General features: G+C 41.5%; 8 protein-coding genes across 35 annotated transcripts; 2 read left to right on the forward strand and 6 right to left on the reverse strand.

Annotated features, from left to right (window-relative positions):
- Positions 1-362: 362 nt before the first annotated feature.
- ERGIC3 (ERGIC and golgi 3) lies at positions 363-21,284 on the forward strand. 5 transcript variants are annotated; one of them, XM_053393806.1, is made up of 14 exons: positions 363-488; positions 6,238-6,308; positions 7,464-7,551; positions 8,547-8,633; positions 8,911-9,004; positions 9,791-9,956; positions 11,464-11,521; positions 15,049-15,063; positions 16,768-16,799; positions 17,408-17,504; positions 19,019-19,083; positions 19,822-19,958; positions 20,349-20,404; positions 20,826-21,284. In XM_053393806.1, exons 1-14 carry the CDS (start codon positions 401-403, stop codon positions 20,903-20,905), a joined length of 1,134 nt encoding a protein of 377 aa, XP_053249781.1. In that variant the 5' UTR covers positions 363-400; the 3' UTR covers positions 20,906-21,284. The 5 variants fall into 5 exon arrangements, with proteins under 5 accessions (XP_053249781.1, XP_053249779.1, XP_053249782.1 ...); XM_053393804.1 differs by having other exon boundaries at positions 364-488; positions 8,547-8,666; XM_053393807.1 differs by lacking the exon at positions 11,464-11,521 and having other exon boundaries at positions 364-488; positions 8,547-8,666; positions 9,791-9,960.
- Positions 21,285-21,786: 502 nt separating this feature from the next.
- On the reverse strand, positions 21,787-33,035 carry LOC128416279 (CMP-N-acetylneuraminate-beta-galactosamide-alpha-2,3-sialyltransferase 2-like). Of its 4 annotated transcripts, none has more exons than XM_053393810.1 (7): positions 32,922-33,035; positions 27,242-27,797; positions 25,448-25,638; positions 24,248-24,427; positions 23,455-23,500; positions 23,021-23,140; positions 21,787-21,993 (listed from the first exon to the last, which is right to left on the reverse strand). In XM_053393810.1, exons 2-7 carry the CDS (start codon positions 27,512-27,514, stop codon positions 21,826-21,828), a joined length of 978 nt encoding a protein of 325 aa, XP_053249785.1. In that variant the 5' UTR covers positions 27,515-27,797; positions 32,922-33,035; the 3' UTR covers positions 21,787-21,825. The 4 variants fall into 4 exon arrangements, with proteins under 4 accessions (XP_053249785.1, XP_053249786.1, XP_053249784.1 ...); XM_053393811.1 differs by lacking the exon at positions 32,922-33,035 and adding an exon at positions 31,174-31,380; XM_053393809.1 differs by lacking the exon at positions 32,922-33,035 and adding an exon at positions 30,945-31,380.
- Positions 33,036-35,982: 2,947 nt separating this feature from the next.
- Positions 35,983-73,000, reverse strand: LOC128416283 (arf-GAP with SH3 domain, ANK repeat and PH domain-containing protein 1-like). Of its 7 annotated transcripts, none has more exons than XM_053393820.1 (29): positions 72,788-73,000; positions 71,914-72,094; positions 70,090-70,162; positions 67,300-67,445; positions 66,351-66,416; positions 65,869-65,918; positions 65,621-65,750; positions 64,232-64,317; positions 62,998-63,073; positions 61,178-61,273; positions 60,472-60,572; positions 59,207-59,276; positions 58,736-58,823; positions 58,192-58,240; positions 57,307-57,470; positions 56,546-56,679; positions 55,797-55,888; positions 53,529-53,718; positions 52,676-52,761; positions 51,265-51,380; positions 50,502-50,569; positions 45,560-45,667; positions 44,156-44,393; positions 43,024-43,185; positions 41,707-41,770; positions 40,699-40,748; positions 39,218-39,357; positions 38,357-38,475; positions 35,983-37,807 (listed from the first exon to the last, which is right to left on the reverse strand). In XM_053393820.1, exons 2-29 carry the CDS (start codon positions 72,037-72,039, stop codon positions 37,720-37,722), a joined length of 2,976 nt encoding a protein of 991 aa, XP_053249795.1. In that variant the 5' UTR covers positions 72,040-72,094; positions 72,788-73,000; the 3' UTR covers positions 35,983-37,719. The 7 variants fall into 7 exon arrangements, with proteins under 7 accessions (XP_053249795.1, XP_053249794.1, XP_053249796.1 ...); XM_053393819.1 differs by lacking the exon at positions 72,788-73,000 and adding an exon at positions 72,672-72,778; XM_053393821.1 differs by lacking the exon at positions 72,788-73,000 and adding an exon at positions 72,695-72,767.
- Positions 73,001-73,980: 980 nt separating this feature from the next.
- LOC128416284 (fer-1-like protein 4) lies at positions 73,981-136,175 on the reverse strand. The gene is made up of 45 exons (XM_053393826.1): positions 135,461-136,175; positions 132,414-132,469; positions 131,710-131,798; positions 129,911-130,010; positions 128,941-129,032; positions 127,818-127,859; positions 126,447-126,602; positions 125,716-125,776; positions 124,632-124,763; positions 122,914-122,976; positions 121,675-121,759; positions 120,408-120,567; positions 120,021-120,204; positions 119,420-119,606; positions 118,422-118,792; positions 116,488-116,596; positions 115,241-115,439; positions 114,232-114,352; positions 112,917-113,017; positions 112,414-112,501; positions 111,325-111,441; positions 110,651-110,803; positions 109,428-109,611; positions 108,437-108,561; positions 107,381-107,515; positions 106,683-106,856; positions 105,453-105,569; positions 104,474-104,635; positions 103,253-103,421; positions 102,338-102,504; positions 94,795-94,926; positions 93,385-93,427; positions 91,684-91,790; positions 90,636-90,767; positions 90,162-90,272; positions 88,721-88,848; positions 87,964-88,134; positions 87,108-87,262; positions 86,262-86,440; positions 85,525-85,610; positions 84,128-84,226; positions 78,040-78,281; positions 75,662-75,951; positions 74,979-75,079; positions 73,981-74,452 (listed from the first exon to the last, which is right to left on the reverse strand). Exons 1-45 carry the CDS (start codon positions 135,537-135,539, stop codon positions 74,272-74,274), a joined length of 6,135 nt encoding a protein of 2,044 aa, XP_053249801.1. The 5' UTR covers positions 135,540-136,175; the 3' UTR covers positions 73,981-74,271.
- A 5,823-nt stretch (positions 136,176-141,998) lies between these two features.
- LOC128416285 (copine-1-like) lies at positions 141,999-193,052 on the reverse strand. 8 transcript variants are annotated; one of them, XM_053393835.1, is made up of 18 exons: positions 192,903-193,039; positions 189,712-189,798; positions 183,067-185,709; positions 158,144-158,272; positions 156,099-156,278; positions 154,233-154,307; positions 152,233-152,304; positions 151,380-151,463; positions 150,104-150,193; positions 147,125-147,223; positions 146,135-146,221; positions 145,992-146,051; positions 145,468-145,601; positions 144,844-144,898; positions 144,713-144,764; positions 144,096-144,229; positions 143,071-143,307; positions 141,999-142,680 (listed from the first exon to the last, which is right to left on the reverse strand). In XM_053393835.1, the coding sequence occupies exons 3-18, from the start codon at positions 185,686-185,688 to the stop codon at positions 142,564-142,566; spliced, it is 4,227 nt and encodes a 1,408-aa protein (XP_053249810.1). In that variant the 5' UTR covers positions 185,689-185,709; positions 189,712-189,798; positions 192,903-193,039; the 3' UTR covers positions 141,999-142,563. The 8 variants fall into 8 exon arrangements, with proteins under 8 accessions (XP_053249810.1, XP_053249805.1, XP_053249804.1 ...); XM_053393830.1 differs by lacking the exon at positions 183,067-185,709 and having other exon boundaries at positions 189,712-189,766; XM_053393829.1 differs by lacking the exon at positions 183,067-185,709.
- An 8,437-nt stretch (positions 193,053-201,489) lies between these two features.
- NFS1 (NFS1 cysteine desulfurase) lies at positions 201,490-216,335 on the reverse strand. The gene is made up of 13 exons (XM_053393844.1): positions 216,209-216,335; positions 214,738-214,805; positions 214,082-214,198; positions 212,108-212,191; positions 210,676-210,828; positions 210,150-210,243; positions 209,367-209,501; positions 207,780-207,937; positions 206,674-206,779; positions 205,348-205,429; positions 203,479-203,562; positions 203,124-203,213; positions 201,490-202,511 (listed from the first exon to the last, which is right to left on the reverse strand). Exons 1-13 carry the CDS (start codon positions 216,297-216,299, stop codon positions 202,448-202,450), a joined length of 1,326 nt encoding a protein of 441 aa, XP_053249819.1. The 5' UTR covers positions 216,300-216,335; the 3' UTR covers positions 201,490-202,447.
- A 25-nt stretch (positions 216,336-216,360) lies between these two features.
- ROMO1 (reactive oxygen species modulator 1) lies at positions 216,361-219,233 on the forward strand. 2 transcript variants are annotated; one of them, XM_053393845.1, is made up of 3 exons: positions 216,361-216,474; positions 217,932-218,062; positions 218,871-219,233. In XM_053393845.1, exons 2-3 carry the CDS (start codon positions 217,932-217,934, stop codon positions 218,977-218,979), a joined length of 240 nt encoding a protein of 79 aa, XP_053249820.1. In that variant the 5' UTR covers positions 216,361-216,474; the 3' UTR covers positions 218,980-219,233. The 2 variants fall into 2 exon arrangements, with proteins under 2 accessions (XP_053249820.1, XP_053249821.1); XM_053393846.1 differs by lacking the exon at positions 216,361-216,474 and adding an exon at positions 216,513-216,536.
- A 1,426-nt stretch (positions 219,234-220,659) lies between these two features.
- Positions 220,660-252,898, reverse strand: RBM39 (RNA binding motif protein 39). Of its 7 annotated transcripts, none has more exons than XM_053393841.1 (19): positions 252,585-252,898; positions 247,441-247,503; positions 247,146-247,218; positions 245,650-245,699; positions 243,111-243,222; positions 236,920-237,114; positions 236,202-236,267; positions 236,058-236,111; positions 233,670-233,787; positions 231,176-231,328; positions 230,115-230,252; positions 229,351-229,416; positions 228,087-228,291; positions 227,356-227,433; positions 226,172-226,204; positions 224,482-224,557; positions 224,269-224,374; positions 222,869-222,947; positions 220,660-221,645 (listed from the first exon to the last, which is right to left on the reverse strand). In XM_053393841.1, exons 5-19 carry the CDS (start codon positions 243,119-243,121, stop codon positions 221,545-221,547), a joined length of 1,479 nt encoding a protein of 492 aa, XP_053249816.1. In that variant the 5' UTR covers positions 243,122-243,222; positions 245,650-245,699; positions 247,146-247,218; positions 247,441-247,503; positions 252,585-252,898; the 3' UTR covers positions 220,660-221,544. The 7 variants fall into 7 exon arrangements, with proteins under 7 accessions (XP_053249816.1, XP_053249813.1, XP_053249811.1 ...); XM_053393838.1 differs by lacking the exon at positions 243,111-243,222 and adding an exon at positions 246,069-246,223; XM_053393836.1 differs by lacking the exons at positions 243,111-243,222; positions 247,146-247,218.
- Positions 252,899-254,240: the final 1,342 nt, after the last annotated feature.

A 254,240-nucleotide genomic window follows, 5' to 3' on the forward strand; every position in this document is an offset into this window, starting at 1 on the left:
CCTTTTCCATTCCGCAGAATGCAGAATATATATACACACCCGCAAAATCACTGCATTCATTCCTCTCTACATGGAAGCAAACCCCTTTCTTTCAATGGTACTTCCATTTTCAGTTGTCTCTTTAGGTTTGCGGTTCACAGCCCGAGTTGGGGTGAGGGGAAAACCCCGTTGCTACTTTTAAATTCGTTGATGAGGAGGGAAATACGCTGTCCGGTCAGGGCAGTAAAAATCCTAACCGTCTAAAAAAAGCGGGACCGCATGTCTTCTTAGGGGGATTGTACGGCATCCCACTCATCTCTACCGTGGCTGCCATAGCAACGGGGGGCGGAGCGGCAGAGCCCCCAACCGGAAGCAGGTTGTTTTTCCGGGTCACGGGGAGGGCGGGGTGGGAGTGCCCGTCATGGAGTCGCTCGGGAGGCTGAAGCGGTTCGATGCGTTCCCCAAGACTCTGGAGGATTTTCGGGTTAAGACCTGCGGCGGGGCGCTCGGTGAGAGGCGTCGCTTGCGGGGGGCGGCCTAAATTGTGCTCTGGCGAGGAGCGCCTTCCTTGCGGCGGGAGCGGTCTTGCGGCTCGCGGGATTCAGACGCGTGTTCACTCACGATGTGATGCTTTCATTTGCGTGTCCCGTGTGCGAGTCTGTTACGTGCAGTCGCGTGTTCGCGTGTTCAGGTGACGGGCTTGGTTCTCACGTGATGTTTCATCACTTTAGCGACTTGCAGCTGAGCTTTCCTTCCCGGAAAGCCTCTCGTGTTTGAGACGTGGCCCTTCTGTCTGCGGTGTTTTTAATCCGCGCTGGTTTACTCGCACGTGTAAGTCTCCTCGATGGCAGCGGCAGCAGCATCGGGAAGGCTGGGCATGTGGGTGCGAATGAACCAGCTCTGGAAGAGATGCAAAACATATAGGAAGCGGCGTCCTTTTACTATACTGCTTCGAGCGGCATAGCAGGTGTGTGGTCGGTTTGGTTGTTGTGCAGAGCCTCTTCATGATCAGGCAAGAGTGGGAAGAGGACTAATTCTCAAGAGATGCCGTTAGTCAACTCAAGGCAGCGATTGGTTTAAAGAGATTTTAGTATTTAATCAGGAAATGTCTTGTGTAACACTCTTTCAGTTTAGTAAACTTACTCTCCAGCAGTAAACTTACTCTCCAATTCAAGACAGCGACTGGTTTAAAGAGATTTTAGTATTTAATCAGGAAATGTCTTGGGTAACACTCTTTCAGTTTAGTAAACTTACTCTCCAGCAGATGTATTTTGCTAGCCTGGCTTGCTAAGAGTCTCCAATATTTCCATGCTGGCTGCAGAGGATGGGAATCTCCCATTTTTGTGTGCCCATTATGATGATGCAAGAGACTAGTCTCTTAGCAACTAGTTAGAAATCTATCAAGTGTCCTGGCAGAGAAAGAAAAGAGTTTAAGGGAACCATCTTCCCTTTCTGCTCAGCCAACATAAAAACCAAGCAGAGAAATCCATTGCTTCTCTACTAGCCCACTGTGCTCTCCCCCTACCTCACTTTCTCTTATTACTAAAACCTTAGTTCTGTAAACACCTACAGGGAAAGGAGTAAGAGGGTAAATCAAACCCCTAGTAAGTCTTGATGGAGCAGTATAGCTACCATTGCTACCACAGGACCACAGCTTGTGCTGGGGAATCCCCTTTGCTGTACAATGGTTGTTGTTGTTGTTGTTGTTGTTTAGTCGTTTAGTCGTGTCCGACTCTTCGTGACCCCATGGACCAGAGCACGCCAGGCACCTCTGTCCTCCACTACCTCCCGCAGTTTGGTCAAACTCCTGCCGGTAACCTCGAAAACACTATCCAACCATCTCATCCTCTGTCGCCCCCTTCTCCTTGTGCCCTCCATCTTTCCCAGCATCAGTGTCTTCTCCAGGGAGTCTTCTCTTCTCATGAGGTGGCCAAAGTACTGGAGCCTCAGCTTCACGATCTGTCCTTCCAGTGAGCACTCAGGGCTGATTTCCTTAAGAATGGATAGGTTTGATCTTCTTGCAGTCCATGGGACTCTCAAGAGTCTTCTCCAGCACCATAATTCAAAAGCATCAATTCTTCGGCGATCAGCCTTCTTTATGGTCCAGCTCTCACTTCCATACATCACTACTGGGAAAACCATGGCTTTAACTATACGGACCTTTGTTGGCAAGGTGACGTCTCTACTTCTCAAGATGCTGTCTAGGCCTGTCATTGCCCTTCTCCCAAGAAGCAGGCGTCTTTTAATTTCGTGGCTGCTGTCACCATCTGCAGTGATCATGGAGCCCAAGAAAGTAAAATCTCTCACTGCCTCCATTTCTTCCCCTTCTATTTGCCAGGAGGTGATGGGACCAGTGGCCATGATCTTCGTTTTTTTGATGTTGAGCCTCAGACCATATTTTGCGCTCTCCTCTTTCACCCTCATTAAAAGGTTCTTTAATTCCTCCTCACTTTCTGCCATCAAGGTTGTGTCATCTGCATATCTGAGGTTGTTGATATTTCTTCCGGCAATCTTAATTCCAGCTTGGGATTCATCCAGCCCAGCCTTTCGCATGATGTATTCTGCATATAAATTAAATAAGCAGGGAGACAAAATACAGCCTTGTCGTACGCCTTTCCCAATTTTGAACCAATCAGTTGTTCCATATCCAGTTCTAACTGTAGCTTCTTGTCCCACATAGAGATTTCTCAGGAGACAGATGAGGTGATCAGGCACTCCCATTTCTTTAAGAACTTGCCATAGTTTGCTGTGGTCGACACAGTCAAAGGCTTTTGCATAGTCAATGAAGCAGAAGTAGATGTCTTTCTGGAACTCTCTAGCTTTCTCCATAATCCAGCGCATGTTTGCAATTTGGTCTCTGGTTCCTCTGCCTCTTCTAAATCCAGCTTGCACTTCTGGGAGTTCTCGATCCACGTACTGTTTGAGCCTTCCTTGTAGAATTTTAAGCATAACCTTGCTAGCGTGTGAAATGAGTGCAATTGTGCGGTAGTTGGAGCATTCTTTGGCACTGCCCTTCTTTGGGATTGGGATGTAGACTGATCTTCTCCAATCTTCTGGCCACTGCTGAGTTTTCCAAATTTGCTGGCATATTGAGTGTAGCACCTTAACAGCATCATCTTTTAAAATTTTAAATAGGTACAATGGTACCTCGGGTTAAGAACTTAATTTGTTCTGGAGGTCCGTTCTTAAGCTGAAACTGTTCTTAACCTGAAGCACCACTTTAGCTAATGGGGCCTTGCACTGCCGGAGCACAATTTCTGTTCTCATCCTGAAGCAAAGTTCTTAACCCGAGGTACTATTTCTGGGTTAGCAGAGTCTGTAACCTGAAGCATATGTAACCTGAGGTACCACTGTAGAATCATAGAATCATAGAGTTGGAAGAGACCACAAGGGCCATCGAGTCCAACCCCCTGCCAAGCAGGAAACAATCTCTTGTACTATCTCTTGTGGCAGCAAGGCTAGCTCAGAATCCAGTGGGTCTTTTGCCAGCCTAGTCTCAGCCCTTGAATGCTCTGTTTCATGGGTTTCCCCATGGCTACTACCTCCAATAACATCCATTTGCCATTTGAGGTGGAGTCACAGATAGAGTCAGGCAGGCTGGGTAGAGGGATAGTTGGCCCTATTCACACCCCTATTCAACACTGCAGATTGAGGAGTTGGATTACTCTCCAAACTCCACTGAACAGTATGGGGCTAACTTCTGAGTAAATATGGATAGGATTTCCCTGCAAGGCTGGATTTTCCATCTATTTTTGCTATTTTCCTGGTAGATACCAACACTGAAGCAGCATAGTTTATATTTATAAATAAGCACATGGGAAGCTTTATACAACACTTTTTGTAGTATTTCTTTGCATGTTCATATGGCTATACCAGGGGTTTTCAGCCAGTGTGCCATGGTGCCGTGGGTTGCCTTGAATGGTGGTCAGGGGTGTTGCAGGCAACACTGGCCTCTCCCCTTCTTTCCTTCCCTCCCTCCTCTGATGCCCTCTCACGTCTTTGCCTCCCCAAGACTTACACAGCTGTTTGTTGCAGCAGCCCTGGCTTCAAGCTCCCCAGGCAAATTGTGCCTCTGGAGAGGAGAGGAGAAGAGGCTGAGGGAACACTCCAGAAAGGCGGGTGTTCAAAAAGGGCTGAGGGGCTGCTGGCTCTGCAGGCAAAAGTTGACATATCTGGGATCCTAAGTCCCACAGGGGTGCTACAGAAAGGATGTAGTTGGGTCAAGGGAGCCGTGGACTTGAAAAGGTTGAAAACCTCTGTGCTATACTATTCAGAAAAGCCTATTGCATGTATCTTCCTTTATAAGAAAGTTACCATATTTTTCGCTCTATAGGATGCACTTTTCCCCCTCCAAAAATGAAGGGGAAGTATGTATGCGTCCTATGGAGCGAATGCAGGCTTTCGCTGAAGCCTGGAGAGCGAGAGGGGTTGGTGCGCACTGACCCCTCTCGCTCTCCAGGCTTCAGAAAGCAGGCTGCTATCCGCAAACCTTGGGAGTCCAGTGGGAGTTCCCGCTGGACTTCCAAGGTTTGCGGATAGCAACCTGCTTCCCGAAGCCCGGGGAGCGCTTCGCAGTGCACCCAGGGCTTCGGGCAGATATTCACAAGCCTTGGGAGCCCGGCGGGAACTCCTGCTGGGCTCCCAAGGCTTGCAGATAGCAGTCTGCTTCCCCCGCCCCAGCCCCGCACCTGGGGGGGGGGGGAGAATAAGATTTTTTTCTTTATCCCCCCCCAAAAAAAACTAGGTGCGCCCTATAGAGCGAAAAATACGGTAATGCCCTGCAGATGAGGGTAAATAACTCATAAGACCTAGTATGCCTTTGACTTAAATTAAACTGTTGGATTAGCACCCATCTTCTAATAGTAACAGAACTGGAACCCTTGCCTGGCAACTTCACTCCATATCTTTAAACACCAAGTGAAAACATTTCTCTTTAAACAGGCCTTGGGCTAATTAACATTCTATGTCCCTTTAAATGTGTTGGGGGTGTTATTGGTTTGCTTTTGCTTTTGTTTTATTATTTATTTTGTGTTCTTATACATTTTTGTTGTTGTAAAGCACCCTGGGATCTTCGGACTAAGGGCAGTATACAAATAGAATAAATAAGAACAATAACAATAGTGAAGCCGCAACTTCCAACCAAAGGACAAAATACTTACTGTGTATTTTTTTAAAAATCCACCCCTGTTTAGTATGTAATCAGTTTGTTCCAGGAAACAATGCCTAAGCCAGCAACCTGCTTGCTGTGCTTCCTAGTGGCTTTCTACTGCACAGTAGATTATTTTTGGAGAGAACCTTGGGGCTTATTTGCCAAGTGTTGTATTCTAATTGGTGCTTGTTTTGAGAGCACACCTCTTTTACTGAACACAGGAAACAAGGAAGTAGGATTTTCTTCCTAGTATTTTTTACTTTGGAGTAATTCCAGTTCCTTGAAAGTAGTTAAGCAGGAAAAGAATTAAAACTGATTCCACCAAGATGCTTCATTCTGTTCTTAACGGTTTTTGTTTTACTGTATTCATATTATTATACACTGCCCTGTATTTTATGAGAGGGCAGTATACAAATACTTTTACAAATACATAAAGAGAAGGGATTTTTAGTGGGTGGATTGAAGACGTAATGACCACTAAAGTAGAAAGTGATCACTTAATCTAACTTAGGCCACTCAAGTACATATCTGTTAAGGCTGGGTGATATCTGGTTTTCAGCATCATGATATATCAACAGCTAAATATAGCTGTCTGAAATGTATCTTGGCTGTATCTTCCTCCCCACCTTTCTGGGATGCAGAAGAGTGCAGCATTTTGCAAAGAGTTCAGGGATATGTTTCCTCATGCTGAACAATTCATGTTGGGGTGCTGACCAGGTCTGTTGAGCCTTGTAATCAAACTACATGTACTGAGAGCGTACCTGCCAAAGAACACATGCAGTGCTCTCTTGTGAGCTGTGTGTTTCATGGAAAGATTAGAGGTGATGGGCATCAGATTTTTGAGAAAGCTTATCTGACCGTTGATCTTCATGAGCTCATTATTTAGAAGATATCAGATCAGTTCCTGCTATCTCCAGGAAAAGACCCATTTGGAACCCAGGAGAGCCACTGTCATTCAGTGTAGACAACATCAAGCTAGATGAACCAGTAGTGTGACTCGGTATAAGTCAGCTTCCTATGTTTCCTAAAATATCAATAAGATCATGTGTAGTAGAAGTTGCAAGATATGACAATATGTTACTTGTGTTTTCCTTTTTCTCTCTCTGCAGTAACTGTAGTCAGTGGGCTTGTCATGCTCTTACTGTTCTTCTCGGAGCTCCAGTACTATCTCACAAAGGAGGTAAATGAGTCTGTTTTTCTCATCCCCTGTGCACACACTGCCAAATACAGATTTTGCTTCGTCTTTGTTTTTTGATGCTAGAGATTTTGATAGTGTGCTAGACTAAGGCTGAAGCGATCCAGCCATGATGCTCATGGAGTTATTCGGAACATAGGAAGCTGCTTTCTACCAAGTCAAGTCATTGATGGGCCAGCCACCATCTTTTAGCCAAACTTACTTACCTCACAGAATGGTTGGGAAGATAAAGGGGAATCCAGCAAAGTCGTTGGGTAAGCAGAGCAGTTTCCATTCACGCAATGGAAGTTCACCTTCCCCTCCTCCCCCTGCACCTGTGCCATCTGCTCCAGAGGGTTGGGAGAACCTCAAGCAGATTGAAGGAAGAGATGGAGAAGTTTCATTGCATGAATGAAAGTTGCTTTACTTGTGCAGTTACTTCGTTAGATGTCTCCTTGAATTACTTGAGGACAGGGTAGAATAATAGTCAAATACTAGCCACAGCTTTGGTGTACAGTTTATGTAAAAAATCAACCAGAATTTTCATTCATGCTTTAGCTTAGGTTTCCTATTTTTGAATAGACTTTTATTCTATAATGGGATAAAATAGACTTAGAAAATCTCCTGCCTCAGCCTGCATGCTTAGTGGTGTTGTTTTCATAGATTAATGCAATTGGAATTGTAAGATGCTATTCTGTCCCTAGACACATAATCTTTTACTTGCTTCCTCATTTAAGATCCTCCATCTAGGCCTCTTTCACACTTCCTTAATCAAAGGAGGAAATCAATACTGTTATTCTTTTTTCTGCTCTGAAAATGTCCTACCAATGATTGTTGTGCCTCAAGGGGATTTTCTCTTTCTTTGCTACATACAGGTTCAGAAAGAGGAGCAAGACAGAGATCTAGCCCATGTTCTGGGATTTGGTCATGATTGTGCCTTAAACTAAAGTCTATAATTCTGTTAGCCTGGTTATTCTAATTCTTATTCATGTCGACCTCTGACACTGTTTCTCTTAACGTTCCAGGAAATTTCCCTCCCTTTTTAGTTCTCTGAATGTGGAATGCTTATAAACAAACATTTACAAATCTGGACAGATGAGAACAAAACTGATTTTTTAATTTTTTTGCAATTAGGTGATTTTTCATTTTCTTCATTTTTAGATTCACCCAGAATTATATGTTGACAAATCAAGGGGAGACAAACTACGGATAAACATAGATGTTTCCTTTCCACATATGCCATGTGCTTGTGAGTATCTTCTTTAACACTTGGCTTTTAATTATATTAAACCATGACAATATGGTATGGCTTGGCATCTCATAGCACATTATATAACTTACGTGAACGTCATTGGACTTGGTCATAAACGTCTTTACAGAGAAAATGAGCGAGAGACCAGGGGTTGAAGCTGGTCCCTTACACAGAATGGCATTTTCTGTTCCTCTAGTGCAGGCTTCCTCAGACTCGACCTTCCAAATGTTTTTGGCCTACAACTCCCATTATCCCTAGCTAGCAGGACCAGTGGCCAGGGGTGATAGGAATTGTAGTCTCAAAACATCTGGAGGGCCGAGCTTGAGGAAGCCTGTTCTAGTGAATTATTGGTCCTTCCCTATGCCCAGCTAATGTGGATATAAGGGGTCTACATTGCTGTTTTTGGCTGCTTAGTCCTCTCATCAAATCCTCTTCAGTGAATCGGCCTAATTCTTAGAAAAGTCCTCTCAGAAAACCTTTGTATTTTGTACCATTTTGATATTTGATAGCTCAGTGGGTATATCACAGTGGTGGGGGACTTTGGCCCACAGGCCTGATTAGGCTTACCTGGCCTCCTCATTTGGCCTGCAAGGCCATTTTGGCCAAACAATGCCCACCTGCCATACACTTGCCATCACTTATGGTATCAGGTGTGGTGCAAGGAAAGATGTGGCTGAACTGAAGGGAGGTTTGCAGGCACTGACAATCAGCTGATTGACGGTGTCAGTAAAGCCCTGTGAACAGTGCTTTCCAAAGTGCTGCTGATTAGCAGTGCCTGCTGTGCATGGTATAATTTCAAACCATGTGGTTTGACAGGTGATTGGCAGGTGGGTGTCCCCCCGCACCTGTTGCCCTTGGCTCTTGGAAGTGGGGAAGAGAAGGATGTGGCTTTTCTCCCAGAGCCAGATCTGCACCCCTGGTTTATCATGAAGTAAAGGAATCATCTGATGTCTCAAGAAATCTGCCTTCGCCTGTCCATTGTTGTTTTTCAGATTTGAGCATTGATGCAATGGACGTAGCTGGAGAGCAACAGCTAGATGTTGAACACAACCTCTACAAGCAGCGCTTGGATAAAGATGGCAAGCATGTGACTCCAGAGGCAGAAAGACATGGTAGAATACACTGCTCCCCCCGTGTGGGAACAGTATTGCAGACAAGATGCTAACACTGTGGCATCCAATTTAAAGGCAGCTAAAGTAACAAGGTCACACTCTTGTCTACTCTAGGGCCAGACATTAGCTGCTTCTCATGGAGGTGCACCACTGTTAACAATGGTTGGGTGTGCTTTAGATTGATAGTTCCATGCTGGGAATCTGTGGGTTGCTAGTACAAGAACCATGTCTGTCCTTGTTTCAGAGTTGGGAAAAGAAGAGGAGATACTGTTTGATCCAAACTCTTTAGACCCTGATCGATGTGAAAGTTGTTACGGGGCAGAATCCGAGGACATCAGGTATGCCTTAATTCCCTCACTATTACTTAGAGGCAAAGAGATGAAGTTGGAAGGGAGCTGCATAACCATAGCATTTCCTGAATCTTCTAGGAAGGAGTGGGCTCCAGAATGCTTTTAGTCAAACGCCATGTGCTCGCCTATTCTGCTTACTCTGGAGGTCAGGTTGAGGATGATACTGCTTTCCTCATAGTTAATTGGAAGAGAGGATAAATAGGCAATGCGTGGATTTCATTAACCTTCTGTCTTTCAGATAATTATTTTAAATTGTTGTAACCTGTCCTGGGATCTTAGGTAGAAGGGTGGGTAAAAAATTAAAATAAATACAAAAGCATCATAAGATGGTGATGATGGTGATTTGTTATTATTATTCTGTGTACGTAGCTCTGCAATGCCTGTTTCACCGATTAGAAAGGTCCTGCAGATTGTTTCTGTGAGTGAAGCCGTAGAATGATGAAGAGGTTGCCACTTGTCTGTCAGCCATGTGCTAGTAATCTGGGAACAGCTCAGCATGCTGCATCTGAGATAGGGAGATACATTTTTTCCACATTATTTTACTTATGGGAAGACCTATGGGGCACATCTTTTTGTGTCCCTGCTGGTGGCTATTTCTTGCTCAGCAACCTTCGCCCTCTCCCAGCTGTGAGTTTTCTGAAGCAACTGGCAGGGCTTACACAGCTTAGCCCATTTCAGATGGAAGTATAGACTTTTATGCAGAGCCCCATTTTCTTACTATGTGCTTCGTAGGTGACCATTTTTGCTGATTTACATGCTTATTCTTTTTCACAGATGCTGTAACACTTGTGACGATGTGAGAGAAGCATACAGGCGGCGTGGCTGGGCTTTCAAGAATCCAGACACAATAGAACAATGCAAGAGAGAAGGATTTAGCCAGAAAATGCAGGAGCAGAAAAATGAGGGCTGCAAAGTATATGGCTTCTTAGAAGTCAACAAAGTAAGTGAGTCAATTTTTATCACCTTACTCCAAAAGGTCTATTGAAATCCCAGTGACACAAGTGACCAAGAAGCAAGGGAAACTAGAAAAATGGGATCTGCACTCTGGTGTTGCCATAGTTTGAGTGTCAGTCTCTAGATTTTTGCAGGCATGCATATTACTGTTGAGCAACATACAAGATAGATACCACATAGAATAGAAATTAATATAGTGATTAGCAAAAGTTCACCAACAGTTTTTAGAGCCAGAATGTAAACTCTTTATTTAACCCCGTGGAGAATACGGGTTGCATGTGGAGTATGCTTTTATATGTTTTGGTCTACCACAAGTTTTTGGCAGCTTAAATCTTTACTGTACTTTGTTTAATCTTACAAAGAGGAATGCCAGTGTCTCCCTCTAAGCTCTCTTCCAGATTCTGTTCCTAATGAAACTGCTTATTCCTTCAGCATTTGGCACTAGCTTCTCTCCTGTAACTAACACCTCTGTAGCAGGAAGTGACTTTTTCGGACCAAATTTACATATGTAGACTACTAAATACTAGGTTGTATTGCTAAATGATAGCTTGTACCACTTCAGACTTCTGGGTGAAGGGTACTTCATTTCTGAATATAAAAGGGTGAGGACCACCCAACGTACACAGTAGGCAGACCAGGCTAGAATCTTTGATTTGTGATAGTATTCAGACCAGTTTTATTCATCATATGAGGGGGGATGGATCTAGCCCTGTTTGCTTTCTTCTGTGCTAATCTACTTTCAAATAGTGTGGTTTTGACGGAGGGAAAGATTCAAAAATGTGGTTCACCACTTGCAGACTGCTGGATTTTGTGGGTTTGGGGTTTTGTTTTGTTTTTACTTAATATTACATATCTTTGGCAAAGATTGAGATGGTGCCATCAAAGCATTACTTCCAATCCAGAGGACCTGATCAGTTTATGAACATGTGAGCTGATTTACTTCCATGAAGGAAATGTATGTGAAGTCCAAAAGCAGTAAGGCTGGAATGGGGAAAGGGAGCTACTTCTGATGAGAGATGCTGTTTTCCCCCCAAAGGCTTCCATGAGTCCAGAGTATGTGGTGATGCATAGTTGGGGCTGTGTCTGTTCAAGTTGAGTATTCTTATCTCTTCAATGGTCAGTGTAGCAAGCAATCTGCATTTGCAGTTTGGAGGAGGGGTTCAAAGCCTTGGATATCATTTTTGTATCTTCCTCAATTTGGTGTCTCTTGTCTTTAAAATATCAACTGTATGTTGATATAGTAATTCTCATAATAAAGACTGACTGTTTTCAATTTGCAGAGAAAGGCAATAAGATTTGTACATTGCTGTTCTTCGGACATTAGCAACTCCTGCTTGGATCTAGTTTGGGTGAAAGTGTATTGAAATACAGTATATAGGTTAAACACTTCACCTTCACATTCCTTTTTAAGTTTTACAGCTTCACTTTTAAAAGTTGTTACAATCTTCTATGGAGAGCAGGGCAGTTTAATGAAATGTAGCTGTCTTTTACAGGTAGCTGGCAATTTTCACTTTGCACCAGGAAAAAGCTTTCAGCAATCTCATGTTCATGGTAAAGTAGTTTGTATTCTTCTGAGTGGGTTTTTTGTAATGTTCCCTTTTTACTAAATATCAGGAAATAATTGTAACTCATGCACTAAAGTAGGTATATAGAATATACTGTTAAGGAGGAACTTTCAGAAGGGATGTTCTGAGAAGTATGTTGGAAAACTGTGATGTTTCTATTCACATGAGGAAAAAAAGTTGTAACATTAGATCCTTTGAGGCAGTGCCTTTCTTCTATAAATGGGTTTTTATCAATAGCCACTTCTGTCCTGGCAGTGGTAAGACTAGCATTTCAAAGCAGTTCAAATCCTGTTAATAATCTGCTTCCTTATATACAGGGTTATTTGACAACATAAATGTTTTAAGTAATGAAATTTAAAATATTGTTATCCTCAGAGCCACGCCGCTCAGAGTGGCTTACAAAATTAAACAAAAAATAAGCACAAGTATACTTACCATGCACAGCACACATTATATTTCAAAACAAATAAATACAATATTTTAAGACCAAGATTGAAATTGCATGCAGTAGTTTGAAGCATCAAAATTTTAAAGCATACATTTTATGGCAGGCTGTAGCAAAGTTCTGTGAGCATGCTGAGCTTATTCCATTGCCATACAAGACGAGCAGAAATTCGGCTTGAATGTGCACTTCCAGTATCTTAAGATTTTGATACAAATGTTAGACTAGATTGACTAACACAATTCAGGAAAAAAGTGCTTTGGCATCTGCAGCTTTTTCAAAATTCAGAATGCACATAATGCATGTATGTGATAGTGAATATACTGTCTGCAATCACTGTCTGAAGGTTTCCTCTTCAATTTTGTACTGAATATTCTCCATTTCTGGTTTTCACTCTTGCAACATAGAAATGGTTCCTGCCAAAGTTTCTGTGTGACAGTGCTATAGAACAGTGGAGTGTGGGGAACCTTTGGCCTGACATGGGTCCCAATTTTAGACTATAAAACTGTTTTCCTCAGAACACGTCCACCTGCGTTATGTGATCTCAGGTGTGGGCAGGTAGAAATGTGGCTGGATCAGCTGCAGAACTGAGTTTCCAGCACAAGCTTTGCAAAGCACTTTATGCAGTGCTATCCAAAGGACCAACTGCTACCTAGTTGTCTGGTACTTGCCAAGTGCTGAGCACACGGCTAGCAAAGCCTATTGCACTGCACTTTCCAGTTGCCCAACAACCCTTTGACTTTCAGACACCTGTGAAATGCTGCGCAATAAACTTTGACAGGTGGGTGGGACAACCCAACTGTAAATTGTCTGACATAATAATGGTAGTCCCGCCTACTTGTCAGAGTTGGCCAGAGGGGTGGTGGTGACAGATAAGGCACTGGCCCACTGGGCCAAATGGTTCCCCACCTCTACTATAGAATATTACTCCTTATTGCTTCTGTTAACTTGTTGAATGTTTTCTGCTCTAGCCCTTAATCAAAGGAAGATGAGCTTTATTATTTTCTGTTCCTCCCTCTCCTTTCAAATGGGAACTTTGTCAGGGAATTTCCCCTTCTCCTTTTCTGTCTTGACATCTTAGTCCTTTACCAAAAGTTTCACAAATGGCACTTTATTACTGATGCGTTCTTATACATCTGACTCGAAAAATATCTGCTGCTAAAAGGAAGTCAGTGCTGAAATTCTCATATTTTTCTGGAATAGTGTTTTAGATATCCTGCCAGTAGTTTAAGATCAACATGATTGTGTTTCTTTTGCAAACCATCCAGCTTCTTCCTCCTGTTTGCGTGGAAGAGTAGTCTAGTCCAGAACAGCGTAACATGGGATACAATAAAAAAAATTGATATTGAACAACTGTGCTCTTGCCTTCATGTTCCCCTTAAACCATAGCCTGTGCTAGAGGAAGCTTGAAAAAAAAAAAAGAGTATCTAATGTTGAGAGGCTGCTTCTTTTGCAATAACGTATATTATCTCTGCTTTAGATCCTTCTGGAACAGTTGAGAGCAACCCCACTTACTGATAATACTGATTTGTTTAGTTAAATTTTAATTGTAGCTTCATAGGGTTTGGACTCTTCTTTTCAGAATATGAGCATTGCTCTACAGCTAATATTTTATCAGCTGAACTACATAGGTCAACCAACTGTCATTTAAAAAACTACTAATCTTTTATCTTTTTTAAGTTGGGAAAATATGAAGGTATAAAGAATTATGGGCCACAGCATTCTGTTTCTTTTCTGTGCACTGTCTTTTTAATTTTTCCTGTAATAATTGATTCAGTTTAAACATGATTACACTGGTCCAAGCTCGTCACTTCCCTGCATAAACCTTGTTCTACCTGTTTCAGTTGCATGAGCTCCCTTCTGAAGGGAACAGGTTTCAGAGTCTAGCAATCCGCATGACCTCAGTTGTAGTTCATGGGCTGATCTTTGCTTTTCAGCATCTCCACCATCTGTTAAGGATAATGGATGTCGTAATTCTGGTCCATTATTAGGCTATTAAATATCACTTATATCAGATGGAACTTCTGTAGCTGAAGTTTGTGAAGGACTGTAGCCATGTGCATTAACCCTTGTGGCTGTAGAGAGAAGATGTACAACATAGGTGTTTTCCAGTAATTAGGTTGTGCATGGTGCTCAGCTCCCTGCCTCACAGTCTCATCACCCCAAATAGTTGATCCTTTGCTTATTACTGTTTCTTTGCATTACTAGCTGACAAAATCAGTCATGGAAGAAATATGAGTTGTTAGGGAGGTTTAACCAAATTCTGATGTGGATGATTTGCATCACTTATTCCAGCTGCTCAGTGGTGTATGTGGTGAAGGACTTGAGATTTCTCCCAAATATGTGATACTAGGACAGCTAAAGTCATGCCCATTTTTCTTTCACAGTTGAGAGGCAGTTGGCCAGAGGCAAAATAATTCCTTGGTAGAATTCCTGTGCTGTAAGTGTCAAGATCCAACTTGCTAATTGTGTTGCTTGTGAAGGGCCTTCGCCAGTGCAAAATGTTTCGCTACGCACAGAAGCATTGGCCGGGCAAAAGATGGAGATTGGTTGAGATTTATTTGAAACTAGTGATCAGTGCCAATTCATAACGTTTTCCATCCTCTAATCTTTGCTTACAAGACTGAGCAATATAGACTTCTGTGTTCCACAAGGCCATTCTTACCCCAACCCCTAAAAGACCTAGAGCAGGGACAGCTTAGCCTTGGGAGGGCTGTATAAACACATGCATTCAGATCATCATAGAGCATGCTGGTTTCCTCTGTGGGCTTGTAGTTGGTGCCCTGCAGCATCTGAATGGGCAGCCAATGCTGTATCTTTAGGAAGCAACACAGTGTTCCTTTTTAGTCCTCAGGCCACAGGTATATGTGAAGGTTCACATGCGCGATTCAGTGCTGCTTTGTGTCCCTTCACAAATTGCTCCAAGCCCAGAGTTTTGTTGGCGGAGTAGCCAGTGCCTCCTGAAAGCCAAACTAATGTCAAGTATTGCCTTTGTTTTTACATCCTTGCTTTTCAGTATGGAGCTCTGAATGTTTCTCTCTTTCTTTTCTTAACCCTGATCATTTTTGCAGTTCACGCTGTTGAGAGTAAGTGTTGCTGACTTATTTTCTTTACTATTTCTGTGCTGTCTGTAATTAAACCAGTTAATTTCTCCAATTCAACCTTGGTGCTCCCTAAAGATCTGACAGAATTAAAGTATCAGTAGACACTGCATGCTTTCAGTCAAGGAACTGCAAATGGTTTTCACGTGGCTTTAGAAGGCCTCTTTTGTATAAAAAATGTCAGCTCATTTCCATTCTTATCTTCAAAATAATGTTCGTTGAACATATGGAAGAGAGTGCAGGATTAAGCCCTCTGCCCAGCCAATTGGATCTCACAGCATGTAGGAAAAAAGAGGACAGCATATAATAGTTTAAAAAGTCAGAAACAAAATTTAGCTTAGCTTTGTATTGCGCTCATCTTAATACTGAATGAAATGTCTCCATACCCTGCAAAGGCATTATGCCTAGACAGGGAAAACCTAAGGCGTGCAAGGACCTTGGGACGTATATCAGGCTATACATGTTCAGCCAAGCACAGAGCCCCTTGGAGACTTTCTTCCGCAACTGGGGGGTGGAGCAGGTTTGCGGTGCAGGGTATATTGAAGGCAGGGCCAGTGCAATTTGCCCCGAGGGCTATATCTGTGTTGCCGCAATGCTTGAACAGCACATTTCTTTCTTCCCATTAAAGTGTGAATGTGCCTTCTGAAACTGCTCTACAGCTACATATTTTACTTTAGTTTGCAAATGCAAAGACCTAGGCAGACTGACTGGTTTGGGAAGCTTTGCAGACAACTGAAGGCAGCTTCACACATTTTAAAAATGCATACCTAAAGACCTTGCATGGCATATTTAAAAAAGAAATTGACAAATTGTGTTTTTCAACTAAACCTCTGATAGGAATACATACTCCAGACAGCAGGGATTGGTCTTAGCCGCCACATCTACACCCAGTAGAACATACATATACACACAGATACCCCTTAGTTGTAAGCCTGAGAGTGGAACATCTAGTATCTCTGTCCTAAATTCTCAGAATGTTAGTAGCTTCATTCCCAGTTGGATCTGACACTTACTGCTGAATTGCCTTGCTCAAATCCCTATCTTATAGTACAGTCATCTTAATATTGTATTACTATTATAGATTTGGTTGATAATTTGCAGTGGATTCCACTTACGTAGATTTCCAAATGTTAGTTTGCATAGAGCTAAATAGCATAAAAAAGCGGGAAGTATTCTATTTATTTAGAAGAACCTATTTAAAGGGATTAATAACTTGCTATTTGAAAACACCTAAAGAGGAATTACAACTAAACTGGGATACTTTAGCAAAGTTAAAAGCCTGCTCTGAATGCATTCAGAAATTAACATAAGCTGTATTTGTAGGTTGGGAAAGAATAAAGAGCTGCAACCTTGAAAACACAGTTGAGAATTATGGTGGGCAGTATCTGGTGATGGAACAAATAGGTGTATTCTAATCCTTGTGCATATGCTTAGAATGTGGCATATGAGTTGAGAAGTTGTAAACTGTTCTGAGGTTTTGTTTACAATTAAGGAATACATATTTTGTTCAACAAATAAAATATCTTCCAGTTGCGCAAGGAAGTTTGTCGTGTCCTTTACTTGGAAACATGCTAGGATTGTGAAAATTTGCAGATTTTTCTCTTTCTTTTAAAAAAGAACAGAGCAGTTAAATAACTTTAGGAAGTCTTTTCCTTTATGTAACATTTTGTTGTCTTGCCTCTCTTACAGTTCATGATCTGCAGAGCTTTGGACTTGACAATGTAAGTATCTGGGAGAGACATATTGAGTTTGAGATACTGATTCACATCTGCAGAGAAGGGAGTAAAGTGTCAGTGCAGATGATTTCCCCTTGTGCTTACTGGTGTGGCACCTCTAGCTTTGGCAGCGGCAGTGTAAATGATAGGCAAAAAGAACAAAAAGCAACATTTAGAACAAAACTGTTTTCCCCCAAAAGGTGACCACATATTTCATTGTATACTGGTGCTTTCAGAATCCAGTGAGTCACTAAGCATCCATCCTGAGCTCCTTGCCTTATTTTATTCTCACCCTGTATGCCACTGAGCACGAACATCTCCTTCCTGTGACTGCAGTTCCCAGAGGAGAAGAGGTGTGTAATTACAGGGAGAGGAGTGTATTTCTAGCAGGGCTTCTACCCTAAGGTGGTGTATGCATGAAAATTGTGCAGAAGAGAAAACATCATTAGCTGTGCTCAACTTGCATAAGCAGGCACAGGTGCTAAAATCCTGCTGCTCTTATTGGAGAGAGTTGGTGAAAAACACCTACCTACCTTTTGATCATAGGCTTAGTACTCAGCCTGCTCTGTCCTTTGCTGGTTCTGTTTGAACATGTTTCCCTTTTTTTGTTTCAGATAAACATGACCCATTTTATCAAGCACCTTTCATTTGGGAGGGATTATCCTGGCATTGTGAACCCACTTGATGGGACAGTTGTCACAGCACACCAAGGTACTGGTCTGAAAATAAGTTACGTTATAGTTTGCTTATATACTGCTTTTGCCCCCAAAGTGATGAATACTATATTAATAAAAAGAAAGGTGCAGTAAAATACAGTAAGTCAGCCGTAAAAGCATTTTAAGATAGCTAATAATAATAATACCGTACTTTTCTATTTATAATACTATGTTTTTTTCTTTAAAAATCATGCTAAAAAGTGGAGGTCTTCTTATACATGGATAGTGAATAGGGTGGACGTTTGATTGATAGCTTCCGCAGCTGTCAGCGGCTATTGTGCGTGTTATTGGTTGCTGCGTCACACAACAAAAGCTCAACAACTCTGTGCCATTTCCCCCCATTTTCTTAAATTGGAGTCCCCCAAAATATGGGGCATCTTATAAACGGAAAAGTATGGTGGTAATAATAATTAATAATAATAATAATTCCCTTCCCTTATAATAGTACCTAAACAATGAACTGGCCAAAATATTATGGCTGTCTAACCTAGGACTGTCTCACTTAATCCAGGCACTGTCCTTTAGCTCTTTGAGTTTCTATCTTCCTCTCACTACATCAGGGTAAGCAAGCAGACCCTCATGTTTAGTTCATCAACCTACTTGGTGGTCCAATGTCAGGGTCCTGGTAATCTGCTTTCTAAACAATAGGCCATAGGAGATTTAAAATAATAAAAAATTAAAAACAAAAATGCATGCCTCTAATACCATCCACAAATCACACTGAACATTGCTTCTTGGGCTGTAGTTGTGCTCTCACCACAGACACATCTCTTGGGTATTTCTGCTCACATGCACTGAAGGGTTAACAGCCTATTTTATAAATAATAATTGTAATAAATAAAATATTTTAATTAACAATATTAAATTTAGGTTTGCATGAGAAGGGAATAAAACCTTGTAAGTGAAGACTATCACATTTGTGGTAATGCCACACAAGTTATGTATATATGCATTTATTTTAATATAAAGTTGGGCAACTAACTGGCTAGCTTCTGGCTCAGTAAAATGGGGAAGATGCCAGCAAGCTTCCTCTTCCTCCTGGCTGACAGTGAATTACAGGCAGAGGTGCATGCATGAAAGAATTGTCTTTGCTCTTTTCTCCACCCCCCCTTCTTTACTTTCTAAGCCATTCCCAGCTCAGAAAGATGGAGTTATAGGGACAAAGACTCTTCTCCCCACACCCCACAGCAAAATAAATCTGAATAGGGAGAGGGAACTAGCCTTGCCTTTCTTCCCTGGGAATGAAATCTCGAGTTTCTTTTCTCTCCCTCCCTCACCTGCTCTTTCACAAGACCCTGCTGGTAAGATTGTAGACTAAAGTCATTATAGCAGAAATTATTACTATGTAGCTTGGACCTCAATAGAATTCTAACTTCCCACTTCAAAGTTACTGCTGCTTACTAATTATCTATTCAAATTCCTTCTTGCCCCATATCAATTTCGTTAAGTTCTGTATAAGGGGACTTTCCCCCCAAAGTGGCTCCTATTAACACTATATTTTGCACTTAGCATCCATGATGTTCCAGTACTTCGTAAAAGTGGTCCCCACTGTGTATATGAAGGTCGATGGTGAGGTAAGATCCCGATGTTTCCTTTTAAAAACAAACACACCAAAACCTAGCATTATATTTTAATATAGAACAGTGCTGCCCAGGTTATTGCAGTGTAATTAGAGGTTGGGACATGGGGAAATGAAATTGCAAAGAGTTTTGTATATCTTATTACCAATAAGCCTCTGAACAATCAAAGCTCCAGATTTGCAAAAGTGTGAATGACAACCACATGGGGATTTCTGAAAGAGAGAAATCTTTATTGCTGTGGACCCAAATGTAGTGTGACACTGGACAGTTATGAGTCATGGGGGGAATTATCTTGAGTGTATTGTAGGACTTGGGTAGGTGGTTTCTTTGTGTTGGGCAGAGGCGGGTGGACAGAGAGGACAAACTAAGGTATATTTAATGTTTCCTGCTGGGGAAGAATGCATTGTGGCAAAATTCAACCCAGCTCCAAATCCTATACAGTGGTACCTCGGGTTACATACGCTTCAGGTTACAGGCTCCGCTAACCCAGAAATAGTGCTTCAGGTTAAGAACTTTGCTTCAGGTTGAGAACAGAAATTGTGCTCCGGCGGCGCAGCAGCAGCAGGAGGACCCATTAGCTAAAGTGGTGCTTCAGGTTAACAGTTTCAGGTTAAGAACGGACCTCTGGAACGAATTAAGTACTTAACCCGAGGTACCACTGTATAGTCAATTGTGTGTCTTAACTTGTTTAATTAGAAAGAGTAACATTATGTTCTACTTATGTTCTATTAGGTGGTGAGATCAAATCAGTTTTCAGTAACACGACATGAGAAAGTAGCTAACGGGCTAATTGGAGACCAGGGTCTCCCTGGAGTATTTGTGCTCTATGAGCTTTCTCCCATGATGGTGAAACTAACAGAGAAACACAGGTGAGAAGTTTTCACATGAACCCATTTTAAAACTTGCTTATAAAAATTGTATTTCATTTATTCATCACGTGATGCATACAATTAGGTTGTAGAGGTAGTTGCAAAAAGCTTCCATTTGACGCAGTTAACATTTTGACTGCCTTTTGAACCTAAGTGTTCATTGGACATGGTCAAGTGGGATTGAATTAATGTATTTACTCGAGTCTAATGCACCATTGAATCCATTGCGCACCTTAATTTTTGCAACATGATTTGGCCAAAAAAGGTGAGCATTAGATTAAATACGGTAATCCATGGGTTTCATTCCCCCCCCCCCCAAGTTTTAACTTGTTCATTCATAATGTACACATTACATGGTAATCAACGTTTTTCCCCCCTCACCCCATATAGGTCCTTTACACATTTTCTCACAGGAGTCTGTGCCATCATTGGAGGGGTATTTACAGGTATTTTAATATTTTAATTGTTCTCCTCACCCATCTTGGGTCTAAAGTTTAGCTTGCAAATGTTCTGATCAATACATCCTAGGCATTTTCAAAACTTGTTTTTACAAAGATGGCAGAATCATCACTATTAGTACATCTGTTTTCTATACATATAAAATGAGCAAAAATGCAACTGAATGGTGCTTATCAAACAGTGTCTCCTCCTAGTATTTAGTGAGCAGCGTATTTTGGTTGTGTGACATGGCTCTTTGGGCAGTGCATTATTTCCTCACTGCTTTGACAAGTTTAGGAATCCCCCCCAAACACCTAAAAGCAACTTCTTGGAAGAAAGAGGGAGGGGGCGTCTTTTTTATTTCCCCTTTACATGCAGTGTCAATATGGAACATATATAACCTGACCTTCCTTTTCCTCCTTCTTCCAGTGGCAGGACTCATTGATTCTTTGATCTATCATTCAGCTCGGGTCATTCAAAAGAAAATAGAACTTGGAAAAACAACATAGATTATCAGGTGCAATCCCCTCTGAAGAACTTGAAGGAATTAAAAACAAATGGTCAGTGGTCATTTTGAGGGTGCCAAGAAGATCCCTGGACTTGTACTGAGACTGGAACTATCATCAGTCTCTCTTCACAAGTAAAACGGGGGATTAATTTAAACATCCATCTTTTGTGGCAGTGCTGTATACCCTAGATTTCAGTACTTGTCTTATATGTTGGCCTATCTCTCAACTTCTAGATCATGAAATGAAGAAAATGGAACACAAGACCTTTTACATGTGTAAAACAAATATTTTCTATTTAATTTGTACACAGTGCTACCCTTAGGATGTTTGTTTGGACCAAATTCTCAGGAAAAAGTTTTAATAAAGTCGTGTAATATTTGCTTTCTTTTTACTTACATTTCAACACTCTGTATCAAATAGCATTGCAGCCAAGAATATTGCTCAGTAGTCTGTGCTTGCTTCCCTGCTCCTCTGATACCTTATACTTAGCATTTCTTAACCACTTAAATAACAGTGGCTTTAGCACAAATGTAGGCCTGGGAGGTACTGTCAATATCAGCTTTTTGAAATCTCTGCCCAAGGATAAAACAACCTATATTGTCCATAAAATGCAATGAAAGAGAAGCACAAAGTCAGCTATCGGAGATAGCCTCTGTTGTCCAAATTTAAAGAAAAACATTTCAAGTTGACCATCTTGCTAAGAGAGTAATCTGTTCAGAAGTGGTGTTACATGTGTATGTATGCGTATATACATACATACCTGCGCCGGGTGCAGTAGCGCTGGGCTGCTGAACTGTGCTTTCATCTCTAATCCATCCACCTTGTTTCTCTTGTGGCTCAAAAGACCATCATTGGTGCTAGGATTTGGGTTCCTCTTTCTTGGATTAGTGACTTTGAAGTCTGTGGGGCACTGGAGCAAGCTATTTATAAAATGATATTCTGCCTTCAGCTGCTAGTCTCTCAATGAGTGCCAGTTCAAAAGTGCCATTGTGGACTCCAGTCCTGCGGAAAGCTCCAGCGTACCGATTCTTTTCCCAGTAGTGGTGCCAGTTCCCTCTGCTGTCTGCGCCGAAACCAAATGCAGAGACCTGCCACACAAAACATGATGGGGAAGGAAACGAGAGTATGAGGCCTATGTAGCCCAAAAGCTGCTACCTAATCTAGCATTCTGTTTCTCAGAAGTCTGCAGGCAGGGCGCAAGTGCAACAGACCTTTCCCAGTGAGTGGTGGTCAGCTACATGCAGCCATCGATAATAAAACTTATTTAAAACAAACAAACAAAAAGTTTTTTTAAAAAAATTATTCATCACAATACAGTTTCCCTCACCCTGCTCCCCGTGACTTTCCTCAACTAACTCTTCTGGTTCATAACAAAACAAGCAGGAGAAGTTAATATGTTATCTCTCAATAAAGCTGTCTTAAATTTAATAATCAATAATCTAACCCTGCAAGGAGTGGCCACATTTTACGGAAGCAGACTCCATTATATAAAGAGAGCAGTGACGAGGTTAATTTCGGCAAAGATTTTTGAATGTGAAACATACCCTACTACATTAACAAGCAGAATTTACTGTAATAGCTGCTTAATAGATACCCTTCCTCCAGTGTCACTCCTAATTTAATTTTGGGCTTTGTGGAATTTTGGCAGGTTTAGTTAGTTCCTTCTTTAAGAGGAGATGGAATTTTATGCAAAGACAATGAAACAAAAATGGAAAGTCACACTGCCAGCTTGTACCATATTCAGCTTATTATCAGGGCCTGCTTGTTTCTGTATAATTTGAATAATTTTTAGGGTGTGTTTTTTTAAAAAAATCTCTTATTATATTGCAACTTAGTGATCAAGACATAAGACATCCAGCACAGTTTCAATACCAGCCACATGCAATCTCTTCAGTCAACTTCAGTGTTTCAAAACATGGGCGAGGACTATCTTGTTTTCTGAGAGACTCTGCCCATGTACTTTCTGAACTACCATTCTGTCACCAAATCAGTTGTGAGAAAAGTTGCTTTTTTAAATATGGCCCAAAGAGGCAAGTTGTCTCACAACCAAATGCACTACATCCCAATAGCAACAGGAGCCTGTATCTGTAGACATCTGGAGATCACTGTACATACCTGTTTACAAGTATGAATAGCAAAAAGCAGTGCAGCGAATCCAGTGGATGGATACCTTCCAAAGCGCTTCATCCATTTATCGTGAATATATTTTAGGAAGGCAGGGTTCAGTATTAAGACCTGAGGAGAAGAAAAATAATTGGATTGAGAAGCTCTCGCCTATTGTCATAGCCTCTTCTTCCTCAAATTGTCCCACCTGCCATAAGCATAGCTAATGAGAATGAGATGGTTTGTGACTCTTCTCTATCTCCATTCTATGGTTTGTGAGCTCCTCTACCTCCATTCTAGGGTCCTGGAATAAGACTGGGGTCCACACTGACAATTTTTGTTAAAACAAACAAAACACTGCAGTTGCACATATCAGTCCTTAAATTCACAGAATAAACAAGCAGTGACAGATCCGAATCAGTGTATTGCCTGCATTCACAACTTACCTTGCTTTTGTCAGCTTCAATGAAGGGCTTGACTCTTTGGTATGTACTATGAAAGAAATGGAAGAATAGCATTCATCATTTTACTACTTTTACCATCAAACTTCCTATTTTCCCCCCTCCAGTGTTCAGTATACATAAAACCCATTCCTGGAGAGTCACGCAACTCCCTGAATAATGACTGACCAGGTGCGCTCCTGTTATTACAAGCATATTTCCATACATTTGCAGCACTGACCTAAGCCCATAGTGGACAAATTTGTAGTCTCAATGAAGCTTTTAAGGGTCACTTCAAGATTTCCCTACTGACTGAATGTAAAGGCACAAAGAAACCAACTCTGCTCTTAGCAAGGGATGTTTATCGTGAGGAATGAAATCCACATCATGCACTATTTGGAGAAGTACCGGTACTTCATTTTGTCTGTCATGAAACGCCCACCATTTAGCTTCATTGGATGACCCCAGATTCTAATACCATGGGGGAGGAAGAAATAAAGCTCTCTCTCTTCATCCACATTTTATCTATGATGTCTCCCTTATAAATCCCTTCTAAACATCATAACATTTATTCACATAGGACATGCTCCAGCCCCTTGATATTCTGATTTCTTTTTTCTGCACCTTTTCCAGCTCTATGCTGTCTTTTTAAGGGGTTCAAGCAGACCTGTGCAGAATATCCACTCACGGTGCAGAAGTTGTGCCCAAAGGAAACTGCCCCATAAATGAATGCTTAAGGTTTTGTTCCCCCTGTAGTACTTGCCTAGCTTTTTGTACTCCAACTAGACAAAGTGCTCACCGCTTAATTTCTCCTGAGGAAAAAGCACTAGCTAGCCATTTGAGATCCAGAGTTTTGAAGGGGACGAACACAAGATGGACGCCAGCATGCAGGTTCACAGCACTCTCTGGGTACATGAAATGGTGCGTGGTTCTTGCACCAACATCTTCCTCAAAGCCTGCAGTTTGTGCTGTGTTCATCCTCAAACGACATAAGAAACATGATCAGATGCTTCACAAAATATCCAGTCCAGAAACATGGAGACGGTCAAAGTCTGAACCTGACACTTGATGGGCTGAGGCCTAGGGACATCAGTCAGATGCCATTCTTCAGGACTGTAGATTACCAGATTTTATTTTCAAAAATAGATAATATTTCAGGATTTTCAAATCTGGAGTTGGGATTGTTATTCCCAGCAACTATTCCCATACATTACAGCATATGCAATTTTTGTCACAAGGAACTGTTCTTCTTATTTGCTTATGGTAATGCCTTATGCCAGCAGTAGGCAACCTAAGGCTCGGGGGCCGGATGCAGCCCAATCACCACCTCAATCCGGCCTGCAGATGGTCCAGGAATCAGAGTGTTTTTACATGAGTAGAATGTGTCCTTTTATTTAAAATGCATATCTGGGTTATTTGTGGGGCATAGGAATTTGTTCATTATTTTTTTCCAAAATATAGTCTGGCCCACCACATGGTCTGAGGGATGGTGAACCGGCCCACGGCTGAAAAAGGTTGCTGACCCCTGCCTTATGCACTCGGAAGGGTCTAAATGATGCTGATGATAGGAATAGCAGCAACCATAGTAATCCTGTCGAATTACAATTACTGCTCAACAATATTTTGTTGGGTAATAATCCTATTAACCCTATTGGAAGGTAATGGCTTCATTATTATTATTATTATTACATACAAACTGAGAAGCATTAATTAGTTAATGATAAATGGTCCCTTCCAACTATGATTCTGTGGCTGTGGCTGAGTCTTCAGTGTTAACCATCAGAGAGAGAGATTTAAAGTATCAAGAGATCATACCCCCAACAATTATCTCTCATCAGCCCATCATTCTGACCTATTTAATCTCCCTAACAAAAGAATGGTTTCTCATCAGCCATAATACTACATTATAGCAGCCACACAAAAATACTTTTCAGCATTATTCACACTAATTTTATGAAGCCCAGGGTAGGGCGTACAGTATATACTTTACTCCACTTACCTCAGCACAAAGTGGTGAGCGTCAATCTTTTTTCCATATTTAGAGCCCTTCAGCCTCCCTGAATTGCCCACCACAGCACATGTTCCACACTGGCTAAAATCTTGGGATGTAACGGGAGGGGAGTGAAGGATGTCAAACAAGTGCTTTATTATCTTCTGGAGTTGGCTTCCATCCTGATATCCTTGCAGCCTCTAATGGAACAAAGCATGCTTTTAGTTGTTTAAATATTATTATTTTTTTGTAATTTCCTCCCAGTATGTTGTTATGACCACCCTGGGCTCCTTGAGGAGGATGAGATAATTTTTTTATTATTATTAATAAATACTAACAGAGGACATTAAGGGAGGGGGTGTAGAACCTGCTTTCCAATAGCATCTTTTTTATATATAAAAAATGGAACTGCCTGCTTAAACAGATCACAAAAGAGAAATATTTGATGGTACAATTGACTGACTGCAAACTATTCTGAATAGAGATACAGAACAAAGGCAAATATCTTTAGCGAGAATGCCTCATGCAAAGGTGGCTCCTGTGCTGTCAATCAGGAAAGCATTGTTCATGTGCTGTTACTGCTGCTTTTTTTATCTCAGAAATGGAAGACGTTTCTGCTGGGTGGCTTCTCCCTGCCATGCAACTATGAAAGCACAGCAGCTCTCTTTGGGGAAAGCAGTTGGCCTCTGTCCATCTCCCACCCAGTGGCTTTCCTGGTGCTGCAGCCAGGACTCTTTCCTCATTATTGAGAAACTCCTGGGTTAATGGATCTGGAAGGACTGCTTAAGATTGGTCAAACCAGCTGGCCAGATTGTCCTTTTGTTAGGGAAATTATGACCATGGGCTAAATGATGAGTAATGGTTGCTTTAATAAATAGTTATAAAGCAATAAACAGTTACTTTATTTATTGAATTTATATCCATGCCTTCCTCCCCGAGTTGCTCAGGGAGACAGTTTGCCCGGCTAAATATTAGCAAATATCATAGCAGTGTACAACACTGCAATAAATAAAAATGGTTTCCCATAAAAACTGACCCATGAGTCAACTTATCCTTTTAAGGTAAAAGGGAAAGGACCCCTGGACGGTTAAGTTCAGTCAAAGGTGACTGTGGAGTTGTGGTGCTCATCTCACTTTCAGGCCAAGGGAGCTGGTGTTTGTCCACAGACAGCTTTCCAGGTCATGTGGCCAGCATGACTAAACCGCTTTTGTCACAAGAGAACACCGTGACGGAAACCAGAGTGCACAGAAACACCATGTGCTGTCCTTCTAAGAAAGCCTGTAGTAATAGGAGAGACTTTGGTATCTGATGGTTGGACTTCATTAATATTTTTTAATATGACGCCTGGTGCGAGGCCAAAATTGGGCACTCCCAAATGGATCTTCTCAGTTATGGATCTTCTCAATTTTGCGCCCCCTCAGCATAATGCCCTGTGTGGGGGAACTGCCCACACCACCCAAAACCCAGTGCTGATCTGATGAAATGTAGATAATGCCAGAGCCTGTCTAATTCCAATGGGCTGGACCTCCAGCACAGACAGGTGAAGATTAGTGGCCTGAACAAATGCAGAGCAGGTAAAACATTTGCCAACTCTTTCTGCTCTGCATTTGGTGCTGCTGTTCCTGTATGAGAGGGGAACTACAGGACCATTCCGGGAGAAGGACCCACCTCAAAGTAATTTACAGCAGGTGGCCTTGATGCTGCACCTCCTGGTGAAGTTGGGAGTTAAAAACAAAACAAACACCAAACCAAAAAAGGGAATGCAGTGCACTGCTAGAACCTCTGAGCACTCAAAGAACTCACCAGCCACCACTGCAGAACCTCCGAGGGGACCTCTGGATTTCTAAGAGTCAGCAGGCAGTTGACTGAGGCATCAAAGTGATCACAAAACCAGTCCAACTTGCTATGCTCTGTGCACCTGTTCTGGCTGCACCTCTTTCCCTCCCAGGGAGACTCCATCAGCGGCCATTCTCCAGAGGAAGGCGAAGGGTCCATATACACAGCCTTGTAAAGCTTCCAAAGGAAAAACGCAAGGCAGAGGGCCAGGATGCACCACAGCTTTTTCCTGAACTGCATTCTTCACTCAGTCAGCTGGATCTCATAGTTAAAAAACCTTCTACGAGGCAACAGCATCCTGCAGTGTGGTTTAACTTTATTGCCTATGTCAGACTTTTTGCTCTGCGTGTTTCCTGTTCACATATGATGAGCAGGTCGCTTCTTGAGTAGATACTGCTCCACACAGATGCGCAGCTCAGCAGCTAAACACTCAGAAAAATCAAGGTCCGACTCATTCTCCATTTATTCAGCCAGCCAGTGTTCTGTGGGTGTGAACCAGTTAAGGCCTCACATCAAACGAATGCTGAAACACACAGAAAAAGTGTGATATGACGTTAGTATGAACTACGGATGGCAGAGGGAAATGCTTGTGGCAAGATAAAGTTATTAATTTCAGACATCGTTCTGTACATTAATAAGTTTAACGGTGTAATATTTTACTAAATGTCCATGCTGTTGGTCCCAAGCTTTCCTCCAGTTATGCTGCATGCAATTCAGTAGCAGTTTACCAGATGGGGCAGAACTGCAACACTACCTTCCCAGCAGTAGCATTGCTGCCATTTACTGAAAGGGCTGAGTTGGTGAACAGGTCAAGGCTGTTCAGGTGCTCTACAGAACTGCTGGTTTGGCTTCAGAATCACAGAGTTGTAGAGTTGGAAGGGACCACAAGGGTCATCTAGTCCAACCACCTGCAATGCAGGAATCTTTCAGCCAACATGGGGCTCAAACCTACAACCCGGAGATTAAGAATCTCATGCTCTACTGACTGAGCTATCCCTCAACTTCCAAAATCACTGGTGCATCTGCACAGCCCCAACCTCCCTCCTGCCTCCCCATCTATGTTCTGGTAAGCAGCAGCAAGACCATGGCCAGGAAACTAGAATTGTGGCTCGGGGTGAGCCACTTCGAGTGTGATTTATACCCAACTGTAAAGCACTGTCTGCAACCCATCCAGTTTCTATTTCTGGTCATATCCAAGATTTGTATTAGTAATCAAGTTAGCATCTCATTAAACACATCCTGACATTTCCATAATTTGCTTCATACTTTCTGTATTGTCCCTCATCCCAGCCAGTTAAAAAGACAGCTTGTTCACTTATTCACCCATTCCCATCAATACTTGTGTTTTCCTTTCCCTCTTATTGCAGGGTTTGCAGATGATTTTTATGATATTATACGGCACTAGCTATTTTTAGATGGAGATTCCTCTCCTCCAGCACTCCAGTAAGGAGTGTATCCACTGGTGTATCCATGCTAAAAACCGAGATGACTAAAAATAACCCATTCCAAAGCAATAAAGCAAAAGACTTGTAAAGAGCATGTCATTTTGGGGGGTTTTGGTTTCAAAACTAGACTCATCAAAAACTTGCTTTTTTGCTTTAGAAACTGCCACGTGTAAGTGGGTCAAATATTAACAGAAACCACAAGGGTCTGTTTTGTGCTGGAAGTTGTTCAAAGGAGGGTCAAAGGTTTTTCCTTAAAGGAAGGTCAAAGGTTAATCCTTGTTCTTAACCAAGACTCTCCTTGTGCCTAGTTAAAAGGGTGGAAGGGGGAGTGAAAATATGGTCTACAAGTCCAGCTAAAGAATATGGGAGTTCAGCAAAAGGTTGTGGAGTTAGAAACGTAAAAAGCTGCAAGAGGGAGAAAGTGATGAAACCATTTCAGAGACCTGAAACACTGGGAAGTGTTAGGAAACCACAGTTAGGAACCACAGCAAAGGAGCCCAGAGAAAACTACAAAGGGATGCAGAAGCTGAACTGAGGATGCACATTTTAAGTATTGGTTTGGTCAGAGAAGCAGACTGGTTTGTTTATTGTTTGTTTGTTTTTAAAGTATTGTTTCAATTAAGTATTTAAAGATTTAAAAAACCGAAATAGATAAATCAACTACCCTTATGGGCAACTGCTAAAAATGTAAACTATTTTCTCAAAAATGGGTTGCATTGCTAAACCTGTAAGTAAATACACAATGTGTTTTGTAAAAGCTTGGTGTACAATGGGTCAGCTGAAGTCCAGGTGGTTAAATAGCTGTTTAGTGGGGATGGGGGGGTTAGGGAGAATTGGGTGGATGGGGAGATATTTTCACCTGGTGGCAACAGTGAAATTAGCAAGGAGGAGAGGTTAGTTTGCTTACAGGCTACAGCCTGTACTGTCAAAGGAGAAATCAAACTAAACTGGAAGAACATGAAAATAAAATGCAGGCTTGTGCAAACATACCCAAAGCATTCTAACATAAAGCTTTACTAAGGTGAAATGTTATCATTTCAGGAACGACTTCTAAATATTAAAATAGTGATGCAGAAAGGTTATCTAGAAATGTTCCTTTAAAATGCTCTGAGTAATATATGTGCTGTTATCAAGAAGAAGGAAAGCTAACAAAAATCCCTGCAAGGCAAATACACACTGGTGCCACTAGATCATTTTGGACTCTGGACCTAATGATATTGAGAGAAGGGTTTCGGTGGTAAAGTTACTGCAAATGAGAAACACAAAATGCACCCATCACCTCCAAAGGTACACAATGCACTGTGCCACCTACATAGGGTTGTATGCAATGTTAGTCCTACTCAGATGCATTAAAAATAATGGTCATGGCTAACATTGATTTCAGTAGGTCTGCTCTTGAGTATAACTTAATTGGACACAATTCACATGGTATAAACTGATCCTGTGCAAAATAAATCCCACTATGCTCAGTAGGGATTATTCCAGAGTAAAAGTTTGTGTCAGGTTACAACAATTAAATCACAGCCTCATCGCACAAAGTGAGATGTTGAGCTGGGACACCAGAAAGAAACAAAACACACAATGCCGGAAAGAGGGGCATTTTATCTTACCCATCCCTTTAACTCTATACTTTGGAACTACTGATATGTTGTTAGAGCAAAAGAATCAAGTGCATAAGTTTCTCTGGGTCAATAGTCAAGAACACTGTTGGATCTGAAATGCAATTATGCAGGACTGAAGGAAACACACACTGTACATGTTTTGGGACTTCCATCTAATGACTTCACAATCCTTGGCACATTGCTTAGGAGCGAGTCCTATGAAACTCAGCAATATATTCTTCTGAATAAAAGGTGCCTAGGATCTGGCTGTAACTGAAGGGGGAACGGGTGTGTGGAAGGAATTAAAAACACAAATTACAGCTGCAAACACACTACACCTTTAATTTGAAGCACGTTTGAAGCACGTTTCCTACTCAAAGAATTCTGGGCACTGTAGTTTATCCATCACAAACAATTCCCAGCCACTCTGAACAAACTACTGTGCCCAAAATTATTTGAGGGGAGGAAATGTACTCCGAATGTGTTTTAAAGATATGATAACCGGATGGCAGGAAGTGAATGAAGACCAGTTTGTGAGCAATGAACAAGCAAATAAGAGAGAGGAAGAAGGCAAGGGAGGTATTAACAAAAATGAAAGAAAGACACAACCCTCTGCACACTTACCCGGGAAGAGCAAGCCCCACTGAACGCATTGGGATTTACTTGTGAGAGTCAACACGCGCAGGCACTGGTGGCTGCCCCAAACGGAAGTTTTGTTGCAAATTCAGCTGAGATAGTAGAGTTCCTCTATCGAGGGAGAAGCACTGGTTCCCGCAACGAGGGTATTGTTTCCCATTTCCTGCTAGTTTATCGCTGCAGCGTGGAAAGTTCTGCAAGCACAACTTTGACTCACTTGGAAAAGGAGGTTGCTGCGCTTGGCACCACTGCAAATAACAGCTTCCGAGGAGGGATCTTCTTCGGGACCTCAGCAGGAGATTGTCCCCTTCCCCACCTGGCTGAGATAATCACTAGGCCTCCCACCTTGCACTAAGGGTATTTGCATTTGAAAAACAAAAACTAAAGCAAAGACACTTTCTGCTAAAGAACAAACTGGCTCGTTCCCCTCTGTTAACTTGGCAAACTTTTTAGCATAATTGAGGTTATGTTTCAACAAGTTCAAGGACACCTCAGCAGACTCTACAGTATTTTCAAAAAACAAGGACCTGCAGCGAAGACTGAACAGGCTGTTGTTTCAAAGTCTGCAGCTACGTTATCTCGTGTCCCTGAAGTCTCTTATCAAGTCAAGCGACATGTTGCTACTATCTTTCAAGCAAAAAACATAGCCATGAGAGTCAGTTACTGCTCTCCAAGGCAGCTCTGCGTGACAGTCCTCAACTTCTGAGGGGAAAAACTAGGGAAGGAATTGTGTGGGAGGAGGAAATCCGGCTTGCACCAGGCCAACTACCGCAAGAGGTGATTCAGTGGAGGCAGGAGTTTGTTTTCCCACACGAAGCTTTCATTGTTTGATTAGTCTAAATCACTCTGTAAGGTAAGCATAAAACCTATAATGGCCAGGCACCCTATTATTTCACACAAATCAGAGTTAACATCTCCTATTTTTGTTTATTCACATTTACATGGATTTTTGCACATTTCATCAGAAAGCACTACAGCTAGCAAATGCACTGTGAAAAATGCTACAAGGCAAGTCCTATCCTCATCTATCCTTTCTTAAAGGGTGGAGGATGCAAAAATGATCATCCTCGGAGACCCTTCTTTGTGTGCTTCCTCCATGAGAGATCTGGAGGGTGGCAACATGAGAACGGGCTTGTCTGGAACCTTCATTACTTATCTTTAGGCACCAGAGAATGTTTCTCTATAGCCAGGCCTTTAGCTGATTAACATCCTATGGCCTTTTAAATGTGTTTGTGGGAGGGGAGTTATCGGTTTGCTTTATTGCATATTTTGTGCTCTCATTTTTCATTTTATATGTTGTGAGCTGCCCTGTGAGCTTTGGATGAAGGGCGGTATACAAATTTAATTAATAATGATAATAATGCTGACAGTGGAAAGAGAGGTTCGTGCTGGTTGTCAAGACAAGCTTTTATTCATTATTTCCAAGCACTGTGGAAATATGGGCTACAGATAAGCAACTTCTACTAAAAATAATTTAAGGCATTAGGCAGAGTACATGTTAGATTACTGGTACATGGTTATGTATTTATTTTATTAATTTCATAAAATTTATACACTGCCTGATTGTGTGTGGGGTTTTTTAAACCACCCTCAGAGCATTTTACAAATACTGCAAAGGAACATTTGCTCTTCTTATGCAAATACTTTTAGTTTACAAACTGCCAGAATGTCCCATTGATTTTAAAGGGATATTTCCTGCATTAGCAACATTTATGTGTGTCCAAATGCTAGTTTAATGGGGCCTCTCCCTTCTGTGCAGTGTCAAAGCAGCATTGCTTTGGAGTATAATTTGACATTTTACAGCAGCTTGTGAAGCAGAGCACAATTACTCCCGAAACACTGTCACAGAGATACATGCACTATGTCTGATGCTACTCATTGCACTGAATAGTGTCACAGACCCTACACTGAGAATCCTAACTGTAGCTGCTGAAAGATAGTTTGCTAGTGTTACCACCTGCTTACCTTACCCAAGTGTTGGAGATCACACAGTCCAGGCAAACTGAATTATTGTTCTTTCTCTTCCTTGGTTGCACTCAGAATATTAATGAAGATTGAAGCCACCTCCCATGGCTGCATGCAGTAAGTGACTCATTTTGAAATAGTGCTTTTGAACAGGAACTATTGCAAAAATAGAAGGGGAAGTTAACAACCCAATGCCAACCACATCAGACTGAGGACACATGCTTTAAAAGCAAATGGTATTGTTTAAGCTGCAGGAACTGCATTAGGCACATAGGAGACTGCCTTATACTGAGTCAGATCATTTGTCCATCTACACTGACTGGCAGCTGCTCTCCAGGGTTTCAGGCCAGAGTGTTTGCCAGCTGTATCTGCTGATGCCGGAGACTGAACTACTAACCACTGAGCTACAATCCTTCCCCAAATCACACTCTCCTCCTGCTGTTGCAAAATTGGCTCACACAGCTGTTCTGCTTAACCAATCAGAATTATCAACCAACTTTGGCCGCAATAGGCACCAACCCAACTCTCCCTATTTGTCTTCTGATAGTAGGTTATCTCATATATTTTCAAGCCCTGTTGGTGGGAAATATTGGAATTCCTTGAAAGTTTCAGGAGGCTCCACAGTGAGAAGACCAGTAATGGTGGACATCCACCACACCTTTCATCACTGCTAGGAAATCCATTGGAATTCACAACAGCTGGGGAGTGTTGGGTGTATTCTAGGTACACTCTCAGTTTGCCAGGGCAAATGGCTAATTCCAGCAGGCTTACCCAGCACCCTGTAAGAAAAGAGCATGTGCCACAGAATACATACCAAAATCCTCTTTAACATACAGAGTTAAGAAGAGGGTACTCCACAAGCAGGCTGCCACTACAGAAAAGACCTGTTCTCCATTCCCTAACTCAGTGGATCTTGGTAAGTGAAGGGAGGGCCCCCCCTACCCCCAAGTGGTATCTTACCAGATCTTAGGGCTTTGAGAGGCATGTATGTAAACAGGTGGTCCTAATAGCAATCTGCCCACAAAAGCTTCCTGCAACATGAATCGTTTAAATTGCTGGTTGCTAGAGAGGTAGCTAAGTGAGTTTCCTTTATAAGACAGGAGGAGTCAAACAGAAGTCCCTGATCTTTGTTCTTACAGGTTTTATTTGTGCAAAAGAAGGAAGATGGTTAAACAGAGGGTCAGAAACTTTCACTTTCTCTTATAGGATTCCTATTTTAGGATAACAGTTTGAACAATAACATTTATTTGTCTGCAAGCTAGATTGCATTTCTGATTAAAAACTGAAGGTGGCATTTCAGCTGCCTGAATATACTTGTTTTAAATGTAATCTGTTGTGTGTGTGTGTGTGTGTGTGTGTGTGTGTGTGTGTGTTACACTCCAGATCAGGATGTTTAGTTTTAAAAGCCATTAATTTATACAGCCTATATAGGCTTTCAGTCAACAGCCAATTTATTAACCTAACCTGCTTTCTCCCCTCATTTTCCTAGTTTCTTCTCTTTTGTAGCAACACAATAACAGCAATGATTTGGGTTTTCCAGAAAGTGGTGATGTCCATTGTATGAAAGGTGACTGTCAGACTTTGCCTCTGCAGGTGGGAAGAGATAAGTATCTGACCCACTGGCCAGATCCGAGTTTCCCACCATAGAGAGTAATCTAATTTAGTAAGTTTAGTTTACTTGTATTTAGTAAACAAAGCTGAAAGCTCTAAAACTGCCAAGCTTGTCTAATATTTATTTGTAGTTGCCATTCATTCATTGTTACCAATGAACTTTGGAAATTGAAAAATAAAGTGCTGAAAAAATTTGTCACTAATTAACATTCATGATACTATTCTTAACAAAGTTTGATTTATAAAAAGGTGTCACATTCCCCCTCATATAATAGGGGGGGGGGAACTGAATTTGATGAGGTTGTATATGTGAGTGTGGGAGTCCATAGTGGTTTGATGGTGATGGGCAAAGTATCTGATGAAGCTGGAACTTCAGACTACCTGGAACATCCACAGATGTGGAGGCCATCAGAACACGTAATTCTCTTTTGTCAGTTTTTCTTACTATGCTTTCAGGGAGAGGTCAGTAACTCTAGACTGTATTTTAGCTTTCAGGCATTTATCTATGTGTAAGTAAGTAAGTAAGTAAGTAAGTAAGTAAGTAAGTAAATGCATCATATGTAAGTATTGAACCTTAACCTTTATTCTTGTGTTTTTTTTATATTGTATGTTTTTGTTGTGAACTGCCCTGAGATCTATGGATGAAGATATACAAATTTAATCAGACAAACAAATAATGATTGATTGATTGTACCAGGTGCATGAATTGCCAGTTTATTTCCAGGTCCATTTTAAAGTACTGAGCTTATTCTTTAAAGGTTTGGGACCAGGTTACCTTAGAGTAGGGCTAGGAAACCCTTTTTAGCCTAAACTGCATGCCACTGGTGGGTAGGGTTAAAGATATAAAGTGGGTGGAGCAACAGATATGACTCTTACCTTTTGTACAGAAGGCTTCATTGCAGCTATGCAAAAGTCTCCATCCTTCATCCAGGCAAAAGCACTCGGAGAGTGTGCAGTAAGGCTGGTGGGAAGGGGGTATGGGTACTTGTGAGGGGGCTTATTCTTGGAGAGTCCCAAGGCCTAGAGGTTCACTCTTCCTGCCTTCACCTGTAGTCTGCTCACACTTTGAGATCAGCTTCAGAGACTCTGCTTGTGTGCCTGACTGTAAGAGCAATTAGGCTAATGGGAATTTGGGAGAGGGCCTTTTTGGCAGTGGCCCCATGCCTGTGGAACTCTGTTTCAGCTGAAATATATAAGGCTCCATTATTGTAGACCTTTAAGCAAGCAAAGATCCACCTATTTACAACTGCCTCCTCTTAAATAGTAATTTTATTGAGTTGAACTATATATGGTGCAGGTGTACAAAGTTATTTAATATCTACATTTCTTTTTTACTATTTGACACACAAAGCAGGTTTTCAACTTCCCTCAAAACCTTCCACTCAGAAGTAACACAGGAAAAGTGTGATTTCCAATCTCCCTTGGTAGTCTGACTAAGCAGCATGAGACGTAAGCAAAAGAAAATTTATTACAGGAGTGGTGGTGGTGGTGATAAAACATGCATTCAGGTGTACCAAAAATTTTAGGAAATAAAGAAACATGAGACAAAAATTAAATAGTGTACAGTTTTGGACTGCAGTACATTTTCTTCTCAGGTGGAATCATATCATTTGAAAAGACAGATAGGAAAGAGCTCTGATGATTCAGGCAATCCGGATTACATCTATTAACGCAAGGCAGCTGTAAAGATGTCAACTGCAATTCTTGGATATTTCAGGTTGGGCAGTCTTAGTAAGAATAGATAAATAGGGTTACTGTTATGTAAAGAAATGGTAATACTTTATTTGCAATGAAGTGTTTAATGCTTGTGCTGTTCAATAAGGATATACAGGGTGAGTCTTTTAAAAGAGGCCCCATGGAACATGTGTACTCTGTATCCATGGGGCCTCTTTTAAAGGACTCACCCTGTAATTAGATCAGTTAGAACTATTATTTCTGAAATCACTGGTATGAATGGTAAAACTGTCCCGTTAAGATTGGAGTGGGATTAGAGATGGCTTGGAAAGCCTTCTAAGGAACAGGAACCAATGGCTCTCCAGAGGTTGCTGAACTCCAACTCCCATCAGCCATAGCCAGCAAGGGCAAGGATGCCGGGAGTTGAAATCCAACAACATCTGAAGGGCCAAAGATTTACCATCCTTGTGTTATATAAGCAGCAAAATCTGAATTTATTCACAGGGTGGGATACATTTGCAAAAACTGAAATATATTTTATGTGAGGGTTTTCATTTTATTTTAAGGAAGGTGGGGCTCCTTGAATCACTAGAAAAAGGTTGCTGCATGGGGTGCACATGGGATTGGAGACTTAGCTGATGGATTTTGCTTCATGGACTGGTTGATTGCTATGTTGGAATTCAAAAAGAATGTTTCCCATAGCTTGTGGAGGGCAATGAAAGGGGGCTATTATGATTTTGTCCCACTTGTTTCTGCCATCAGGAACTATAGGCTCAGCAAGTATCTTCCGCTGGTTAACATTTGGGTTGAGCTTCATAGCCTTTTAGTCCTTCAGGTTATATGATTCTAACTCACAAAGGGAGCACCACATTGTTGAAAATGCCTATTTTTCCGTGCAGTGGAAGGGAGTAACAGTGAAGAGGTGGAGCTTTCCTAACAGAATACCTGGAACATATTGATCTCATTCACAGATACACAGTGTGGAAGCTGCTTTCCTGTGGAACAACCGCTGCCCGAGTGTGCATGAATGAAGCAACCACTCAGAGAGGTAACCTAGAGGATCTTTCCCACCCAATTATTACCTAGCTGTGAGGTTTAAGAATGATTCAGTTGGAAAAGATGCATGGAGTTGGCTTCACTCTTGGATGTCTGGCATTCATACAATAAACCATAGCAATGACGGATTGAACCACCAAAAAAAGGGCTCCTGTGCCACTCTGAGTGTGTATGAAAGAGGCCAGTGAGTTTGTCAGATAATACAGCGTAGCTACAATTCTATTTAAATCAATGGACATTTTACCAGTGGCTTGAATGAGAAGTGGATTGCACTTTAGTCTATGATGACATTTCTGCATCAGTGAGCCTGATTCCTGGTGCAGCATGTCGTCCTACAGATTGGTGACCAAGTTAGTAAATGTGAGAGGAACGCTACTGAAGTCTTGGCATGCTGCCTTCAGAGGCCACTCTTAAAGCAGAGGATTAAATTTTCAGTAAATAATACAGTGTTCTTTCATCAACCCATCCTTCTATTCATGCAGAATGTAAACAAACGATGCTGGGAATAAACCTTTCCTGGAAGGCTGCCCTTCAATCCTGCCACACTGCAAAGAAAGAAAGAGCAGAAGGTGAGGCAGTTTTAACACAGAGAGAAAAACCTCAAAGCATTGTAATTACACGTCTTACAATGACTGTATTTCTGAGACCATCATTCCCTATATTTATGGGATTGGGATGCGATGCGATATGATGGCTGGAGGCAGCACCCGGCATCATTGGGAAGCAATTGGAGCTCCAGAGCCCTGACCAGGGTCGTTGCCAATGCAGACCTGACTTTCTGAGCAGTACTGGGTCTACCTGCCATTTTAATATTCAGTACACAATATTCCCTCATGCTCCAGGGCATTGTGGGAAATTAAAATTGTGTCTGGCAGCATTGTTGAAAATAAATGGTGGATAGATCCCCTGTCTGGTGCGGAGGCTGTTGCATGACACAGCCCATCAATGCTAACTCCTGCCAAGGCCCACTGACCACAGGGCACTTTGCTGAGGACCTCCTCAAAGCTGGAGCTAGTCCCATGGGGTAGGGTAACGATCAGTGCCATGATAAGGAATCCCCAGCAATCACCCAGAAGAAATTGTCACATACCCACCAATTGGAGTCCTCCTGTCCTTCTACTACAATTATCTCTCCGGTCTGGAAGGTTAGCTCATCTTCATGGTCAGCCTGGCAGTCATAAAGAGCTCTGACCCGACACACACTGGAGTGTTTCTGAAAATGGACACCAGAAAGCAATGTCAAGCTTGCAGACACAGATAATGTAGTTCAGGGTTGGGGGAACTTGTGGCCTTCTAGATGTTTTGGGACTCCTAGCTTCCATCAGCCCCAGCCAGCACAACCAATAGTCAGGAATGATGGGAGCTGTAGTCAAGTAACATCTGGAAGGCCACAGGTTCCCCCAACCCAGGTGTAGTTCATGTGGAAGGCCTCAGTCACTTACACATGAAGAAGCTTTATAGCAAGAAGGAAATGCTCAGAATGGAAGGAGTCTTTGTATTGTTATTTTCGGCAACTTGTTATGGATTCTTATCAAGCAGGGCTGAACGGTACATTTGCAAGCAACTGGCATAAATTTAGTGAGTGAAGTCTCCCCTCAGTTATATTGTGATGCAGACATCATCACAATATGGCTGAGGAGAGGGGCCACCACCATGCAATTAATTTCTTCACCCCCTGAATCCTGTTAGTGACAGACAGATTTCATTACCTCATCGCTTTGGCTCACTTGGTGATTCATAACATCCTTGGGGTTGACAATTTCACATTAAGATAAAAAGTGGTGTACAGACTACCCCCCATTCTTCAGAAGCTTAATTCACACACACACTCCTACAGTAGTCAGAGGCAGCTTAGGTTGCTGAAAGCCTACCATCCTTAGCTAATAGTACACTAAAATGAAGAGGAAAAATGAAAGCACTTAGTAAGAAAATGTAAATTTAAATGAAGAACACACCAAACCCCCCCTTTTTGGCAGTGGTGGTGGGACATCATCTGATGATTCAAAGGGTGATTCCAGTGAGGGGGAGGAAGTCCACTGGCTTTTTCTTGCATGTTGATTTTGCTCACAAATTGTCCCCTCTTCCTTTAAGGCAGCTGCAACACAAAACACAGCCCTGTTGTGTTATTTCATGTTGGAAGTGCAACAGTGGTGATCATTCTGTGTGCAACTTGTAGGTGAATTCTGTCAGTGTTAAAGTCAACTAGCTAAGAGGAGGACAGGTTAAGGTGTTGCTTAGCAACCATGCAGAGTACCATGTTGTTTGCTGAGGTATAACATGCTCTTATTGAATGTGTAGTTCTGCAGGAGATTTCCTCTGTATGATTGGTTAAATGTCTCCCTGCTATGTGCAAGGCCTGAAGTAAGAAAAACAAACCTCTCCATCCCTTTCTGCTCAAATTATGTTTTCTCTGTGGAATCTGGCACTAGAGTAAGGTTGCATTACATATACTACATATTTCAGTTTAAAAAAAAATGAAATTAGCAAGTGTTGTAGTTTACCCCTGCAGCCAGTCCACACACAGTTTAAAGACAAAAAGAAAATTGACACAGTACTAATAATTTACACCTGGTTTTTACCTTGCAAGTATAGCAGGATTTCTACACAGTTTCAGGAAAATCCAGAACAAGAGGGATGGCATTTTAAAACACCTAGTAGTGGAGGTGCAGTCAGGTAATAAATAGAGGCAAGGTTACACATCACCAGCAAGCACCTCAGAACCAAGTGAGACAATGGTACTATACTGGTTCACATCTGAAAGGATTGAACTACAATTCAACAGAAGCTCCCCACAAAGTACTTGCAAACCAGAGCAATACCTTGGGCGAGGAAACACAGGGATGCAACAGTTAGGGGAACATATCACCTAAGGCACTTCCAGACTGTTGCTGTTTTGGGGTGGGATTACAAAACAGCAAATTTAGCTTGTGCAATCCTAGGTGACTGGAAGTTATGTGCAACAAACCTGGTTTCCCCCCAAGATTTGACTTTTTGCAGTAAGGAAAGTGATAGGAAAATGCACTTTAAAGTGTGGATAGCATTTGCTTTGATGCAATGTCATTTAATCTCCCCAAAAGCAAGTCAGGCTGAATGTTCACCAAAAGCCAATGCCCTGTCATCATACTGCAATCAGGAGGAATGCTCAATAAACAGGTCATTTGGAGGTGCCTCTAGATTTTGAAATGGTGTCAAAATGGAAGAACAAGGCTGATGTAGGAACACCTTGTGCAAACGAATACAAGGAAATAAAATTCACAAAACTTATGATATAGTAGAAGTCCATAAGTTCAAAAAGAAATCAACTTTAAAAGGAAAGAATATGTGAAATATTGTTGGAGAACTGTAGTGGAGAGAAGGAAGTAGCTCAGATGGTATTTGCTGGGGGGGGGGGGTTGGAGAGAGAGAGAGAGAGAGAGAGAGAGAGAGAGTGTTTTACCTTGTCGCCAGGAATCCACCACCACTTCAGGGAGTTCAGAAGAATCAGAACTAAAGGAAATAAGGGGGGGGGGAGTGTTCATTCACCTTGAAGAATCCTTCATTTCCTAATCAATGTGCTTGAAAAACAGCAGCCACCTAGAAACTCATACCAACTGACAGGTGAGCAGAAGAAAGGCAGCTGTCTTGCAAATGAGGATTCTGACCAATGTAAGTTTTATATTCACAATGCAAGTTAAAGTTGCTTCCATACTGTCACTATATTGCGGGTATGATTCCATCATATACCAGAAACTTCAGTTTGCACATTTAAAGTAAATTTGGTGCTCTTGCAGAACAAAACAAAAATTTTGGTGGTCAGGAAAGTATACTGGAAAGAATGGGATGACAGCAAAGTTGGGCAACATTACATAACCTCTGTGTAAATTCTGTGCAAATGAATCAGGATGAACAAACAGGAAATCTGGAAGAGCCCTAACTGAACTGCTTTAAAACCTCATTCTCTGCTCTTGAGCAGTATATACATAGACAGACAGATTGACAAAGACAAAGATTGCCCAACCACCCTATTTCAAAACACAGCTGGGGTGCACCAGGCAATCTGCTCTACATCATAGGGCCCCTCCACAACTGTGTTTTATCGCAGAGGCATTCTGCAACATGTTCTTGACACAACAGTAGTGGTGGATTTATTCTGCTTTAGTTTGTTCTGCAGTGCTGCCCCAATGCTATCACATTATTGCTGTCCAGGGGGGTGCGGCAGTGCAACAAAAGCGGGACAAAAATAAACCAGAACAATTGTAGTATGCAAAGTTACTGAATTTCAGCAGTAAGTTACGATATATGAGCTGGCCAAAAATGAAGCCAGGAGACTGCTGCAAAACATTTGCAGCTGCAAACAGTATTGAAAGTGGGATCACATATGACAGCCCCAATAGCTTCATGAGCACAAATCATGAATGTGCAATAAAAAGGATGTCTGGAGGAGCCCCCAGACACCCATGGTTACCTCAACCTCCTAGATGAGGCTCCTTCTGGAGAATAACGTCTTGGAAGCGAGAAAGATCTAGGGTCTAAGACAGAGACAAAGGGACTTTTCTATTTACAAGCCAGCATCAGGTCAGTTTACTATAGCATAAACTTATGAGCAAACAATCCTTTGATGACACAGTAAAACCAGTTGAGTCCCCCCCACCTTGTTTGCCGCGATGACTAATTTTGTGAATGTTCTGACCTGCCTCTGATATGCACATGCCCAAAACACATCTCACAATCTCTCAAAAATCCTTCAAAATGTGAATCCACCAAGAAGGCATTATAAAACCGTCTCCACGTGTCAGAAGATTCACAAATCCTGTCACTGCAGCAAAAACCCAACAACCCCCAACTTGTGGACACTTAACAGCATCAATGACATGTCAAAATGGCTGTGAATTAGAGTGATGAAGAAGAAGAAGAGTTTGGATTTGATATCCCGCCTTTCACTCCCCTTCAGGAGTCTCAAAGCGGCTAACAATCTCCTTTCCCTTCCTCCCCCACAACAAACACTCTGTGAGGTAAGTGGGGCTGAGAGACTTCAAAGAAGTGTGACTGGCCCAAGGTCACCCAGCAGCTGCATGTGGAGGAGCGGAGACGCGAACCCGGTTCCCCAGATTATGTGACTACCGCTCTTAACCACTACACCACACTGGTCAGCAATCCTGATGCATTCAGGATAGTTGTGGTCCATTCTCACTATCATGCCATGTCCCTGACTTTCATATAATCAACTTGAAGGTTATTTGCTATCTCAAGAGAATGCATTCATCCTCTCTCCATTCTGGATTGTTTGGGATGCTTCTGAAGTGATTCAGTATATGAATTGATGGGCATTTTAAAAGAAATAGCTAATGTGCTAAAATAAACCCAATTTGATTTTTAAAGGGAATTTTAGCCAGATGAACTGAATTTGTGAACCTGCCACATCTTGATTAAAATAATATTTTTTGCAGGTTTGCAAGATGTGGTGGCCCACATATTCAAAGTGTGTCAGAGCATTCACAGATAATCAACATTTAGAAATGGTGCAGGAAGGCGTATGAAAAAAATCACCTGTGTTTCCTAACTTCATATACCTAGAGCTATGTTTCCAGATTTTAACACACTGGTGTCCTGTGGTAGTTTGTGAATAAGAAGAGTTAACGTCCCTAGTCAATGTCAGTAGTGGACCAACGATATACCTCAGCATAAAGCCTCCCCCCCAATAGATCTAGATTTAGATATATTCCTGCTCCTCATTTTTATAATCAATGCAGCAATCCTCAGCTGATTCAGTGAGCTCTCTTACCTGCAGTTGGGCTGGTAGGATTGAGTGGTGTGCTGGGAGAGGGCTCTGAGGAGGTTCGCTTATGTCGAATTGTCAGAGGTGGAGGCAGGATCTTTCTAGGTGCTGTGTCTGCAGGGAGGACTGACCAGCTGGATGGGGGCAGTGGAGGAGGGAAGCTGGGGGCTGACCAAAAAAAGAGAGAAAAAGTCAGTGATAATACTCTTGTTGAAGGTTGTTGGACTGCAGGTCCCATCAACCTCAGCCAACATGCCCAGTGGTGAGGCTTGATGGGACTTGTAGGTCAACAGTGTCTGGACAGCCATGAGTTCTGCACCTATGCCCTAAAAATAAAGGAGCTGGCCATCCATACATAGGTGCAAAATTTAAGATATATTGTATAGTTTGCATATAAATAGGAGATGCACGACACTGCTCACCATGGTATTTACACTTGAAAGTAGCAATCAGTTACATCTTCTTCACACCCACAGAGGTATGTGAAAGAAAGGATATCAACCTCTGCTTCCCTGTCTTCTAGGTCTCCAAAATCCCCATTAAAATACATTCTTGACCAGAGTGAAAAGTGGATATGAATAATGCACCTTTGCCCCCCCCCCCCCCCGCAAAAAAGCTGTAGGGTACACTTTGCACATTGTGGAGAGACAGAAGCCAACATCTCTACCTAGGCAAAATGGGAGTACAGTAATTCGCTGTGGGTTAAACCACAGAGCCTAAGACTTGCCAATCAGAAGGTCGGCGGTTCGAATCCCTGCGACAGGGTGAGCTCCCGTTGCTCAGTCCCTGCTCCTGCCAACCTAGCAGTTCGAAAGCACAACAAAGTGCAAGTAGATAAATAGGTACCGCTCCGGCGGGAAGGTAAATGGCGTTTCCGTGTGCTGCTCTGGTTCGCCAGAAGCGGCTTAGTCATGCTGGCCACATGACCCGGAAGCTGTATGCCGGCTCCTTCGGCCAATAAAGCGAGATGAGCGCTGCAACCCCAGAGTCGGCCACGACTGGACCTAATGGTGAGGGGTTCCTTTACCTTTATGGTACATCAGGGAATTAGCCAACATAGGAATGGTGCAGTTATAGCACTATAATTCTGTAGCTATAAAGGCAGTGATGAAATAGGACATTATCGATGCTGTCTAACCTTTAGGTGCATTGCGCGGTGGCAGCGGTGGGCCTGTACAGGCAGGGGGCGATGTTGCCACAGTGGGTCTAGAGGCAGAAACATGTGGCACAGCATATAGCTCACGGAGCTTCTCTGGGGATAGTGGACTGGCTCCCTTGGAGAAGTCAGCTGGATTTTTCCATGACTGAGAGGCTGTTCCAGGCAGATTGTAGCAGCTCTGAGGACGATGAAAGCGATCTTTTTTCGCTGGACTAAGCTGAAACGAATAAATGTAAACCATGTTAATAGAGAGCAGAATAAAATACTAGAAACCTTACCCAAGAACAGCATCGCTGGATCAGCAGCCCAATTTAATTTATTATTCTGCTTTCAAGAGGTCACAAAGGGCAACAGCAGTTCCCTGTTGTTTGGTATACTACTTCTGAACATGGAAGTTCCAGCTGACAGGATGCACACAATGCATGTAGACTAAATGGATGAAGGGCTTCTCCTTGAGACGTATTAATTTTTTACAATTCCGAGGTCCCTGTTCAAATAAGAACTAATAATTATAGTCCGTGCCTGATCCTGGAAACCAGATGCTTGTCTATTTTGGATCTAAGTTTGAAACACTTAAGTTGTGTGATGGCCCTTTTAAATGAGTTGTCAAACTTTTTTTCTTCAGGCAAGTGCCTCATGGTGGAGACTGAAGCCTTATTCACATTTAATGCCTAGTACGTGTGCACAGAATTGCAGCCCTATTTTATAATAATAATAATAATAATAATAATAATAATAATAATAATAATAATAATGTAGCTCTCCTTTTAAAAAAAGTAATAATTGCAGTCTTGAGCACGATAAAGAACTTTCCTCTGTGGTGAATAGCTCCCTGCAATCTTTGATTAAAACATGCAGGCCTGTATTCAACTACCTTGTTGCACAGAAGCAAGTGCAAGGATCCCCACTAATGCAAGAGGCTTCCAACCCCACTCTCCTGCTCCCTCTCCTATGCCCTCCCCAGATCTGTTCCAGATTGTTTGGAGAATCCCTAGAACAGTGAGTGGGAGAGGAAAGGGAAGATTATTCCCTTGTACAGGCAGAAATGCTTGTGCTAATGGAATGACCACAACCCATGGGTTGCAACCTAGCACAAAATCAAGTCTGCTGAAATCAATGGCTTTGAGTGGCCTTGGAATAAATTGATTAAAATGATTCACATTAATAACCCGAGTAGTGGATCATTCTTGGGATCCTGCCAATTCTATAATTCAATGACTACAGAAATATCCATTTGGTTTTGGCTATTTTCACAAACTCCCTGCCGGAAGAGGCACCCAACTTTAAGTGACCAAATGTGTTTTAGGAAGGTGCTGAGAAATGGGAAGCAATGGGCAGACCTCCAGCTCACAAAACAACTGATCAAAAGTGCCGGGACCTTACCTTCTCATCCAGATCATCATCGCTTTCAAACATGTCTTCTTGGCCCAGCCGCCACTCATATTCCACATGAGCTCGCATGTTGAACTGATCATTTTGAGCCTGCAATAGCTGCAAGAGAGATGACACTCACTCTAGTATCTCTTCACATTCTTTCTTATTATAGTTTGGAAAAGTTCCAAAGCAAACTTTAAGTTTGCTGGAGTCCTAGCTGCTTTCTTTTGTATTCCAGGGTTCTAGTGGGGAAGTGGAAAATAATAATAATAATAATAATAATAATAATAATAATAATAATAATTTATTATTTATACCCCGCCCATCTGGCTGAGTTTCCCCAGCCACTCTGGGCGGCTCCCAATCAGTGTTAAAAACAGTACAGCGTTACATATTAAAAACTTCCCTGAACAGGGCTGCCTTAAGATGTCTTCTGAATGTCAGGTAATTATTTATCTCTTTGACATCTGATGGGAGGGCGTTCCACAGGGCGGGCGCCACTACCGAGAAGGCCCTCTGTCTGGTTCCCTGTAACCTCACTTCTCGCAATGAGGGAACTGCCAGAAGGCCCTCGGCGCTGGATCTCAGTGTCCGGGCTGAACGATGGGGGTGGAGACGCTCCTTCAGGTATACAGGACCGAGGCCGTTTAGGGCTTTAAAGGTCAACACCAACACTTTGAATCGTGCTCGGAAACGTACTGGGAGCCAATGCAGATCTCTCAGAACCGGTGTTATGTGGTCCCGGCGGCCACTCCCAGTCACCAGTCTAGCTGCCGCATTCTGGATTAATTGCAGTTTCCGGGTCACCTTCAAAGGTAGCCCCACGTAGAGCGCGTTGCAGTAGTCCAAGCGTGAGATAACTAGAGCATGCACCACTCTGGCGAGACAGTTTGCGGGCAGGTAGGGTCTTAGCCTGCGTACCAGGTGGAGCTGGTAGACAGCTGCCCTGGACACAGAGTTAACCTGCGCCTCCATGGACAGCTGTGAGTCCAAAATGACTCCCAGGCTGCGCACCTGGTCCTTCAGGGGCACAGTTACCCCATTCAAGACCAGGGAATCCCCCACACCAACCCGCTCCCTGTCCCCCAAAAACAGTACTTCTGTCTTGTCAGGATTCAACCTCAATCTGTTAGCCGCCATCCATCCTCCAACCGCCTCCAGGCACTCACACAGGACCTTCACTGCCTTCACTGGTTCTGATTTAAAGGAGAGGTAGAGCTGGGTGTCATCTGCATACTGATGAACACCCAGTCCAAACCCCCTGATGATCTCTCCCAGCGGCTTCATATAGATATTAAAAAGCATGGGGGAGAGGACAGAACCCTGAGGCACCCCACAAGTGAGAGCCCAGGGGTCTGAACACTCATCCCCCACCACCACTTTCTGGACACGGCCCAGGAGGAAGGAGTGGAACCACTGTATGACAGTGCCCCCAGCTCCCAGCCCCTCTAGACGGTCCAGAAGGATGTTATGGTCGATGGTGTCAAAGGCCGCTGAGAGATCCAGCAGAACTAGGAAACAGCTCTCACCTTTGTCCCTAGCCCGCCGGAGATCATCAACCAGCGCGACCAAGGCAGTTTCAGTCCCATGGTGAGGCCTGAATCCTGATTGGAAGGGATCCAAATGGTCCGTTTCCTCCAGGCGTGCTTGGAGTTGTTCAGCAACCACCCGCTCAATCACCTTGCCCAAGAATGGCAGATTTGAGACTGGGCGATAGTTGGCCAAATTGGCCGGGTCTAAAGATGTTTTTTTAAGAAGCGGTTTAATGACCGCCTCTTTCAGCAGGTCTGGGAAGGCTCCCTCACAGAGGGAAGCATTCACCACCCCGCAGAGCCCATCGCCCAGCCCTTCCCGGCTTGCTTTTATCAGCCAGGATGGGCAAGGATCAAAGAGACAGGTGGTCGGTTTCACTTGTCCAAGCAGCCTGTCCACATCCTCGGAGGTAACAGATTGGAATTGATCCCATGTAACAGGACCAGACAGAACTCTAGCACTCTCCCGCCCTGGCCCTGCTCCCACGGTGGAGTCTACCTCCTTCTGAATCTGAGCGATTTTGTCTGCAAAAAACTTGGCAAAAGCATTGCAGGAGATCTTGGGGTCCCTACCAGGCCCCGGTGGTACAGGTGGTTCCGATAGATTGCGAACCACCTGAAAAAGTCTCCTGCTGCTGTTTTCTGCAGATGCAATGGAGGCGGCGAAGAAGGCCCTCTTCGCCGTCACCATTGCCACTTGGTAGGCTCGACGTTGAGCTCTAACCCGTGTCCGGTCTGATTCAGAATGAGTTTTCCGCCACCGGCGCTCTAGCCGTCTCAACGATTGTTTCATCACCCTCAGCTCCGGGGAAAACCACGGGGCTGTCCGGGCTCCATGCAATCGGAGAGGGCGCTTCGGAGCCAGACAGTCAATAGCCCTGGTTAACTCCGCATTCCAGCGTGCCACCAGGGAATCAGCTGAAAGGCCATCAACTTGGGATAAAGCATCCCCTACCACTCTCTGGAAGCCAATTGGATCCATTAAGTGGCGGGGGCGGACCATCCGAATCGGTCCCACCTCCCTGCAGAGGGGAAGGGTTGCGGAGAAGTCCAGTTGCACCAGGAAGTGATCTGACCATGGCACTTCTTTCGTTTCGCTTTTAGTTAGTGTCAGATCACCAACATCCATAGAGGTGAACACCAAGTCTAAGGCATGTCCACGGCTATGAGTTGGGCCAAACTTATTCAGGGACAGCCCCATGGAGGCCATGCTTTCCACGAAGTCCCGAGCGGCCCCTTGTAAGGTCGTGTCGGCATGGATGTTAAAATCCCCCAGGACAACCAAGCTAGGTGTCTCCAGGAGCATATCCGCCACGACCTGAAGCAGCTCGGGCAGGGAATCCTTGGTGCAGCGGGGAGGTCGGTACACCAGTAGGAATCCTGTACTGCCCCTATTGCCCAACTTCCAGAACATGCACTCAGAAAACTGGGTCTTCCCAATAGGACGCCTGGTGCAGAATACTACTGCCGAAGGACAAAAGGTGCTTCCAGCTTAATATGGAGGCTTAATATTGTAAACAGGTCACTGAGATATCACAAATGGGTCATTGTTTTCTTTTAGTTTATCAGATTTTCCCTGGAAAAGGTAAATCCAAATTAAAAGAGGGGCAGGGCAGGATGCAGGCTGCCATATTAATGCCAATGATGTTGTGTGGATGCTGCAATATTTTTTTTAAACTTGCGGGCATGATGAGCAGGTATCCCACAATAAATAACCATCTGGAAGCACCCAGAAGAGAAGGGGTAGTGGGGGTTATAATCCCAACACCACAAATTGCCAATAAATTGTTGGTGAATTGGGGCTGTATTTCTGTCACTTCCTTAACTACTCGCACAGAAGCATGTTTTTCACTAAAGCAGAAAAAGGTTTACAACATGCAAATGAAGAGAAGCCTTGCATATATATATATTTAATTTCTATACCAGCCTTTATCCAAAGATCACAGAGTGGTTTACAATATAAAAACCCAAAACTATATAACATAGTAACAAAAATAATACCCCCTTCCAGTTTAGAAGGCCATAGATTGTTTAATTGGTCAAAGGCCTGGGAGAAGAGGAATATGTCTAACTTGGTGGCTACCGTCTCCCAACTTCTCTCATTTTCATAGGTGAATTCACACAACTGCACTACTTTTACAGGGTATAGTTTTAAAGTGCTAGGTAAACTGATAACCTTGTTTTCAGCAAAGAACAAGTGAGAGTGTGCACACAAAATAAGCATAGGAGCAATGGGCAATGATAGTTTCATAGTAATTTGAATCTCCTGAAAATACAGAGCACTAGATATTTAATTTTGCCAAGAGCTCAATATTTGGGTATGTCCAGATTCCAGACACAGGAACACAGGAAGCTGCCTTACACCATGTCAGACCATTTGTAAATCTGCCTCAGTATTGCCTACACTGACTGGTAGAGGCTCATCTGCATTTCAGACGGGGGCCTCATTCAGTCCAATATCGAGATGCCAGAGTCTGAACCTGGGACCTTCTGCATGCAGAAATGATGCTCTATCACTGAGCTATGGCCCTTTCTAAATACCATATTTTTTGCACCATAACACTCACTTTTTTCCTTCTAGAAAATAAGGGGAAATGTCTGTGCGTGTTATGGAGCGAATGCCTACGGATGGCGGGGGGATCTGCTGCAGTCGTGAGCAGAGGATCCATGGTTCCCCTTCCTTCCCTCCTCCGTGGCTCGCTTTGAAACAGCAAAGCAGGAGAAGAGCGATTGAGTGGGGAGGAGAGAGGGACAGAGAGCCTGCTTGCTTTAAAGGAGCAAAGCGGGAGAGGAGAGGAGCCGCTTACACGAGTCCAGAGCTGTTTTTTTCAGCGAGCCGGGGAGGAGGGAGAGAAGCAGAGCCTTTAAAGGAGCAAAGCGGGAGAGGAGAGGAGCCTTCTCCTCTTATACCCCTCTTCTGCATCCTTCTCCACCCACCCCACGCGTGTTCCTTGTCCCTTCTGTGTTTTTCCTTCCCTCCCCACTTAAAACGTGGTTACAAAGCACGGATCCACATGGATCCTCAGGATTTTTGCACTGGGTATTCCCAAATTCACCATCAGATCATATAGCATGTCCATGGCTACAGCTTGCACCAAAAAAATCATGCACCCACTGTTGCCTGGGGCCGCAGTGGTGCAAAAACGTGGTTACAAAGCATGAATCCACATGGATCCTGAGGATTGTTGCATTGGGCTACCCCAAACTCACCGTCAGATCACATGTCTGTGGCCACAGCATGAACCACAAAAATCATACATCCACTGTTTCGTTTAGAATATTTTTTTTCTTGTTTTCCTCCTCTAAAAACTATGTACGTGTTATGGTCGGGTGCGTGTTATAGAGCGAAAAATACGGTACTTCTCAAGCTCATTACTTCCCTATAGCGGCAAAGCAGAGATAAACCTCCCATTTCTTACCAGATTTTCACACACATCGTGATTCATTTGCCTAGCAATATCGAGGGCTGTCTCTCCAGCTTCATTCGCTGTTAAGAAATATCAGATGACACCAAATGAGTAATAATGAGAGCAACAGACTAAGCTCTATTGATATCATCATACTTTTAGGGACGGGGGAGAAATTTGATTCAGTTCATTCATTTCATTTCATTTATTACGGCCATAGGCCCATACAATTGATTCAGTTCACATATAAAGCTGAATCTTTCAAATTGACACTTTCCAGAAGAATATGGGAACTGAAACATGTCAAAATTTACATTTATCTGAATTTTTTGACTCAGTTCTCCCACCAAACAATGTTTACAAGAATGCATATATTAGGAGGAAATGTGCGTGGGAGAAATGAGGGGAGCTTGTCACAGCAGGAGGGGGAGACACTGCATGACTCTTCACTATGCTGATTCATCTCTGCCTTGTGATCTCCCACTCACCTGCTTTAGCTTCTGCCTCTGGTTCTTGATTCTCTCTGCCACAGACTCTCCTAACTCACTAAGCCCTGTTGCCCCTTCAACCTCTGACACCTCCTCCTCCCAGGGCTTCTCCCTCTGACCACTCAGTGTCATCCCACCACCAATCCCTGGGCTCTGAGCCTTCTTCCCTTGGTGGGTTCCCCAGCAGGTTCCCCCCACCATTCCTCTGCGTCCAACCAGTCTGTGACAAGTAAGCAGTTATTTCCCCTCCTAACTCAAACTGTAATTTTTGTTTGGTAACCACTTACTGATTGTGATGTTGGCTCTGGCCCGTAGAAGGAGTTTTATGCATTCAGGTTTATTGTGAAGGCTGCAGTAATGAAGTGGGGTGTTGCCTTTGGAGGTCTGCTTCACCAGGCTCCCACTGGATGAGAGATAATTATTAGCCAGGCAGACTGTTTCCCATTTATAGAATACTTCATTTCTTTGATGGCTTAATTAACCAAGGAGTGGAATCTCTGTCTACAAATAACTCCCCCTTACTAACATTCACACTCCAGATAAATGTACATTTTTGACAATATATACAGTCAGTGAGTCTAAGCAATGCAATGGTAATGCGATGGAGTATGGCTTGAATATGGGGAGCAAGTCTTGGGTTATGTAATTAAATACTGCTGAGAACTGGAAGAGGAAGAGGAAGAGATATACCTGGACCTTGCCATTACAGTGGTACCTCGGGTTACAAACACCTCGGGTTACAAACACTTTGGGTTACAGACTCCGCTAACTCGGAAGTAGTACCTCAGGTTAAGAACTTTACCTCAGGATGAGAACATAAATCGCACGGCGGTGGTGTGGTGGCAGCGGGAGGCCCCATTAGCTAAAGTGGTACCTCAAGTTAAGAACGGTTTCAGGTTAAGAACAGACCTCCAGAATGAATTAAGTTCGTAACCACAGGTACCACTGTACTGCCACAGCTTCAACAGCAGCAATTGACATCACTTTGTTCTCTCCAACATTTCATTTCCTCATTAGCCGAGGGAGTTAGTGTTGCCATCACCACCCCTCCCCAGGTGTTGATAAGTGCCATTACACACACAATATAAGCACACACACAGCTGATCCAGCTCTCCAAGAATTAAATTCTGTTTTTGTCCAGGGACTCAATCTTCTAATTAACATGACCAAATTAAAATACATGCATATAATTGTCAGCATCATTTTCAGGGCTGGAGACTCAGAAGATAGCACAACAGCATGTAACATATAGAGAATGCCTTTTGGCACACACCAGGCCCAAATTCACACATGCATGCTCAGCACTGGATGACATGCTCAGCCTGATGATGATTTACATGAAGGAACATGCCAGTCTAGTTCAAACACCATAGAGAGAACTTTAATATCTTTTCCAACTCAATGGAGAGAGTGCTTTAAAAATAATAATAATGGGGCAGGGAGAGGGGGCTGAAGAAAACTTCAGAAGAGCCCAAACAGACAACACTTCTTCAAGTCCAAGTAGCTTCCCTTCCTCCCCAAACAATGCAGAAACCTTTTTGCAAGGAAATAGAGTGTGTGTCTTCCTACTCTCATTCAGGACCTTTTTGTTGTTGTTGCAAATAATAATAATAATAATAATAATAATAATCCCAAAACAAAACCCCTCAATAGTAGGTCTTGCCTCAATTTATCATGAGGCCTAGGGAGTCAGCTTACCTATTCTGCACCAGAAAATCTACAATATGCAAAGATGTTCGGTCACATACTAGAACCGCCAGATGGAGAAGTGTCTCGCCTGGCTCCTTTAAACAAAGAAGAAGAAGAAGACAAAGTGATTGTGCAACTATGTTTTGCTGCTTTCTTTGCTTACTGAAAAGTCCTAGCCATTGCTCTTTAGCATCATGGAAATCACTTCCTGATGGCATTCATATCGCTCTAAAAACTTCAGGGGAAAGCTTAGGCAGGCTCTTAATTGCATTTTTCTATAATCAGTTCCTGGCATAAACTTCGGGCTAAACTACATGCTATGTGTTGTGTATTTATTTTATTAAAATGTTTATACACTGCAAATTATGCAGGCAACTCAAGACAGTTCAACAGCAATATCCAAAAATATAATCCAAATAACCATTAAATAAATAAAGTACAGTGGATCTGCCATTATTTCTCCCTGACAGGTTTTTTTTAAAAAAAGGGGAAGGGAGGCAATACTGTATATGAGATGCAAGAGGCAATGGGAGAAGTACATAGAATACACAGAGGCAAAGGGGAATATGACCTTGGGTGCCAAATGCTGAGTCAAAAATAATGAAGAGGAAACAACTGTGTGCTTTATTATGCAAGCAAAAGGCTTTGGAGAAACAGCCAAATAACTAAAGCAATGCTATTCAGTGACTCAGAATTTATGAATCTCCTTAGTGTATAGCCTAAGTGCAAATACCTTCTTACAGGGTTCAATAAAACCTGTTCTGGTTGGACTGTGTGTGCTGCTTTCCTCCTGCAACATTGGTGTTATCTCTGCTAAAGTGTAGGTGTGCTTGTCAGCTCTTTGGGGCAGCAGAAGCCTCACCTGCCTGTACTCCAGAAGGGCCTGATTTAAATCCACCTTTTCAGCATATGCCTGAAGCAAGATAAATATATCCTTGTCTTTGACAGCATCCTGCAGGTCCTTGAGCCTGGCAGCTGGGCTCTCTGTGGTCCTCCGAGCAACATACTTCCTATCAACATACTTGGAGATGATAAAATCCTTCCGGAGAGCCCTGTAATGGTGCAAAGCACAAATTGGAAACCATGGCTCTGATGGGGCATTTTGATGCAAAGCCAGCAGAAAAGCCGATGTCAAGAATAGCCTCTAAGTCAACAAGCAGCAAAAGGTCAGAGCTTCAGTCTATGGGTAGAGACTATGGGCTTCACCAGATGACCTATTTACTGAGCATTCATCATGATTTTCTTACACAAAACCTACACGGTATTTAGGCTATTCCTTAACCCTATTGAGCATTTTTTCTGATTTGTTTGCAGGGTGGTTATACAACAATGCATTCATGTTGAATTTGTCCTGATTTGCTGACACGGCAGTTATAGATCTTCCTGTTTATAATTTGTTCATCCCACACATCTTAGATCATTTCCCTGTCACTTTCCTAACTGCAAAAATATGTTTTCTTGAACAAACAAAAAATAAATAAATGGAGTCATTGTGACAGACTGCTACGATCCACTTTAACTGTGCAAACCTATATTCCTGAAATGTGCTAGAATTCCTCCTCCAAAACATTGACAGTCTAGAGGCAACCTATTCTTTTCTTTCCCACTCCCTGTTCTGGCTCCCCATCACATTGCTTTTTGCCTCTAATCACAGCTTCAGGTGGGAAGAAGAAAGACATTTTCAGAATTTTTCTCTGTGGAGTGCCAAATGTCACACCTGCAGATCCATAGAGCTAGAGGATCAGAAAGTCATACAGACCGATGGCTCTGGCTTTCTTATCTTAGAAATCTTCAACCCTGTTCTAGTACTCCAAAGTCAAGGTGCTCTTATCACTTGACAAAGCTGGTAAGGACCAGTTTAGGATATGCTTTATATTTTATGTAAAACATCTCACACCTTGCCCTTTCCGAAGCAGAAAATAAATCATTGTTTTAAAGTGTTCTCTGATAAGGGAATTAAGATCAACATATGAAACCTGGCTTCTTTTTCCTTAGCCTAATTATTATTGGCTTGCGGTAACACAGAGACAGGTTTTTTCACTAGTGTCATTGAGAACGCTGACCTTGCTGAAATACAAGAGAGGCCCATCAGTATTGGCATGCTGCCGGTTTTTGAAGTCACACCTGTTTAGACAAGCATTTGTTTGATCTTGTGCTTTAAACCTCCTGCTTTAATTGTTTTAATTGCTGTTTCAGCTCTTTTAATTGTGCTGTTTTAATAGTCTTGTCTTAGGGCTTATCTATACTTAACTGTCCTCTGTGCTTTCTCATCATGGTCCACACTTTAAAACTCTGTGTCTGAGCACTCTTTCTTTCTGCCCTGCGAAAACCTACGTACCCTTGAGAACCCCCCAGAAAAAAGCATTTACTACTACTACAACTACACAACAGGGTTCCTATGTTTAACAGGGGTTGGGGGCAGGGTAGGCTAAAAAACTACCAGGATTTTACCAGGGATCTTCCTATATACCTGGCTCTCTACATCAAAACAGCAGTGCAGGAAAGTCTGTGTCCAGACAATCTCTAAAGCCCAAGTCCTCAAGTGTTAACCTCATATCCTTATTACACATTCACTCTCTACTAATTTAACCCACATCATTTGTAAGATATTATGTCACAAGTAGTACAAGATATTCCTATAAATTAGTCAGGCAAAATCTACCTATAGTGACACCATGCTGCCTTATTGTCTATCTGCTATCTTCTCCAACATATCTAAGAATGCACTCTAATAACATTGACAGTAGGACCTTGCAAACAGAGAGGTAGGACTTTTGCCTTCGTTCCCTGCTTTTACATTTCTCAACTGGATTATGGACTTGATGAGTCATTGGGTCTGACCAAAGTATACCAACAAAGTATAAAATATCTATTTTAATAGATTCCATAGTTGCCATCTCTCACAATATAACCACTTAATGCACTGGATGTAATAAACTCTCTTTGAAAGTTCTTGCCACAATCAATTATAGACAATAAATCAATGGGTGTCACCAAAATTTGTTTTGTTTTGACATTTGGCTTGCGGTGTAATATCCGACATGTTTGTGCTTCTCCCACTGCCCACTCCCCAACACTCTTTCCCACTCACCAGAAAAAAAAGAAAAAAGAGAGAATTAAGATTATTTACATTGCACTATCAGTAGAAGGCTTTAGAGATGCGCTGGGAAGATTGGCTTCAACAATGTCATTAAACTGTGTGTTTCCAATATTCTTTGCCAACTGCAAAACAAATAAGATGTAATTTAACACACAACAGTAAATAAAAATATAGCTACGTCAATGCCAAGCATGTGCTTGCCCACAAGCTGCATCCTGGATGGGTCTTATGACAGAGAAAATCAGGTTATAGTAGGAGAAATGTTGAACTATGGCAACATTTGAGTAGTACCTCTGTGTTATTTATGCCCTGCTTAGCTTAAATGTAAAGGAAGGAGTAAGGAGGAAAGTAACAACAGACACAGACACTCTGTGTGTGTGTGTGTGTGTGTGTGTACACACTATGCATTTAAAGTACATTTAAACCCCATGATGCCCCCCAAAGAATCCTGAAAAATGAAGTTTGTCAAGGCTGCTGGGAATTGTAGCTTTGTGAGTGGCAAACTACAGTTCCCAAGATTCTCTGAGGGGAAGCTATGTGCTTTAAATGTATGGTCTGGGTTAGCAGGCAAGGTGAAACCATGGTAACATCACAGAATGTGGCAGACCGCAAAATAATTGGGGTAGAGAGGAAAACAGCATAATCACCGAAGGAATGTTGGAACCAAAACAGAGCTTATTAAAGAGGTGAATCAGTTGTACTTGGAAGGGGAAATGCCATCATGAACTTTGAATGGAAGGTGGTTGTAGTAGTGCAGAACACAGTCAGAACACCCTTACCAGAAGCTCTGAGGTTGCCAGTTTGTCCAAGGCTACTGACTGAATACGGGAATGATGGACACCCATCTCTCGGTGAATGCCAGAGCATTCAATGCAAATCAGGATTCCCAAATTAATGGAGAGCCAAGCTGGGTCTGTGCGGAGTAAGCAAGAACAAAACAGGTATTGTCACCTTGCTGAAGGTGATGGACAGTATGGTAAGAAATCTTCACACTTTCACCTCATGGAATGTTCTCAACACCTCTGAGGGCCCTCAAAAATGTCAGTGGAAGGGGTGAACATTTGCTCAGTTCATTATAGAACAATTATCTTCAAAGCTTCAAACACATAAAAATGAAATGAAATAATAGGATGCTTAGTGAAAACTAATGACTTCCTAAAAATCACTGCAACCTCCCCATCCCCCGCCCACATGCCCTGGGTTGCTGTGTGAAAGAGAAACCTGGCGGACAAGCAGCGGCAAAAGAGACCCATCTGCCATGTCCAACAAAGTCTCTTGCCAGGACAATTCCTCCATCCACGATCACGTCATGGATGGCAGTGGTCTTATGAATCATTGACCTGGCATTGACTAGACCCTGAGGCAGGGATAGTCCACAGACAATGACAGTCCTCAATAATGACATGATCTGGTCATAGCATAAGTCCTCCTTCTGCTCGTGATCACTGAGATTGGGTATCCCAATGCATCCCCCTTTGTAGAACCTGCCCCAGCCATTCAGGGTCAAAATGGGAAGTAGTTCAGCTGTCTCCTTTTGCACCTGATGCTGAGCAGTCACAGCACATGCTGTTTCCTGGCACGCGCTTTATCTCCTTGATGATAGCTCCGGTCAGGTCGTCCATGCTGCACTCTTCCCTGCCTTGTGCTTGTTTGAATGCCACGTTGAGAGCCTCTTCTTTACTATTGCTGAGGACAGAGACCCATCTGCAAGGCAGAAGGAAACTGCTGTCAGATAAACTGAACTTCCTCACCCTTTCAGTCGGCCTAGGCCTCTGTACTGTGGACTGCATGCATGGCTGCAAGTGGAAGTAAATTGAAGCCACAATCTGTAAGGAATCCAAAGTAAATACCTTCCCCATGCATGCCACTTCCTTAAGCAAAGGGATGCAAGGCAACAGATGAGCTTGAAGATGGCACTTCAAACCACACTATGATGTTGTTAGGACACTTTGCTAAGATGGAAGATGCTGGACCCATAAGCAGAGATCCCACCTGCACCTGGGCCACTTTAGCAGGAGACTGCAGTTCCCATCATTCCTGACCACTGACTGTGCTGGATGGGGCTAATGGAAGTTGGTGTCCAACAACATCTGGAGGGCCACAGGTGCCCCATTCCTGCAGCTGGGGGATGCAGGCACACATATATCCTTGTGAGTTCTGTAGGTTTAATGTGACGGAGGTCAGCCTCCCCCTTCAAATTCAGTCTCAGTATATTTTGTTTTGTTTTTTTAAAAGTCTACAGGAAGAATAACAGAACCATGCATAATGTGTAGTTCTGCTCAAAGCCCTGTTAATAGATCAAAAATAAATGGTTGGGGCTTTCCCCTAACATGAGAAAACAATAAACATAGGAGAAGTGTCACCTGTTGCACTTTTTCAATCCACACAGGTCTTAAGGGCTCCATCCCTCCTCCCCAATACTTACATGGTACATTCCTGTTCATCCTCTGCTAGAAAGTGGTATGTTCGGTTATCTGAAATAAACACACACACACAGAGAGAGAGAGAGAGAGAGAGAGAGAGAGAGAGAGAGAAAATTTGTTTTAGAAATATTATCAGAACACGAAATGATCCCACGGAATCTCCCAACAAACCATGAGCTGTAAACCAAGGTTTGTTTTTGATTTACCACTCATGGTTAATTAGGAGGTGATGAAACATGAGCCATGACTTGGCCCTAGGTTGCACAACTGCAGCACAGCTGGGGAGGAGCAAAATGCTCTGGGGACCTGCATGTTTGCTTATTCTCACTAAACCATGATTAGGCTTACATTATGTGTAAATGAGGCCAATGGCTAGCCAAGGTCACCCAGTGAGAAAGGAATGAAATTCAAGGATAAGGTAAGGTTTAAGATGCATTCCCTCCCCGGACTCCTACAAAAAAACCCCTCTTCACCTGTACCTTTCCTATGAAGCACTATAGAAAAAGGGTGCTCTTTGAAATGCTTCCTCAGAAAATGAGGACTTACGTGAAATAAGATCAAAGCACTTCCTGTCATCCACGTTTGGCTTCACTTGGCAAGTGAGCAAATTCAGCTTGACTGGAATGCGATTTAGCTAGGTGATGAAAAAGAAAAGAATATTGTAAGTCAGTTTCAACACTGTCCAGCTGCACAACCTGCATACAATATGGATTATGCACATACGAAACAGAAATCAGGTGGATCTCCACTACACACTCATCATTCTAATCACCACTAGACCAAACACTGGGGTATGAAGAGCAACAGCAAACATTGTCCAGAACCAGGAAAAACTCACTCCTGACCCCTGGGATAACAAGTACTTCTTTTAAAGGGATACTTCCTGTTTCACTTTTGTAGGGAAGGTGAGTTTTGGAAGTACCCTAATAAAGTTATTGTACGTAACTGGTTTCTGAAGAAGCTTATTCTCTAATCCATCTACACTGAACAGGTTCTAAGACGAAGCATGATGCCTACCGTGCTGTGTGAGATGGTCAGGTAGCCATACCTGACTGTGCATTTTCTCTTCTGCCAGACCTTTCTTAAGCTGAAAGTTAAAGGTAACATTACATTAAACAGAAAGTCTCAGGTGGGAGACCCAACCTGTCAAATACTAATTCCAACCACTTCACTAGGGTAAGTGCATCAAAGGGCATGATGGAAATAAACACGATGGCTGTCATCCTAAATTAATTTACAGAAGTTCATGGGAGGAGTGTCTACTGTTGTTTTCCCCTCTTGCACTCACAAAAGTCTCTCCGGAAGACTCACTTGAACAAGCATCTTAGTGGCAACATCACATCTCTTACTTAGCCCTTGTTACAACCACATAGGATATTTCTAAAATGACATCGGGTTACATATAAACATGACACAACTCAGTCTGCCAATTTTTGTGAGCGTAAGGCATGGACCTTTCACCAGCAGCATAACAAGCAGGAATTCAGCACCACATGTCCCTCTTCTCAACATGGAAATGCATGATGAGAAATTTCATCCACTGAAGTTTGGCTTGTTCGGTAGTTGCTTGTTTCTTTGTTTTGTTTATTTATAGTCTGCCGTGCCATATAAAATCTTTCCAGGGCAAGCCTGAAGAATGATTTGGTTCACATGTCACATTAAATCATAGTTAAAACAAACAAACAATGGTTTAATGTGAGCACATGGTGTGCTGGTGCATGCTGCTGAAAGGGTAGACACTCCTCTACTCTTTCACTACCACTGCTAGGAAGCAAGCCAGAGTCTGTTTTGTCATGCTGCCCAAATCCAGGTTTGTGGTTTGCTTCTTTCCAAACAAACCATGAGCAGTGAAACTAAGGCTTGCTTTTGGCTTGCTACTCATGGACTGTTTAGAGGAGAAAAATAATGAGCCCAGGTTTAAATATCACAACAAGCCAAACTCTGGCTTCTTTCCTGGCAGAGTGGTAACAGCATGGGTGCAAGAGGAGTAGGCAGAACTTTTCAGCAGCATGTGCCAACACACTGTGCATCCACATCAACCCATTGGCTGCTTTAAACTTTGGTTTAATGTGATGTGTGAACCAGACCTATGAGTGTGGAGAATGCTGCTGAGTTCAGGTTCTGCTTGCAGGCTTCCCATAAGCATCTGGTTGGCCACTGTGAGAACTGGACTTACATGAACCATTAGCCTGATTCAGCAGGCTCTTCTTATGATTTTATTGTTGTAAACTGAGCTCATAAAATATATTTGCAGTTGCCAGATCTGAAGTGGTTTCACTTACCCATCACTTTTCTTAAAGAGACTCCCAGATCTCTCTGTGCCATACTGCTTATTTCCCTGTAACTGGTGCATGCTGTATCTCAATGGCTTGCTAACAGAATTCTGTTGGGAAACAGAACAGTTTTGCAGCACTTTGTAGTTTTTCTCAAGTACAAATCTAATATTGGCCCAGGGTTCAAAAATCCAAGCTTCATGTCTTACAATTATTCCAAACCTCTGTTCACATTCACTAAAAACTTTTGTGAAATAGAGTTCCTTATTTTCTGACTCCAGAACACTAGAATTTTAATGTAAACCCACCTAATTTGCACATTCTGAACCAAGATGGAAACTGAAACACAGCTGTCTCTCAAAATCTGTCCGAATTTTGCAATACAGGTCTCAAACCAAACAAGATACACAAAACTGCACATATTAAGGGAAAGCATGCACACAAAATAAGCTTATTAGTCAAAGTAACATGGAAAAATACATATTAGGGGAAATGACTTGCCCAAATCCATACCAATGGCCATGATGCATACAAAATATGTATATTAGGAGAAATGTGCACAAAATTGCATGAAGATTTTCGAGTACTTTTTTTAAAAAAAATATCACACTGATGAGGAAACTGAAGTTAAGATTGAAACAATGTTGAACTAAGGGAAACCAAATTAGCTAATTCATCCATCCCTATTCCTAGGCAAAAGGAGGTGCTCCCTCACCAGTTTTACCTCTTTGGGCTCCAGCTGCAGTGCTGCTTTCAGCTGATCGCGAAGAGAGCACAACTGCTTCTTCTCCTCGTCCTGCTTGGCCTTCATCTGAAAGGGCAGCGCAACAAACATTCCATCACGCAAGGGAGTTCTTCCATCTGCTGCTGCTAAATCCCTTCAGTAGGCATTTCCTTCTTCTTTTTACATTCTGCACTGAGTAACTCTGCTATGTTTACTGCAGAGATGGGGAGGCTGTGGCCCTCCAATTCCCAAAACAGTTTCCAGCCAGCTTGGTTAATGGTCACTCCCAATGGGAGCTACTGTCTTAACACCAGTATCACTTGGAGGGCCATAGGCTTCCCACACTTGGTCTATAGACTCTATAGGAATGACCAAGCTCCCACTATTTCATATTATTTAAACAAAGACTAAAAGTAACTAAGGTTGATCACCACTTGCACAAGTCCCAGCTTAGATGTTCATATGCCTGCACTTTTGGGCCACATCCAGTTCTGTCACACTATTACAGTGCTCTTCTATGGATCCACATGGCTGACAGGTACCAGGGCAGGTGAAAAAACAGGATACGCATTTTGTATTAATAATAGTTGTGTCCTCTGCACCTGAATAGAATATCACAGGTCAGTGACCTGACAATGGGTATTTTCTGCTCCTCCTCCTCCTGCACTGTATAATGCCTCTTCTTCTGTCATACATGGAGCAGCAACCATCAATTGTTTCAGAAGTCTTGTCAAGACTTACCGTACCTTTTTGCCTCTTCCTGGCTCATAACATTGGAACCTGTTTTACATGTTTGAATACTCTCATTTTCTGTTTTATTTCCTTTTATGTGTTTATAATATTGCTGTTTTATTGGTTTTAGTTCAATGATATTATACTATGCCTTAAAAGCAGTAGACATGGTGACAATATTATTGTGAAGGGGGAAATACATAAAATTTGCCTATTCTCCTGCTGTAGCTTTTATGATTTGATTATGTTCTGATTTTTAGATAGCTTTTGAGTTTTTGGTTGCTTTCATTTAATTCTGTTAGCCAGCTTAGATCCTTTTTAATGAAAGAAAGGCAGGATATAAATCTTTTACAGCACAATCATTTACCTGTCTACTCAGACGTAAGCTCCACTGAGTTCAATGTGACTTACTTCAAGGAAAGTGTGTATAGAATTGCAGCCCTACAGTAAGGCCCTACTGTGACTTTATCCCAGTAAGCATGCATAGAATTGCAGCCTTAGTACCTTAGAATAAAAAGCATCATGTTACAGTGAAAAGTGCTCTGAGAATGATACAAAAATAATGACCATTCAAAATCGCAGGGTGCCTCCAGACCATCAGCAGTTTGCCCAAACAACTCAGGGGCATACTGGAACTAAAGGTTTGCACAATTAAAGTGGACTGAAGTGCTCTGTCACCCCAGCACAAGAAATCAGCTTAAAAGCCAACAGAGTTTTTGTAGTTTTGAAAGTGACGTGGAAATGCATAGAAAAGTATGGGATGAATGACTGATTAACAGGAAGACATCTAAATACTCAACAAGCAAATCAGGATGGATGTTCATTGCCTTTTAACTACCCTGTAAAAAAAACACACAGAACAAATGCTCCACTACCTATGGATGAATGCTGAACCAACAGATTATCTGGAGGAGCCCTGACATATTCTCTAGTGCTGCTGTATTCAACTAATGTTTACTCAGACTAGACACACTGGAATTAATGGACCTAAGTTAGTCACGGCCATTAATTTCAGCAAAGTCTGCTCTCAGTGAATGTTAGTCGAACACAACCCTCTGAAACTGATGACGCATACTCACACTTTGAAGCTCAGGAGTAAGATTCTCTATAAACTGTTTGTGCTTCTCTGTTGCCTTTAAACATGCCTGGAAAAAACTGTCAGAAAAACAGTGTGGAACAAAAGTAGAAAAAGGATATTCCCAGTTCCCAACCCAGAGGCAAAGCACAGCCATCATCGCTAGTAGCCACTGATATTCTTTATCCTCCATGAATTTGCCTAATCCTCTTTTAACACCCTGTGGAATGCCCTCCCACCAGATGTCAAAGAGAAGAACAACTACCAGACTTTTAGAAGACATCTGAAGGCAGCCCTGTTTAGGGAAGCTTTTAATGTTTAATAGACTATTGTATTTTAATATTCTGTGGAAGCCACCCAGAGTGGCTGGGGAAACCCAGCTGGATGGGCAGGGTATAAATTATAAATTAAATTAAATTAAACACATTCTGAGTTCGTAGCCATCACTGCCTCCTGTGGGAGTGAGTTACATAGTTTAACTATGCACTGCGCGAAAAAGGGCATTATTTAATCAGTCCTGAATCTTCCAACATTCAGCTTGGTTGGACAACCACAAGTTTTAGTGGTATGAGGGAGGAAAAACTTTATCCACTTTATCCATTCCGTGCACAATTATATAAACTTCCATCACGTCGTGTCATACTTTTTATCAGAAATATAAAATGAAACCTTTCCTCATAGGGGAGCCACTCCACCCTCTTGATCATTTTGCTTGCCCTTTTCTGAGCCTTCACCAGCTCTACAATGTCTCTTGGAGGTATTCCAAACATGGTTGCATAATCCAGGGCTTAATCCAGATTGGAATGCTCTGGAACTCCCTTAAGGCTGGGATGGGACCTTTTTTGAGTCTGGGGGCTGCAGTGGAAAATTGTAAGGGGCCACATTTCATAAGCAAGCAGGGCCAGAACCAAAAGTGGGTGAAGTTGGGCAGCGCAGTATCACACATCTTGAACACACAGGCACAATCACACAAGTTACTTAACTCAGACGTATACTTCAGGGCAAGGCTTAAGGGTTGTAAAAATTTAATGTGGGAAAGCTCTGCTATGGGGAAAGAAGACTGTTCAGAATAAAAAAAAGGTGTGTGGAGAGAGAGATCTCACGCACACTATAAATGAAAAATAAATGAATATCATAAGGCTCTCCTACAGAAGCTCATGATGTAATACTGTTGGGATGCTCAAGAATTTATTGCAACGTTGTGAGGAATGAGAATATAGGAAACTGAATGCACTTACTTGAACTGGGAGTTGCAGTGATTGATGTTGTTCTGCAGCAAGTCAACTCCTTTCTTGGTGTTAATCTCATTCACTTTAATTAGGTACTGGAGAGAAAGTGAACATGGACCTGCTGAGTTTACTTATTTTGTTTTGTTTACTTATGCCTCCTCTGCTCAAATAGAAAACAATGTTCTGCAGTGATTTGTTTTGTTTAAAAATGCTTCCCCCAAATTACATGACTTTTTTTTTTGTAAATTGTACCTTGCATCATTAGCATAATTAATTTGCTACATGAACTATATAATACACTAACTGTTCTTCAAAGACAGCACAATAAACTGGTTAAGATCTAGATTTCTTGTAAGCAGAACTCAAAGGAAGTTCCTGCTGCTGGAAAGTGATGCTGGTGGATATGTTGTTAAGATATCCCTTTAAAAGTAAAGGACCCCTGGACAGTTAAGTCCAGTCAAATGCAACTATGGGGTGTGGCGCTCATCTCACTTTTCAGGCCAAGGGAGCCAGCATTTGTCCACAGACAGCTTTCTGGGTCATGTGGCCATCATAACTAAACCACTACTGGTGCACGGAGGACCGTGACGAGTGCCAGAGCAGCACCTATATAACCACATTGCATTGTACACTCTCTGGGGGAAGCATTGCATTTCCCCAGGTACAAAACACAAAACATTAAGACTTTAAATGCTGGAAAAATCTGATATCCTGGCAACTGAGCCACAATCCTGAAAACTGCACAGAAACAAAATAGAGGTTCAGCGCCGAGGGTCTTCTCGGTAGTGGCACCTGCCCTGTGGAACGCCCTCCCCCCAGATGTCAAAGAGAACAGCTACCAGACTTTTAGAAGACATCTGAAGGCAGCCCTGTTTAGGGAAGCTTTTAATGTTTGATGCTTTACTGTATTTTAATATTTTGTTGGAAGCTGCCCAGAGTGGCTGGGGAAGCCCAGCCAGATGGGCGGGGTATAAATAATACATCATCATTATTATTATTATTATTATTATTATTATTATTATTATTATTATTATTATTAAAGCAAGCACACATTTATTGTAGAGAAATGTCTTACATCCAGATTCAACTTCTGTTTGTACTGTAATATTTTTTTTCTAGGTTGGGCACAATATCATGTAGGACCCATTGTTTCATTCCATCAACAATGAAAGTAAAATCTTTAGCAGAGGAGAAAATTATTGCATCTACTTGGCCTGCAAGTGCCCTGCTTATGGAGTTCAGAGATGCTTCCTTTTTCCTAGATGAAGTAATAGTTTGCAACTATTATTATTATTTACATAACAATTTAAATAATCTGATATGAGTATCTGTCCTATAAAGGGAAATAGACATGCAGGAAACGATAGGAAGAAGCACTTTTTCATCTGCCCCACTCACCTCACACATGTGTAACTGGAACATCCTTCGTTCCTTTTCCATCTCCTCAGCAATCTCCCCTCCTGCAACCTCTGTCCGCACCATCCCATACTGTTTTGCCAGCTCTCGTTTTTCCTTCTCTATCTTTGCACTGAAATTTAGAAAGAGACAGTATTTATTAATGGCTGTGTGCAGGTGTATTTTGCTAGAAACAATTCCAAGTACAGAAGTCCAAGAATCATTGGCTTAAGAGGAAAAGGCCAACTTACAGTTTGCTCTCATAGTCTTTATATGCTTTCTCAAAAGGCTTTTTAAAGTCCTATCAAGAGACAAAGAAACTAAGACTTAATAAATCTAGTTGTTGTTTTATTTCTTCTTCCCTATTTCAGTACTTTCAATGCACCTCATATTTCATACAGATTGCTAAACTGTTATGCCGCCCTATATGGGGTGAAGAGAATCAAACCTTTATTTTCCCTGCCTGCTATTTTCATGCTTTTTATAGTGCATCTCAATACTTGATCCCACAGGATCAGTTTAAAACATTGCATTGCATTGCAATGAGAACAGGGTTGGGCAACAAAGTCTTACAGCACATAAAGATTAAAAAATGGAAAGAGAGCCATTTGTGCCTCCTTGAAGTTCTTTGAGGAAAGGCAGAATGTAAATGTAAAAATGAATGAACCAAAATCTAAGCAATCTCACAGTAATAACCAGACAGAAACTCATTTTTCAGCATCTATTTACTCACCCCTTTAAAGTCTCCCTTGATCAGTGAGTCCAGGGAAAAATGAATGTTGTGATACAGGCTCAGCAACTACAAAAAGAGACAGTTCAATATGTAGCTATCACCAATGGCTTCTTTATATTATTGAGTGCTCTCCAGCAATAGATGATAATCTCAGGCATCATTTTCATTTAGAGAATACAATACTGCAGATTTAGGGCTTTGTTTGCTTGTAACAACCTAAATAAAAACATACAGATCCAACTGGCACTATGGGAATGCAAAAATAAGTGCAACAAGCAAGCAATCTCAATCTTTTGAGTATTACCCCAAACTCCTAAAGCATCTCTGTAGTCCAGTCCAAAACTTTACAGATCTCCTCAGAGGCAATGTCTTTTCTCAGAGATGCCAAACCAATTTCAGTAAAGGAAAACCAGAAGGCCTTTTGTATGAGAGGCATTAACACTAAATAGCCTAGTCTATTTGATATAGCAAAACACCAGTAATATGTGGCTTATAATGCCACCTAGTCCAGGTATCTGCTGGAATCTGCTGGATCAGCCCAGTGGCCCATTTCTCACAGTGGACGTCCTGGAGGTCCTTGAGCATTTTGTGCTTTAGAAATGTGTGTTGTATTTATGATTTTTATTGCAAGCCCCCTTTGGAGATCCAAGTTTTAATTGAAAGGTGAGGATGGAAACGTTTAAAATAAAGTCGAACAAATAAAACCAAAAATAATTGCATTATTGGTTTAGCTTGTCAAAAAGGAATGGGAAAGGAGGGATCAAACTGTAGGCTTATTTGCAAGCCCTAATTTCAGTAAGTAAAGGCAAGGTAGCCTTTTGAGATTCTCCCATGGCCTTTGCTCTTCTCCTTAGGGCCCGGAAGGGAAGACTGACACCATTGACCATGCCCCTGTCATCATGCTTCTGTTTTTCAGACAAATCTGTGGGTGCGGAGAACAGTTTCATACCAGGCTCTTGACAGCATCTAGCAGCTCCCGTGAGAATGAAGCAAAGGTGATGAAGGCTTCAGCTAGCTTCTCATCACTGTTGTTGTGATAGTTCCCTGAAAACCTCTCCTGGGTAATAATGTGAGCTTCTAAGTGGTTAATGAGATCTGCAGAAGCAAAATTTGTTTGAACATTTATGTACGACTTTCTGAAACAAACAAAAAGATTCCCTGAAATGATAAAACAGTGAGCTACCTGTTTGACTGAATTAGCAATGAAAGCCCTGACACATATTGATTCAGGAGTAAGTCAAGTGGTCATCCTTTGTTAAGTTGCTTTCTTGCTAATCAATAAATTATGGAGTGATATTTTCTTAATGGCAGCTATTAACTACAATTTGTTCATACATGGCAAAAGAAAGGTACAATTTGGGCAGAGTCAAATGGAGGAAAGGGGCAGATGGAAAGAGCTGCCAATACGATGAAGGATTTTGACATTGTGCAGCTGCTGCCTTTGGGAACCTGACCCAACTGCAGGACCAGCAATTCTGCAACCTGTTTTTAGGAATCCATTTGTTTCCAAGAAACTCTACTTGTATTATTTTAAACAGCTGTTGTAAATATGACACCCCTGGATTTCACATTGCTCAGGGAAGTGAGGAACATGGGGAACGACTGATACAGTGGTACCTCAATTTAAGAACAGTCCAGTTTAAGAACGATTCAGTTTACAAACTCTGCAAAACCGGAAATAGTGTTCCGGTGTGCAAACTTTACCTCAGTCTAAGAATGGAATCTGAACGGTGGAAGGGCACTGGCGACGGGAGGCCTCATTAGGGAAAGTGCGCCTCAGTTTAAAAACAGTTTCAGTTTAAGAACAAACTTCCAGAATGGATTAAGTTCGTAAACCGAGGTACCACTGTACAGAGTTCTGATCATTGGTTTGTCTTGCCTATGCTGCCTGGCAGTGACTTTCCAGAGTTCCAGACAAGAGTCTTTTCTAGCTCCATCTGGAAAAACCAGGAGCTCTGCCTGGGACCTTCCACATGCAAGGAATGTGCTATACCACTGTTGCCAAATTATAAAGATTCGGTTATCATTTTAATGTGTTATCACACATTTTAAAATATAGGGTAATGGTTCCCTGCATGGAGTATCCTAAGCACAATATGACTTGTTATGAGTAAAGTTTTTTAGTGTGCACACATCAATAATAATGAAGATGATGATGATGATGATGTTGCACTCCACCCCAACCTCCAAGTGGTGCTTACTCAGGGTTCTGTTTCCTTGGAATGAGGGACAGCACCGTCTGTAGTGTCTTTAGGATGTATGGTTTAGTAACACATATGGACAACCTGAGCCTAAAATGAGGGGGTTCACAGCATTAAAACCTCAAAAGATATTGCTTCTGCCATAGCCACAGCCGTGGTTTCTAGCAGAAATCAAGCATGGCTCTCCCTCTCCAGCTTCTGCCTGCAGCCTGCTTTCCTCTCTCACACACAAGTGCCCTGGCACTTCCAACTACCAATTAAGTGAGGGAGGGGGCCCACCCATTTGTTCTCTGGCACAGAGCAACTTGATCCTTATGGCCATTAACTCACACAAAAAAAAAACCCTTGCCTGACTAGTTCAACAATGAGATCCTCCAAGATATTTTAACCCCTGCTGGTTCCATGACCCCAGGAATTAGAAGGGACTCAGGCATCATGCAGATTAACCCCCCACAACAATATTATTAATGCAGTATGCCATTTAATTGCCCAAGCAGATTGCAAGTTGTTTACAAAATCAATTGCAAAAATATTAGCACACATATCTAAAATACTGTTATAAGTTTGAGGTGTTAAGGTATGTACCAGACTCCTCTAATCTCTGGATCCAGCTAGTGTTAGAATTTAATCAAGGCTTTTAATTCTTGGAATAGTCGGGCTAGTGATAACCTGGATGACAGGCCATGAAGAGGGAATAAGGGGCTAGGCACAAGATGGCAAATGAGTGGAGCCCCCTCCCTCAATAAATGAAGTCAGAGTTTAGAGTGGAGAGTTGGAGCAGTAATGTGACACAGAATCAAAGCAGCGCACAGAGACAGAGAGACAGACGACGAGAGAGAGAGAGAGAGAGAGAGAGAGAGAGAGAGAGAGAGGGTCATCTGCTTGAATCCAAGATTGCAGCTATGGGAGAAACAAGACCCTTTTGGGGTGTTGTTGCTGTGAAATGCCCCCCCCCCCATCATAGGCTTAGGTATATATGGGTAAATAAACCATATATTGTATCATAAAAGCACAATACCACAGTCTCCACCGTGACTCATTCCAAAAGGAAACACGAACCCTGAGTAAGCGCCTGGAATCTCACAACACTAGGAGATTGGGATGGCATGCAATAAAAGAAATCCATTAAAACAACACAACAATTAAAAGAACAAATTAGAACTATTAAAACAGGAGGATCCGGTCAGGAGATTAGGGAATGCTTGTTTAAACAGGTGTGTGTATGCATAAAAGCAAGATGTGTCTTTCAAGATCTCATCCTATCAACTACATCTATGGTTGCCAAACTCTAGCTGCAATCCTATGCATACTTGCCAAAGAGTAATTATTACCATTCAATTAATTTAACAGGATTTAATAGGACAAGTAGACATATATAATATTGCACTGTAAGACTCTGAGAGGGGTCGTCTTCCTTTAAGAATTGATAAGCAGACACTGGTAAAATTAGCCCGTCTAAGCAACCCTTAAAGGTACAGGAAAATTCTCAGGGCCTCTGGGTTGGGCAGCCCATACCACATCCCCAATGACAGTCTGACCTTGTCCAGTTGTGTGCTCTGCTTTCACTGCTTTCCTCATTTTTTGCAGAACGATTCGATCAGAATCTAAAGCCTAAAGGCATTAAAGAAAAAAAGAAAAAGACATCCTAAGCACAAGCTGCTCTCCCAAAGCAAAACAAAGTTTACAAATATGCAAAAATTATTATACATGATAAGGTTATATTTTTCTAGGTGCAAAACAGAATTCAAGTTGCCCCAAGGGCTACTGGGATAAACCAACTAGTAAATGACCACTCTCCTCTATTTGAAAAATCAAATCTTGTTGGTCTTCTATATCACGTCCAGCTGTATACCCACCCCCATTTTTTTGAGGAGGAACTCTGGATAACTCAAAAGCTTTGTGCCCCTCACCCTCATTACTTAACATTCTAAAGTTGCTCTCTTGAAGTTGTGGGTGCTGCTTTCGATATTCCTGCCTCTCGTGCACACTGAGTTCATGCAACATTTCCGTTTCCTGATGTGCAAGCTTTTCTTTTCAGCCCTCAAACTATTCATATTTCCAAATGGTTTCCTGTTTTCCAGCTTTTCATTTTATCTTAACATACTGTCCTAAGGCTCTTTTTTTGCAGGTTCTGCTAAACTGCATTATGCAAAGCTTGATCAGGCATCCTGGCCTTTGGATTTCGCTTCAGAAATGAGTCCAGCATTTGGAAACTGAAGGGCAGATATGCAACGGATTTCATAAGAGGAAATGAGAAGGTGAGAAGGGCAGAAGTGGTTTCAAGTTAGTCAGAGGACAGTTTGGTGGTGGCTCCCACACGCCTACACAGATAGCTGTGAGATATAATTGCATTTTGAAAGGGTGCCCTATAGGAACATAGGAAACCAGGTCAACGTTGTCTATATTGACTGGCAGGCAGCTCTCCAGGTTTTCAGACATGGGACTGCTTGGAGAGGCTGAGATCTGAAACTTGGACACTTTGCATGCTCTACCGCTGAGCCACAGCTCTTCCCTTACAGATGGTAAAAGCAATGTGGTTTAGTTAGTATAAGAGCAAAGCAAACAGATATATCTCATGGACAACAGTGCAATTTATTTATTTCTTTTAACACCAACAGTTCAATCCTATACATGCTTTCTTGCCCCATTTTAGCCCTAGGTATACAGTTGCCTTGCTTGCCAATCTTCTAATAAATGCAAAGTTGCTGAGGACAAGGACTTAAGCCACGAAGCCACTGAATAGGGATGAGAATAATTCCGAAGGCAATTTTATGTCCTAGGTCACTGTGACAAAGGGGCACGTCAGCATGTCTTAGGATGTGCTTTCTCCCAGGTGACTTTGGTACCCATGGAAGGGGCCTTCCTTTGGGTTCCTTCTGTCAGTGAGGAGAAATCTGACAAGATATCAAGTAGAGGCTCTTGCCTGCAACATAGCTACGGAATCTGTTCCCCCAGATCTGGTCCTTCGGTCATTTAGAAGGCAAGTGAATACTGCCTGTTTAGAAGAAGTGGTTTCTGTTAATTTCATTGGCTGGATGGGCAGTTTTGTATTGAATAAAAGTTCCCCTGAAGCTTGTGCTATTTGGTTTTTCGAGCTCATTTATGGGAATTGGTTGTTCTCTGTTAATCTCTATGGACATTGTGCAAGCTGTTTTTAGCTTCCTCTTTTGAAGGAAATGTGGGGGTACAAATCCTTAAATTAAAAAAAAATAACTGCACCCATCTTCGCTCCTCAGTTTGTCTATTTCCCTGCACAGAGTGAGGAACACCCAGCAGCAAATTCTCCTCATGGGATCCCAACATCTCCCCCTCTGCTTTGGCTTCGGCCCAGCCGCCATCTCCTTCCTTGAACCCTCTCTTACCTCCTCTAGGCTGCAAACGGTGTTCCTGCATTTGCCCATGTGGCTGGAAAAGGAGGAGGTGGTCGGAGAGCTGAGATCCTCTTGGGTCTGGGAGATAAAGTCCTGGACAGAGATAAGCTCAGGCATCCTGCTTCCTTAACGCCTGGTTGCAGATCAGATCCAGAGAAGCAGCAGCGTCAGACTGCCAGGGCACAGAAAAAGGGGAACTCAGGATTGAGAGGAAGCAGCTAAGGGTAGCTGAGAAGGCCACAAACACCAGAAAGGCAGAGCGACGGCCGCTGTCCCTCCATGTCCATAAGTTGCAAAGAGCTGGCCTCTTGCTTCCCCTCCCCAAAACACACACACACACACACACACACAGTGTACTACTCAGAGTTTGTTAAATACTGTTTAACATGGGAGCCAACTGCTAGACCCCTTCAGCCTCCCCAATAAAATATTTGAGGGGACTCCCACCCAAAAAAGTTGATTCAAATGGTATGTGTGTGCCGTGTCTAGTGATTGATTATGTGGGGTGGGGCTTACCTGCCCCTCCCCCCAATATTTTATTCAAGTTGGCACCCCTGACTTTCTGAATCCTCACTGAAACCTAGTAATTCTCTCTCTCTCTCGATAAGGGAGTAGGGTTATTCATCACGTTTACTACTTGAACAGCTACATTCTGTTTAAACCGTCCAGTCCAAGTCTAGCTCAAATATAAAGAATCAAAAGATGGGGGAGCAGGAGAGGCCTTGAAGTCACCCATCAACACTTAGTACCTGAATAGTACAGACCAGGTTACCTGGTCACAATTTTCTCCAATATAGTGAGGTGAATTGCATTTCTAGTTGGCTGCTTAACCCTCGAGTTGCTTTTTAAGCTTAAAACTGCTCACCCTCAGTTGCTTCTTCACCTGCAGGAGAGAGAAACACACAAAGAGAGAGAGAGAGAGAGAGAGAGAGAGAGAGAGAGAGAGAGAGAAGATACGGGAACCCCAGAGCTTCATCAGAGTTTTAATCCAAAATTGCTAGAGGGCTCAAGGTCACAGAAGGTTAATCTACTTTTCCAAGAGCACAAGTAGGTTGTTGGACTGACACAGTGTGTCCCCCCTCCCCCGCACAATTGCCCCAGCAGAGCAGATCTGCATTTGGAAATTTGCCTCTGCGTGAATCACTCTGGTTGTATCAAAAAACACATCTGTAGATATATGCATTTCTGGAAAAAAACACCACCCGGTAATTTGCAAAAGTGGCAGTGTTATTTATTTTTAAAGTGCATGTAATCTTTAAAGAACAGCAAAAATCATGTTATATCAATGTCACTATTTCACAGGGTAAAAAGACACAAGCAGCATTTCAGCTAATACAGGCAATATTGGGGGGGGGGGCTTTACCTTTGTCCAAGACAGTTTTCTGTTGCCAAGACAACACATTTTCTTTGCTCCAAAAGTGCAGTATCTTGCTAGGAAAATCGAATCATTTTGCTAGATAATGCTGAATAGTTCTTCACACAATGAGGTTGCACAAATGTCAAAGGCACCTTTTAGGCAGCGCTTGCAATGCTTAGGAGTAACATAACCCTACTCCTTATCCTTCCAATCTGTGATTTATATATTTACAAATATCATTTGATGGATGAACTTGTGATCTAGCTGCCCTGCTCTACTAACAAAAATGGAAAACAGAACAGCTGTCTCCCACTTTCAAACATGATGGCATGTATACTGCTTATTGCACTAGAGTGTAGGGATGGATGAGAAATGTGATCTGCATTTTAATGCAAATTTAGCAAATCTACATTTCTCAAACCAATACATTAAGGAATGGGGAACTGCCAACCCACAGACCAACTGTGAACCACTAGGGGTATCAATTGGACCTGCCAGGCAATTCCTAGCAAACCACACCCACATACCAGACTGATATGATTTGGAGACACAGACAGCAGTGACATAAAACTATAAATTCCTTTCCATTTTGCTAGGTTTCCATGCTTCTATATCTATTGCTATAGGTGGCCTCTTCTTATTTTCTTCTTAAATGACAGTTGATTGCTTTAGCTATAAAGAGTCATAGAACAAGCAGGGTTGCAGGGTCATAGAACAAGCATACCATCTTAAGAGCTAATGAAAGGCAAGGCGTTTAATGAATAATTCCAAAGGCTCTTCAGAGATAATTGTCATCACATCACAGATGTGAGCAGGATGCCTGACTGCCTAAATATGGGCAGTCTCTTCCCTTACTCTGACAGTTGCATTTTCAAAGTGCTCCAGGCACAATCAGCCAGCTGCACATGCTCCTTAATGTCTTTGGCACAGAAGTCACTGTTATCTTCCTTTGTCAAGTCCCAACTTGGGGAAGAGGACAGAAAGCACTGTCTTTAGCCGTTTATTATCTTCTCGCTGATGTATCCTGGCATTGTGTAGAGTATGAGAACCAAGAATATGGTCAAAATTGCAATAATAAGTAGTGCAATTATGTACTTCTTGTACCGCTTCCAAATGAAGAAGACAAACGTCTTCATGGGATTCACAAACCAGTTGAAGGATGTTTTTGGGCGGCTGGGGAGAAAAGAAAGGGCAAGACTCGGTGCAGGTTTGGACAAGGGTGTAGCAACAAAGTTAATGTTGGTAGCACATAGCTAACCCCGACCCCCAGCTGATAATAGGTCAATGCTCACAGTGAAGACAAGTCAACCTATGCTTGAATGCCTGGAAATCCAAAGGTCATTTTGCATTTAATCAGCTTTCCTGTTATATAGTGTGTTCCAACAATATTAATGTATTCCCTTTAATTCACAACAGTACAAAGCAGGAGTAGGGAACCTGTGGCCCTCCAGATGCTGCTGGACTACAACTCCCATCATCCCTGGCTGATGGCCAGCTGGATGGCCAGCTGGACTGATGGGGGTTGGAGTCTACAGATTCCCCCATCCCTAGTATAGAGCAGGGGCTTCCCATAGGCTTGTATGCTTCCCATAGGCACCTGACCACCATATAACAGGATACTGCATTAGACGGACCACGGCCTGATCTGGCCTGGTCTTCTCATCTACAAAGTTATTTATAGAAATCTTTAGATACTTACTTGGGTTTCTCTAAGGGTTCAGGTTCTTTCCGTGCCCGACCAACTGGGGCATTCTCAGCCTCCTCTACAGTCAGTAGCTGGAATTCGGCTTCCACTTTTCCCTGGAGAGAAGCACACTGTGAGCAAAATGTCTGACATACTGCAAGAGTCTGCTGTGCTTCAGAGACTCCCGTCCGCTTGCTGCCAATGGTGGAGATCCTGCCAGCGGCAGTTCTGCCTTACACAGAGTGGAGTGGGGGTTCTGGGCCAGCAGAGTGACGTTGGCATCGCTCTGCAGGTGGAGGCCGGTGGAGCTCAGCAGGACTTGACGGAAGGGGAGTCCCACTCAACTCATGCCACACCCTCAATGTACTACAGTGGTACCTCTGGTTACGTACTTCATTCGTTCCGGAGGTCTGTTCTTAACCTGAAACTGTTCTTAAACTGAAGCACCACTTTAGCTAATGGGGCCTCCCTCTGCTGCTGTGCCACCACCGTGCGATTTCTGTTCTCATCCTGAAGCAAAGTTCTTAACCTGAGGTACTATTTCTGGGTTAGCGGAGTCTGTAACCTGAAGCGTATATAACCTGAGGTACTACTGTATTTGATTTGTGTTGTATGCTGCCTAGAGAAACGGCTTAACAGATAGCTAATAAATGTAAATAATAATAAAAATAGGTGCATCTTCAGTGCAGTTCTCTTACTGTAAGGATGAAGATATTTCCACTAGGATCTGAAAATTCAACATCTTCTGGTTTTACAGAGCTCCTCCACTTCTTCTTCTTCTTCTTTTTCTTCTTCTGCTTAGCCTCCCTCTCTTCCCTTTCAATGTCTTCCTGGCCCTTGAGTTTGATGAATGGCCACCAGCCTCTCATTCGTTTGTTTCTGAAGATAGAGAAGCGGGGCATGGCCTTCTCCTTGGCCATCTTGATGGTGCACTGCTCTGAACTCTTGGCGGCTCTCACCATATCGTTCAGCTTCAACTCAATGGCTCCTTGAAACACAACAAAGTTGGGATAACATCATATACTGGCCACTTATTATGGGAGATTTGACAATTTCCCCCCAGATGGCTAGGAAACACAGCATTTCCATCCATAGGGAATTGCAGGAATTTTGCTTACAGCTATTGGGCTATGATATGATTTACAGAATGCAGCCACTACATTTTTGTAGAGATCACAACAATATACTGGAGCAAACAGTCCCCTGGTTCAAAACAGGAACTTCCATCATAATAGAAGTAGTTAGAAAACGCACTGCAAAAAGGTGCTTACATTAGGGTTATGCAAAAAGTTGTTGAGCTTTTGGTCTTTTGATTGACTTGCCTAACATCCAGGACAAGGCACCACCTTTCAGAAACTCCCACCGGACATCAATTCTGCCTTTGAAATCCCAGTAATGTATGGTAGCCCTAGCTTACAGGGTACGGAAGCCTGAGATCATTGTCAATCTGACTGGGTGGAAAAAATATTTGCAAACCCAAATACAGCAGTTTGTCTCAGTAGACAACTGAGACACAGTCAGCATAGCTGGATCAGGGGAAAATTAAGGACCATCTGGCACGGAATGAGCAAACAAAACTGAGCAGTATTCAGGGAACAGCAAGGCAAAGGAAACAAAGAGTCAGAAAACAGATTCAAGGCATAGCCCAGGAACTACTGACCAAATAATCAGCAGCCTCTTCCTTTTATAATACAGTAGCTGCTAGGAGGCTGGAAGGCACAAAAGTAGGGAAGCTCAAGTAAGCCTGCATTCCAAGGCAGGGTGGGGCGGAGGAACTCTTCCTCAGCAACCAAGACATTTTACTTCTGGAGACAGAGAGCACGATGGTGCTGCCCCACAACTCCACATAAGAAAGCCAGTCAGACTAGCAATTGAATGCGAGAATGGCTGGTGGTTCATGGGGCACCACAGAAATTTGAGAGCCCCAAGTCCACCACTGCAAAATGAATCATCCCCTGGGTGTATTTGTACACCACACAACATTATATTAAAAGGGGAAGGGTGAAGGAACACAATCGCCTAAGCAGAAAGATACCTGGGAAAATCTTAAATGATCCTAACAGGTCACAACAGAGGCATCAGGAAAAAACTACATGATATCCTCCACATGCTTCTTTCCTTCCATCTCAAGCTTTGTGATGTTCTTTGCCCTCACAGCTATTCCAGAATGTTACATCTTCATTGGTTAAAAACATTCTTCTTCAACCTAAATTTGTCGTTAGCGTGCAATTTCTTACCACTAGGATGTTGTAAATCTCCATATTACACGAGGAAACAGTGGGATGTACAGAAAGAGGAAATGTGCAAAAAGACGGCATAGTAGGAAATACAGCTGAGATCTCTTTGTTGCTGTCCAGTTTCATGCATTCAATGTAATTGATATCTGGGCAGCAAACCATGTTCAGAATTTGCAACTTCACCCCAACAAAATCAGAATGAAGTTCAAAAATATGCAGTACCTTGGTTAACCACTAAATGGTGCTGCCTATTAGTGTTTCCTTTTTAGAGCTTGTTGTTGCCCCAGTGTTTTTACAAAATTTCATCCATTATCCCATATTGTTTGATTCAGTTCCATGCAATTTAATCAACAGGAACTGAAACCAAATCAAAACAATATGGAGTCATGAATGAAAGGCTTTGAGTGGTGTTTTACCATTTGTTTACTTGCAGCAGACAAGCTTTTAATAGCTGTACTGAGAATTTAGACACAAGTGGGCTAGATTACTTTTACTGAATATAAATTATTTGTATATGAAGGTGAAAAACAGATGGACTATAGAATGATGTGCTTGCCGAGCACATGCACGCTCCTTTTCCTATCCCCGGAAGCCTCCTCAGTTCAGATTAGCCGTTTTAGGAAATTGCACTGCTAAAAAGGCCTCTTAATGGATGAGTTTTATGCAGGCAGGGAAGGAGGAGTAGAAAGAAAAGGTGAGTTTCAGAAGCTTTGTAGGGACAGTTTTTAACTTTCTTGCAATATATTTGTTGTACACCCTTCAGGAAACAACTAAGAAGAAGAAGAAAAACATTTATATATGTCCCAATCCTTTAAAAGGCACAGTGAGCATTAAAATACCTAGAAAGTCATTTGCTGCAATCCTATCATAGTCCCAGACCTGAAGGACCAGGACAGCTGGCTCTCGGAATTCCGATTCCTCCAGAGAGAAGATGGAATCCTTCTTCTTGTAAGTTATCTCTTTTTCTGTTGGGAGGTAGTCAAAGCGAAACACAAATCTCCAGTTGAAGTTGCCTTCCCCAGTCAAAGAGTTAAAGTGAACATCTGTCTCTTGCTTGTCCTTCTCCAGTCCTTTGATCCAACTGCAGAAGAAGCTTTATTAGAATCTAGCAATAATTTAGCATCAGTTCCTGGCCCCACCTCACAAAAGGCACAAAACCCATAATTTAGGGAGTATGTGTGGGAGAAGGGGGAGGGGGTCCCATTGTGCAGGTGAAAATGGGACAGTTACTTAGCACTACATTGGATACAACCCAATATTACTTATTTAAAAATGTGTGATGGGATGATGAGCTGCTTGTGCGTAAAATCCTAATCCCTCAGAGTTTGGCTAAGTCCCCAAACCTCTGTCTGTGATGGAGCTCCTTAAACATGACTCCATCAATCGCTCGTTGAATCGGACAGTGGGCGTTTACGGAACTTCTTCCAGCATAAAAGCTCCTTAACGGAAACGCGTCTTCTGGACTCTCGGCGTGACAGTTTCCGCCGAGGAGTGGGTGTCCCTACAGGAGGTCCTGAAATCTCCCCGCTGCTCCCGCTTGAAGTGTCTCTGAGCCCTCCCTCCGACTCACTTTCCCTTGGAACTCCACTTCTCCCCCTGCTGGTCCCCTCCTCCGCTGAATGGTCTCTCTCACCCTCCATGAGCCCTTTCACCTCCTTAGTCTCAGATGGCAGTTCCCTGACATCCACCTCCCCTCCAGGGCCCCCTTCACCCCCTTCCCTCCCCTCCTCTGCGGGAGGCGAGGGAGCAAAACCCCTGAAGGAACCTCCCTCATCTTCCGAAGTTTCGAACACTTCCCTCCACCTTTTGCTGTCTCCGGTTTCCAAGTACTCCTCCTCATCGGAGTCTGTTCCTCCTTCCAACTCCGATTCCCTGAATCCCTCCAGTTCCTCCTCATCGTCGGTGGTGCCAAAGTACTCCCTCCGAAACCTCGCTACTGGCTGAGGTTTCCTGGGGAACCTTTGGTGGAACGTTTCGATCAAGATCCCGTCACGGACCTCCTCTGCCTTCACCCAGGTGTTTTCCGACTCCGGTTCCCCTTCCCACGCGACCAAATACTCCACCTGATTACCCTTCCACCTGGAGTCGATGATTTCCGCCACATGGTTGCGGCTTTCCCTTTCTTCTATGGCTGGCCCCCGTGTGGATACCCCTTCACCTTCCCCCCTGTATGGTGACAGTAATGACCTGTGGAATACTGGGTGCAGTTTCATGTGGTTCGGTAACCGGAGTCTGAACGCCACTGGGTTGACCTGTTGGATGACCTCAAATGGTCCCAATCTTTTGGGTCTCAATTTCTTGCAACCCCCCTTGAACGGCAACCCTTGGGTTGATAGCCAGGCCCGACTCCCCACCCTAATTGTTTCACCTTCCCTTCTGCTCTTGTCTGCCTGCCTCTTATATTCTTCCTTGGCCCTTTCTAAGTTGAGTTGGAGTTGACGATGGATCGCTTCCATTTCTTCTACAAAAAGTTCCGCGGCCGGAACACTCCATCTTTCCCCTCCTTCCCCTGGAAATGCCCTGGGGTGGCACCCATAATTAGCCAAAAAGGGGCTCATCCCGGTGGACACATTCTCAGCATTATTGTAAGCAAATTCCGCTAGTGCCAACTTTTCGACCCAATCGTTCTCTCTGTCATTGACATAACACCTCAGGTATTGTTGGAGAATACCGTTTGCTCTCTCCGCCTGCCCATTGGTCTCAGGGTGCCTGGCAGTCGAAAAGTTGACCTCTACGTGCAATAAGCTCATAAGTTTCCTCCAGAATCTGGACGTGAACTGTTTCCCTCTGTCGGAAACCACCCTCAAGGGGGCGCCATGCAGTCTGAAAATATGTTCTACAAACAATTTCGCTGTTTCTTCCGCCGTGACTGCATGTGAGCAAGCTACAAAGTGACCCATCTTAGTTAACAGGTCTACTACGACTAGTATGGCGGTTTTCCCCTGGGATTTGGGCAGATCAGTCATAAAATCTATCGACACCGCCTCCCATGGTCGTTCTGGTGTGGGTAACGGTTCTAATAACCCCGCTGGTGCCCGCCTTTCTCCTTTGGCTCTCTGGCATTGGTCACACCTTCTCACATACTCCCGTACATCCTCCCTCACCTTGGGCCACCAAAACTCCCTGGTCACCAACCACATGGTCTTGTGTTGCCCAAAATGCCCCGCTGTGGGATTGTCGTGCAGCTGTTTGAGTACTCTCCCCCTCAATTCCCCCTCGGGTATATATAGCGCCCCTCTGTAATACAATGCCCCGTTTCTTTCTTCAAAACCCCCGGGGTCTTCTCCCTCTCTCCTTAGACCTCTGAGCTTGTCCTGGGCGTACTCATCATTTACCGTTCCCTCTACCAGTTCTCTTTGCCCCACCCAGGCCGCACCACACACCCAGTGGTCCTCTGGGATAATATGTCTCTCTTCCGGCGCTCCCTCCCCCTCCAAATATTCAGGTTTGCGAGAGAGAGCGTCCGCTCTGATGTTTTCTGGACCTGGCACATAGCAAATTTCAAAATGGAATTTGGAGAACTCCTGGGCCCATCTCACTTGTCGTTGGTTGAGCACCCGTGCCGTTCTCCAATACTCCAAATTCTTGTGGTCCGTACACACTTGCACCTTATGTTGTGTGCCAATTAGTAAGTGTCTCCATCTCCGGAACGCTTCGTGAATGGCTAGTAGTTCTCGGTCATATACCGTGTAGTTCCTCTCGGATTTGTTCAGCTTACGCGAAAAGAAGGCACACGGTCTCCATTCCGACTTATTGCTCCCTGGCTGAAGCAGCACCGCCCCCACCGCCCGGTCTGAGGCATCAGTTTCCACTCTCATGGGTTTTTGTAAATCCACATGCAGGAGCTGTTCTTCCGAAGCGAATGCCCTTTTCAATTCCTCAAAAGCATGCTCCGCCTCCGCCGTCCAAACGAATTTCTTCTTGCTGCTTAGACAGTCCGTGATGGGAGCCGTTAAGTGGGCAAAGTTCTTGATGAATTTACGGTAAAAGTTCCCAAACCCTAAGAACCTTTGCACATCTTTTTTCGTTTTCGGTGTCTTCCATTCCAGCACCGCCTGGACCTTGCCTGGATCCATGGCTAATCCCTTGTCTGATAAGCGGTACCCCAGGAATTCCACCTCCTTGGTGTGGAACTGACACTTCTCCAATTTCACCCACAACTGGTTTGCTTGCAGCTGGCTCAGCACTTCCCTGACATCCTTTACATGCTGCTCCTCATTCTCTGAATATATCAGCACGTCATCGAGGAAGGCCACGCAATTCTTGTAGAGCAAAGGTCCCAGTACGTGGTTCATGAGCGATTGAAAACAGGCGGAGCCTGATTGTAATCCGAATGGCATAACGAGATATTCAAACGCCCCCAAAGGGGTGAACATGGTGGTTTTCCATTCATCCCCCTTCTTTATTCGTATCAGGTTGTATGCTCCTCTCAGGTCCAGTTTCGTGAATATCTTTCCCTTCCTCACCCTGGTCAAAATGTCATCAATCCTGGGCATGGGGAAAGTCACTGGTTCTGACACGGCATTTAGGGCCCGGTAGTCCACGACCAATCTCGGTTTATCCGTGTTTTTTTTGTCCACAAAAAACACTGGGCTCCCCCCCACCGCTCTGGACTCTCTGATGAAGCCCCTCTTCAGGTTTTTATCAATAAACTCCCTTAACTCCTGCATTTCCCTGTCTGACATGGCGTACAGCTTGCCCACGGGGAGCTGGGCCCCAGGGACCAGATTAATTTGGCAGTCAAAGTCTCTGTGCGGTGGTAATTTATCTGCTTCCCTTTCACTGAAGACCTTGCTCAGGTCAGCGTATTGTTTGGGCACCTTCCCTTTGTCCGCCACTTCCGTCCCTGCTAGAGAGGCTTTTGCCCCTTCTGGCACCTTTCCCTCTCTGCAGTGTTCCAGACAATGTGCTGACCCAAAGGAGACCACTCTCTGATGCCAGCCCACTAGCGGGTCATGCAACGCTAGCCAGCTCATTCCCAAAATGACTGGAGCCCCTCCCAGGGTGGCTACATTGAACGCTATCCTCTCAGTGTGCCTGGCCACCCTCATAACCATTGGGACGGTTTGTAGGCTGACTTCTCCTCCCAGCAGCTCCCTCCCATCGATCGTGGTGACCTGCAGGGGGTTGCTTAAAGGGAGTGTCTGTATCTGGTGTTCAGCTGCAAACTCCTTGCTCATAAAATTACAGGAGCTGCCTGAGTCCAGCAGCGCCTTAGTCTTTAGTGGGTATCCGTTTGCCAGCTCTAGCAACACCTCTATTACTAGGGCTGGTCTTGGAGGTTCCGGAGTGGGCACTTTTACTGCTCCTTGGCCTGTCTGCAGTGCCCTGACAGAGGCAGACAGGCGTTGGCTTTTACTGGCTCCTGGACTTCCTCCTCCTTCCCCCCAACAGCTCCTGCCATCCCTTGCCATTCCTTTCTTTGCGGGCAGACTCTGGCAAAGTGACCTGGCTGCTGGCAGAGATAACATTTCTTGGCGCTCTTTCCCTCCTTCTTCCTCCCTTCACTGGGATTTGAAACTGCGCGCGCGCGCGCGCTGTTCCAACTTCCATCGGCTCTCCTGGCGGGAAACTTGGTTCTGGAATCTCTGGAATGCGGAAATCCCTCCAACGCTCTCCTTTCCCCTCCCGCTTCTCCAAGGCTCTTGCCTCCTGGCGTGCTCCAATGGTCAGCGCTGATTTGGTCAGCTGGTCCATAGACTCCGCCCTGGGCGCCCGGGAAAGTTCATCTTTCACCGCCGAAGAAAGCCCCTCTTCAAAGAGCATTTGAATGGGTTCCGCCGAAAGGTCCCACCCCAATCTATGTATCAACATTGTAAACTCAGTCCAGTACTCACGAACCGATCGGCTCCCCTGTTTGCACGCCATCAATTGTCTGCGCACCAGCCCCTGTTCAATCTCGCTGGAAAACATCAAATCCATGGCGCGAAAAAACTTCCTCGCGTCCTTCAGCATGTCACTATTCCCTGCCATCAGGGGTCTGACCCAATCTCTCGCCCCTCCTTCGAGATGGCCAATCACAAACGCCACTCTCGATGCCTCGTCGGGAAAGTCATTAAACTGCAGTTCAAGAGCATACTGCATCTCTGTCCTAAAGGCTTGGTAGTTCCTGGGGTCCCCCCCAAACTTCTGCACCATTCCTGGCATCTTTCTTGCTAGTGTAGCGCCTTTTGCCTTTTCTGCATCCTGCGCCCTCCTTTCTTCTAGCCTCGCCGTTTGCATTGCTAGCTGGAGTTCCAACACTCTGTACCTTTCTTCCAGGCTTGGACCCTCTCCAGCTCCTGCTGCTCCTCCGGCTCCGGCTGGGTTACTCATGATGCCTCTCTGCACAAGCTGCTTTCAGGGACTGTCCGATTGCTGTGATGGGATGATGAGCTGCTTGTGCGTAAAATCCTAATCCCTCAGAGTTTGGCTAAGTCCCCAAACCTCTGTCTGTGATGGAGCTCCTTAAACATGACTCCATCAATCGCTCGTTGAATCGGACAGTGGGCGTTTACGGAACTTCTTCCAGCATAAAAGCTCCTTAACGGAAACGCGTCTTCTGGACTCTCGGCGTGACAGTTTCCGCCGAGGAGTGGGTGTCCCTACAGGAGGTCCTGAAATCTCCCCGCTGCTCCCGCTTGAAGTGTCTCTGAGCCCTCCCTCCGACTCACTTTCCATTGGAACTCCACTTCTCCCCCTGCTGGTCCCCTCCTCCGCTGAATGGTCTCTCTCACCCTCCATGAGCCCTTTCACCTCCTTAGTCTCAGATGGCAGTTCCCTGACAAAATGTTTTAACTCCTGCTAAACTAGCAACCCACTGTATTGAAACCAGAACAGTTGGCTGCCTATTCCATCAGAGAAATCCTCATGTTTCTAAAGAAATGATAAGCTATACTTATAATTTCTTAATCATTTCGGACTATCTGAATCTTTTGTTGAAGGCACCTTTTTACATAGATGTCACTGGAGATTTCTCCTGTTATTGGATTGACGTCGTCAAGGACCACATCGTCCGTGTTCCAGATAATGACACGCAGCTCATAGCTAGAAAGAATGAGAAATTGCAAAGTTCTGTTCAAAACTTATTTTCTGCCACTGTAAATTCTGGACAAAACTTTCCACAAAGAACGAAGAGTACCCTTTACCAATATAAGGGGCCAGACTACCCAGTATGTGAACCACAACAGAAGCACGCCAAATGATCATAGGGTAGACAGGGTGCAACTGAGTAATTTTAGTCCTTAGACCAGGGGTAGGGAACTGCATCAGGAAGGCGGGCCAGATCCTTCTCTCTTCCACCCCCTGTGGGCCAACTTGTAATGACATCAGGTGGGTGACACCTATCAAAGCTCAAAAGAGGTTGCTGTAACCATCAGTCATTTGACGGCTATAATAACCTTTTTTTGAAGAAGCAGGTTTAGTGCCAGTGAGCTGGGTTTGTGCCTTCAGAGAGGCTCCCTGTAACTTCCAATCAGCTGATCGCTGGATATAAGTGTGAGGTTTCTGCAGCGGGGGAAATGCTTTCAAAGTCAGGTAGTTTCCCCTTCTGCAGAGAAAGGGTGCATGCAGAAATACTCCATTTTGAGTCCAAGCTGTTCCTCCCTTTTTGCTGCACTAGCTGTAACACCCACTGCCATCCAAGGGCATCAGGTCACCTGCCCAAACAAAGGCCTTGTCAGCTGACTTTGAGTTGGTGGTGGTGCAGCTCCTTGGTGGAAATGCACCCAAGTGCCACCAATCCCAGCTGACAGTCTGTTTGTAGGAGGGAAGGTTATTGTGTTGTTTTTGCTTTCTTCTAACTATTTCTTTGTGCTTTTATTCTGTATTTTTTATCTTGTGAACGGCCCTGAGATTTTCGGATGAAGGGTAGTATATAAATTTTAATAATAATAATAATAATAATAATAATAATAATAATAGTAGTAGTAGTAGTATAGTAGTTGGGGCTTCAACTGTTCAGGACTCTCTTTAATCAATAGTTGGTGCTTGTTGAGAACCTTACACTGTGCTTCGAAGTGCCAACAATCAGTTGATCGCTGGAGCTTCGAAACATCTTCCAAAGGACTCTGCGTTTAAACTTGCTTCATTTGCATTTCACCGGCATGTTAAAACAGAAGAGACTCCTCCTCTTTAAGGGGATACCATTTGCATAGTGGTAGCCATTCACATAGCAATTCCTATACATTATTAGCACAGGCACCAGCAGGTCAGGTGCCTGTTGCAGATGCTTTCCTGCAATAGTTCCTACCAGGGGGCACACAATGTAAGAAAACGTTCTATAAAGGGCAAAGCAACAAATAGTTTAGGAATTGGCTCTCTTCCAGTTCACAGAGGGCCTTTACCTGATTGGGAGTCGTGGTTTGATGTTGACAGGAGGTGGTGCAGGGACATCGTTTGGAAACATATCGATCCACATGTGGAGAGCACCCTGGGAGAAAACAAGGTGTTTGTTTCTGAGATTCAAGAGCAGTTGAATCTATCTAATGAAGGGAGGGGGAAACGTCCAGAATGGTGCTAACAAGTATTTATGAAATATTGCAGACATATTTTGAAACTCAGGGAAATGATTTTTACTCAACTTCAATGTTCAGGAGCTAATTTTCTTTTTGTTTCGAAGTGGCCTGGGATTAGTGCAACAACTCTCACTCATACATTCCAAAGTCTCTGCATAAGGTTTTACAAACAACGTCTACGTTGACACAGGTATGATTTCCCAAGGCTTCAATGGAAAGGGAAGAAGCTAAGCCAGTCTTTGCCAACCTAGTGTCCTCTGGTGGCTGGGGCTGATGGGACTTATAGTTCAAAGCACCTAGTGGGCCCTACATTGGTAATAGCTGGCCTAAATACCTTTATGATTGTGGAAGAAGGTATGCATTTTTGGTCTCAAGTGCTGCCTCTTGCCATACCACCCTTTCTGTCTATATCTGCTTTGTATAACAGCCTTGCCCTTCCTACAATGGATATGACAGGGGTGTGTTTCCCCCGCTGCGGTTGTGCTAGTGCAACATTCCTTGCACATGATCCTATAGTACCAATGTGCAGAAGTTGTATTATGAGTAAACCAACAGTCTCGTCTCACCTGTAGGAGACCCGGGCTGTCTGGATTGTAAAGGGACCGAACTTCTACATGTTCTGGTACTAATTTATATCCATATTCTGGCATTTCATCCCAGTGTTGAAGAACATACAAAGCCTTGTGCTCATCATAAGCAGACCAGGTTTCATCTTCATTTTCTTTCTTGTCTTTTACAAAGGCTTCTATAATAATAAATGATAATGATGATAATAAATAAATAATTAACAACAACAGCAATAATAATAATAATAATAATAATAATAATAATAATATAAAAAACCAGAAGCCCCTAAGAAAGGGGGCCAGACAGAATCAGTACTGTTTATCAGTATCAATCAATGAAGAACGCCATGGCAAAGCCTAGGAATTATATAACCTTTAGGAGGCATCTGAAGGCCATCCTGTACTGTATAGGGAAGCTTTTTATTTTTTATATATGCTGGAAACCAGCCAGAGTGGCTGAGGCAGCCCATTCAGATGGGTGGGGTACAAATAATCCATTATTATCATTAATATAAATAAATTATATAGGAATCTCAAAGGGATCTCACCACTGCTCACTTTAGCAGCTTTTGCTTTATGTTCTCCTTTGAAACACTGAACAAGTGTGTTGTAGTGGTTAGAGTGTCGGACTAGAATTGGGTAGACCCATATTCAAATCCCCACTGAGCTGGGATGTTCACTGGATGACCTTGGGCTAGTCACTGCCTCTCAGCTTAACCTGCCTCACAGTGTTGTTGTGAAAATGAAATAGGGAGCATGAGAACAATGTATATCACCTTGAGCAACTTGACAGAAAAGTTGGGTAAAAAAAGTTTTTTTGTTTTTGTTTTTAGCATAAACCAGTACCTTCAGGAAAAGCTTCAGGAGGGATCTTAAAAATCTTGTTGTTTACTTTGACTTCCTCCCGCCTGTACTCAGCTGAGGGGAGTGAATTCTTCTTACACAAACTGTCCAAGATATGTGTGGGTTTGAAAGCATCACGCCACATGTTGTAGCCCTCTCTGTAAGGAAGGAACAGGATCAAACTTATTGGCCTGGTCTGCACATAATACTACACCATGGTTTGTTAAGTCAAAGTATGGTTTGTTTGAACATCTGAACCTAGCAGACTTACCATGGTTTGTTTTCTGAAAACAAAGCACAGTGTGAAACCATGGTTTGTTTTCTGAAAACAAAGCAGTGTGAAACCATGGTTTGTTATTGGCTTAACTCATCATGGCTTGTTTTAACTTTAGCATGGCATTATGTCTGAACCAACTACCTTGTTTAACTTTGTTTCATTTGGTGCTCATCTAAGCTACAAGGCAAGATCAGATGGAGAACAAACTAAGCTTTGGAGAAATAAGCTGTGGCTTGTCAGCTCATCTGTAAGATGACCCATGGTTTGCTGAACAGTTACATCAAATGATGGCTTAGTATCATGTGAGGCCATAGCCATTACCTCCTAATGGGTATATAACTGAATGTGAAGCTGGTTTATTTCATCTTAGTGCTAGCATTCCAGGAGACGTTTCTATAGAGCAGGGAGCAGAGTCCAACCCCTACCCACCACTATAGAAACAGGCTTCCTTGGGAAGGCTACAGAGTTGCTACCAGCCACTTGAAAGAGCAATACTTTCTGCAAAATAATAATTTAAAAAATAATAACAAAATGACAAGAAGGGTTTGTGGTTGCCTTGCTAACTCCTTCTACATTACATACGTGTCATATTGCGAGGCCACCCCACAGTTGGCTCTGTGATTGCTGTAGAATCGGTTCTCCAAGTCGATCTTTGTTTCCCCAATTAAGTCATCTGATCCGACCAAATCATGGTCAAATATTGATATGGTGAGTTCTGATTCTATGGGAAATGATATGCTCAGCTCCAGCACTCTGAAGAAGAGAGAGAGGCAGACAGGATGAGAATATATATGGGCAACTAAAGGATGGGAAACAACCTATGGAAGTAGGCTCTGTACAACCACCCCCACTTTAATTCTTGTTGTAATAGAACCTGCACCATTTTAAACCTATGTATCATATCTGGGTAAAGTCACACATATCCATCCATGACATCCAACTGGCACAAGCCCCCTTTAACAGACCCTTCACCTTGAAGACCCTGGACTTGCCAATTTCCCTCCCCCATCTCACGTGGTCAAGTCATTGGCAGAACCAAACAATGCTCTCGTTTGTTCACCCCTCATTTCTGCTATCCTTTGATAACTGCTATACCCTTCCTCATCTTCCTATAGATCCAGCCCTCTTTCCTTCTTTGCTGCACCACCATCTTGTTAGAGATGCATGCACACCTAGGTGGTGCTGAGAATATGAATCCCTCCCTTTTGCATCTCCAACAATGGGACCAACACAAGCTACCCTTTGCAGTTGCCTAGGTTTACCTAGTGGTAAGGCAAAGTCTGCTATAAGCAATGTGGAGAGGATACAACTCAGATGCAAAGTAAAGCTGCATTCTTACTCTCCAAAGACTGGATGCAGCTGCTTTGGGATGTACCGCTCCTTAGTGTCTTTCTGTTGCTGCCCAATTTTAACCACAAGGTAGGGATCTGCCTTGCCATTGGGGTCTGCTGGACTCAGATTAGTTGCCTAAAAAACATAATACGTGGCACTATAACATTGGTGGAACAAAACCATATAGCATTACATATATTTGTCTGGAAACACCTTCATGAAACTGCAGGTTGAATCGGTAACGGAAAACTACTATTGCAAAAGATCACTGACCTGTGTTACGTGATCAAAACATCAAGAGTTATAAAATCATAGAGTTACAAGGAACTCGAAAATAATCATTTCCAGCCTCAGGAGGCAGAGCGACCTAGAAGTTAGCCGCTTTTCCCCTTCCCAAAAAAATTATTTCCTGCCAGCCAGACCAATACGTCCCAAGCAGGAGCAGAACAACGATTGAAGTGCCTGTCACTTCAGAAGGCTTGATTGCTGAAGCTAGGACACATGTTACAGGCAAAACTATGGTCACTAGCCAATCGAACCTGAATGGAGTGGGGAGGAAACCTAGGGTTGCCATACTTCAAAAAGTAAAAACCAGGACGCCCTGGAGGAGTGAGACAACCCCTGAGAGTGAGACAACCCCACTTTCCCTCAAAAGGGAACTTCAATGAAGCAGTACTGTTCTAAAGTGGAAAAGAACTGCTATGTTTTTATGGTGTGCTGAGGTAAAGGAATATATTGCAGGCTCTTGTTTATTTAGCATTCATCCTGATTATTTTGCACAAAGGTTATGCAGCATTCGTTCTGATTTCTATGTAGGACAGTTATATGACAATGAGCAGTCAGCCTGAGTTCATTCTGATTTGCTTGTGGGGCATTCACATGTCCTACCATTAATTATTCATCCATCCCTCACTTTTCAATGCATTTCCCTGTCACTTTCCAAACTGCAAAAAGGCTGCTTAAAATGGAGATGGAGATTTGATGCACTGGGATGATAAAGCACTTTAATCTACTTTAACTGTGCAAACCTATCATTTTCATATGCACTTGAATGCCTCCTGCAAAACACTGACAGTCTGGAGGCTCCCTGCAAAATACGGAACATTTTAGAATGCTGTTTGCATCTCGGAATGGAATCGATGGCACTAGCAGTCCCAAGTCTCCCCAATATAAAAGGCAGAGTCTGGAAATTCCAGGGGCTCATTCTGTGACATCTCATCCTGAAATTCATGAAAGCACAGTTATTAGGAGCTTGAATTGAATGAAGGGTTTAAATCACAGAGCTACTATCCATCTTGGGAGATCATCCTTGCCATAGCTCAAAGGAGATACAAACAGTGACAACAGAATCCCAGGGGACTTTGCAGGTTGTGGGATGGTTATGAATTCATTATCTGGTAATTGTAGCACAGGTTTCAAAACTCATGCCATTCTGTACAAATACTTACTTTTACAATATAAATTCGGACAAGGACCTTAATGGGTCTGTTTCTGGGGATGCCCTGGGAGATCTTGTGCTCTGCACCTGCCTCTTCAGCCCGATAGACATAGAATGAGCCCTGCAAAAGAGGGATTAAATAAAAGGCAATCTATATCACTCTTTCTAGTAGAATGATATTTTGAATAGCCCTACACCTGTCAGAATATTTTTCTTCTTGTTTCCTAGGAGACTGCAGCATGTTGAGTCCTGCAGTATCACAGCTCTACCACACCTCTGGTGACACATATATTGGAAGTGCAATAAATCACAGGAGAGACAGGAGAAGGAAGAGCACAGTAAAAGTAAAGCTATAACTCCATAAGGAATAGACACAAGGAGGTTTATTACTACATTCTGAGCAAAGTATTAGCCTTCATCCTACAGAGCAGGCTAGATCCGCCATTGCGTTAGTGCATAGGGTTAGTTGAATCCAGCCAGTTACCTTGTATTTTCCTACTAAATTATCCTCTTCATTTCCATCTTCATCTTCATTGGCTTTCCCACGATGAAGTGGAAAAATACAGAGCCAGTCCTCAAAATTGTCAAACTCGTTTTCCAGCTCTGAACTGTAGATCTGAAATGAGAGACGTGTTAATTTTAGAGCTTTCTTGCCATAACAGCTGATAATAAAAACTAGTAGTACAGAGAACAGTTAGTGCAACCAGAGGCCTCTCCCCTCTAGTGATCTGTTTTCAGTTCTATCACCGATCAAGTGAATAGGTTATGTCATGTCGCTACAGGTGCTACAGGTCACTACAGGTCTCTACATCATTTTTTAAGTGGATCCATTAAATCCATTAAAACTTGTGACATAACAAATGTGTAGTCTTTAAGATGTTGCAAGGTGATCTTTGTTGGTTTTGAAGAGCTAATAAAAGAGCAGTCATCCACATCTCTCCTTATCATTCTTCACTGTGGTCTCAACCTCAAAGGCTGACAGAATAGAACATTATGAACATTGGTGCCATAGTCAAAAAAAAATATGAGACGGTGGCATATAAATACTTTTATAAACAAACATCAATACACACATAAATAAGACAGGCCACTCTTTCCTGGCCTGAGCAAATAGTGAAGTAAACAATTATTTCCACTACTCCTTCCCGATTTTGTGTGTGTGGTAAATGTCAGGAGCAGACACAAATCAACTGGCAGGAAATGCCCAAATTGATGTGCATAATATACAAATTGGGGGGGGGCACTGAAAGCCCTAGTCTCACAGAAATCAATAGGAACATAGGCAATGCCTTGTATCTAGTCAGACCATTTGGAAGTTGGCTCAGTATTGCTGACACTGATTGGCAACAGCTCTTGAGGGTTTCAGGTGGGAATCTTTTCCAGCCCTACCTGGAAACACTAGGGATTGAACTTGGTGCCTTTTGCATGCAACCCATGTGTTCTGCCAATGAGCCATGGCCCTTCCCTTACTTATCCTTAATAGGATGTACCCTTGATTACTTAGGACAGGATTCTATCTCTGAAAGACCTACCTTTAATGTAGCTATAAGTTTTCTTTTGGGACGAGGTGGCTCAACTTCAACTATCGTGCCATCGTCCACTTCCACATCAAGAGAAGCAACATTTAAGTTCCCTCCATCTAAATAAGACATTGAGAAATTAATGGTATAATTTGCTCAACTCATACAGTCAAATATCACACAGATTTTCCATTCAACCCCTGCAGCTTTGAACAATTTCCAACAAAGTCAATGACCAGATTGTCGCTCTCCACCCCGTTCTTCTCCTTTATTCTTTCTAGCATCAGGCATTCATGCTTGCAATTTACAATTCAGTGTGAGCACAGGGCAAAGAAAGGCTGGAAGTGGTTCCACTGCAGACACCTGTCGCAGCTGACAGAACCAGGGCACACTGTAGGTAGGCACTGGGAGGTTTCTGCAAGCATAGTGCTTCATTAAAATGGCTGTGTGTGAACCAGTCCTATGAAATCTGAAAGGAGCAGTTTGCCATCCAAAACCAGTGTTACAAAGAGGTTCTAGACAGAGAAAGAGGTTTTTGAGAGACTGAACACCTATTACTGTGAATTGACTCTGTGCCCAGTTATAATTCCTGTTCATTTTGTACATTTCCAAATAGACCGATATTCACAAAAAGCACCACTGGTCTCTCTCCCGCAAAGGATGTTAGACCCATCACCTGCTATACTGGGGGCCCCCTCTGTTGTTGATACTACAGTGGTACCTCGAGTTACAAATGCCTCAGGTTACAAATGCTTCAGGTTACAAACTCTGCTAACCTGGAAGAGTTACCTCAAGTTGAGAACTTTGCCCCAGGATGAGAATAGAAATCATGTGCTGGCGGCGCAGCGGCAGCAATAGGCCCCATTAGTGAAAGCATGCCTCTAGTTAAGAACAGTTTCAGGTTAAGAATGGACCTCCAGAATGAATTAAGTTCGTAACTAGAGGTACCACTGTACACCACACTTTGACTAGGTTGAGCAGCAAAGTATGCACAACTCCAGCAGAGTCTTCCAGCAGAACATCAGAGTCTTCCTGCTTTCCAATAGTCAGTCTTTTCCAGAATCCCCGGTTAAGAAAACTCCTTTTCCACACAGTCCAGTTCAAAGTATAAAGTGTGTTTTGTCTCATGGTGCAAGACAAGCATAAACACACTATCTACATTAACTTTAAGAGATGCTGGTACATCATGAACTAATCTACTATAATACAGTTCTTTGGTTTTAGAAATAAACCTCGTAAAGATCCAAGTTTACAGAGAGATTCACTAGCACTTGACTATGCTAGCTCACCATGCTGTACTTGACCATATAGCATGTAACCTTTGCATTTGGCAAATACCACACAATCATGCCAATATGGCTGAATCCAGCCTTGGCTTTAACCGATCACTGCATGAATAAACATTCCCTAGAGAAAGGGAGAGTGGATGAGTAATGCTTTAGGCATTTGGTCTTGAGTGGATACAAATAACCCAAAGATGTTTTTAACCACCCAATGCAGCTGACGTGCTAACCCTGAACCCAGGCACAATTTTACCTATTTTTCCAAATTACACCAACATAGGGAACCGTGCTTCTCACAGCTCAGGGAAGGGGAGCACAGACAGAACAATAATAAAAACACCACTTTGGGATGGGTAGGTCATTTGAACACCAGGTATTCAGGAAAGTTCAGGTCCTTGTCCTGGCAATTTCTACAGTTTGAAGATCTCACCTGGATCATTTGGGTCCTCTTCCTCTTCCTCATCACTGTAGGACTGTAAAATGGGATAGTCATTAATCAGACTACGACAAATAACCATCAGTCACTACTAACTGAACAAATCTATTAACAATGTGAGATGAATTTCACAATATCACCACCCCCAAGACTCCAGAAACCCATAAATTTTGCTGCAGAAAACAGAAGCTATATAACACAAATTTTGAGTTGTCTCCAATATTAGACCTACTCAGAGTAGACCCATTGAAATTAATGGATATGACCAACTTTGATTTGTTAATGGTTGGCAGGAGAAATGCAAAAGAGGTAACTTTAGCTTATTAGAGTACAGCTGGGACCTCCATCAGAGTGGAGCCCTCCCACCACCAGTGCTCCTCTCCTAGACTCTGGGCACCATTCTAACCCCCACCCACCCACCCCTCATTCCAATTCAGTTTTTAAAGAATCCTGCTTTGTACTAGAACAGGGGTGTCCAACTCCCCAGAGACTGCGATCTACTCCCACTATAAAAACACTGGCAGTGATCTAACCATTGGATTGACCAAAGTTGTTAAGCTTTTTTGGGGAAGCCCTCACCAAAGTTCTTGAGCTTTTTTGGGGGGAGGAACACCCAAAGTTGACCTGTTGGACATCCCTGTACTAGAACACAAAGCTTCACAGGATATGACAGTTTCTCGTTGTGGCCTTGCTGGGAATCCTGCAAGGATTTGTGTATGCTAGGGAGACCTAAACTGATTTATTAATGTGTGATGTTCTAGAAACAAAGCACCCTTTACTTCACATCCTAACCTCATATATTGAATTGTAAACAAAGTACAATAAGGCATGACTCTTTTTGTGATGATACAGAATACGGCCACCTCTTTTGCACCTGCCCATAGCAGCCATTTTGTGCTGGCTAGCACACACAGCATTCCTATCAAGATATGATTACTGGCACCTTATTTTTTTTAACCAAAAAAGCACTTTAGTATTTGAAATAAACTGTTTGTTTTTTCATCATTTAATTGCCTTCCTGTTTTTTAAGTAGTTCTCAATCCATAAAAAAACCCATCCTCTTGCTAATTTTACTCAAGAACCTTTCCTACTCCCCTCCCATTCTTCTTTCTTCTCCTTCTACAATAATCCTATGAGGGGATTGCAGTATCCTGACAGGATATGGTTTTTCCTGCTTCCTCCTACCTGTCCTATGTAGTTCTCTACTGCAGTCATTTGCTTCACACCTGAGTCCCTCCCCCCTCCCCAATCTGCTGCCATTCAGATTTTTTGGACTACAGCTCCTATCAGCCACAGCCAGCATGACCAATGCTCAGGGATGAAGGGAGCTGTAGTCCAAAGCATATGGACGGCAGCAGATTACCTTCTATTGCAAATACAATTCAGTAGTTGAAATCCCATTACCTGGTTGTTTAATTCCTTTAACGATTCATAGTACTTAGACCACCAATCCAGCTCTTCTTTCTCAGGCTTTTCCTCCTCAAATTCTTCCTCCTTCGGCATGAGTTTATCAATTGGGAGTTTCTTCAGAGGTGCCTGAGAATAAATTATCTCAATCTATCAAAGGCATGTGTGAACATAAGGGCCTGACTGGGTTGGCCCAGAAGCTCCATCAGGTCCAGTGTCCTTCTTCCAACAGTGTCCAGCCAGATGGCTCAATGAAGCCTATAGGCAAGCTCTCATCTATTCCCCCAGCAATGAGTAAGAGGTAAACTGCTCCCAAACATGGAGGTTCCATTTAGCAATCTGGAATAACAGCTGATGGGAACTGGAGTTCAACAGCACCTGGAGGGCCCCTAGATTCTGAATTCTGGTCCACATGTTGCTGCTTTACTACATCATTGCTTTCCCTAATTCCAGATCATTTATGAATACATTAAATGGTACCAATTTCAACAGCAAATCATTGGAAGACCCTGTTGCTTATATCCCTTCTTTGTGAAAACTATCCTTTTACTGGACTTCACTGGATTATTATTCTTCAGTTAGTTACAAGTCCACAAGAGGACCCATTCTCTTATCTCTGTTATGGTCATCCAGAAGTCATTCATGAAGGACTGTGTAGAATGTTTGCTACTAAAATGCTTCTACTGACACTCTCAAATAATTGTAAAAGATTAGTGAAGCAGAAATTCCATTTGGGGGAAGCCAGGCTGATTCTTCCTTAGCAAAGCTTGTTCTATAGGTTTGATAATTCTAACTTTAGGACTTCCGGGTTAGTGCCATTGGCAAATGGCAGATTCCCTCTGACTCCCGAGGGACCAGCTCTGTGGAAATCGGGTCTGCACCGCTACGGTGAAGCGGGGACCCTTCAAGAATCACAGGCGGTGAAGCCTGTGAGTGTGGGACTCAGCGGGCACCTTTTGCGCCCCCCCAAATCGCAAGGGAACCCACTTACGGGCTCCGGAGCGAAAAAGGGGTGAGTGGCGCGGTGCTGTGAGTCAACTGCTCTTTTCACGGAGCGAAGCCGCACAGCCGTTGCCGGAGAGTGCTGACTTTTTCCTGGACAATTCGGCTATAAAAAGTAACTACCCGTGAGTAGGGGAAACTGGAGATATTGAAAAGGGAAGGAGGAAAAGACTTAATTGGATACCGAAGCCGGGAGGTTTAAACAGGAAGTCCGCCTTCCGCTTTTTGTAAATAGATCAAAGCAAAGAGACTTTAAGCTAAAGCTTTTGGGATTTCGTCTGGAAAGGACTGATTTCTAACACGATAAAGTTTTGAACCCCCTTCCTAGGAAGCAGGGAAGGAGGGGGGACATTTTGGACTGTGCATACCTGCAAGAGAGAAGGAAAGAACTTAAAATCCACTGCTCAAACTTGGGAACGGTCTGCCAGCTGACAGAAACTGTCTGTGTTTTAATTGTTAACAAAAGGCTGGCAAACAGCAAGAGAGATACATTGTGACCAGGTACTTTTCTTTGTTTGCAAGAAAGAGAGAAAGTAATTGGAAAATAACAAAAAAGTAGCCAAAAATTGGAACTGTTTATTCTTCTCGGATGGAGTTTTAAAAGATTGTTTCTTTCTTGGACTATTGTAATTGTTTCCACCTAGAGGGAGTTTTAGAAATTGCTACAAGGGGAATTTTCCACTGGTAAACAGAAACAGTGCATCTGGGTGACCTTGGCTCTTCTATTGTTAAAGGGTTATGGCAGATGGGAAAGAAAAAGTAGATGTGTCACTTTCAGAAAGAACAACAAGGTCTGGGAAGACCTTGGGGCAGCGAAGGCAATCAGCTGCTGGTCTTACTACCTTATCTGTGACGGTACCAACACAACCGAAGTCTAGTGGAATGTCTTCAGAAGATGTTTTAGCGAACGCATTGGCAAAGATCAATGAATCTTTGGTGCAACTCAGTACGAGGGTTGAGGAGACAAATAAGAGGGTCGAAGAGACAAAAACGATTGTAGATGAGACCAAAGTGAAGGTTGATACTGCAACTACTAAAATTGACTTAAACACTGAAACTTTAAACAGTTTGGGACAGAAAGTGAACACTAATTCAGAATCTATCCAGAAACTGTTACAGGAATCCACTTTGACCCGACAGACTGCAGATGAAGCTGAGGAGAAAGCTGCCTCTGCGGAATTTAAGGTAACACAATTGGCAACAGAGAAGGTTCCAGACCTACAGAAACAAATTGAAGATCACAAATTGACGCTGTCTATGATTGAATTGAAGGACAAACAGACGAATTTAAGGATTAGAGCTGTACCCGAATTGGAGAAGGGCACCTTGATAGACTTTTTGACACAGGAATTTGCAGAGTTTTGGAAGGCGGATTTGAAACAAGAGGAATTTAAAATCGTGAGGGCCTTCAGACTAGGAAAAGGAGGAAAGAAGATTAAAATAAGGGATTATCTGATTACCCTCCGATCTAAAGAAGAGAGAGATAAAATTTTGGGGTTACACTTCCAGAATCCTTTGACAATTCTGCAATCAAGAGTGGAAATCTTTAAAGATATACTGAAACATCTTTTGGATCTCAGATCCAACTTTGGAGACTTGGTTGCCCTCCTGAGAAGGAATAAAATTGTCTTCAGGTGGGAATTTCCCCAAGGCCTATCTTTTGGATACAAAGGAAGAAAGATAAAAATAAGATCAGTTGAGGAAAAAGACAAGTTTTTGGGAAACCACGGAGAAGATCTGCAGAAAGAACTCGGAAAAGAGCCAGGAGTTCTGGAGAAGAGCTCGCCAAAAAGAGGGAAACCGGCACCACTGACTGATATTGACGAAGTACTGGGCACGGGTGGAGGAACAACAGAATAATTACATCATGACACTGCAAATACTAAGCTGGAATGTGAATGGACTGAACTCCCCGGAAAGAAGACGGAGAGTCTTTCATTTATTAAAAAAAGAACAATTGGATTTGATTTGTTTACAAGAAACACATGTGACAAGGCTACATCGGAAGATTCTGAGCAATAAAAGATTAGGCCAGGAATTTATTTCATCAGATAAAGTCAAGAAAAGAGGAGTAGTACTTTATGCAAAGGAGAGCCTGTCACCGAAATTTCTATTTAAAGATGACCAAGGAAGATTTGTTGCAATTGAAATTCAATCACAAGGAGAGAAGTTTTTGATAGTAGGTGTTTATGCACCAAATGAGGGGAAATCAGAATTTTTCAAGAAGCTGCATGAAATTCTGCTGGATTATTTGGACTATAATATGATCTTGATGGGAGATATGAATGGAGTGGTGTCTACAAATATGGATAAGGCCCAGAGACAGGTGGTTACAAATAATGGTAGATTACCAAAGACGTTTTTTGATATGGTTGACAATATGGACCTTGTTGATATTTGGAGAACTAAGAACCCCTTGGGAAGAGAAGGAACGTTCTTTTCTGAAGCCAAAATGACATGGACGAGAATTGACCAAATTTGGATAACTAGGGGACTGACCCCGAAGACCAAAAAAGTGGAAATTTGCCCTAAAACTTGCTCCGATCACAATGCGGTGAAGATGGAAATGAAATTAACACCAATTGGTTCCTTTAGATGGAGGATGAATGACACCTTGTTTAGGAATGAAGGAGTGATTAAGAAGGCCCAAAAAACCCTGAGAGACTATTTTGAGATAAATATGAATACCATGGTTGAAAAAAGAGTAATATGGGACGCAAGTAAAGCAGTAATGAGAGGGTTTTTGATACAACAGAATGCAATTAAAAGGAGGGCTCAAAATGAAAAAAAGGATAAAATTCTGGAGACTGAGAGCAAAACCAAAATCACAGGAGATTCTGAAAGAGATAAAGTTATATCAAGTACAATATATGAAATTGATGAATCAGGAAATAGAATGGAAGATCAAACAGATGAGACAAAAGACATTTGAATCGGCTAACAAATGTGGGAAACTGTTGGCTTGGCAAATGAAAAAAAGACAAAAACTTAACACAATTACCAATCTGGAAGTTGAGGGGGGAAATATACAGAATCCTGTGGAGATTAGGAAGTGCTTCCAGAAATACTTTAAACAGTTATATACACAGGAGACCCAGAAGGAAATGGATATTGATCGATTTTTGAAAATAAATGAACTACAAAAAATCTCTCAAGAGAACAAGTTAATGCTGAATTACAAAATAACAGACCAAGAGGTGGAAGGAGCCATTAAGAATATGAAATTGGGCAAATCCCCAGGGCCGGATGGTTTGACCTCAAGATATTATAGATCCTTGAAAGATTTGCTAGTACAGCTTTTGAAGGAAGTTTGTAATGAAATATTGGAGGGGGGAAAGGTTCCAGAGTCGTGGAAAGAAGCTTATATTACACTTATACCGAAAACAGAGTCTGAAAAGACACAGCTTAAGAACTATCGTCCCATATCTCTACTTAACGTGGATTACAAAATTTTTGCTGAAATTATGGCTAAAAGATTTTAAAAGGTATTGGTAGAAGAAATTCATAAAGACCAAGTGGGCTTCCTCCCGGGGAGGCACTTGTCAGACAATACAAGGAATATAATTAATATTTTAGAAAAATTACAAGTGAATATTAATACTAAAGCAGTCTTGATATTTGTGGATGCGGAGAAGGCCTTTGATAATATTTCTTGGAGTTTTATGAAGAAAAATTTACAGGGAATGGGGGTAGGCCAAGGTTTTGAAAACGGTATAGGTGCTATTTATTCAGAACAAAAAGCAAAATTAATTGTGAACAATGTGATTTCAGAAGAATTTAAGATTGAGAAAGGAACACGACAGGGCTGCCCAATTTCCCCATTGCTTTTTATATCGGTACTGGAGGTTTTGCTCAATATGATTAGAAGGGATCAATTGGTAAAGGGTATACAAGTCGGAGCTAAACAGTACAAATTGAAAGCATTCGCTGATGACTTGGTTTTAACATTACAGGAGCCAGAATCCAGTACCAAAAGAGTGCTACAATTAATTCAAGAATTTGGTCAGGTTGCGGGTTTTAAGTTGAATAAGCTGAAAACTAAGGTGCTAGAGAAAAATCTAACAGTGACTGAAAAAGAGAGGTTCCAGAAGGAGACAGGTTTAATATTGGTTAAGAAAGTTAATATGGGAGTTAATATGACTGCCAAGAATGTGAATTTATTTAAAGATAACTATGAAAAATGTTGGATGGAAGTGAAAAGGGATTTAGAAATATGGTCAAATCTGAAGTTATCATTGCTAGGCCGAATTGCTGCGATAAAGATGAATGTATTGCCAAGGATGTTGTACTTGTTTCAAACATTGTAAATTTTGGACAAGATGGACTGTTTCAAGAAGTGGCAGAGAGATATTTCTAGATTTGTCTGGCAGGGCAAGAAACCCTGAATAAAATTTAAGATTTTAACTGATGCTAAAGAAAGAGGTGGATTTGCCCTGCCAGACTTGAAGCTTTACTATGAATCAGCAGCTTTTTGCTGGCTGAGAGAATGGCTGCTTCTTGAGAACACGGACATTTTGGATTTGGAAGGTTTTAATAATGTTTTTGGGTGGCATGCATACCTGTGGTATGACAAGGTCAAAGCGCATAAATCGTTTAAAAACCATATTGTCAGGAAAGCACTGTTTAATGTGTGGATAAGATATAAAGATTTGCTTGAAAAGAAAACCCCAAGGTGGTTGTCACCAATGGAAGCTAAGGCTCTGAAAAAACTCAATATGGAGGCAAATTGGCCGAAGTATTGGGAAATTTTGGAACAAGAAGGAGACAGATTAAAACTGCAGAGCTTTGATAAATTAAAAAACAAAGTACGAGACTGGCTTCACTATTATCAAATAAGGGAGATATATAATTTGGACAAAAAAATTGGTTTCCAGGTGGAAAAATCAAAATTGGAAACAGAATTGTTAGAACCTAAAACTAAGAACCTGTCAAGAATGTATAACTTGCTGCTGAAATGGAAAACACAGGATGAAACGGTTAAATCTGTTATGATTAAATGGGCACAGGGCGTTGGACATAACATTATGTTTGCTGACTGGGAACAGTTATGGACCACAGGTATGAAGTTTACGGCATGTAATGCCTTAAGAGAGAATATTATGAAAATGATGTACAGGTGGTACATGACTCCAGTCAAGCTTGCAAAAATTTATCACCTGCCCGATAATAAATGTTGGAAATGTAAAGAATGTGAAGGTACCTTTTTTCACCTCTGGTGGACGTGGCCAAAGATTAAGACCTTCTGGGAGATGATTTATAATGAAATGAAAAAGGTATTTAAATATACCTTCCAGAAGAAACCAGAGGCCTTTCTCTTGGGCATGGTCGGCCAGTAGGTGCTAAAGGAGGATAGAACTATCTTTATGTATGCTACGACAGCAGCAAGAATACTTATCGCAAAGTACTGGAAAACACAAGATCTACCCACTCGGGAAGAATGGCAGATGAAGGTGATGGACTATATGGAACTGGCTGAGATGGCTGGCAGAATCCGAGACCAAGGAGAAGAGTCGATGGAAGAAGAGTGGAAGAAATTTAGAGTCTATTTACAGAAATATTGTAAAATTAAGGAATGCTAGAAAGAGGTTGGAATTAAATTATGTGGTTTTAGCAGGAAAGATAAAAGGATTAAGTAAAGAGGAAGTGTTACAGGTGAAAATGTAAAGTTAGAATATATTAAGATAAAATATTAAGATAAAAGTCAAAAGGGTAAGGATTTGCTGAAATAACTATTGAATTAGAATACAAAAAAGGGAGGTGAGAGGAGGTCAGGGAAATAAGTAAATGAAAGATAAGATTTGGAAAGACTGATTTGTTTCTAATTGTTTTCTATTTTTCTGTATTTTGTATTTTTTGTTCTTTTTTGTTTTGTTTTTTCTTTTCTTTTTTCTATTTTTGTAAATTTTTTTTGAAACTTTAATAAATATCATTCAAAGATAATTCTAACTTTAATCACGCTTTCCACCGATTTTCTGAGCTTCTTATCTCCCAGATTCTCTTGGTTTTATGTTGACTGCTTACTAATGCTCTGATATGGAAATGACTCACATCCCTTACACCATATTACCTCCCACAGTTGTTGCATGGCTTTTCTTACAAAGGAAATTTCTGAAGAAAAAGATCAAAATGTTTTCCTTGGGGCAGATGTGCATGTGTAACATGCATAGCTCTCTCACATACACACCACAACCCATGCCTACTACTAGAGAGAGCAGTAACAAAGGACTGCAACTCAGCACTCCCTTTTGTGATAAATACCTGGGATTTAGGATAAAAGGATGTGTCTGAGAATCTTCCCTGGGGACACTACTGAAATCTGTGAGGATCTGTTCCAATGATATCACCCCTGCTGTTTGTATCCCCCCCCCCCTTTTCTGCTGCTCAGTAAGGTTCCCTCACCATGAATTACCTAAGCTTTTTGAATGATTCAGCTATGTGGAAAATCCATTTCTGCAATGTGGATTTAGAAAGGCACTTCCTATGAGCCACAACACTCCTCTAACAGCAGAATCTGTGACCATCCAATTGCTGCACTCACCTTTGCAAGCTTAAGGGGATTTACTTTGCTACCTATGTCTCCAGCAGCTGCACCAATATTTATTACTGTCTGACCAGCAGCTGCACCAATGTTTATCACCGTCTTCCCAGCAGCTGCACCAAGATTCAGAACCGATTTGGAGATTTTCGGCCGTGAGGCTTTCCGTGCTGTAGGAAAACAGGATAAATTGTATACTTTAGTATGAATACATGCCTTCACCTGCTGAATCATTTCTGCTTTACTAACCCACGCCATACATTTAAAGCACATTCAGTGCAAATTTAAAGCACACAACTCCCCCCAAAGATTTCTGGGAACTGTAGTTTCAACCTCCCTGAGCTGCAATTCCCAACACCCTTAACAAACTATAGCTCTCAGGATTCTTTGGGGGAAGCCATATGCTTTAAATGTGTGTTTAATGTGCTTTAATTGTATGGTGTGGCCCTGCCCTTTGCCACCCACCCACAACTTTCCTCTAATTAACTGACAAAGAGAAAGGATGTTGCATTTAGATGTACCACTGGCCTGACTCATCTTAAAACTCCTTCATGAAATACAGTCTCTATATGTTCACAGCATGGGTGACTGTGACTCTGAGAAGATATTAAAAAACCAAAATGGAGAAATACTGAAGCTCAGGTTGCTTGCACAGTCTTGCTACCATGCTCGACTTAGATTTTTCTTTCAAAGCATGGTGCTTTGAATGTTTTCTGCCTTGGCTTTGACCTTCTGGCATAGGAATGCCAAGAAATTAGATATGGCCATGAGCAGCAGAGTAGCTCTAGTCCAATGCCATGTGCAGGGTGTCACACTCTGCAAATGTTAAATCCCAGCACATAAAACCCTAACTTGACCCTCACACAATTCCACCTCATTGAAAGGTCCCTGAAAGGAGTTGGGATTCTAAAGACTCACTTTTGGGTGGGCTGTCGTCTTCCTCTTCCAACTCATCTAGCTCTTTAGGAGCAAATTTCATAATATGGGAAACTATGTGAGTTCCCACCATGACAGAGCGTCCAAAGGCTCTCTTTTCCACCACGAAGATACTGAGAGGTGGGTGCAAGTACACCTGCTCTGGAAGCTCCTGTGGAATACAATGAGGTGCCACAAAGCAGATTATTTATTCATTATTAGTCATTTATTGACTATACATTGCTTGATGCCCAGATGACTTCTAAGCAGTGTACAAAGCACACACACATATAGCACAACATTGTTAATATGCAGAAAATTTTAAAATACACCAGGATCAAAATACAGGCGGCAACCATTTTGTGTGCATCCAATTGACACATGACCAAAGGGGGGCAGGGTGGGGGCGGTACAGGCTTATGTGTAACCACTGACATGTGCAATGACCTGGCATGCAGCCCCCACACAAACAGGGAGTTGCCTGTACCCAATAAAACAATGCAGTTAAAACTAACATCCATGAATAAAGTAAACAATAAAGCAATCCTTTTAAAACAGCCCAGCAATGACAACAGAAATTAAAACAGTAAACTGAATTAGTAATCTTGGTCAGCAGTTAATATAAGGTCCCAAATAAGATTCTTTACTGTATAAAGTGATTTGATAACTGGTGGGATGGTTCTATATCCTAGTTCAACAAGATACTGTGAATGTTTCACATCAACCCTGGCAACATTAGGAAGAGAGGTCAAGTAAAAGGTATGGATTAAGAGTCAAAATTTCAGAAATAAATCCAAAGCTGCTATAAGTAATCAATTCATGCATTAATCACATATACTGTTTGGGTTGCATGTTTGCATGTATGTTTTAGTGGTATTTTTAATGCAGCTTTTTTACTGTGGCATGGCCTTTCAAGAGCAGCAGATTGCTCCATCATTGGAGCTTCCACAGCTACGATAGCAGAATTCTACAGCTCTGCTCAAGACCAAAGTATCAGCCATTCAGCAACATTCAGGTTGTTGCTCAGCTATTTCTACTGATAATCAAGCACATGGAAACCTCAAAGGTTCTCAGTGGATGGGAACATTATTTAGCAGAAATGTATACAATGCGGAGGCTAACTCAAGGTAATGGGAGCTTCTAAATTACTGCCATACAACTCTGGTTTTGTTAATCAAGTAATGGAAGGCGATCCCAGTCTTTTGAGATCTGCCTCTTACTCACCACATCAACAAATTTGACAAGCTCATTGAAATTTGGGTTCTCTTTGTACACTGTAATCACTTCAGATTCCACTTTCTTCCCAGCACATTCAATGATCACCTGTGGCTGGTCAACCTCAAACAAGTTCACACGCTTCAGATCTCTCAGGCCCCAAAACAAGATCTAAAAAAAGAAAGAAAGCAGAAGAGTTGACTCTTCTGGGTACTCCGTACAGGGTCCAACACCCTCCTTCTCTAAAATGGTCCTCTTCTCAAAAACCACTGAAGCACCTTTCCCAGTCACAGATGCATTCTAGATTAACAGACCTATATGACACCCACCTACTCTCTCCTGTTCTCTGTTTCTTGCAAACTAGCCTACGGTTGCAAGCCAAACCCCAGCTGAGGAACAATGGACCTTAACACGGTGGTGGTGCTGGCCTGGACAGAAGGCAGGGGAGTAGGCAAATCTCTGTGCCATCTTGGAGCTGATGTAGTGATTGGGCCTGGATTAGGCCTCATGTAAACACATGATGGTTGTGGCCTCAGTTCATCTCTGCCCCAGAACACCACCAGCAAGAATCCCACCAGCCGCATTTTCACTCACCCACACATTTGGTGGGCATAACAGAGAGTTCTGTGCTATTGGAGTGACACTGGTAGAGACACCTCCATCCAATTCCTACCACAGCCTGGTGCAGCAAAGGGAATTTGGATTGCATTCTTAGTTACTGTGTGTCAAGCTAGATTCCTTCATTCTCTCCTCTGTTTATTTCTTGCTACTTTTTCACAAAATTGCGCCCACATTGGCTCATACAAAATGCTAAGTGAGCAACAATTAATATGATAATTGCAATTACATAATAGGAATGATTAAAAATAATCAACATGTCAATACGTAAGAGGGAGAATCCCTATAATACTGATGTATTTGAACAGGTTAAAAACAACATGGTTAGGTTAAATAAATCCTTTGCTAAAAGAAGAACAAATAATGTTACCTCTATACGAAACTCTTTAAGGATTGGTCGGATACCTTCAGGGATAATGAATCGTCCAGAACGGGGGTCTCCCAGATATTCCGGCTCCTTGGGTTCTACATCACTAGGCACTGATGGCTGGACAGCACAGAACAACAATTTAAAAGTCTTCTCTATAGCTATGTAGACTTAAATGCCCACCGGTCAATTTATCCACCAATTACCATCATAACCAATCTTCACTTTCTAAAGTGAAAGCTGTGAAGGCTCTCTCTTCTAATCCTAGATGTATGAACAACACTGGTTGTGGGTGGTCAGCAGTGAGAGATGGTCACTGGTTATATACTGAAAGGCACTTGCGTACTACCTGTCTCATATCAAGTCTTTCCATAAAATTCTTTCCCATCAATGCTTCAGGATCCTGTTCTAAAACACAAGGCCCCTCTGCTAGGAGAACATGATGAACCTGAGAACTTGGTTTTATCACAAATTCTGGTTAGTTTTTAAACAAGCCAACATCAAACCAGGGGATATGAAGCTGGCTTGTTTAACTAGCCAGAGTTTATGATAAATCACAATCCCTGGTTTACACACAAAATTAAATTACAGTTAGGGATAAGTACATCTATCAATGTTGGTGTCTCTCTGTTTCTCCTTACTCCAATCTTAAATTCAGTTCTCCACATTTCCATATCCATTTGCAATTTCTTTTTTGTAAAGAGTCCTCACAATAGAGATGTCCGTATGATAGTTTGCCTAATATGCACATCGCTGCAAGCAAATATTGCACATTTTGTATGTTGTTTTCACTAATAAATGCATTATAATAAATACTAATAAATACATTTTACACCAGTGTATACATTTTTGCACACATTTCTTGGCTGGAGAACTTTGCAAAATTTGGAGAAGGGGGAATGTTGAAGGATGGTTGTGTTTTGGTTCATGTGGAAAGTGTGAATGCAATAGATTTGCCTTTAAATGCAAACTGAAACAGATTTCTCCCCCATCCCTAATTACAATGAAATGAAACACTGGCAAAGTCCTCTAGCACTACACAGGATGAAGTGATGGAGCACATGTCCATGAGGTTTCACTTAAGTTCAATCCAGCTCATCAGCACAAAACTTTACTGTTACATGAGATTTGGGCCATTTTTTATTATTATGAAACTATTCGCAGGCTGTTCACAACCTATTCGAGCTGCCAAACACATCCCTGTAGCCATGAGGTGGCAATGAGCCCACTTACCTCTAAGTAGCCACTATAATCCAGTTCAATCAGCTCAAAGACAGCAATTAATTCCCCAGCTGCTTTGTGTCCCTTGTAAATGTCAAAAAACTGGAGAGCAGGTTTGCTGTATGGCTCATCTACCAGCTTCACCAGTGGTGTAACAAAGGCTCGGCCAAGGAACACAGGTGAACCCTGGAGAGAAGAGGAAGCAGCTATCAGATATGGCAAGAAACATTATTTCAGGAACCCAGTTTCCCATTAGATCCAAAGATGGGCAATTCACCCACACTGTAGCACCCTTTGTATCTAAGAGCAATGAGCTCCCTTACCTCCATCTTCACTGTATCACAATCCTGCCTCTGCTTTTTACTTTACTCATGCAGAAAATTCACACAACTGAGCACTGCTCAGCAAGCCTGCTGCTAGAGTGACTTAACCTCTCTCCCAACTCATTGTTTAGATTAGGAACTAGATTAGTATGAACATTCAGCCCACCCAAGTGCTTGACTAGATCAACTGTATTGGTGTAGGTTTTTCTGCAACATGCCACGTATATTATTCCTTCAACCTGCTGGTGGTTCCCAAACCATTCTGAATTGCTTCTGCAGGAAAGTGGGGTTATGGTCGATGTGAGTTCCTGGTCCCCGAGAAGCTATTGCAGCCAAATAGAAAAGTACAGCCACACAAAACAGGTGAGTTTATATGTTCAAACTTACAAATTTATTGTAGTCAAAGATATTGACAACAGCAATTGGAGTCTCTGTCTTCAAGTCCTCCTTCTTTCCATCGATAATGAGCTGGTCATACAGAAGTAATTCATTCCACATTGGGCTGAGTGTCTCTTCCAAGATCTGAATTAACAGAGATCAAAGCTGCTGTTTAAACAGCTCATTTAGAACCAGGCTGGACCCATGCAATCCACAGTCATGTATATCTTTCACCCAACTTACTTTTTAAAACAACAGCTGCCCCAGGAGTCTGTGAAATTAAGTAAAGGGAAGGACTGCTTAACCATTTCCCTTCCGTTCTGCTTGTGGGATTTTCATGGGTATCAGGTTGAGCAACCTGGAAACAGAGTGCTGGACTAGATGGGCCACTGGTCTCATCCAACAGGACTCTTATAGTATTTTACTATTGTTATAAAAGCCCGGTGCCTGCCCCTCTCTCTACCAAGCAGTGGCAAGAGCTCATGGGGCCACAAGCACACACACAGGGTCTGTGTCCCTTTGGAGAATGGAAGACATGGCAGAGGCTGTCATGCTTTAAGAAAATAGGTTTATTCACCTATTTACACCTTTAGTCTGCATGGAGGGGGTCCAGATCTTATGGCATAGTCATTCCAAGAGGCAGCAGCATAAGCTGCTTGCAGTCAGCACACCCCAAAGATGGTTCTCCCCTCTTCTTCTTTCTTCCTCCCAGAAACCCCTTGCTCTCCCCCTCCCCAGCAGTTACCCTGGCAACCTTCCAAATCCCCATTCTCAGGTCACACCTGGGGCAAGAAGTTTGTAACGACCCTCAATGGCTCTCTATTGTTTCCTTAACAGCCCTAGCTTGGCCAGGCTACCCTTTGCAGCTTATATTTCTACCTTCATACCAAAAATAACCAAAATGGCATTTATTAATTTTATCCACATCTATAACACCATTTCCCCACTAAAACACAAACAAAAACATCTTGCTGAGCGTTTTCCCCACCCCTATCCTGGACCATTTCAATATTCACCTGGGCTATTAAATGTGTTTACTCACAAGTCTGCTGCAAATACACTTACACATGTAGTCTGGCACTGAGTTGAAAACACCACTTTTGCAAATGGATCAGAAAGGCCATTTTCATCAGCTGGGAGAATCCCCCGAGCCTGGTACAAATGGGCTCGCAGCTGAAAGTAACTGAAGTCTGCAAAAAGCAAAATGCACCTATCAGCTTTCCAAGATGACAGCCATGTGTGATGTTCACACATTAGACAGGACTTTGATGTGAATCATTGCTGTTTCCAACAAGTTTACAATGGGGCAGAATGATAAATATATCCAACAGCATTTAATCATGAAAGAGAAACTGCTAGAACTAAAAAAAAAGCAAGAAGAAAAAAAAAGCTCCACATGAACATTTCATTTTTAAAGCTCATTGGAGTCTTGTGGCACTTTGAATAACTGACTAATTTATTATGGTGGTATAAGCTTTCATGGACCAGGGTCCACTTCAGATCCATTGAATGCTACCTTAACTAAGTTGGTAGATATATGTTTGTGTGTGTGTGTGTCACACAAACATACACCTGCCAACTTAGCTAAGGTAACACACACACACACACACACACACACACACACACTTGAGTGATGAGGTGATGTTAGCAGTGAGCTCACCAAGGAGCATATCAGAGGTTGTATTTCTTCACTCTGGTATGAAATTGCTGAACAGTAACATATCAAAAAAATTCAGTTATGTGTGGCATGAACGTATATTGCAGGTTCTTATCTCACTATGGCGTTTGACAATAGTGGCATGTGTCATAAGGTGGAGCCACTCTCCTAGCACTAATGTCACTGCTGTTTAGTGGAATGGGACAGGATCACTGCCACCAATCAGCTGTGCCACAGCTTTGTACAACCGGCCATGATGGTTAGGGCTGATGGGAGTTGGAGTCCAACAACATCTGGCTACCCTTACATCAGAATCTTCTATCCTGCGCTAGTTTTGAGTTATGATATCTTTTCATTTCTGAAAGGACTGGGAGGTAACAAAAAGCAATATGGTCTTACCATCTCTGTTGAGCTGACTGGGTGGGATGTACGCTGGAATCCTTGCAGCCTGCACAGCCTTATCATATATTGGTTTGAACTCCTCTGGTAGCTCTGCGGTGCTGTTCTTCACATATTTAGTTACCCCAAGCCACATGTAGATTTCCAGTTTTGCAAAGATGTCACCACTCCGTGACCCTGGAACCTTTAAGCCCCAAATAATATTTTTTTCAGTTAAAATATGGTAAGGGCAAGAAGTGCTGATATAGTAAAAGAATGAAATAAATTATTAGGTCTGCTTCCACACATAAAGCAATGTTCTAAGTGTGTGTGGGGGGGTGTCAGTCTGGGTGATAAACATGGGTCCCTTCCAAACCTATGATCCTGTGTATGTGAAGTTAGAATCTATGAGAGAAAACCTGCCATTTATGTGTCAAAAGAGGTTGCCCTGTTGCATAGGAACAAAAGGATGAGCCTTTTCTCACCTCACCTGGCGGGATGCTATGCCACCCTAAGAGGGAGAGCAATAGGCCAAGTGGGGGTTTTGAGTGTTTGAGTTTGTGGCTGGTGCTGGAAGCTGGAGACACAGAGGCTTTATCTTGCTCTCTGCTAGATCCCAAAACTATGGCCTGCAGCTCTCCCTTGGAACCTAATGGGAGGCAAGAGCTGTGGAGCCCCTTTATCCTATGCTCAGGTTGTATATATGTGTAAATAACACCATATATCCTAAATATACTAGTCTCCAATGACCATTCCAATACAGTGGTACCTCAGGTTACATACGCTTCAGGTTACATACACTTCAGGTTACAGACTCTGCTAACCCAGAAATAGTACCTCGGGTTAAGGATGAGAACAGAAATCGTGCTCCAGCGGCACGGCGGCAGCAGGAGTCCCCATTAGCTAAAGTGGTGCTTCAGGTTAAGAACAGTTTCAGGTTAAGAACGGACCTCCAGAACGAATTAAGTACTTAACCCGAGGTACCACTGTAGCACTGTATCAGGAATTTTAAGAAATGTTTTGTTTTGTTTTGTTTTTATATGTGCTGGAAGCTGCTCAGAGTCACTGGGGAAACCCAGACAGATGTGAGGGGTATAAATAAACAAGTTGTTGTTGTTGTTGTTGTTGTTCCAAGGAAGCTGAACCATTGGTAAGTAAGTGCTGGAACCCCTAGAGTCTCTTGCTGCTTGGAGGGTCAGGTACATGCAACAGAAATTTAATGAGCAAAAATGGTGAGCACCCACCTTGAGAAAGACCGTTTGTATCTTGGCGCAGTCCTTGCCTTTCTCCTCTTCTACCACTGCATAAAGGATGTGTTGGGCAGGGATCCGAGTGTATGCGACACGCTTGTTGTTGCTAAACATCCAGATCAGGACATCAGGGATAGGACATTGGGGCTGGGGGCAGGAATGAGAGGGAAAGCTGAAATAAAACTAGCTTAATTTTTTTTAAGTGCAAACATTATTTTCCCTTATCTGTGGGGAGGAAGAGTTGAGTTTTTGTTTTTTGTTTTTAAATGGAACTTTTTGTTTGAGACCGAGAAGTGAAGGAAGGTGTGGTTCATGGGTGTAGGCAACAGATGTAGGGACCAGAGTGGGAGCTGAGCTTCTTCGAATTCATCTCAACCCTTGATCCTTTCATGCACCATCCATACACCTTTTGGTTTGGAAAGCATCACACTGAATTTCTCACATGCACTCATATTTCTCCGCACCCCACTACCAAAAGGACTAGAAACATGTTTGCTTTCTTCTTTCAAAACATAAACAGAAATTCTAAGGATTCTAGGGTATTACTAGAATATCATGCTCTCTGGTGCAGTGTTTCCTTTCCCAGTTGCTTGAGCTACCCGGCTTTTAATGTATAATGTATAGGAGCTCCCAAACCTGATTGCATTCCCACACCTGCAATTACATACCTCTTTAGCCAGGAAGCGCAGCTTTGACAAGATTATTTTTGTCTCATTTACTTTCTCCTTGACATTGGTGCGAGTCAGGCGCCTTCTTATGCGCATCCCCTGTTTTGCATATAGTATCTGAAGACAAAAATTACATCTTCTAACCATGAATTTAACCACACAGGGGACCAGACTGAGAGGTCCGATCTTTTTCCCTCCATCTGCTCTCCCACACCTCCTTGCAAACTGCCCATAGCAGAGAATCTCCAATTTCTATAGCTCTAAGCTGTAGATTGCTGAGGAATTTGTGTTTTCATAAGTAGAAAGTACTACTGTAATTTTAGAAATGTTTATTTCACTCAGAGAAAGGGCCTCTCTAGGTGGGATCACATATGACTGCCCCAATACCATCACAAGGACAAATCATAATTAATGCACAATTAAAAAAAACATCTGGAGGGGCCCTGAGTTTGAACTCGGGGATTGGAACAGTAAGGGGAGAATAGTATGGGATGGAACAGTCAAGGCAGAATGCAGCAAGAGGAAGAAGGATGGAGGCCATGCACTGATACCAAGGGTTAAAAGGAAACAAAACAAGGAAGAGAGGCAGGATAAAGCATAGGGGGAAAAATAAGCCACAGTGTTCAGAATAAGGAGGCAGTTATTCCTTGCTTGGAACTTTTTCAGGTCCTTTGATCAGTAGGTCCTTTGACAAGTAGACTCTACTTGTTAGAGAGACACATATGTTTTCAAGTAGGACCTGGCTGCAGCCTGATTATGTGGGGTTCCTATGATTTACTTCTCCCTTGCGATATTTTTTTCAGCAAGTGCAATTAGTAGCTGTAAGTTGGGGGGGGGAGTCTCCTTATGAATAATTAATTGCTACATGAATGGATGCCAATTGGTAATCTAGATTCACCTCGCCAATGGGTTTCAAAGCTATGCACTGATCTGGGGAAACTCTGATAGCCACTGAACCTGGCAACACAATGAGGATTCCATGTTTACATTGGGCTAGATGAAGGTCAGAGTATTTGTTGTCACATGGAACATTCAAATTCCTTTCTGCTCCTCAAGAGTGCATGCACACAGCTTGATCACATGACTTACAATGTTTTGTGGGAGAGATTTCATCCGGCAACGATCAAGGTTGTTTGGACGGGCCATGGGCTTTTTGTCCACGTTAAGAGAATACTGCCTGGAATCAGAGAAGCTGTGAGTTCTGAGCTCACGACAGTAGCACACACATACCACACAGGCTGTAGCTACACATATCACATGAAAACATGAGCTGAATTTAATAAAGGGTTGGGGATGATTCCGGTTCACACTACATCTTGGAGTGAACTTTCCCATTTCACCTCCCTTGGACCCATGCTTGGATCAAAATGCTGACCTGTGGATTAAGCACCATAATCAACAGCCCAAACCACACATGGGTTTGTACTGTACCTACAAGATGGTCTGAGGGTTGCCTCTTTCTCCCTTTTAGCTTCTAGGATTTGTGGTTCTTGGACTCCAGGATATTATTTCAAGATGATTGCAATTATCTGTGGCTGAGGGAGCTAAAAAGCCAGCTTTATGTGAAAAGAAATCAAATATGTAGTACTAACCTACATCCAGCTACAAACTCCTCTAGCACCTGCCGAAGCCTCTCATCTGCCTTTGATCTTGGTCTCCTCAGGAGCTTCTCCACCTCTTCTAGTCCATGTTCCTGTTACGGCCAATACAATAATGATATCAGTCCCAGAAGCAACATGTATTCTCCTATGTTCTTGAAGTGTTCATTTATTACACTACATAATTGTGCTGAAGGGGGGAAATGATTAAAGCAAGCTGTTCTCACATGCATAAGGAGGAGGGATCTAGCTGGTCATTAACTTGTCCATGAAGTTATTCAACCCATACCTCTGGGTTTTCTCTCTGGCCAGATTTAAAAGAAAAGGGAGGCGCTTGCAGAAACCAGTGGCCTAACTCACATTGCAGTTGTGGGCAAAGCTTTGTAACAGGAATTAAAACAAGCCAAGAGCTAAAACAATTGGCAACTGCCACATTGCTAAAATATTGTTATGAGTTTACTGTATGCATAGACTGTACTGTATGCAATTATCCTTCCACCCACTGGGATCCTGCAAGTGTTAAAATATAAGCCAGGCTAGCTTCCTGTGTTGAAGTGATGGCCTGGATGATGAGCTATTAATGGAAACAAAGGAAAGGAGCTCTGTGTGATACGGCAAATGGGTGTGGCCCCTCCCTAGCTCATGTGGCCCCTCCCTAGCTCATGTTTAGTTTGCGGGGGGAGGGAGTCAGAGTTTATTTGCAATGATGTAACCTAGAAGGAAAGCTGCAAGCTGGAGAGAGAGCCAGAGCAATGTTTGATTTCTGTTTGAATCCAAGGCTGCAGCTATGGGAGAAGCAAGACCTTTTTGGGGTGCAGATGCAGTGAACCCCTCCACTGAAGACTAAGGTTGTAGATATGTGTAAATAAGCCATATATGATAAAGACACCACAGTCTCTGCTGTACCTCATTTCCAAAAGGAAACATGAATCCTGGGTTAGCGCCTGGAATCCCTGGAATCTCGCACCGCCCAGAGATGGGAGTGGGGAATACAAGTCAGTATAAAATCAACAGAGTTCAATAGAAAAGCTAAACGAAGCGGGGGGAAGATCTCCTTAAAAGTTGGAAGTGCAGGGGCCATACATACTTCCTGGTGTAAGGAATTCCAAAGATAACAAAGTAAGTATCTCATATATAAGCAGCAAGGATGTCATCCTTCATCAGGAACAGAGCTGAGAGTACTCTGAATCTAATCTCAATCATGCTTTTTCTCAGTCCAGTTAAGGATGTGTGGTGCAAATAAAACAAGTATATCAGGGGAAAAGTATCAGGGATTGACAGAGCCTTTAAAGGTAGGCCAATACTTTACCAAACGCTCTGCTATTTTGACAATCCAGTTGGAATTACAGAGTCTCCAGGTATAATCTTCCCAGTAGCTCCAAACATACACACAGGGCTTCTCATGCAGCATTGGCACGCAGCTGTAAGAGCTAAGAGCAGCAAACAGAGGAATTTTACAAACCTTCTACTAATAGCTAACAACTGTCTGCATGCAAGAGTTATACTCAGATATATAATATCAGTAAGGTGAAGGACCCCTGAATGGTTAAATTCAGTCAAAGGTGACTATGGGGTGTGGCACTCATCTCGCTTCAGGCCGAGGGAGTTGGCGTTTGTTTGCAGACAGCTTTCTGGGTCATGTGACTAGCATGACTAAACCGCTTCTGGCGCACGGAAACGCCATTTACCTTCCTGCCGGAGTGGTACCTATTTATCTACTCGCACTGGTATGCTTTCAAACTGCTAGGTTGGCAGGAGCTGGGACAGAGCAACAGGAGCTCACCCCGTCGCATGGATTTGAACTACCAACCTTCTGATCAGCAAGCCCAAGAGGCTCAGTGGTTTAAACCACAGCACCACCCACTCCCTAATATCAGTAGGGGTGGCTTTACAGGATAAAGAACTGCTTTTCTCTTGATGTTTTCTTTCTTTAAAAAAAGCAGTGCCAAAGTACAGAAATATAGAAAGCTGTGTTTCTGCTACACAAATTTGACATAGATGAAAATCCATTCCACTTTCCCATGCCAAAATTAGATAGTAGCATTGAACAGTTCCTTACTGGATAATACAGTAATAATTAAAAGGCTTTCCTGATCAGAAGGGCTTATAAAGTTCTATGCAATAAGGAAGTTCGGGGAGATGATGTATGCAATGACATTGGGGAGCAAAACTTGTGAGTGTGTTTCTGTCCCCTTATACAGTTTTGCACTCAGGTGTTCAGACAGATGCCTCAACATAATTTTTTGAATGTACTATATTAGAAATGAATGAACGAACATGAAGACACAAACAGGGCTAAGAGTATGAAGAGTAATTACTTGTCATATTCAGTGGGTTCAGGTCTTAGGTTCTCAGCCATCGATTTATCAAGCAAAGGTGTACTTGGTGCTATGACTTCAATATCCAGCTCATCATCTGAACTGGGTTCCAGCAAAGGTTGCTTGTCTTCACTCTTTTCTTCCTTCTCATCTTTCTTGGAAATTTTGGTCATCACTTCTTCAGCTTTGCCATAGTTCCCTTGAAGATGAGTATAGTTATTCTTTATTCTCATTAACATTTCATATTTAAAATGTTATATAATTATAAAAATAAATTTATAATATTTATAATATTATAAATATCTCTGGAGCATTAACAACTTGTGTTCATAACATGCATGCTCTAGTATATTAGAATCTATGGTTTGTGTTAGAGAGCCGGGAGAAATTCAAATCAGTTTGTAGTAAAAGCCAAACCTATCAAATTCACACTCATGAGAACCAAAACACAGCTTTCCTTAAAAATTCTTACTTCTCCGAGTTTTGCGATGCAGTTCTCCAACCAAACACCACTTACAAAAAATGCATATATTGGGGAAAACTGCATAAAAATTAAGATCTTCATGAAAGTAGCATGCATTAAGTTAGGGGTTGTTGGGGTTTTTTTTGCAAAAAAATGTGCATTAAAACGGCTTAAAAAGATGTGTTTATTAGGATAAATTCACATGAAAATACTGATGAATTTCCATGTGGATTTTAAAAATAAACAAACCAATACGTCTGCAAATTGCTGCAAAATGTGGATAGATTAATAATTCTGGAAAAATTAGAAACTAAGAAATCTCAAACTGACAGTTCCTTCCATCCCTCATCTGAGTAAAAGCAATGAATTCCCATTTTCCTAGACTGTTCTCTTGCTTGTACTTACAGTGAACAAACACCTGCATGGGTAACCAAAAGCTTCCACTTTCTCAGGTACTTTAAGAGCAATGACAGTGAAGGCAGAGGCAAACAGGGCCAACTACGTGTGGAGATAATCCCCTGGGGACATTTTCCAAGCCATTTTGCGAGTGCTAATCCTTAAGCAAAATGTGCCAGGCTGCAAACCTGGCCAATTTCACTGTGGCCTATTGCAGACAAGGCTGCATATTTGGTGTAGTTGCAGAGCTAAGCGTACAAGGTAGTCACAAAGAGAGGGGCATTTATATAAGAGAATACGAGAATCGAGAGTGTGAGAGAGAAACAAAAAAGGAGACGCATTGGGAAGAAACTGTTTTAAAGTGAACACAAGTCTATGTCAAATTTACCTATGGAGATCTCAAACTTCACAGGCTTGCTACCTATTGCTGGCTCCATCATAGTCACCTCAAAGAAGGAGGCAAAGAGAAGGAATTCTTCTTTCACGCCCAGGGCATTCTGAACAACATCAAAGAAATTTAGTTTCAAAACAGCCTAGCTTTACAATATTGACCTCCTCAAATAATAATTCAGAAAACTAACTTGTGGATAAATCCAAGCACTAATTTGTGATGGCCGCTAAACATTGACACCAATTCAGGCTTCACACATCTATTGCTTGTATTGCAAGTTTATTCATGGCCTATTCATAGCCCCTTTGGGCTGGGCTCTAAAGAGAGACTCATAGTAGGGTTTCTCTTCGTCCAAGAGAAGGCTGGGTGGGGAAAACTGGAAGCTGGATTCTAACTGAAGAGACAAGGCAAAGTTAATTCACTGTGTCTTAATACAACACACTAATCTTAATACAAATGCCACCCAAGACAAACAAGGGCAAACAGCTGTGGGGTTCCTTAGGTGATTAGATTAATGACTGGCTGGCTCAGCTCGGTTTCTGTTTTACAGGTCAGTATATGGATGATATCATCTTGGGAGGAAGATGTGAATATTGGAGAAATAAGTCAACCACTTGATCTAGAGTTCTGAGTGCAAAAGAATACTCATGCAGAAGTCGATGCATTAGATGATCTGTCTTCCTTATATGTAAAGGATGCAAGTGCCTGTGAAGGCCAGAATATTCTGGGACCCATATGACACTTTCTTCTGCACATGGGACTTAAGCAGCAACTAGTGGTAGCCACAGACACACAAAGCAACAGAGGCATGTATCCTGCCTTAGTCCCATTAACCCCACATCTGAAATCTGTCATACAAGACAGCTCAGTTGTTTGTTTGATCCAAAAGTAGGGTTGCCACCCATCCCTTAAAATATGGGTTTGTCCCATTTTGGGGGCACAGAGTCCCTTGCCTGTTTGTCCGCCCATTTGTCCAATTTTTGAAGTCATCATCCTCCATGAAAAAATAAAATCGTCATTTGCTCACTCCCCCTAACTTGCTTGTTTGGTGCAGCCTAAATGTTAGGCATCTCAGAAGCTGAGCCTGCCCTCTGGTTAATTGACATTCCAGACTCAAGCCAATGGCTCAAAGAGAATGAGGGAAACGTTTGCTGGAGCCTAAGTCTATAGTTTCAAAGGTCCATAGCTGTTTTGATTAAAAGAAAAAAGAAAAAACTTCCTTGGAACTGTAAGTCAGGCAGCCTACTATATTTACTTATTTCATAAAATGTTATTAGATTTGCAGCCAGACCAGGAAGGGAAGGCTCTATGACATGGGTGTGGTGCTTTTCTCATTTCATTTGCCCTTTTTGCTATGATAGAGCAGGTCAGAGCTCTTTGTCCTTATCTATATAATTCTGTTGTATAATCACCATCTCTACCTGCTCACTGTTCCTATTGCAAACACTGTATGAATTGTAAAGTGCTGCATAGTTACTGTAAAAGCACATGTGTACCAAACACTTTCCTTTCTTCCACAGAGTCTAAGGGGAGCGTTATCTGCTAGATCAGGGATGGGGAAACCTTTGGTCCTTCAGATGTTGTTGAACTATCATTGACTATGCTGGCTAGAGCGGCTTTGAGCTGGAGTCAAACATCTGGAGGGGCAACATATTTGCTTAAGCGTCTTGAAACAATTTATCACAACTCTTTAAATTTGAAATGTGAAAGAGATGCTTACAATTTCAAGATTTCAGAATTTCGACTTAGTACCTACCTTGCAACATAGTACCTTTGTCTTACATAGTGCCTTTGTAAGAGACAATTATATTACTTTTGTAGCTGTCCAGGAAACGTTTCATCTCTATTCTGGAATTCACATATATGTGTGTATAGAAGAAGGCAATGCACACAGCCAGAGCTTTGCTTTAAGATCTAAATATGAGACTTACCTCTGGGAGAGGATGGAGGTCCTCTACCTCCACAATCACCTCACTTGGCTGGTCAGACTCCTCCAGGACGTCACCCTCAGCTTGGCTTCGTTGCTGCTCTTTGACAGAAGCTTTGGATTTCTCCTTGGCCTTTTTGCTCTTTTTCTTCAGCTTCAGCTTACTTAGGGCACCTTTGAGAGCTTCCACAGGCTTTTTCTCTGCTGCCTGGATAGTGCTAAAGATCTCCACACTAATGGCCATGAGAAGACGCCCGCGATAGAATATGCCTTCACCCAGACCTTCATTGAGATCTTTGTGCACATCTCGCAGGGCAGAATTCTTGGGTGATCCATATAAATTCACCCAGGTTGGGCCAAAGGTGGGATTAAAGCCTGTGGGAAAAAGACATTTCTGAATTTACTGTTATTTGGTTCAGAATTTCACACATGTCATTCTCCACTACGGATCAGAGCAGAGCAGAGCAGAGCAGAGACTCTTGGTGATCCTCCTAGATACTGGCTATAACCAAACAAAATTCAGCAGGAATGACTGTGGCCATATCCCATGGATTGCCTACGTACCATACACGTAAAGTGCACACACCCAAATCTTGGAAACTGTAGTTTGTTAAGGGTGCTGGGAATTACAGTTCTGTGAGGGGTAAACTATAGTTCCCATGATTATTTGCGGGTATATGCTTTAAAAGTGCTCTAACTGTATTGTGTACATGCAGCCTTAGATTTGGGTGCCCATCAGATCTCCCCTACTTGTGCTTCTACACACACAAAGATGGACATATTTGCATACCCGGCCAGCTGAGCTGTAGTAGATAAATTAATATTTATTATATGCTTGTATGTATTCCATCCTTCAAATATATTCCCCGGACAGGGAAGAATATAAGATTAAAGATATAATCAAAATATTTAAAAACAAAAAACCCCACTCCAGACCAATCGTTAATGAGTGAAAGAATCATTTGAACATTCAGAAGTGCCTGCTGCTCTGAGGGGGCTCACCATTTCTGCCAGGATCAGATATTTGCTGCAGATCAATAAAGTGTGTGGCAAGGGCGACATCTCCAATGTTGGCATCATCTAACATTTGGACTTTTATTTTTCTGACAAGAGGCGGGAACATTTCAATGAAGCTGATCTGTTCGTTCCACACTGGTTCTGTGGTACTGCTTTCAACTGAAGTTTCTCCCTGAACCAAAGAAATGAATCAAAATTGCACGCAAGGGAAAACAGTAGAAGTTTCCACTTTGAAATAACACAACATTAATTTTCCATTCATAATAACGTGTGGACATCCAATGAGGTGAAAGTTGGAAGATTCAGGACAGATTTTTGAAAGCGCTTCTTCACACAACACATATTTAAACTATGGAACTTACGCCAACAGGAAGTAGTGTTGGCCACCAACTTGGATGGTTTAAAAAAGGGTTAGGCGAAGTAATCAGTTTTCTAATCAGCTTCCTATCCTACATTCTTAGTACATACCCTCTATTATGATGCATTAGAAAAACATTTGTTCAAGTTACATAGACTGGACTGTTGCGAGCCACAGAACAATGAACCAAACATTTCACAGAAATCAGTTGCTCAAGCTTAAACTTACCTGCTGACCAGAAAAAACAACTTGCACATATGGATCAATGAAGACTTTCTTCTCACCCACAATCTTTGAAAAACCACCCATGATTCCTGCACTCATGCTGGGCAGACCTTCTGCCTTGTACATTTTGATGCAGAATTTCGCCCATGGCCTTTCAGCTGGGACTCTTTTAGGCAGCAGCAAGTTCCTGAAAGGAATATATTTGAGCTCTAAATAGTGTTCACAGCTCCTAGAAAACCAGAGGCTAACTAAAATTGAAGGAAAGGAGATCACTGAATCCGAACAATGGCCAATTCCATCAGTTCTCTAATCTTGAATAACATTAGCTATCAATCCCTTGCCAATCCTTTGGGAGAACACACTGCATACCTCTCCATAACACAAACTTACTTTTCAATGTCTTCATTCTGACTTGTTGAGGTAGTGGGAAGGGAACTCATTACATCCCCCCGTGCAATGACAGAAATGTTGCATTTCACAAAGCCTTTGACTCCTGCCCTGGTGTCCTTGGGGTCATGAATAACAGCCCACTTCTGGTAAAATCTGTGATCTAAAAGGACATAAAGAGAGAATATCTGATTCACAATTTTCTTGGATCCAATACATATTATGATGACAACTTCCATCACAAGTTCAAAGCCTCAGAGAAAAGCCAGCAGAGTTGTATTATCTTCACAAAGTACCAGGGAAGACACTTAGCAAGCAAAAATCAATATCCATTCCCTGAAACCAACAGAGCTCTGCAGATTTACGGGAGATTTATGCACAGGAAATATGAGCTTTACTGAGGTCTTTCCATGGGCACGGTAGAAATTCCATGGAGCTTTAAGTTTTGATGAGGCAACACTTTGCACAATAAGGCTCATATATCCCCTGAAGAGTCAGAATCCTGGCCAAGAGGGCTGTAGAGGGTTCAGAATCATGAGCGCTGGAGGCAGAGCCAAGCTAGCCCTACCGTAGAGCAAAGTAAGATTGGCTGTCACAGACAACAAATGCTGCATACACTCTAACATTTCTCTGATGAAAATAGGGACATCCCATTCCATGATGATAATCTGGGCAGCTTCCAACATATAAAAATAATATTAAAACATTTTTTAAAAAATCCCTACACAGGATTGCCTTCAGACCGCTTGAGGGTTGAATAACTCCATTCGCTCCAATGCAAATAGGGACAACCTAAGGAAAAGTTGGACATTCTGGGATCAAATCAGAAACCAGGGTGGCTTCTCTAAATCAGGGACGTCGCTGGAAAATAGGGACACTTGGAGGGTCTGTTGCTGGCAAGAGGCAACAAGATGTTGGAGGTCAGAGTTGTGTGAGCTATGCAGCCCTGCACCCTCCTCCCCACTTGCAAGTCTGCTACCCTTCACCAATGTTCAAGGAAGATTCAGCTGCCACCAGTCTGGTTGCCTTTTGTACATGGAATAGGGAAAGGCACAATGTTATCCTTAGTTTTCAGCAAAAATGTATTGGGGCTGCCCTGACTAGGCAGATGAAAACCCATTTTACAATGTTCTCATTCATTACTTAACTGTAAATTATGTTGTTGTGAAAGAAAGAGTTCAAAATAGACCATAATGCAAGGGCGACTCATATCATAGGCTCAAAGCAGATAACGGAAAAGGAAATCAAGAATCATTTCCAAGTACTGTACCTGGCTGGTTGTATATAGTCGCTAGATCAACCTTGAATATCCCTATGAGTGCACCTAAGAATCGGATCTTCTTTGAATGGAAGACCTGCACAGTAATACAAACCACTTTCTCAGTATTGTCAAAAGGTGTGCAGAACGTGTTTAATGCTACAGTAGTAGCCCTCTATCAGCAGTGGTGGAGGGAACTGAGCTAATAGAATTGTTCGGTGGTTCCAAAGGATAGGGGAAGTGGCAAAAAAAGGCCAAGTTAAACTGTACTATATGAAACAGAGACAAGTTTAAAGGATTAAAGGATTTCAAAGTTGTCAGTCTTCGCTGATCTTGTGTTATAAGTCTACAAATAAATTGTAAAGCTCTTTTTCTCAACAATGGTATGATTTGTCTGGTGCTTCTTTTCAATTTAGAAGTTTAATCAAATTATTTTTCCTTCTTGCAATGTCAGGATGTTGAATATTAATAAAGTATTTGAAACAGAGTGTGGAATGCATATGCATGTCGTTTATAAAAGCAGCCTCTATTTCAGCATTCCAGATGACAGATACAGGGCATCATCACACAGATGATCAAACTGTCCCGTGGAGAAATGTAGATACCGTTGGGATGTTGCAAGGATTTTACAAGGCAACCAGCTCATCTCTTCCACCCTTTCCAGCATTCATAGAATACATTAGAAAACTGTTTCCTAGGTACTTAGAATTTCTACCTCTTAGGACCAAGGCAGCCCAGTATAGCTGAGGTTCAGATTACTTTAGGGGCTCCTTCAAATTTCTCCTAGAACACACCATTTTCACTGGACATTTGGCTTAACCCCTGAATCCTCATTTTCAGCTATAACAAAACTTCGGTGCACATAATTACATTTTATCTCATTTGTCCCTCCCCCACCCCTTTGTTTGTTGTCTCTCGCACTTTAAGTTCCAGATTGCATGCTCATTGCGGGGAGGGACCTCTCTGATCCTTCTGCAAAGTGTGACCTACACTTAAGGCACTATAAAATATCATGAACAAAAATACAGTAATGCCTACATTGGTTTGGATTGTAATGGTTTCCACTGAGGCAGTCATTCTTATGAAACTAAGAATCAGCAAAACTTTGGAAGAAGAGGAAGGAAACCTAAAGCAGAGGCATGGTTTAGTACCCCACCTATTTTGTTATGGTTCTTAGCACCCATGTTGCTATGCAATAGGCTCATGTTAGCTCTCTCCCCATAACAGTGACCCACAATGGCTGATACTTACAGAAATCTCTATGAGTCTGTGGAACAAAACATCTCTCGGTTCATGGAATTCAAATGTAAAATACTGGAAGGGAAGGTGAAGAATTCTGACTCATGAGTGCTATCATATTCCAAGGACCACAGTTGTGCACCCCCCCCATGAGATGCTTTCTTTAAAGCAGGGGTCATCAAACTTTTTCATCCCATGTGCAAATTTGCAAACTGGGGAAGCTGCCATGAGCAACACGCAAGCACTGCAACCATCCGCATACTGAAGCCATTCACACCCGCACACTTTACAGCCACACATATATGCACACATGGCATAAGGTAAAGGGACCCCTGACCGTTAGGTCCAGTCGCGGATGACTCTGGGGTTGTGGCTCTCATCTCGCTTTACTGGCTGAGGGAGCCAGCGTACAGCTTCTGGGTCATGTGGCCAGCATGACTAAGCCACTTCTGGCGAACCAGAGCAGTGCACGGAAACACCGTTTACCTTCCCGCAGGAGCAGTACCTATTTATCTGCTTGTACTGCATGCTTTCGAACTGCTATGTTGGCAGGAGCAGGGACCGAGCAACAGGAGCTCACCCCGTCACGGGGATTCAAACCACCGACCTTCTGTTTAACCCACAGCGCCACATGGCTCACACACATGCATTTGCTGCAATCTTGCACACACCAGTCACAACAATCCACATACCCTTCCCTTACCAGCAATTAGGTTTGACAAAATTGTTTTTGCTTCCCGCCCCCCTCCAAGTCTAACTGAAGGCAGAAGGTGGTATTCCTGGAGAAGATACCCTTCCCTCCCCAACTGCAACCCCTCCATCACCCCTCTTCCATTCTAATTAGGCCTGGAGGGACACATTCCATTGTAGTCAACAGAGGACCTCTGTGTGGGAGGCATTTTGAGTCAGGAGGCTCACAACTGGGGGGGGGTATCATTAACTCACCCTTCCCTATTTGAGACCCCCGTGCTGAAAATGTTCCCCACCCCCACAGTTAGGCTTCATTGAAACTTTGGCTACAATACAACCTTTCTTTCAATCCTGATTTCAGCATGTGGAAGGGCAAGAGGGGAAAAGGACCCAGGGAAGGCTTCTGTGTGTGTAGCTGTGTATCTCCCACTTTGGCAGCCACTCCTCTAAACTTTTGAACCCATACCCAGCCCACCTCACTGAACCCTACCCTCCACCCATCAGTTGGCATTGCCCAGTGAAGAGAGCTGATTGACAAGTGGTTATGGTTTGGGGGGAAATGGCCTCACAGGGAAAACTGGATGTGGCAGGGCTAGATTTGTCCATGGGCCAGAGGTTCCCCACCCATGCTCTGCAGAGGAGCATAAGCTTAGGACTTTCTCACATGTTGCGAAATTTCTGTACAGAAAGCACTCTCCCAAAGGAATAAATGGTTGACCCACATGCTGATAATCCCATAGGTGATCGTGAACACAGGGTAATTTGATTTATATACTCCTGGCCTCCATGTGCTAGTAGGCTGCAGCAAAGTTTTAGCAATTGTACACAGAACCATTACTCAAGTGTGCAGTTGCCAACCCTGATAATTTAGACATGACTTGCATGTTAATGCAACATCTTTTGTAGCATATGCAAGAGCATGCAAGTCTTTTGAGAAAAGTCTGCAAACTGCAGTCAGCTGCCTAACAGTGGCCAGGATGTGTACAAAACTAGAAGTTCTGAGCGGTGGAGTCATGGAATCTTTCCTGTACATTACATACCTCATTGTAAAAGGGACAGTTGGTTGACTTTTGTGTTGCTGTGCGTCTCTTCTCATCTCCGATTTTCACAACTACAAAAGGGTCAATATTCACTCCTACCAATTTCTGGGCTTCAATAATGTTTATGCCAATCTGTGGAGACAATACACTTCCTAGGATCAGTCTGAGGATGTCATCATTATGGGAGATGGAATTAAATAAGAGGAAGGAGAAAATTGCTTGTTTCATAGGTGCAGGTGTCTGAGTTTTTTCACAAGTTACTGGTATGTCAGGGTCACTTGTGAATTTTCTTTTAATCTGCAGACAGAGATGGAGAATCCATGGCCCTCCAGATGTTGTTGGAATCCAACTACCACCAGCCCCAGGCAGCACGGCTAATAGTCAGGGATGATGGGAGTTGTAGTTCAACATCAGGAGGGGCACAGGTTCCCCCACTCCTGATCTAACATGTCCTGGGCTAGTCTAATAGGAGTTTGATAACTTGGGAATAGTCCCATAAAATATCACATGCCCTCCCAGAAATCTTAAGGCAATATGAACATTCCCTTAAACCAGTGGTTCTTAAAGGGTGTGGCATGACAAACCAGTGTGGCAGGAGAAAATGGCAAGTGTTGCCGGAAAATTCAAGGGCATTTGAACAATTCATTTCTGTTGAGGAAATGAGAGTTTATTTCAGATTAGACCTAATATAAATGAGGTTTAGACCCGGCAAAAGCAAATTCACACCTCTCATTGAGTTTGTATACATACTCAAAGTACATACAGTATATCAGAGGCACATTTATAATTGTATTTTGGGAATGATTCGTGTTCTTTTGTAGCTGCAATGTTTTATACTTTCTGGATGTCCTATGATCATATTATAAAATAGTTGTGTTCTATCTTATAAATCAAGCACTGCTAGGAGTTGTTTCTTTTTGTTTTCCAATGTATTTCTTACCAATACAAAATCTGATGTGGTGTGAGCATATTTTTATTCTGAAAGTGTGACATATATATATATATATATATATATATATATATATATATGTTTGAGAGCCACTGCCTTAAATAGTTTACACAAGAAGACTGGCAAGTATAGTACCTGGAAGTTCTGTGGTCTAGGAGTTGCATACAAGTCCCATTTGGAAAAGACCCTAGAACGGCTGCAATGGAAAGGAAACACTGATTAAACACTTCAGCAATGCCATTCTCTGTAAACCATTACTTTATTTTGGGGGTAAATAAGTAAAGCTTTTAGTTTGATCTGTGACCCTTGTTAACATAATTTAAAAGGGAAGGATAATAGAAGAAAACGAAATGTTGTCTTCAAATCAAATGCTTTTTATTGTCATCGCTCTCTCAACAGAAATTCAGCAAAGCACTTTCCGCTTTAACTTTTAAACATTTCTGTGCCATCATTTTGTATTTTTATGTTATGAACCACCTTGTAATCTTCGGATAAAAAGCAGTGTACAAATTTAGTAAATAATACTAATCAGGTTTATGCAGACAATTAAGAATCTGTAATAATATGCAGACAATTAAGAATTTGGAATAAGTGATTATCTGTAATAATCACTTATTCCAATTTTTTTAGTGCTATTCTAGATGCTCCTTGGGGTTATTTGCAACTATGAAATAGGCTGTTCCTGTTGATAAATGATGAAAGACCCTCATACAGCACATACACACTGTTCTGAAAGGTACACTTTGCTTAACACCAGGTTCCTTTTTTGAAGGGATATCAAATACGGTAGCTATGTGATGACGTGCCAAGCTAGCTAGGAACATGAAGACAGACCCTTTTGTGTTAAAGTGTTTTCAGAAAAGTACCTCTTGACAGGAGTGAAGACAATGCCGGAGAACTCCATGTCAGACACATCATAATAATCATCCTCATCATCATCAGTCTCCAAGCCTTTGACAAGTTTCCTGCCAAGTACTGCAGCCTTCCTATCCAGATCAGCAGCTCGCTTCACTTCATCAGGGCTGCAACAAACACAAGCTCATGCTACATGCAAAGGAAACTTTAAGAAGCACAAGATATATGCAGTTCCTACAGCATCACAGTTATCAGCCTCTAAAGCTTTAAAAAAATTTTATCTATATCATTCATGACCAAAACTGAGCATCTAGTTCTTCCCTTTTTATTAATTTTTATCATCATCATCAATAACAACACAATCCAAGTTAATCAATTTTAATCAATTATTACAGTGTCAGAGGTTTAAGGATGCCTTCTTTTCCTCTCGATCTATAAGACATAATAATGCTTAACTATGGCTATACCTGGAGCCCCCCCCCCGCTTTCCCGTGAAACAAAGCAAAAGAAACACAAACCAACTAAAAACAGCATACAGAATATAAAAGCAGTTTAAATCAACCCAATGTTGAAACAACACAATGAAACATCCAAAGTTGTGCAGAGACAAAACATACTATAACTCTGAGTTTCTGGAGGAAAATATTTTCATATTGTGGGTCCTTCTGTTGCTTGTGTATTCCATCACAGGCCCATTGCAAGCACTCTTTGCCCACTATGTGTCATATCACAACTATGCTTGGCATTGCTACACTGCATCTAGCAAATATGGTAAGTCACCAACTTTGCAGTGTTGATCTCCCAGTGCTATCCTGTTGTAGTGCCCCAAGTTGACTCACAATGCAAGTGCAATGCCCCAACTCAAGGGCTTTCCATCCCTGATTGCTGGCAGGGCGGGCGGGCGGGCATGCAGAGGGGGGGGGTGCGCACCAAGGGTGGGTGGGAAACGCAAAACTCACCCACTGGAGCCTGCTGGAAGCGCCTGACTCTCTCCTGTGCCGGATCATCGCAGCGTTGGAGATGGGCGGTGGCAGCGCCTCTCTGATGCTTCCAAGCTGTGTGTGATGGCAGCATCTGAGAGGGGCAGCGCCACCACCTCTCCGACGCTTTCGCCCCTGGGTCAGTCCTGACTTGGGAGTGGAGCAGCTACCGCCCACGCCCCATGCCCCAGCCCCGAAGGCCAGCCTGGGCACGGCTTCATTCCATAAGGGAACTATAGTGGTTGTGCCCCCTCAAAAAATGCACCCAGGGCAACGGCCCCCTGCCAGCCCCCCACGCTGCGCCACTGCCCCAACTTGTGGTTTTGAACCAGTGCATAAAAGCTTTTGTATTTGATCGAGTAACTCAGAATATCAGGTTATAAAATGGAATAGGACACTTACTCCAGCTCCTCAAATCCAGGGTTGCGGATTATAACCTCTGAGCTATATTAAACAGGGGAAGAAAAGGAATAATGACAAGCATGCACCGACTGCAGAAAATAGCTCTCTATCCAATTTAACCTTTCTTGGGTTATTTCCATAATAGGGCCCTTTATCCCTGCTGAGGGTTTAAATTTCTGCAGTTAACTAGAAGCTGAATAATGACTATGAGTACACACACAGTTTAAACGGTTGCTCTAGTCTATTTCCCAGTTGGGACAGGGGCGTCATAAACAAGATATTTAAAAAGAAAGGATGTCAACAGTGAAAACCCTGGAATGCAATTGTTTTGTCTCCACTCTCTGGAAAACCTGAGTGAGTGAATGATATCAATGTTGGCTGCACTGACTGGTGAATCTTCTTAATGGGTTGCAGTCTCTCTTGGCCTAACATTTCATACCAACAGAGTGATTCTGATGGCAATCAGAACCCCTCAGATTAGTGGTTGAGAGAGGCCAGTTCTGGTGCAATTACTTCCAAAGCAACATTATGAATAATATGCTTAACTGTGACAATTTCTCTTTCATGCCTCAAAACCCACATTGCCTGGGGCTAGTCATTCAATTTGCACTTGCATGAGCCCTGTATGTGCTGAAATCTTATCTTTGCTGATCTTACATTTCTGTGCTTGTTGTAGAAATGCTTTGAAATCTCCTAACAGGGGAGAGTACGGTGGAGACATATCTGTAGGAATGCTGATTGAATAGCAGACATCTAAGTCTGTGCTTTAAAACTAAGGGTATAATCTAAACTCCCCCCTCCCACTGATGGGACTTTGTGGAGCAGTGGAACCACTCCCACATTTGTAACCCTGCTGGTTTCAGCAAATATGGGGAGGATGATCAAAGTGGATGCCATCTTTCCGGCTATAAACTGGCTCCCAGGCAAGCTCAGTCCAGCTCTAGCCTTTCTCAGCCCTTGGAACACCCATTTTGGGATTCTGCCAGCTGTTGGTAGGGATCCTGCCCACCTGTTTGGTAACTGGGAGGAGGCTGACTGAGCTAGGTTTCCTGAGTGGAAGGACACTTCTGCCTAGTCCTACCTTCTGCCCAGTGTAATTTTCTTCTCACATTATATCCAGTACCTGTCTTTCATCTGATAGACAAAATCTTCTTCAGCCCATGTTCCTGCGGCTCCATCAGGAGGCTGGTATCGCAGATCTAGTTCAATATATATCTATATGGGAAAGGCGAACCATAGGAAGACCACAACTGTTATAAGGCAGCTGGCTTGGGGAGGTTTTTTTGCCCTGAAATACAGGATGTAAATTGGTATGGACAGTGTTTTTTTCTTTAAAAAAATGTTTAGGGGTACTCTCATTTTGACTCAAGAAAAACACCATTTTACAGATCAAATAAGGAAAAATAAATACAGTAAATGGACAAAAGTACAAAGATTCACAAAATATTTAGGAGTATGCATCCCCCTGCATCCCCCCCCATAAAACAAGTATTGGGTATGGATAAATGCATGCATGAAATATGTAAGAATATTTTAAAACAGAAGAGAATATAATAAATGCACATACAAAAGTAAGTAAAAAATAACAGTGAGCTAAATTAAGTGGAGGCCTAGTATCTCAGCCTAACCCACCTCGCAGGACAGTTGTGAGGTAGGGACCATGTATGCTGTTCTGAGCTCTTTGGAGGAATGGCGGAATTAAACATATAATAAATGGACCATTTTTTGTGCATGCCTAAAACCAAAATCTAAGCATGTTAGCAATGGAAGATGTCTGCAGAAAGAATCTTCCATAACTCATGTAGGATCTCTTTCGAGGAAATAGGAGCCTAACACGTATTAAGTGCTTTGTCAAGTTAGCTGTGGCACTCAAAAGCCAGCTCACTGGTGCTTTTCAAGTGTCCCTGGGCATAGCCAGGATTTTTATTGGGGGGGGGCAGAACTTTTGTTAGGGGGCAGAACTGATGTGATTGGTCAGTTAAGTATTTCTATTGTTTTACTTGAACTGGGGGGGTGCAGTTGCCCCCCCAGCCCCACCCTTGGCTACACCCATGCAAGTATCCCAGTATTCTGATGATAGTCAAACTACTTACACCTGTGATGCTGTGGTTTTTGTCAACCAGAGCCTCTCTGATGTTTAGTCGTCCAGATGTTACTAAGTGCTGAAGGCTTATAACTAAGGAACCAAGTAATCTACAATGAAAGAATAAGCAATGTTGAAACAGAGTACTAAAGTATGCTGGGGGATGATGAGACATGAATAGAAACATATCGGTGTGAGCTGGTAATTCTGCATCATGGGTAGCCAGTGCGGTACCCTCCAGATGCTATTGGACATCAACCCCATCCAGCATGACCAATAGTCAGGGAATCAGGGATGTGGAGCTCAGCAGTCCAGCAACATCTGACTATTCCTATTCTACCCATTGAAAAGACTGAGGAAGACTACATTTCTTTGTGTGCAGGCAGGCATGTATATACATATGACCGTTAGGGTACCCAGGTATCAGCCAAGAGATCATGGATATATCTTTAACAGGTTAAAAGCACTTGAGTCTCCTGCACCTGTGCCACTGCTTCTCCAGTCCCTTTACCACCTCCTCCCATGTTTCTCTTGCTGTTTTGGAATGTTTAAAGGTGTCTGAGTTGACGTACTGGGACAGGAGAAAGGTTAGACTACCACGTGAGCCCTTCTTCTCCCCTGCTTATAATGGACCCCCTAGGAATGCACCTTTTGTGCCAGTGTGGTGTAGTGGTTAAGAGCAGTGGTTAAGTGGTTAAGTGGTTAAGAGCAGTAGACTCCTAATCTGGGGAACCGGGTTCGCGTCTCCGCTCCTCCACATGCAGCTGCTGGGTGACCTTGGGCCAGTCACACTTCTTTGAAGTCTCTCAGCCCCACTCACCCCACAGAGTGTTTGTTGTGGGGGAGGAAGGGAAAGGAGAATGTTAGCCGCTTTGAGACTCCTTAAAGGGAGTGAAAGGCGGGATATCAAATCCAAACTCTTCTTCTTCTTCTTCTTCTTTTGCTGTGCACTGGTGGGTGTTGAATTCAGGCAGCGGCCATTTTACACGCATCCAATTGACACGTGACCATTGACCTCTGGGTCCTTTTGTCCTGGAAGAGGGCAGAATGGGAGGCAGAATAGGGTGCAGTGGGTGGGGCGTTACGGGCTGTTATGGGGCAGGGCAGGGCAGGCTTATGCATGCTCTGTTGATGCATGGGGAGGGGGGACAAGGAACAGAACCCCTGCTCAAAATGGTTGCCATTTGTACAAGCAAAGGAGTAGTGTTTGCAATCTTAACCAGCTCTAATGCTCGCACAACTTGATTGCCTTGCAATTGTTCAGTGGCAATGTTTCTCAACAATGTCCACTTATGTACCTGCCATTGCACCTCCCACACCCTGGTGACTTCACAAAATGTGATCCCATATTGACATTTGACCTCTCTGGGGTGGCTGCCTGTATGTGTCAAAGCATAAGTATTTGGCTGTAGGCAAAGAAGAGGGTGGATATGGATTAGGGATTCATCAGGTCAGTTTAGAACCCACCATCTGCTTCAGCTGAGCTCTGATTTAGACAACTCGCAATACTCCTGCATCCAAATCACCAAAATTTAATTCTGTTGATATTTAAGCCAAGGGCATATATTTTAAATCCACTTAACCCAGTTGTGCCATCCAGAGTCCACTGGAAGGTCATAAAGTCATAAAGAACACAATTTGCCTGAGGCAAAGTACAGCAACAAGACCTTCCCAATGGAGGCATGTGTTGATTTCTGTGAAATTTGTGAAATGGACACATACATTGGTGACATCAGCCAGGCTTGTTGCCCTAAGCCTAAATCTAGCTAGTGCCTCATAGTCACCCGCTTGAAATAAATATGAACTTACCTATTACTGAATACCTTACTGCAGTTGTAAACTTTAACAATCAGCATCTCTTCCATAATCAGCTTTCCATAGTGTGGCCAGCGAAAAAGCTAAAATGAAAAGATGAGCAGCAGAATTCATGGTGGGCTCCTGCAGCTCCTGAAGAGCCCACTCCCCAGTTCTTCATAGCATATATCAGCCTTCACCAACCTGGTGCCCTCCAGATATTTTGGACTATAACTCCCACCAGCCCCAGCCATGTTGTTGAGGCAAGTCATCCGAAACATCTGGAGGATGGTGAGGGCTGTCATATATAGTTAGATGGGTACCAAGGTATGGGGTATCTTAAAAGAACACATGAGAGTAAGGCAGTCATCACATCTTTTGAGTCACAGAACTTCACACATTAAACAATGGTAAGAGAAGGCTTGTCATCACTTTCTCTTATTGCTTAATAACCTAACTTAATATACTGGGGAAATTATAACACTATGATTTAATAAAAGTAGACTGTGGGGCAGAATGAGATTCGGTGGCTAAGAGCATAAGCATGCCTTCAGCCAGATCATGATGCTTCACACTATACATCAGCCTGGAGACACTATTTTGCTGTGGTAGACATGTCAAGTGTGAAGGCGCTTGTCCACAAACACTTTGGGAGCATATGCTAATGTGTCATAACTGAAAACTCAATCCTCTTTGAGCACAATGGAATGCTTCCTTACCTCTCCAAAGACTACTTCCTGGCCACAGTGTATCTTCTTTGTCTTCTGAGTAAAACCTTAGAACAAAATGCAGAGTTTGTCATTCTAGAATAGTGGTGAACCCGTTCTCACAACAGCCAACCCAGATGCCTATGGAAGGGATGAGGAACCTCTGGCCCTCCAGATCTTGTTGGACTCCAGCTCCCATCAGCCCCAGGTAGTATGACTGACCAACAGTCAGGAACAATGAGTGTTGTACTTCAATGAATCTGATACTAACAGAAGCTTCTCTCTAGCCTTAGCATGCTGCTACTAGCATGTGTTTAGAAAACAGAGATCCAAATAATTTTGCCTAGAAAAGCACCACACCTCAGAAAACATTCCTGGTCACCCTTTGCCTTGCACTTGAGTTACCTGGTAAGGCCTCCCTGATAGGACTTCCCATGCTGCTGTGCAGGGAGAACTCAGAGCACTGACACCTTTGATAAAGCCACCTGTGTCTTTTTGAGGTATATACCAGACTTAATCACAATAGCACACCTAAAGCCAATTGCTATCTAAAGAGTGTTTTGGAAACCAGTTGTCTGAAGGGATATGCACAGGTGATGTCTCAGACTTCATCATCCCACTGTTGTTATTTAAAAGAAACAGAAATGTTATCCTTGCTATTGTGTATGCCCCCTTGCATTTTATCCACACAACAATGCTGTGATGGGTTCCGGGGCTGAGAGTATGTGTCTGGCCCAGTATCACCCATGAAGCTTTGTGGCTGAATGGGGATTTGAAGCTGGGTATTCCTGATCTAAGTCAAGCATTCTAATTACCGGTACTGTTAGTACCCTCATTACTGTATAGATAACAAAATTTTCTAAGTCCCCCCCCCCCCTAGCCATGGTAGAATACATGCAAGGAGGAAGACTAAATAATGGTGACTTTAGAAGCTTTCCCCAGAACTGAAAGCAAAACTCTAGCTTGCATTCGGTGGTGTGAGCTTTTAATTCACTGTCATACTGGACTTTTGTACACTGTTATGTACTGAAGTTCTCACCCTGGGCCAGCAGGGGGATACTGTAAATAGTTATGCAAATGAAAGATCAAAAGTGACGTTCAGTGATTGGATAGTTTGTATGCAAATGAAGGATCGAAAGTGACGTTCAGTGATTGGATAGTTTTAGAAAATGGCAACAGTTACATTGTTCTGGAGCTCTATATAAGCAGGCTGACTGAGCTCCTCAGTTCAGTTCTGTTCCAGCTTACAAATAAAGAGCTGCTTTGGAAGAATTGCTGTGTCGTCTGATATGTTCGCCCACAACTTAACATACACAAATAACTTTCTTTTAGCATAAGAGGAATTATCCCTGGATATGCAGAGCGGAAGCCTCTGCATATTATTAGAAGTTGTTGTATGACATGAATGCTCTAAATAAGGGGGAACCAGGGCACAAGGATTTCTGGGATTATAGAGAGTGTGACACAGGGGAGGGAGACAGGTTGCTAGATGAAATTATCATAATTTTTTGTTTTAATTTAAAGGAAAAAACTGTTCACCTATCTGGGTTTCTTGGTTGTTCAAAGGAAACAAAGCTTAGCACATGGATTATCACCATAACTAAGACATGACCTGATAATTCACTGCCACTTTTTAACAAGCAGATGGGAACACCTCTTTCCTTTAGCAAATATTTCATTGCAGTGGAATGGAATGTACACAAAGGATACTAGGCTGTTATCAGCTACTGAGTCAACAACTACTGGTGAGTTGCTGGACTTAAATAGAGACCAAAGAGGAAATGACTGACTGACAAAAAAAGCTACAAGAGAAAGAAATCCCTCCTTGGACAGAGAAGTGAAAATGTTTCTGAGGTGGGTAATTCAAATAACTGGAAGCATTGCCTAAAAGATCTAAAAGAACCCTTGTAGCCAGAGCATAGTTACTTGGAGATGAATGTTATTTCATACATTAGGTTTGTCCTGCACAAGAAGTAATATTCTAGGAAAAGTGGGATCTTTGATAATTCCTATATCTTGCTGACCTCCATTAAATTAACCTCCAATTAAGATTAACACTGCAGAATGGGTTTCTATATATATTTTTTTGCTGTCCTATCTCCAGTACAAAATATTGTCCATTCAGGTGATTGGACAATCTGAATTCTGCCTCCACATCTTGTTCTAGTAATGTGTACATAAATGAGGAACGAACAGGCCTTTTTTTAAAAGCTAATTTAGATTTTTTTAAAAAATACCGTAGCTGGAATTCACCAGAACTCAGTTCTGGCACCTCTCAGGTGGGCACCATTGTCATTATAAGAGAACAAGGGAAGCGTTCATGGTTAGTTCCGGCACCTCTTTTTCTAGAAAAATAGGACTGGGGATGAATATTTGCTCCTAAGTGGTTATAAGATTGAAGAGGTGTTTCTTTTGAGGTGTGTGACTGAGGAGAAAGGTTTTCTTTTTCTCTTAAAGAGAGCTGCTCCCCACAACAATTTTTCTATACAGCTAATTACATCCTTGTAATAAATTAAATATGTGCATATACAGTCCTGTGTATTTTACATACACATGGCTATTTCACCACATATTACAGTTGAGGGAAGCCCTGAATTGGGGGCCAGTTCCCATAGCACACTCTTGCAGTGAAACAGACAGAGACCAGTATGTTTGTTACATGTGATGTTGTACACACAGATGCAGGCACTTTCAAAAAAGAGAGTGCTATCTGTGTTGTTGTTTTTTAAATGTATCATGTGTGAAGAGTTCCTCGGTTTCAGAACTTTCTTCAAGGTTATATGAACAAGCAGATTCCATGACAGAACAAGCAGGACCACAGCTCACATAACAGACATGTTCATATAACTGAAAAGGAAAGGCAGTGGTACCTCTACACAATGCACAGAGTCCCACACACCTGCATCTTGGCCCCCTGATGCATTTTCATCACCTCAGGCTAAAGCAAACAGATTCCTGGGCTACCAGTTCCTTCCCCCCCTTCCCCAAACCTGGGATGCATTTCCTTTCCTTCCCACCTCATCCCGACTTCCTTCCCCGCGCCTCCCCATGCTCCGCACCTCGGAAATTCAGTTGCACCTGCCGCTCCCCTGTCCCTGGCAGGTGGGTGACCCTCTTGACGCTGACACTCAGGGCCATGCTGCTGCCAGGGCTTGGCTCGCTTCAGCACTGACCAGGCGTGAGGGCTGGCTGCTAAACAGTCCAGGGCTCCACCTGTCTCGTCACTCAGTGAGTCAGGCCTGGGGACTCACCAAGCAGGTTTGGCTGCCCAGACCCCACCTGCAAGTCACACATTATCCAATATTGGCAAGTACGTTCAAAGTGGGTAGGCACCAATCACTCCAGGCTGTATTCAGTACTAGTGCTTCTCAGAGTAGGCCCACTGAAATTAATAAGACATGACTGAATTCCTAGCATTAGCTACAGCCCTCTATCCCCCCCCCCACTCTGATTCTCCTTAATACAAGCCATGTGCCTTAGCGAGCATGAGTCACAGCCAGCTGGGGAACAGCAGCCATTGCCCCCTCAGCGGGTCAATGAGGTAATTTTAAACTCTGGACTTAATGGTCTGATTGAGGATGGGGGCTCTTCAGATATGTGTATTATTCACAGACTTTGGACCCTTTCATCCATACTTTTTATCACACATTCATGATTTGTGCTCCTCATGCTATCCAGGTGCTCATACATAATCCCATTTTCAATACTACTTATGCCTGCAAAAATTTTGAGGTGGTCACACTGCTTCATTTCCAGTCAGTGCATGTCCCATATCTTTCTGCTAAAACCTTGTTGCTTTTTATACCACAAATATCATGGTTTATTTTTGCCACGCTTTTCTTGCACGAAAGCTCATCTGCACAGTAATTATATAGTAGGGCTGGGGAAGTGTTGCAGAACTAATAACACAGAATAAATTCACCACTGATCTATTACTATTGTGTCACCAACATGTAGCAGAATGCACCCACAATAAAGCAACGGTCTGGACGGGCCTTTCATGATAAGCAGGCCCTGTTATGTTTGGGGGCCCTCATTCTGCTGTGGGGCTCTAGACTTCTCTCCCCCGCCCCCCTGCCGCCTTTCTCTGACTCCACCACAGTTCTTTGTTCAATATATCTGGGGCCCCATCTAGCTCTCCACTTGACCTTCTATATAATGCCCCCTACACATAACCAGTGGAGGTAAAGAATCAGATCAGAAGCTGCAAATTTACTTCAAGTGATGTATTCAGGTCTGGAGCAGTGTGCAAGAACCCTAATACAGTGGTACCTCAGGTTACAGACTCCGCTAACCCAGAAATAGTACCTTGGGTTAAGAACTTTTCCTCAGGATGAGAACAGGAATCGCACGGCGGCGGCATGGCGGCAGCGGGAGGCCCCATTAACTAAAGTGGTACCTCAGGTTAAGAACAGTTTCAGGTTAAGAATGGACCTCCAGAATGAATTAAGTTCTTAACTAGAGGTACCACTGTATTAGTATCATTTCTTCATATATATTTAGAATATCTAATGAATAACATAAATTCACCGCCAATGCTAAATACATTTGGAGGTTCCATAATTTCTGCTTGAGTGCCATAAACAACACTTCCCAGAGTCCATATTGTGTTTCCCCTCTTTTCTAGTTGTTGACAGAATAGGTGGAGCACATGTGACTTGCCTCCTGCTTAGTTCCAAGATTCTGTTTGCTTCCTTTGCTGAGAAACTTGAAAATGAATTCCCTTGTCATGTACATGTTTACAGTATTATTCTGTCCTGTTTCTTTCTCAGACCATTTAATCTCTCTCAATATTTTAGTTAGTTCTAGCCACAAGGGCTGGCCCACCTGTGAGGGAAGGTGAGGTAACCTCCTCAGGTAGCAGATTCCGTTGTAGAACTTCATTCACCCTTTATTCCCTGGCAGGGAAGGGGGTGCCATTTTGTGGTTCATCTCAGGTGCCCAAATGTCTTGGGCTGGCCCTGCTGTTTGTTCTGAGGAACAAACTGAAGAATTATCAGATCAGAAGCTGCAAATCTGCAGACACATTTTCCTATACTGAACCTGCTTTGTGGTTGTACCTCAGTGTAGTTGGGAAAATGTGCTGGGAATCAATATGTGAATGATCCTTCTTTGCAGCAGGGGCTTGGTCTTTCTGACCTCTTGGTCTCTTTTACCCCAACACATAACCAGGGATGTAGCATGGGGGGGGCGCTTCTGGAGCGATTGCCCTGGGTGCATTTTTCGGGGCGGGGGGAGGAGGCATGCTGCTCAGCTCTGCACACCCAGTCTGAGGGACTAGGATCGATGCATGGCTGTTGTGTCCTCACGCCACTTACCCCAGATTCCAGTCTTGCAAAGTGAGTTCACAGTCAGAAATGTATCTGGCTAGTACTCAGCAGAGAGAAAATCAATCTGCCATGAGGCTCCCTCTCACGGAAGTTTAATTTAATTGGTTTTCTCCCCCCTCCCCCCTCCCAAACATAGCTGTGCCACACTGGGATTTATCTAGGCAAAGGGTGTTTTCATATTGCACATGAACCCTCGGTCCACCCTTTCTCTGTTGGAGCCAAGCAGTGATGATTTATATATGGCATGGAATGAATACCTAAAGCAATTTTCTCTTTTTCTTGTGTTTACACCTTCTGGAAACAAAGCTCATGGGTGTGTGGAGTGTGATTTATGATCGAGAGAAAAAGGGCAATGTCACGAGTTGCCACTTTTGTGTATGCCAAACAGCTGCCTACTGGGAAGCAGGGTAGCACAGAGGACTTGCTTATATCTGGGTTCTCAACAAAAAACCTTCAGTTTTAGGACTGATTTCATGAGCTGCTTTTTTTCATATAATTTGGTGATGTTTGAAATCACAACCTGGTGAGCTCAAGTCCAAGACTGAATAGTAGATGTCTCCTCCATGAATTTATCTAATCCCATATTAAAGCCATCTAAGGTAATGATCAACACATCTTGCCGCCTTTGCAGACTACCTCAGTGTAACAGGTTTACATTGGCTCTGCATTGTTATTTTTACTGATTTTTATTTTAGTACTCTTGCTTGCTGAATACTGACAAGGAATAATTTTTTTTTAAAGAATGGTAACGAATGCTACCTGCAGAAAGAGCTTGTGCAACTTGAAGCAACCTGATTGACGCAAGGATTGTGATTCAGTACTTCTCCAGTGCTGTGCCAAATAGGAACTACGTGGTTATAAGGACTTCTATACATACTGGAGGCAAGACCATTAAAAGGGGAAACTGAAGTGCCTGTAGGCTACAAATATGCTGTGTAACTGCATTCCAACCACTCCCCGTTAGGCTAGAGGTATAAGCCAAGTAGGAGGGCAGCTGCATGCGTCACAAGTGCACAGCACCAGAGGAACATGGATCCTGTGTTACAGGCTTTGCCATCATTGAGAATAGCTCTAAGTCAAATCACATTTTGGGGAACTTTTAAGCTTAGCAATTTAGCACCACTAGTGGGCAGATAACTGCATACACTCAGCTCAGATGTGCTTCTTACTGTGCCCCTTTTAGTTTGCAGCACACCTAAATGCAAGGAAGTCACACCTCTCTCTTCTGCTCACCTTGTGAATGACTTAATTAACACATGAGCACACATAGCCCAACATAAAAGACATTACCCCCATTTGGGCATTCTTGCTCCTGTGTTTGTCAATATGAGAGTGATGTGCTGAGGAGCTCTGCGACCCTCCCTCCAATAACCTTTGCAATAAGAACCTAACAGTTTGTAATGACAGAGTCTTTGCACATAGTAATGGGGGTTTCAAGTAACAAAGAAGCCTTAACATCAATTTCTATCTATACCTGTGAAATTTTATTAAAATTCAGAGACTGAAGACACCTTGAGTTTGATAAAGAACTTTAATGGAGTTTGTGGTACACAAGATGATAATTCTTACATGAAGAACTGAATCTTTTCGGCATTAATCAACCAAACCAAGCAGTGCAATAGAATATCAATGTAATAGTTTCCAAAAAAGCAAAGCTTACTTTGGTAAAATACTCCATTTTCTACCAAAGAACCAGGCTGTCATTCCAAGTTGGCCAATAATATTTCCAGTGAAACAGTATGTGTGTAGCATTTCTCCCATGAGAAGGCCCTGCCAGTTATGCCAGCTGAATTCTGCCAGACCAGCAAGAACTGATAGACCCCCAGACTGCTACAGCCATGATGTACAAAAGGCATAACTTATTCTGGCTGCAATCAAGACTGTCTTAAAAGGGACTATAGTTTAGTAGCAGTGCATCTGCTTTGCATGCAGAAGGTTCCAGGTTCAATCACCAAAATTTCTAGTTAAAGGATCAGATGAGAAAGTCCTCTGCCTGAGACCTTAAAGAGATGTTGCAAGTCAGAGTCAACAATACTGGGGTAGATCCATAAACAGCATTATCTGGAGAGCTAGTCATACATATATTCTGGCGTATAGTATTGGGGATTACCAAACTATGTGCCAATAGGGCACACTAGTATACTGCAAAATAACACACAGCTCACACTATAGCTACCCACAAAGCATCACAATTGCTCAAAAAGCACTTGGCTAAAAGGAGAGCAAGATGCTAAGATGCATTATTAACTCAATTTGCAAGAGGTATACCTCCCAATTTTCCACAGAACTCATTAAGAATATTTATGTTTCTGAATGTTAAATGGTGTGTGCTTCTCCTGTTACTCCAGGAGAAAAACCAATGTTGTGCCCTAGGCACCAAAAGTATTGACTACACTGACATCTGCAGAAAATCAGGACTGCTATAAAAGAATGGCAGCTTTCATAAGGAAAGGCACCAGCATTTCAGACTTCAACATACTCCAGTACAGACCAGCATTTGACTTCAACAAGTACCTGTTCAGCCAGTAAATCACTGTTTAGCTTTGGAAAAGTCACTATCTGCAAAATGGAAATGTGAATGACAGAAATAAGTGGTAGAGCAATGTAAGCATTGTATCGCAGTGGTTAATACAGGCCAGAAAAAAAAGAAGCAAGCAGCTTTCATCATAATGCGTTATCACTTTTACTGTACTGAAGAAAATAGTAATCACATTGGAGTTTAATTCTTCTGCACATAGCATCTTTCTTAAGGTTCAAAAATGGAAAACTTTCAATTGTAACAGATTCTCCAGGACTTACTTAAGTGTAGCACAGGCTTCCTCAACCTCGGCCCTCCAGATGCTTTGAGACAACAATTCCCATCATCCCTGACCACTGGTCCTGCTAGCTAGGGATCATGGGAGTTGTAGGCCAAAAACATCTGGAGGACCGAGGTTGAGGAAGCCTGGTGTAGCATATACCTGCAACAGAACAGCATTCTGAGGTGGCAACAGGAATTATACTATTTCAGAATGCTTGGAGGAGGTGTCATTTTTAAATGTTACCCCAGATAATTTTTTAAAGGAAATCTCTGCTAAGTTTTCTACCTGCAATAAGAAGTTTGTTTGTTAGTTTTTGTTTTTAAATGCAAGGAAGCATTAAAAACATTGAATGCTACTTACTGTACATGCAGTCTGGTGATACGGTCCATTCTCCCACTTTAGAAATCCACCACCTCATTCTTAGAAACTGCTTGAACACATGTAACCCACCAGAAGTAACAGCAAAGGAAGGTCCTAGGCTTGTAGTATTCACTGTATATTTTGTTCCTGGAGAACTAAGTGTACATTTCACATAGCTGTTGAAATGATAAATATTGCAGTTCTAATTGAAACATCTATAATTTGTATATCTAATTTATACAGGATCAAATTTATGTATGGATCAAATTGCAGTTTGAAAAGAAGAGGCTATTTAGGTATTGTGCAGGGATTTTACTCTAATGTAATTTTCTTATATTTTGGAACAGTAATTAGTAATAGTTGGTAGTATTAAATATTAAACTTCTCCATATACTGTTTTCCTTAAATCCAATAAAGATTTTATATGATGTTTTAAAGTGCTTAAATCCAAAAGCTGTAGGAAGCATGTAATACATTTTATAAACAATACAGCTAAAATAATGTTGTCTAAAGCAAGCATCCAAGCTTTTGCTACGAATAAAACTACAGGATTGTAAATATTGCAATAAACCTGGGACAGATAGTGCAGCAGTTGCTTAACAGTACATTCACACACACCCCTTTTCCCAAGTGATAATTCAGAGACAGAAACACAAATTATCTCACTTGCTCTCCCCCTGCATATCAGTGCACAGCCCAGTTTGAAACACACTGACCAAAATGCCCTTGAGAAAGAATTTTTATATGTAAACAGCACCTTTGAAGCAAGAATCTCTTGATTTGCAATAGATTTTGGGACCTGAAGCTTAAGGTTTCATTGTAAATAAAGTACTAAAAAATTCATTGGCATGCCATAAAGGCATAGTAGAAATTAAGGCAATCAGTGATTTTGGTATATATCAATGCAAAATGATTTCTCTTTCTAGACACAGAAGAGACCATCCAGCAATACATGGTAAGTAATATATAACTATATATGTAAACTTTATAGCAGCTAGATTTCAAATACATTCTAAACTGAGAGAAGCAACCACTCACAAGACAATTCTTTTTGGTGAGCTGCATGAATACCTGGCCATTTTTTCCCTTTTAGGTTTTTTTAAATATAATTTTAGTACAAGTATCTGGTGTTTTCATAATTTGTTATGAATGAACCTTCACAACTGACTCAAAAATGCAGTGAAGGGTTGAGCAGATTAAATAATAATATGTGAATGGGATATAAATCAGCAAGGGACAGAAGCAAGCATTAGCAGCCATTTTGTGATTTCACCACCTTCTGAAAGCCATGTCCCAAGCTCCATTCAGGTTCTGCGACTTCAGCAGAAAAATTAAAATTAAAAAAGCTTTCTTTTAAATCAAGAGCTAGGATCTTGACTTTTAAAAAACAAACAAACCCAAGATTCTTCACTAGGATTGTGTGCTGCACAGCATGGGCAGGTAGACAGAATGCAAATGGATTTGGCCATAAGGCATTCATCAGTTTTCTAATAAGAACTGCCAAGAGCACTAGTATTCCTATATATTGTCTGCAAATATATTATATTCCCCATATATGTTGAAAGTATAGAAATATTGTTTTGAATGCAGAGTAATACATAGGGAAAAGGACAATTCACTGGAAACTCTATATGCAGTATTCTTTTCCTTGTAAATGAAAGGTATTGTGCTTTATGGCTGTTTTTCTGAAGGCATCTTCATGGGATTCAGGCCAAGCATCTTGAAGTAGGATACCAGTTGCTTAGGAACTTCAGCTAACACTGACTGGTTAAGTGCCTCACGAGGAGCCTGTAACGAAGAAAGAGCAAGACAACATCAGTGACGACAAGAGCAAGAAAACGAATGGTTTTCATAGTTGGCTTTGGACATTGTTATTATTAATTTAAAAAAAAATTGTACAAACAATGCTATGAGAAATTCTGGGTCAAACAACGGATTATGGTTTACTAAACCATGGTTTAGCATTACATGTGAACTGTGTCCAGCAGCCTCACTATGATTTGTTTACTGCCAACAAACCACAATCTGAAGTTATAGTTTGTGGTTGGATTATGAAACTTGGCTTGTTTTGCCTACATTGTAGCATTATGTGTGAACCAAAGAGTTTTCAAGAAGTAAATAATATTGCCTGCTGACAAAGTATAACTCTCTGGAAGAGTTAGGTATTCTTCAACTTACATTCTGGAACCTCCTGAAGGGCACAAACTGGACAATATCTCGTGCAGCTGGTTCCCCTGACAAGGACTTTAGAACACCATCGTCTCCATCAAGGAATTCCATGGCTTTGAACTCAGCGCTCCCAACCCCAATGATAATGATAGACATGGGCAGCTTGGAGGCACTGACAATGGCTTGCCTGGTTTGGTCCAGATCAGTGATCTCCCCATCTGTGATTATCAGCAAGACAAAATATTGCTGCAAGAAAATTAGATTAGTCAATAGAGGTTGACTTCAAATCTTAGGCAAGAGTTAAGGAAGGGACTGAAAGGCTGATGTTTTTATACTTCTGTGTTTGCTCAATTATAAAGAACGATCAGCACACTGTGTCTCACAACTTCGCAAAGCATGAAAGAGTAAAAAAAACACTGGATTGAAAACAATAAAATACAGTAAAGTAACTTTAAAAACCCAGTTCAATTCTCAAACCAGCTATTTCACGTTAGCTTTATTTGAAATTATTTTGGATAGAATTAATAACCTAGGCTTTAGTACTTCAAGGGTTCACACACACTTCCATTTGTCCCGTGATTTCAAGTTGTGGGTCCAATAGGTTTTAGGTTTGTCCCACTGCTTTCTCATGGAAAACCCGTTGTTTATTGCTGAATCAGAACAAACATCAATCAGGTTTTCTGTGGATTGACTTTGTTCTGATTCAGCAGTAAACAGGTTTTCCCGGGGAAAGCAGTGGGAGAAATGTAAAGCGTCTTGGACCCATGACTTGAAAGCACCAGACAAACAGAAGTACAGTATGTCCTAACTCTACCACATGGGAATGAATTGCAGAGAAAACACAGAATTCAGAGGGTAGAGCCTGATTACAAATCCATTCAGTATGTGAAGTTTCATGGTAGACTATGGCTTCACAACAGTGAAGTAATGAAAGAATACTAGCACACCTTTAAATAAATGCCTCTTGTGACTTTCCCCCCCAATCCATCACTTAAAAACAAAAACATCCAAAATATTAAATCAAACAGACTCACAGAAGCAGTATTTTGCTGTGCTGCCTGAGCAGCAAACCTGGCAACATGATTTATAATTGGGGAGAAATTTGTTGGACCATAGAGACGAATCTGAGGCAGTGCCTGGCGATATGCATCCACAATTCCCTGGATTCCTGAAAAATGGAAACACCAATTGTTATTGCAATAGTTCGTGTGTATGTATGCTGCTTATTTCCCAGTGTTCTCCATAAACCCTCCCACAGTTATTCAACTTTTATCCTTTCTGTCACAAAATGGAAATGGCAATCTAATGTGTGCACAATAACTGAAGCTGAGCAGACACGCCTTCCCCCAATTTCACCACATTTGTAGGGTGTGTGAATCAGTTATTTTCAGAGGATGGCAAACCATGTACTGCCTGCAGCACATAGCATAATTCTTGGAGCCTTGCAGAGGTGGTCACTGGCTGCCAAGAGGACTGTGGCTACAGAACAGGTGGAGTGGCAAAGAAAATATACCAAAAGTCATGCACAAAAGTCCTGACAAAAACTCTAGAAGCTCTGCTGGTCCTGTTCTTTATTTTTAATGGAACATACTCTCTGATGCACACTTTGTCAAATTCGATTACTGGGTCATGAAGATTACTAAATGCTTACCTTGGCAATAGGGATTTGTAGGGTTAAAGTTCAATGCAAATTCATGGGATACCTGGGAAAGAGACACACTTAGTCATGTAGCCAAATACCAAGGCATTTGAATTAAGAAACACTTGAGCTAAGAAACTCACCTTCCAGTCTGGAGGAACTTGAGCTCCAAACCCAAAGGCAGGGAACAGTTTGTCACTGAAAGATGTAAGGGGTAGAGGAGGAGGAAAGATAGACATGTTACCTTCAACTGAACAAAAACAATTCATAGTTACCACTGCTGCAAGCTGGCAGAAACTGCATGCTACCTCAGAAACCAAAACTGCTAAAAGCGAAGCAAGCAGTAAGAGTGCAGGCGAACGAGGCTTCCAGGAGCCAATGTTGTAATCGAATTGACTCCTCCTTCAGTTTAAAATGTCAGGGGAAAATGCACACTCATCCCATGAGCAGTGATCATTTTCATTTATACATGACTGTCTACAGCTCTTGCTCTCAAGTACCGAGACTCAGCAGTGTCATTTTATGAGCAAGCAGAAAAGCAAAACAATCACTTACTCTCATGAAGGAACCAACAAAACAAAGAACAATCTACTGCAACTCTCACTGAATTACCATTCTCAGCAATAACCCGAGATGCAGGAGATGCATAATACATAAAGGTTGAAGGGACTGAAGTTACTCAGTCAAATACATCACTTTTAACTCTATTAAATTTCACTTATTACTAACGCTCGCAGCTAGAGCAGCTAAAAATAGTTTTAACATACGTGTCATAATCCTGTACCACGTTCCCCACACACCAGATGGCGGTCAGGTATTCATTTATCCCATTTGGACTGATATAGTGAAGAGAATCTGGTGACTTTGGATCTCCATTGGAGCCGGTGAAATCTACACCCACCTGACACAATAACAAAGAACACAAAGATAAGATTTCTTTCTAGAAACAGGCAACCAAAGAAAGCCCAACATCCATGGAAGTTGACTTCAAGCATACCTAACACCAGTGAAGAATGCTGCTGAAATAATCACTAAAAAACTCAAGGCAGCTGAAGAAAGGTCAAACATTAGGTTCCCCCAAAATGCAACCAGGGAGACTATGTATTAGAAAGATCAGTGAATTCATTTTGTTTAGTCTGGCAGATATACAAGCAGCAGACTTATTCACTGACAGATCTAGTAAACTGGTTTTTTTGCAGTTTAATGCAATGGCTTTTTCACAGGAATATATAAATGCTTGAGTTGTTTTAAATTAGGTGGAAAAGGCATGTAAACAGGTGACCCAACTCACAGTGAAATTAATTTGGCAGCCTCCCATGATGTAATCCAGGAAAGAATATTCCATTTCAATCTGAAAAAAACAGCACACAACTGTTACAACTTCTACCCTACAATCACAGAATAGCAAACTCTTCTGTATGAAATGCTCCTTACTTTGCAAGACTTGACTCGAACAATGCCAGAGTTTTTATAGCTCTTCTTCTTTCTCTTCTTCTCGGGGTGAATACACTCAAATTCCACCTACAAAGAAAGCAACACACATCAAAGGAACTTGTTCTAGTTAATGAAATGAAACCACATAGTTCACATTTTAAGATACACAGGACAAGACCCAATTAGAAAAAATAATGGTAGCCATGCATACTGGCAAGTGATCACAGCTTGACCGCCGGGTCAGCCCGACACTAAATGGAACCATGCAGACCCGTTGGGAGCTCGCTTTTGACCTCTGCGGGAACCTTCAATGTCCTGGTCGTCCCCAGGACCTTCTCTGGGGCACTCGTTGCCTGCAAGCTGCCTAAAAACTCCAAAAAGCAGCAACCAGTTCGCTGCGATAGCAAACCTGGCTTCCTTTCCCCCTCGCGGTAAACCAGGAAGCAGAAATTAGATATCTTGGGTTGCTGAACACAGATGACTTTAAATACATCTATTGCTTCCTAGGAACTGTAAAGGGTGCTGGGAATTGTAGCTCTGTGAGAATCAATTTATTGTTTCTATGATTCTTCTTTGGGTCGCGGGTGGCGCTGTGGGTGCCTAGGGCTTGCCGATCGAAAGGTCGGCGGTTCAAATCCCCGCGGCAGGGTGCGCTCCCGTCGCTCGGTCCCAGCGCCTGCCAACCTAGCAGTTTGAAAGCACCCCCGGGTGCAAGTAGATAAATAGGGACCGCTTACTAGCGGGAAGGTAAACGGCGTTTCCATGTGCTGCACTGGCTCGCCAGATGCAGCTTTGTCACGCTGGCCACGTGACCCGGAAGTGTCTCCGGACAGCGCTGGCCCCCGGCCTCTTGAGTGAGATGAGCGCACAACCCTAGAGTCTGGCAAGACTGGCCCGTACGGGCAGGGGTACCTTTACCTTTATGATTCTTCTTTGCAATGAGAAATAGGTTCAATTAGTTAATAAAAGAAGGTAAAAGTAAAAGCTCACCGGAGAGCTGCCACCTGCCTTCTGTAGCTGGGAGAGGTTAGTTTCAAAAATGCCTATCAAGTCATGTGACCCATCACTATCATAATCTGAACAGTGCACCTGAAAGGAAAGAAACAGCAGGCAATGGACAAGCAGAACTTTATAAGAGAGAATGACTGCTGCTCACCGCTTGGTCTCTCGCTTCCAACAGCTTTGCAGTGATGCATGTGAACTCCCCTATCAAATCTGAACTGGTGCTGTCATCCATATCACTAACTGAAACCTAATATTAAGAGAGAGACCCAAAAATGAGTCCTTGAGGAGAGCCATGGGTACGAACCTGTTTAGTAGGCAATGGAAATGCAACTAAAATGCTGAGCAGATAAAAAAAGAAGAAAATGATTGTTCCAAGGCTAAATTAAGTAAAAATCCAGTTATAGAAGCCAAGCAATCAATTGAAATTAAGTCTTATATAAGCCTTATAAAAAGAAACAATGGGAACAAAACAAAAACAGCACAAAAACCCAAGACATTCAACAGCAAAGAAGAGCCTTAACACAAACCGTATAATCCAAAGTTCCCTCTTATTTTAAGAACTTTGCATGATTACTCTTCCCTGGTGATATCTAGTCATGCAAAAACCTGCAAGCCTCATTCTCAAAAGTCAAATGAAATATGACCTGAATGTCCATGCTAAGCCATTTAGATAGTCTCCAATGGAAGGAACACAGGACTCAATTGAGAACTGCTATGTGTTTGGGGCTTAAAATAACTTTGAGTAATGCTATAGTTTAAACAAGAGGTAGCTTTCAACACTGCCCTTGTTTACCAGCAGATTTAAAAGATAGGAATTACGTCTAGATACAATATACGGCTTACATATAAATGGCTTGATCGTAAATATATTATCTTGAATGCACATCCCTCTAATTTGTTTGTGACCAACATTCAGTGATGTGTTTTTAGGAGTAAAGTAAGATTTAAAACAGCACAAGCCAACAGTGTGCATCCTAGAACACCATCAATTGAAAAGCAGTACCTTTCAGTAATGGCATAGATAGGGGGGGAAATGTAGCCTTCTCACCAGATTAGGAGGTGACAAGTGCTCCTGGTTTAGACTTGAAAATCAAATTGCAAACCTGACTGAACCAAGGAGGCGATGCTCTTTTCATCTTTTATCCCCTGGTCTATCTACACACCAACCATTATCACTCTTGTCTTGGATTTAGTTTCAATTGGCTCTGCTTAGTTTCAATCTCCCTCTGCTCAGGCAGGGAAAGCTTTTGCAAGTGCAGATCCAGAAAGATACATGAATGTAAAATGCTCTTCTCTCCCTGCTTGGGTGGGAAGGACATGCCCTTTATAGGTGCAAATTTGGTGCTGTCATCCAGCATGCTCATGCATATTCTGAATAAACAAAGAAGAATGAGAGCACTCCAGCACAACCCCAAGGACAGTTACTAGAAGGTTATTAGAATGACTGTTCACCTGATTCCCCTGGGAATGGCTGGGCAGGTCAAGAGCTGAGTCAACTTACCGCAGGCCTATTTACACATGCCGGGTCCCACAGTTGTACTATCAACTGCTCTTGCTGTAAGTTCTTACAAACCCCCTAAAGTCATAATTTCCTTCATTAATCTCCAAGTAGAGATAATCTACTGACACTGCTAACACACCTTCAGTTACATAACCAGGACATGACCCTGGTTAGAAATACCCAATCTAGTTGTGATCGCCAAAAATGGAAGGTTTGACAATGAGCAACAGCTGAGGGGATCCTCAACATGTATGTTTTATTCCTCCAATTGTGACTATCTCACTAAAGGTATCTAGCATCTTCCATTCCTTTACATGAGTATAATACTCCCTCTTCCACATATACAGCTCAGCTTCTCCCAAGCAGCCTTAATTTACCAAGACAGCCAGCACAAAACGTAAGAGCTGCCCATCTGGACTGGATCAAAGGACCATCTAAGTCCAGCATTCTGTTGTGACAGTAGCCAATGCCAGGGGTGGAGACCTGTGGCACCTAGATGTTGTTGGACACCAATTACTGTAAGTCCCAGATAGTATGGCTAACAAGCAGGGGTGATGGGAGTTGCAGCCCAGCAACATCTGGAGGGCCAAATGTTGCCCACCCAAGGGCTGTGGGAAGCCTGCAAGCAGGCTAGAAAGTCCAGGTTGTGAAATTTGGTTGGCCAATATATTAAAAATCCTATCTTAAATGGCAATTTTACTGGGCAGTGGATATGACTTCACTTCTGAACATCAGCAAATTAAGCATATTAAACAACTGCATTAGATACTTGGAAGTGCATTTTTTTAAAAAGCAATGGACTCGTGGAGGCTTTGCAGTCACTATATAGTTTAGAATGTTTGGGTATGAAGATAATAATTTCATTAATTAAGCCACAAAAACCATAGCTTAAAAACAGAGCCAAGCATCCTCCAAAGGGCATTTGGGTACACTCAGGTCATATTTTCAAGCTTTCCCACAGAACCAGCAATACTACAGACTTACTTTTGAAAATTCAAGCCGCTATTTAGGTCTTCATGATCTTGGTCTTCCATAAAACTACATTTAAGCGTGTAGGATTAAATAATATTATTTATTATTTTCAGACATAGTTGTAGTCCACAGTGGATGTACTGCAAAAACTAGTCTATACAGAAAGACAGCTCTGGCAGATGATGTTTCCAGGTTAACCAATAAACAGAACAAGGGTTCCTGCTCAGTTAGAGGGATGGAGAATAGCTCATATTGCCAGTATTTTCAGTGCTGCAAGTATATTTCAAAGAAATAAATGGGTAAGCACACAGAAGGAAATCTGGTGCAAAAATAATGGCAATCTAATTAAATTATTGGGCAGCCACACATTATTTGGTTTTAGTTCTTTCACAGTCAGACTTCATATTGCAAAATATGTTTATAATTAAATCAAATGGGTTCTCTAACCTGTATTTTATTTTTATTTTTTAAAGTTAAATCATTGTCATCACCTTCATTGGTTTGTTGAAGTCACCACCACAGAATGTTTGCAGAGGAACACTGAACTTTCTCCAGCAGGGATTTAAATTGTTCTTAATTACCTATAAAAGAAATCCAATTACAATCAAGCGCCTGAGATCTCTCCTCATCCTACAAGTACATTATGACAATGGAATTCCCTCACCTAGATTTCCGCAGATTATTATTATTTAAATAATAATAATTCTGTTCCAATAGCTGCATAATAATTTTCTGGATGAAAAGTAGAGTACCATTATGATAAGACATAACTCATTGCTTATAGGCAAATATCTATTAATACACTTGATGTGTAATAAACATATATGTATTTTCTGTATTTTTTAAGCCAATTTCTAGTTTCATACCTAGATAAATTTAAACATGCATCTCAGCTGAATGTGCACAGTTTGGCATAAGTATGAGATTTTGGGTGGCTACAGCTGCAAAATTTAAGAGTTGCTGCAGTGCCTTCCAGACATCCCAACTGGCTTGTACATCACTGTCAGGGAACTGACATCGGAGCCAGGAGTGGAGGCAAGGCTCCCAAGCGATGCCGGAGAAGGGCCCAGCAGGGAGAGAGGGGACTCATCGGCTGGGGAAGGAAATCAGCGTAACACCAGGGATAAAGGGGGGCGGATGGGGGAATCGGAGAGGGGGCTCCAGGACTCTTCGCCGGAGACCAGCGGGGAGAGCACAGGTCCTCCGCTACCCACACCCACCCTGCGCAGAAGACTTCCTTGCAGGGAAAGTAGGCGTAGACTTGGCGTCAAAGAACTTCTTTGCTAGAAGAAGTTCAAGAAACGCCCACTGACGGATTCTGCTAGCGACTGAAACAGCCACGAAGTGAAGGGCTGTCCAGCCAGGAAAAGGTTTAACCAGGCAACCTCGCCAAGAGTGGCGGCAACTTACGCACGAGCAACCCCATATAACCATTACAATCACTGCCCAAATATGAGGAACTTATAGTGGGTTGAAGTCTGAGAACCACTAGCAGAAGAAATTACTATGTAATGCAGCCCACTCTGCCCACTGAAAAGGTGTTTCTGAAGGTCGGAAGCCCTCCGGAAGAGTGTGGGATGAGGAGGTATCACCCAAAGTCTGGCCGAAGAACCTTGGATTGGCAGAGCTCCATTTATGCATAATGCCTCTGCCTGATTTTGTCCAAAGAAGTAGCAGCTCCATTTTTTTGCAACTGAGTTCATTCAGAGTTCATTAAGATATAGCAGCTCCTGAAGTTCAAAAGTTGAATCACTGTGTAAATCCTACCTCTGATCGGTAGACAAGCTGCCATTTTCCACCATCACTCTCCTTATAAAACTCCAAAAATGGATCAGATTTGCCCAAAAAATCCTGCATAGAAAAAGAACCTTGATCTTTATACAAATAATAATTCAGGATGTAAGAACTTCTAGAGCAATATACCTTTCTGCTATTCATATTATATCTATTATTACTGGCAACCCCCCCAAACATTCAACGAATAACAGCTTATTTTCAGTCACAGATGTTTCTGTTGGGTCCTTTTGTTCATTTAGTAGCCTGCAAATAATGCACGCCTATGCTCAGCTAAGGCAAACTATAAAGTGCTTTAAGCACCAAAATCCATGGTAGCGAGAGCTGAAATTATTATGCTTCTCTAGGAAATCTTTACTTCAAGAATTAACTTCAATAAATGAAAAAAGCTTTACAAAATAAAAATAATAATCACCTTTAATTTCAAGTGTGGTCTACACACATGCCTCTCACATTCAACCTTCCTCCCCCCCTTCGAAGCAACAGACAGGTCCATTCTCATGTAAGCCCTTAATTACTACACTTATTGCCATTTCCTTCTTGATGGTTCTGTCATGACAGACCTTGTGAAACCTATTCACACAGGTACTGCTATAGAGCCAGTGTGGGGAAGTGTCCAGGGATCTAGTCCCCACTCAACCATAAAGCTCAGTGGGCCAGTCAAGCCTCTCAGCTTAACCTACCTCACAAGGTTGCTGCGAGGATAAAATGGAGTGGGGAGAGCTCTGTACACCACCTTGAGCTCCTTGGAGGAAAGATGGGATATAAATGTTGGTTCAAGAACGGAATGAACTGGAAAGAGAGTTACTTTCAATATACCATTTACCTTTTTGTCTAAATTCCGGGCTTCAACATCTAAGGACACAACTCTAGTGTCTTTAATCTCTTCTGCAGAAATCTAAAAATTCAAGGGGAAATAATTTCAGTGTGATTTTGGAAAGTATTTCTAATGTGAATAATGCAGACTGTTCAAATACACAAATTATAAAACAAATTCACCAATGTACTTCACAGTTAGTTTAACCAAAGGAGAAATATGTGAAGCTATTATGTTCCAAATACATTCACATGAAGCAGCAGTGTTATTTACTTCCTAAATTCCTCCTGTGATAATGTGACTGCTGTGGAATCCAGAAGCTGTCTGAATTACTTGCAAAATGGTTTTGGTTTTTTTAAAGCAAACCTGAACCACTTCATACTCCACACATACATTTGACAATAATGAGGTTAGTTGTCCTGTTTCACACCCCTCATCTTTTCATTTTTTTTAAAAAAAATATGTTTAACTATCAGAGGTCTGATTTAGCCCTATTGAAATGAATGGGAATGGGAAACTACAAAATGTCTATACTATTCCCAGCAACTTCTCAAAATAGGATAGGCAAACCCTTAGCATGTATGCCTATATAATGAATTCTGTAGCACTTACCGTATTTTTCGCCCCATAGGGCGCATCGGCCCATAGGGCGCACCTAGTTTTTTTGGGGGGGGAAATAAAGGGGGGAAAATTATTTTTCCCCCAGGTGTAGGGCTGGGGCGGGGGAAGCCCGAGCTTCCCCCGACCCCAGAACAGGCTGCTATCCGCAAGTGGTGGGAGAGCTGCACAACTTCGTGCAGCTCTCCCACGGCTAGCGGAGAGCTGCGCAAAGCCCGAAGCCTGGGGCGTGCTGAGCTCAGCGCGCCCCAAGCTTCTGGGTGCAGGCAAGATCTCCGCTAGCTGTGGGAGAGCTGCGCGAAGTCTCGCAGCTCTCCCACGGCTTGCGGAGAGCTTCCTGAAGCCTGGAGAGCGAGAGGGGTCGGTGCGCACCGACCCCCCTCGCTCTCCAGGCTTCAGCGAAAGCCTGCATTCGCCCCATAGGACGCACACATATTTCCCCTTCGTTTTTGGAGGGGGAAAAGTGCGTCCTATAGGGTGAAAAATACGGTACCTATTTTGATTTTTTTTAAAGGCCTGTACATTCCTGTGTACACACAACACACCCACCAACAATTACAAAAAGGATCACAGGGGTTTGTTGGTCTCCAGGAGTAAATTTCAACCTAGGGTTAATTCTGCTTTGCTTTGACACAGGAGTTAACATAGTCTAAACTTGAAATGTTTATTTCTTATTTGGAAAAAGAAAATACAAACAGCAAACCTCATTAGGCCATTGAGGTTACTGAGGTACATTGGCCCACTTCCACTATTTACTATGAGGCCAGTATTTCACTTAGATATTATTTGGTTTCTGTGTTGTTTCCTCTTCTGTTATAAGCCAATATCTCATAGTTCCCTTTTTCTCCTCCAGGGCTTCCTGATAGCCCAATAAAGAATTTAAATAGACATTGAGATTTCCAATGTACCCCAATAGCTTTTGTATTGGATCACTTTTTTTAATATGATACTTAAAAAACACTATTTTGTCTGTTAAACTGGAGTAATTCTGAAATCGATCATAATTTTTAAATTTATGTTTATTTCAGATAGTTCTATATCACTTAATATTTAAAATTAATGGTATATATATTCTTAAAAGAAAAACACTCACAATTCGATTTGTTCATAAAACCAGAAAATTACCTTAAAATGCCTGCTGAAATAAGGAAGACTTTGTCATGTGATTGAAGTTCAGCAAAGGATGCCTGTCTAATCTCAGTTGGGCGGGAATTCCATAGACGTGGAACACCCCCCACCCCAAACACTAAATGAATGGCTCCTAGTAGTTATGAGCCACGCAGCTGAGCTATGGGGGACCACCAACAAGGATTTTAAAGGGTTCCCCAAAGCAATTATTGGTGAAAAAAATTGTAGAGGAATCTTAAACTAGCCAGAAATGAGTTTCTTACCGTAACAGTGCCTTTTCCTGCAGGTTTTCCTTTCTTCAGCATTAAAGGCTGAGTGACAGTTTTACTTGACACAATCTAAAGAAGAATGAAAACTATGCATCCATTACAAAAGTCACATAAAGTGATATATTCTACCCTGAGGCAGAAATGTGAAGGAAGAAATATCATTGGCAAGAAGCCAATTAACATGCTGTCAACACAACAGACATTTTTGCAGCTATCAGTTATAACAGCCAATCATAACCATTTACATAGTGTGAAATTTTATCATGAATCCCAAAAGCATTTGCCAAGATACATGTCAATGTAACTATATAAGTGTAATGAGAAACAGATTTGAACTTTTACGTGATTTAACCATTTGGATTTTCAGACAGTTCCCAAAGCCTCAGGATGCATTATTTTAAATTAAAAGGACAAACACAATAAGGATCAAGTAAACTCACATGCCAAGGTGCTGAAAGGATTGTGTAACTCAGCCCTAAGAACAACATCCAATGCTGTAACAACATGTTATGGCAAATGACTTGCTGCCACCAGCAGCCCCTTATCCAGAGCTTTCATTGTCAGCAATGTAATAGCTCTCCTTTACATCCACAGGTGTGGCAGTGGGTGTGCTGGACTGTTGCCTTGCCTTGGTAATGGACTGGATAAGAGCCAATGAAGTGAAGCTCAATCCAGATGAGACAGAGGCTCTGTTAGTGGGTGGTTCCCTAGACCGCATAGATGGGAGGTTGCCTGCTCTTGATGGGGTTCCATTCCCTCTGAAGGAATAGCATGGAGGTGCCACTGGATCCATTGCTGTCGCTTGAGGCTCAGGTGGCCTTGGTGGCATAGAGTGCCTTCCATCAGCTTTGGCTGGGGACCCAGCTGCACCCCTATCCGGACAGGGATAGCCTAACTTCTGTTGTCTATGTTTTGGTACATGGGGTTGCCTCTGAAGACAGTTCAGCTGGAGCAGAATTCAGTGGCCAGGTTGCTTACAAGGGCAAGACGGTTGGAGCCAATCCTGGCTGAACTGCACTGGCTGCCAATTAGTTTTCAGTCCCAATTCAAAGTGCTGGTTTCAACCTATAAAACTTTAAATGGATAAGGACTACAATACCTCAAGGATCGCTTTCCCCCATATGAACCAACTCAAACCCTGCAATCACTATCTGAGACCCTTCTTCATGTGCCTCCTCCAGGAATGGTCAGGAGGGCAGCAACATGAGAACTGGCCTTTTCTATTCCCTGCTTGTGGAATGCTGTCCCCAGGGACCGGGGAGGCTCGCCTGGTGCCTTTGTTATATATCTTTAGGCGGCAGGCAAACATATTCCTCTATGGGCTTTTAAACTGTGTGTGTGTGTTTATATTGTAAATCACCCAGTGATCTTTGAATAAAGGGTGGGATAGAAATTTAATAAATAATAATAATTATTGTTATTATCCTTGCTGCCAACATAACATTGCTGCATTGTAAGTTTTCCTACCCTATTTCATTGGCACATGTGGGGGCGAGCACTCCTGCAATGCCATGCCACACCTCACATTTTGGGTTACTTAGAGTCAGCATACATCAGGCATAAGGTCAACATCTATTTCGAAGCCGAGGGGTGGGACTGAGAACAACTCTATTATGGAATTATTGTCATGTGCAATAGTCACAGTGAGGTCTGGTTTTAGGGTTGGCAAGACTGATGTTTGCTAGTGTCCAGCAAACAAGCAGGCCCATAGAGTCCTGCACCACCACGCAAAAGGAGGCAATTGATGCAAGTACTTCTACACTTAACTGAAAGCTTTCAGAATATTAACTCCTCCTTTCATCTGTGTAATTAAAAGATGATAAAATAGCATGTAGCATTACAGTACTTGTTTTCCAGTACCTGTCCCAAGGTGCACTCTGCCCCTCCAAGAAAGTCATCATCATTTAAGTCATAGGATTTGTTATCAATGTCGTAAATGCCAAATTTCAGTTTCTGAACTTTCTCAAAATAATAATCAATCCGCAGCTTCTTTGAAAATTGAGGATTCTGGCAATTCTTTATTTTTTCAGTTCGATCCAACTGTAACAATACAACAAGAAAGGGAAATGTCATGCTTAACACTCACATTCTTCAACAGAAAACTAGAGGTGTGATCTAACCAAAGTTAAGTACTTTCTAAGTTCTACTTTCAGTGGGAGAGATTTAAGCCTGTTCTTAATCCCTCTGAAACTATTTGGATTGAAAAGTGCTTCGTTTTAACTTAAGAGGAAGAAAAATGGTTGAATATGCCAAAGTTATTGCAATTTTAGGTGTTTGGCTGCATCTCTTGTTGAAATTCTAGAGCACCTCTGCCAGCCAGTGACAAAAATACTGAGCTAGAGGAACCAATCATCTGACTTGATATAAAGCAGTTTCCTACACAACACTTTTCTGTGGCTGCTTACCACAGGGGAAACAGTTCATGGAAGCATATCTTCCATGGTGGTCTTCTCGTTAAGGACCAAAGAAGCAAAAATACAAAGGAAAACACCAATGTCCTTTCTTTCTGTAGGTTGTTCAGGTCATAAACTGGCCTGAGTCACATGGAATGCTAAGTCAAACTATGACATATTTTGAACAAGCAAGCATGCAAATACACAAAGCAAAAATTATGGCCACTTTGCTCCTTCCCTAAACCATAGTATGAGATTAAAATTATGTCTGATCCTAAGTTCATTGTTTGCCTCACTCCAAGCAAACCACAAAGTACAGCTAAAGTTTGTTTTTGGCTTGCTGCTCAAGGCTTGTTCGGAGGAGACAAAACCATGAACCTGGGTTCCCATGTAATGATAACTACAAGAAAGAAGATTCCACCTAAACATTAGGAAGAACTTCCTGACAGTAAGACAGCTGTTCGACAGTGGAATTTGCTGCCAAGGAGTGTGGTGGAGTCTCCTTCTTTGGAGGTCTTTAAGCAGAGGCTTGACAACCATATGTCAGGAGTGCTCTGATGGTGTTTCCTGCTTGGCAGGGGGTTGGACTCGATGGCCCTTGTGGTCTCTTCCAACTCTATGATTCTATGATATGCTAAACCATGGCATGGCTTAGTTTTGATTAGTGCAGCAGCAGTAAGCCTGGGGGAGCAGCAAGGCAGCTGCAGATTTTGCTCTGTGTGCTCACATTCTTGCTTGCTCAGGCTTACTCATTGTTTTGGATTGGCACTACATGTGACCCAGGCCAGTACAGAAATATACTGCCTTCAATCTTTCCACTGTCAATTACTTGTAGAAGACACAAAAAATAACAAGAGTTATGGGCAATCATGCTGGTCCATACACACACACACACACACACACACACACACACACACACATCTCCCCACAAGCTGCATAATAGTAATAGTTTTTTGTCAAAACAACCAAAACACCAAAGTTGTGAACAGGCTTCTGATTTCTCCTGAACACTTTTTCAGGTTGGATGTTGAGTAAAACCAGAAGGGGAGGATATGAAAAAGTTGGGTATGTTGACTCTGGGGCAACTAAAGATGTATTGTCTCCAGATGCAACTTCAAACAGTAAAAAGATTTGATAACATAGTGGAACTTTCAGCATTACAATGGGAATATTAAAAATGCTGATGCTATGTTGTTGCCGGCCTCCTTTCTCCACCAAAAGCCAGAGGGATTGAATTAGCAAATACAAAATTCAGTTAAAAATAATTTATAAAAACTTCCATGATTAAAAAGCTTGGGCTACGTAAAAGCCCTGTAATATTTTTATTTTAAAAAATGGGACATACAAAAAAAACCTGTGAGATTTTGTTGTCATTTAGCGCATTTAATTGCTTAAACCTGTAAAATATTAATCCTTAATTAATTTTAATCAAAACGTCAAGTGTTCAGATGTGTTCAGAAAGGAGACTGCCAACTTCTGGTAGTTTTAAAATTACTAGAAACAATTTCTTACTTCGGTCCATTGGTTTCCACCAACATCTTGAAGCAGGACACATAGAGGATCAGATTTTGAGCCAACATCTTTATCAAGCAGATTATCACATGATATGGACAGTTCCACCTTTGTCACGCAGTGCGCCATCTGTTAACAGAGTGAAAGGAGAATGTTGAATACTCATTAAACAATTAGGTCATAATAATAAGAAATATGCATACAGAATCACAAATCTTCAGAAAATGTCATCTGTGCAAACTGTTTCAGTTTCCTAATAATTTCTTTGGACTGCCATGTATTCTCTTGTCTTAACAGACCATAGAGCTAAATACATTTTCCTCCAAAAATAAAATAAAGAAATAAAAAAGTAATGATCAGGTACACTGCTTTAACTATTTGTCTGACACTCGCAGAAAGATTTGGCCAAATGCCATTTAATACGATGGTGTTAGGGTTGCTTCATACAGTCAGGTTTTCTAGAACATGAAAACTGCATGAAGCTGCACTATTCTTGTGCACATGCGTATTTCCCTGCAAAAACATGCAGTGTAACATTCAAATGGACCAAATGCAAAATGTGATAATCTGCACCTCAGTTTCACACTAATGTCAATATACAACAGAAATTGATCAGGGTTTAACATACAAACTGGCAAACTTTCAGACCACATGGCTCATTACTTTTCTGTTTCAACAGCATCACATGTCCATGGGCAGATGTTATGGAGAGGCTGGCTGACTTGGGATAACCCTAAGGAAATCTCAGATTGGTTGGAAATTAAGCAGGAAGAGATGAAGCCCTGCTTCAGATGCTACAGAAGCAACATCCGGCCCAACCAACCCTTTCATGCATCTAAATTTAGCTGATGTAAAAAGGGATTGTGTGGGGACACCATTTAGGCTTCCCAAACCCACTGCAAAGAATAGCTGTGCACACCTGAGAAGGTGCAAGAGCAACCAGAAGGTCCCAAGAACAGTTAACGTCTGTTTTGTCTCCATTTTTTTTACTTGACACCCTCTCTCTTGTCTATAGGGCCCAGCCACCACACAGGCTTAACCTGTAACAGTAGTTATTTTACCATGGGTAAATATAAATGAGGAAAACCACCACTAAATATTTCATTGTTCATGTTTCATTCCTTGTAGCTCACACTCCTTCACACATTGCCTCCACAACTGGCAAAGTCAGGACATGAAAAGCAGATGCCATAAGACCATCACTCATTACTCCTGTGATACGACTGCAAATCACTTTCTCACACAAATACAAAAGGCAATTCATAAGTAATAATCATCCACGAGTTCAGAAATATCCAAAAGAAAAGGAAGCCTCTGGGCAGACAGGACACCTTCTACAAGATGGGCACTCAAATCACGTGACTATGCACACTCAGAGGAGATATCAGGGTCTGACAGGCAGATATCTCTGATTGGTTTGTAATCCAACAGATGAAAGGGGCTAAATAGGTTTGAGGCCCTGCTAGATTTGTTCATACTTCATGGAATGGCAGATTCAACCCTGCCAGTTTGTTCTGGTTTCAGAGCCTCATAGATCTTCACTTCCTTTCAGAACTCCCACACTGGAAAGGTGGAAGGGAAAGACTTCACCAAAACCTATCGTCCCTCTCATAGCAGCACCATACAACAATTAATCTGAAAGCATATGCCTTGGCAGAATAGCTATGTTCCTTTAAAAAAAAAGCATTTTTATTCAAAATTTCAATAGCATACAAACATAAATGGACGCAACACAAAACTCAGTACATCTGTTGTTATATTTGCCATATAGTCCCAAGCCAGCTATGTTTCTTCAAAAATGTCCTTTTCTTAAATCACACTATTATCAGTTTATGCTGGTTCCAGGCAAATCTGCTATCCCTTGCAGTTAACCAAGTTTAAATGAGTTGCAAAGTTCCCATTCTCCTCTCACTTAAAGAAGCATTAGCTACTTTCCCAATGGCACTGCTAGAAGGAAGTAGCCTGCAACTCACCTACATCAGGTACTGGCAGACTTCAGGCTTGTGGGATCTTGCTTTTTTACTAGAACCCCAAGATCCTCAAAACACACACACTAAGAATTAAATAATTCAGAGCCTAGGAACTCATTTTGAGAGCCTGAATCGAACAAAGCTCACAGTCCTTCCACACGTTTCCCAACCTTTCTTCATTCCAGCAGTATAATGTGTTGGCAGCACTTGTTAATTCTGTTACTGCTTTTTTCAAGCAACTGAGAGTCAGAAATTCTTGTAGAATGTCCTGAGATCTACCAGCAGACACAGATCTATCTTCTGCCCACCCTAAAAGGAAGGAAATTCACCACAAGTGCTACTGCTGAGAAGGGCAAGGGACACTCAACCAGAACTTTTCTTTGAAAATCACCCCCAAGTTAGGGCAATAACAGCAGTAAAGCAGAGAAAACTCATCTTCTTTCCAGCCACTGATCAAACTCTTGTCTGAGATTGCCTGGTCATTCTACAATTTACTATGGTGCTGCCCAAGGCAGGCTGGACTAAGCAATCTTGCATTCTAACTAGGGGGCTGGTGAGAGTTGTAGCCCAAAACATGTGGAGGGCATTAGGTATGGCAAAGGGTGCTTTAAATATTACAAGCTACCCATGAATGTCACTTCCAGATAATATTCAAGTGTCCTTTTGCAACATGTCTTTCTGCAGAAGTATAAACCAGGATGTGTCCATCCAGCAGAAGTTCACCCCACCTTGGGTCAGGTTATAGAGATAAGGCCCCTGATAGCTTCTACTTGTGTTGACCATTTCACCTGGAACATCTTACAATGCTCTTTCCAGTGACTAGATTCAATAGCCTATTGGTTTCTAGTGGTGGGTGATGATGCTGTTTGCTGTTTTGAGTTGTGTCCACATAATACAAAAGCCCTGGGAATAGCTTGTTGGTGAATCTTTCTGCCTGGATTGAAGTATGCCACCAGCTTATCTCCAATCATCCTTTGCATTTGCTTTAATATCACCATTATAGAGTCTCATAAGAGGAGCAATTTCCAGCCTCTGGAAAATTAGGAAGCTGCCATATACCAAAACAGGACAATTAGCGCCTTACTGTCTACACTGACTGACAGCAGGACTAACATTCCTAGCCATGCCTGGAGATGATCAGGATTGTACCTGAGACCTTCTGCATGCAAAGCAGATGTTCTGCCAATGAGCTACACCCCTTCCTCTTTGATGGTTTGGTCAAGTCCTTTAATAAAACCCTCCTGTATATACCATCTCAACCACAAAGATACAATTCCTGATCTTGTGTTATTTGATTTTCAGGCAGTCCCACAGGTCTCCCTGGAATTATCCCCTTCCTCTCTCCCACAGCTCACAATCTTCCATAGGGGAATCATGGGACAGAACAAACACAGCAACCCTGGAGCCTCAGATACAGAAATCAGTAGTGTTTATAGATGGTGTTGATTACATACAGAATACGGTAGCTTGACTAGGGTTCGGATAAGAAAAGGTACCACAAGAAGGAACGACAATATACCTGGGGATAAGGATTTTTAATAAGCCTAAGGTTACACAATACTTGTCAGATGTCTGAAGTATTTACTCCGAATTTGTTGCATGGCGGGCATGGGAGGAGCATTTCTCTCAACTCACCAGGGACAGATGAATTCACCAGCTGAATTCCAGTTTTCAGCTAATAGGGATAAACATAATGCAGCCCAGGCAGAATAAGGGCAGTGTGCTAAAAGAATAGGCAGCCTCACTGATGTCAAATTTGCACCACAATTTCTTTAATCCAACAATACAATACCACTCCCAGGAAGGTGCAACTGCCCAAAAGAAAGCAGGATGCAACATACAACAACAACAATAAACTTTTATTTATATCCTGCCCTCCCCAGCCGAAGTCGGGCTCAGGGTGGCTAACATCAGATATATAACGTTGGTATAAAATCAAACAATAATTAAATTACCTCCTAAAAACATGTCAAAATCAAACTAAAATCTAATTAGATGGCTTTCTGCAGGGTTAGGCTTAGGAAATGTAAGTGCTCATCGATTATCTTATATGGGCCTGTGAGAATGCTGGGAGGCCTCTTTCATATTAGTTCTTATACAAAAAGAAAAGGGGAGTCAGGCTGAGCCCTGACCAAAGGCCTGGCAGAACAACTCCATCTTGCAGGCCCTGCGGAAAGATGTCAGATCCCACAGGGCCCTGATTTCTTGTGACACAGTGTTCCACCAGGCCGGGGCCAAGGCCAAAAAGGCCCTGGCCCTGGTCAAGGCCAGCCTAATCTCTCTGAGGCCTGGGATCTCCAAGGTGTTATTATTTGCAGACCATAAGGTCCTCCAGGCGGCGTACCAGGAGAGGCAGTCCCGTAGGTATGAGGGTCCTAGGCCATATAGGGCTTTATAGAGTTTCAGGAAATGCTGAGTTAGAATACTGTGGAATTATTTTGTAGCCTTATTGTATTGGTCCTCAAGCCTAATGGCTCAACTTGGATCCAGCGAGATTTCTGGCAGGTCAATGCTGATCCTATGTTTTGTGTTGGTACAGGCTGAGTAAAGCCTGTTTCATCCACATTCATCCTTTTCAACGGAAGACTATTGCTTTAAGAGCATGTAACTTCAAGACTAGGCGACTGCAATGTCCTCTATATGGGATTTCCCATTTTTGTCTGGAAACTGCAGTTAGTGCAAAATGCAGCGGCATGATTGCTGACAGGAGTCTGTTGGCATATTACACCTGTGCTTGAAGATCTGCACTGACTGCCAGTTCACTACCAGCCTGAGTTGTTCTTATTGGTATAGAAAGTTCTTATTGGTATAGAAAGTTCTGTTTGGAACCGGTTTAAGGGATTGTCATAGCTCATGCGTGCAGTTTCACTTTGATCTGCAAAAGAGGCACTTCTGCTAGCGCCATACAATATCCTTTCTGCGTTTGTAAGGAGTCTTCCTTTGGCACCTATACTTTGCAGCTCACTACTGACATTAAGCTAGAACCATCACTATACTCCTTTTGATGCCTATTGAAAACCTTTCTGTTTTGGCAAGTCTATCCAGGCAGACGGTTTGGTTATATCGGTTCTAAATTTTGCTTCAGATGTTTGATTGTGATTAGATGCTTTTAATATATTTTTTAAAATTAAAAGGTCCCCTTTCAATAAAATTTGTAAGCCAGTTTCATGGCTCCTCTAATGTAAAAGTGCAGAGTAAGCACTAAAATAAATTAAGCTATTTTTGCCTGTCTTGCTCTCACACGTAGCCAGCTCAGAAACTGATCACAGCAATAATGTAAGAATACTTATCCAAGTCAGACCTAAGTTTTAGGTAAGCTAACAAGAGAAACTACTCACTTCGAAAGCTCTAATCCAATTGTCAGTGCATACTGAATTATTAGCATATGGTATTAAGGGAACATAAAGTACAATTAAATTTTATATTGATATAAATGCTGTATGATCAAGGTCTGATCACAGAATCTGTAGAGAATACATACAATTAAAAACCATTCACACAAACAGAAGCAATATATGAAAGCTTGCATTAGAAGAACAAAGAATACTTTATTCTTCCTATTAAAGAAAGCATACATCTTCTCTTTCTTGCTCACAAACTAAAGTAGATGATCAATGGTATAATCTAGTGTGTTATTATTTGTGCTATTGTATTTGAATTGTCTTTTATGGACCACTTTGAGCGCAATGTATTTGTGTAAAATGCAGAACATAAATAAACACATAAATACTATCGGCAACTTCCTGTGTTGCATCATTTCAGCAAATACACTGGTGGTTACAGCTTGTGATTTGTCTGGAGTGAGACAAACCACATGTCCAGGTTCAGATGATGCACTAAGCCAAATTGTGGCTTAGCTCACAGTAACACAGCAGCAGTACCAGTGAGGACAAGCAAAGCAGACACTATCTATTCTCAAGAACCGCACCTTAGCGCCAAGCCATGATTAGACTTAGCATTACATGTCAACTGAGCCAATGTCTCAATACGCCCCCACAATTAAGGAGAAACTCCCTACAAATAGAAAGCTAGAATACCAGGGTGGCTAGGTTAAAACCTTCTCTGCAAATGTGCAATTTGTTATTGGAAGCAGGGACAGTATGGTTGCAATTGTCCACCAACAATCTGAAAGTTAAGCTCTGTCATCTTTCTTTTACATTATGCAATTCCTTTAATTGCTACTATGTTCATTCAGTTTTAAATAATTGCTGCCTTTGATAAGATGAATAAATAAGCTTCTCTTTAACTCTAACTCTATGCAGACCTCAAAACATATTCCCCTAGGCATATTATTACACTAGAAAAAAGGAAAAGGTTTAAAGGTAAGATACCATTTAGTACATTCATATGAAGTATGCTACACTTCCGAAGCAAGTAATTCTTTTCAAAGGAAGGAATAGCTCCTAAGGTCACAGAACAAGGCAGAAACAAGTTTTTATAGTTTTTATAAAGGAGTGGGGAAATCTGTTAGGTGCTTACTCTGCAAAGTGAACTTGTATTTAATTTGAGCAAGACGTAAGATCCTCATCCACTGTATTCCACACTATACGAAATTGACTTCTTATTTGTGGTTCTAGGAAATTGACTTCTTATTTGTGGTTCTAGGAATGCATAATCCTATAACTACACAATGGATGGTGGTGTTATTTGCTACTTTGCTATGCAGGTCCCACTTAACAAACGGAATGTGTTCTCTGGAAATTGTTCATTAGGCGAGCATTCACATACCAGATCTACAATTTACACTATTTCCTATGAAAATATTTCTAATGCAGGATTTTCCAACCTTTCCCCATTTCTCTCCATGGTTTCTTCCTGAAATGGCTGCAGCCAATCAGCAAGAGAAAGAGAAAGGGGGAAAACGGATTTATCTGATCTCACCTGCTCCCCGATTTGTCCACTCTCTCTTGCTCTCTGATTTGTCCTATCTTGCCCCACCTCCCAGCCCTCTTTCTGTGGTTTCTACCCGAAAATGGCTGCCACCAACCAGCAAAGCACAAACAAGGATGTTGTTTGTTTGGATAAGTGAATCTGGAAAGTGTACAGCAGGTTTGGGCAAATTCTTTATGTGTGACTAAGTGAATCTTCGGCTAGCGGATAGCCGGACCTGTGTATATTGTTAAAGCCCTAGGAAGGGAGAACTAAAATCAAGCAGCATGAACAAAAACATTTTTAAATCACATTTAAAATCTAAGTTTAGAATTACTGTCTTGAAAAAAGTATTCTATTTTAAACATATCTGAGGGGTAGGCATGTTAGTCATTTGCAGCAAAAACAAAGATTCTTGTGACATCTTAAAAATTAACCAATTTATTATGTTACAAGCTTTCTTGGATTACAGCTCACTTCATCAGTCGCAAGACTTGGAAGGAGAGAGGAATTGGAGTCACAGTGGTCTATCTATCATTATTCTACCCACTGACCCAATTGCCCAAGAACTGTCTTCCCGTTTAGATTGTGTCTATCTAAGGTGTGTATTTAGGACAGAATATGGGTTTTGCTGGTGTACCGTGCTGCCCATTAACCTCCACTCTTGAGCTAAGGTATAGTCTCAGTGGTAGTGCTACAGTCCCATCATCATGGTAGGGTTTAAGCTTACTGAGGCTCCAAACCTCTGCTGGTGTGAGGCACCAATTAAAACGGCCCATCAGCTGATGGTTCTTGGAGGCTTGCCTTTCACTTCAAGAGGCAATCCTGTTAAAGCTCTGGTCCGCCTTTGAAAAGGGGAAAAGGCCTGAATAGTGGACAAAATTACTCATGAGATCTCTCGCTGGGATTTTTCTTTTTTTGGTGGGGGGGAGCAGGGAGTGATGTAATAAAGAAGAACAATAGCTAGAGCAATACTGGCAAAAGACTTGAGCAAGTCAAAATGAATACAGGGTAGAAACCATCTGAAAACCTACTCTATGGCAGAGATGGCAGCAAAGAAACTGCATTTCTGCCACCACTGCATTCCACAGTCATCCAGTGCAACTTTTTTGGGTGGTCAATGATCAGTTACATCTTGTTTCATGAAATAATAAAGACAGTACCAAATGATTTCCATCCAGTCTCCAGTACTCCATTCTTGGGAAAGGTGCTTAAGCATGTGGTGGCATCTTAACTTCAGGATTTTTTTAAATTTAAGACTGATTATCTAGAGCCATTTGAATGCAGTTTCAGGTTGGTTATGGGATGGAGGCAGCTTTGATTCTCTTGGTGGACAATCTACTCCAGGAACTGGACAGGGAGAGCATGTCCCTGGTGGTTCTGCCAGACTTCTCTGGGGCTTTTGTTACTATCAACCATGGAATCCTATTTTTGTGAACTGCCTGGTTGTGATAGGACTTGGAGGCACTGATTTATGGTGGTTCTAGTCCTTTGTGCGGGGTCAGTTCCAGAAGGTGGTGCTAGGGGACTCCTGCTTGATGATTTGGCCATTGGGCTATAGAATCCCTCGTGACTCCATCTTGCCTCAGTGCTAACAACTGTGTGAGAGCATCCGTGGTTTTGAGGTTCTGTGTTAATATGCTGATGATGCTCAATGCTACCTTTCCTTTCCATTTAAATCCAAGAAAGCTGTTCAGATTCTGAATCATTTTTTGACACCTATAAGACTGGATAAGAGTGAATACACTGAAGCCTGATTCAGACAAAGCAGAGTTGGTCCTGGCCTTAGTCTATCTTAGATGATAGCAGACCTCTTGGACACAGGTTTGCAGTTTGGGTGTGTTCCTAGCTTCAACCCTGTACCTGGAAGCCTGAGTTTCAGTGGTGGCCAAGTGCACTTTTTCATAGCTAAAGTTAGAATGCCATCTGCATCTTTTCCTGGCTATATCAAGTCTTCTCACAGTGACACATGCTGCTCTTCTATGCCACAAACTGCTTTCAACACACAACCAAAATATATTATATATAGTATTATATATCAGTATCACAAACACCTCCATGTTGGTGTGTATGTGTGTGTAGAGATCTGATTTCCAAGGTTAGGCATTATAAATGCAAGAAAAAGGCCTTGTAATGTATCATTTTGCCTTTCCATTTGACCGAGAAAGTCATGAAACATGACCCAGAGACATGAGAATACAGGAATGGCATCTTGCACTGCACCAAAATTGTCCACTAAGCCCTTGTAGTCATCTGCAGCCTTAGCCTTCAGGTAAGTGATCCTGTAAGTGATCTTTGTCTCTAAAAAGATACAATTGTTTAGTGCACACAAACTGCATGACCAGACATTTTGGATCATATACTTAGGATGTATAACAAGTTTCAATTTTGTAGCAAACCAAAGCTTTAATCGCCACAAGCAATTGCTTGTCCAGAAAACATGGATTTCAAAAAGGGAGACTTAAACTGGCCTTTTTTCATGGAAATGTAAATCAGGAACATCTACAATGGCTGTTGGATGACTCCTGCCAATGGGAAATAGGGAACGCCTGGCAATCATTAGTGCTTCTGAAGAAGTACAGCAGTAAAAAATCAAAGTAAAAAAACTTCCCTAGAATGGATGGGGAGAGAAATGTGTAACTTATCACCAGTGATGCTACAGACACTAGCCACAGGCTGCCAACCAAACTATATTCAATGCAAAAGGTACATTAGCTAGCTTCTAAAAACCCAAACACCACATTACTGAGAATGGCAGTAAAATGTTTGGCTCACATATGCAACTGTAACTGGGTTATAGTTACAGTGCAATAAGATAGTCTGAAAAAGTCCTAGAACTGTAAAATGCATTCAAAATCAAATGATTTTCTGAATATCCTCCCCTTTAGCACAGAAGAGTATGAAGATAAACAGGACTGCTGTAGTATACAGTTGCTTTTTCCTGCAACACTTCAACTGTTTTGTAGGTTTTGTGCTTTAGAGACCTCTTTTGGAGTCTAGAGGTTCAGAGTCTATTAAACCCTCAAATTTTAGATTTGTTGCTTTTATCTTGATGTCAGAGTTTATTAACAGGTAGCCCACCAACAATTTGTAAGATTGAGAATCAGCTCAAAAGTTTGCATTTACTTATTAAAAGCTGAAGAATGAGTCACAAACATATGTCTGAAAACATGTTCTGGAAGCAGTAAGAATTATTTCATTAGTTTACAAGCATTCAGACAAGTAATACTGATCTTTTTATTGAAAAAGTCTAATAAGGAGAAATATGTAAACAATTACTGTGTAAGGTAAGGTCTAAACCCAAAATGAGTGATGCCACCCATGGATTCAACAGTGGTCAAGCTAACAAATTCTTTCAAATGCTCATTCTAACTAGTCAAATGGTACAATAATGAGAGACAGATGCCTTTTATAATCATATTTCTCTCTGCTGTTAAACTATGAATCTACCCCAAATAGTTTCTTAATCTGCATTTCAGACAGGTGCTAAGAGTTTACAAGAGAAAGGAGCTAAGAACACTAATTTACAAGTTAAAATATACAATGGGTGGCAAACCTGAAAGCAGGGTGCAATGTGGCAGAGAAACCAACAGCTAGCTATCACATAACATAGCCTAATCTACACTATTTGCTACTCTCATCTCATTCGACTGCATCAAAGGATAAATGCTCTAGTTTGTTACACTCTTTGAACTCTGCATGTGACACATATGCCAAGAAGTTGTCTGACTTGATACTCCTCGATGAATTCACCATATTTCCTTTCTACAGCTGAACAGTGCCAAGATTTAGTTTCCACAAATGCTTACTAGGTAAGGTCTAAACCCGGGCCAGAGTTTCTAACCTAAACCTTTGAACAGGGATTTTTATGCATCATAACCCTAACTGACTGAATAGCAGGTTAGTTTCTTTTCTAGAAGATAGGAAATTGAACCAAGTGTCATCATGGAGCAATATATCTTTTGTTTACTCCCATTTAGTAATGTTAAGTCAGATCACATATATGCAGTGCTTTTTTTCTATATATAAAAAATGTTTAGGGGTACTCTCATTTTCCTACTCATATTGAAATACTGCCCCCCAATGAGGTCAGATTCACAAAATGTTTAGGGATATGCATACCCCTGCGTACCCCCAGAAAAAGGCACTGCATATATGCATGAGGTTTCAGGCAAAGAGCCAATAAGATGTTATATGTTATTTCCATTTTCTAGACCGTTTGAATATAATAGTGTCACTAGACTTTATAATGTAATTTATACAGCAAAAGCCATTTCTTTGTGCCTCTTTGTTAAGTTCATTCTTTCAGAATGGGCATACGAATCTTCCCTACTACACTACCGACACATCAGTCTGGTCAATTAATTATATTTTAGAATCAATAGAGAATCATGAATTTGGGTGCTCATCTTAAATTGTTTCTATTTTCATTTTCGTATGTTTTTGATAAGGCAAAGCTAAGATGATTTGGCCAGAGACTGTGTTGTACTGGTTACATCTTATACTTGTACTATTTTTTAGCTTCTAATAAATTTTGACCACAGAAATGGCCTGCTGATATTCTAGTAAATCGCTTTCCTGTCTATTTAAAATTGAAAACTTTGTAGTTGGAATAATTATCAATAATTCTCAACAGATGGACATTATTTTGCATTTCTCAGTCAGAAGCATTGCTTGCTTTTTGTTCATCAGCTTAATCCAGACTGTTCAGAATGTTCCTTCTGCATTTTGGTTTGTATTTGATGCATTTCTCATACTTATACCCATTTTCCAGATGTGAAAAAAGGAAAGCAGTAGTAAGCAATAATGTGACATGTATCTCAGCATCATTGGATCACCACAGTACTTAATTGAAGCGGTGGAAGAAATTGCTCAAGAGAATAGTACAGCATTGAAAATGTTCAAAGATCAATTTATGGAGCAGCAGTTCACTTGTTGTTTCACTACACTCATGGTTTTATTTATTTACAGATTTCTACTGCACTCTCTAAACAAATCCCCAGGGTCACAATATGCACAGAATATGGATAGCAGCATTGTTCAGTGAATCAATACACAATGCCGTGTTATTTAGTTTGCTGCACTCAACAGGTGATTTCCTTCTATGAGGAAGGTGGATTCTATAGAAATGGGGCAACAGAGCAGGCAGGTAACTAGGTGAATAACCCAAACCCCTATCCTTTTCTTTACCCACAGACGCTATAATTTGAGGTTATCTACCACACTTTGATTAGCTTAAGAATTCAAAGACTTGCTGTGTGAGCTTTAGATGCTTAAATGAAGCATCTCACATCCCACCCCCTGACCTATCCCAAAACACTACCCACAACATACCTACTTCATTTAGCGCTGCAGAAAGAATCAACTGCACCATTCTAATCCCTCCCCCCAGTCACAGAATCATAGAATTGTAGAGTTGGAAATGGCCCCGAGGATCATCCAGTCCAAGTCCCCTGTAATGCAGGAATATGCAAACCTGCAACCTTGGTGTTATTAGCACCACACTCTAACCAACTGAGCAATCCTTTATATGTGAGCACTTACCAGCAAGTACATTGCTTCAGATTATGAAAATGAAAAACCTTACTTGGTTGAACCATCATTTACTGCTTCCAATGTATTCCTGATCATAGAATCATACTGTTGGGAACCTGAGGATCATCTAGTCCAACCCCTGCATCGCAGGAATCATTTTCAATTACCCAGGCCACTGCATACTATAATCCCTACTAATCCATTCCTAATTCTCAAACCTCATTAAAGTTATAGATTGTGGCTTGAGTTTTACTGAGAGTAGACCCATTGAAATTAATGGGCATGTTAGCAATGTTTATTATTTCAACAGGTCTACTCTGGGTGGAATGAGCATCTTTAGTGGCTTTCTACGCTCCCCCCCCCCCCACAACTGCCAATATGGCAAGTTTATGGTGTAAAGAACCACTTATTTCCTTTGCCATGAGCTTGTTGAATGCTAAGGAACTTTGATTGTATGAAAGGGGTTTTTAAAAGAAGTTTTCCACTAAGTTTTCTTAACTCTTACCGCCTAAGCTTTCCAGATCAGTAACTCCCTGATCTGTAGTTTGCAGTTTCATACAGTTGAGTTAAACTGACCAGAACTTCATGTACTACTTAAGATCAAGAAATGCTATTATTTTCTATCACTTCCTAGCCTGGGCTTATTCCTTAAGTGATGATTATATAATCATCACACAATAAACTAAGTTGAATTCCATGTTTCACTTGCATTTTTCAATGTTGCTGTCTCATTTTAGATTCTCCGATTTGTTGCCGCACATGTAAACAAACGTTGCTCAAATTTCATTTTCAAAAACTAGTTTAGCACAATGCTAAACTATTCAGACTTTCTAAAAAGCTGGTCTTACAAGCCACAATATTGGTAGGTAACTATTATATTTGCTAACTAGAAGGGGTGGGAAAAGATTTGTGGCTAGTATACAACCTAGTTCAGCAATGTTTTCATTGCCTTCATAGCTTTGGCATGAATGTAACTTACGGTAAGTTAAGAGTCTCTCATCCGCAAAATAGTTCTTTAGTTAAGTAGAAATGTATTGAATCTCTGATGAATTACATTTTCACCTGTGAGTGTTCTTTCTATTTTAAACATGTCTTAAACATGTCTGTTTAAGCTATCTACTTAATAATGTCTTTGAATTCACTTGACAAGGTCTTTTTTTTCATTCCTACTTTTCTAGTGTGTGGGGGGGGGTGCCTTTTTCACTTTTAATACTGCTGTTATTACTGGGCTCCTTCAACCTGCCTATATAGTGTAATATTATTAGCATTTCATGTTTGCAATATATTGTAGATACAAATTTTGGAACTTCTGTCCCATCGCAGCAGGCTGTGTGTGCAACCTGATGCAAATGCTCATTCAGATGGAAGCAAGACATGGATGCACATTGCTATCCACATTTCATGTTTCTGATTTCAGGATGCTCATTGGTGTCTGCATCGCAGTGTCGATGAGAACACACATCCATGCTGCTAATCTCATTCAACACTTTATACGATGGCTGAACTGAAATCCGCTTCCTCCTCTCATTTTCTGTTATTCTCATTCTCGCACAGCGACTTCAGTGTTTCATCCAAAAATGGCACTTCATAGGGTATGTATGTTTGAGTGTATTTGCTTTAGAAGTACAATACCCTGTATTATTCAAGAAGCTGAAGCAGTGGAACCGTGATGGGAGATTTCACCTCAATGACAGGCTTCTCTGCTTTCCAGATACAGACCACTCTTTCACAGACAGGGTAAAACATATACGTAGATTACTTTTGTTTAGAAGCATGCAACTAGCCTTCCATATGGGAAATTTGTCAGAGGTTACATTGAAGAGGAAGCTGAGTGTTTATTACTTTTCAAAGTTCAGCTTATTAGCTGCACAGTCAGTGCATCTGGCCATGCATATCGCTCATCTGGCCATTTCCCTCACTACAGCTGAAGATACAATAGGAAATGATGCTCCATCTCTCATTGTAGTTATGAACGATGGACAACGGGCAATGTTCTCCTGCAATATTCTTGATTCCAAAGTGCCTGACAGGCAAAACAGTGTGACTTTTTGAAAAAAATAACAAACTGCTTTGTGCTGCATATACAAACCCCAGCTGTGCCTTCAGAAAAGAATCTGAAATCTGTTTTAATCTCCTTCTTGACTTGGACTCAGAAGGTTTTATTTTACAATTAATCCTCTAAATGCCTATTGTTTGACCAGTTTCAAATCCCAGCATACCCAAGACTCTTCATGAATTTAGGCACAGTAGCAGACGTTTAATCAAAAACTGTAGTGTGAACACATTGGGGGACAGCCCAACTGCCGAATCAGCTTTGCAACATTGGCAGCAATAGTTAAGACCACAAATAATTCCCATAAGCAGGATACTCTTGCTTTATAGTTCTACTAAATGGGTATCTTTATCCAAACTCTATATACATCTAACAACCACGAATATAGGCTAAGCTTATGCCAGTGCAAATCCAGTGACATCTGTTTAGTCAGTCTCCTCCATGAGAACAAGTTTTCTACTACGCTTAAAGGAGTAATCCCTGTGCCTATCACTGCTGCATTTACATTTTTCTGCTGCTATTTAGCAGTAAGGATTTCGAATTAGAACATACAGCATTAGTTATTCCTGCTCCAGATTCAAAGCTGTGCAACTAGTGGTAGAAATGGATCCCCTTGTAGAGTTATAGAGTAGAAGGCTGAATTAATTTTTCATTAACTCCTGCTAAGGTGTTCTGAGGAGGTCATATATTTAGAAGAATACATAAAAATCATTCACCAGAGTAACTATGGATAGTGCAGCACAGAGGTGCAATCCGACAATTAAAATACTCCTACGCTGGATGAAAACACTAAGCTTAAATACCAAGGACTCCTTTGTGTGAGACATTATGGATATAGGCGAAAGAAGCAAATACCAACATAAACCAGTCTTCTCTGAGTATGTTATACATACCCAAACATACAGCTACACATAGCAAACATGTTTATGCAAAAACGTTCAGTCTGAATGTCATTTCTACTTTTCCTCCATCCCAACCTCCCTTAATATTGCAACACTACTTTTTTAAGTTTACTGTATCCTTCCTTGCAGCACATTATTGACTATACTTGTATCATTTTACTTCCAAGTAATATATGATTTCAAGAAGGATATTGTCACAAGCCAAACCACCTTAATGTACATTTAAAACAGTTTACACACAAACCTAAAAATGCATGTATGATGGGGCATATAGAGTGGAACACACATTTGCAACCAGACAAGTGAAACAGCTGTCAAGTCATCTGTCACCTGCTCTGTATTCTCTGAAAGGCTACCAGCAGAGAATGCTAACTAGCTAGTTTCTGTCCTGTAATCCCACAGAAACCAATAAGCCAGTGGTTCCCATGCTTTCTCCCACATGGGCCTTTTGAAACTTGCTGAAGGTCTTGGAAGACCACTCACCGACCTTTCTGTTGGTTGTGGTAATTGTATTAAATTATGATATATGCTGCATGATTTTAATTGTATCTTTTATTTTACATATTGTATTACAATTTGATTTCCATAGAATGTATTAAATAAAAGAAGCAATTAAAATACAATTAAAGATCAGTATGGCTATTTAATGAAATGGATGTGCAGACCCCCACATTCAACCACAAATCCACAAACACACTGTGGACCACCTGAATGAAGCTCAGTCCCCAGGCGAATTTGGGAACCCCTGCAATAGGCCATTATAGATGCAGTTTCATTATCTCAGTGAAACCTTCAGTTCCCATTTGTGATGATGATCAACATATCCTCTTCCCTTAACTATAGAGAAAACAGCTGCTCAACTTAGAACCTTATTTGTTATTTACTGTTTGAAAGTTGGGGGATTTTGCAAGCCTCCTCTAGCTGAAAACCGACCAAATGCCAGGATGTATTACTGTTTAGTGTATTTCTCACCATTTCTCATTGTGTATGCTTAGTTCATTCTTTAGCCACTTGTTTCTTTCCAGCACCAGATCTATACTGCAAGTACTACATGGTAAATTTGTTACAAAGACAACACTGGTAATGGTTCATGGTTGTCTTTAAGATACCATTTTAACAAAACCTGAGTCTTGTAACTCACCTGTCATCGACTGGCAATCAATGTCTAATCTTCACCTTTTAGAAGTTACTGTACTGAATGCCTGGAAACATCGTAAGCTTGGATACAAAGCAGCTTCTGTAGGTAGCATGAAATGCTTCTGCATACATGTGAGGAAATTCAATGGCCACCTCTCAGTTTCATTAGAAAAATCATGCATTGGTTAAATAAAAAACTCTCCCTACTAAGCAAGTGCATAATTTGCATATAGTTATTGTTAGCATTTCTCTTTGGAGTAGCTCTATTAGGAAAATCTATCATTTATAATTTTTATTTATTAAATTTGTATACCACCCTTCAACTGGAGATCACAGAGTGCACCAGTGAAGCTAAACAAGAGTGAATCCAATTACTGGGTGGGTAGGCAGGAGGCTGCTACTTAAGCTGCTCTGAGCCTTCATTCGAAAGAAGAATTCCTAACAGCCAGCCCCGAACAGAAATGAAACAAAAGAATTCTCAATTCTTAGCAGCACCAAATTTTAGGTGGTTAACTTTGAGTGAATAATTTTTCCAGTGTTGACTGCACATTCCTTATTACATGGAAATGTGTTCTCTAGTTTGGCCTAATTTGAATTTCTACCAAATTTGATAATCTGCTTTGAGATTATGCAGAACTCTTCCCTACTGAATTTCAGGTTCTTGACAGACTTTCCTGTTTCAGCAGGCACTTTAGTTATTTATTATTCTTATTTCATAAAATGTATACCTGTATGCCGGAGGGGGGGGGGGACTCTCAAAGCAGTGGTTTTCAAGTAGTTTCTTATTGCTATTATGAATTTTAATAATCCTTATCCTTTTTTTTAAAGTACACCACTTAAGACATTCTAAATATTAAGTGAAAGATAAATGACATAAAAATAAATAAACAAACCTCTTAGATGAAGATAGTATTTAGGTTTACATGAGGTATCCAACAAATATAAGGAATGTTGAAGAAAAGAAACGCACAATAATGATAAGAAGGGCAGACTATTCTTTGTTCCTGGTGCATTTCAAAATCTATTTTTTCAAGGGATGTAGTCTTTACAATGACCTTAAGGTAGCTGGTACTGCTCATCCACATAATGACCACAATTTTTTCTGCACTAGTATTAAGTCCGCAAAGTTCAAATCTATCATAGTATCTGTTCTTTAGGAGATTTGACACTTGTACTGTCTTGTGATAGAGTGAGAAATATTTTTGGTCATCATCACTGAGTGAGTAAGCAGAGCCAACTGCCTTACAGCTTATAGACCTTTGAGGTGGTTTAGGAATACTACCATGAGGGCCACATGAGTCATAGATATGAACAAAACACTTTGCTAGAACCCTGAGAGCTAATCCAAGCAAATTAAATGCACCGACTGCCAATCAACCATGTAGCTAGACGTTTTACCTACCTTAAAGTGATGTATATTAAATGTGATGTAATTCTCTGGATTCTTTAGCATCACAACCGTATTCTTGATAGGCCAGTGTCAAAATACCACCATTTTCCAGTGATAGAACCAACAGACAAAGGATGACTGACAACACTGATTTGCTAAAGGAAGTTTTCAATCTATACAGTATAATTTCTAGTATTCTATAGTCAAAGTTTAGATTTTAATTTTATTGTCCATAGTAATAACCAGATCCAATACACAACACTAGACCTACAGCTTAACAGTAAAGAATGCAAGAAAAAAATGTTTGAATAATCCAAGCAAAAAAGGATAGTTCTCCCAAGGGCCATGCATGCACCTTAAATTAAGCATCGCATTACTTGTATGCAAAGTTTCACTATTCTGAAAACTTTAACAAGGTTCTATAGCAAGGGTTTCTGAACTGTGGTCTGCGAGCTTCACCCAGGTGATCCATAGCATGTCCACAATAAATATTCATTTGAATTTTATCTTTTCATTTCTCATATAGTATTACAATTTTATTCTCTGGAATACAAGTTGTAATACAATTAAATACAAGTAAAAATCACACAGCATCTGCAAGTGCATGACAATTGCTACAACAGGAAGAAAAATAACTAAGTGGTCTGCCATCCAATTTTCAAGTGGCCCATGGGGGGGAAAAGTTTGGGAACAACTACTCTGGAATCAATCTATACGTATTTGAGAAATATCTGTTAACTACACCTAAACAAGTTTAAGAGAGAGTATCATTCAGCGAATCCTGGTTCAAAAGGTAGAGAACAAACCTCATATTGAACCTGCAAACTAATGTTCTGCTGCACCATAGTAACCAATTTTAGCACAAAAATATCTGTCTCTCACATACGACACATTCGGTTTTTGGTGGAAGGCCCATGTATTAATAAACTTGTGAGCTAAACCATCTAAGTGCTGAATACATTTAAACTTGTTCTGAGTAAAAGAAGTACAATTCAGAAGAAAGGAATAACAACAATTTTCTAAACTTGTTACTAAGTAATTATTTCACCAAACTCTGTACTGCAAAGGCCAAAGCTAGCTAACCTAAAAATCTCAAAATCCACAGAAAGGACCTGAAATCAAAAGAAAGGCTGCCAAAAAAAGTTCTCAATTGCCGCAATTGTAGCTTGAGTACCTGCAACCTATCACTTTTCATATGCTCAGGCATATTTTGCAATAAACCTTATTGCTACCAATTAGAACTTAGTATTGCACCAAAAATAATAGTTACAACAGGGGACAGTTGTGCACACACACCTAAGCTACAACAGAATTTTGTTGGACCTAGGAGAGACCCACATTCAAATTCCCACTAAGCCATGAAGAGCACTGTGTAAATCCTTGGACAGTCACTATTCTTCATAAAGGCAGCTGTGAAGATATACTGGGAGAGACATATGTCCTTGGCCACACACACACAACAAATAAAATAATAAAGCTGCCTGTACACAAGTCTGCATAAATACATAAAACCACGAATTACATGAAAACATTGAATATAAAGTCCAAGTCTTTAGGTATCATGGACAGAGATTAAGTGCATGGGCGATAAATAAGGAGAAGCAGAAGCAAGCAAAATTAAGTTGTGTAATTTAGGCAGGCTGCAGGAATTTTCTTCTTTTAATGCAGAATTTTGCTTTTTAAAAAATACAAACACAATGCCAAGTTCCTCGCACAAGTAACTATGCTATGTAGAATAGAAACACCAAAATAAAGCATTTTTCACTACGAGAAATTATCACAATTTCAGAAATCTGGCAGTGTCCCTTCCATATGCTCTTTACAATCAATCACTTATGTAGTGTAAGGACTAATGTCTTATGCATCGGCAGACCAACAACAGATCAAAAACAAATTTCTGAATGCTGCAAGTCAGCAGTGTTTTCCTCTCACTTTTATGAGTGGATGCTTATTTGCCAAAATCCCACATGCAGTCCGTAAGAAGTGGCCTGCTAGCAAGCTGATGCCACAGATATTGCAGCCTCAACATCTCTTCTGCCTCTGTGTTGCTGGCTGGCTGAATTTGGCACAAGCACTTCCAGCTGCTGACCCCTATTTAGTGTACTGAACTCAATACTGCCTACAATGCTGTTAACGCCACACCTCCTCTGGAACGCAATTCCTTTCGGCATTATACAGGTGCCTTTGCTGTACTATTTTTGGTGCCTGCTAAAAACTTCTTTGTTGAGGCAATATTTATTTATTCTTTGTTGTAATATTTATTATATATTTTATGTAAACTTCTTAGAGGTGCTTACAATTAAACATGATATAAATTGTTAAATTAAACAGAAATCTGGTTAAATAAAAAATACACAGAAACCTGCTTATGTGCATAGGTTTCCTTAACTGAATCACCAAGTGGTAGCTTTATTTTCTAACACAATATCTGATATATATTTTTTAAAAATGGAAGTCCTTTGTTTTAACACAACAGCGTCTTCTAACGGAGATTATTTCAAGTCATTATAAATAGTTGCTTTTACAGTGAAGTGTCGTAACACTGGGCACCATCATGTTTGGTGTCCTCTGCTTCCCAAAAGGCACTAGCTCACTTAAATGGCTCTACTGTTTGCTCCTCTTTATAAATCAATATTGTATCACATCTCAAAACGTCTATCTTCCATAAAGGCTTCTCACCCAAAGACAAAATGCCTAAATGTGTGCAGCTGAACACAAAAATTATTCCTTCCACCTTTATCTCTCTTCTATACGTTTTTCTTCTTTGTCGTAGTTAGAATTTAATAAGTAGCTTCCTCATGGTGAATAACTGTGTAGTATTTGATTTAATGAAGTGCTGTATACTCTGGCAGTGTACTGTTAGGTGTTTTTCCTGAACACTGCTTCAAATACTCTAAAGCAGAAAGGCAGTTTATAAAATTCTAATCAAAATCTAGAAAACTGTATTATAGAATCACAGAATTGTACAGTTGGAAGGTACCCCAAGGGTCATCTAGTCCAACCTCCTGCAATGCAGGAATCTCAGTTAAAGCATCCACAGCACCCAACCTTTGCTTAAAAACCTCCAAGGAAGGAGGGTCCACAACCTCCCGAAGGAGACCGTTCCACCGTCGAACAGCTCTTACTGTGAGTTTTTTTCTGATGTTTAGTTGGAATCTCCTTTCTTGTAACTTGAAGCCACTGGTTCATATAGAAGTATATTAATTTCATACTCTTAGAGAACATCAGCTACATGTTTAGAAACAAGACTCACTATGCCTTCTACAATATTGCTCCTTAAATAACGTAAGCAGAGCAAAAAATATAATTAAATCCATCTAATGCTCCCCAATGTTAGCTAAAGGCTAGCAAAGTTAGGGGTTAGCTAAGTGGTTCTATCAATTTATTCCATCAATTCGACATCACCACTCACAGTACTCTATCCCCATTAGTCATGCACTGAATCTCCAAAAGCAGGGGTACTCACAGTAGGTTCTCTAAAGATCTCAAAGAATTTAGACATTTGCAGAGAATTAGACGCCCTTCAGAAGCCCCAATTCTGAACTTTCAATCAAGACCAGTACTTTACTTGTACTCAATGGCTTGGATTCAAAGATATTTCCTAAAAGCAGAAAGGCACTTCCATTTGTACAAGGCAGCCCTCTCAAGCGGTACCCATTTCCTGCTGCAGTCACATGCCCCATCAAAGAGTGTTCAAAAGGACCCTTGACCTTCAGGAACAGCTTTCCAGGGGGCACAGAGGATTGATGTGTGGAAGATGAGCCAAGAAAACCCCATTGTGCGAGCAGAGTTCCACTCATTTTCTCTCAGGATCCAACCAACAGAATTAAGATTAAAACATAATATATACTGGCAGGGTAAGTTCCAAGCAGCTATTTAAAGTGAAGTTTGGACATCCTACATACAACACTATGCAGTATGGATGTTAACAGCAAAGATAACTGTAGAAAGGCAAATTATGCCCAGGAGGCACTGCAGCAGGCACACTAGGTGAAACTGGTGAAAAGTGTTTCATTTAACAGATGCCACTGGGACCTCCAATATTAAAGACAAATCTAACTGGAATCTGAAAGACACACTGCTTGTATTTCTCTGGCCTTTCATCTCTAAACAAATATTATTTCGCTACTCCAATGAGGGTGACAATCTGTTGTACACTGGAAATCATACTGCGAATATAATCTTATACATAATTACCTAAGAATAAGTCCCATTGAACTCCATGGGGCTGACTTCTGAGTAAATAGGCATAAGATTGCACTGTAAAGTTTTCTTAGATAAAATAAGCAAAATTTAGCTGTTTGTTCTACTCATTTATTTGGAATAAAAAGGGACTCTAGTATGGGAAGAATAAATTTCTGTTAATGCAAGGTGGGTTCTGTGGTGTCTTGTAACTCCCTTCTCCATATACATAAAGATCGTCTAATCCTGGAGTGGGTGAGACAGCACATTCTGTAAGTGGTTTCTAGGATCCAATCCATCTTGCAGAATTTTCCCGGAAAACATTGTCTTCTCGTCAAAACTTTAACATAAGCTCCCAAATTAATTTCAGCTTGTACACCACTAAGAAAACCCCTACAATAACATCACTTGAATTTTCCAATATCTGATATGTATACTGATGTGTTAAAGTGTCAATATAGCCACTGACCAGAGGACATGATTAACTGGAGAGTATATAAACACCAAATATAAATATTAAGCTTTGAGTATAGCTTTAGCAAGATCAGCTGCAATTTAAAAAACTTCAGACAAATATATCCTCTCATTTTAAGAGATTTACTAGTGCACTATTTTTTAATTTTTAAACAGTATACAAGATATGAATCAGATGGGATTTCAAACACCATCTGCATAGCAATCTGAAGAAACAAGTCTACAAGAGTTTCCTAGTACCCTGCTGTATTTTCTAGAGTATTTGCAGAAGTATCCTAACAATCCCACTTCAAAGTGAAAGGAAGCGTTCAAAACCATTAAGTGAGAGAGGACTAAAAACCACCAGTTTAATTGAAGTTAACATCAACAAAGGCAATGCTAGGATTTTTCAATATTTAAGTACGATTACCAATTCATCTACATACTACTTTCAAAATTCAACCAATTCTTGAAATAAAACATTGGGCTAAATCCAAAGGTTCCATTCCACTCATTAAAGGGACTGCCCATCCATGGAAATAGCCACCAGTGATTGAAAGAAGTCATTTCATTCATGAAACAGAACTTTTCAGTTCAACCTCATTATTTTACTTTTCAGGATTTGTCTTCCTGCAGTCATACCCATATGATTGCAAACCAGTTGGCAATTAGAGAACAAACTTTAAAAATAGAAGTAGAAAATGCTCATTCCCTATTCAGGCCATTTCCTCAAAATGTAATATTTTTATTGACTGTTCAATAAAAGAAGTCTGCTGTTGAAACACACCAGACAATTAAAAATAGATAGCAAGAAACTTCAGAAAGACAGTTTTATTAACAGGAGGCTTAGTAATTTTAACAGTGTAGTACAATCATGTCATTTTTCAGGAATGCACCATCTCTGTTCCTGTCAAAACAGTTTCAAATCCATGAATTACAAAATTTGTAATACAGCCACCACTTCATTGCAACACTTTCACACAATCCTTGAATTACTGTACTGCAAAATCCTCTCATGATGCAGCAATTCAGCATGTTTTTTCATTCACCTAACACACTGGATGACTAGAATAGAATGGTTGCCACTTGCACGTCTACATTATGCCAGGCTGTGCACTTCAGATGTTCCATCATACCCAACTCAAATGGACACTGTTTCCCTTTAACTGGGATCAGAATAGCTTAAAATGTTTTTTAAATATACAATGATTTGCAAGTGTTTTTTCAGGCAACTTGTTGAATCTAATCATGGACAGTCTTTGATTTGCATCTTCCCTCTTTCATAAGAGAGTTCTACCAAGAAAGTGACAATTCTACACAGAATTTGAACAATGTAATCTATTGGAAAGACTGTAAGAACTCAATTTGTGACGGGAGACATTTCAATGCTTTAATATCTTAAGTGATCATAGCAATAATTCACAAGATTTCATGGAATCATAGTAACACAAATGATTGCTAACATTAACACTTTGCATCAGTCCCTTATGTTCACTTAATAAACCAAGAGATTTCAGAAGGGTGTGGTTCAAAAATATACACAACATACAGAGTGTACAAAAACCAAGTGATGAGGATCCTATCCCAACTGTAACATACAATCCTAACAAATCCATCTAATCAAACAGTTATACTTTCAAATTGTGGCATGGTATGGCACCTCCATGTATTCAATATTAAGCATACAGTAAAGATGCAGAGTAATAAATGAAGGTATCTGCACTTGTGGCAAAAGCCTTATTCTATACAGTCAGTTGAAATATGAACTAAAATTATTCCACAAAAGCTGGAATTTTACAGATTGTTCTGTTTATGTATAGGAAAACTGCCTATATGTTTCTCAATGTACATAATTTCACTGTCCATACACCAAGAATCTTTGAAAAAATAAGGTACATAAACAATCTGTGTATACTTAGACTTTATTCAGTTGCAAAGTTAAACTCGGGACTTTTAAGCAAAATAACCCCCAAAAAACAAAAAAACTTTGACCTGTGTAAACAAAGAAATTCAGCCAGCTTTTAACCAACTCTAGAAATAGCTACTTCCTATTTTACAATAGCTTGCAACAGCACCCACTAAGAGATCACTAACTTCATCAAGACAGTTTTCCTCATCCAAGATTTAAAAAAAACAAAAAACAAAAACACAATCTAGACTCCTTGATAAACATTGCATGGTTAATTTAGCATTAGCAAACTTTTTCTACTTATGAGAATCCTTCTTTATGTATCTGTACTGGTAGAACAACTGCACATTTCCCCTTGCAGTGATTGCTCTGTAAACAATTAAACCAGTCAAATCAAAACAAATGGAAAGTTTAAACAATTTATAGGTTCTAACCTGGAGCTACTATAAAACAGTCTGAATGCATAAATCACAGCACTAATATCTATTCTACAAACATTTTATATTACCAGCTACCCTAGAACAAGTTTGACTTTTCTTGAGCCTATTGGCCTGTCATTCAGATCAACAACAGCTGCCATTGCTTCATCACGAGATTCAAATGCAACCATTGCTTCACCTGTTGGCATGCCCTTTTCATTGTATTTTAAGCACACTGAACCTGGGATTACTTGGTAACCATAGAAGAAATCCAAAATTTCATCCACTGATACAGTAAAGGGCATATTCTGAACTTTAATGACAGTTGGCCCTGGCTTTCCAGAGCCAGCTCCAAACCCAGGTGGCCCAGCAATATGCAAGTTTCCAGGTCCAGGTCCAAACCCTGGAGGTCCACTTAAATGTCCAAGCGCACCACCAAGACCTGGAGGTCCACTACCAAAGTTAGGAGGAACAGTTAAATTACCAGGCCCATTTCCAAAGTTCTGAGGACCTCCTGTGAAACCTGATGGCCCAGTTAAATTGCTAGGCCCACCTCCAAAACCCGGAACATCAATTCCTGAACCAGGCAGACCAGGCAGGCCACTATTTCCAATAGAAGGCATCCCTGGCCTTGAATCACCAAAGCCACCACCTATTCCTGGAGGTGGAAGAGGGGGGCCAAATGCATTAGACCCACTGAAATTGCTGGGAAAATGAAAAGGAGGACCACTGTTTGCATCTTTGGGGCTATTACCTATGAAAGAATGTTTATCCCCACCAGCATTCTGCACTCCTGGCATTAGTGCACTCCCTTGCAATGGCATTTTCAACATTTTTTTCCCCTGGGAGGGAGGATTTCTCTCAATTTCTCTCATTTCTTCAAGGGAAATAACTCTTAGCACAACATCTCTCCCATTTAGTTTCTTTCGATGCAGGCGCTCTGATTTACGAGCATCTTCTTCAGCTTTGAATTGGACCAGTGCTTGTCCTAAACCTTGCCCATTAGTATCAACAAGAATTTGTATAGAGTTCTCTTCCACTGCCAGTCCCTCTAGAAACTGAAGGATTTCCATTTTAGTAATGTTGTAGGGGATATTGGATATATGTGCACATAGTTTAGAAGGGCCAGTCTCCCCTTCAGTATTCATAATGATCTCACGCTGATCATAGTTGAAGTTCTGCAGTCTTTTCCGAATCATTTCTATCTTTTCTAACATAGCTTTTTTTGTTATGGGATGTACTTGAATGAAACGATTTCCAATGTACTGCTTATGATGACATAAAGCTGCTTTGTAGTCAGTTTCATTTCTGAACTCAACAAAACCTTCACCAAGTGCTTTCCCATTGGGTCCATAAGCTATGTAAATACTGTCTTCCACAATATCAAGCTTTTTAAAGAAATCTATTACATGCTTGTTCTCAGATTCAAAAGGAAGTCCTTTTAAATAAACACAGAAGCCCTGGTCATGTGGTGATCTGGATCTGGATCTTTTCTGACCATTAGGTGATTTAGACAGAGAGAGAGTTTGAGGAGAAGGATGATTTTGTCCAGAAGGACCCATGGTTTGCTTGAATGTTATATGGCCTCCTGCAGACACCCACTGTCTCTCTGTTGCAGGACCAACTTCGACATAGCGCTGAATCATCAGCATCCTGTTTCGCTTCAAGGCTTCAAATGTATCTTGAGGAGAACAAAACTTAACTAATCCATTTCCATTATTTCGTCCTACATGATCTTTCAGTATATGCACTGCATCCACACGAAGTCCATGAAAAAAGTCTTTCACGTCAGATTCTGTTGCTGAGAATGGCATTCCATGCACACTGACATACAGATCATCTGGATTGATAGGAAGTGATTTCACACCACTTTGAGAATTGATCTGAATAGGATTTATGGGACTCATGAACATTGGATTCAAGTTAGTGCTCAGATTCATGGCTGTTCCAGATCCATTCATTCCTGTAGGCAAAGGTGCTACAGGTGGGGGATTCATTGGAGGCATTCCTGATAAAGGAGGCAGAGGGGTCATAGGTGGCACAGGAGGTATTGGGGGAACTGGGGGAACAGGAGGCAGTGTAGGTACTGGAGGTGGGACAGGGATGGGAGGAATGGAAGGCATTGGGGGCAATGATGGCAGAGCTGGAATTGGAGGTATTGGTGGAGGTGGTACTGTGTTCATTGAGGATGCTGTACTAGGTATGGTGGAACTAAAGGTGGGACTTCCAAAAGTAGCACCAATATTAGGAGGAGCAGTTCCCATACTGGCAGTGGAGAATGTTGGTATGTTTTTGTTGCTTTCATGAACTGAAGTAGCTGCAGTAACTACACTAGGAGAGGGACTGTTAAAGTTAGGTACCGTCGTAGGAAGAGTCACCCTGCTACTTATTCCAGAACTAGGTGGAGGCCCAGACCTGCTAGCATTTGCTGGTGGCATATCTAGATTTGCTGTTTCAAAGCGCCTGCGACTGAGTTCAATCATATTCTGCATTTCAGTTTTACTGCTCAGCAACAGTGTTACTTTGGACCCTTTAATGGTACCACCTGTGCGCATCATACCCAGCCTTGCATCTTCATCAGTGGCAAAGACGATGAAAGCCTCACCCAGCTCACCCCCTACAATATGCACGCCCCCATCAGGAATGGTCAATCCAGAGAAGAAGTGGCGAATGTCCATAGTCCCCGCCACAATTGGGAGACCTTGTAAGCGGATGACCACAGCCATGCTGCGCTGAAACACACACACCTGCAGATGAGAAAAGGCAACGGCTAGGTCAGACTATTTAAGACACCATATGCTTAACCTAGATACTTATGTTTAAAAGCTCCTGCAGATCTTAAATCAATTTACAATTTGTGATCTTTATGCATGCAGCTTTCTCTACAAAGTACTTTTAAAGCACAATTGCATCAAAGCTTTCCAGTAAATTGCAATATGGAATGTTAAAGGCTGTTGACAAGAACACAGTCAAAAACTGGAACCAAGACAAATCCTTCTGGAGAACACCAGCTTCAGATATGACAATCCAAAAGCAAACTTCTTGCATTAAGCTCATTTAGCTCAAGGCTGGAATAATATTTTAGGCTCCTGTGCACCAACGAACTTTTTATTTTTAAAACACTTATCTTATGTCACAATCTTATACTTCAGTCCCACACAGGAATGCATAACTACTTCAAAATTCCTATACATCACATTGCTTGGTATCTAGAGACATGAAATCTCTCCAGCCTATTCCTTGCTCCTCACTTTTGTTCTTTTTTCTTTTTTTTTTAAAGAATCTCCTGCTACTCTGCAGCTTTCACAAAGCCATTAATTCCTTTATACAAGCAAGCCAATACTTGGTTTGGTGTTTGGATGGAAAACTCTAGAGTTACCAGGCACTGCAAGATGTATTTTAGAAGTCAGATAGGAACCAGTAATACACCTCTCCTGCACCCTGTGTTTGATTATGTTGCTGTTTCAGATAATGCCACTCTGAAATAGCTACATAGTACTGTCAAAAGCCTTCCTAAATTAAAAAAGGACTGGCATCTCTAGGAAAAATAATGTGATAAAGGAAATAGTATTTAAAATGTTCATGATTTCTTTTTTTAAAAAAAACTTTTTTGTTAAAAGAAAATGTTTTTAAAAACATTCATCAGCTTGCTAACATGAAGGGATAAAAACTTACATAATTGCTTTTGAAGTATCATAAAATTTTCAATAAATTGGCTTTGATTTAGTTGAAGCTCATCAGAAGAACCTTCCTTTTTCCTTATGGTTGCAGAGAGAACTATAAAATGAACTTTAGCTGAAACAACCAAGTAGCCAGTAGCCAGAAGTATGAAAAATAAATGCTCCAAAGGTGCCATGTTGCCTGGGATTTACAAGCACATTTTCCCATTACTAAACAAATCAGGAAACCAGCTTATGCCACCAGAATACTGGAAGCAAATTTCATTTAAACATTTTTTCAATATATCTATGCTAGATCAAAGAGGCAACGTTCAAAGTCATCCACTAATAATGCTAAATCTCATTAAGATACAGAGAGTACTTCACATTCATCCTAATGTCTAAGGCTGGAAGGGCTATTGATTTACTGGATACTGTACATCATATTTGGTGAAAATGTGATGTCACAGTCTTTCTGAAGTTCATTTAGTTCCTGGTAGAAATAATTATAATTATAATAGTTATTGTTTTATTTAAACCCTTCCCTTCAGGCTGATAACAGTGGTTTTGTGTTGTAATATATTTTGTCCAGTTTTACAATGTTGCTTATATTTACTGTAGTAAGTACTCTTAATTAAAGAGTTTTCTTTTAAAATAAAACAGGTTTGAAATCTGCAGTGTCACCTTTAAGATGTTATGACAGTCACAGATACAAATTACTATGCAATAGATTTGCAAATGAGAAATAGGAAAAGGCTTTTTAAAAGTTTATTAATCCCTAATTTAAAAGCATAAGAAAGTGTAGATTATTCAAATGCAAGCAAACAATTTAGTACAAGTTAAAGCAAGCATTCAAAACTAGTACAACATATTAGTGGAAGATGCTGTATTGTTTTTAATATTCAGTTGGAAGCCACCCAGAATGGCTGGGGAAATCCAGCCAGACGGGCAGGGTATAAACTATTATTATTATTATTATTTGGACAGCAACATCTACAAAACATTTATTCTGCAGAAGTGTTATAATCATAACCTAAGCAGCAAAATCAAAAGAGTGAATAGGCCTATTCAGTAGATACAGACCTCAGCACATCATAAAAAGGCTAAAACACTTTTGTTAAAAGATCGAATAAACTGTAAACCATGTTATATAATATTGAGGGTGTCTATGACTGGAACCTTTGCACAGAGGCTCAAGTTCTATTATCTTCAACTGGTTTTTGAAGAACATTCAATTTTGCATGTTCAAGACCCACCACAAATATACAGTGGTACCTTGGTTTAAGAACAGCTTAGTTTATGAACAACTTGGATTAAGAATGCTGCATACCCAGAAGTAGGTGTTTTGGTTTGTGAACTTTGCCTTGGAAGCAGAACATGTTCTGCTTCCTGTTGAGAGTGTTGCATTTGTAAATTGAGGCCCCCGCTGCTATGGGAAAGCACGCTTTGGTTTAAGAACGCTTTGGTTTAAGAACGGACTTCCGGATTAAGTCCATAAATCAAGGTGTATTGTCTGAAGATACCTTGTTGCATACCTTATTACCACAGTTATTCAACTGGTGCTCCAGGATCTAAAGCAGACTGCAACAGCAGAACTACTGCCAAACAAATGTGGTCTGTGGAAGTGGTCTGAACACAAGTTGGGGGTGTAAAAGAGTAGGCTTATGTATGCTCCAATGTGTGCAGGCACCAGGAATGTAACCCTGCACAAATAGGACGAAGCCTGTATGATGAAAATTAAGTATAAATGCCCAAACACATGTCTGCACTTTAGACTGGTCCTTGGTCTGAAAAAAAGTAGAAGCCTCCTAATCTGACCTACATAAGTATTTCACTTGCACTATGTGCACCAAAATTCTGATCTTACACAAAAACAGGGACATGCTTTCAATCATCACAAGCAAGCAATAGTATTGTTTACAGCCAAATCTTTCTCTGCAACCATAAGGAGTTTTGAGATAAACCAGTCCAGATATATACATTCTATTAATCAAAACTATTAAGTTTGTCTTAGGAACCTGCTGAAATATTGAGACACCAAAGTCTTGTTCCATACTTCATCACCAGAAATGTCACTGGTAGACCATAGGAACAGGGCCTTTTCTGACAATGTGCAAATATTTTGGAACGTCATTTTGAGAGATGTCTACTTGGCTCCATCTTTATTTGTTTTCATGTCGGTAGTTCACAAAGCTTTTGTCTTTTATACTTACCAAAAAGCTATGCTGTGCTGTTTATTTTATACCAAACTGTAGTTACTGATGTTTTAGATTTAATAGCTGCTTTGATTATATTTTAGATAGAGAGAAGGATAAAAATATTTGAAACTAAATTATTAATCTTTGGGCCATTATCTCAAAGAATGCATTTCTTCCATAATGTCATAAAGCTACCTAACATGGCCTTCCATTTTAAATAATTCATTCATCTGGAGATACTTATTAAAAAATACAAGACACAAATGTTTGCACAGCCATTTAACAACAGTTCATAAATGTTACATAGAAGACTGAGCAGCAAAATAGTACAGTTCTCCAGAAAACAACAGGCTGTAGATATAACCATCATGGTATATGTAAAGAATGTATTTTGGGAGGCACGGATATATAAAAATCTGACTTTGCAAATATATAGCTAACACTGATATGCATCACAAAATGTATTAATTATTTCAGACTAAACACCAAAGAGCTACAATTATATTAAAAATGTATTCAAACACCAAATGCAAATTAAACACTTAGCTGCCAAGCTTCAGCTAGGAGAGCAGAACTCACCTGGGTTTTGTTTGTTTTTAAACCTACATGACTAGACAATTTGGGTAACTACACAAAACTTGCTATACAGAAGAGTTAATGGTGTTTTAAAAACCACATAACCCTAAAAAGACCTCAGTCTTAAAGAATTCTACCCACAGAAAGTTTTACCAAAAAAATCACAACTTGAGGCCAACAAAGGGGGGGGGGAACCTCCATATATTTTTGGTGATTTAAACTTTTTAAAGTAACTCATGTACTGGCTCTATCTTCCTGAGTACTTTGAATTATCCAAGCGTGTTCAGTAAGCATAAATACATCTTCAGTATCTTACCTGCCAAGAGAGGTGTGTTTTTTTTCCTTAACAAGTAGTAGAAGCCAAGGCAATCCTGTGGGCAACCAATTAAAACCAACTTTTAGACTGAAATAAAGAATAAATGGAGGCAAAAATCAATGCAAGCAACACATAACTAAAAGTTAGCAGTCCACAATGTGCTGTGTATTATGACAGTCTGGGACAATGTCCATCATAAGGCACTCCAATACATGGGAACCACAAGTTTGAGAGTGCATGAAATATACATGCCTTGGTCTTTTCCACAGCTTCACACATTTTGATAGCAACAATTACTTTTATTTTAAAACAAAAAATATTCAACATGAGAACGAATACAAACAAAAAGCCAGAACACATTCATTACAGAAATTAACTTTGCACTCTCTTCAGATAGCTGATTTGTCTCATTTCATAAAGAGGGCTAGTTTATTTTTCCTGATCAAGAAAACTAGAATAGTTTTCTAATGCTACAACTTCTCACCCAATTAAGAAGTACTTTAAATAAACCAAAACATCCTTTCAAAGTCATTTCACATTTGCTGAAGCCAAATCAGACTGCAAATACCTTACAATACACTTCCTCCTATTTCTTTAACTTTGCTTATTTTAGAGCTGCAGAATCAAAATACAATCCAACATAAATTGCAAACAGGACAATCTTCTTCTCAAAGTACAGGACCAAACAGTATTTCACAATCATTGTGTCCAACGTTCAGCAAGTTTATATACACTAGTACTTAAACACACACAACCCTAATGTAATCTGGAAATCCTGATCTGCAGATCCTGAAAATATTTTCCATTGAAAGAAAAGAAACAAAAACGAATACTGAATTCCACACATCTCATGAATGGCTTGACAGGCAGTTCTATGAACAGGTGATATCTGTAATTATGCCTTATTTAAAGAAAACCGTATATTTGCTGACCACAGGAAATAACAATTAATCGAAACAAAGACTTTCAAGGAACAAATCAACATCAGCACCACAAAACTTAAAACAGTGTGAATTCCCGCATAAAATCTGAAGTAAAACACCTGTCTGAACAGCAAAACCCAAGAACTCATTCACTAACTGACCTTATAAACTATTTACAATTCAAGATTAGGACATATGTTAATTCATGTGAGAATTATTCAGCACAAGCCAAACTTCAGCATCTGAAATCTTTCAATTATCCTGGTGACAATTTTTTGTACAATTCGAGAGATCGCCTTTTTTAATTTCTAAATAGCTTAATAATGTTCCACATGGTCATTTCACTGCAAAATATAAATGCTAACAGATATTTTTCTCCAACCAGTTCCCAGTGCACATTTCTATTCAACAAAAGGGTCTGCCGTCATGCTCAGTTTTTCCAATAACTATTTTCTGTGGTTTATGCCGCATGCATAATTCCAAGCAAGAATGTTCAGAAATCAAAAACCTTTTCAACAAAAGCATACTACCAGATATGCTGAGATATTCTGTCATATTAATTTATCCCTGGTCTTAATGACTCCTTCGTGCCCAATGAATACTCTTTGTATGTTGTCCTTGAGTTCCGAAATATACACCAAAATCCTATAGAACCTATGATAAGCTTCTTTTTTACTCATGAGGTAAGCAGAACATTCCTAAGTACAAAGTAACTTTCCAACACCAAGCATTTTCTTGGAGCTTTGTTTCAAACAAACAGTATTAAAATGTATGATTACTATGCTTATCAGTAGCTGGGGAAGGGGAAGGGAAAGTGTGCTGGAATAAAGGGATTCACAACTGAAGACTCAAAGTCAACACAAAACTAAAGCCAGTATTTCCTAATAATCAAAATACATAAGAACAAATACTTTTTTAAAAATGAAAAGCCTTTTTATAGCATCTTAACAGTTTGTACCTATATGTAAGTTTAGCTGTTCTATTGTCAATTGGCAAATTTAATTCCTATCACCTTCCTTTATCTTTGGCTAATAATCATCAATTACTTTACCTACTTACAGCAGCCCTATTGTTTAAAAAGCAAATATCCTTACATTTATGTCCCTCAGAGGAAATAAAGAAACTAGGAAAATACAGCAAACAATGAAGCACTCTTTCATGAAGTCAAATTTCGGAACGATAAATTAATTTTGTATACAAATGATGTCCTTATCGCTCTATAACAAATGAATTTGTTATATAACCTGATGAGCACGCCCATTTCAGTGAAGATATGAAACATATCCACCCCAGGAGTCCTAAAGAACAACCATAAACTCTGAAGTCATCCTCCAGAACCAAATGTTTCTTAAAACCTTTTTAGCCAACTTAAAACAGCGACACCGGGTTTCACATGTAAGGTATCATTTCATGCCGCGAATTTAAATTTTTGTTAACCACGAAGGGCCCAGAAATTTCACAGAGCGCAGTTAACCAAAATAACAACCAGTGGTGTGTGTACCTGGAGACCACCCCACCAAAACAAAACCGTGAAAACAGGACGCTAGATCTCAATCGAAAGCTTTCGAAAATTCATCACGGCGTTGTTCACACTGAGTCCAGTACCACTTCGAATCTGCACAAGGACGAGTCTTTATTTGACTTGGACGCGAGATTCGGGCGTACTGCGACAGCTTTTGGTCGATGCGAAAAAAAATAAGGGGAAAAAAATCCCCGCAGCTCAGGCCATTTTGTTTTACACTACCGAGTTCGCTTCCATTCGCCCCCGTCATCCCCTACAATGGGAGCGCCTGCACCGCCCTAAGACCCGGCCCCGGGGATGCTCCCAGGGAAGCCCGGCTTAGTCAGGCCACTTATGAAGGGAGCCGCCGATACTCACCTACACCCAAAAGAAACGGGGGTCACAAACCCACGGGGCGCATAGGCGGCTCTTCCACTACCCCGAACCAGCACCGTCGCTCAGGCTCAGCCAAGCAACCTTGCGCACCAGGCCCAAAATGCCTTAGCGAGGCTAAATGCCTGTCCAACCTACAGACCCCACGCGAGAGTTACAGGCCAAGGCCTTGAGGAGCCAACGAGGCTCCGGAGCGCGGCCCTTACCCTCCGCTCCCTTCAGGCCTCGTTCCCGCCCTCCCGCCCTTTGTGCAAGCTGAGGTGGGAGGGGAACACGCTCCCCCTCGCAGCCGAGCCGGACGAGCCCGGCTTTCCCCACCTATTATTATTCCCCGGCGAGCCGGAGGCGCCGCCAGGGAAGTGCTAAGTTCTTACCGAGGGGCCTGTACGGGAAAAAAGTGGGTTAGAAAGGAAACTAACTCGCCACTCAGGCCCCGCTCCCCGCGCTGAGCCCCAGCGCCAGCGACCGAGCAGCGCCACAAAATGGCCGCCCGCCTGCACCGCCTCCGGGCCGTCTGCGGCAAGGAGAGGAGGGTGTGGCCTGAGGTAGGCGGCGCCGCGAGAGCGTGTGTGGCGAAGGCAAGCGGAGCGAGCGAGGGGAATCTTCCCTGGTGAGGGAAAAGCGCGGGCGCATCTTCGAGGTGGCCTCCTGTGGTACCTTCGCAGTCTTCGCACGTTTGGTGCGGCGAAAGCTTTCAGGTGGTCAAAGCCACTCCGCCAAAGACACTGAAACGTTATCAGCAGTAGCTGAAAGGGGGTGAGGAAAGTTTTGTAAACATTAGGACCGACCTGCCATGAAATACAATAGGTGCCAGTACTTCTGTCACATTTCCATGTGATCAAACCCAAATATATACAACATAAAAACAGAGAAAAAGCAGTCCTATGCATGCTTACTCGGCAGTAAGTTCCGCTGAGCTTCACAGGGGTTACTCACTATGGTGTTCAGAATAGCAGCCCCATTCACTTATAGCTGCAAGGAGCGTGCTAATGTCAGTCATTTCTCTTCCTGCTTCTGTTTATCTTCTTCTGCTCATGGTAGAAGTTAGCCTCGCAAGAGCAGCTGGGTCATACGTTTCTGCTAACCCGACATTTCTGTTTACCAAGATAGTCCTTTCCCCCGTGTTATCGCCTGTAAATCACTTTATCTGTGTTGCCATAAGGGGAGAGTTGAGTTGCCTTTTCTTTTCCTAAGAAGAACGGTGGTGGATTATGGAACAATTCTTTTCTATTCATGTTTAACTAAAATATAGTTATAAACTATATTTAACTGATGAGTGCAACATTTCCAGGTTGCCTGGGTGGGTCGCTTGCTGTTTTTCAATGTACCTTTGTTCGAAGTTCATATTAGTAGTAGCAATGGGCAGCAGTGTTTTCCACTAGGTACCTCTTGATAGGACTGTTGTTGTTTAGTTGATTAGTCGTGTCCGACTCTTCATGACCCCATGGACCAGAGCACGCCAGGCACTCCTGTCTTCCACTGCCTCCCGGAGTTTTGTCAAATTCATGTTTGTAGCTTCTATAACACTGTCCAACCATCTTGTCCTCTGTCGTCCCCTTCTCCTTGTGCCCTCCATCTTACCCAACATCAGAGTTTTTTCCAGAGTCTTCTCTTCTCATGAGGTGGCCAAAGTATTGGAGCCTCAGCTTCACAATCTGTCCTTCCAGTGAGCACTCAGGGCTGATTTGCTTCAGAATGGATAGGTTTGATCTTTTTGCAGTCCATGGGACTCTCAAGAGTCTCCTCCAGCACAATTCAAAAGCATCAATTCTCTGGCGATCAGCCTTTGTGGTCCAGCTCTCACTTCCATACATCACTACTGGGAAAACCATAGCTTTCACTATATAGATCTTTGTCGGCAAGGTAATGCCTCTGCTTTTTAAGATGCTGTCTAGGATTGTCATTGCTTTTCTCCCAAGAAGCAGGGGTCTTTTAATTTCGTGGCTGCTGTCACCATCTGCATTGATCATGGAGCCCAAGAAGGTAAAATCTGTCACTGCTTCAATTTCTTCCCCTTCTGTTTGCCAGGACCAATGGTCATGATTTTAGTTTTTTTGATGTTGAGCTTCAGACCATATTTTTCCCTCTCCTCTTTCACCCTCATTACAAGGTTCTTTAATTCCTCCTCACTTTCTGCCATCAAAGTTGTGTCATCTGCATATCTGAGGTTGTCAATATTTCTTCCGGCAATCTTAATAGGACTACACAACTTTTTAAAAAAATGCAGATCTGCTAGATTTCATTCATATTTTTACAACTTCCAGACTACAGTATACGAGTGCATTGTATATATTATGTTGTAAGTATGTTGGACCTCAATGATCCACCTTTCTCTTCTGTCCAATTATCTAAAACTGTTGAAGAGCACCCTCAAATCTCAAAGTCAGCAATATTTTTATTTATTGATGGTTAATTTCTGAAATCATGGAACTAGATAGATGCCTGTTCATGAATGTCCTGGAATTAGGGGTGAGCAGTGAGGAGGCCATGTTTGCTGATAATACATTACCACATTATTCAAAGTGGCAAGAACAAATTGAGAGGATCTTCAAAAAGGATCTCTCCAAACTCTGCACAATAGCAAATATATTGCAATATACGCAAGTGCAAAGTGATGCACATTCAGACAAAAATTCCTACCATCTCATATATGCTTATGAGAACTACTTGCTCAGTAAATCAGTGTATATATTTTCCATCCCAATGAACAAGAATTCACAACTCAAACAAGTAAAAGCTGCTTTTATCTCTTTATTAATAGATGAGTGCCACATTACTAAGTTAAATATAGAAAAGCATTTTGTGCCAATTTTAACTCAGTATTTTGTTTTTAACACATTATCTTTTCTCAGTCTGCCTGTAATATGTCCTTTCTCTTTCACTGTACTTATATTGCACAGAATTCCTCTAAAACAACAAAAATAAATGTCTGAAAAAGTCTATGTGTACAGTGTAAGAAACAGTGTACAGTGTAAGAAGTGTTCCAAAGCTTTTTTTTTTTAATTACCGGGGGGGGGGGAATTAATGGCTTGCCCACAAAATTAAATTTAATTTTGTGATATGGTAATAAAACTGTCATCATTGCAGTATCAATGCTTCTTCCGTTTTAAACCATGCTTTTGAAAACTTCTGTAACGATTTTGCAAATTAAGAACTCTCCTACATGAAGCAGTTTTGCCAGAACAGGTTTGCAATAAACATTATCTCAAGGAAGCTGATACAATTTCAATGGGAGTATATGCGTTGTGTGTATAGGACTCGTAGTTAAGGCAAGTGATACTTCATTGATTGAGTGCTAACAGTCCATTGCCTAGGGTCAGCAGCCATTTCCTTCAAAATGGTGTGCACACAAAGCTGCATAAGACAAGTGTGATGGGATGATGAGCTGCTTGTGCGTAAAATCCTAATCCCTCAGAGTTTGGCTAAGTCCCCAAACCTCTGTCTGTGATGGAGCTCCTTAAACATGACTCCATCAATCGCTCGTTGAATCGGACAGTGGGCGTTTACGGAACTTCTTCCAGCATAAAAGCTCCTTAACGGAAACGCGTCTTCTGGACTCTCGGCGTGACAGTTTCCGCCGAGGAGTGGGTGTCCCTACAGGAGGTCCTGAAATCTCCCCGCTGCTCCCGCTTGAAGTGTCTCTGAGCCCTCCCTCCGACTCACTTTCCCTTGGAACTCCACTTCTCCCCCTGCTGGTCCCCTCCTCCGCTGAATGGTCTCTCTCACCCTCCATGAGCCCTTTCACCTCCTTAGTCTCAGATGGCAGTTCCCTGACATCCACCTCCCCTCCAGGGCCCCCTTCACCCCCTTCCCTCCCCTCCTCTGCGGGAGGCGAGGGAGCAAAACCCCTGAAGGAACCTCCCTCATCTTCCGAAGTTTCGAACACTTCCCTCCACCTTTTGCTGTCTCCGGTTTCCAAGTACTCCTCCTCATCGGAGTCTGTTCCTCCTTCCAACTCCGATTCCCTGAATCCCTCCAGTTCCTCCTCATCGTCGGTGGTGCCAAAGTACTCCCTCCGAAACCTCGCTACTGGCTGAGGTTTCCTGGGGAACCTTTGGTGAAACGTTTCGATCAAGATCTCGTCACGGACCTCCTCTGCCTTCACCCAGGTGTTTTCCGACTCCGGTTCCCCTTCCCACGCGACCAAATACTCCACCTGATTACCCTTCCACCTGGAGTCGATGATTTCCGCCACATGGTTGCGGCTTTCCCTTTCTTCTATGGCTGGCCCCCGTGTGGATACCCCTTCACCTTCCCCCCTGTATGGTGACAGTAATGACCTGTGGAATACTGGGTGCAGTTTCATGTGGTTCGGTAACCGGAGTCTGAACGCCACTGGGTTGACCTGTTGGATGACCTCAAATGGTCCCAATCTTTTGGGTCTCAATTTCTTGCAACCCCCCTTGAACGGCAACCCTTGGGTTGATAGCCAGACCCGACTCCCCACCCTAATTGTTTCACCTTCCCTTCTGCTCTTGTCTGCCTGCCTCTTATATTCTTCCTTGGCCCTTTCTAAGTTGAGTTGGAGTTGACGATGGATCGCTTCCATTTCTTCTACAAAAAGTTCCGCGGCCGGAACACTCCATCTTTCCCCTCCTTCCCCTGGAAACGCCCTGGGGTGGCACCCATAATTAGCCAAAAAGGGGCTCATCCCGGTGGACACATTCTCAGCATTATTGTAAGCAAATTCCGCTAGTGCCAACTTTTCGACCCAATCGTTCTCTCTGTCATTGACATAACACCTCAGGTATTGTTGGAGAATACCGTTTGCTCTCTCCGCCTGCCCATTAGTCTCAGGGTGCCTGGCAGTCGAAAAGTTGACCTCTACGTGCAATAAGCTCATAAGTTTCCTCCAGAATCTGGACGTGAACTGTTTCCCTCTGTCGGAAACCACCCTCAAGGGGGCGCCATGCAGTCTGAAAATATGTTCTACAAACAATTTCGCTGTTTCTTCCGCCGTGACTGCATGTGAGCAAGCTACAAAGTGACCCATCTTAGTTAACAGGTCTACTACGACTAGTATGGCGGTTTTCCCCTGGGATTTGGGCAGATCAGTCATAAAATCTATCGACACCGCCTCCCACGGTCGTTCTGGTGTGGGTAACGGTTCTAATAACCCCGCTGGTGCCCGCCTTTCTCCTTTGGCTCTCTGGCATTGGTCACACCTTCTCACATACTCCCGTACATCCTCCCTCACCTTGGGCCACCAAAACTCCCTGGTCACCAACCACATGGTCTTGTGTTGCCCAAAATGCCCCGCTGTGGGATTGTCGTGCAGCTGTTTGAGTACTCTCCCCCTCAATTCCCCTTCGGGTATATATAGTGCCCCTCTGTAATACAATGCCCCGTTTCTTTCTTCAAAACCCCCGGGGTCTTCTCCCTCTCTCCTTAGACCTCTGAGCTTGTCCTGGGCGTACTCATCATTTACCGTTCCCTCTACCAGTTCTCTTTGCCCCACCCAGGCCGCACCACACACCCAGTGGTCCTCTGGGATAATATGTCTCTCTTCCGGCGCTCCCTCCCCCTCCAAATATTCAGGTTTGCGAGAGAGAGCGTCCGCTCTGATGTTTTCTGGACCTGGCACATAGCAAATTTCAAAATGGAATTTGGAGAACTCCTGGGCCCATCTCACTTGTCGTTGGTTGAGCACCCGTGCCGTTCTCCAATACTCCAAATTCTTGTGGTCCGTACACACTTGCACCTTATGTTGTGCGCCAATTAGTAAGTGTCTCCATCTCCGGAACGCTTCGTGAATGGCGAGTAGTTCTCGGTCATATACCGTGTAGTTCCTCTCGGATTTGTTCAGCTTACGCGAAAAGAAGGCACACGGTCTCCATTCCGACTTATTGCTCCCTGGCTGAAGCAGCACCGCCCCCACCGCCCGGTCTGAGGCATCAGTTTCCACTCTCATGGGTTTTTGTAAATCCACATGCAGGAGCTGTTCTTCCGAAGCGAATGCCCTTTTCAATTCCTCAAAAGCATGCTCCGCCTCCGCCGTCCAAACGAATTTCTTCTTGCTGCTTAGACAGTCCGTGATGGGAGCCGTTAAGTGGGCAAAGTTCTTGATGAATTTACGGTAAAAGTTCCCAAACCCTAAGAACCTTTGCACATCTTTTTTCGTTTTCGGTGTCTTCCATTCCAGCACCGCCTGGACCTTGCCTGGATCCATGGCTAATCCCTTGTCTGATAAGCGGTACCCCAGGAATTCCACCTCCTTGGTGTGGAACTGACACTTCTCCAATTTCACCCACAACTGGTTTGCTTGCAGCTGGCTCAGCACTTCCCTGACATCCTTTACATGCTGCTCCTCATTCTCTGAATATATCAGCACGTCATCGAGGAAGGCCACGCAATTCTTGTAGAGCAAAGGTCCCAGTACGTGGTTCATGAGCGATTGAAAACAGGCGGAGCCTGATTGTAATCCGAATGGCATAACGAGATATTCAAACGCCCCCAAAGGGGTGAACATGGTGGTTTTCCATTCATCCCCCTTCTTTATTCGTATCAGGTTGTATGCTCCTCTCAGGTCCAGTTTCGTGAATATCTTTCCCTTCCTCACCCTGGTCAAAATGTCATCAATCCTGGGCATGGGGAAAGTCACTGGTTCTGACACGGCATTTAGGGCCCGGTAGTCCACGACCAATCTCGGTTTATCCGTGTGTTTTTTGTCCACAAAAAACACTGGGCTCCCCCCCACCGCTCTGGACTCTCTGATGAAGCCCCTCTTCAGGTTTTTATCAATAAACTCCCTTAACTCCTGCATTTCCCTGTCTGACATGGCGTACAGCTTGCCCACGGGGAGCTGGGCCCCAGGGACCAGATTAATTTGGCAGTCAAAGTCTCTGTGCGGTGGTAATTTATCTGCTTCCCTTTCACTGAAGACCTTGCTCAGGTCAGCGTATTGTTTGGGCACCTTCCCTTTGTCCGCCACTTCCGTCCCTGCTAGAGAGGCTTTTGCCCCTTCTGGCACCTTTCCCTCTCTGCAGTGTTCCAGACAATGTGCTGACCCAAAGGAGACCACTCTCTGATGCCAGCCCACTAGCGGGTCATGCAACGTTAGCCAGCTCATTCCCAAAATGACTGGAGCCCCTCCCAGGGTGGCTACATTGAACGCTATCCTCTCAGTGTGCCTGGCCACCCTCATAACCATTGGGACGGTTTGTAGGCTGACTTCTCCTCCCAGCAGCTCCCTCCCATCGATCGTGGTGACCTGCAGGGGGTTGCTTAAAGGGAGTGTCTGTATCTGGTGTTCAGCTGCAAACTCCTTGCTCATAAAATTACAGGAGCTGCCTGAGTCCAGCAGCGCCTTAGTCTTTAGTGGGTATCCGTTTGCCAGCTCTAGCAACACCTCTATTACTAGGGCTGGTCTTGGAGGTTCCGGAGTGGGCACTTTTACTGCTCCTTGGCCTGTCTGCAGTGCCCTGACAGAGGCAGACAGGCGTTGGCTTTTACTGGCTCCTGGACTTCCTCCTCCTTCCCCCCAACAGCTCCTGCCATCCCTTGCCATTCCTTTCTTTGCGGGCAGACTCTGGCAAAGTGACCTGGCTGCTGGCAGAGATAACATTTCTTGGCGCTCTTTCCCTCCTTCTTCCTCCCTTCACTGGGATTTGAAACTGCGCGCGCGCGCGCTGTTCCAACTTCCATCGGCTCTCCTGGCGGGAAACTTGGTTCTGGAATCTCTGGAATGCGGAAATCCCTCCAACGCTCTCCTTTCCCCTCCCGCTTCTCCAAGGCTCTTGCCTCCTGGCGTGCTCCAATGGTCAGCGCTGATTTGGTCAGCTGGTCCATAGACTCCGCCCTGGGCGCCCGGGAAAGTTCATCTTTCACCGCCGAAGAAAGCCCCTCTTCAAAGAGCATTTGAATGGGTTCCGCCGAAAGGTCCCACCCCAATCTATGTATCAACATTGTAAACTCAGTCCAGTACTCACGAACCGATCGGCTCCCCTGTTTGCACGCCATCAATTGTCTGCGCACCAGCCCCTGTTCAATCTCGCTGGAAAACATCAAATCCATGGCGCGAAAAAACTTCCTCGCGTCCTTCAGCATGTCACTATTCCCTGCCATCAGGGGTCTGACCCAATCTCTCGCCCCTCCTTCGAGATGGCCAATCACAAACGCCACTCTCGATGCCTCGTCGGGAAAGTCATTAAACTGCAGTTCAAGAGCATACTGCATCTCTGTCCTAAAGGCTTGGTAGTTCCTGGGGTCCCCCCCAAACTTCTGCACCATTCCTGGCATCTTTCTTGCTAGTGTAGCGCCTTTTGCCTTTTCTGCATCCTGCGCCCTCCTTTCTTCTAGCCTCGCCGTTTGCATTGCTAGCTGGAGTTCCAACACTCTGTACCTTTCTTCCAGGCTTGGACCCTCTCCAGCTCCTGCTGCTCCTCCGGCTCCGGCTGGGTTACTCATGATGCCTCTCTGCACAAGCTGCTTTCAGGGACTGTCCGATTGCTGTGATGGGATGATGAGCTGCTTGTGCGTAAAATCCTAATCCCTCAGAGTTTGGCTAAGTCCCCAAACCTCTGTCTGTGATGGAGCTCCTTAAACATGACTCCATCAATCGCTCGTTGAATCGGACAGTGGGCGTTTACGGAACTTCTTCCAGCATAAAAGCTCCTTAACGGAAACGCGTCTTCTGGACTCTCGGCGTGACAGTTTCCGCCGAGGAGTGGGTGTCCCTACAGGAGGTCCTGAAATCTCCCCGCTGCTCCCGCTTGAAGTGTCTCTGAGCCCTCCCTCCGACTCACTTTCCCTTGGAACTCCACTTCTCCCCCTGCTGGTCCCCTCCTCCGCTGAATGGTCTCTCTCACCCTCCATGAGCCCTTTCACCTCCTTAGTCTCAGATGGCAGTTCCCTGACAACAAGCGTTCATTTATTATAGACAGTTAAATTTCCTTCCTGCATTTATTTCAGAAAGCAGTAAAAAAAACTAAAAACTTCCCTTAAATAGATGTTTTCTTTCTACTACTAGAAAAAGTAATACCAGTAAAAAAAAAAATCTGATACAAATGAGGGCACACATTTCTGAGTACCAAAAATACTAGCCTCACCAGTTTAACTTAATCTAGCACCCTGAAGTGAAAGGCAATGACATTGTTTTATTTTTTTAAGTGATGATCAACCTGGGATATTTCTATAACTGGGATATTTCTAGACAGACACAATCTCATTCTCAAGACCATAGCTTCTTATCAGCAAAAACCAAAATATGTTGCTCTACAGGAAAAACATTACATTGAAATCTTCCATCGTCACTCAAAAATAAATCAATAAATAGCTCAGAAAAAATTATTCTGGAAAGCAGGAGAAAAAAATTGTGATAACAAATCAAGGGTAAAGGTAAGGAAAAGGTGAATTTGTGAAAAAGTGAATGTGATCTGCATTTGGGAGCTAGTAAACCTTAGGCACAGTTGAATTCATTGCTATGTAGCAAATGCCACTGCTCAAATATAAAACATGGACTTTTTAGATGGAAGACTGCCTTCTGTAAGAGGATTACTTCTGACCATACTATCTGTTTGAACACAAGTTTTGCAATAAGACAGATGTTGCTGAAACAGATGCAAATTATTCTAGGGAGAACCTACAGTAGAAACAAACTTTTTTATTATTTTTACATAAGACAGTTGAAGATTTGGCATATCAAGCTGCACCAATGTCACCTCCAAAATAAAAGTACTGCAACTTCTTTGGTTCCAGGAAACTAATGTCCATTCGTATTTGATAATTTGTAAGCAGTTATTTACCTGAACAAACATCGCCTTAGATTTAGTTTTCAGGCTTTAGATTTAGAAAGCGTAACTGATTACCCAAAGATTTTGTATTTTTAAAACAAGCACAACATGGTTTTACTCAGGAATGTAGAGAAAATATTACTTTAATCTATATCCAAGCAGTCCAAGATAACAAGTGATTTCCTTGCTTAATGTTGTGTCCATTTAATGCTCTTCAAATCAACTCCATCCTGTACCATTTCCCACAGTGGGCTGTGAAATGAGAAGGAAAATTCAATGACAGTCAGAAATACAAATAATTTGACATCAATAGAACTTTCAGGAAATAATTAATAAGAACAAAATATTATTTTAAACGAAGTTCCACAAAGAACACTTTCTAACTACATAAAGTAATTATGTCTAAGAATGCCTCCTATCTTCCGAAATACCCAATTAAGATGTTTTGTTATGGCAAAATTTCACCAAGGTTGAATGCCTGAACCCACGATGGGTATTACAGTATATTGAGACACTAGCAATGGAAATAAAGAGATTTATATATGAATTTCCACCCTTCTAAATGCGTATTTACCCTGGCCTTTGACACCTGAGAAATATATATATTAGGACCCACCTGATTCTGTGACTTAAATAATGGGACTGCATGCATATTTGGGCTTTATAAGGATTGTGCCAGTTTGCTGTAAATATCTGGCTGGACCACAGCTACAGAGATAACAAATAGTATATTCCTTCCCCTATCTTGATCTGCTCTAACCACTGAGATTCCGTGACTTCTGGCAGTATTTCCTTACCACAGACAGACTTTTAAAGAAATCCTGTGATGGTTAATGTCTAATATTCAGATTTATATTTTTTTACCTCATCTCCCTTAATCTTTTCACATGCTGTATGCATTTTTTTACGGTATAATCTACCTCTTCTTCAGTAGTGAAACGGCCAATGCCAAACCTGAAATTAAAGCAAAGAGCTTATCAGATGCAACATAGCACACATAAAAAGATAAAAAGGGATTCTTCTCTTGATGGATGTAATATAATTAAATGTGACTGTCTAGAACCGGCATAGGCAAAGTTGGCCCTCCAGATGTTTTCAGACTACAACTCCCAACATCCCTAGCTAACAGGTCCAGTGGTCAGTGATGATGGGAGTTGTAGTCCCAAAACATCTGGAGGACCGAGTTTGCCTATGCTTAATTTAGAACTATAAGCCTTGCCTTATGGATGAGTGAGCCAAGTCTTCATCAGTTCCAATTGCACGCAACACATATGATGGTTCCAGAGACGCAGATGTGCAAGCACTAATGAGAAAAAACAATATGTTGGCATTTTGTCCTTACACAGAACTGGTATAGAAATCAAAATAGCAGTCAGCTCTCGAGTAATATGCTCTTATCACTGCCCCCTAAAGATTTACTGACTACAGAAACAAACCAAGAAGACTAATTATGCAAGAGAAGGGTGTGTAATTGCATAATTAATAGAAGGTAAGGCATTTCAACTGCAGAAGCAGAAAATAAGGCAGAGTACAGCAACAGATTGATGTTAGAAAAAGAAGTATGAGGTAGGGGGAAAGATCAGACAGGGTGGGTAATATATTAAAAAGTGTGTTATGTGATCAGGAAAATAAGAATGCCCAAAGTTCTTATAACTTAGGGGGACTAAAATACTGGAAGGAAAGGGCAAAAAGATATTAGCAGCAGGAATTAACCATCTAGTAGATCCAGTTATAACTAATAAAGCTTGGTTAAATTATGTAATTTGACATTTGCCAATTGAATTTTAAAAGGAATCAGAAATATTTGAAAGGAGTCAGAAATGCTAATAGGACACTCCTTATAAATGGAAGTAAATCAGCCCTGGTCAGAATAAAGAAAGATTCTGGATTAGATGGCTCATAGATTTGTTCTAGATCATCAATTCTAGTGACGAAGTGGAAAAGGCCACTTTTATTCTGCACTCCTTTAAATATCTGGCATGGGAGTTCCAGGCAATCTCTCATCTGCACACTGACCAGACTAAGACTTGCATAGCTTTAACAATAGACTGCATAATGTGTCCTTAGAGCATATTCCAGGCTCTCTCTTCTCTCTCACATATGTAAGACTTATAGAAGTCAGTTGGCCCATAACCTGTTATACCTGGGTCCACCATCTGTTGTTAATACTACAACACACTTTGACCAGTGTCATCAGCAGAGTATGCACAGCTCCAGCAGAGTCTTCTAGCACAACATCAGAGTTTTCCTGCTTTTTAGTAGTCAGTCTTTTTCACAGTTCCCCTATCCAGTTCAGTTCAAAGTATGTAGTGTCTATTGTCTCATGGCACAAGACAGGCATAAATACACTAGCTACATTAACTTTAAGAGATGCTGGTACATCATGAACTAATCTAGTATAATAGAGTTCTCTAGTCCCAGAAACAAACCTTGTAGTGATCACTTGCCCTTACCATGCTAGCTCACCATACTATACGGAACCGAACCATATAGCATGTAACATTCACCAAGATGATAAAACCTCACACTTGGCAAATACCTCACATTGATGCCAATGTTGCTGAATTCAACCTTGGCATTATACCTGCCTCTGCATGTACACACATTCCTTAGAAAAGGGGAGGATGAATGAGTCATGTTTTAAGTATTTAGCCTTCAACTGTTTCTAACCACCCCGTGTAGCTGAGTCTTTCTCTAAACAGAATCCAGAAATGAGGGATGGCCTGAAGAAGAAGAAGAAGAAGAAGAAGAAGAAGAAGAAGAAGAAGAAGAAGAGGAGGAGGAGGTGTTTGGACTTGATATCCCGCCTTTCACTCCCTTTAAGGAGTCTCAAAGTGGCTAACAATCTCCTTTCCCTTCCTCCCTCACAACAAACACTCTATGAGGCGAGTGAGGCTGAGAGACTTCAGAGAAGTGTGACTAGCCCAAGGTCATCCAGCAACTGCATGTGGAGGAGCGGGGAATCAAACCCGGTTCACCAGATTACGAGTCCACTGCTCTTAACCACTACACCATGTTGGCTCAAGACACGGTCCAAGTGCTTAGTGCAATTTCACCCATTCTTTCCAATTTACACCAACAATATTACCTTCCAGAAGACAGAGCCACATCTTTAAGTGCCATCAGCAGGCTTTCTCCTTCCACATATGCAAAGGATAAGTTAATGCAGCCTGCAAAGTTAACAAAGCAGTGTCAGCTTCTCTTAAGATTGCACTTTAGACAACAGGGTTTTTGCAGAATCACAGAATGATAGTACAGTGGTACCTCGCAAGACGAATGCCTCGTAAGACGAAAAACTCGCAAGACGAAAGAGTTTTTCGTTTTTTGAGTTGCTTCGCAAGACGAATTTCCCTATGGGCTTGCTTCGCAAGACGAAAACGTCTTACAAGTTTGTTTCCTTTTTCTTAAAACCGTTAATACCCTGGGAATCCGTGCTTCGCAAGACAAAAAATTCGCAAGACAAAAAAACTCGCAGAACAAATTAATTTCGTCTTGCGAGGTACCACTGTATACGAAGGGACTACAAGGGTCATCTAGTCCAACCCCCTGCAATGCAGGAATTTTTAGCCCAACATGGGGGTTGAACTCAAGACCCTGCTCTTAAATAATCTGAGTCTATTTTCCCTTTATGGAAAGTTTCTTTTTCATTTCCTTTGAATGTGAATGTCACCACAGCTCTGATCACTAGAGTGCTAAATGCTAATTCCAGAAATGCATGCAGAACAACTCTCACCAGCACACCCATAATTTTTATTTCTAAACAACCTAAAACTGGCTAACTGTGCAGAAGACAACGAAGTGGAAGAAAATATTGAGCAGCTCTTTGGACCATTACAGAATTCTTCATTCAGTCTTTAACACAGTGATTTATCCTAGTGCTCTACCTAAAACATACAAGTCAGAACTAAGATGTAAAACAATAAAAAAAAGTTTGTGCATAATCTGCTATTCACTGGGATTGATTTATGCAGTGATTTAAGGTCAGTACAGAAGCAGAAGACATATCTGAATTAGTTTAAACATCGTGTTTCAGTGACTACAATCTCTACTTACCGGTAATTTCATGTTGACTTCATATGCTTAACAGAGCAACAGTGAAACTATTTAGAGTCAACCAAAGCTTTAGCACTGATGCTGTTATAATATTATCTCAGTTTTCATCTAGTCATGAATATATAGAACATTGTATAACAGAGGATGAGAATTTTGCAATATTCAAGCTATTTGTTGAGTTTCTGGGCTAGTACCCGATGAGCACAAGATTGCTTTCAATTCTAAAACAATACTGCTGTACCAGATTAACACTTAAATCTGTTTTAAAATTTCAAATGCTATATTCATTTTAAAAAGAAACCCTAAATGGTCAAAGGCAATTTCTGAAGTAAAGAGGAACTCAACATTCTGCTAATAATACCTGGATAACGATGAACTGGATCGCCGTTCATTACTACATCAGGAATTTCAGACATTATGTTTGTAACTAATCTGCCAGCTAATAAACTAATTCGCTTATGGTCATACTGAAAAAGAAACAAGAGAACTTATTAGCTATTCTACAAACATGCAGATGAGCCTTGATTGATGTACTAAAAATGTTCTATCAGTCAAATCTGGCCTGTTAACCAAAAAGACAAGGCAAAATAACACAATATTTGTCAGAGCAATTTCTCACACAAATAATAACCATAGCAAAATTCAGCCCCAAGTTAAATATGAGAGTTACGGTTATCAAGCTGATGCTGGCTATGTGCAAGTGGAATAGACTTCCACCTGCACAATGGGACTTCACCTACCTCTCCTCTCCCTTCCATGCTCTAATACCCCCAAATATGCCCCACATTTTCAGGGTACATGGGGGGATGGAGGAAAGAAAGAAAGGATAGATTCATTATGTGAACAGAAGTCTGCTTGCACAACATTGGATTCCACCCCCTGAGTTTGCTCTACTATCCCACAATTGCTGCTGTAAAATTCAGAAATATGTAGTAGGAAAATTCTATAAGAAATTGCCTCCATAATTGTTTGAAAATTCTATGCTCGAGAAGAAAGAGAGATGCCCTTGAAATAGAGGCACATCTCTGTACAATTATTATAATCAACAAACACTAGTTGTTCTAGAAACTGCTTGCCTTCTCTTACCAACAGCAAGACAGAGACCAGAAAGGTTCTAACTGTAAGGTTAGAGTTTGTAAGAAATATGGCACAGAGAACTACTTAATGAATGAACATAGCACTACTAAAATATCTCAGAAATACTCAAAACCATCTCAGAAAATTGTTCTGCCAAGAAGGCCAAGTTTGCTTTGCTTATATAACTGCTTTTACATATTATAGGAAAATAAAGGCTGAATTATGGAGCACGATTAGTTCTCTACAGTACAGAGAAGGGCATCATATTAAACCCTAATCGTTATTGTTAAAGGAATGTGTTGCAGACTTTCAACCATCAACAAGGCCTCAAAGAACATGGTAAAATAAATGGATCAAGAAAAGTTACACAACTAGAACTGCTCTTTATACCTCCATCTCTTGTTGTGCCAATTCGCAAGCTGCTCCAAGACCAACTGCTAAAGGAGTTGGCACAGTCCCAGAACGTAATCCTCGCTCCTGGCCTCCCCCACTTTGTATAGGTTCCAGTCTTACTCTTGGTCGCCGCCGAACATAAATTGCACCAACCCCTTAGAAACAAGAAATTACTTCTGTTCAGTACACAGGTAGACTTTCCATACTGTATGTCTCCTAGCATATTTAGAAACATTTAGAAAAAATCCTTCAGGAACTTTTAATCAGGATTCTTCGTCGCAAGAGATGCATTTTAAACATTCAGGGCAATACCCAGTGATGTTCCGCCACTTGTGCAATGGGAATCTGGTTGCACAACAGAACTTCCAGTTTCTCATTTGAGCTTGCAGCCCCCTATGCACCCCCAAAAATCTACTCCAGAGGGTATCTCTGGAGATTTTTGGGGGATCACTGTAGGGACCTGCAGTGGGGGGAAGAGAGGAAGAAGAAGCCCTGTTACATGAACAGAACCATTCACATTTTGTTGGATCTCATCTTCAGATATTCAATTTACATTTCTAATTGGAAGAATCCTCATTTGCTAATTTCTATAAAATAAGTATCTTCTCCTAAAATTTATCAAAATCCTTGAGGTGTTCTTCAGCAGGATCTTCCTTTGTCATTATTTAACTCCAGAAAATGAAAAATAACTGTCTGGCATCCTAATCTAATATTCTGGCAGAAAGTCATGCATACTGCCACATCCATACACACAGTCTATTATAGACTGTGCCCTTAGTGCCCTGTGCAGTAGTTTGCATGGAGGCTGCTGCATATAGATCTGTATAGTGTAAGGTATGTGGTCAGGCATAGCTTAATCCATTTGTAGATGTAGCTTGTTCCACATATAGCTGTCTCCACATCTTGGATAGCAGACTAGTGTTTAGGAACCAAGTTGTGTTCAAAGTGCTCATATGGAAGAAGAGGAGGAGTTTGGATTTGATATCCCGCTTTATCACTACCCGAAGGAGTCTCAAAGTGGCTAACATTCTCCTTTCCCTTCCTCCCCCACAACAAACACTCTGTGAGGTGAGTGGGGCTGAGAGACTTGAAAGAAGTGTGACTAGCCCAAGGTCACCCAGCAGCTGCATGTGGAGGAGCAGGGAAGTGAACCCGGTTCACCAGATTACAAGTCTACCGCTCTTAACCACTACACCACACTGGAAGAACTTATTTCGAAGAAAGCTATTTTGAATAAAGCGCCCATCCCTGCAAGACTGTTGCAGGCTTTCCTCTGCTATTCTTGTTTCCTCCTTAAATACTATTGCAGGGATAGGGAGCCTGTGGCCCTCCATATATTTCTGGACTACAAGTCCCATCATCCTTGATCATTGGCTATAATTGCTAGGGCTGATTAGAGCTGTAGGCCAGCAACATCTGGAAGGCCACAGGTTCTCCAGCCCTGTACTAAGGTCTCTGTTTTTCATGGTGCCTTGACAAGGGTTAGCGATTTCTCCAAATGTTTATTTGACTACCAAATCAAATAAACCTGGCCACCTTTATTAGTAAAAATGAAGTAGTATCTAATATAAGAAATATCAATACCTTTGGGACCATAGATTTTATGGCCACTGATGCTCATTAAATCAATTTTCATATCATTGACATTTAGAGGAATTTTCCCAACTGCCTGTGCAGCATCTGTATGAAAGAAAATTTTATGGGAACTGCAGATCTGACCTACAATGCAAAAACAACATGGTTCAGAATGAAGTATTATTTATATTTTATGAAAATGTTGAAAGATTTTAAACATACTGATTTTATCAATCAATTCAAATGTATTGCTAAAACCCAGAGGTCATCACAAAATAAATCTGGGAACAGATATAATACAAATGATGTCTGTGTTTCACTGTACTGTTAGCTTTCAACTGCTGGGAGGTGGGCATTTAGATGGGAGTGAAATGGCTCAAAATAAACAGGGGGGGGGGAATCCTCCACGGTCCTGCTCCAAGAGTAGACACATAAACAACAACCTTGAAGTTCTTTTTTTAAAAGGTTTGGAAATCTGGTCACAGATCTCACATGTAACATCTATTTTGACCTTCACAAATTATTGACAGACATAGAAAAGCTGTCAGATATTGATTGTGAGCCAGTGATTTGTTTCTAAGTCACCACAATTATGTAGCTATTCTATGCTTCAACAGTGTGTGCTTCATTGTCGAGCTTTATAAGTATTTGGCATTTTAGCTCAAGATATGATGTTTGTTTGTTTGATTTAGTATTTATTTCAAATTTCATAACCAGTTTTTTGAGGAACTTTTTCCATAAAGCATCTTACAATCTTTCATAAAATCAATTCCACCCAAACTGTCAACTTACCAATGTCCTTAACTGGCTGTACCACTCCTATTTCATTATTCACAGTCATTACTGAAACCAATCCTGTGTCTGGTTGTATTGCATTTTTTAGATCCTGGTGGAAATCATAGAAGAGAATTAATTCGAACTGCATTAGCACTGCAAATGAAACTTATTTTACAATTACACTGCACTTTTAACATATAAGCACCATTATATTCAATAGGGCATACTCCCTGTGCTAAGATGTGCACTCTAAATGGTTAGAGATATAAATCAATTTATTCTACTAGTACATAAAGTGTCCTTTCTTTGAATGCACCTGCTAAACTGATCCAATTTTGTACAATATACTAGGTAAGCAGTAAACCTCACCCTTTTGTCACTGCAATCCAACAAACATTTCACCAGTTTTTACTTAGACAGCTCTCTGTAGCATCCATATTCTAAGTGAAAGACTGCATTTTTGTTAACATTCTATTGCAAAGGACTGAAAAAGGGAGAAGCTGCAATCACATGAATACAAATTTGGAAACAAGTGATTTACCTTTAAATCTATAATCCCATTTTTCTGTACAGGCAAGTATGTGACTTGAAATCCCTCAGCTTCTAGGGCACGGCATGAATCCAGCACACACTTGTGTTCTGTTTGTGTTGTAATTATATGTTTCTTTCTGGATTTATAGAATCTTCCAACACCCTTTACACAGATAAAACGGAAAAAATTTTTAGATCAAAACTGCTGGAAATCCGTAGTTTCTATAAGTATCAAATAAAAAAATGTAAAACGCCCAGTTACCTTGAAGCTTCAGGCAATAGACAACAAATCCTAGGCACATTTACTCAGAACTAGGTCCCACCAAGTGCAGGGGGGTTTACTCCCAAAAGTGTGCATAGGATTGCAGCCCAAAATGGTAGACACTTACATGGGAGTAAGCCCCACTGAACACAATGAGATTTACTTGTGAGTAAATATGCAAAGGATTGCATATGAAAAACTATTCAAGTAATCTTGGCAATTTTCAACTTTAGCTCAGTTTTTTAAGTAAGTGTCATGGTTTCATTTTTACATATTTTCATTTTTTACATATTTACACAACATTTTTCCTCAGTGCAATTATGGGAAATAGCTACAAAGCAAAACTGTAGCCACAGAAACCTTACAAACTGCAGTGCAGAGAAGAATCTTGAAAAGAGACCTGTCGGTTAGTTTTGATGATGCAACTCTCTCTTTGCATAACTGTTTTAAGTACAAAGCAGGCAGAATTAGGTTTGGTTATACAATAGGCCTCTTAACATCAAGAAACATTAGTGCAATCTACTTTAAGGAAGACAGAAGTTTAATTCAACTACCAGTACAATCTTACATGCATGTCTGCACAGAAGGAAGTCCCACTGTGTTCAATAGGGCTTACCTCCTAATAAGTGAGTTCAAGACCACAGCCGGAGGCTCTTATGCACACTTACCCAAAAAAGTCCCACGGAATTCAGTAGGACTTACTTTTGAGTAGACGTGCATAGGAGTGTGCTGTGAACCTGGTTAAGTTTACACCAAGTTGTTTTAGGAACTTACAGTATATCGCTATACGATCTCAACCAAGTTACAATTACAATACATTTATATCAGAAACAACAAAGTATCTCTAGATATTTAACATGACGCAGTATGCTCATCCTGCAAATGCAAAAACAATAACATTATCCAAATAACTTTATGTAGAGAATTGTGACTTCCACAGACTTAAAAAAAAACTGCACACAAGATAATAGGTTTAGCACTTTTTAAGACTTGCCAATACTTTTATTTATTCTCAGGTAAAGCCAAAAAATATACACAGGATTGCACTGTTAGTTGCTGCAATTGTATTAAGCTTCTGCCTTAATTATAACACAAGACAGGACAGTAATATTTGAACATCCAGACTACTGTGAATTGTTTTTACATCACCATCACTTGGCATTACAATATACTCATTTACCTTAATTGCTATGTTGTTTGATTCTGTTGCCCCACTGGTAAAAATAATTTCTCTAGGATCTGCTCCTATTAACGATGCAACTTGCTGTTTAAAAAAAGACAGAACACAATAATATAATGTTACTACTTTGAGGCAGAAAACCACATTCACCAGACAATTTTTGTAACAGCTTTCAAAACACAACTGCTTCATAAGTCAGCAAAGGCAGATTTAGAATTAAACTGCATTTTTATGCCCACAGGTGGTAGTGCAGCCACTTCTTTATATTAAAAACAAAACAAAACTTGGTCTAGTAGCATTTGCCACCTACTGCCTGGCCACTAGTACTCTCTTTTGGAGGGAAGGTAGCAGCAGCGCATCTATGGGCACTCTTGGAGGACAGATTACCTTAACCCACTAACCCACTGCAATCTAGATTCAGGTCTGATTTCATGGCTGAATTGCCTTGGTTGCTCTGATGGGTTGTCTTTATCAAAAAAGGGACAGGGGAGTGTGACCCTGTTACTATTACTTGATCTCCCAGAGGCTTTTGATGCAATTAACAATAGTAACCTCCTGGGATGAGTGTTAGAGGCACTGTGTTGCAGTGGTTTTGCTCCTATCTCCAGGGCTGATTTCAAGGAATAGCACTGCATGGGAGTTTTGTTGGCCCCCCGCAAAGTGGGCTATGGGGTGCCACAGGAAACCGTCCTGACCCCAGGGCTGTTTAACATCTGTATGAAGCTGTTAGGTGTCATTGTTAGGAGATTTGGAGTAAGGTGTTACCAGTATGCTGATGACACCCTGCTCTATCTATTTCTCTCTGACATCTAAATCAGATGAGGCTATGCAAATATTAAACATGCTTGGATGAAGTTGTGGGATGGATGATAGCCAATAAACTGAAAATGAATCCTGACAAGATGGAAGCTCTGTGGGTAACTGGTACCCAAGTCCAGAAGGCAGCTCAGTTGCCTATCCTGGGTTGGACTGCATTTTTCCTGAACAATCAGGTATGTAGCTTAGGTGTACTGCTGACTCCAACTTTGTCACTATAGGCCCAAGTAGTCTTGGGCTCAGAGCACCTTCTTTCAGCTTTCTATCAGTTTTGGCTGCACAAGGATAGCTTGGCCACAGCGGTCCATATATTTATCCCCTCCAGGTTGAATTACTAGAATGTGCTCTACGTGAAGCTGTCCTTGAGGTTTGTCTGGAAGCTGCAACTGGCACTGAATGCCAGGCTTTTTCAGGATAGCACTACTGGCTATTGTTCATGTTGGTTTTACATTGGGTTTAATGTACTCTTAACTGTTTTATGTTTGTATCTTGCTTTTCTTTATTTTGTATACTGTCTTGCCAAAGGCAAGGTGATTCTTTTAAAATAAGATTCAGAAGCAATACAAAATACACAGGTGAGTGAGAAGATTAAAGATTTTATTCTAAAACATCAAGCAATGTATACAAAGCAAGCACTTCAATCTGCTACTTGGAAGCCCACAAGAAGTGGCAAAGTGACTCCCCCAGGTAGTCTCAGTTTGCACGGCCCTGCAGCCAATCAGTCCGTGCATGAGCTTCAGAGAAACTCTGCCCAAACCACCTGATTTTATAGATAGCCTTGTGCCTTCCTAGACTGGCTACCTGCAGATAATCCATTAGCTGCCCCCTCCCTCCCTCCCAATGTCTCACTTTCTCAAAACAATGTCCAATAGCAAAGAAGGTACCCGGCATTATCCTCCACAACTGATTAAGGCAGCTGTGGGAGGGGGGCATCACCTTCTCGTTCTCAGGACATTAAAGACTGTTCTCACACCAGCAAAAAAAATTAACAACAGCGAGGGAGGGGGAAGGAACAGAAGCAGGAAGGGTAACCATGTCAGATCACTAACTCCTCAATACAATTTGTCTTCTGGATGAAATTCCCATACATATACTGCCATGAGATTTGACTGATAAGCAGTTCATAAACAAATTATAAGAAAAATGCAGAAATCTCACCTGTCTAGCTTTTTCCATAGCAGATTCACTCTCCCAACCATAAGCATGAGTTCTTGAGTGTGGGTTACCATAAAAATGCACAAGATAGGGAAGCATGGTATCCAAAACCCTAGGGTCCTAGAACAAAATATTAATAGTTATTCTATTTCATTTCATCATTAAAAAAAAAAATCTGTATCGAAGAGTTTTCCCCTACACACCCAAATGCTTGGAACACACCCTGCCCTCTTATTAAGGCTACAATCTTCTTTCTGTTTGTGTACACAAAACAGTACGGCCAGTATGGCAGCAGTCTTTATTTCAGAGTAAATAGGATTAAAATGTGATTAAGAACAGGCTGTAAATGTTCAGCCATGTTCTCTTACTACTAGATCCAATGAGAAGTATCTGACTCAGTCAGACTAGGAATTATCATTTCTACAGTTCTAGCCTGAGTACATCTTAGTCAGATATCACATTGTATTATTCTCTCACCTATCAAACATCTCAGGGTAGACAGGAAACTTGGGCTGTGATCCTATGCACTTACCTAGCAGTAAGCCCCCACTGAACATAGTAGGATTTACCTCTGAGTAAATAGTGCAGGACTACTCTGTAAACAATGTGTTTGTTTAAACAAATGCTCCTCAAAAGAGTACAGTACTTAGTTCACAAACCAGAGGAGTAGTTGCTTGGACATCCATGTACAATGGTCGAAGCGAAGTTTCATCAGCACTGCCTATGCCTAGGGAAAGACAACTATATGAGTGACAAATGCAAATTTGCAGAAGATATCATTTCTACTATGGGGTCGAGGACTTATTCCAGTATGTAGTATAATATGAAGATTAATTAATGCACAAGCAATTCAGACAGGTGGTTAAAACATATTTTTCAAAAATACTTCCACTTTAAGTTCAGCTTCAGAAGCTGATACACAGGACTATATTGTTCAGGCAACTATAACAAAGCATTTCAACCAGAAAGTGGCATTTTAAAAGTTTGAAACTGAACCACCAGCAGAAATCAATTGAACTGAGCTCACACAATAGTGAAGTGTTCAAAGAGCAAGATTATCTCCATAGCTTAGCTATATGTAACATATAAAACATTTTCAGATTCAGAATGTTTGGTTCCTATTAGGATTGCTGAGAAAAGGTTTCCAACCAGTGATGCAGTGGAGCAGGAACATGGGAGCTTCAGTAGTTATTCATACCTGGAGCAATGGCATCTGACTGGGCAGTATTTGCCAGCACTGCAAGCTTGGAAGTTGGATCTGGTCTGGCACATAATACTTTTATTAGGTAGGCTAGGCTCAGACTTTAACTGGCCCAAGGTCACCCAGTGAACTTCATGGCTGATTGAAGATGTGAACCCAAGTCCCTCCCATTCTAAAAATGGGCATTATGCAATGTATTGCTGATCAACAAAGAAGCCTACTCCCCACCCTTTAACTGTTCTTAGGAATGTAACCATGTGAGCTGTCGCGATGAGTTCCTGCCCTTCCAACATTACTAACTACGCCACTTTTGCAAACCCAAGGTTGGGCCTGTAACTTTCAAAGGGCTGTAATCCCACCCCCGTCATCTCAACGATCCCTTGGGCTGCGACAGTAGGACTCAATCGCAATGCCGTTTGCTGCAGCTGACGGGAGAGAAAGTTGGACGGACCACCACAACACCGGGAGGCGTAGCTATTTATTTACACGTTCTCTTTCTGCGCTTGAGCTCTTCGCATCGTGCCCGGGGCTAGTAGTAGCGTCGCTGCGGCGGCTCTACCCCGTCGGATCTTGCGGCTCTACGGCCCCGATCCTCTACTACTTTCACATTCAGCCAAGGTTGTTTCCAGATGACAGCAAACCCACTTCAGAGAGTAAGCCCTCAACAGGAAAAAAATGAAATACTGAGCAAGCTGCCTTAGGGAAGAAGGGACCAGGCGACTCTCACTCGTGTTTGGGTTTTTCCCCCTGCGCGAGCTTCCCAAGCCCGCAGCAGCGGAAAACATAACATTGCCCAGGAGGCAGATGCCATCGCAGCTGCGGAAGGGAGCCGCCTACCAGCTGCTTCTGCTGAAACTCGCGATCCGCCGGGCGTCCCGCCAGGCTCGCTCGCCCTTCTGGCGGGATTGCAAAGGACAGAGCGCCGTTACCTTGCTGCTGCGGAACCCCTGAAAGCCGCCTCCTTTGGCCGGCTAGCAGTCCTCTCAGAGCCCGCCATGTCGCCGGCCGCACCGCCATCATCGTCACTCCTTCTCCCGGCGGAGCGCAGCCACAGGCACCCACAACAACGACGCTCGCCTCTTCGCCTCCCCCCTCCCCGCCGGGAGAGCCGTTTCCTGCGACGTAATCGGAGTGCGACGGAAGCGCAGGCCGCGCTGAGGGAAACTCGGGTGGAACGAAGCGCGGAGTGGTCGAGGTGAGGGGGGACGAGGGAAGAAGCAGGGAGAAGGCTGTTTGCAGGCGGGCCCAGAGAGCGAGGTGGTCCAGGGTGGGCTTTCTGACGCTGGGTATCCGGGTGGGGGTGGGGTGGGGTCTCTCTCGGTTGCTATAGCGATGCCGCCGTTTGCGTCGTTCTCGTCTCCCGAGCTTTTCCCCGCGTCGTTGGCCTTCGTGGTTTCAGCGAAACTGAGAAACTCAATAAGCAAGTGGGACAGAAAGATAACGCGCGCCCTTAAACGCACGATATTTAAAGACCTCGGTGTTCGTTGCCACGTAACCTAAAAATTATAAAGTCGCGGGTGTTATTCTGGAGCTCATCTTATTGCGCCCCCTCCCCCGCACATCCCCAGCAAAGATCTGTCAGTCTTTTGTGAATTATTCCTCTTTTCGTCTCTGTATCCCTTTAAAAGCGGCAGTGTTTTTCCAGAAACGGGTCCGTTTCTCCATATTGGAGGAAATTGCTGATACTCGTACAAGAGATAAGCAAGAATATAGGGATTTTAATCTTTAAATTAGAATGGCTATGCTGCTGGCTTTTTGGTGTGTTGTTTTTTAAATATAAAAAGCATTACGTAAGCGTCTACGAGTTCAAGGTCTAGATTGCGCCACATTACAAATAATGGCTGAACTCCCTGGAAGATTCAGTGGGGATATATATCCTTCAAGCTAATGTTAACAATATATTTGTCTGTTGTCAGTCCCTTTTGGTTTGGGATTGTTTGGCAACTTGTTTGTTTGAACTTCTGCTTGCTAAACTACTGAACTACTACAAGTGTTACCTAGTGAGAAAGTATTGCTCCATAATTTAAATATTTAATAATTTAAACAGTTGCAAAATAGAACTTTGTCTAAGTATTTCTTAAGAGACCAGACAGGGTAGTTAATGGAAATAGCTTAAAATCTCAAAGTTTATAGTTCATTTCTAAGTTGCTGTTCATTCAATGAAGTCGATTTGTAACAGTACTTTAATATACATTGCAAAATGAATTTTTTTTAATTTTTTTTAATGATGTTGAGTCTAAAGTGCTTTTCAGCCTAGTCCATAACTGACTTGCATTCATCCTTTTTACATTTCTATCACACAGTTGATTGGCAATCCCAAAGAAAATGTGACTAGAATAATACAGTACTAGGTTTAGTGGAGGAAACTAATTACCGTATCTTCACACAGGTAGTGCTTACTGCATGTTTAACTCATTTGCCTCCCTGGGGCATTCTGAGAAAATCTTTGTGGTCTTTGTGAAGCAAATAAATAAATGAATTCCTATGGTGCTACTGTTGAAAACTTCTTGGTGCAGGGACTTCTTTTTCACCTTTGTTATTCCTAACAGTCATGTACATTTCATATTTGGAGTGGTCTATCCACACCGGAGATGAGGATTATCTTCTGCATGGAAGCGATAGATATTCTTTAAGTATTTTTTATATTTTTAGATGCCTGTGACAGTGGGGCCATATGGCCAGTCCCAACCCAGTTGCTTTGACAGAGTGAAAATGGGCTTCATGATGGGCTTTGCTGTTGGTATGGCAGCGGGTGCACTGTTTGGCACATTTTCTTGTCTCAGGTATGTTGGAATGTAGTTGAATGCAACATAAATCCTAAGAAGAATCTTCTTCGTTAGCTTTCCTGGCTTAGGAACAGAGCAAAATAATGCAATATGATTGTATCACAGGCAGTAACCATTTCGAGCAGGGATTCCATTTCCAGCCCAGCAGGAGTCAGAGATGCAGATATGTGTCCCGCCCTCATTATGGCCATGGTCTGCACTCTTCCAAGTCCATAAGGACCCATGTGTCAGTGATTGCGTGTCAATTGGACGTGCCCCAAATGGCTACCGCCTGTACTTAACAATCTTTTATGCTTACTTCCCCACTTGTTCTGTGGATTGTTGCCAGATAACAGACCCATGACTGCAATCCTGTACATTTCTGAGAGCAAGATGCATTCATGAGTATAAAGCTTTAGATAAAATCTATAGTAGAAATTACTTCAGCTGGAGAGTAATTAGTACTAAGACTTTGTACTCTTAAACTGTGTTTGTATATATATACTAGCAAAGTAAAGGATGGGGTTTGGGATTAATACTAAATCTTAAAAGATGTGTGTTTTCAAATGACCTATCATTAACCTCTTCTCTTTGAATTAAGAGTTTAGTTTTTAGGAAGTACTTCTGTTTATTAAGTTGCACTGGCTGGCAGACCACCCCGTGCTTACTATGAGCTAACTTGCTGTATAGGTCACTCCAAAGTACCCACTCAAAATTAGTGAAGTTTTTTTACGTTGATTGCATTTCCCAGTAATCAGAAACAAAATTATTTTCCCGTGATTATTGTGGGAAGTAACCACCTCTGTCATTGTTTCTTCTCTTTTAGGTTTGGCATGAGAGGGCGAGAACTGATGGGTGGTGTTGGCAAAACCATGATGCAGAGTGGTGGAACTTTTGGGACATTTATGGCAATTGGCATGGGAATCCGCTGTTAATGTTACTTTTCTATCACGAAGACCAATGCCCCTGCAAGTTGGAAGTTCTGCTATGTAGTAGAATAAAAATCTCTGCACCAAGATTGAATAATCCATCAAAATAAGTTTCGGCCGTTATTGCTGTAGCAAGAGTTTGTAAATCTTTTTCTCCGTAACAAAAGTGGCAAAGGCAGTGGAGATTTAGAAGCAATGGAATCTCTGTATACAGTGAATCTCCGTGGATGTGACCTCAAATAAATGACCAATTATAGGAATCATACCTATTAGAAGATGCTTTTTAATTGGTGTCAAGTGTTTCCTGCGTTGGTATGATTAGTTTATTACAAGATCAGCCATTGTTTATCAAAGGAATCTTCTGTCCGTGATTTTGTAAGCCAAACCAGGGAGGCCTGAATTTTTGCAAAAATCCCAAGTTTATGGAGGTGGAATAAAATTGGATAAAAGCGTGTATGTGACAGGATTAATTTAAATCATTGCATAGATAATCAAAAGAAGTTGGTACCAAGTGTTTGCAGTGTAAGCCTAATAACAGTTTCATGTTTAAGTTGCACTTATTCTGGGAGAGTAAAAGTAATTTTCATTGCATGTTTAAAGAAGTCCATAGCTTTCCACTTGGTGATAACAAGAACTTCCTACTGTAGGATTGGGTCACTACTATTATAGAAGGGGAACTCAGGCCCTCTTATGCCTTTAAGAGAAGGGGATAATTAAATAACAAGAAAATGAGAACTTGTTCGGGTATGTTGTGAATTGATTTGGCATATTCACCAGATTAACTATTTTCACTTAATAGGCATAGTTAGTTATATAGGGTGCCACCCAACTGAATGGTGTCACTTATTAAATAATTCATTTTTACAGTTTCTCATTTAGTTTCAAATTTGTCTGAGTATAGCCTTCTCAAGATATAACCAAATTAACAAAACTTTTAGTTTAAAAATGTTTAGTTTAAAAATGCTTTCCATCAGTTGTCAAGGGCCACACACTTTACAGATAGGTTATTTAGGTGATATAGTATCCTATGTTGCAATTTGAGCTTTAACAGCTGCATGGCTGTTAGCGGCAGAGAGGTGAACCTAAGTTCGATTTTTTTGTGTTCACTGGAATTGACACATGGGAGTTATAAGAACCCAACTGCCAACCTTTGCCATCCACATGGACATTATAGAGTGGTCCAGAAGAAAAGGCCATCAAAGTCATTGTGATGAGTAAGAGATGATACAACACTGGGTATGGACTTGCTTCTGCACTACTTGTGCTGAGCAGAGTAGTACACTGCTCCAACTAACAGGCAGGCCTCACTAGGTTTTCCCCCTCCATTGGTGAACTTCATCTGTCCCATGTCTCATTTGGGCAAGAGAAGATGATAGCTGCGTATGCTTCCAACATTTAGTAACGGCAGCAGTCAATCTGTGGTCATGCAAACACTCCGGAAATTCCAAATGTGCCTGTAGGCCCAAGGTGGTTAGGGACCCCTCCTCTACACCGTGACAAATGTAGCTTGGTTTTTAAACTAAAATTCTGGTGGATGTGTATAAGGAAAAACTGAGTGCACTAAGGTGAACAGAGGGAGGGAAAGAGAAGCTCAAACTGTTGCTGATTTTCCAGCATTTTAACTATTCACAATTTGCATTTTTCTGGTTACACCTAATTTGAGTTCTCAAAAATAATGCTTTTGGAGGCCTTTAGGAGAATTTTATTGAGTGGTTCTTACAAAGATCATTGCAATATGAAAGTCATTTGTTGATAGAAATATCAAGCTGTTTTGTCAAACACATTGAAGTAACCCAAAAATATATTTCAGAGCTCACAGAGCTTAAAAAAGAGCAGATTATATGCAACCAGACAAAATATATTCCTGCATTTCCTACTTCAACTTTCAAACTTAGGTACATTCCCTGCAATCAGTGGAACTTTAATCTGGAAATGCAGAGATAGCTTTGTTTGGAATTCTAAACACACCTTACACCTTATTTACAAGAAACTTTTACAGAGACAATCAAAAGTTACCATCTAGAAATAAAATCTTCTATAATCCTCCAAATTTTGCCAACTGGTCAACATTAAGTGAGCAGAACAGCTGGCCAAAGAAATCACTCAGTAGCCTCTCAAATTTTTGATCCATACAAAACACACTAAATATGTCCAGTTAAATCTGATATTAACCTTTAGCAGAGCATCTACATTTAGGTGAATGTAAAATGTAATACCTGCATTAAAAGAAAAGGCTTGTGAAACATTAAAATTTATGTCCTGTCCACCTTTTACAGAAAAATCTTTTCTATGAGCTACATCTGTTCCTACAGATCACTTTAGCCAAATGTTCTAAATGTACAAGAATTACAAGGCAGAACAAGTAGTCAGCTTTGTATACAGTGGGAATGCTAATCAAGAGAATGAACACACAGCATTCCTGCTTACTCTATTTTTTGTTTTTCATTTAAAAGTAACAGGAAATGTACACGAAAGGACTTTACAGCCTTTCCTCTTGTCTTCTTCTAATTAAAAAGGTAACTCAAGTCTTCCTTCAAAAATAGCTATGTACAAAACTGACTAAATCCATCTTCATCGCCGAGCAGGAACCAAGAGCTGGGTTGCATTCATAGAATCAGGGAAAAGGTTGTGGTATGTTGGAAGTGGTACGTACGCTGCTGTGATCATTTTACCTAAAAGAAACGAGAGAGGCAAAAACTGCTTAAAATTCTTGCTTACTTTTTAAACAAGAATGAACAAAATGAGAAAGGTGCAATGCCTATGAAGTTCATTACAAGACCTCCAAGGACTATTGTTTTAGTAAACTTCTATCCTCACAATGCATCTGCAATGCTCAGGGAGGTTTTCAACAACAAAAAGAAGAAAAAACCATAAAAATCATCTGTCCAACAAGAGCAATACTTTCCAGAATTAGAACTTGTTAATCAGTCCAATGAAAAAAATATTAAGGTTACAGTAAGTTAACAGTAAAATATCACTGAGTAAGACAGGGGTTTTCAACCAGTGTGCCGTGGCACCCGGGGGGGAGGGGCCTTGAATGATGGTCAGGTGCTGCAGGGAAAGGTGCCTCCTTACACTGCCTTACAGGGGCCTGGGAAGCACCCCCTGACCAGCCCCAGAGAAACCGGGGAGCTTGTAGTCGGGTCTGCTGCAACTAACAGCTGTGCAAGCCTTGTTGCTGTTTAACAGGTAATAGGTATAGATAAGCAGACGGACAGGGGCCAGTGTTGCCCATGGCACCCCTGACCATCATTCAAGGCACCCCAGGGTGACACAGCACACTGGTTGAAAACCACTGCTGTAACGTACAAAAATCTGTCTGGCAAAGAAGGATGGGGCATCAAAGGCTGCACTAAACTTAAATGGAACTGTTGATACTCTTGTAATATAATTGTTGGGAAAGTATCCTGGGTAAGGGATGGCAAACTGAAAACAGGTGGAAGGGTTATATATCTCACCCAGCAATTGCCCAAGTGGGAAGAAATAACCTTCTTCCCAAAAATGTCAATCCCATCTGAGTTCAACTGCAAATCATCAATCTAGACAATTAAAAGTATTAGAACTTATTTAAGCAGCCCAAATCAACATGTGTTCTAAGGGCACTGGCTTACTAGCTCTGAAGATAAATTTGCAAGAAGTATGGTAGAGATGCTGTCATTCTCAGTGGAAGCCTGCAAACTGATACCACTTCCCCCAAGTACTTGTGATTACCTATTCTATAGGTGGTGTTCTAAGAAACAACTCCCCTAACTATTTATTTCTCAAAGTCCCAGCTGCTTATCTATACCTATTACCTGTTAAACAGCAACAAGGCAAATATTACCTGAGGGTAATAGGGCGGTATATAAATTCTAATTCTAATAATAATAGTAATAAACAACTTCAGTTCACATACCTGCAAACCACCTTCCATGTAATGCATTGACAGCTGCAATTGCTGCAGCTATTGAAGGGCATTTGACATACACATTACCCTGAAATACAAACAACATTTACTGCATTTAACAGAACCGTTCACTTGCAGATCAACAGAAATCAACAATTCAAGTTGCTGGAACAAAACTACAGATTAAATGTGAATAAATATTTTAATCCATCAAATGAATTTAATATACTTATATCCTGCCTTTTCTGCACAAAATTAATTCAAGGCAGCTTATGCTAAAGTACATCATGCAAGTAATCAAAAAAAAGAAAAGAAAAAAGAAAAGTAATTTGTTCTGAATGTTTAACCTGATACAAAGGTCTGGTGGTAGCATTTTGTACCAACTGAAGTTTCCAAAAGCTTTTAAAGGGCAGTGCCACAAAAAGCATGAGGTAACGAAGGCTTGAAAGACTGTGGCATGGTCCAGTTTCATCAGGAATGGTTGTATCTGGCATATCAGTCAAAGGTGAGCACATAGCCACCTGTGCATATGAAAGCAGAACTAGATCAAGGAGCACTCCTACATGATTTTGTAGGGCAGAGATGGGGAATCTGTGGTATTTCAGTTGCTTCTGGACTACAATTCCCATCATCTCTGACCACTAGCCATGTTGGCTGAGGTAGGTTGGGAGTTCAAGAACATCTGGAGTACTACAGGTTCCCCATCAAAGTTTTAGGTGCATGCAAATCTCATTTAGGTTTCAAAGTGTCATCTTTTTTCCTTTAACTGATATGGTCTATGGCAGAGCTTTCCAAACTGTGTCATGACATGTTAGTGTGTCAGCTGTGGTGTGGTGTGTCACATGAACACTCCCCACGCTCCTCCCAGGGTTGGAAAGGGGCTAGTCTAACCTCCGGTTTGCTAGTAAAACTGAATTACTGTGTCCATGCAGCACTTACTGAACCTATATTCTTTGCAGCCAGTGATTCAGGATTCATAAACATGTATTTTAACCTTGCAATGATGTAAATAGTAATTGAATCAATGTCTGTACAGTGGTACCTCGGGTTACATATGCTTCAGGTTACGTACGCTTCAGGTTACAGACTCCGCTAACCCAGAAATAGTACCTCGGGTTAAGAACTTTGCTTCAGGATGAGAACAGAAATTGTGCTCTGGACCTCCAGAACGAATTAAGTACTTAATCTGAGGTACCACTGTATAGACATTTTGTTCACTTGACAACTGAGTAACAGAGTTTTCTGGCATCACACAGAGAATACTTTAGTCTGGTCTGTTTGTAGAACATAAAATGCTCCCAAAGTACTTGACCATACTATTAGTAGTACAGTGGTGTATAGCCACATCTTGTAGAAGTATAGGAACAGATAGAAGTTACCACCTTTGGGTACTGATTTAATCAACATACCTGAGCTGAATTTTTGTCTACATAAATATGGACAACGCCTCCATGTTTGTTACACTCCTCAATCACATCATCCTTAATTTCTGTATCCCAGCCAGCGTCTTCTTCACTGAAGAGTAAGACAATACACAAATTAATTATTCTTCATACGTATACTGAAAATAAGAGAAATAAAACAGATTTTACAAAAAGAGAGAGAGAGATAGATTAACTTACGTTTGAGGATTAAACATATTGGAGAGCTGGAAGCACTGTGTTGCAAGTGGTTGTACAGAAGCAGCTGCAGCCAACACTGGAGAGGAAAGTGTAGAGTAAGTTTCTCCTTATTTTAAGAAGCACAAAATTCAGGGTGGGATACATCCAAAAGCCCTGTCAGCAGAAGCCCTGTGCGTAACAGACTTTCTTCATTTCTTTCCCTCCCCTGCAATTGGCTGTGAGAGGCATGCCAGCGGAGGCAGATTGGTCCCCCTGGCAAGCTGATACACTTGCACAGGCAGAACGTTTGTAATATCACAATGCCGAATTCCACCCTCAGATTACAACTAAGACTTTAAAAGTATCAGAGCAAACTCTATTGAAAATTTATAATACGACGTTACAAAATAGAAAACCAAGGTTTACAAAATATGATTCTGTTGCAAGAATACAGTTCCTAATAAGCAGTCTTCCACATTCAAATTTTTAAAAACTGGAGTTCTAGTTCAAAGGCTTTAATATGGGCAAGGAGGTCAGGAGATATATTTTGCATTCAATTTGTTGAGCACTGTGCTAACAAGTAAACTGACTGCATTATGTCCCTGTCAAGAAGCACCAAGTAACTTGAACAGTGATCTGAATTCACGGGTTGTAATAAACTAAGTCCTACTTAGAGCAGAGGTGCCAAAGTTAATGAACCTAATTTTAACATGCCTTATTAACTTGAATAGGCCTACTCCCACCCCCATTTCTGAGGACAAGATACTGTCTGAAACATACAGGGAGGAATTCAACATTGTGCTAAGCAGATTGCTCTGTTGGAATTTCTGATGCAATGATCTCTCTTTTTCTCCCCCTGTGCACTGTTTCCAGGGTGTTCCCTGCCCCTCAACCAATTTAGGAGAAGGATAAGTTCTTGCAAAGGCATCCATTGGCAGGGCTTGTTATTTGAATATTGCACATACATTTTGCTTTACTAAAGTCGTAAATAATGCCCTGGGGGGTGTCAAAGGGGCTCCAATAAAACAACATATGGCTCCTTTAACTAGGGAGACTGTCAACTGTTTATTTCTTCCTTCATCTTGCACCAGACAAATAAGTTTGCATAAATGTCCTTAGATCAAAAGAGCCTATGCTTTACAAAATTAAGATCCAACTCAGAAATGGCCCTGGAGCAAGTAGAGTACAACTGAGTGGACTGCCTGAGAACAATAAGACTACACCCAAAATCCCAATAGTGTATGTATAGGTTTTTGAGTGTCAGCACGTCCACACCAGAATTGGTGAAAAATGAAATTCTTTCAGAAGAGGAACTGGAAAATAGAAATAAACCTTTTCTATCTGACCCAGTGCTTTATTATTTACTTAAACAAAAGACAACAGCTCAAATGTCATCTTCATACTGGATCCACTAATATCACCTTATCTTAACTAGGTGAGCATCCATTTCTCCTTGCTACCAAGTTCTGTAGCCAAGTATGATAGGCTGAATGCAGTGGAAGTTTTCTCCTGTGTCCAAGGCTTGGACAGGGAAAGAAACAGGATAAATTCATGCTGTATCTTTTCTTATCCAAACTCTTGGGAACTGTCTAAAGCTTCTGAGAGTTCCTCTCGCAAGTAGTAAGGAGCACTTGTCCTTGCTCTCAGGCAGGTGGAATTGTAAATGCCTGTCTTTCTAGCAATACACAACTCTATTCAAAATCAGTCTCACCTTCACTCTGCTGTGAAAGTCGTGTCTGTAAATCTAAAGAAAAATATTGCAGAGAACATTTCAATATAATATTTGGAATGCAAATTTCTCTCTCACACCCCTTAATGCTCTAAAGAGTACCAACCATTCCTCTAAGAAAATTTGTCACTGTGTATTGCATAAGCTAGCAGACAAGAAGCAATAAAAGAAAGTGGTCATATGAAAATTTCACAAGCAATTCAAGACTGGTTATGCGAAATGTGTCCTGTATATCCTGCCTATTCTGGACACGATTATATGTACTCTCTCTGAAAGAACAGGTTCATAATTCAGGGGTTCTCTGTCACTTTAGGCTCAGGTAGACTCAGTGACCAGGAGTGCCTTTTACAAGTTATGGTTATCAACTATGGCTGTTCTTGGACAGGGATAGCCTGATCACTAGTAGCCTCAAAACTCATTACTACAATGTGCTCTATGTGGGGCTATAATTGGGCAGGGTATGTATGTATAAATAAATTATTATTATTATTATTACTACTACTACTACTACCATCATCATCATCATCAGTCTAGAAGCTCCAGCAGGTGCTAAATCCTGTGGCTAGAATGCTAGTAGGGACAGATTATCATCAGCACATAAATCTGGCACTTCAAAGCTCACACTGGCTGTCCATGTTACTAGGCCAAGTTCAAGGTTCTTGTATAATTTACAAAGCCCTTAACATTCTGAGCCCAGGATACCTTATATCCCTGCTTGATCTCTGAAATCTTCAGAGTAATCTGTTTTAGTGGTCTCCCATGGCTCAGATACGCAGTTCATATCCCCCTGGAGCTGCACATTCAGTACTGTGGGCCTGATTCTGTAGAACTCCCTCACAACTGATATTATACAGGGCCCTCTGATGGTTGAACTTCAGGTGCCTGAAAACCTTTCTATTTCAGCAGGCATTTAAATACATTCTGTTTTTATGATTAATTTTATTTCCTGAATAAGATTTTATTCACTGTTACTTTTGTAATCTGTTTGTACCCCGCTTAGCAATTTCTGTGACTAAGTGGTATGTAATTGAAATAAATTAAATAAAGTGATACAGAAAATTGCTGTGGTTGTGCAAATCAGCTAACATATCATAATCAACAGGTGAGTAAGTTATCTTCCTTAAGAATAACTTCCAGAATACAGTATTTAGAAAAAACAATTTTACCTGCTACAGCGCTAAATGCTAATGATCCACTCATCTGCAGAGCTTGCTGTGCAGCTGGAGGAATTTGCAAGCCAGTACCTGGAATAGAAAGCCATTAATCTATCTTGTGCTAGAGGCTCTACATTTAACTAGGATACTAAAATTATGAAAAATTGTTTTGTGCTACAAGTACAAACCAGAATGAGCCCAATCAAAGTTACTAGCTTTACAGTTATCCCTTCCCACTTCTACAAGGTTTGGGAAGACTTCTGCTGTGTTTAATTTCCAGACAGCACAGTTTAATAACAAACTCTGATTAGTTAAAGCCAGTGTCATTACCCATGGTTTAAAGTTTACTAACTTTGAAGCTTACAAGTTTATTTTAAACCTTGATTCTGATTAGCACCTCATCACAAGCTAGGATTCACAAAACTCAAAGAAAGTGCAGCAGGCATTTATTTCCCAGCTGCACAGAAGGAGGAAAGAGAAATAGGAAGTGCAGCTTTAGGTTTGTTCACCTCATGCCCATAGTACTAAATCATGGTTTTATCACTGTATGCAAACCAGCTTAAAGTCTTGGGAATCAATGTAGCCAAACTAGAAGGTCTACAACATGGAGATGACTATGTCCCACTTAGCTAGAAAAACTTGGCAGTGAGCTTTCCTTTAGACTGAAATAATATAGTAGTATGCTAAAAAAATACGTTAGAAGAAAATACCATATGTACTATGCTTTTTACAAATGTACTTACCCTCAGCAAGTCTTGCCATCAACTGAAGACGGCCAGTTGTTCCCAAGTCAATTCCAGTCCTTTCCAGTTCATCACTGTCCAAAAACGAGCTAGCACTGGATGCATCTGTACGTTCAGTTACATGACCTACTTTCATTGGCCTGCCAGCTAGTTCAAACCCATTTAGTTGTTCCAAGGCCTTTTTAGCACACTCAGAGTCTGAAAACTAAACAAATTAATCTATGGTCATTTAAAATACAGTTGTTAGCAGACTTTTATTTCAGCATTTATTTATTTATTTAAAAAATGAAACTATTAAGTTTCAGTCATCAAGCTAATACTAGAACCCTTCAAATAACTGGTTTAGTGTGACAGAAGCCACAATGTATTTGATTTTTTTGCTATAAAACCGATAGGTACAGACATTTACATGGGAGCCCAAACTAACTACCAGGCAATGCAAACCATGGCATACTTCCACCGGGTTTAAGGGGTTGTAGAGTTTGTCAACTTGATGTTTGCATTTAGTAATTTTATGTAACTTGAGAAGTTGCACACTTGTCTATGGACAATTTTGCCTTCATCCTTTCATTTTCAATTTGCTTTTATCAACAAAGCAACATACAGTCGTACCTTGGAAGTCGAACGAAATCCGTTCCGGAAGTCCGTTCAACTTCCAAAACGTTCTGAAACCAAAGCTGCAGAAGCCCCATTGGGCATTCGGGTTTCAAAGAATATTTGCAAACCAGAATACTCACTTACGGGTTTGCAGCATTTGGGAGCCAAAACGTCCAAGTACCAAGGCATTCAGGATCCATGATATGACTGTACTCTACTGAATGCTATTATCTGGTAGTGAAGCAGCCATCTTCATTTAGCACACTCCAACTTGAAGTCCAGTACAATAGCAGTGGTTGCTCATGTTTAATAAAAACTGGAATTATTCTACCATTGTGAACATGCCCAAAACTTGGGGCTTAGTACCTAACTTTCAGAATTATTCATGTTTATGACTTAAACATGCCATGGTTTGCATTGCCTGGTAGTTAGTTTGGGCTCCCATGTAAATGTCTGTACCTATCGGTTTTATAGCAACTTCTTTCAGGGCACATTATAAAAGGTGTGGTACATATTGTAATTTTACACATGTAAACTAAAACTAAGTTAAGGATCACAAGTCTAAAAAAATCAGAACATCTTAAGATCTAAGAATTTTTACTTGGAAACAATATATTCAATTGACATCAGTAGAACCTGTTTGCCACAATAAACTTTATAAACTTACAGTAATAAATCCATATCCTTTGGAACGTCCAGTTTCACTGTCCATCATCAGCTGAATGCTTTCAATCTGCAAAGACCAGTACTAATTAGTATATAAGACCTACTGTCATCAATTTTTATTTTATAGAACAGGATGTAGAAGAAAACAAAGTCTGTTTGTCCAGGACCATAATGCAAATTGGAATATGCACAGAATGTTCTAATAGCTCCCCTGGATATTTGAAATCCTCAAGATTTGGATCGTGAAATCCTAAAGAATAGATGTGTCACACATAATACCAAATCATACTTTGGTGCTATGCCTAAGTGCTCCGTTCTCAGACCATCAACTGCAGTTACAACCAAACATTCCAATTGTGACATTGCCTGAAAACTGGGACTGTAAATTGGAGAGTGTGAGGAGGAAAGGGAGCACAAGATGTGATCCCATGGTGCAATACCACGGTTTGATGTTATCACAGTGTTGTTGAAAGCACAAACCAGAATAATATTGCAGGTAGACAGATGAAATATTATTTTAATTTTTACAATCTGCTATGAAAGCAGTCTACGCAACTTGGCATCCACTACTATAGAAGTGCAACTGTAAGTTACTCAATCAAGACTGGTCTTTAGGATCAAATGAATACATGTAGTTTTTATTTCTACTTGAACTAACATTTTTTAAAATCAGAGAAAGGAAGTTGGCCAATTAAACCTTTCAGGAATTCATTATTCTGTCACTACTACTAGGTGCAGTTGTCCCCAATGAACTAAAAAACTTACCCGCCCAAAAGGTTCAAAGATTCCACGAAGCATATCTTCAGTTATATTGAAGTGTAATGATCCCACATACAGTCTCATGGGGCCTGCGCTTCCTTTTTGTAGGTTATTAGCCATTGCTGCTGCTCTGTTTTTCTCTGCCTAGAAAAGTTATCCCAAATAGAAACAATACACATTACTAAATAAAGTTTAACAGTTAACTGTCCTACATTTAACTGAGGAATGCTTCAGACTGTATTCAAAACTGGGTGGGTGTGGGAGGGAGAGGGAGAGGGAGAGGGAGAAGGAGAGAGAAGTACACTACAGAGTAGGTCAAGTTCAAAAATTGTATTCTTACATTAAGCAAAAAAACAAAGCATGCATATTAGCAGAAGCCCACCAACTCACTGTATGTTTAGTGCACTCAAAAATAAATACTAAAAAAAAGGGGGGGGCGTCCAATTATTCAAGACTAGGAGTTTGCTGTCATCACCAGTATTTTTAGTGCCAAACAAGTTTTAACTAAGCATTCACCATCTTAAAAATGCAACTGTTGATAAATTAGAAGTGATTTCCACCTTTTGGTCTACTATCAAGTACTGTTTATCGTAAGTAACTAGGCACAAGCGTTAAAAAATATACTATTATTATTAACAATAATATTCAAGTAGATGGCATTTAAATTTGCAAATAGGCATGCTAGTTTATTCTAATAAACTTTTTTATCTGCCATCTCTGTCTCTTAGCTGTTATCAATCATTGTTTGGTCAAACTACTTTTGAAAAGTCCCCTAATCTTCAACAGCACTTTGAGGTATGGCACAGGTTGACAAACTCAAACAAGTGAAGTAAAAAATATACTGGACATATTCAAGCTCCTTGTATAACCCTAAATGACACTTCAGATCTATCCAGAGTTGAGAATAGAATGTAAGGACTTGATCACAAGTGACTCAATAGAATTGTAGAGTTGCAAGGGACCCGGAGGGTCATCTACTCCACCCCCTGCAATGCAAGAATAAAGTGCACATGAAGTAAGATTTACTGATCATAAAGGAGCTAGAACAGAAATTAGTATCAACTTACTTGAGATGCTTGTACAATAATTGGTACCCCCAAAACTCGTTGTCCTGTTAATCCAATTGCCAAAGGTACTGAACTAACGTCAACAAATTCCACATAAGCAATTCCCTTGGAACGTCTGGAGTTTCTGTCTGAAATCATGCGTACATCACGGACCTAGAAAGATGGGAAAAGTTAAAACTTGTTTTACCTATTTGAAAAGTTTAATCTGCATTTCCTACAGGGTGCCTTCAAATTAAAAATTATGTTTGAAACAAAATTGAATCATTTTTCAATCCTCTCTCATGCCTGCAGATAAACTTGTGAAAACATACAAGCAGTGCCATTTTTCAGTATTCAAGGAATGGTGCTTCAGCGCCCTAACAGCTACCCTACTGTCCCTCAAAGACTTTCAATTGTTCCTTCAAATAATTAGCCAAGTATTTTCCAAATTTTGCTACAATGTTACCATCTTATTTTGAAAGCAAGACACAAAACAGGGACATACTGAGGAAGCCAGCTTGCCTTCATTCCTGACACCCGCTCTGCACTGCGCTCGGGAGGGTGTGTGTTAGAGCACCGGGAGGGGGGTGAGGGGGACACAGTGCCCTGAGGGAGGGCTGGTGCCTATGTGTGTGTGGGGGGGGGTGTTCCCGCAGGGTACTAACTTAGGGATGGGGCATGACTGGACTCGAAACAAAAAGATGCAGAAGGAGAAAGACTGAGGTGGAGGGAAAGAGTGAGGATGCCATGGGGGGGGGAGGGAGGCAGGGAAGGAGAATTGCAGAGCAAGGAAGAAGCTACTCAGAAGAGTTAACAGAGAGAGAGAGAGAGAGAGAGAGAGAGAGAGAGGGAGGGAGAGAAGCTGGCTTCTCAGATCTGTGCAAACTAATATAAAAATATAGTTTGACTTTTCTCACTTGCTTAGTTACTTGTTCATCTAGTAACTATTGGGATCTATCATGATGATATCCAAACACAACTACTGTATCTGTGAAATAAAGATCCCTTTATCACTCTCTCTATTTTAAACGACTTTGGAGGGTAGTAGATCGCCGCCAGTTTTGATACTTGTTGGTAGATTGCAACCTACTTGAGGTTGGACATGCCTGTTCTAGACAATCTGGTGTAGTAACAACTGTGAAACTTTCAGAGTCAAAAGTGTTAGCATCTTACACCATCAGAAAAGCAAGCAAATTATGGATGGATCCTGAGATTCTGTTTTTGCCAAATCCCCTCTCCCCACACCCCTGAAAGTCTACTCCAGAGGGGAAGAGAGGGAAATCAACAAAACTGCCTTTCCCCCTGACGTTAGATGGAGGCTGCACAGAATGGCACCTTAGGATCCAATCACATTTTTTTGCCAACACGCACAAGTTACTTACTTTCTCCTGTTTCCAAAGTGTTGCAAAAATAATGGAACAGGACAATCCTACTGTAACTTGGTTTTGTGTATGTCAGACATGTCCAATCAGTCAACCGCAATCAACCAATAGATCACAGGAGTGATCCTAGTCGATCGTGGGATTAAAGAAAGTGGGCAAGGAATGTTGCCGCCCCTTCCCCTGGCTCCTGCCGCAGCTGCAGGGAAGGCAAGCACAAGGAATGTTGCCCAGCTCAACCTTCCCGCCAGCAGCAGGACCCAGCGCCAGGGGGAGGGACATTCCTTGCCTGCTCACTTACTGTCCAGCCCGGTTGCAGGGGCGGCCCCATGGGTCCCTCCACCGCTGGGAAGGCAGGGTTGGGCGATATTCCTTGCGCTTGCTGCCCGGCCTTCACTGCTGCAGCAGCGGCCCTGGGTCCCTCCACTGCCGCCGGGAAGGCCAGGCCGGGCAGCAAGTGCAAGGAATGTCACCCAGCCTAGCCGTCACTGCTGCAGTGGTGGCCCTGACACTGGGTCCCCCTGCCGCCGCAGGGAAGACCAGGACAGGTGGAAAGAACAAGGAATGTCGCCTGGCCCAGTCTTCCCGGATGTGGGGGTAAAGGGGGGGGGCAGGCACGATCGGGATGCACGTCAGCTATGCGGCTACCTTTGATGGGGGGAGAGAAAGGGCTGCGGGGGGGGGGTGGAGAGCTGGTTAAGTGGAGGGAGAGGGGCTGGTTGGGGGTGGGAAGAGAGAGAACTTTTGCCTCCCTTTCCTTCCCACCCCCACTTAAACTCCCCCCTCCCGCATCCACTTAGCTACCTCCTTCCACACACGCACCCCACACATGTACCTCGTCCCTCCAAAGACAATGGGTAGATCACTGCCTGCATTTTAAACTGGGAATAGATCGCAGTCTCTTGTGAGTTGGTCGTGCCTGGTCTATGTTATTTTAGCTAGCAAGTCCTCATATGGAAGCTTCTTTAGATTTAGGCTAAAAATTCAGCAGCTCAATCTTGCAAATCATCCCAAATACACCACTGTATCTTAAATGGAATTTAATATACAGAAAGTTTGAAAAAATTCTGCTCAGTTATTCTGCTTTAAAAATATTAGGATGACACCAGAAGAAATTTGAGTTATTGACGCCTCACCTTTCCTACAGTAGAGAAAAACTCTTCCAAATCTCTTGGCCTAATTCTTGCAGCAAGCTGCATACAGAATACTGTTCGAGCATCTCTCTCCTCTGGAGTTAGATTATCAATAGGTTCTCTGAAAATAATAGATAAACCATGGTCAGTAATTTTCAATTTTAAAAGCTAATTTGAACAAATTTGTTCTGATATTCATTAAATCCATTTACACTCAGACACAGATGGAGGTTTAACATTCAAATAGCACATGCTTCAAGTAAGGCAGACAGGTTCCCCTGTTTTTCAACTGCACCAGATATCTACAGTCCCCTTTAATGAGATGTGTCAATGTCTCAATATCTCAGAATTCATTATTTATAGTGCAAAAAAGGTATTGCCCTCAGAAAAGGGCTCTTTCCTGTGTAATGTATATTCCTACCCCAATATACAAGAATGTGTAACGCAGATGAAAAAGACAAAATAGGGTTGGGAGAAGGTGCTCGGGGTTAACAAAGGATGTTTTAGAGGTCTTGCACCCCGATTCTACAAGTATGCCTGGAAAAATCTGTTAATTTAATGGACATACTTCTAAGTACGTACACCTTACCTAATCCCAGCATTAGAAAGGAAATGCTTTTAACCTCAACGTACTTTAATAGTTGTGTATGTCTGAAATGAAAGAACGTATTCAGCCATTTTACAAATTTATGTCTTTCGATATTCTATCCATACAAAGGCAGTAATCAGTATAGCACTGGGCAGCAAGAGAAATGCAATGATGCATAGAAAAAATGAAGACATATGACTGTATTTATCAAGCTTAAGCAGAATAGCACTTTTTACACACAAAAATGCATTATCATATACTTTGCAACTGAAAGGCAGTATTACAAAATGTTTCAATCTCCCTCCAAACATTATTTACACCTTACCCTTGCAAAATGTCCACATTTTGCGGACTATGGCAAGAATGGGAGTAAGGTCTAAACCTAACAGCACTCTGTTTGCAAAGTGACCATGACTCCAGTTACAAGACTGCTAATCTATGCCTGACATTGTGATCACTCTTTAATTCAATCAATCCCCCTATTTTCAAAGCAAGTCCCCTATATGTGGATAGGCCAGACAAGAACACACAGGGGCCGAGATCTATACATGGGTGCCGCTAGCAAATTTTGGCAGGAGAGATGAATTAACAAGCTTAAGCTCACAGGAGCCCAAAGATAGTAGCTAGGATGAATGCAAGAAAACAGCCCAATGCTTGTTTTCTTTCAGCCTGGCCTGATGGGGAATGACCCTAATTGCCTGCCGCAAGTACTGAATTAAGCAGTGAAGGATGGCTTTTCAAAAAATGGAGGAGCAGGCAGCTGAGGCTAACATGACATTTGCCCATTGGGTCCATGAAACTGCGAGTTAAGAATAATCTCTGTAGGCCATAACTGCACCCCAAGCTCCTGCAGCTTAGCTGCCATTTGGGTCATCTTACCCAATGGTTCCATAGAGCCTAACGTAGGGAGACATTCCAGCGCCTCTACTCAGACCAGATAGTTCCTTCCTTCAGCAGAGGTTGTTCCCACAGACCTGAGACACATCAGTGTGGTATGGAGAACAGCTGAAAGGAGCACAATATCTCTTGCTGCTCCATCTGTGAAAATTTTACAATAATCTACTTATAGCTCGGGATACGGGTGGCGCTGTGGGTTAAACCACAGAGCCTAGGACTTGCCGATCAGAAGGTTGGCGGTTCGAATCCCCATGACGGGGTGAGCTCCCATTGCTCGGTCCCTGCTCCTGCCAACCTAGCAGTTCGAAAGCACATTAAAATAGGTACCGCTCCGGCGGGAAGGTAAATGGCGTTTCCGTGCGCTGCTCTGGTTCGCCAGAAGCGGCCTAGTCATGCTGGCCACATGACCCAGAAGCTGTACGCCGGCTCCCTCAGCCAATAAAGCGAGATGAGCGCCGCAACCCCGGAGTCAGCCACGACTGGACCTAATGGTCATGGGTCCCTTTACCTTTACTTATAGCTCATTCATGTCAAATGCATTAAGTCACCTTCACACAGAGGTGTATCACAGATGCCTTTCAAAGGACGTTCCTATTAATGGCCAGAGAAAGCAAAAGGTCGTACTACCAGCAATAAAAGAACATCAAATTCTGTAGTGCTACCAACATCCACAACACTTCAGAACTGCCACAATCAATCAAAATAGGTGCACTCTATGCTACTCATGCCAAATTAAAATACTAACAATAACCTTGGCTTGCAGAGGCAGCACACTAAACATGCACAGAGAGCATGTTCTGGAAGCTGAAAGGTGAGAATGAGATTTGCACAGAAAGCAACTGAGACACCTCATATAATATTCAACACTGCACAGTCAATTTAAACAGTAGTATTCAACTGCCTACCTCACAGGACTCTTGTCTTTTCTAAATGGACTTTTGCTCCTGGATCGTCGTCTACTGTGGAAAAAAGGATACAACCAATTATGAAGGTATTAAATACATCAAAATAGATAATTAAATAGTCACCATAAAATAAGAGAAGCAAACCTTATTTTAATGTTGTGAGGCAAGCCAATCTTTCCTCTGATGGCACTGTTAAATTTTGGACCAGAACTAGATTAAAAAAAAAAGACAATATATTACTAAGCAAGTTCATTATTGGCAGGAACAATCTTGAAAGAAACTAAATGCTAACTGGTGTTCACTTTACAAGCATATTTGAAAGCAAGTGGGATGCAGTAAGGCAGATATGTGAAGCATATCCAAAATTAACCTGAGATATCATTTTGACATTATGAGAAAGTCTGGGCTAGTTCTCAGATGATTTAGTGTGACATATATATGAACAAGAAGGCGCGCAAGCAAAGTCTCAGGCTTGCATGGTCTGTCTTATCCTCCCCCTGCAAGGACTTTTAGTTTCATGGACTTGGCATTATGTATGAACCAAATATTGTTATTCCACCATTACAGTGATTACCCACTCTGATACTGCAAAAGAAAATTGTGTCACTGCTACAGTCATACTGTGATTTCAGATCCCACATGATACTGGAAGCAGATTTCTCTTAAGTTGTCTGCTTAAAAGTATTTTGAAAAACCTAAGCCAAGGTACAGAAATGTATACATCTTAAAATTGAGGCTTATGCAGCTATATTAAAAGGTTAGTTTGCCTTTTTTTAAAAAATAAAACTTATACTTTTATTACATTTCCTGCTTATTCAGCAATGAAATAGTAGAACTAAAATGACAATTTTGTGCAACATACTAGGGGCTTCTGTAACGGCCTCTGAATCGCCGTTCTCTACTTCTTGAACGGCTGCGTCTCCGTTCTTTACTTCTACTGCGCTTCCTCTCCCGACTTTTGCTCTTCTTCCTCTCACGATCACGACTTCGTTTGCGCTCCTTACTTCTACTCCTCTTCCTGTCATGGCTACGACTTCTGCTCTTGCTCTTTTTTCTCCTGAACAGGACAAACAACACAAGTTTAGGTGTCTTTTTTTCCAAAAGCAGCAAATAATAAGATCCACTTAAAAGTTAGACTATGAATTGGGTAGGTAGGCAAGTTTTAAAAATCCCCATCAAGTAAGTTATGGCAACTGCAGCATGAATGCAAATTTTCTTTATAATGTACATTATTTTTTAAATAATGCAATCATTCTTTAATCAAATTACATAATTTATTTTAATTCTCTCTAAACCATTTATACAATAGTTAAAAGCAATGCACTGGGTATGTACAAGCCTTCAAGGTGACAGCACACATTCACAAGCATACCCTCAACCAGGATAAACATACGGGTACCTCACTCTTTAAAATATCTACCTCCCTCCTAGGAGGAGGAATATTTTATCAAACAGAAGACACAAAAATGTTTAAACTGCAGATAACTATACCTACCAAGTTCCTTTGGAGAAATGTCAGGTTCATAGTTGATTCTGAACTGTTCATTTAATGAGACTCTCTTTCCACTCTACTGCCTGCTCACGCTAGATATGTTCCAAATGGAGAAGGTCCCATTGGAGCAAGTAGCTTGGATCCCAGGTGCCCTTCTGCTAGCGGAAAGCCTCTTCCACTCACAGAAGGGCTGTTTCCGACCTAGCGGAAGAGCATTGCATGAGAAAAGCAACCCCAAATCCAAAGAATTGCTTCTGTTTGCATAAGCTATTTTCAAGACATTATTACGGCCCACTAGTTTATCCTACAGCTTCCTTATTCACTATTTCTCTCATACTGTAGACACAGTATGCTACCTTGTGCTGCTGGGCTTGTGAGAAATATTTTACCATCACTTGCAAGAAAATTCAAACAGCACTAATACATTGTCTTCTTCCCCTCATTTATCTGGATCCAAGTCAATGATTTAGCCCCTTAAGAGTTATATATTCTAAACCATTTGCTGCTTTTAACAGAAATGCAAAGTATTTTTAAGAGGGGGGAAACCTACAGAAGTAACATAGGGACCCAAAGACAGGTTCAAATGTAAGAACATATACATACTGCATTACCCCAAAAGACATAATTAGTCTATATTAGGGTTTCTCCATGCTTAAAAGCAGGGACAAATAATGTTTCCACTGTAAAGTACATGTCTCAGAACAGGAAGATATTATAAGAGCAGAACTGAGCTCACAATTCTTTCACATGAAAATTCATCCTTAATTCCCCTTAATTACTTTTTTCAGTAGCATAATATGGGGAGCCCTTTTGGTTTGCTGGTAAACAGTTGGAGTCAGAAACTGTTGCAGTTCTATTGCAAAAAATCCAGAGGTACTCCCTCCTGTGCCTCTGCTTTAAAGGATTTAGAGCATAAATGTTCACGAAACTCTATTTGTTGACCCTGGTTTATTAGAGTGGTGCATTTATTTTTTACTTAAGCTGTAATATCGTAACAAGAGTACTGAATTTCTTAAAAGTTGTTTAAGCTAACACCACCTGCCTATAATTTGCACTTTTCATTTCACATGGTTTATTGCATCCAGAGTATTCAACCTTGTCCAGGAGTAAGGTCACTAGCTAAACTGGACAACTGGAATTAAGTCAAGAGTTAAGATCTCACTCAGATTCTATTCTAAACAAAGAGATTGAACGAATTCATAGTACTATTTGAATCAGTTATGTTTCTACCCCGTACATAGGAAGACAAGTAGGTTATGAATCAGATAGCTTCAGTGAGCAAAAACCAGGGCCTTGGTTTGTAATCACAAGGAGGACCATTTGTTTCTACTGTGATTTGTTAATTAAAATTCAAGAAATCCATAGGCTAAATAATCAACTCAAACCTAAGGAGTTTACCTAGCATGATATTAGTGAGATATTATGGATGGTATTCCTCTTTGCAGTCAGATATCCTCAAGAAACATCCTTATAGAAAGCAATTCTTCTTTGATTCCCAGATGACTAAAACTGTCAATACAGGAATAACCAGATGAAATATTGCCAATATCCCCCTTCCCAAGGAAAATGTATAGATTTGAGACCTAATACCTAGGTAAGGAATTATTGCAACATGTACATTTTCATATACCTGGAACCTACAAGCCCAGTAACTTAAGGCTGCCTGATAGTTATGATATGTGGGGGGTTTTTCTAGTTCGCCTTTTCTTTTAAGCTGTAAGACTCTTGTATCAGTTATGTACCAAACAATAATGTGGCAAGTAAAACATTTATGGGAACTACAAGAATTTTCCTACTGCAGGAATAAAAAGAAATTCTGAGAAGATACTGAAGTTCAAACTTGGACCTCCAATTAATGTTCATATCATTATTATTAAATAACAAGTGTGACCAATTGTTTCTCCATTAAAATATAAAACATAGCATGTGAAATTTACCCAAGTTGAAAATTAGGGTTTCAACTCCTTTCTACCACAAGTCAAATAATTTAAATTTCTAATAAATCTGTCACATCGAGAATGCATAATACATGCTTGCATATGCCATCAGGAGAAAGCTGCAGTTTACTCTCATAACAAAAGATTTCATCCCAGTACTGCCTACACTACAGGAATGAACTTCTGTAAAGAAAAGATAAGGGCTTTCTTAAATTGTCTTTCTTCCTTGTGGCAGCACATTGCGAACGCAACACACAGTTACAAGTTGCAGCTCAAGAACATGATTTTCATCCAACAAACAATTTGTTGGGTATATAGATAGGCTTATGGTTGCAGCAAATGTGCAAACCAACCCGCTTTTTATGTTGATGGCAATAACTCTACCTGTATCAAATGACCTGTTGGAACTTTGAGAGACTGGTATACTAGCAATAGCATTAAAAGTGGGCTGGTTTGTATGCAGCACTAAAATATAGCTTAGTGCTACATGGGATAAGAATGAAAAAAGCTTCAGGTTCACAGACTCCCGTTCTAGTTAACAGTGATTTAAAATAAGCCAGCTTCATAACCCATGGTTTGAAATTAGCTCGCTCCGAGAAGTCAGAAATTATGGAAAGTGAACCAAAACACTGAGGAAATCTTTCTCCCAACTGCATGGAAGCAGAGGAACAAGAGACCTCAGAGCTTTACTCAGGCTCATTTCAATTCATACGTGTAAAACTAAACCGCTGTTGTGTGTGTACAAGTTGAATAAGAAAGTATTACTGAGCAGATTGCTCATTTCCAAATATTTTAATAGCTTGGGAACGGCAAAGACCAATTAAGTGGAAGAGCTTCTTTTGAATCATGAGAATGAAGAAGCACTTCAGAAAACCTTATACACTATATGAGAAAAAATTAATGCTTGGAACTAGACAAAAAATCACTTTCGTGCTGTGCATGGGAGGTCAGTGATAGTGCATCCTAAAGATTAACTATGAAGAATGTAATAAAATAAAACCACTTCATGTGCAGCATGCTGCCCCAAACTGAATATAAAGAAAAATGTAATGAATGGGCACCAGTCATGCCTAATACAGGCTTCAAATCATCTTCATTTCTCAACAGCATGCCAGTAATACAAAATGCTCTACAACACAGTACATATGTACATACATACATAATCAGGCTACTATAATGAAGCAGACAAACTGGTAAAAAGGTATGTTCCTTCTAATCAACAATTCCTAACCAAGCTGGTGCAGCAATAAAACTGCTAGCACATTTGCAAAGCTAAGCTGGGTCCAATATGGTTTCAAATTAGATGGAGGACCACCTGTTGAAATTCCTGCATTGCAGAGGGTTGGACTACATGACTCAGGGTCCCTTTTACAATTCTTTGATTCTATGAGTATGATCACCACTTTGGAGGATTTGCTTTTTTATTATTTCTGCAGGAGTGTGTGTGTGTGTACCAAATTACACACTTTCCATTGGACTTGTAAGCTTGAGAGTTAGTGTGGTGTAACTGTTAAGAGTATCAGACTAGGACCTGAAACTTGAATGCCCACTTGGCTATGAAGCTTACTGGGTGACCATAGGCCGGTCACTGCCTCTTAGCCCAACCTACCTCACAGGGTTGTTGTGGGGAATAAATGAGGTGGGAGAGAGCTATGTACACCATCTTGAGCTCCTTAGAGAATAAGGTGTTCTAAATTGCAACAAATGATTAATGTATTTAACGTAAGCAGTAGTGCACACAGTGACAAAGGTTTTCTGGAAAACTAGGGTAATATGCATAGGTTAATTTTCCATTTGCACCAAAAAAAAAAAAAAAATTATGCCCAGGAGCATGGGTGGTGGACAATCTAGCCTGTGGGCCAATCTTGTCCTGTCAGGAGGTTCAAGTTGGTCCATGAGGTCATTTTCCTGAAACCACACTGCCTGCCTATCAGCTGACAATAGTTGTGATGTCATCTAATGGGCTTGAGGATGGGGTTGATTTAACACATTCCTGTTCCGAGCAAGGAATGAATCTACAGCCAAAGCAGCAAGATTTAACCCCTACTTGTGAGCCAAAAATTGTGGGGGGCGCATTCCTGATTCTGGAAGGGATTTGCATGGAACTCCCTGATAAAACAGAGCAGGGGATTTGTTTAAGCAGAAACCGCTTCCTGGGGTTTAGCCTTCCCAGAATGTAGGAAAATACTTTTTAATTTTAGCTGTACCTTTGGGACTTTAAAGCACTTTGCATCATTGTGACATCAGGTGGTTGATGGGTTGATGGCTTCTGATAAAAATCTAGCTCACGGAGCCAAAAAGGTTCCTCAACACCTGCCCTAGAGAGTCATCTAATCATGTTTATTTTACTTGTATTTAGTAAACAAAAGGCAAAAATTCTGAAACTGCCAAGCATGCCTAATATTGTATTTGCAATTGATATCCATAATGAAAGAAAAGCTCTGGAACTTTTTCCACCCTACATAAAACCAAATAATGCTGTTTTCCTAATAAAATACATGCAGTCATCATGACTGTAAAAGCTTGTGCATTTGCTACGATTCTATTTTGCTTCAAGTTAAATTACAGCACACATCTGCAAGAAACTGAAAAGACTGGTATCAATAGGTAAGTAACATGTTTATTAGTCACCCGCCCAGAAAATTAACCTTAATCCAAATTGTATTTGTTGCAGTTAGTTTTTGCTTAGTTTATACTAAAATGTATCCTTTTTGCATATGGTAAATGGCTAACTGTTCATCAGAACATTATAGGCAACTGAGGTTTTGGTATAAGCAAAATCTGTGTGTTTTATGCATATTGTATGTTTTGCACCATCCATTCTTCACTTTTAGGATCTTACCCCAGATATACCCACTCAATTGCTTCAATCTGCAGAACTGGCACTGTTACAGGTGCCACGTAATACTCATTCCACACTTGTAGTAATCAATCTTTTAGTGACTGCACCTACAATTTGGAACTCCAGGCCTGACAGGTTCCTTCGTTGTATTCCTGTGCCTGCTTAAAGCATTTCTGTTTAGACAACTCTATCCATAAATGTAGAACCTACATGAGATTTCTGTCTTTTGGCTACTGTGGCGTTAATAATCTCTGAATGTTTAAATAACATGTTTTTAATAGGTGGATTTTAATGTTGTATGTTAGGTAAAGTTACCCATGACTGTTAGGCCCAGTCGCAGACAACTCTGGGGTTGTGCGCTCATCTCGCTCTATACTCCGCAGACAGCTTCCGGGTCATGTGGCCAGCATGACTAAGCCGGTTTGGGTGAACCAGAGCAGCACACGGAAATGGCGTTTACCTTCCCGCTGGTGCGTTACCTATTTATCTACTTGCACTGCATGCTTTCGAACTGCTAGGTGGGCAAGAAGTTCTCTTAAATTAATTTAAATAAACTTTTTTTGGCATAATGCTTTCACTAATCACTTTGTTATATTGTAGATCATTTCCCATCATTCTGGGCCTTTTTAGCTATGAATTAAGCAAAAGGTCAGGATTTTAAAGCCCTGAACAAACCAACAGGGTATGAAGTCTACACCTTTTAATGCACCCAGACAGGAAAAAACCTTTATGAAATTGTCCGTGTCCATAAAAGTTTAGCTCAGGGATGGGGAACCTCTTACCCTCTTGGCATGGCCTATTGTCAGGGATGGAAGGTGTAGTCCAGCAACATCTGAAGGGCCACAGGTTCCCCATCCCAGATTTAGCCCATGAGATCAGTGAGGCTACATAAAACTACATTAAAAAAACAAAAACGTTTAGCACTTTTTCCCTGTTCACCCAATGGCTGACAGAACAAAGTCTCTTGTAAATTCTTGAGGGTGACAGGAGACGGCAGAACATTCCTCAACACCTAGGACAAGCAACAAAAAGCTAAGTTAACATCTTCCCACCAAGATAACATTTAATAAAAAGGAGACTGTCCAGCCAGTTTTTTGTTGCCTGCTGTGGTTGTAAGACCATGAGTTTCAGGCTGCCTTGCAGTTAAGGTAGTACAGCAAAGGGTCCAAAAGGCTTTAATGAAATATTAACGCATATTTCCTCAAGTAAGCTACTACAAAGGAATTAAAAAGGTTCTGAAAAGTAACTTACTGTGAGCTTTTGTAAAAAAAACACATCCTTTTTGAGAGTAAATCCTCTTTCTTATCCCACTGACCTATGACATTATTAAGTTTTCATACAACACCGTCAACCTATCATTGTGGCTTGCAGTCTTAAGATATGAACAAACAGGGGTTTTTCTCTAATAAAAGCAAGTCAGGAAGCCCACAATAGTATTATTCAGGGTATTTAAATTTTCACTTTGGGTGGTATCCAGTGGAGACTGTCAGCAGACAAAAGGGAATCTGTCAATGGAAGGGAGAGAAAAGTTTTATTAATCTCCCATTCCCCCTAAGGTACCCCACACACTATCTAAATCTGCTCCAGAAGGTTGGGGGAGCAGAAATAATTAAAAATAACCTTTCAACAGCTGATAGTCACCACTGGACACCATCCACTGAAAAAAATGGCCAACAAGGCTGGTAGAGAAGCTGGTTTCCTTCTAACACCATTACATTCGGATAAGAGAGAATACAGCATGACTCCTTCTTCTATGTACTGTGTTCCACTTTATAAAAGTAAAACCACCAGGGAAAGGAAATTAGAAGTTTCCAGTTACTTCCACTATCAAATACTGCAAAGAGAAAGGAGCTATCTACCTTCCCAATACAAGCTGTCTTTACATGAACAAGGCAATCTACCTCAGATACTCCCCAAGTGTAATTTAGGAAGATGAGTCTTATTTCTATATTGTGCACATTTTTAAACATTAGTTTACTCCTCCCATTTCCACAAGAAGGGCCACATTCTGCACAGGTAGCAAAGACATGCTCTCAGAAGGCAAGAGTAGACTGTACTTTTCCAGTAGTGGTTTTTTGATGGGATAGCTCTGGGAAGAAACATATTATTCTTCTTAAGAACAAAGTTCAGTCTCTTGTGCTCTCTCGTCTCTCAGCAGTAAGTTTAAGTAAACGTTTAGTCACTGTTGATATTAATGAAACAAACCACTATCCAAAAAGGATCTGTTCAGCAGGGAGTGGGGAAATATTCTGTTTTCCACCACAGTAAAAGACTAGCATTTGAGTTTTTATTGCTTAGAAAAGCACAGTCCTATGCAAAGGCAGTTTTGCTTAAAGTGGTATTTTGTTTGTTTGTTTTCTCAGCTAACCATTGCTAAACAAAGGAACTGATGCCTCAGAAATTGACTGGTTTTTTCCTGGAGATATTTAAAGAAAGGATATGCAAGTTGACCCCAAGATTCCCTTTTATTTAAAAGAAGCAGATCATCTCACTGGAAAACTATTTAATTTAGTTTTTAGAACTATTCCAGTTCTGTTTCATTAGCCCTCTCTGTTATATTAAAATATTTTGCTTCCATTTTCTAGAAGTGGAAAGAAACTAGTGGAAACCAGCAACTCTCACTGTGTTTCCAAATAGCTTATCAAGATACTGCCAAACACTGTTCTTTTGTCCTGCCACTATGAGGCATGACTGGCTGGAACTCGAGGCAAATACTGTTCTGTGGTGACTCCAACCTTACAGAATTAGCTTAAAAGTCACCTTAAACCAACCCACACATACTTCTCAACACTCCAGAAAGATAAGTATGCTAGCCTAAAGTAGTTCCAAGGTGCTTCAACAATACAAGTTCTTGTGACCCAAGATTCCACAGTCAAATTTATTCCATTTGGAAATTTACCTTAAAAAGTTCATACCAGATTCACTTGGGCTACAATCCCATGTCCACTTATCTGTAAATAAGCACCAATGAACGCAATGGAACTTACTTCTGAACAGACATGTTATGCCATCGGTCTTTTAATGTACCTTTTAACTGTTTTTTTAAAAGTTAGGTAAACTGTTACAAAAATCTAAAATTATGTATCTGTCATAGACTACATATTTAGCTGTATTTAATTTCTTTTGAAAGATGACCCGGCGGAAATTTTTGGAATTGAACAAGGATTCCAGTTGTCTCTTTCAAAAGTTTACGTTGGGAGTAAAATATTCTGTTTGCTTAAAAACTGAAGAACACTAATATTACTGAGGGAAGAGGGCCTGGCTGCCAAAGAATGTTTCCTAGGAATAACGACAAATTCAGTAATACCAATGGATACTTACTTCTTGCTGCGCTCTTCATGGCCATTGGCACTGCTCAATTTGTTCTCATCCTAAGCAGGGTTGATAGAAGAACATCGTGAGGACGAAGTGGAAACATTTCAAGTGGTCAAAAGGGTAATGGGAATAGGGATAAGAAAATACAAAACAAAAATTTTAATACTAAAATTATTTTACATTTAATATGGAGTGCTACTAGTTAATGTAGACTTGTTTAACCACTTTGTTGCTTATAGTTAAGTCATACAATTACAAATACAAGAATTACTATTAAAAATATATATTTAAATCGTACAAGCTTCCTTACGTGACTTTAAAGTTATCCTGAAGTTTTCAGCACTCAAGTGGTTAAATAAATAAAATGTAAAAAGAAATTTCACGTTTAAAACATTTTCATGTACTATAATCCCTTTGACCAGTACCAAGGCTATATCTCTGCCTAAGCCCCAAGTGGCCATGCTAGCAGCCAGCCACTATCGATTTCCTGTGACCGATGCCAGTCCTGAGATCTTCGCCCATTTTCGTTGGAGGGTTGGGACTGTAAGAGCTTGATGCCACCTCTGTCACACATCTCGCCCTGAAGCAAACAGGGATTCACACTGCTTTAGTAACGTCGACTCCCAAGTCAGTCATCAATAATCCAACCAGTCCAGCCTAAATATTCCCTATTTCCATACCTGTTTACATGGAAAATATCCATGTTAAACTAGCACACAAGATTCTTAACATTACAAATTATGATTTGTTTCAAAATGTTACATAGCTAATAAATATTACATAAAACTAAACATGAAAATTTAAAAGGTTACAAACACTTGTTCAAAACTCATACCGCATAGCTGTACTAAACATACTTCAAAATGAACTAGTAGTTGCTGTTATGTTTATTGTAGTTATCACACCAGTTACACCATGAGTTCAACTGCTACATTACTTAATTTTTTGTATATATAGATTTGTGAAGCCAGTGCTACTGCATGCATAATTTAAGTTTCACCAATATCCAGTGAAAAACTAAATACATTTGCTGCCTGTTTAGATCTAGAAGCTAGGTATTAAATATTCAGAAATGTAGAAAATTATATCAAAGTTGCTAAATTAAATAAATAGAAGAGTACTCTGTCACAACGAACGGTAGACTGCAACAATATTTTGTTTTACTAATACTAAAATGTGAACTATTCAGGGATCCAAGAATTTTTGGAAAGGTCTTTCGCACAACAGTTAATTGCCTCCTGTCCTGTTAAAGATTAATCACCCGTCTATCTTTTTTTTAAAAAAAGAGGTCACTCTTCTTCCATTAAGAAGTCTAAGTATTTGCTTGCCATGAACTTGGGGAAGAGATTATTCTTGGAACCCTGCTATTTGCCCAAACCACTGCATTCACCTTGTTGCTAATCCAAAATTGAGCTGGTAGTTTTTAGGAGTGTTTTCCGTTTGTTTGTTTTTGTTTTTACCTAGGGGGACCACGGTACAGCGATACGTCACTCAATTACTACCTTATGATTGACAGTTCACACTGGAATCAAAGGTGAATTCATGGGAGTAGAGGTGAGATATCGTTAGGCAAGTCTACAAAGAGAGATAGATGGGCATTTATTCATCACGCTGAAGTGAAACTACTGCACAATATAATTACATTAACAGCATATAGTTACTCGTAAGATACACGTAATGCACGTCCAATAGGATAAATCATGAGGGCTCCGGGGATGTTAGTTTACAGTTCAGCAGTAGTTTCATGAATAATGCTAAATGAATAGTGATAAAGCCCTTATTAGCATATTTTCTCACCTTCTTATAAGGAGCTTCAAGCATTGCTTCAATATCAATATCATCAGCCATTTTTCACGACACCTAGAAAGAGGAAAAAGTTCCTTTAGTCAAGCATGTACTAATCCAGACTAGTTCAAAAATTAAGAGCTTGATGATTCTGATGGTGACAAAAGTTGCATCAGTCCACACTTCCAAATGATTCATAGTTTTATATTCTGAACATTCTTGAAACTCTAGGTCAGCTTTGACATAACACTGTTAAAGTGAATGAACCAAGCTTCTCCCTACTTTTTACACCCTTTCTTCTTCCTCTAGTGCAAATGAAAGGTACCAGTGTTCTCAAGCGTTCATTTCCATTTTTGATTAACATTAGCTTTTGTTTTACCAAACTCTGGACCAACTGTGATTAATTTTAACTATGGCTAATGGAAACAAGCCAACCTTAAACCATAGCAGGCTGGCTTTCATTAACTATAGATAAGATTTACCAGAGGTTAGGGTTCAAACATGCTAAACTGTAGTTCAGCTAAAATTCCAAGTGATAATTTATAATCTCCTAGGTGTAGCTATGCTGGAGGAGAGGGAAGTGTGTGAGCTCAAAAGAGAGGCTAGGCTTAATCCTGTAACACTAAAGCACGGCTTCAGCATTATGCCTGCAAAAAGTCACCGTCTCTGGAAGCATGTAACACATTCAGCCAAACACAAAACTACGTAGTTTTCCTATTATCCAGAGAAAAAGTAAACCCGGTTCCCATGTTTGTAAATTACTTTTGTAAATACCTACCCAACATACATAAACAGAAGAATAATAGCTAATAAAACATACTAAAATATCCCTTCTCCAAATAGCCATAATAGGTTTTATTACTCCAGTAATACCTGTGTAATTAAGATAATAATTTGCTGAAAACCCCTCACCAAGTCATTTGACTTTCAAAGACAACAAACTATTATAATTCTCTGTTGGCTTTCTGACTAACAGAGGTAAAGATTTCTTAAAATAAATGTGATATTCAGCTCAGGTTTGTTTCTCTCTCTCAATTTCTCTATCATGGAGAGCCCAGACTTTGTCAATGGGCAAGAACACAGATGCTGCAGGCTCCAAGCAACTGTTGAAAGCAAAACAAGCAACATACTCTTGTTAAACCAGATATGCACTAATATCAAACTTTTGGAACCAATTCAATTATCAATTCAATGTAACAAATAACAATAATCTAGAAATTCCAATTGTTTAACCACATTTTGAAAAATGAACTCTTGAAAATGCATATATGCATATACCCTCCCATAAAACTGTCCCTGGAATGCTCTAACATTTTTGGTTGAGCATTTTGTTACTGTAAATGCTGTTTGCTCAAGGTTAAAGTTGACTGATGGAAAACATTTCCCTAAAATCAACAGTGAATACAGCTATGCAGAATTATAAAAGGGAAGCCATTTTGTGTTGTTGCCTTACCTCCAGGGTGTGGGAGAAACATCCCTGTGGTGAAAAAAAGCTCAATAGAGCTTCAGATTAGAAGTTCCTCACGAATCTGATGATTTCCCATCACCTGAAATCTGCCATGAATCATTGACTCCTTGGGTCAAAAATTCGAAACAGATTAGTTAAACTATCCCAGAAAATATTTCGTATGGAATCAGCTGTTGTAGATTCCCCAATTGCAAGATATCAGCAATCCTGAGCTTGTTTTAATAAGGATTATGGGTAGACTACTCTAAGCTACTCTCTGAAGAATGGAGAAAAGACCCTCTTAAGAATATTAGGGGGTGGGCAGGGGAAGGACTAGACCATGTGAAAAATGAACATAATATTTTAGCTGCAGTTCATTTTCAGCTTTGTATTCTTGTTATTTAAAAAGTGTGATTCAACATTTTGTAGCTGCACTCATAACCTAGGTTTAACGTGGCATTTAGCTCCTAGCTTTCATATCTCAATTTCTAACACTGAACTTTTTTTATGACTGCTTTTATACAGCACAGTAATATTGTTTTAGGGGTTTCAAAGAGTGTTGAAAGCAACATATTAATTGCACTCACGTAATTACTCCCACTTGTGCAACAAAACTGCTCCCTCTCCTGTTCACACATGCAGACCCCCAAATCTCCTTCAGAAGGTGGGGGGGGGGAAGCATTAGAAACTCAGAAATGTAAACTAATCACCAAATGCCATCTTAAACCTGGGTTATGGTCTTTTTTAACCTGGGTTATGGTATGGTTAGGTACCTTTTTTCCTGCAGTGAATTTTATTATTTTTGTTACTTTTTATTCATTTCACTTCTGTACTGTTTTATATTTTAAAGAAAAAAATCTCAAAGTGGTTTACAGCACATTAAAACATCAAATAAAATAGTCCAGAATAAAACAACTGAAGCTTCAAGTAAAGTATTTCAGATGCTTCCCTAAGGGATATTTTGCTTTCCCCATATTTATTTACCTACTTAATTTATATAGCTGCCCCAAAGCAGAAGCACTCTAGGAAGCCAGTGTTGTGTACTTGTTAGAGTGTTGGACTAGGATCCGGGAAATGAGGGTTCAAATCCCCACTCGTCATGAAGCTCACTGGGTGACCTTGGGCAAATCACAGCTTCTTAACCTACCTTACAGGGTTGTTGTAAGGATTAACTGAAGAGGGGTGAACCATGTACTCCTTGGAGAAAAGGGTGAGATATAAATGCAAAAAGCTCTTCTGCATACCTAGTAAAGAAAGCTGGTGGGGCCAGCCAGATGGAGATGTCAGTCGCCAGCCTGGCATCCAGAGATCCCCATATGGTCACAATTGGACCCATGCCAGTCGCAAAACGTGCCAGGGGTATTTCAAACACTGTTGGGGAGCCCTCAGAGCAAATCTGAAGGGCATGTGAGAAAGAAAGGGAGAGGAAGTTCCACTGCTTAAGTGTGAGAGTTCAGAGAATACAACACTGTGTTGATAACTAGTGAAGTTAAAGATAGTGGAGAGTACTAACTAATGTGTACAGTGATGTTAGGGCAAGCTTATCTGCTTTGAATTACTTCTGATTTCCAACAGGTATGTATTTTGCTTAGCATGTGTGGAGTTGGATGCATTTGGGAAAAGTGTCTTTCAAGTTTGCATTTATTAAAGAAGATGTGCCAGTAAGTAAAATGGTAATGCCATGCCAGAAATACCCAATGTAGAACAAATAACATAAATTTTAAGATACTGTACACCAATTTCTTCTCTGTAAAGCAAACTCAGAAACATGAGAAAATCCCCAGAAGCAAAAAACATGCTGGCACAAGGGAAATTATTTGTAAGCAAAAAACAGGTTGGCCAAAATTTATTCTATCCCAGTTTAAATTTGAAAAATGCACGAAACTCAAAGACCTAACTCTGACCGATCTTTTACTATAATTTAACAAAGCCAAACCACAAACTAAATTATTAGACAAACCTGAAATAGTGGAGGCAGGTAACTAAGAACAGGAGCTGAAAATACCTGGTGAAATCTTAATTAAGCCAAGAACTTACATTCTCTCTCTGCCTCCCATTACATTAACACCAATACAGTACAGGAATAATACTGCCCAAAGGTTAGGCAAAGTTAATGATTGCTAGTGAGTATAGCTCATTGTTCAAACATAGCTGTTCTTGGGGGCCCTTTTGGAAGACTGAAATATGATATAAAATAATTTAAATTTGCTAAAGAGATTTTGGATAGCCACAAGATGCAAAATATTACTGTCCGATTGTACAAGTTGGACATACAAGTATCCATATTAACTTAGGGCAGGTATGCCAAAATAGTTGTATAATTAAGGGTTAAGAAACTGATTACACAAGTAATTCAAGATATTCAACTTTTAAAGAACGCTGCAATTTTCTAGCATTTCACATTTTTATTGAGACACATTTTGACATTGTCTAAAATTTGCTACATTAAGCATAACTTTTTCAAAACAAATAATCCTATTGAAAATGGAAACATAATATAAGCTTGTTAAAGTCACCGGTTTCAGTCCCTTAAAACTGAATCCAAGACCCTCTATCAAAAAAGCAGTCAAATGTCTGTTTTCTGTGTAGGAGGGTGAACGATTACGTCAAGCATTATAAACGTGTCACAATAATGACTTTACATGCTTATGGAAAATTATGAGTAAGTATGGCTATCCTAACAATAGCATAGCTATTTATTTTTCACTAAACATTAGAAACAATCTGCTTCATCCCTTGCTTGTGTGAAGTGTGGACTTTCAGACCACAATCCAAATAACTGCTCAAGCCCAATGCAATGGGCTTGTACCAGTCCAGGGGCGTGTCTATGGAGAATATATGTTACTCATTCTCAAATAAGTCTCATTATTTCAGTAGGTCTACTTTGAGTACACCAATGTTAAGTATTGGCATATGAAATTGCAGGTGTGGTTTGAAGAGGCATAAACTACATAACAAAAATGTTGGATTATGATCATATTCAATATAAAGGTTCTGTTTGGTTGCCAACTGATGGTTTAATAATTTAAGAATGATAAAATGGAAAACTTTACTTAAAATGAATCCATTTATCCTGATAGGATTCTAACTCTTAAACTTGCACGCTTTTCATGCTTTTGTAATTAAACAAACTGCAAACTCTGCAGAAAAGGGGGAATTCATTCCTCCTCCCAATATGCTTGGGGAGGGGGGAACACAAAGAAAACAAGTCTTCCTACTCTCCTTCCAGCATGTATTACGTAGGCTTTTTATTAACTGCCCTTATTAGCTCACGGCATCAACCTTTCGTAAACACACAACACAAAGTTTTATGGCGCTTGGCACGAAAACATATGAACTAAAAAGTGGCTAGAAATCTTCTGTTTTGGAAAGTGGTCCGATCACCGTGAAGCTGAGGAAAGTCGATCGGGTCCATGAAAACTGACGTGTTAAGACTACAAGCCAATTCCCTATAACCAAGTCCCAGTCGACTTCCCCTTCCTACCCTCCCCCTACCCCGCAGCCACTGGCAACGCGTTGCGAAACAAGAGGCGAACACCAAGTCTGTCGGGCCGGGCTCGCACGCTTCCAGGGGGAAGGGAAACGAGACTGGCCCGCCACTTAGAAGGCCCAACGCAAAAGCAGGGCCTCCTCCGGGCCTTACGAAAAGCGCGCGGCCCCTCGAGTCGCCCCTCAAAAAGGAGGCCTTCAAAGAGACGGAGGCAGTTACCTGCGCTGCTGGGGGTCCCGCTTCTAGCTCAGGTGTCTGTGAGGAGGGCGGCTGCTGCAACTACCTCAGGCTCCGGATGTTTCGGGCGGTGGGGAAGTAGGCCCCCCAACGGCAAAATTACCCCGTCAACGACGGGAAAGAGAGATGGGGAAAATCTAGGCCTCAAAAGATATTTTACGGATAAGGCCAAAGCCGAGGAAGTTCCACAACGAGGAGATTCGGACTCGGCTCTAGCAGAAACGACTGCTCCCTGAAATGGCGCCCGCCGCGTCCTGCTGCTTGGAGGAGGGTCCGTGCAGGAGATATGGGGACACCCAACGCTCTCCGCACGGGCTCTCGCGAGATCTCGGCACAAGAGGGCTGGATGCTGTGCAAATGGCGGGTGTCCGCCAAGCACATCTCGCGAGGAAAGGCGTCTCGCACAAACGCGCCTAGTAACTCGCGAGAGTAACGTGTTGTTTGTGTAGCCTCATTCAGAACCACCGTCTCCCTCAGGGGCCTAAGACTCTCGCGAGAACAGAAGGCTCTGCGAGCGTCACAATAAAAGGTTCAAAGGTTAAGTGCTGAGCCTATGGGTCAAAAAATAATCTCATTCCAGGCATAATTCTTTTGCAGTGCAATTCTAGGCATGTTTATTCAGAAGTAAGTATCAGTGAGTTCAATGGGGCTTACGCCCAGGTAAGTGGGCATATTATCGTAAGCTCAATAATTTAACTGCAAATTTAATTTTCCCTGACATTTCATTATACGTATGGGCTGCTAGTACCTTTGAAAGAGACCTATACTGATTAAGAACTATATTTACGTATCAGGATTAAGTCCAACATGTTATTACTTATTTGGACAGTGAAATGCAATATAATTATGAAAGTACACATACTTATATATTATAAATATTATAAGTTAAATGCAATAATGTTTATGCTGAGCTAAAGGTAAAGTTATAATAGCATTTTAAAAAGGGAATGTTTTGGTAGGCCATGTTGGCAACTCCCATAAAAGTGGCTTGTTCATTTGGCTTGTGCAATCAATCTCATCCAATAAATCCCATGTTTACATGACTCATGTATGTTATCTTCTGTTTAAATAGGAACTAATCTGCTAGTAGTACTTGATAAATCTTTTTTACAGCAGACCACATATAATGATTACAATCAACTGATTGATTTAAAAATTGATGCTTTTTTCTGAGATGCTACAAAAATCACACCAAAAGGCATAGACCAAAGAGAACAGTTTTTGCTTATTTTGTTTACTACTTAAGAAGTTTTGCTTTGGACATATATATGTATCCAGAATTAAACTTATATGGATTTTAGCTTGCCACCACTGGCACTGCTCTTCCTGCACATCCTGGGTAAATGTGCAGGCAAGATGCCATGATGGTGGTAGGGGGGAAACAGAGATGGTCCACCAAATGGTCATCTTGGATCACCTGCTTCTCACGGAATTTGTGTATTTTCCAGAGCAGACCCCAAAAAGAGAATGGCTAAGAACTAATGAAGAATGGGGACTAATGAAGAATGGGGAATAATTTTCCTCATTAGAGGAAAATTAAAATGCATAGCAATAAACGTGAAGATGGGGAGAAGGAATAAAGAGGAGTGGGCATTTGTTGGGACATCTGTTCTGGATTCTGCCAGAGATGAGTTCTGT

Source organism: Podarcis raffonei, chromosome 6 (assembly GCF_027172205.1).
Source record: "Podarcis raffonei isolate rPodRaf1 chromosome 6, rPodRaf1.pri, whole genome shotgun sequence".
Taxonomy (NCBI): Eukaryota; Metazoa; Chordata; class Lepidosauria; order Squamata; family Lacertidae; genus Podarcis; species Podarcis raffonei.

Coding starts and splice junctions, on each gene's coding strand:
- ERGIC3 (XM_053393804.1), top strand. CDS start 401: ATGGAGTCGCTCGGGAGGCTGAAGCGGTTCGATGCGTTCCCCAAGACT. Junction 17,505..19,018: donor AGTTGTCACAGCACACCAAG/GTACTGGTCTGA, acceptor TTTTGCACTTAG/CATCCATGATGTTCCAGTAC. Junction 19,959..20,348: donor AAACTAACAGAGAAACACAG/GTGAGAAGTTTT, acceptor CACCCCATATAG/GTCCTTTACACATTTTCTCA.
- LOC128416279 (XM_053393810.1), bottom strand. CDS start 27,514: ATGCAGTTCAGGAAAAAGCTGTGGTGCATCCTGGCCCTCTGCCTTGCG. Junction 25,639..27,241: donor AGGTTCTGCAGTGGTGGCTG/GTGAGTTCTTTG, acceptor TTGTTCCATTAG/AGGCTGCAAGGATATCAGGA. Junction 23,501..24,247: donor TCCTCAGGAGAAATTAAGCG/GTGAGCACTTTG, acceptor TTTCTTTCATAG/TACATACCAAAGAGTCAAGC.
- LOC128416283 (XM_053393820.1), bottom strand. CDS start 72,039: ATGCCTGAGCTTATCTCTGTCCAGGACTTTATCTCCCAGACCCAAGAG. Junction 67,446..70,089: donor AGAGCACACAACTGGACAAG/GTCAGACTGTCA, acceptor TTGCTTCTGCAG/ATCTCATTAACCACTTAGAA. Junction 53,719..55,796: donor CCTTCTACTGATAGTGCAAT/GTAAATAATCTT, acceptor GCACCATTACAG/GGCTCTCCGGAAGGATTTTA.
- LOC128416284 (XM_053393826.1), bottom strand. CDS start 135,539: ATGGCCCTGAGTGTCAGCGTCAAGAGGGTCACCCACCTGCCAGGGACA. Junction 126,603..127,817: donor CCTGGATTTGAGGAGCTGGA/GTAAGTGTCCTA, acceptor TGTTTGTTGCAG/CCCTGATGAAGTGAAGCGAG. Junction 110,804..111,324: donor TGCGCTTCCTGGCTAAAGAG/GTATGTAATTGC, acceptor TCCTGCCCCCAG/CCCCAATGTCCTATCCCTGA.
- LOC128416285 (XM_053393835.1), bottom strand. CDS start 185,688: ATGGCTGTGGTCATCCGCTTACAAGGTCTCCCAATTGTGGCGGGGACT. Junction 147,224..150,103: donor ACTTCAACAAACCAATGAAG/GTGATGACAATG, acceptor CTTTCCTTTCAG/GTGCACTGTTCAGATTATGA. Junction 144,899..145,467: donor GTGGTACAGGATTATGACAC/GTATGTTAAAAC, acceptor TACATCTTTCAG/TGACAAACTGTTCCCTGCCT.
- NFS1 (XM_053393844.1), bottom strand. CDS start 216,299: ATGATGGCGGTGCGGCCGGCGACATGGCGGGCTCTGAGAGGACTGCTA. Junction 214,806..216,208: donor AGGGGTTCCGCAGCAGCAAG/GTAACGGCGCTC, acceptor GTCTTTCCCTAG/GCATAGGCAGTGCTGATGAA. Junction 207,938..209,366: donor TAAAATCTATGGTCCCAAAG/GTATTGATATTT, acceptor CTTGTTTCTAAG/GGGTTGGTGCAATTTATGTT.
- ROMO1 (XM_053393845.1), top strand. CDS start 217,932: ATGCCTGTGACAGTGGGGCCATATGGCCAGTCCCAACCCAGTTGCTTT. Junction 218,063..218,870: donor GGCACATTTTCTTGTCTCAG/GTATGTTGGAAT, acceptor CTTCTCTTTTAG/GTTTGGCATGAGAGGGCGAG.
- RBM39 (XM_053393836.1), bottom strand. CDS start 247,491: ATGGCTGATGATATTGATATTGAAGCAATGCTTGAAGCTCCTTATAAG. Junction 236,112..236,201: donor CCTCACAACATTAAAATAAG/GTTTGCTTCTCT, acceptor TTTTTTCCACAG/TAGACGACGATCCAGGAGCA. Junction 227,434..228,086: donor GATGGCAAGACTTGCTGAGG/GTAAGTACATTT, acceptor TTTCTATTCCAG/GTACTGGCTTGCAAATTCCT.